At 42.6% G+C, this 288,358-nt stretch overlaps 1 protein-coding gene across 4 annotated transcripts; it reads left to right on the top strand.

Annotated features, from left to right (window-relative positions):
• Positions 1-153,548: 153,548 nt before the first annotated feature.
• KCNIP1 (potassium voltage-gated channel interacting protein 1) lies at positions 153,549-287,754 on the top strand. Of its 4 annotated transcripts, none has more exons than XM_074883719.1 (8): positions 153,549-153,646; positions 265,221-265,345; positions 274,033-274,102; positions 276,751-276,821; positions 278,960-279,067; positions 280,030-280,134; positions 280,716-280,778; positions 283,051-287,754. In XM_074883719.1, the coding sequence occupies exons 2-8, from the start codon at positions 265,244-265,246 to the stop codon at positions 283,096-283,098; spliced, it is 567 nt and encodes a 188-aa protein (XP_074739820.1). In that variant the 5' UTR covers positions 153,549-153,646; positions 265,221-265,243; the 3' UTR covers positions 283,099-287,754. The 4 variants fall into 4 exon arrangements, with proteins under 4 accessions (XP_074739820.1, XP_074739819.1, XP_074739821.1 ...); XM_074883718.1 differs by lacking the exon at positions 153,549-153,646 and adding an exon at positions 153,819-153,951; XM_074883720.1 differs by lacking the exon at positions 153,549-153,646 and adding an exon at positions 180,093-180,100.
• The last annotated feature ends 604 nt before the right edge of the window (positions 287,755-288,358 follow it).

The following is a 288,358-nucleotide window of genomic DNA, read 5'->3' as shown; positions in this document are numbered from 1 at the left end:
ACCTCTCTAGTGGATGAAAGAAATTGCTTTTTGTTGGAGTTCACGAGCAGTAAAGGTCCAACATCTGGTCGCACATTTGAACACTTACAGTGGGATTCAATCTTGCTGCTGCCTGCTGGCAGTGGTGGTTCAGCTATATTTATCAAAACTTGTGTTGCCAGAGTTATCTCCTCTTGGCTCTGATGCATTATCCATGTGGTGTTGCTCGTTAGTAGGGCACCCAGTTGGAGAGAGCAAACTGAAAGAAATTCCTTTGATTTTCTTGGCTATTTCAAAGCCAGGACAGAATTTCACACCTTTTAGTCACTATTTACCTGGCAGGAAAGAGAATTACAGAAAACAGTGCTGTTTTCAGCTGACTTCAGCCAGTTGCAGATGTTCCTAGAGGAACCAATGCCCAGAGGATCCCCCAGATCTCCAAACAGAGGCACATTTGCTGCACGTGCCTCTGGGCTGCTTGGTGTGTTTTACACTGACTGAGAGCACTTCACCTTGTCAGCAATGAAACACTAATAAGTGCTGGCCTGGAATACGATCTGAAATTGTTCTTTGACTGTGAGCTAAATAGTAGAAGTCAATGACTGCTGAATGCTGGATTCCTTAGTGTTGCCCACCTGTTCCCTGAGCATCTCCTCCAGCCCCTGACCATCCTGGTGGCCTCCGCTGGACCATGCTGTAGTGTATCCATGTCTGTCTTGTGCTGGGGAACCCAGAACTGGCCCCAGTGCTCTGGATGTGCTCGCACAAGTGCTGAGCAGAGGGGAAGGATCGCTCGTCCCAGTGCTGGCTGCACAGCTGTGGGGCTTGCCTTCTCTGCCAGAGGGCACCTTGCTAACAATGCCTGGTGTAACTCACCGTTTGATATCACTGTGTCTATCTTTTATTGAGTGAAGTGTTTATTTTATTATTAGCTTATCATCTACTATTAGTTATTATCTATTATATTTATCTGTGTGTTTATTTGAATATTTCAGGATATATATAGGAGTTAAACATTGCTGCTAAAACAAGGGCTTGAAGAAGTAGTTATAACAGGGCTAGATCCACACCTCTGCAAATACACTGTCATCTTGTTAAATATGTGCTCTTTCAAGTAGTTTGAAGACAATTTTTATAGCCTTTTCTAGCTAAGAAGTTCACGCATGTAGCTGAAGCTATTTGTCTTTTGTGTAATAAACTAAAAGCAAAAACCATGTATGTGTATTGGTTTAAGAATGGGTAAAATGAACAGATCATGTCTAAAGTGAGGACTTTCCAGAGATCAGTTAATATCAGTAAGCACATGGTGGATCCTGGCAGAGTGGGCTCAGGTGGCCCGTGCTGAATCCTGCCAGCTTCAGTGCAGGGCATGGCCCCGCTTGCGCTGCTCCCCCTCGCACCCCGCTTGTGGCTGGGTCCAGGGTTCTGCAGTGGCTGGTTCAGTTATTCCAGCTGTGAGCAGCAATATTGGAGGATATATTGTAGCGCTGTTCAAGAGTACAAGATTTAATTCCTTGTTTTAATGAAAATGGGGAGCCTGAATCAATAAAGGCAGGAGTAGCACAGAAATTGCCTTGAAGATGAGAGCAGTGGTCCATCAAGTGCAAGACCTTGTCTCTGGGAGTGGACAGTGTTGTGGGGTTGTAGAGGAGGAGATCATTCGTTTGACTCGAATGTGAAAACTTAATCAAATGTAATTGGGCATTTTGTCTGGGCAGGTTATGAGCCACGTGCCCTGTCCTGCAGGATAAAGATTTCTACTTCTTAGATTTGCAATCCTATCAGTAAAGCTGAAGAAGCTTTCCCTGTTTGCTGGAGTGTCCCTGGATAGTCCATGAGATTTGTGCTGTTTGCTTCAGTAGTAGCTCAGGGCAGTTGCACAGATTATTTGTATATTTCATTAGAAATTATTTCCTCAGATCTCCTCAATTTGTGGCTTTTTAACTTCATTCACTCTCGGGATTCTTCTTGTCTGCCTCTTCCAGCATTCTGAGTTGGTCCAGTGAAAGATAATACCTCTTTCTCCTTCATTTGTTTCACTTCTATCTCAGACCAGCAAGGCTGCGCAGCATTCCTGGGGTCCTGGTGGAGCCTGGCTGAGGTCCTGGGGGACAAGCTGCCCGTGAGCCAGCGATGTGTCCCCACAGCAAAGGCAGCCGGCAGCCTCCTGGCCTGCATGAGGCAGAGTGTCTCCAGCAGGTCGAGGGAGGTGGTGTTTCTCCTCTGCCCAGCACTGGTGAGCCATCCACTGTGCCATGGCTGGTGCTGGGCTCCCCAGTACAGGACAGATGGGGACTTACTGCACTGGATGTACTGAGGGACCATGGGGACTATTAAGTGATTGGAGCCATGACATGGGGAGAAGCTGAGAGAGCTGGGACTGTTCAGCCTGCAGTAGAGAAGGCTCAGGGGGATCTTATCAGAGTGTATAAATACGTGATGGGGCAGAGTAGATGTGATGGAGCCAGGCTCTTCTCAGTGGTGACCAGTGGCAGGACAAGAGCCAATGGGCACAAACTGAAATACAAGAAATCCCCCTTAAATATAAGAAAAAAAAATTTACTGTGAGAGTGACTGAACACTGGAACAGGCTGCCCAGAGGGACTGTGGAGTCTCCATCCTTGGAGATACTCAAAACCAACTGGACACAGTCCTGAGGAGGGGATTGGATGAGGCAGTCTTCCAAGGTCCCTTCCAACCTCATCCACCCTCTGGCTCTGGGATTACTGTCACTTTAAAAACCCTAAAGACGTAAGGATTTGGGGGTCCTGGGCACAGGAAGAAACACTGAGAGCTCAGTATGGACCGAATGCCAACAAAGCTGAGAGGAGTGCTTGGTCCTCTCTTAGTATGTTAGCAGTTAGCGCTTAGATACAAGATTTAGATGGACTTAAGAATTTCAAGTTGCTTGTATATCCTCCAGCAAACATAGGCAATAAACCGATAAATGAGTTAGGGAAAAAAAACCCAAAACCACAACAACACTAAAAGGCAGAGGGTCAGCACGGTAGATAATGCACACGGAAATGCATCCCTGGTTTCAACTAGCTACAGAAATAGAGATTTTTCATGTGTTTTTACAGTCTGCAGCCAATCATGACCAAATTTGTGACTAGAATTGGCCATTTCCATATTCGTCATGGAAACGTTTGGATTAGCAGATTGCTAAAGTAGGGGGAATTTCTTGTTTTGACTGCTTTCTGTACCTCCGTGGCAGCGTGCAGTGGGGATGGTTACACTGCCATTTGTGGGCAAATTCAATTACAATAGAAAAGAAAAATTGAGGAATAAGGGATTAGCTATGTTTGTTATTTCTTTTCTCTACACACCGTGCTTTAGTGAAAGTGAAATATAACTCAAATATACCTTGTTGGCCTTAGAGCTACAGGCCCCAGCTCTTACCCTGACTGCACCAGCAGAAGGCAGCACCATTTTCAGTTGGGTATCTGAGTCTGTTGAATGTGAGTAACCATATTTGGTTATGACCACCCAAACCTAAGCTATTAAGTTGTTTAATTTTGCGAGAGCTAACAGCAGGCATTCACATTGCTTAAAGTGTCAGTTATGCCATTTTTATAGTGACCAACTTCTAGACCTTGTTTTGAGGGAAAGTTTGCTTCTGCAGAATGGGGATGATAGATTTGGGCGGGGGAGCTGCCCAGGTATGTATATTGCCCAGTACATACCATTACAGAATAACTTTTTGTAAACTGTTTACAGCTTTATTCTCAATAGGCCTTTGAAATTCATCTGGGAGGAGTGACAGACTTGCTTTATCCCTCAGAAATCTGTTCAGGTTTGGCAGAAAGAAGAGCTTTGAAAGTTGCCCTTCTCTTGCTTCTGCTCCTCAGAGAAACTTGACAGCCTGCCACTGTTGTGAGCGCATGTGTGTCCCCTAAAGACTGTGCTAAAGACCTGTGTCCTGGGTATTTTATTAATAGAGAGAAGATCTCAGTTCCCCACCCATTTTCCTTCTAGAACAAGGAGAGCATCCTTTCCCCTGGTTGAAGACCTGAACCTGCAGGTGTTTGAGTGAATGGAAGAAATAGCTGATTTGGTTTGATTGGCTCTGTGCCCAAGAGCCAGTACACGGCACTGACATCTCATTTTCTCTCCCTAGTCTTTTCTGATTGTCATCTGATACAGTCTGGCAGGTCAGGTACGTGGTTGGCTGCCTGCACTGAAAACTGAGGGTTTGACAGGCAGTTTTTTCTAGGGAATTGTCTTTGTAACGGGTGTACAGAACAGCACTCAGCAACAAAACTGTTTGATGTAAGCACTCAATCAGAAGCAATTTGGAAAAATTGTGATGACCAATAAGTGTTTGTCAGAATATGCCACTTTGTGTGAAATGCTTTCGTTTCTCCAAAGTGCAGAGAGGTGCATGGGAGGCTGCTCGTTGTCGCAGTAGCCCAACATCCCAGCCACGTGCCTGGGACGTGCCTCTGATGGTTGGCACAGAGGTGTGGGAGCTGTTTGCACCCTTCTGTCCTGTGTCCTCAGCAACCCTGTGCCAGAGCTCACGCAGGTGGGGGGTTTGCGTAGAGGTGGGTAGGACTTACAGACTTGTGACTACTTCCATTCCCCACTCCCCCATCTTTCAGCCAAAATTTCTTTAGCTCCTATGCAGTCGCTAGCTCTAAATTTCTTCCCTTGCCTCTTGCTTTGTTTCCTGCTTGCTTGACTATATATACAACTCCTGGCAGCAAGGCAGAGCGATCTCAAATAGCTGGTCTTAAGAGTGGATAGCACTGACTAAATTAAAATAAGCTATGTATGTCCCTGATTGCTTCCCACAGGCACACAGTGCCTGCCTGAAATGCTGTAGTCAGACCCAGGTTGGAGGTTTGGAATAAAGAAAAATGGATGAAGGAAAGTACATTATATAGTGTGTTATATGTTACATTGCATTAGCATATCTGTATGCTTATTTCCTGCCCTTGGGTGTGGGTACTGTGTGCCACTCAGTGTGCGCACATCCATGCAGAGCCATGAAATCCCACCACAAAAAAGGCTTTGCATGCCAGTAGACTGCAGTGCTTTGAAGTTTCTTTTTGTTCCACAATAATCTAAAAGGGTAAAACAGAAATTTTTTTCCAACTTTTAACTTCCAGCCTTGATAATCTTCCAACCTTTATCATCATCGTCTCTTCCAGTGTGAATTACTGTGTATTTGATGCTTGGAATGGGCACTAGGAAGCACTTGGATTTTTGCAACTGAAAATATTTAACATTGTAGATGTGAAAAACTTGGAACTTAATATTTAGTAGAGGTTTTGGCCAATTCCTAGCTTTACGGTGGTTAATGAGTTTGTTGGTGACATGGACAGTGGGATCGAGGCACCCTCAGCAAGGTCGCTGATGACACCGAGCTGTGTGGTGCAGTCGACACGCTGCAGGGCAGGGATGGGCCATCCAGAGGGACCTGGATGAGGTGGGACATGTAAACCTCATGGGGTTCAGCAAGGCCAAGGGCAAGGTCCTGCCCATGGTTCAGGGCAATCCCAAGCACAAATCCAGGCTGGACAAGGAGTGGATTGAGAGCAGCCCCAAGGAGAAGGACTTGGGGGTAGTAGTGGATGGAAAACTGACTGTGAGCCAACAACGTGCGCTCACAGCCCAGAAAGCCAACTGTGTCCTGGGCTGCATCACAATGATCATGGCCAGCAGGGTGAGGGAGGGGATTCTCCCCCTCTGCTCCGCTCTCATGAGACCCCCCCTGCAGTGCTGTATCCAGCTCTGGGGGCACCAACAGCAGAAGAACATGGACCTGCTTGAGTGGTTCCAGAGGAGGCCACGAGGATGATCAGGGGCTGGAGCACCTCCCCTGTGAGGACAGGCTGAGAGAGTTGGGGGTGTTCAGCCTGGAGAAGAGAAGGCTCCGGGGAGGCCTTAGAGCGGCCTCCCAGTACTTAATGGGGGGCTACAGGAAAGCTGGAGAGGGACTCATTATCAGGGGGTGTAGGGACAGGATGAGGGGTAATGGCTTTAAACTGAAAGAGGGCAGATTTAGATTAGATATAAGGAAGAAATTCTTTCCTGTGAGGGTGGTGAGGCCCTGGCACAGGTTTCCCAGAGGAGCTGTGGCTGCCCCCTCCCTGGCAGTGTTCAAGGCCAGGTTGGACGGGGCTTTGAGCAACCTGGGCTAGTGGAAGGTGTCCCTACCTATGGCAGGGGGCTGGAACTAGATGATGTTTAAGATCCCTTCCAACCCAAACCATTCTATGAATGTCATCAAATATGTAAACAGGAATGAGTCAGAGTTGTACAAATTTTCTGAAGAAAAGCTTATCTATAGAAAAGCAGTCCAAGGTCAACCAGAGCAAATTATAAACTCATGCTGATTTTGGTCAAATGTGAGGGGAAAAATAAAAATGTTTTATTTCTACACTTATAAGCCTACAGTCAAAATGTTTATTTAAGCTTTATAAAAAACTGAAGATTTACAAGTTTTTCAAAAATGAAGCAATTTTTTTCTGAAAAGTTTCGTTAATCAAAATTGATATTAATTGCAGTTATTCACCAGAAATTTCCAAACACTTTATTGGCTTGTAATTTTATTGTAGTTGTAGATGAAAATAGAGAAGTGTAACTGCTAAAGGACTTTCTTCATTGCGGCGGGGGACAGACCTGGGTATTTATGTCAAGTGCTGTGTTTCTTATTCAGAATCATTATCTAAAGAATGTAATGGCACAGTGGTGCAGAAAATTTTGGTACCTGCTCAGGGCCTCTGAGTCATGTTGCTGCTTACACCATAGCTATTTGTAAGATAAGAAACTTTAAATTTTTCTGAGGTGTTTCCCAGCAGGTGCAGGATGCTCTAGGCACCCCATATCCTTCTCTGGAGCTACCAAAATGCATGGCAGGGGTCTTATCCAGGTGGGAAATGCAGGTTAGAGCTATATAGTACCACAGTAGCATTTCTAACCAAAATATATTTAGGGTTCTAAGCAAGGTATTTAATTTTTCTCCTTTTATTCATTCTGAGATGCCAGAGGGAAGGGGAGTAACTGTTATTGTAAGATGGATTGTACTTAAGAAATCAAAAATGTTTAGAAGTATAAACTGTCCACATTTTCAAAATAGGCTAATCAGAAATGAAGGAAACTGTGCCCAGATATCTCCACTCTGTGTTTGTGGCCATCAGAGTGGGGTGATGTCTTTGGTCTGGACTGAAAATGCTACAGCTGGTGGTCAGTTAATTTCTAACTGCATTCATGAAAATGGGGATGTAACTCGTGCCACCACTGCTTGGTATAGGGAGGGTATGGTGGGGCTAGTCTGAAGAGTTTGAACAACCCACAGCAGAAATGAGATGAAGTTCCTGGGGTGTAAGCGTGGCTGGCGGGGATGCGGGGAAGGCCTGTGTGCTGGTGGACAGACACAGGACAGCAGAGCTGCGCGGGAGGCTGAGGGAGGCAACCCAGGCAGGAGGGGAGCTGGGCCGTGGGGCAGGGAAGTTTTAAGGGAGACATGAACTGGGTAACGGAGCCGTCCTTTCCTGGCAGAGCGCTGCTACATTTATTTGACTTTCTTCAATCCAAACATTACTTTCTTGATATATTCAACAACCACAGCTCTTTACACACACCAGTGTTTGCTTTTCTCTTGCTCCATGAAAACCCTCCTCCCCTCAAGCTCGTTCTGTGTGTGGGTAGTTGGGAAGTGCCCAGAATTTCTCTAGATGGCCACAGCTACAGTCTCTAAAATCCGATGGGTAGGCACAGGACATTTTATGTTGTGGCTGAGAACAGCTAATGGAGAACATGGTTGTGAGGATGCAGGTTGTGCTACTGGAGGCAGGTTTCTAGGAAACCTGAGAGACGTCTGCATCATTCTGCTGAAGGGTCCTTACTGAAAAGGAAGAGTGTCACCTCGGAAGGGGGGAGGCAAATTACGATGTGCCAGAGATCAGTACTGAACATCAGGGGCTTTTAGTACTATGACAAAATAAATGTTTCCGCCTGTCAAATTTATATGCAGGCAAATATGGATGAAACAAGCCATGTTCACAAACCTTAGCCAGTTAGAGCATGCTTTCAGAAGCAGACCTTGAATGTTTTGACAACAATTCTAACTTTGCCTGCCTGGGGCTTGGGGCTGAGCTCCCAGGTACGTTTTCCCAGGCTGCTGTTGCTTTCTTCTACTGAGCAATGCTACATATCAGCCCTATAGATTTCTTTGATTATTAGCTGAAACCTTGGACAAAGGCCCCTGATTTAGCACATCAAACTGCATGAGCTGAGGCTTGCTCTCTGCAGGGTACTCGCACAGCCCTGTGAAGGATGACGCCCTTAGCTCCCCAGCTGCAAAATGTCCGGAGCCAGCACAGCATCTGTGGGGAAGGACAACTTCCTTTAGGGGAACTGTTTTATCCTGTGCATGTGAACCCCATGATGCAGCAGGGAGCAACGGCACCCCTTTGCACTCTTAATCCTCACAGTTCAAGGGACTTGCATGTTGCTATCTGAACTGGGAGCAGCGCACGAGAAGAAAAAATGGGAAGCAGGAAACTTTTGTGTCAGTGCAGAGAGGATTGCTGTCTGCTAATCCTAATAAGCCAGTGTAATTGAATTGGCACACTAGTTTACATGCTTCACTGGGAGAGTCAGACGTGACCCCAAACTGTGATACTAGTGCCCCAGGAATTGAAAGCATGTCCTTGTGTGAATCTGAATCCCTGTAACATGATGTTTGTTTTTATCTAATACTTTAACATGTGAGGTGACAGAAGGTCTAGTTTGCAGTCCTGTGCATACAGAATTAGCCAGGCTGCAGGCAACTAGACAAAGAGCTGCATTAGGGCATGAGGAAAATCCTGCCTGGGTGGGCTATTTGTATGTACTAAACAGTGGTCAAAGGCAAGTGTGTGCAGTTCTGCAAAGGAAATTTGGTCCCACAAGGTCCATTCTTGTTTGTGTAGGCAGCAACCAGACCTGCACGCAGAGCAGGTTTGGTGCTGGGACAGAAAGCCAACCAGAGACTGATCTTTCAGGAAAGTGCCTTTCGTTTCAAGGGCTTTAAGGCATCAAAAGGGGCTATTTACGTTAGCAATTTGGCATCCTCTACTTGGCAGGAGTTGAGGACATTACAGCTGAGCTACTGCTCTATCATTTCTAATCACCTCTGCGATGGAGCACTGGGCTGCACATGGCTCACCGCAGCCCTCCGGGAAAGCACACTGTCAAACAAAGGGAATTTTCTGATCAGGCATTTTCTGGGCAGTGCCATCAGCTATAGCGCTTTACATGGCTACATTTGCATTTTTTTAGCTGATGCTGCCTTTTCTCTTTCCTCTGTCCTGACTATTGATGGAGGTAAAGTACGTGCAGTTCAAAAGTTCATGCAGTGCAGGAAATCAGAGCGCTGTGTGCTCCGAGGAAGAGCACTGGTTGCTGCTGCTGTTAGGCAATGCACAAGAGAGAAGACAGCAATGTGCCATTTTGAATGTCATCCACAGCCTAACTCAGTTCTAAGTGAGTGGTGTGCAAGTCAAATGTGGGGCCATATCTGTTGGAGCACATGCAGTCACATGTTGTGCGTACTACTGGTTTGTAAAACCTACAAAGCAAATTAGTTGTTAGACTAAAAGTTTGGTCCAAACCTGAAACTTTCCTGTACCCTGCAGAGTTTGTCAGATGTTTTGGAAACTTTGAAAACTCTCTGACTTGGAATTAATTTTGTCACATCTCTGCATTGTTTGTTTTTTAGCAAAACTGTGTCCTTTAGAGTTGTTGCCTAGAAATTATTGATAGCGGGGAATTAGCTGGTAAATGGTCTTAACCTCCATCCAAATCAAAACCAGTCAGACAGTTGTTAGAAGCCACTAGGTGTGAAGTTAGCAACCCAACCCCATGATCTCACACCGACTCTGACATCTCGGGCTCTGATCACTCAGAAAACACAACACTTCCCCCCTTCTGCCTCGGCTGCTTCCCCTTCACCCCACTGTGCTGCTGCTTCCACCTCGCTTTGCGCTCGGGCTCCAGCAGTGCCGCAGCCGAGGCCAAGCTCCCGGCCCTGGCAGAGCTGGGAAGCACAGGTGCAGCTTTGCTTCTCTGCTTTTAGTATTGCATCTGGCATTTCTGTGTGACATGCTCCCACTGGGAGACCAGTGCCCTAAAATGCTTGGTATAGTTTATGGTCAGGCCAGGTATTTTCAGATAATATGCCTGAATTGTGCGTGTGAAAACGGCTAAACAGATATGAGCAAATACTAGAGGCATGTGCATATCTGGTAATGTTTTCCACCAGCAAGAACTTTTCAAACGCTGCCGAATTCTTGAAAGAACAAGAAGCCAGGAGCGAGCCTTTGATCACCTCCCTGTGTTTCTGTGGAGGGGTGCTTCCCTGCAGAAGCCCTCACAAATCATGCTCATTTACTTAATGGGTGTGTTTGTCCTGTTAGCCATGAATGTAAAGCAATCTGTTTAAAGAGCTTCATTCCCTTATAAATTAAACTCCTCAGACAGGATGAGCTGGGGACAGTGCTGCAGATCTGATCCTGTCTGTGCTTTCCCTGTGACCTGGTGCAAGGCTCTGGGTCTGTGTCTCCACAGCACCTGCTGCTCTGAATTTGCCGGTCTGTGGTCCAGGAATGTGATGCTGCCAAGCCGCAGAGCATCGGCGCCCTTGGTCATCCTCACCAGCTTGCTGTCCTTTTTTGTGCAATGACTGTTACAGCTGTAGAGTTTTGCCTAAGTTAATTGCTTGTCACTTGCCTGCTTGCTGTGATTTAGTTTTATTGTATTTTGTTAAGCACTATGAGATAGCTCCCAACCGTGTGAGATTTAGGAGAGTGGGAGGTCAGAGCTAAGGCATCGTTATTCATGTTGTGAGTACTGTTTTCAAGTGTCAGACAGTACAGAGACCACCCTGCCGAGTACCACGCGAGGTAGTCGTTGTGCACGCAGATTTGCTGTGGACGGGGCATGTGGCTCAGGAGCTCGCTGCGGCTGTTGCCAGTGGCGAAGGGCAAGGATGACATTAAGCAGGTAGTCTGACACGGCATTCGCCTGCAGAAGCTTTTCTCTGTGGAGCAACTCTCCTGGTTTCAGTCAACTAATAGTCACTGGTGTTATGTGGCAGTGATAGGATGGCTGGAATAACAAAGGCCACTTTTGAAGACCATGTCCCAGAGTCACTGGCTTCTGTAGTGTCTCCACCTGCTTTGCTTTCTGCAAGCAACCAGTAGATTTGATATTGCTAGTAGTTTCAGGACTGCGCTTTGTTTGAGAGGCTGACAGTGCTGTGGACAGGCTGCATGATGCTGAGATACCTACGGGCATAGGTCTCTTCCCAACATGGGCAGGGAAATGTTTGTTCCCCATCCCATGGTAGGAGTTATGACACTTTCCAGCAGTTCAGGAGAGTTCATTTCCTCTGCACCTCTTGGTTTAGGAACTCTTTTACTGGATATGTGGACAGAAGAGAACAAACCAGTTTTATCCTTGCAGCTGAAGGAGCTCAGGACAATGTGGTGGTTCTTGTAATACTGGCGGATTAAACAGCGTTGCAGTGCAACAGATTGGTCATCTCCCATCGCTACCTGTCAGGTGTGCTAAAGACCTGTGCTCTTCTGTGCCAGATCTGGAGGGACAAGTGAGATGTCCTGAAGAATGGATGAGAGAGGCTCCCACAGCACACTGAATAACTGGAGATGGTGCCTCTTGCACAGGAGAAGGGATTTCTTGCAGTGATATTTTGAGATCAGGAATAGTTGTGGACAGTGGATGTAGGACACCACCAAGAATGTCTGTGGTCATCAGTAAGTGGGAATGTTTGAGTGTGTCCTTTGCCTGGTGCAGGAATGGACAGAGAAAGCTGGGAATCTGCAGAGCCAGGCTGGGCCACTTGTGCATGGAAATCAGCATCGCCTTCCTGAGATCTCCTGCTGTCGTTTACCAAAAAATATTGTAGAGTGAACAGGACTCAGCAGTAACTGCTTGAATCCGTATGTTTTAAATTCTCTGTGCATTTTGAAACGTGTCCTTATTCCGATTCAGGGCAATGTACCCTTAGCCAAGTTGAAGTTACCTCAAGCTAAGTGACAGAGTGAAATAATGTACATTTTCTATTTTCCTCCTTTTTCTCTGATTTTTCTGAGTCTGATCTTATTCTTCAGTAAATAGCATTTTGGCTTTTAACCTGTTCGCTGCTGTGAAAGGTGGTGTGAAGGAACCTGCAGCGGGGGGAGAGCAGCTCAGGCAGAGAGATGGAGGTATTAGTGTCTGTGCTGGAAAAGACAGCAGAGTACGACTTAAATTCTAACAAAGTTAATATAAAGATGGTTTCTAAGTCTGGTTCCCAGAGAACAACGCATTTGTTAACTGAATATTTCTTGTACTAGTAAGAAAGCCTCAAATTGATTTGCATTTCATGGTCCACATAAATGTGGAGACGCTTCCAAAATTGTCTCTTTCCCTCCTCTGTTTTCATTGTAGGCATTCCAGAAAACGGAGTGAAACGTTTTTCCATGCTGTTGCGTTCTTCATTTCATCCATATGCATTTCTGGGACACACACTCCTGGAGCATGCAGCCGAGTGCACATGCCTGGAGTCTCTGCAGGCTTGTGTAGCTTTGAAGCAGAGAACCTAAAGCATAAGTAAGATATTTGTGGAATTTAAAAGAATTTAGAGGAACAACAGTAGAGATTTTAAATTCCTGTAAATAAGTTCACTCTAAAAACCAGAGATGAGTTTTCACCTGGCTTCTGCTTCCATATTAGAGATGTTTATTGGACTGCCATAGGAAAGGAGATATTTACAGAATGAAATTGCTCATAAATGTGAGGAAAATCCCTTGTGTTACTGTTTTCTGTTGATGTTCACTGTAATTCAGTTTGCTGTTGACATCACATTGCAAAATAGATTTATCAGTGAACAGTCTTGGGTGCTAAACCTGCTGACACATGACAGTGTAGGGGAACACTGTAAATAAGTTGGATAGCTTTATTTTTGCAGCACTCTCGTCACCCTTAACACCTTCATAAAATAGACATGCAGATTTGTAAAATCCAGCCCCCAAAATCTCTTTGCTTCCTAGCTGGAACATATGCAGAATTCTCAGTTTGAACATCTAAAGCTGGCACGTGTCTTGTTTTCCCTGAGCCTCAGCTTTTAAACTTCAGCAAGTATAGGAAAAATATTCATCTACCTTTTATAGCATCCTCTGAGTCTAGGAGAAAAGTTTGAAGGCATGAACTAATTGTCCAGGTACTTACCAAGTCTTGTTGAGCTTGATTCAGTCTGGAAAGTTTGGGGCTGGCTCGGCCACCAATGCAGCTCTCTTCAGTGAGTCCCTTCCCATTTATTCTGGAGTTGCACACTTTGGTGCTGCAGGTGGGCGGAGAGAAGATTAACATACAGGGTAATTTACAGGCTCTTGCTCCCCTTGGTGGCAATAACCTACTTAAAGGAGTGGAATCAAAGTCTCAGTCTGCAGCTTCCTCGAAGTCTTTGCGGAGGACTGGGAAGGGATTTTCTCTTGCCACTTCCCTGGGAGTGGTCCTGCGGTGCCGGGGGGTGGCTGCGGTCCCTGCCTGTGCTGGCTGTCCTCCTGCTGCTCCCTCCCTGTGCCCCAGCTGCTCAGCACCCACCAAGGGCTCTCCTGGGCTCCAGGCACCTGCCCTGAAAATCTGTGTCCCGTTCCCCGTTGGTTGGCCTGAATTGCCATATACCATCGCTATCACTTACGGATGTGTAGGAAACACAGGGCCCTTATTTAGCAGCCAGCTTAGAAACATACTTAGATTTCAAGCAATGGGAACCTTCTCTTGGTCGAGGAGGGTGAGTGGGGCCCCACACATCTGATTTTTCAGGGATGTTGCAACAGCAGTAGTTGGAAAGCAAGGAAGAGGCTTACATAACAATAAGTGGTGTGGTCCTTGTTCTCTGAGTAGAAATGTATTTTGTTTAAGAACTTCCCGTCTAGCAGCCTCCACAAGTTCCTTTAAAGCCAAATAGGACAGGTCCTTCTGTGCAACGGTGGCAGGCAGAAGTAGGACAGGGTTTTGTCCTTTTGAACTATTAATACAGATCACAAAAATGTACCAGAAGATACAGAAACTTTTAAAAATATGATGAAACTTTGGGGATCATTTATGTTTTATTACAGCTAATATTGTATTTGGTGTAAAACACAAATCATATTTTGATACTTTCCTTCCCTGGTGGAAAAGAGGGCAAAAAGGAGAATCCAGATTCACTCTCGATTAAAACCTCTTGAATCCTGTATATCTTTTTTCCTTGAAAAGTACTGTTCAAAAAGACATTTTTCGTTTCAAAAGCCCAAAGAAAAAAGAAAGTGTGGCCAGCCCAACTGAGCACACACTGCTACTGTCTTCTGAAGGAGTTTTAGCAAGTGTGTGGGATGATAAATCGCCCAACATCAGCCTTGGCGCCTGTGCAGGGTTGAAGAGGAATACAGCTTCACTCTGATGTATCCATTTTCTCCCACATGAGGAAGAAATCATCATACCAGTTATTTTAAAATAGCTTCTGCATGTACAATGTCTATATGATTTACAGAATGATTTAAATATCTGTAGATACCAGCTCTCAAAGGAATTTTGTCTATTGTGACTCACATCTTATATTGTAAATTTATCTGTAATTGTCTTTCACTGAAGGATCCACAAAAGTTAAAATATTTTCAGTAATTAATTGTAAATATTAGCTCTATTGTTAGCCGCAACAGTTTGGATTGTTTTATTGTAGGAAAGTGGGAGGGAGCCACTGTTTTGGCAAGTGACAAGCAAATAGTATATCATTAAAAGCCAAGTGTTGGATTGGAGTCATTAGATCCAGTAGCAGTAGATATTCAGAGTCAAGTTCAGTGGTGAGTTTCTAGCTGGGGAAGGCAGCTGTGCTGGATGCATGCATGAAATGCAGATTGGTGTTCCTCAGAGAAAGCTTCCACCTGGACCATGTGGATTCACCAAGACCCATGGAAACCGGAGGGGTTTGGTGCTGCCCACTTTCCCAGAGAGTCTGGCAAGTGTTTCTAGAGGGCAGGTTTTTCAGTGGATTTCCTGCCTTAGCCTGTAGAGGTTTAGCCATTGCCTGGGAAAACTGCATTGAAGAAAAAAGTCATCAAACCACTAAACAACGTATTTTGAACATGTCCAGTATCTAACCATCTTCTGCAAGAGGACACTGACAGGGCTCCTGCCCTGCCTCTTTGCACGCACCCGCGTCTCCTCTTGCAGCTCCCAACCCTGCTCTTTTCTCATTTGCCCTCCACAAGGTTTGTGCTGCTTCATTACCGGCTGTGCTCTTCCATCCTGTTGTTGCAGGCTCTGGCAAAACTGGACTGCAGTTTGCTATATGGGCAAACACACTGCAAGCCATTGGCTTTCCCCATGGGCTGTTAGGCAAGTGCAGGGATATCATACCTACAGCCGTTTTGCTGTTTTCATGTACAGTTTGTGCCAAATGCAGTCATCACTTATGCTTAATAAAAAATTTTGGTAAAAACTGTAGACTGCCTCCCTGTAACTCAGTATTCCTAAATATAAGTACGTAGCAGCGCTGTGATCAGCATCCTATAGAGGAAGCATCCTGAACGCCAGTATGTATGGACTCACATTTTCCCTTGTTGCTTGCCAGACTGCAATGAATCCATAGTTTCACCTTAAGCAAAGCAACTGCATTGCCTGAGGCTGTAAATACCATCCCTGCTCTTACTGGCCTTAGGATACTGGCATGAGGTCAGCTCCCTGGTACCACCGCAGGGTTGGCGAGATCATTGTGCATACAGTTCAGAAAGCTGTTTATGTGCTACTTAGAAACTACACCATTTTTTACAGAGAAAGATTATTGAATTAAGGTAATATTTATAAAGTCAAAGGCAGGGGGTTTTGTTTGTTTAAAAAAACCCTATTCCCTTCATCCAAAGATGTTGCCTATCTGTAATACAGCCTTTGTGGTGACAAATGTTTTTAATCTTTGTCCTAGTTTGTAGGGGTTTTTTTATTTTAATCAAGCATGGCAAGAATAGAAGTGATTGATACAGAGAAAAATTTGCAGCTACCCAACCTCAGAAGCACACGTCCTATCTCTGAGTATTCCACTTCCTCTTTTCATCCTTTGAAATAAGCAGATTAGATTTTGCCTGAACTCAAGCCATTAAGCCTTTGAAAGATGAAGGTTCACTTTATTAAGCTTTTAAAAGAAGTCCAAGGTCTAGTCCCAACTCTTACTTTGTATCATGGGCTGTCCTCACTGTTTCACTACTTCCTGAGCTTCAGGGACAAGCTAAGAAAAGAATATAAGGGAATGAGGGTTTTGCCCTTGGCAAAATGCATTTTTTCACTCCCTCACTGCCATGCCCGGAGCTAACCTGCCTCAGGAAGCCGCTGTTAGGAGCCAGGACTGAAATGACTGAGAAGAAGGTCAAGAAGTTTCAGCCTGAGTTACAGCCCTGTGTATCTTCAGGGTAAATTGGCATTGTCTTAAAGAACACGGTAAGAGGGTAGGACCAGAATGAAGAAGGGGTCATGAAAATTCATGGAGAAGGAACTGCATCTCTGTGAACACGAGTGTACGAGATAACGTCAGGAGCCCGCATGTTTTAGTTTTTTAGGTACAATGTTAATCTCTTTGCTAAGGCAGTCAAGATTGCCTCACCAGAGTTTATATGTGTTTGTAAGGTTAAATACAGTATGACAAACAAGTGCTACACAAAGCCAGCTTAGTATTTTTGTATGAACACATACAAATTTGCTCCAAGGAAGAAGCAAGACTTTTTTGTTCTATTAAAAAATGGTGTGAATTTCTAGTATCAATATTGTTTCTGTATTTTCCACAGTTGTAGTCAAGAGAAGAGTTATTTGGTATTAATCTGTAAAAGGAAAACGCAAAGAGAAAAAAAAAAAGAGGAAAGCAGCTAAAGTTATCAAGATGGAAAAGGGAATCCCGAAGTCCATCTAGCTCAGGCAGAGAAACAATTTGCTTCTGTTGAACAAGGCTGTAAAAGCGTGCAGGCAGGTAGGACACGTCCCAGCGCAGTCAGGGCGAGCTTTTGGATCAGACCCTAATAAACCATATGTTGTAAAGCTGCTCTGAGACTTCCATTTCAGCTGGGGAAGGAAGCGACCCCCCTGAATAGGTGTTTTACTTATTCTTACTATTCATGCCGCATTATTCTTAGCGCTTTGTCTCATGCACTAGAAGCAAGGACTTCTCTGGAAAGGCAGTGACCAATGGTGCCTGGGCTATTGTATTACCCTTATATAAAGAGAGTTTGAGTCTCGGAAACCTTGTGGTCTATTATTGTCACAAGCCATGTGAGATGGGACAGGTGGGGACAGCGACTGATGGCAGCAGGAGCTCCACAGCATCAGCAGCTGCCTGGGCACAGGGACGACCTGCACTCCTGCTGGGTGCTAATCTGTTTTCCATGGCTTGATGATTAAGTGTGTCTCTAATATATAGGGGAGAATTAACTCATGTTATACAGCCCATCCTTAGTGCAAAAAAAGATTTTCTGTAATCCAAATTCCTTGGCTTTGGATCGCTGGTGGGCTGTGGAGCGTGGCTCCTGTATCTTATTTTCAGCAGTTAAATTGCATCAACAAACTGCTGAGTTATGTCTGTTGTTATAATTGGCACCTGAGGAGGGGAGGAGATGGTCTCTGGAAACAGGAACAGGATAAAAAGCTGTCCATGGGATGGGCTCTGGGCTCTGTGCTCGGGGTGTTACTGGAGGCTTTGTGCAGCTGGCTGAAATAGCTCAAGAAGCAGCAGGCGTCAGAGTTTCCGCCGAGTAGCCAGGTTGGAAGGGGTTAGGTGGGGAACTCTGAAGTCTGGTATTTCCCATCTCATCTGTGTGTAAGTGTATGCAGGGGAACAGGATTGTGGATGCTGCATGACTGGCAATATGGAAGTGTGAACGTGAACATTCCTTCTCAACTCAACCACCTCCGTGTGTCCTTCAGATACATGTCTTTTAATCTTTTTTTTCTTGTCCAAAATCTCAAAGGTGAGACAAGTCAGCGAGGACTTGGTGGGGTAGCGGTGCAGAACTCCCTGCCTTCCTCTGCTGCTGGCTTATTCCCTTCCTGGACACCACACTCGGGATGCAGCACAGTTATCTTAAACAGTGACGTTTTGAAGGTGCATACCTAAAAATCGTGACTTCCTTAGCTTGATGTGCAGTGTGTGCAGCACCATTGCCCTCCCCTTGCTGTCCTTCACCCAACTGGAGAAACAGCAGTGTCCAGGGAACTGGGGGATCTCCTCAGCAGCTCAAACTGAGACAACCGCTTCAGGCGTCAAAGCTCAGAGTTTTTTTTTCACAAAGCTAAAAATAACCAAAGGAAACTTCTCTCTGGATGTTGTGGAGACGATAGTGTTATGCAACTGTCCACGTAGACATGAGGAATGGGTCGTGGGCTGGTAAAACAGCGTTTTGAGTGGTGGGATGTTTCCCTTGCTGTGGCAAATGCTCAGTGTCACCCTTCAGGTGGGTCTTTGTAGTTTTTCGATAGGATTAGTGAGCTTGTAGCTGCATAGGGCATTTCTGGAGGCCTTTAACAAAGCACTTAAATACTTTCCACCCTTCCTTTTCCAGCTTCAAAACTGCTGTATTTTGAATAATAAAAGGACCCTGGTGAAGAAGTTATTCCTGGTGCAGATTCTGCCAGTGTGCTGTCTGCCTGCCAAAGCTTCTGGGCTGGTCTCCAGGCATTTTGGCACTGATTATTTTAATTGCTTCTTGATTTCAATATCCTGCTCTTTTCTAAACCTTTCTTTTTAAATTTCTACTTTTCCTGCTATGTGATTCTCCTCCTTTTTTTCCCCTTTGTATTCCTGATCCTCTCTTCTTTCTCTGGACGTTTTGCTGTCTCCTTTTTACCTCTTTCCATCTCTCTGTTCATGCTGTGGGGAGGTAACTTGTGACTCTTTCGCATTGCTCTGACACTGTGCAGCTGCTCAGGAGAGCAGGAATTTCTTCAGAGGTGGGTTGTTTGGAGGAAAGGAGGTAGATGACACCTGAGAAGGAGCAAGCCTAGGGGGTCCCACTCCTCAGCTACCCTTGCCCTCCTGGCTTTGATATCTCTGTTTTCTTCAAAACACAGCAATCATCAAAAATGTTGCAAAGTCTTTCTGACCCTGGTTGCCCTTGCGGTTCCCCCTGTGGGCCAGTATTGAGTGGCTTGTGGGTTTGAGGCACTCTAAACCTGTCAACCACTTTACAAATGTCTGCGGTAGCTACTGTGCTTCCCGTCCATGCCAAGTTTCTCTTCCTGGCTTATGTTTTTGTCCTTGCTTTCTTCCACGCCCTCCCTTTGTGCAATGTTCAGATGGCTTCTAGCTTCACATTTATGCAGACTCAGTTTCTTCCTCACTGCAGGAACTTTGATTTTTAATGGGATTTTAGGTATTTGACCAAATGAAACGAGTGATGAACTCTAGACTAAGACTATTCCTCCTGCAAACCCTCCTCTGTGATAACCTGTTGAAAAGTGTTTTCTGCACTGCCTCAGTTTTAAGCGCTTGGTCATCCAGGAGGGAGTCAGCTGGGTGCCAGTGCAAAGCCTGTGGATCACTTAAACCTCACAAAGGGGCTTATGTGGGTTGGGTTTGGTATAAAAGCTTTGTGCACTGTCTTTTTTAGGGGCTGGAGTTTATCCCTAATGAACATTCTGTTCATTACCTTTCTGACTTGGTCTAAAACCACAGTGGAGGAGCTTGGTGTTCCTGGTTTTTATAGGATTGGTCAACTTAATTCTTTATAAATACAATATAATCACTCATGGCATTGACATTTCCCACACTAATGATTAATTCCTTAGTCTTAGTTTCTTACATGCCTAATATAGCACTCAATGTGAGACAGACTCTTCCTTTTGACTTGTCTTACCAAATTGGCTTGTGATGTTTAGAGATGACATCTAGTCTGAGACTTGTTCAGTGCTGCTTGTGTCCAGTTCACATAACATGGGGACACCAAGTGACAGCAAATGAGACCTTCAGGGACACTGCATGACACCACATGTCTTCCTGCTCTCCACATCAAACATCGGCTGCTTCTTTAGGTAGAATGAAACCCCAAGTACACAATGTGTTTGAACAGGCTTTCTTAAATACAAAGACAGCAACTTCTAAGTCAAGAAGTCCCTGAGTCACAAATAGCTGGAGCCTGGGAAGACATACCTGTATATTTCCCTTGTTCCTAGACTCTTCCCAAAGCATTTCCTATGCTTGTTGCTGTCTGATCAAGTTACATGTGTTTCTATGTAATTTTTCTTCTTTTGAACTGTATTTCAGTGTTTCCTTCAAAAGCAGTTACTTTGGCATACTCCAAATGTAGGGAGCAAAAAGTTCAGCTGGTGTCAGGGGTGGTTTGGATGACACACCTGTACTTTGGAGATCCTGAACTTGCTCTAAAAATAATCTTAGAGTATCTAGCAGACTTGGATTTTGTTTACTTAAGCTTGTGAGTGCACTTGGGAAACATCTAGGCACATAACAGTTTAGTCATCTGGAAGATGCAGCCTTTGAAGCAAGTTTGTGGTGCTTTTAGATGGGTTGGAAGCGCACAAGCCTTCTGCATTTGGGATCCTGTGGCCTGTACTGGGGAAGAACTTAAGCCTGAAACATAAAAGTAGGTGGGTATAGGAAGAGCACTGCAATGTTTTTGAGTTCTGCCAAGAACTGAAGTCCTTCAGAGACTTTGGTGCTGACAAATTTGCAGCCAGTACTACCAGTGGACGGTCTTTGCAATTATTCAAAGCTTCAAAGATGTGTAATAAAGGTCTGTCTTTTCCTTTCTTTTTTCTTTCTATGTAATTTGTATTGCATAGTGACAGTGATATCTATTCCTGTCTCTAATAATATGTTTTAAAATTTTTTTCGTAAAGTAATTGTAACCGTACATCTCTGTATGAGAATCAAAGGTTGCTCATGTCAGGGGAACCCAGGGAAATGCCAGTTGTGTCACTGCCTGCAGGGCTGCTGGAGCTCATCTCCTCTAACCCGTACTGTGTCTAAGCAGCCACTTGCTTCTTAGTCCTCCTGCATTTTTATCAGTAGCTTTGCACTCCTGGACAGTCCTGAAACTGTGTTACTGATGCGAGCCTGCTGGGTGGATGGCAGGCTTAGGCCAATGAGCCTGCTGGGCTGCCTCTTACCCCAGCTCCATTTGAGAGGAGCAGGATACGTCAAACCAATTTTTTTGCCTTATTGATACATGTTTCTTACCTTGTCGCTGGGGAAGTGTGAAATTCATTTTTTCAAACATAGTAAGTGCACTGCTCTTCTCTTTTGTAGCAGGCTTTAGTTCTGCAGCTCGGGAGGGTCTGGCTTTCTGCTACGTGCTCTGGGCAGGAGTTGCTCATCTTTGGGGGAGGAGGCAGAGGATGCAGGAGACAATGAGTAGCTCTTTCTTTGGTTGAGCTTGTGGCAGTGGCTGAGAGGCACAGCCACACCCTGTCTGGTAGGCTCTTCCTAAGGCTCTGCATCACTTTTCCCTGGCTTCCTTGTGTCCTGTAAATCTCCACGTATGAGCCATCCCATCTCAAAAGACCTGTAAACCAGAGAAGATTGGTATGAAACTTGTTCGGCTATAGAGTAGGATGTGAGAATATTGCAGCATTTCCTTTTGTTCCACATAAGGATGAAACTGAGACAAACCAGGTTTTTATAAAGGAGGAAGATGAGGGTGTGAGGCAACCAGAGCAACAGCCTGGATGTGTCTGAGCTCAGTTTGAAGCAGGCATGATGAGGACCTGTACCTGCATCTTCTCTTGCCCAAGTGACAATTTCAGCTTCCAGCTATTGGCTTTCTTGCAGAAAAGGCTAGGCTTGCTCTGGTATGTTTTAGCCTGAGATTGTATTTTGCACCTGAATCTAGAAAGCTTTTTTCTTTTAAAAAAAACCCTACAAAAAAACTAGACATTTTTGAGATCAACTTAAAGTCAATAAACAACTCAAACCAAACTCAACCACCTCAAAAAGACATCCTACCTGAGCTTCCAAACGCAAAGCTCTGCTAGGAGCACTGTGTCACTGGGTGGCTTGTGCTGCAAACATGTAGGGATTATTCATGTATGTAACATCTACTTTAAACAAACCCAGCTTTTAGTTAAAAAACTTCTTACACAGTGGGGCAGAGATGCTTTAAGGCATTTTGATCTGTTAAACACGAGTTCCCTAAAACAGCCATTGCTTTGCCCAGCAGAAACGTCTTTGCCCTTACTGTGGCAAGTCTCTGGAGGTGCCATGACAACAGGGCTCTCAGGTGCTCACTGTGACTTTGATAAAATGTATGATATTTATTGTGGCTGTATTTTAAATAAAGGAACAAAGCAAAGAACTGGGAAAATATGGTGCATATTTTCAGAGACTGGGAAGAGTGTTTGTGCTGGCTGAGGTTGGAAAGAACTCTGTTTACTGTTCCTGTCTGAGAAACATGCCTGAAGGACAGAAGCATATTCCAGAAATCCTCAGATGCATCTGTACAAAAACAAAAACAGATTATGTTGGTAGTGGGTGCAAAGAATACCAATGTTCTGCAAATTCCAGTAAAAATGATGGTGAAATGTTTTGTGACGCGTTTTAAGGGAACAGGGGAAACATTCCCACCTTTTTGCTCTGTCTTGTGCCTCGCAGCTGATACCCTCTCCCAGGGCCTGCAGGTTCCCTTCCCAGGGTATGTGGTGGAGGTGAGTGGCTTCACAGACATCCAGCATGTTCCTCCTGCCCCTAAGCTCGCCAGACTGCCCTAGTTTGGTAACGGCCTGTGCTGAGGCAGATTTTACCTATTAGTCAATTAAAGCAATAATACAAAAGCTTAGTATGTGTTAAAAACGGGGGCAACCCTCTTTGGTTCCTCTGTGGCATTTCTTCTGAATGCTTTAGAAACATATCCCAGCTACATTCCCAAGCAAGGATTCCTGTCTATCTTCGTTGCAACAAGCACATACTTGAGTCAGGCTATGAAGGTGTAACAAGTGAAAGCCCTCTATATTTGAAGAGATACTTTCTCATGCTTCAGTTTTTACTTGGTGAAGGTAAAACACCTACCTGCGTGTGCTGCGTAACGGAAGGTGGAGTAGCAGAGCAATGCTGTCTGTAGTTTGGAAATGCTTTATGCACTCTGTGTGCTGTCAAAAGAGGTATCAGACTCTCTCCCAGCTTACCACTCTGTCTGCAGTGCTCAAGCTCTCACGGTTGGTTCAAGGCTGTACCACCGTCGTGGTTAACACAAGGTTGGAACATTATTCTGAGTTTTGTTTTAATGGTTCATGAGAAATCAGTATGCTGCCGAGGAGAAAGTGTCCAGGAAAGGTTTCTTCCTATCTGCAGCAGCTACCAGCTAAGGGTTAATGTGGAGCAAGTTCTAGACAGGGATTAATGCTGGTTTCTGTAGAGCAGCAAAACTCCTGTGAGAGGTTTGTTGCTTTCACAGGATGCTGGGCTGTGCTTGGAGGTATATTGTTTGGAGATAAAAATCTTTGGTGTGTTTAATGTGGGTGTCTATAGCCCTGGGCATCTGTAGCACAACCTCCAATGTGGATGGTCAGTTTGAAGTCTCACAAATGCCGTAGAAGAATGTTTTGCAAAAGTGTAAGTAGACAATTTCTGCATTTGCTTTCCTCAGCTGTCCATCCCGTAGCACCCTGTGCTTTGTAAACCTGAATGAGTTTATCCTGACAGCACTCCAGCAGGACCAGGCTGTGCTCACACGGACCATCAGCATGCCTGGCTCGGCCGTGCAGGAAGAATACCCATGGCCTCGCTTTTCAAGTTATTCCCTGTTTTGTTGTGCTTTAGAGGATCAAAGCACAGCCCACGTTGACTTCAGCTGAAGCTGTTGAGTACTCAGCATTTTACAAATCGAGTGTCAGCCTCTCAAGCTGAGCACGGAATGATGAACGTGCAATTAGTGACTATTTCTGCAGTTAGTGATTTAACAAGAACTCTGTAGCAGAGGTGTAGCCTGTTCTCCAGGAGAATAATGTTACCCAATTTTGAGACCATCCATTCCTTTTCCTCCAGTTCACTCCCTCTCTCTCCACCTTTCACTCCTGAACTGGGGGAGAACCCAGCGTTCCTGCAGACAGCAACCTCACTGGTTACAGCCCAGGGGTTATTCCCAGAGTTTTTCCATCCCCTCTGAAGGGATAAAACCAGGGACCTACTTAAGAATAATAGCTGTTTACCCCATGAGGTGTATGCAAATTCCAAATAGTATTGCACAGACACCTTTCTTCTGGCATTTTTTTTAACTTCTGATGAAATGACCATTTAGTAAATATTTTCTTATCATGCATTTTTTTGTCTAAGTTGTCCTAAACTGCCAAATATCAAGCAGAACAGACAAAGTATATGATGGAGCATCAACATGCCTTGAATATCACAACCCTGGCTTCTGCAAAATGAGCAGACAGGATAGCTGCTAAAAAGAGTAAAGTTTTCCCTTCTGTCAAAACGTGTACCTTCCAGGTGCTGCCTACAGGGGTGTGATCATGTGGTAAAGGTTCTGTCAACTCTCTAAATAGATATCTAACTTTATATTAAAACATAATCCTTGGAAACCATTAACCCTTTCCAGGTCAAGGCTTTGCAGAGCGCATTCAAGGAGTGGTAGAAGTGTTGGTCACCTAAGTCTGGCTGACAACCCATGAAGAGATTTACGGGCCTCTCTGGGTCATTGATGCCATCCAGTGGTTGGTTTATAGGGCTCTGATACAACTGTACAGTACCACATGGGGGAATCTATTAAGGAAACCTTGATCTTACCAAGTCATGACTAGAAAGTAAGGTAAGGATAATCTCTCAACGTAACGTGCTTTGCCCTCAAACGTGTTTTCTCTGCCTTGCTTTTGCCCTGCTCCCTTTTTTTGTAGGTGATGAATGTTAATGAGGATTGAGAAAATTGCATTTCACTGGTTAGCTCTGCTAACCAGCTCTACTAACCAGTTACTGGGGGTTCTCTTGTGTGTATCTGAATCCAGGCTAATCCATCCTGTAGTTTTAAGCTGGTGCCCTTGTGTTAGAAGCGGAATTTGCCGCAGTATGTAGGAAGCTGCAGAGTCCAGCTAGTTCATCCTGCCCTTTCCGAGCTCCTTTTAATGGGACAACTTTGTGCTGCTTTGCAGCGTTGCTGCTCAGGGCTGCAACAGGAGGAGGGAGCCTCGTGCACCACCGAGTGACGATTTATGGCGCTGCTGTCATCAGGCAGCCTTTTAACAATGCCTTTAAGAATTACAGTAATGTCTAGGACACCTGTAAGGAAAAGAGCATCATTTCCCTTTCAGTTAATTGTTTTCCTTCCACGACCCTTAGTCTTATTTGAACATCCCAGGAGGCCGACCCAGGGTGAGAGCCATGAACCCCAGGAGCAGAGCCATGAACCCCAGGAGGTGCTCGGGAAGGGCTGCAACACTAGTCAACCTGCCCCTCCAGGACAGCCTCATTTTTCAGGTACTTTGCTAGCGAAGCCACAAATAAAAGCAGAGACAGACTTTTCTGTAGCTCCGAGTTTATCTTTCTCAATTACGCTCAAATGTAGCAGGGTTTGCCACGGTGCATTGTGTCGCCAGCAGCCTACAACAGTTCGCGACTGGTCTATTAACATTTGTGTCTGGTGCAGTAATTCAGATTCCTCTGAACTTTCTATAAGCAAAGAACAAATTGAAACATTTTTGAATTTTCTTTGCTCTGTGAACCACAGTTTGGCTTGCCAGAGTCATAAAGATGTAATTCAGAGCAATACAGCAGTTGTAATCACACCCTCTGTCCTGGGCTGGGGAACGTTTTACAGACTGATTAGACTGTAGAAACCCTTTGAAATGAAATAGGAGGTGACTGCTGGAAAGTCAACAGTTACACAGACCAAACAAATGAGCAAAGTAATCCTTGCACCAAAAAATAGGCACTCAGTCCCCCCCTATTATTTTAATTATATTCCAGACAGTCTCTTCCCCGGTCCTGTGTGGTGTTTTTTGATTCCATCATTATTAAATGGTGCTATTGCTTATTTATATAAGGGACTGGATCCCACTGAAGCCAAAGGGAGTCTGTGTGTCAGTTTATATGGATTGCGCCTTCCCCACCCAGCTAAGGTAGCAAGCTTTCTAAGACAGTATCGGAGTCCTTAAACAGATTTTTGAAATAATTTATTATTTAAAAAGAAAAAAAAGCCAAAAGGTTCTTAGGGCTGGTTTTAATGCTGGAATCGTGTGTCTTGCTCTCTGTAACATTTTAGAGGCAGCAACGGGGTCGAAACCAAACACTGAACGTGTCCTCAGCAGTGCTCCTCCAAGTGCCGTACTGCGGAGCTATAAATGAGCTACATTTCTGTAAATGTCTGTATTGTTGCGCTGCTGGTTAGATCTGAGTTTGTATGGTATCCTGGGAAATAACAATAGCTTTTGAGATGTACCGCCTTACACAGCTCACATCTTGCTTTTCTCTCTTCTCTTACTTGATTTGTAGTTTTCTGTCTGAGGCCCAGGGCATGCTCAGGAGCACGTCTTTAAATGTCTTCACTTGCATCCCACATCCAAATTTTATCTCTACCACAAGTGTACTGAGTTGAAGTTGAATTTTTATCTGAACTGTTAAAAAAACCCCAAAAGTTTACAGAATCCCAGCAGAGATCTGAACCAACTTCATATATGTTTCCTTGTTAATATCTGAAATTCTAGATGAAAGGCAAGTGAAATCCCTGTTGGTTTTCATTTTGCTGGCAGTGGGAAGGTGACAGTGACCCTGAGCAGTGCACCCCTCGCAGGTGCCATTACACAGGTGTGCGTTTTCCACAGCAGCCAGCTGCAAGCGCAGCGGTGTGCAGGGGGGACAGAGCAGGCCCCGGGGACACGGTGGCATCTCCCTGGTGCCCTGGGCAGCGCCCGCAGGAGCTGGGGCAGCAGGACCCCCCCTGAACGGCGGGGGCAAGAGCCCCGGTATGGGACCTGGTGCAGGAGGGGCTGTGTCACCACTCCCATCTCTGCCTCGACTTGCTGCTGTCTCAAGGAAATCTTTGCAGGCACAATTCACTTTGTTCAGTTGTAAAGTGAATGTGAGTCCTTTCTACCTCTCCAGCTCCTTTTTTCTATATAATATTCCAGGAACATGTGCGATCCAGAACTGTGGTTTAAAACTTAACTCCAAATCACAGAATCGTTCAAAGAACCGGCATAAAAATTATGTCTTGATTGGGAGACTATCAAACACTTTTCCCTTTTTTTCCTTTTTTTTTTTTTTTTTTTACTGTATTCAAGATTTCTCATGATTCATCTTAAATAATATTACTTTCCATGTAGAGATGATACAATGAGGTTCACACTAGCTGCAGCTTTAGGAAGAATTCTGATTATATTTAAATACCCAAGGCTAACAAATAGCTCAATTAGCATCAGCAAAGACTGCTTGTGGTTGATAGTTTGTGAGGTTATAAATAGACCTGTCAGAGCTCTAACGTGTGCCAGGCAGATATTTGATCTTTAACATTGACTGAGCTTGCAAGCCTAGGAAAAGAGTGATTTATATCTAGAGAAGATTGCAGAGTTAAGAATAATGATGTAGCCAGAAACAACAGCAGTCTTTAATGCATAAATTGATTAGACCCTGCCCTGTTTCTGATGGACGTGGAAGCGCACGGGGAGCGAGCAGAGGAGGGCACGGCAAGGGCGAGGAGCAGCGTGGGAGCTGGGGTGCGACGCGTGGGCAGGGGACAGCCTGCCAGCGGCACTCGGAGAAACGGGTTGTGCTGCCCTTTGCTGCTGCTGCCCGATTTTACTAATGGCTGTAGCTGATGTGTGTCCCTGTCCCCACACAGCTGCATGCTTTAAATAGTTGGTAGCTGCACTTCTCACTTGCTGGCTGGTGGCTGTACGCTCTGGGGATGTACATCTATCATGTTCTCATCTGCCATCCTTAAACTGAGACACATATATATATATATATATACACCTTGCTGCTAGCGTACATAGTATGAGCCAGCAGATTATCTGTAGCCTGTTGTGTTGCTTCAATTTTTGGGTACATGTATGCATTTTCTGTTTTTTGGACGTTCTCTAGTACGAAGTACAGGGTCTGTGGTGCATTCAGAGGTAGGAAACGCGCATCCCCGCAGCGCTGAGCTCCCTCGCAGTTTGCCTGGGGCTGGCGATGTCTCTATTAAGCACAGCTGTGTTTTGCTGCCAGCTGTTCAAGGTGCCTTCTCGCGGTGGCGGGCACGTTGTATCTAAGACAACAGAGGAAAAAAGTATTCTGTCGAGAAGAAAAATAGACACAGGTGAAGTTTTGAGTCCTTTCTTCTTGTCTCCCAGATCTCTCCTTGGCAGCCTCTGCTTGTTCCTGCTGCCATACTCCATGTTTTGCCACAGCCCAGGAGGTGGGACTGGCCTGAATCTGCTGGGTGCATCTGGCCTCCAAACTCCATGTAGCCTTGACGTGATTCCCTCTGCTATTCTTGAACTCAGAGAACCAGGTGTATGTTTTATATGAAATCCTTATGCAGCGATTATGTATTGACTGTTTTCTGTAGAATTTTCAGAAGTTTACAAATACCACCTTTAGCAAGGTAAATTTATACTTAGTCTTAAAAGGCAGAAACATTATTCTATACAGTATTAGTTAAACCAGAAAAATATTCTCACTCTATTCTCTTCTTCCTACTCAGTCATATATCCAGAAAATGTTGAGAGAGGAGACCTAATGTATTTCTGAATGATCTCCTCCCCTGGCAGCCAACGCTGTGAGTGTTTTGTGCCTGAGTTGTCGCCATTGCCTGTACAGCACTTCTCCCCTTTCGCAGGGTGTTACAGACCTGCAGGCAGAAGTACCTGAATGCCTGAGATGCTCCGGAGCATCTGTTTAAAAATATACCTTCTAGCACATGCCAACAAGAATGCTTAGAATTAAAAATGTACCATAACTAGTGTTTTGGGGAAAATGCAGCATAATAATAATAGTATGTTGGCAATTTTTCATAAGGCTGATGGCTTGCAGAGCTGCTAATTAACTATGGGTTTTCTTTGCCGGCACTACAGGGAGACACTTCATGAGGAAAAAACATAACTGAAGCCAAAGACTGTCTCAGAAATGCACTCTGTCTGTCACAGTTACAGCAAAATACCAAGCTTGCTTGCTGCTGCATGCTAAAATAGTGTGCTTGGAGATGCTTGCTGACTGTAGCGTCGGTGAAGGAGTGCGTGTGGAAGTCTCCATCTTAGTTAACTCTGGGGCTGTCTGGGAGTCCTCCCAGGCTGGCATTGAGTATTGATTAACTGAAACGTCATTTTCTGTTGTGTATGTGTAACACATTCATCAGAAGGCTACAAGGGATTTCCTGTGCTGTGTGTGAGGCAGCATGTGTGCTCAGCCCCCTCTGTTGAGGATTAGATACTCAAATGGTGAACTTAATATTCACCTTCTACACCCTTCTGAAATCATTTGAAGTATGTTTTACATATAGGAGAGGTTAAAATATACTGGGATTTGTTTATTTTAACTATAGAAACAACCAGGTGTTTGCAAAAGGGTGATTTCTTGATTCGTTTCTGTATTTGAGTAGAGATTTCAGCCTGACCAGTAAAGAGAGTTTAGTATATTCAGTACTTCTGGCATTAAATTTCAAGTTTGCACTTGGATAAGAAAATAAAAAGTAATGGTATGACACTCTCAATAAAAGATACTCATCATTCTAAATGATGCTGTAGTGCCCAGGATTTAAAGAGTGTTTTTGAACAACAAAGCAAAAATTTTATACTTTCTGCTACAAAAATCTGGCTGTTGTCAAAACATCCACCTATTACTTCAAAGCTATTGCTTCTAATCATCTTGGGATAGGGGTTATTTTTAACAAATCTTCATAATGTCTATTTCTAGAGTCACAGGAATGGCTACCTTTTAAACTCTTACTTTACCTTTATTGTCAAATTGTCTATAGACAACTGAAACATTTGAACAGTAAAGAAAACTGTACAGAACCCTTTTTTCCCCAGGTTTTACTCTACTAGCTGTGACTGAAGGATTCTCGAAGCGAGAGCAGGGTCAGGGCTCTAACCTGCAAGCAGACATGAATGGAAGGCAGCCCAGTTACAGCCTGGAGTGATTCTCAGGCTCAGTTGTGAATTTGGGGCTTGGGGCCAAACAAGAAAGAAAGTCTGGATCTCATGATGATACAAACTGATGAAATGTTAATTCTGTATATTTCTATAGGTGTTTCTGGTAAAAATGGAGTTAGTCATTAGGAAATATTTCAGAAGAGTTTACTAAAAGTGATGTGAGATCAAAAAAGACAAGTCACGTGCAGATTTTTGCCATACATCTACCATGGGCAGTCAGTATGTCTTCGCTGGCAGTTGTGTGACTCTCTCTTCATGTTACTCTTTTCTTAGAAATGGTTATTCCCTACCCAACTTGTTTCATCTACTAGGTCAACCACTTGTGTACCCTGTTAAGCCACCTTGATGTTGCAGTGCTCAAGTAGTTCCCTGCAGCACCTTGTTCCTGCCAGCCTCAGCTCTTTTCATCCAGTCTGACTTATCCTCTTGGTCTTCAATACAGTGTTCACCTTAGTTCTTATTTTTGTTAATCAGAGTATTTTGCCTCAACAGATACAGTTTAGGATGCTAAAGGGAGCGCAGGTTTCAGGGGCGAGTTGCCCTGGTTGTTTGCGAGCAGCTGCGTTTGCTGTGATGATGTTGGGTCATCCCCCGGTGCATCAGCTGAGTGGCCCCAAGAGGAGGAGGAGGAGGAGGAAGAGGAAGGGCATAGCTGCAACAGGCACATGTTATGAACTAATGTGGGAAAATGCTCTGTGCTTCCAGTTTGTTTCACTGTAGGATTTCTCACCTGCCATAATAAAGTGACTGGTTGGATGAGAACTCCAGGAGCACTGTTGCAGTGTTCCCTTCCAGTGCTTTCTCTTAGGAGATGATTAACTCCCAATAGCCTGATTGGTTTGCATTAGGATTTGACATGCAATTTGGGTTTCCCCCCTGCCCATCTGGATACATGACAGACTGACTTCTTTTCTTGCTGTGTGCACTAATGAAGAGGAAAAACTATCTCAGTCCATTGAGAACAATGTACGTGGGTTCCCAACACAGCAGAGGACCGGTGTGCGCTCCCGGTGCAGTGCTCAGCCTGTGCCTGCATCCCTGCCTGGAGCAAGGGAGGATGTGGGTGGCACCTTGTCTGTGGGAAGCTTGGCAGCTCACAGCCACTCCTTTAAGAAAATACTGTCTGCACCAAAGTTCCCAGTCCTCTGTGGTGAATTATTATCTCTCTTCCAACTTCTCAGCTTGCCTCAGCCCTTCACGGAGAAAAGCTGGGCTTCAAATCAAAGCTTTCACTAGCAGAAGCTCATTACCTTATTTTTGATACTTTGGCAGAACATCATCTCTAGAAGAAGATGCTCCCAAATATGGTATGTTTAAAAAATAAAATAGTGCAATTGGTCTGTGGTCAGTTGCTCAATTTATAGCAAATTATTCTATGGCAGCCCCAGTCTGGTGCAGCTGAGTATTGTGAGACAGCAACTTTGTCAGGGTTCTCCACCAAACGTCCCTGTTTGTCTTTGGGGATGGGGTTTGAAAGGGGCAGGTGACATCCCATGTCAGAGCAGACTAATTAATCTTTCTGTGCAAGGATTCCCCCTGGCGTTATCCCCAAAGGCCTACTGTGTACAGTCGTTGCCGTGGCAATGATAAAAGGCTACTCTGGCTGGCTGCCTTTCTATTTTTCTCAAGAAAAATAAAAGCTAAGACATACTCTAGAGCAGATCTGCTGCCTGTGGAAACTCTGATCTTAGTTTTAAGGTCCCTTGAGGAAAACATCCTTTTGTCTGTCCCCAGCTGCCTCTGCTCCCTGACGCATCGCCCCAATTTCAGGCAGACTCACTTGGCTCGAGCTGACACGCCGCAGCAGAGCCGTGGGGCTACGGCTGTGAAGTGTGAGCCTGGAGCTGGGAATGGGTGGCCTCGGACAGCTGGGGTGGGGACGTTGGTCCCTGGGAAACTACGACACCTCCTGTGAGCATGGACAAGTCCTTTATGGTCTGCATGATCAAAGGGATTTAGATCCATAGTGTTTTTATATAGATAGTCAGGCACTGGACAGGAAGTTGGTTTTTTCCCTCCTAAAAGTATTTGAGTGGTGTCAGTTGCCTTTTATCTCATTTGAACACCTAACCAGCTCTGGCACATCTTAAAATCCAAGCAGGTGCCTATCTGCCTTTTCAGGTACCTAAATACATTTAAAAATTTGGCTCATAGTACGCTCTGTTTTCTTCTCTGTAAAATGGAGTAGGAAGGTTCAGAAAGGATAAGGTTAATTTCCAACAGTGAGGAGAGGTATGAGGACTATTTGGGAATAAAAAAGAATCATTTATATAAAATTGCTGTGAAGCCTTTTACCCAAATAAGATGTTCAGCAGTTGAATACTACAAGCATCTTTCTCTTGCCTGCAACTCCGTTGCTGTCATATGCTGTGACTCCTGGTTAGGTAAAAATAACTGATGCTGAAGGACACATTTATGCCAGGTCAGTTCAGTAGCAGCACAAAGATGATGCCTGACCTGTGGGTTTAGGAAAGAAGTCAGTCCATAGGCATGCTCAGAATAAAATCCTAGAGACTGGTATAATCTCAGCTCTGATATGACTCCTATGCTGGCATCAAAGCTTAATATATGGAAAAATACTTCCCAATAGTTCCCTGAAGCTATTCAGACACACCTTCACTTTTCACCTCCTCAAGAGAACAGAGTTTCTGTCCAGAAAGGAGCACTAATGAAAACTATTCACCAGCCTCGTTGTTGAACCTCTTTCCTGCCACTTTTGCCCTGGTGAAAACGGAAGGCTTTAATGGGATTTTTTCAAATTCTGGTGACCATAAGCCTTTTATACGAAGCTCTCAGACTCTGGTTCTCCAGAGCTGGTGCCTAATAAAAGCAGCAAACCAGGTCTTTCCCTGCAGCTGTGTTACCCTTGTACCTCCCTGTGGCTTCGTCTTTTCAGAATGCATCCATCAAAAGTCAGCATACGCTCTTTTGCTCTTGTGACTATAAATAAGGCTGTTGACATCAGAAAACCTTTTCCAAAGACTTCACTTTAAAAAAACAAAAAACTCTTAAGTAGGATCATTTATGACTTTGATGTTTGTACATTGTATGTTAACATAAAGCTGCAGGATTTTATCATATCTCTGGGTTAAGTTTTAAATGATGATCAAAAGCTATGCACTCCATAGCTTGAGGGTATGTATATAGAACCTTCCAAATTTCTTTATCTACTGAAAGATAGCCCTTTCATTCACAGATCTCTAAACACTTTCCTAGTAACTGTATTTAATTTCAGAGCCTACATGTTATCAATAACTCTTTTGCTGCTCTATACATGGCAACACTTCTGTGGTTGTGCAGGGTTTTTTTTTTTTAAATAGACCCCATCTTTTTAATTTCTTCTATCTAATATGTTCCTGCAGGGCCATTCAAGCATGCTGGTATCACCAGGTGTGCAGGGAAGAAACACGGCTATGGTAGGCCGCTGACCCTGCTCATTACATCTTGTCCCCATGTCACCTATGCCCTGTGAGGTGAAGTTCAGAAGTGTTCATGTTCAAACACTGTCCCACATAAACAGATGACTCGCAAGCCTGGTAGATGACACATCCTTCCACCTACGGGCTGAAGCTTTGAAAAATCTTAACTGGAGAATAGACTAAGCTTTATATGCTTGTGTGCTTGTGCCTTAGCACAAGGCAAGGGACAACCTTGTGCTTGGGGACGCGCAGAAAAACCAAATCAAAGCATTCACATCAGGAGTAAAGTCAATGTGCAAATGTTACACTTCTGTGTTTAGGGCGAGTGGTCACAAGTGAGAAGCCACATAGAATGCCTCAGTGTTCATGTCCCCGTGTGGGGCAGAGCTCAGAGGACCAGGCTGCGCCAGGAGACAGCAGAATATTTATTTTTTTGTCATACAAATGGAGAACCACAAGTAGATAAGGACTTCAGGTGAATTGCAGTTGAATGTGACCATGTAAGTGATGCTATCAGTAGTCTGAAGAAAGCTTGAGGAAATATTTTAATGTATTTTCAAGAAGAACATTTTTAATCTGTAAAACCCAGTGGCTACAAAACTGAATAGAGAAACATTTCAGGCATCCTATGCTGCTAATCAAAAGAGTTTAAAAATTTTGTGTTCCATACTGAAGTAGCCAAAGGTCAATAGCAGTTTAAAAAAAGAATGTGTTCAGTTCATGGAGAGGTTCTGAACAAAAAAAAAAACACCACCAAAGACTTTGCAGATACTTACCCTGAGCAGATTGGTTACTAAATGTTACAGTCACCTGGAACGCCAGAACTCACCCTATTTGCAGTAACTGGTGTGGAGTTTTCATTGTGGGAAAGCTATAAACCTGTGGGATTAGCTGCTTCTTGACCTTGGCTCAACCTGTGATTACCAGGCCTCGGGCACAGAGTCGCACCGCCCACTCGCTGTCTCCATGTTCAGATAAGTTGTCTCATGTGTCTGCTCTGGGGCTTGTTTGTCATTGCTGGTAAAGGTGACATAATCTGGCCTTGGCTTGCTAAATTGTTTCCTATAAATAATTGGGGGTTATGTTTTGGAAGTGAGCTCTGGGTGAAACCCTGATATACTTTGCTTCTTATACTAAAATCTCTCTTTTCTGAAATGCATCTTTCTCTCATTACTGTGTCTAAGTGGGGGAAAAAAGGTTGGGTGGTAATGAAGCAATGTCATAACAGGTATGCCACCAAGGAGAATCGGGTCAGTCCTGAACAACCCTTATTTTGTATGCTGTCAGTCAGTAAACGGCCCTGGGAGTGACGGAGTGGGCTTGTAATCAGTGCAGAACAGACATGTGAATCTTGTTTAATCCTATTCGACTTGTCATTTTAATGACTTGGGTTTGGGGGTGAGCTGCTGCATAGGACTCCAAGAGATGCTGCTGCTTTTAAATTCCTGTAGTTTCATATTTTGTGTAATTGCTAAACAAGCTGTCGTCTGCAGAGTTGGCTGAATTCTTTCCTCCTGTGCCTTAGTACTCTTATCAGTGCAGAACTCAAAAGCCACATCACAATCTAGATAATGAGTTGAAAATACCTTATCAGAAACCAATTTAGATGTAAAATCAAGATTTCCCTTCACTTAAATGTACTTTGCATCTGCATTTCTTTAAAGTCAAATGATTTGGGGACCAGGAAGCCTTTCTTGCTGAATTGCTTGGTACTAAGATACTGTTTGAACCACTAAGTAACAGATCATCTGAGCTACATAGGCTAACAGCAATAAGAGAGCTTTGCTTTTGTGCTAGACAGCAGTCATCAGCTGCCTCCTGTCTGTCTTGCTTAGCTGCCATGCTCATTATGAAGAAAAACTTGGTTCTGTAGTTTTTGGATGACTAAGAATGGAGTTTATCCTTTGGCTTTTGACAATCTGGAAGAGCAGCAGGAGAGATGGGTAAACTGGAGACTGTATGGCTTCTCTCAAAGTTCCCATGGTGCAAGACCATCAGTAGTAAGTAGACTGTGGACTAGGTCAGCTGCAACAGCCCTTGCTTTGTACTTTGGTTTGTTCCCTGGTGAAAAAAAGAAGTGTCCATTTCTTATCAGCCCTCCTAAGCGTGAAAAGCCCATGAGCTGGAGGTCGTACAGGAGAAGGAGACTGGAGGACAGACAAGGAAAAGCTCCTCTGCTTTTTTGGTCATGCTTCAGTGGCCAAAGCTGGGGAACTTGGCAAAGAGGAACAGAGCCTGTGTGGTAAAGCAGGATTTACTGGCCTTTTGGGGAGGTATTCAGAGTTCTATTTTAGTGCATTAATTCTAAGAATCCCAATGGATAAAACAGACTTGTTTTCATTATTTTGAATGCTAGTTGAGCCTAATTTCCACTACCTAATTAGTGGTCAGTTTGATTCAGTGTTACTGTAGTTTTTAGGTTCTCTTGTTTATAGTAATTTTGCTTACATCCCTTTCGTACCTTGTTTTATCCACTCGCCATTACATATTAGAATGGTGAAATGTGCACACATGACCCTTTCCAGGTGCCCGCCTTATAGCCCAGTTACCATCAGCGCAGCGGGTGGAAGTCAGGGTACTCTGACCAGCCCCGCTGCCCCCAGTGCAGGGCTTACGCACCACGTGCACTTCCAGGGCTGTGACTGTTTTGTCACTGATATACCAGCAAACCTGGGAATCAGTCTCCCTTAGAAAACGCAAAATACGAAGTGCTGTTGCGGTTGACTGTACCTACCCCATTCCAGTCTTTTATAGTAAGTGTCCTTTAAACATAGACCTTAGGGCTTTTTGATCTCCTGACCCTATTTGAATATGGCTTTAGATAAGAATTACTCTTCTAGTCCAAACTCATACTGTCTGTAGCATCTGGGAGGTATTATCCATTCAGGCTTGCATTTGAATGTTAGGTACTAATTTCAGACAAGTGTCTATCACTTGAACATAAAGTGTGCAGCTGCAGCCGCCCCCAAATGATTATTACCTCTAAGTGGCAGCCATTTAATTCTTTTTCCTTTTTTATCTCTGTAGTATTTGTACGAGTACACACGGTATGATTCATTTCCCCTACCTCCAGCTGGCTGAAAGGTAGATGTTGAGATCAGCTTTTACTCTAGGGCCCGGTTACAGTCAATGGGGAGTGATCCATCTCTCCAAAGGACAATCTGTCTGTCAAAGAGAAATGGGATAAATTGCTTATTGCTCTTCACTGACTGTTATTCAGACTCGATACCTAAATTTTTGATGGGCAAAACAGGAAAAATGAATCCCAAACAAAAAATTGATATGATAGAGGCTGTTTGAGGCCCCACTCTGTGTTACCAATGGTTAGTAAGTATGGAAATGCGTCTCCCTGTCTCTAAGGTAGCTGTTCTTCTTGTTACTAAATGTGACCATTGCTTTTATTTCCTTCTTTTAAAGCAGTGTCTAACATTAGGCTTCAGGATCCTTCTTTTCTGGCCAGTACAGAAGAGCTCTATTTTAGAGCTCCTGAGGAACTAGGAACTGAAGCCATTTTTCTTTGTTATTGGAAATGTGAGGTAGGATGCCTTGCTTAGGACCTGGTTTAGTGACTGTAGCAGCTACTATTTGAACTGCAGGCCCATGTGCTGGAGTGGCAGGCAGGTCTCTTATGTGTGTGTTGTAAATTAGCTCTTTCTGGAGGCAGTTGAGTATCAATTATTTGTTCAACTGATGATTGCTTGCTGACTCATTCAAAACTTGGCATTATTCATCTGGGTTGGGAATTCAGGTTGTAACTCTTTTTTGTAACTTCTTTTTCAAAGCAAAATGAGCTGCAAAGCACTATGAAGATGTGTAAGTTTGAGAGGCTTTGGAAAAAACTCAGCACAACTTGACCTGGGTATCTTTAAAAAAAAAGCTCAGTTAAGTGTGCTAGTATGTTAAGCATGTTCGTAAAACATGGAGGCTTTTTCCCCTTTGTATTGAACACTTCACTAATGGTTTGATGTAGTTTCTGCTCAGTACTACACTTATTACTCAGTACTATGTCATTCTGTAGATGTTTAGACCATTGGTTCTCTTACACGTGATTCCTTACTTAGCAACTGCTTTGCCAAGGTGGGAAGTGATTTCACAGTTAGATATGGATGGAGCATGAAGGTGCATCACAAGCATGCATTTCTAACCAGAAACACCTTGTATACGTGAAATGTCAGGCTCAGAGAATGGTTTTTTCTTGCAGTTTCTGTGTAAATGCTCAAACTGATCTCAGTTCTCTAAACATGAAAAAAAGCATGTTTTCTTTGGTCTGAATTTTAAGAAGCATCTGGTTTTAGTCAAAAGGATGCAGTTGTCCCAAAGACCCTGCAACTCCAGATTTAGGGACATTCCCTGGGAGAAGTATGTTTTACCATGGTGATTAGTGCATCCCTGTGAGTATGAGGCAAGAAAATCCCATGGAAGTCCCATGACCCATATACCCTGGCAGTGAGTAGTGTGGTCAGCTGAACAAACTGTGGTGTTAAATGTCTTTAAAAATGATAACCAAAGCGGTCCCATTTATTACTGCGGCTGGCCATCCCCTGATCCTTGCATATGCCTCAGTATTAGAAGAAGCATATTAAAAACCATGGCACGCACTGTGAGAAAGGAGCCCTTATATGTATATGTGTATGTAAGTAAAGGCAATTTTCAGATCACAGTTTCTACCTTAGTATTAAACTGATTTTTTTTTTTTAATGAGTTGTCTTGACTTCCACTGTATATGTTATGATAAATCCCTTCTGTTGACTTGTGTTGTGACTTGCACTATGGTGCTGTTAGAAAATAGTCACGCCACATCTCTGTGCTCTGAGCTGGCTTCATAGGCAACACAACACCAGACAAAGCAACAAGTGCTCCTGTGCATGAGCAGTAGGTAACTCTCGAGCACATCCTCCTGCTCCCCACTTTTGCTTTCAACTCAGCTCTCCCATTTGTCTTCAGTGTCTGCAACCTTATTATCTGGTGATAATAATCTTCACCTCTGCTCTAAAGTGCGCTCCAGCCATCTTTATCTGCTGCCTTGACTGCAGTCACTTCTCTTCTGGACTCCAAATCACGCTTTGTAGGATTTCTGCATGTGGAAGATGATGATATTGCTTCTCTTAGGCTCAGGTTCATCACTTTTCCTAGTAATTTACTAGCTCATAAACTAGCAAAATGGATATGGTTACTGCCTGGCAAGGGACAAAGCTCTGGACCTCAGGAAATCACTGTTTTGGAAAACGTTTTTCTAACCTTACAACTCAGTTTTGGTAGATAATCTTAGATTTTTTGAAAACAGCACGTATTTCAGTAAGACCTACATACCACTGCATGAAGTGAGATTTCACATAGATGTTTTTTTACTAAATGTGAAAGTGCCAAATGTTTCTATTTAGATGAGGATTTTCCTCCAATTACTTTGTTTCGCTAGAGACACAGTGGTGTTTATTCATGTTGGTGTAATTCTAGTAACATAAAGTGAACTATGCTAATGACTAATTTGTCCTGTGAGGATTTGGAATATCTGTCAGGGAAATATATTTGGAATTTTTCTGATATATATACAGCAGGAGAAAGTTAAGGCTGTTGTAAGGAGGTGATTTGCTATATTGTATGCTTGCGCTTACTTTCATTGAAAATAAAATCAACAAAATCAAATCTTGCTCTTCCGAGCAGTGTCTTGCATTGTTCTCTTCTAGATCCATGATGGTTACATTATGCTTTCATACCATCTGTGAGAGTAGACCACAACTTTTTTTCCTACAGGCACTGGATTGATTTTTTTGTTGTTACTGTTTTTAAACTACATCATAATGTTGGTTTGTTGGAGAAGAAGCCTTGGGGCAATAGACCTCCTCCTGGCACATACAGAGCCTGGGAGATGTGAGCATTTTTATTCACTGAGTGATAATTCATAAAGCATGATGCACAAAAATGCAAGAATAATATTCTTGTAGGTGTGTATATTCAGAGGTGAAGAAGCAGCACTGAGATGACCTGAGCACCGTCTCACCTGGGAGGAGAAAAGGGTGAAGAGGTCCTGGTACCAATGGGAGCACATTGAGGGGTGACTGCTCACTCCATCCCATGTTTCTTGAGGGCTTTTTGGGCAAAGCCCAAGCCCAGTTCTCATGCTTCTGGCATACAACAGCAGTAGCTGGATTATCTTCTCCAGGAGATCCATGAAGCAGCGATACATCTTGCTGGCCCAGTTGGGTACGCTTTGCCGGAGGAAGCCCATGGGGGCTCCCGGGGTGCCTGAGTGCCTCTTGCCAAACGAGCCCGTCCCCTTCTCCTGCTCTGGGAACACCTTGTGTCTCCATAGCTGAGACCCCGGGGGAAACCTGGGGGGAGTGCAGCCCCTAGGTCATCTGACACACTGTCACATGTAACTTCTACATGCAGGAGGACTCCTAGTTACACAGCATGTTTTGCTGTTGTCAGTGAGAACGAGAGGCAAGCTCTGTGCTACAGGGACACTCCCCGTGTCGGGCAGCATGCTGCTGCTTGTCTTCTGTTGAATCAACAGACTGCCTTGAGAGTGGAGTTCTTATAGTGCCTGGGTGAAGCATTTCCAGTGTAACTGCAACCTCTATCAAAACATGTCTTTCCCAGAATAAGTATTGTCCACAAAGAGATCGTTTTTTCTATTTCTTCTTCCCACTCAAAACCTTCATTTTCTGAGCTTGCTGTCTGAAAGCACGTGGCACTGCAGCCCTGCTCTGACAGCGCGGTGTGTTCAGAGAGGGGGAGATAAAATGTCAGAACTTCAAAACTTTCACAGTCTACTGCTGGGCTTCCCAAACCTCAACGGTGTTTTCAGGATAATTACATCAAGACTGCTGCTTATTCCCCCGGGGATTTTCTGGGTAGTGTTACAAGCTCCATGCAGTGCATGTTCAGGGCTTTCAGGACTCGATACCCACTCTCTACACACAGAACGAAGTTTTGGCAGTTGGCCCCTAAAAGACTAGAATATTATTAGAAAGCATTTGCATTAAAAAGCATCTACAGAACAGAGGGGAACATCCCATGCCTGAAGCCTTGGCAAAAGTCTACCTGAACCCAGGGTAGAATCAGCTCCCCAAGCGCCCTCTCACTCCTTCCTCTTACAGTTGTGAACACTGTTGTTCAGAGACCACTGTCATCCTGATTATGTGTAATTAGGAGTAGAAATGACTATCCAGCTAATGCCTATTGCTCTATAAATGTATTGTATTTTTCTAAAGTAGTTTCGGAATCCTGGGAAGCAGTCAAATTTTTCTACCTTTTCAATTTATTAAAAATGAAAAACCAGCCCTGTTTGGGACTGCATAAAAAATTATCGCTCTTCAACTGCAGCGTCTATTCCTTGAAGTTAATCATATTTGAAAATGTTACCTAGACGCAAGGTGTTATTTCCTAACCTACAGCAGAGCTTACAATGTCGCTGTGCCTGCTTCATATGTGAATTGAATGTGCATAGATTGTTGCCCTTCTGCAAATGAGAGCAAATGAAGCAGCTTGAGAGAGAACCATTTTAGCATGACTTAGTGCAACTTCTTTTCCATTTTCAGGCTTTTTAAAGAGCTCCAGGCTTGGCCACATTCTTCTTGGGTCAGACTTTCTGTCTGCCCTCCCTCCCTCTGCCTTCATCCTGGCTCTTCCAGTAGCTGCCAGCTTTGCCAAGCAGTTATCTATATGAGTTTGTTGGAGGGTTTGTTGCCACTTCTTTATGGCACAGAGCTTAGGTGAAGGTATGGGTTATATAGATCTCTATTGCAGACTCCAACCTGGTTAACTACTTTGTTTTAGTTGCACACTGACAGGTGCAAGAGTGGTGTTCATCTACTTCAAGGTGCATCCTTCAGTCTCATCTTTACCTTTGCAGCTACGTTATGCATCCCCCTTGAAGTCTTGTTCAGCTCACCTTCCTTTGTCCTCCCACCCCAACAAGCTTTTATTAATTCTTCGGTTGTCTTGCAGAAGCCAAGAATTGTGCCATTGTTTTTTGATTAAGAATCACACTTTCCCAGTTATTTCCATGCACTTCTTCTAAAGATTATAAAGAGATTTTGCAGTAGCCATTAATTCTTCTTAGCCCATCCTCTGTGTTTTACAGAGTGATTTCAGAGAGATGAATGTGCTTCAGTTTAGTGTTAATGCAACCTTTTACTGTTTTCTGTGCTGAAATATAGGTTAATGTTTCAGATAATGCTACCCAATTCCAGCAGTTTTACTCCTGGCTAGGCAGGGACTTGCTGTACGAACCCTAATTGCTTACACTGTTTTTAAGACTAGAAAGTAAGTTACATTAATCACTTTTTGCAAATAGTTTCTAAGTTATAAACCATTGATCAATAAAGGTGAGAGAAAAGACTGGGGCCTTCAGGGAACAAGTAATACATTCATTACCGTGAACAAATTCAATACAAGGAATGAATCAATGTCATAACTTGCTAGCAATGTATTACATATTGTCCCACATAATCTAGTGCAGACCAGGCTGGTATTTCTTTCATGTGGTATCTGAAAAATGATTGTCCTTCCTCCAGTGAATTGCTCTTTGATATTTCTGCAGAAGAGAATATGAAGCAATAATGAGGGGGTCAGACGCTGCCCTTCCCTGGGCACGTGGCCAGTTTGCTCAAGTCCACAGCCTACCTGCCAGCATCTCTCAGCATACCTAAATCCTGTATTGATGAGAGCCCTACAGAGTGTAATACAGAATGGCAGCCCCGAGCCACTAATACCAACAGCAAGATACGTGCATTGCATATCACAGAAAGGATTGAATTAGAAAAAAAAAAAAAAAGGCAATTATTTTGAAAGGAAGAAGGCTGCACTGAGGGATGCCTACTAGGGCGCACATAAACCACTTACTGTGCAGTGTTACAGTCTGTCAAATTCTTCTGGATACAGATCTCAGTTAATCTCAGTTATCTTTTCCCAGATCGTTTCTTCCATGCCGGTCTCCCCTCTGCAGCACCTGTGCTCTGGTCGCGGGGAGAGCCGAGCAGCCCGCACAGCAGCTGGCAGGAGCCTCTCTGGCCCAGCCTGTCTGGGGGAAGGGACCCCATCCATTGTCTCACTCCATCTCAGCAAGTTTGCCATCAATGAGTATGTGGTATCCATTTCTCAGGTGTGAATAATTTTGAGGGGACCTTTTCTTCCTCTCTTCCCTCCTTAAAACTAGTATGATTTTTTTTTTTGGAAATCCTGGAAAAAGATGTACTTTGGTCTACAATGTACCAATGGCAAGCAAACAACAAAAATGTCTCCAATTAGTTAATCAGTGAAAGGTCTCTATTCTGGAAACTTATCCTGTAGGTTTTATGATTGACTTTTTTGGGTGCCTTCTTTCTGAACTACATAGTACAGTAAAAAACCCAAACCAGAAAATTTCAGGATTATTTTCTGGGTCTGCTGCTACACTATAATCAGCCTCAGCTTCGTAGTATTTTTTTCCCTATAAAGATAGGAAAGTCACTGAAAGTTTGACAGAGAAAATATCTGTAGGAGGATTTGAGAAAAAATTTTTCTCAGGAGCAGTCTAAGCTGTATATACTACTGAATGCCATCAAGTTAAAAAAGAAAAAAAAAAAAGAAAAAAAACACAACAAAAAAACCCCAAACCCGCAAAAATTGCTTCATGTCTGATGTGAAAAATGTGCCAAACTAGGCACTTTGTATGAAGGTTCAACCCACCTTGTGTTCTTACTATTCTTTGGATTCTTTTTCATCAAGGGAGTGTAACATGTTAGCCATACTAATCCTCTTTCACCATCTCATCCCTCTGGATACATTGATACTTACAGTGATTATTGATTAAAACACTTCAAAACCTAATCAGTGTTAGGGAGGGATGTGGTTGAAGTTTTACAGTGTGGAGTAGTGGAATGGACTAATAAAAAAGAAAAAAAGAATCATCCTACAAACTCTTACTTGCTGCTAGTGGTAAATAGATTAATATATTCATTAGGCTGAAAAGCCAGACAATGAAAAAGTGAGTGAAAAAAGAATTAATGTGCGTAATAAATGCATGAATCAGACAGCATTAGACTCCCATCAGCAAAGAGTTGAGTGCATTCTGTGCTGACTTCTCATTATTGACTGATTTGCTTGGAGCCCAAATGCTAAAAAAAACCCTAATCAAATATCAAAACATGAAAAAATAGTGCAGAACTTTGAAGGACTTGGCACAAATTGGGCACTGTTTCATGGTTTGCAGATCATACGGTTGGGTTCTGCTTTGCTTTGATTTTTCCTACTTCGTCGTTGTTGTACACGGTGGGGTCCCCGTGGGGAGATGCTGCAGTTAAGGCTTCCCCTCCTCGTGGTCCTGTTTCCAAAAGGGCAAGGTGGGGTGTTTGTGCGTCAGTTCAGGAATGCCAGAATTGCCACGAGGGCTAAGAGCAGCTGTAGGGCCACACCAGCTGGCCAGGCACCCACCCATAACTCTGGTATTTCAGTGGCTTCGCTTTTAGAGCGAAGGGTCCAGAACACGTGAGAGAAGAGGCAGCACATCTGATAACTGGGTCCTGCTGTAAGGCGTGTGGTGAGAGTAGGTCAAAGTCAAACCTTGCCCATCCAGCTGTGCCCGAGGCGGCGGTGAGCGCATCGCCCTGCGCTGCAGGCGGCCGGCACAGGGGTCAGCTGCTCTGGTGCGAGGGACGGCTGCACGGGGCCTGGGGCTCTGAAGAATGATGGAAGGATAACTGGGCATGCCTGCAGTAATAGAGGACTTCTTGAGGCTTAAGATGGCAGTTTTATTCATAAGTAATTATATTCACTTTTAAGTCTTCCTAGCCTGTCCTGTAACTTTTTACACTGTTACCTATAGTCAGCTCCAGTACCAAGATTTACATGAGCTTCAGTATTGACATTTCTGCAGAAAATTTCTCTGTATTTCAAAATCTGTCATTTATCCAAATTGGTAAACAAAGATTTAAAAAAAAAAAAAAATCAAAAGGTTGTATACAAAGATGTGTTGAAGCACAACAGATAGTTGTTAAACATATATTTTTTTAAAATTTCTCTTAATCTCTGATGGTGTTTGTGCTTTGCGACACATAGGCAGTGATGTCCAGCCAGGTTTGAGGGCTCGGTGGTCACCTTGTTGTGTGCCCCATAAGAGAGCTCAGCATTAGCTTTGCATAAAACTTTAAGATCTTCCTGGTCTAGTGATTAAACTCTCTATTGGTTCTAGCAGGGCCCAAGCCTGTCAATAAAACACAGGATTTGGGGTTGGTGATAGAAGCTGAGCTGTGTCGTGGGCATCAGTGGGATTAATGGCTGCGTGGGCACTGCTAGTGCTCTCCCTCCCTCCCAACAACTCTTCTTTCAGCAGATTCGTTGTTTTGCCACTCCACAATGTAACTCTGATGTCTCTAAAACTACATTTGAGTGGTTTCCAGCTCTGGCTGGAGGGATAAAATACTTTGTCCTATTTATTAGTCTGAGTAACCACAGCAAAATCAGTGACCATAGCTAATAACAGGAAAGGGTATTAAGGGGACAGTGAGCATTAAGTACAATTTGCGAGGGCCTTTAGATGTCAATTAATTGTAGCTGGGATTCTGCTGGGGCTTTTCTTGCTGAATGTAGTTGCTGTGATAAAGGTGGGGTTAGTGCATGGTGGTGTGGTTTCACCATAAGATAAGCAGTGGGTTATTTTTCTTGGATTATATCCAAAGCTGAACAACGCCGAACTGGATTTCCTATCCCTCATTCCAACCCTACGCCAGCTATGTTAGTACTGAAGAGCATCACGTACCATCTGTCAGCATGAGTGCCCAAATTGGCAGGGGATGCTTCTGATTACAACTAATCCAGGAAAGCGTCTCCCTCTGCCCCCCGCCCCCAGCACGGGGCATACCGTCCAAGGTATTTGACATACAATATGCAAGTCTGTTGCAAAGATAGCTTTAGACAGATCTCCTCATTGTGTTGAAGTATTTTTCTCTATGTTTCAGTTCTCCTTGATACAATAGCAACATTACTTAGCTGCCATTTGCTGTTCTCTGCTTTATAAGGTACTGCTATCTTATTAGGTCAGGGAATTCAATAAGGAATAGAAAGATTAAATTAGATCAAATGAAAAGTATACTTCGGAGGAAGGAAGGTCTAACTGGGAGGAGATGTCAGAACATACAGAACAGTTTAATACTTAGAAAAGTGTGGGGTAAGGCATAAGTGTCTGATTTGAAACACTGTCAGTATGTCTGCAGAGCAAGTAGAGGTTATTGTGGTGTGCAGGCACAGTCTTGTTAGTGTGACTCCAGCAATAGCAGAGAAATGGGGGTGGGCTGGGGTGTCAAGGGAAGGCCCTGAAAGGCTCTTGCAGCACATGCTGGCACCTGGGTCCTTGCCATTGCTGTTACCCTCCTCTGTGCTGCCAGAGGAAGGCCAGGGCAGGGATGGCTCCCCAATACAACATCCACCTTCCCTTGCTGTGCAGCCATTCCTGTGGTACCTTCCATCCACCTCCCACTTTCCTCCTCCTGAACCAGCAAGTCAGTTTTACTGCACGTGTGTGAAGAGACACCCTGCTAGCCAAGGTGGCGTGAGACCTGGATTTGGTCTCATGAGGGTTGTAGCCTCCTCTAAACTAGCTCTTTCTGTGCCACCATATCATCTCTGACCTGGAGCTTCTCTGTTCCTTGTTCTTCCCCAGTTGTGACCTTTGTGACACCAAGTGACTAGCAGAGAATGTATCCCCAGGGAAGCAGCAATTCACTACATTGTGTGAGTTTAACAACGCTTTGGTCCGTTCATCTTCTAATTGTTTTTGTTAATACAAACCAGCAAGGCAAATTATACATCAGATGAAGAACGATGGTTGGTCTGTCTCTGTCCTTTGGGTCTGTACTGTGACCGGGAACCATAGAAGCTCCATATCCCACATTTCATGATGGGCAGCTGTTCCTGGAAGGACTTAGACCCCCATGTATTCCTCAAGCTCTGTTGAATATTTATCACCAATCTCTAAGGGCTGTACCCCTTGCACAGCCATTTAGGTGGTTATTTTTATGTTGGTGGCTGCACTACAGTTGAGGTTCCAATATTCAGACCAGAGGCTGAGGAGGTAAGAGGAGCAATCACTCCTGCTGGCACACATTCCCTGAATGACCATGCTGAAGTGATGAATTTAAGCTTTTGACATGTTCTTCATGGTAATATTAATAGCAGAGATTACTGCAGATGACAGCAAATTAGATAAGGCAGGGTCCCCCAATGCTTACTGCCTGCCACTGAATTAGTTTTGGCTTTAATATTTCATTTGATTGAAGAGCGGTGCTTAAAATCTGTACAGTGCCCCATATTTTTAACTTCCTCCAAGAAACAGAAAACCAGGCTTGGGCTGCAAATAGGGCATTGACATTCATGTCTGTGCGATAATTTCCTTGGGGAGAACTGATGGAGTTGCACTGGTTAGGACTTACCACCTTAGCAAATCGTGTGGAGGTCAGTGTCAGGGAGAAGTCACAATTTTTCTTTTATTTTAGAGACCAAAGCCTGATTTATAAACGTGTATCCCAACAGCGTTCAGTTAAGGGAGGTCAGCAAAAAAGTGAGTTTATCAAATCCCTTCCATAACACTTCAGATAAGGGACTTGGTGGTGGTGGTGGTAGGGCTTGGGGTTTTTTAAGTTTATTTTTCCTTGCTTGGCTTGGCAGGGAGGAGCAAAGGACAGCGTTTTGTTTTCTGAAGTTGAATCGCTTGTTACAAAAGTTGGCATAGCAAGAAAGTTTCATCCTCAAAAGCTGAGTTGATGAAAGACATACAATGAGCATTTAAAAATGCTTAATGAGAAGACACAGCCAAATAGGAAACTTGAGGAATTCTCTTTTGCATTGGGTCAGCTGTGAGGTGACATCCGTGCTGTGCTGTGCTGTGCTGGAACACCAGGAGCGGGCTGGCCGCGATCCCTCAGCCTCAGTGTCTGGGAAAACTCGTCTGTGCGGCTGGGAAGACACCCCCTCGTAGGCGCTGTCTCTGGCTAAACCTTTTCTCCTAAAACTATAGGAAACTGGAGTGCTTCATGGAGCCAGTGTGAAGGTATCCAAAGTGGTTTTAAGAAGACAGGGGTGGCAGGGGTTAGCAGGGCACTGTACCTGAGCAAAGGATCATTAATTTTCTACGTGGTTAACAGCCATGGCGGCAGTTTCCATGCTTGAGCGACTGTTTGGCTTCGGGATCCAGAGCTCATCTTGTCACACTTGCATTTGTCCCACAGTCTGCATGTTGTGTCGTGCTGTAGGTATATCCCTGATCTCCAGGGGTAAGGCTAGGCTGAGTTAGGTCATTTATAGGACCCAAGAGTGATGTCAGTGCTGCTTTGCTGGAACATCTCAGCTGTTTATTCTTGACTGCTGTTGATCAGACTCAGGCCAGTGTATCCCCTCATCCCAGTTGTAAAGTACCCATTAATTTGATGAAAATTTCATTGTAAAACTTGTTCTCACAACATGACCAGGGATAATTAACCGATAACAGCATAGCTCCATTGCACACAGATTATTTGGAGATCGTGAGTCCTTGTAGCAGGAAGAGGTGAGCATGGCAGCACAGAGTCCTTCAAGGCTGCTTTATTTTTGTTGGGACGTTGACTGAAGGAAAAAGTTTATAGTGAAGTTCCCTCTCCTCTGTTTTTTTGTTTTGTTTGGTTGATTGTATTGCTGATACTTTGCTTTTGACAAAAGATTTAGATACTTGTGATACTTTGCTTTTGACAAAGGATTTAAATACTTGATCATTGTTTGAATGTGAAGTCAGAACTATTTTATCAAGAAAAGGCAGCACATGATCCTGGTCCAAAACTGAGAACATCAATTTGTACATAATTTATACATGATTTCTGTGGGCCTGGCCTTATTTGAGACACACAAATTGCAGAGAAGAGCTCACTTAAAATCAAATATTGGCTTTCTTGTGTTTTCCTGTTGAAAATCTGCTCCCATTAAAGCATGAAAAAACACTAAAAGTATAGATATTAGTAAGAAACCCTCCTTTGAATTATTATTGGGTTTTGGAGGGATTTTATCTTTGCCCTCAGTCAACACCTGGTTGTTACAAATTGCTGCAGTTCAGCGTGAGCTCTCATAGCATCAGAGAAGCAACATCAGGAGTCACTCTGGCACCCGGTGTTTGCCATGGCACATGAAACAGCTGCTGTCTCTCATGACAAAAGCAGAAACAGGATGATTTCTGCAAGTTTTGCATAGTTCTTATTGGACTGACAACTTAGTGAAACTGATAGGATAGGAAAAACTGATATCGACCCCTTTGTTTTGTTGAAACTTAGAAAGAACCTAATAGAATTTCAGTGTGTTGAGAGCAGGGAAGTTTATATTTATGACCTAAATTCTTCTGGGGTTTTTTGTTAATTGATGAGTGATTTATTTGCACATAGGTTTTCCCTGTGTGCTCATTTCCATAAATATAAAAAGAATTACAAAGACTTTTCTGGATTTATAGAGAACTGGTAGATCATCTCTCTCTGCTTAAATACTACCTTTTTTTGGACAGCTAGCATGAGTCCCTTAGCTGAACAGTGTTTTGCTTCTCTCTGAAGTCCTGGCTGGCATCAGCTGCAGGCAGCATGGTTCCTACAGAGGTTAAAGCAGAATGGTAGGATATGCAGTCTTAGTTTAATGCAATCAACCAAGATAACACCAGTATAAATATGGTTATCCATTACACACTCCGTAGGTTGGTCCCATATTAACTTAAGCAGATCCATTTATTCATCAGTTCTGTTTAAATACAACAAAAATGTCTATAAGAGGCCTAAAAGTACTTTATTCTGCCTGCCTGAAGTATTGGGGTTTTTTTTGAAAAAATAAAATGAGAATAGCAACTAAAAGCTGCTAACAAATGCTCTGGGGCCTTTGGGCCTGTTTGATGCTCACTGTAGATCACTGCAATTCAGTGGCTGGTGGGTATGTTTGACTAATTGCCTTGCGCCTTTCTCCGGCTCACGCACTCTGCCCGTCCCTGGGAATGGCAGTGCAGTGCCCTGGGACCACCTCGGCTCTGGTGCTGCCATTCAGGATGAAGGTGTCGGGGGAAGAGGACTGAAAAATTGTTTCTACCTAGAAACAAATACTAAGGGGAAAGATTATAACTCTTCTTCCTTTTTCATTTTGAGATGGTGACACTGGGGATTGAACAAAGGTGGGAAGTAGCTCCTAAGTCCTGCAGACATTACAATCCATGTGTAAATCACTGAACCAGAGAAACCTGTAGCCAACAGTTGGGGATTAAACAGTGCAGAGCTGCGTGTTGAAGGGCCTGGTGTTCGGAGCCAGGTGTGTGCACTGAGAGAGGGGTGTTCAGCGGGATGCAGTATTGAGTGTAGCCCTTCGGCAGCCCGCTGTTACGATTGTTCATACGTGACTGCAAGGTTCGGGTCAGCCACATGTAAACAAATGTCTTGTGGAATGAGCAGATGGCAAGCAAGCTGCTGTCTCGCAGGTTCACCTCCTTGGAGAGGCCAAGACAGGGCTGACACTGTACTAATGGCCCTTTAAAAACCCCATCAGGAAAGCTGAGCTTGACATTTATGGTGTTTCTTAAAAGTTTCTATAAGGAGCAAGAAACAGCAGCTAATTACTTCTTTACATTATTTTTGGGTGGAATGGTAGTGCTACCTCTTTGCACCACAGGAGGAGTGAGATGGTCTAGTGTGCCTGCCTTGCTCCCTGTACCAGGTGTTTGCAGGTTAAGAAAATCCACACGCTGCCAAGACCACTGCTGCCTACACTGCTGACCCTCACCAGCACCAAGGTGACAGGAATGGCAGCCCCTGCGGTGATGCCAGGGTTGGGCTGGCAGTCAGAGGATGTCTCGCAGAGTCCCTGCCCTCCAGATAATAACCCCCAGGAGTTGGTATCAAATAAAGTCAGTAGCTGTGGCTTCTGCAAACCTGCCTCAAACTCTTGCACTGCTGAGCTTGTGGGGACGGCAGTCCAGAGAGACTCTCGATGGATTTTTTTGCTTGAGTATTGTTAAGCATGGTACGAATTTAAGTCATGTATCATTTATGAGCGTGATCCCCTCTGCAAAGCTTTCTGGTGTTCAGCTTGTAGCATCTGTGAACGGGCTGTATCTGAGGTGCTGAGGTAGTCTTTAGTGAATGCATTCAATAGTGCCTTTTTGATTGCAAGCCAGCTTGTCTTGGTTTCACTTAAGAGAAATTGTGCAAATGTGGAAATCTGAATTAGAAGAAATGAATGTAAATGCCATTATATTTTCCCTTGACATTTTCTTTTTTTTTTTTTTTTCTTGGGTACTTTTATTTGACCTGGCTTAGGGATAGTGGCTACATTTGCTACTTGATGTGGTTACAGAAAAACATGTGAATGTGATTTGAAACAGTCTTTGGCCTCATGGTATTTTAATGCTTTTCCAGAATCGTTTCAATCCATAAATTTACACTGGGATCTATCTATAAGTTCAAGTGTCATCGATTTCAGTGACAGGTACATGAGTGCACCGGTGAATTGAATCAGAAGTAGGGGGCTTTAGCTATGAGCAGAGAGGAGTTGTCCTCATTTCCCTGGCAGCTTGATTTGTTTCTGCAACTCAATTCTTACAGATGAGCAAAAAAGATCCTGTTCATTACATGAGTCTGTGCAACATTATAACTAAACATCATATTCCAGATAGGACATCGCAGCTATGGCTTAAACCCTGGAAATTTGCTATTCTGGCAAAAGGAGCACCTGCCTTTGTCACGCTTCATAAAGCACTCACTGTGGAGGGTTGCTCGGGAGTAGCTGTGAGAGTAAAGGGATTTCTCAGCCTCATTTGTTTCCCTGTCTCCAGGTGCATGAAAAGCTTGATTACGAAACGTCAGGGAAAATATGGTTTGTGCAGTCAGCTTGCGTGGGGAAAATTCCGTATCTGGGCTGGGAGCTGGGTTTCCCAATCAGAGGACAAGTGTTAATCTTGTTCCCATCTATCTTGGAGCCTTAAAACCAACCGTAACACATTCACAGCCATGAATGTGTCTCCTTCCAAGGAGCACAGATCAGTATGCCTAGGCTGTACGTCCTCTTCATTCAAAAGTAGGTTTTATTATAGTGGGTGAATTGCCTTCAAAACACAGGGAGTTTCTGTAACATTGCTATTTGTTCAAATCCTTACTGTAGTAATAACCAGATCGGCTTGCATGGCTTTTAAATAATTCATGACTTTGCACTGGTCTGTGTTCTCACCAGAAAACAAAATTTTCATACAATAATTTGTATAGATGATCTGTCTTAATTGTGGTCACTATCCCTTGTTATCAATGGTTGTGTTGTTTGATCCTTAAAATCCTTTACCTGTGGTTTCTTTCTGGGACTTTTGGATTCAGTAATACTGCCAGGAATGCCATAGGACTGTGCTCACATCTTGTGTTGGGGGTTAAGCAGGTCTGGCTCCTTACATCCCCGCTCAGCTGGACACCGAGGGCGATGCTCTCGGCGCTCTACCCTTGAACCTGCGTGCACCTCAACATATTGCAAACAACGGTGTGCAGCAACTTCGTTAGTAAAATCCCTGCAGTCAAAATATTTATGAAGCCCTTCTGATGTACCAGGTAGAGAGCTGCACTCCAAGCCTGTCAGGTAAACAGATAGTAACAATTTGATTGTGACGGAGGGTCCACAAGGACATTTTGGTAACACTGAGGTTGCGGTAGCAGGATTGGCTGTTTGTGAGACTGAGATGGAGGTGACAGATGGACCAAAGGAAAGAAGAGATGGGGATGCTACAGAGCCAGAGTTTAACGAATGTTAATTTGCTTTATATGATATATTTGCAGCCCCTGCCATGTTGTGTGAGGAGTGGAAAATGCATTTACAGATTGGGTGAATGTTACTGCTTAAAACTACCAATCCAGACTGGGGGGGAAATGAAAGGCCCAGGGCTGAGCACACCAAACTTGTGTGCTTGGTCAGTGCGAGCAGCTGTGAAGGGAAACCAAGGCTGGAGTAAACAATGAAGCTGAACTGGGATTTTGTGTCTTATTTGTGCTCACTTGTTCCGTCTCTTAATAGAATCGCTAAAACAACCTTTACCTGAAATATTAAGCCCTAAAGATTTGCTGCCACGGTAAATATTACACTTGAATTGATTAGGTGCACTTCAGAAATCAAGCCACATTCTTAATAGAGGAGTGGTGCATATTTTCAATGTTTATCATGCTGTATTAGATGTTTAATTAAAAAGAGGTTCCCAGAGGATTAGCCAGCTTCATGTTGATGGCAGAAGCAGATCTGTTAGCAATTTTTGGCAGGTAATTATAATGTGGAACTGGATGTCTTGAGCTGAATATTTTATGATAGCAGCTCTAGTTGGAATGAAGAGAAATATAATCACTCTTTTTGCTAAGGGAAAAAAAAAATCAAACAAGTACACACACCTGTTTGCTTCTGCAGGTTTGCTAGCTTGGTAAATTAGGAAGGAATTAGTGTCTATATTATCCAGATTACTGGGCTGAGCTCCACAGCAGGGAGCACAGAAGCTGGCTGATGGCTCTCACTGCTCGCACTTCTGCAAACACCTGCTCTCGCGTGCTCCTCGGGGAGCCAGAGGGATTTGATTTCCATTGTCTGCTCTTATGTTAGATTAAGCTGGATCAGCGGGACAGGATGTAGCCCTGCGTGTGAGAGGTAGAGCACGGCTGGAAAAGAAAAGCGTCATCCCCTCCTTAGGCAACATGCTGCCTATCTGGGCGTGATTTTCAAGAATCTTCTTGACATCAGAAGAGATTTTACCCAACGTAGCCACCATCCACTGATCCCTTTGACATCACTGTGGCTGAGGACACTTGCACTTATCAATGCTTGTTGATCTTAACACCACGTGTGGCAGCAGGTAGATGGTGTGAGAGGAGACCATAGTTTGGAGAGCAGAGCAGGCATGGAGCAGGCTTGTTTCTGTGACAGCCTCAGCCCAGACCCCTCACCACCAAGCTGCTCCTGCACAAGGGCTTCCATGGCAGATCTTTCGGATGGGTTGGGGCATGGCACATGCCACATCCATTTGGTGCTGCTCATGTTGCTGCTGAAACTGCAAATGAATAGGTCTTATCGGATCAGATCATTAATCCTTTAAGTCCAGCAGCAAGCCTCCGCCAGTGGCTAACGCCTGAGGTCTCACAGAAGAGCAGAAGGACCTGCTCTGGCTGTGCTACTGGGAATCTTCTGTACGTTATTGGTCTGCAAAACAAAGTATTTAGTCTAATGACTCTTCCAGGATCTGTCTTGTGTGAGGCATTCGTGAATGCAGCATTTACTTAACGCGGCTCTATCTAATCACTCAGTGACTCCATGGACATGAGGGACCTTAAGAGAAAGGTGGGAGAACTCAACCCTGTGTTGACAGGTTTGTTAGCATTACAGTCTGAATATATTCTTTTAATTGGTATTATTTGGTATTGACTGCAGCATTAGCTGTCCCTGCTCTCGGCACACCCCTACATGATGAGGTGTGTTTGCAGGACAGCACGTGTTCCCTGGCGGTACCCGGGGCCGTGCAGCAATGGGAGCTGCCAAATCCAGGACATGGTTGCTGAAGCCACCCCTGAACACTGGCAGGAGAGTTTAGAGAAGCCCTGAAACATTGGGCTCAGCATTTTATAGGCATTAGGCTGAATGAGCTGATATAAGAAGGAGAAAACAGATGGGAGAAAGCATTTATGAAGCAGCTGCCTGTTAACCAATCATTTGGTACATTTCCTTCAGTTCTTTTCATTAAGCCACAATATGTGGATGTCTCATTTTCTGTGAGATGCATTGAATGTTCAAAAGGCTCGGCTATAATTACCCAAATGCTGAAAGAGCAGAGACATGCACTGTGTCAGGAATAGTTCTCTCTGTGTGTTTTGGAGTACAACAGCTCGATATCGCACCCTTCTCTACACCTATCTCTTCTTTCTTAATTCTTTTCAACAATTAACAGGGTAATGAGATGAACTGATGATTTGCAGCAGATATTGTTTAAATCTGAGAACCCCCTATGGAGGGTTTGGTTTCACGTCTCAGGTGGCAGCTCAGTGTAGTAACCTGGGATTTATCAATGTATAGAACAAAACTTGATTGTCTGTGATCTCTATTACGGTAGACAGTTCGAGCTTTCCTTCTGACAATAGCCAGATATGGTCACATCTTTGCACTAATCTGACACCCCTTGTGCCTGCAGTTAAAAATACTGGACTGAATTTTTGTAAGAACTTGACAACTTATTTTTCCTGTGTTGCATGGTTTGTTAATGATGTTAATGATATTATGCAAATGACTCAAAGTTTCCCAGTTGCCTGCCCACCTCAAATTCTTCACCAAAACACAAGCTGGCTCTGTCAGGGATCTGTGCTGTGGGGTTAGCAGGGGTGGGCCATGTCCTGTGGAGCACGTACGCCCTGGAACGGGATGGTGAGCCCAGCTTGGCTGTGCTTGCCTGGCCTAGGAGCAGGATGGGAGGTGCTGTGAAGCTCCAGTTCTCATTCCTGGGCCTCTAAATCCACCTCTAGGGTATTTGACTTGCACCAGTCCCAGGCAGCAGATGTTGGGGGTTAATATAAGCAGCTCCCTTAGTGACCATGTGTACAGAGGGATCAGGTGCTGAATGAGAAGAGGTGCTTTGAGTACACTGCTAAACAGCCAAGAAATGATAGTGGATTCCAGGCAGAAAGGGCTTTTGTATGACAAGATGTAATGTACCATCCTTCAATATGCAGTAATCATAAGCAAGCCTCTCTGTTAGTGTTTGAAGTTTCCATGGTGTGAATTAAGGCCTCAGTTACCAAGTCTGCCTGTAGGAAGCTCTCATGGTTTTCAAATTGAGGTGAAAAAAACCCCAAATCTTTACATGCAGAGCAGGTGCTGCCTGACGCAGTGACCTGCCAGGCACCCTGGCTTTTCAGATGCCCTGAGATTGCCTGGAAGGGAAAACTTGAATTTTTGTAACCTCTGTCCACTTGCACCAAAATTTCCAAAGTGTTTCATTCTTTCTGTGGTTTTTGATTTTGGAGTCAAGGGGAGAAGTACTTAACTGCTGGCAACTGTCAAAACTTTGTTAAGATGAGTACAGTCCCATGGAGCTGTGACAAATTCTACCAATTAAGCAGTACATGAAGGATCTCTTTAACCGTCTACCACGGTGAACTCCAGAGATTGATTTCAATTATTTCTGGAAGCTTTAAAGATATTAATGTCAGAAAATAGTAACTTTCTTGTGAGCTTCAAATGGGGTTATGTGCAGACATGGTAGCACAGGGGTGTGCAGAAAGTCCATCTCACCAGACAGGCTGCTTCATCTTCCAGTGCCAAGCTCCTGACTTGCCTTGTTGATAACTGAGGTTAATCATTAGCTTCTTATTAGTCTTGGTCATTAACTTTATTAGTTTTTAGAGATCATTAGAGAGTCTGAGACAATCTGAGGATGCAGTAGCCTCTTGTGACAGGCAAGTCCTATGTTTGTGTTGCACTCAGAGGAACTAGGATGCCTCCTGGTCACGAGAAAGCTCTGCTCTCCAGTGACCAGCACTTGGGTTGTCTTCACTCCCCAGACACATGTCGTTTCAGCTCCTCTGTCAGTGCTAGCAGCCCACCCAGCTCCCCTGTCTCGTTGTGCCTTACTCTCCTGAGCTGGAAGCCGGGACCTGCAGCCTCATGGCAGGTGGCGTTTCTGCACTATGAGCAGCAGGAGGTTTGCATGTGCGAAAGGCTCTGGCTCCTGAGGAACGCAATTACCATTGATCAGGCTGAAACAGAGATGTGTGCTTTGAGTTTAGCTTTTCATGCCAGTATTGTTATCTGCTGAATTCATTAACTCTGCAGTGCAGCTCAGGGTGCTTTAAAAATTTAAATGGAATTGTCTGAAAACCAAAACCTAAATACAGATGAGTGTTGTTTACCTCCAGTACTCCCTATAATTCTTAGTCTGGAGCTAAAGCAGCAGCAGTAATCTTTCCCACCTCCTCTGGATAACGGTCTTCTATGTTAAAACTTGGCTTGGCTGTGTGTCTGCATTTCCCTGAAAAAAGGTAGGATCCACCTGCACAAGGGCTAGGGCCAGCACAAAGGAGCTGGTGGCAAGGCAGGAACTGGTGCTCAGGAGAGGTGAGATTGGTGCTTGTCTGACAGCCATGCCAGCCTGCAGCAGGTTAAAAAGCTGCTCAGCTGTGTGCTGTAGGGGCTGGTATGAACCGAGCTTTGCTTTTGGCCACAACATTTGTACCATGTGTCTCTCACACAAAGTTTCTGATGATGGAGCTCTTCTTTCTGTGGAGGTACTTGTAGGAAGTTTGTCCTCTGGCTGCTGCTCATATATTTCCTGTTTCCATGGCACCTGTAGGAGTTTAACTGTCCTTGGGGCTCTTCTCCTGTTTTCCCTATCAGCAGATCAAGTTGGCTCGACTGAGCTAGAATGTGCAGAAGTTGTTATGGAGGGGTGACAGGGAAGCATGCAGAGAGGGGTATCTCCTCCTGGAAGGCTCGTTTCAAGAGGAAATCAGGCCCCTTTTTCTTTCTTTCTGCAATGTCTAAAGGCTGAAAAGGTGGATATTTCCAAGGTGGAACATGCAGCCAAAGAATAGGGGCTGAGCCTCAACAGACCAATTTTCCCCATCCCACCTGTCATGCTGTAGGAGAACACAGCAGCTGAACAGCATTACCTGGGAGCTGGTCGGACTGGTCATGGAGGAAACCTGCAGTGTAAAAGTAATTTCATCCCCTTTTTTAATAATATCATCCATACTTCTAATGGAGTTTAGGCAGAGTGCAGAGTCATGTCCACCATTGGCAGCCTGATCTTTCCCAGTGCTTTTAAAGATGTTTCAGCCAGTGACCTGGTGCCTACACAGTGAGGAACTCTTCTGTTCCCTTCTGCATTCTGTGCTCTGTTACTAGAAAATTACTGATTGTGCAGAATCTGGAACAACAGATACATAACTGGATTAACGGGGACAGCACATTGTGCAAGCAATAGTTTTTCTTCCCATTCCTGGAGATAGAATAAGCAAGATTCAACCAGGGACAAAATACTGTAGCTACAAAACTGGTGCTGGACTTACCAAGATACCTGAAATGTCTTCTGCTTGGATTACAGCTATAATACGATTACTTCTCAGTGCTTCTGTCAGGTAACTTTACTGTATGCATTGGACAGGGTATTTACAATTTGTTTCAGTCATCATATTTTGTAAGATTAGAAGGAAAAAAAATCATAAGCGATTCTTGAGGAGAATGTAAAGTTTAAGATACTTATGGTCAAACTTTTAATAGCTCTAAATTCTGCTGACAGAACTCGGACACTGTTGGCTTCAGCAGAAGCGAAGTGGTCCCTGCATCTGAAGCTTGAGTGCCTATAGTGCTGGAGTTGCTTTTTAACCCTTAATTAAAATGTTCTGTTAAAATACTAAAATAATAATAGATATTCTGAAGTTGGTATAATTAATTATCACATCTATCTAACTGAAACTGTGTCTTCATGAGAGTAAAAAAGTTTTATTACCAGCTTGATGTTGTGCCTCTGCATCACAACCTTATTGCCTGGACACAGAAGGTTATATTCAAATCCAGTTATGTGTAAGCTAGTTACATGCCTGAAATATTAGTGCCTGCCACTGCATTTCTATAATCAGAGATATATAGTTTTTAGAAATGAAGAAAGATGTATGCCGTCAATACTGGGACTGGTCTGTATCTTTTTTTTTTTTTTTTTTTAAATATATAGGCTAATGTTTAGCACACCATGTTTCTTTTAATTTTGTGGTATTTTAGATCCTGTTTATCCTGTCTATCAAGCTATGTTAGTCCTGAAGTAGTCCTGAATAGATAAACAAAGGAAAAATGTTGATTGTCCTTTCTTAAAAGGGCTGGGCTTTTCTTTTGTTTTTTGAATAGGACTTTCCAGTGCTATTCAAAGACATTAATTCTAAAAGATGAGAAATTTCCAGTAGCCAGTGGTAATACAGTACCAGAGCTATCTATAACAAGAGAATCATCATAAATAGAATATCCATCAATAAAGCATGTCTGTAATGTCATTTTACTGTTGCGGAATAGAACAGAGAAAGGCGGTCCATATGTAAGGCATCGACATAGCCATGCCAGAAGGCAGTTTGGGGATATCCGAGTCTCAAACTGCCATTTAAGAGCAAACCTATTCCTGTTAAAAGAAATAAGAGCTGCTAATAAGCATTACAAAAATTAGTGTGATGAAAATCAGGCTGACCAAGGGAAAAAGAAACTATAATTAAACAGGAGCGTCTCTTGAGTTTCACTGAATTTATTTTTCAGGTCTGGTAAACACCCACTTCCTACCTGGTTTATCTGGTCAGGAAGGCGGTCAGAGGAGGAATGCTGACACTCCCACCCCAAACACCTTCACACTTGTTTCAGAGGGATCAGGCACAGATCATGGGTCTTGCAGGTGGCATCAGCAAGAAGGGGTCTGTCATCTCCTTTTAAATACTTTTCTCCACCAAGATTTCAGAGAGGAGCGTGAATTATTGCACAAAACATGGAAAGGAATCCTGCAGGCAGGGGAATCTTTAGCTCCTACTGTGTTAGCTATTTCTGTGCTACACTGAACACAGATTTGAAATGTAATGTGGTAATTTTAATAGCAAACCAGCAAAGAGCAAGAAGGTGGCAGTCACACTATCAAGGGCTTACATGCCACATTGGCCCTAATCTGTACAAAAATGAATCCCCAGTAGCTTGGTTGACACAAACATCCGCTCCTCTTACTCCAACTGCTGTACCTATTGGGGCTGAGTGCAATACTGTTCTGCAGAGCCTATTCTTTTTCTAAACCTTGAATATAGCAGCAAAAGCATTCCCGGCAGATACCTGTATTTCCTCCTCTCTTCCTTCCTATTTCTGCACAGGGGAAACACAGCTCCTCACAGGAGCAACCCTGGTGCAAAGCTGGCAAAGGGTTTGAGGTATCTCCTTAGCATCCTTGGGCCCGACAACCAGGGGTAGAAGGAGGCAGGACCAGTTTCTTCTGCTGCTCAGGTTAAAAAAAGCCAGGGTACCAGCTAGGTCTGAAGGCAAGTCTGCAAGAGTGCTACAAGTGTTAATGTGGGGACTTTGAAGGTGAGTTCGTAGCAGAGACCTGAGTGACCACATACATAGGATGTATGCTTTCCATATAGGATATTTTCATAAGAAAGCCAGAAGATAGAAAGCTAGTGATGTGTATGCATGGGTTACATAAATCTTCTGGGCATTTCTGGCCCATAATATCAGCTGTAATCATTAAAACTACAGCTTAATTATCCGCTTGGGCACAGGTACAAAATAATAATCCTGCCTCACTTGTCAAAACTGAGATGATGGCTGATGGCAGCCGTGTGATTCTCTCTGCCCCAGCCATGAATTTCATTAACTCTGTCAATGCGACAACTGCCAAGTCCTGCTATTGACAGAAACTCCATGGTAAATTTGCTAAATTTCTTGGCTTGTGCTGCTACTCAGCTGTGTTATAAGGCAAAGATATTTTAATGAATCCCAGGAGCCAAATGTTCTCTACCATAAAGCCTATTCCATAACTTTTCAATCCTATACAATATATAGAAATTAGTAATTTAATTCTTGAAAGGAGCAGAGAATGCACCAAGTTCACATCCCCAGTGATGCATGGTTCAGTGCTCACCATGATACGATCGTTTATCAGTGACAATACTGGAGGCAGTTTTTAAATTCAGCACCTCTCCATTTCTGAGATGAGCATCACATGTTGCTGGGAGAACTGTCAGCTGCTTGGTACCAAGTCATTTGTTACATCTTTTTATAATTCTTAATATCAGTTCAGCCCTTTTTCAAACAAGTCTAGCTTACTTCTTTAATCACAACGTAATCTTCACATAGGCCTTCACCCAATAATACATGCATATATGGCTCTTGTTAATTTGAAGGGAGTTACATTTGCATAGCAATGAAGATTAGGAAGATTAGATGTCATAATTATATTCTATCTTTTCATTATTTTTTGTACTCCTAGGGATGGGCAGGAAGAAAACAGCTTACTTTCTCAGATAACATCCCAGTCTTTGGTATTTGTTAATATGTTTTTAATGAGAGGCTGTAGTCCTGGTTGAGACTGCAAGCGTCAGAAGGAGGGGAAGAAGGAAAGGTGTTTGGTGTCACAGCTGCTGCCTACAGAAACGGGTGTCTGGCTGTGGACCTTGGTGTGTTTTGGTATCTATCACTTCAGCTGTCAAGCCAAAGAGGTGGGTGAAGAAGCAGGATTATTTCTTAGGTGCTAACCACCTGAGCAGAAGGTATCAGACGGTAATTAGAGGAGTGCAAACTTGCTGATGGTCGTCCCTCTATGCTTTTCCCTGATATTAGTAGCCTTTCTCCAAGGGGGGAGACTGCAGAGATCGATGCTGCACAGCCTATCCTTCCCAGAACTGATTCCCCATCTCCCACACCAGTGGCTGTACTTTGAAAGCCTGCTATAGCCAGGGGAGAGAGCTTGAGCTCTAGGTGAGCTCAAGAAATTTGTATTGTTGGCCAGTAGTTATGGTAACGCAACTCTGACTAATGAAAATTAAAATTTGACACACTACATACACTGCCAGAAATGACTGAGCAATATTAACAAATGCTAACAAATATTAGCAAATACCATGTGTATGAGTGTTACTGTGATCCACTCTCTAACAGGCATGGCAGGGTCTCTGGAGATGGGTTTGGGAATATCAAATATTGATCTGAACCTTTCATTACTCCCTTGGCGGCTTTGACACTTTACGTCTGTTAGCTACTCTTAACTTTATTTAGCCTGATTTTGCAGATTTGAAAGACATGTTATTGGGCTTGCCATGTGTGACTGATTCCTATTCTACCTTTTAAAGAATTTATTGGACTGCAGTGTATTACTTTAATTCAGAGAGATTATTGCTAGTATCCGTTTTGAATTACATGTACAAGGCTAATGGATCATTTCAGATAAATATAGATTGTAAGTGGAGTAGCACTGTTGACAGTCTTCTAAGCAAACATGTGGCTGTGAACAAGGAGTTACTACTCTTCATTAAGATGAACAGAGCAGGTGTTCACTTGGTTTTAGCCCTTAAGGCTCCAGTAAGATACCAGTAGGATCAGGGCAGGCTCACAGTAAGTAAAGCAAAAAGAATCAATATGACTCTGGGAGTAGGACTACTTCAGAAAGAACGAATTTATTATCCTTGAAATAATTATTTTGATAGACTCCCTGTGGTCTACTGAAGATGTGTTTGGGTTTGCATTCACGCAGCTGAATCAGGTAGATATCCATCAGCCCCAGTTAAACACATTATCTGTAGTTGTCTTTCCAGGTGCCAAAGCCCATCAACTTTTAATGTGGTTGATTATTAAGGAGCTTTTGATGTGTTCATGCTTCTCCTGGGCTGAGCAATGAAATGCCCATAACATTTAACATAGTAGCTTGACATTTAAATGTCAGTTAAAAGCCTTTTCTTGAGCTGGTACCATTTCCAGAGGGACGTGTGTTTCATTATTGGGACGGCCTCACAAATAGCTAGATAATGTGACTGTGATTTCAGGTCCTTGCCACAGTTTTGTTCTACAAAGAGAGAATTTAAAATTAATTATTCCCAGGACCTACATAACTTACAGAGTTGGTAATGACTGGTACAGCAGCCTCTGTGTGCACAGGCAGGTGAGGACAGGCACCGGCAAGGTTTGACTGACTGTGTTGGAGAACCATGATGCTCTTATGAAATGCTGCCAGTAATACTTGTGAAAATGACATTTGTTTTCCAAACATTTAAATAACTGCAGAGCAAAAATCTCTTTGGAAATAATAAAGGACCACAGCAGTTTATTCTGTGAGCATAGGATAAACCTCCCTAGTGACCACAGGCCATAAATGTCGTGTGTGTTGGTGGCTCTGTTTTATCTTTAGAAGGTTGTTCCTGAGGCAAATGCAGAGCGGAAGGGAAATGGTAGAGGAGGGCCACTGACCAACACTGAGCCGCTTGCAGAGCTGCTCTAGGTCGTAGTGCCTGAGCATAGGAGGCTGCACTGCGGTGGGTCTTCCAGCTGGGCTTCACACATCCTCTGCCCGTGTGGTTTCTCTTCAGGCAGTACCGCCTGAGCGGCTCTGAGCAGTTCTCTGCCACACAGAGAGGCAACGTTCCTTATTTCTCTTTCCCTTATGCAATAAAATGGTTCCAGTTCCACTGCAGGGAAATGACAGTAGAGCCAAGAGCAAAATTTGCCTTTCTTGTTTTCTATTCAGCAGCATTCTCTTTAATTTTTAATGATTACAAATTACCCTGTTCATGAGGCTTTGGAATAATCAATAATGTATGCACATTTGGTGGGGGACAAGTGGTGTCATCTGTCTTTTTCAAGCCTGAGATTATAATGTTAGATGTGGTACTGACAGTTTGAAATCCTTTATAAATGAATTAAATTGCTTTGTAACATCTAAAAAGAATAGGCTGTACTTGATCAAAACTGTTCCTTTCTGAGGTAATAAATAAAGTAATAATACAATTGTTGATTTCATTGTTTGAGGTTTGGAATCAAATTTAGGAAGAAAAACATAGGTGTATACTCCTCTTTCTAACAGTTGTTTTAACTCAGGAGGATCTTGGGTTCCCTTTCTGTAGGAGTGGGGTTGGGTGGTGTGGAGGAGCCTGATATAAAATGCAAGGTAAAGTAGACAAACCAAGGAAATTAAGCCAGAACTTCCAAAAACTACTTTGATTGAAGTTCACTTTGAACTACTTTGATATTTTCAGCTTGTCCAGCTGCACACGTAGGGACAGACTGTGCCTCTGTTCCTGTGCTGGGGTAATGGTGCTGCTGGGCCGTTTTTGTTGTACATTGAGGGTTACAGTCAGTTGATCAGGGATCATTTCTTACTGGGGACTGTGCTAAGCAGAGTTCACTGTGAATTAATGTTAAAAGTACATTTCTAAAGGTTGTTTCTTTCTGCTTACTGAAAGGGATCCTCAAAAACTAAAATAGGTGGTTCCTTAGAGTTTCAATCTGTCTGTCCATAAATTCCTGCTAGCACATGACTAAGAAATCCTCCTCACTCTGATTCAAAAATACCTCTAAAAAAGCCCAAATTTATTTGTGTATTCCAGGGGCAAATAGCATTTGTTCTTGTTTAAAAATGTTTCAGTAAGGAAATCTGTGCAAAGTCTTTGGCACATGCTGTCAAGTTCGAGGTGTCGGTGCTCCAGGGACCAAGGAGATGTCCCGTTCATTTTTACAGCATGAGCATGCTGCGCTATACGTCCTGCTTATGTAGTCTTGCAGATAAATTCCAAACAAATCAAGGTAGTTAGAAAATAAGAATGATCTATTTGAGACCACAACCATTTGAGATTTCAAAGTACATACCTTACCTTACTCATCCTGATATTCTGTCTTTTTTATTACCTCCTCTACTGAGTTAGCATGGCAAGGATGTGATGGCAAAGTATGAAACAGTTGGGTTCTTTTCAAGCTATGCCAATTATTAGCTTTCTTCTGTTTATCAAAGAAATAAATCCTCTGGTTTATTAGTTTGAGTTTTTGGGGGGTTTGTAGTTTTTTGTTCTGTTAAGCCTTTTCAGTGTCATATCCAAATAGAACTCACTGCTTTATATTGGATCCTAAGTTGTGGCTGGATCCTAAGAATGGCTGCAGAAGGTGAAGGGGATCTCTCCTTTCATTTGCAAACCTTTCATAGCATAGGACAGTATTAACTCAATATTAAACCAAGATCTACTGAATAAAATTGCTCTAAGAGATAAGGTGTTAGTATGGGGCTGAGGGGGAAGGAAGGGAAGGTGGGGACTGCTCTGAATGATTGAGCTCAAGTCTGGAAAGTAAGAGCTTGAATTTCAATTTGTCTTTTATTTATTATTTATTCCACCTGTGCAGTCATTTTAAACACTGCCACAGTTGTTGAATGTGATCAATATTCATCCAGTTTTCAGTGACAGTGCAAGTGAGTAAGTCTTATGCACCTTTCTTTTCCCATATTATATTTTGCATAAGCACTGTTAAAATATAGCTGTTCACTCTGGTGCCGTCTATGCTAAACAGAAATGCAAATCACTATCCTAAAGGCAATTCAAAGGAACACTGAATGCTGTATACTTTTTAATCATCTTCTTGTTACTTTTACCATTAGTAACAATAATTACTACCATTAGCAACAACTGTGTGTGGTTTTAATTTGGCAGCATCTACTGCTGTGAGGGAAAGGGTCAGGGCGCAATATTTAGAAATACAGCAATGAGGTTTTAGCATTCAAATTAATTTTGTGTTGGAATGAAATTGAGAAATTCTGTAAAATGGTTAGATTTATAAAATGCAGAGCAGGCCTGTGGGTAGAGCGAGCAGCTGCGCGGTGGAAGGTGGGTATGAATCTGGTTCTGCTTGACTTACCCCAGGATTTGTCCTGCTGTCGCCTAGATCCTGGCCAAAGGCCCAGGTCAGCCATCAAGCTGGTGAGCAGTACTGTGAGGTGTAATTCAGGAGCAGACCTAGTAATGTTAATCCAAGAGTTAATCCAGCTGTATTCCAGTTCATGGAAGTAAAACAAGGAGCAGAAAGCATTTTACTGCAAATACCCTGCAGTATTAATGGAGTTCAGAGATATGCACAGAATTTGCACCTCTGGGCCATAACTAAATTAATCTTGGTTCTGAGCCTGTCTCTCCTCAGCAAATAGCTTCTTTTAGATATTTCTCTACTAAAGCTTGAGATTTGAGCTCTTCACCGGCTTAGCTCAAAAGCAGTCAAAATACCAGGTGCTTCAGAAGCAGATGCTGTCAAAACCAAGACTTTTGACTCTGTCTTTTGGCTCTACCAATCACTTGCAGGTACAGAGGGAGGTCTGCTAGACTTTTTCCAGTTCCCACTCTAAAACATAGGCGGATTTTTAATTCCCTTGTTCTTTGTTAGTTCATTTTATTCCTGGTTTCCCATGCTATTCAATAGTAATTTGCAAAGGCTAGGGTTAGCTGTATTAATTCATTCTGCATAACTAATATTACATAAATTAGCAATATAGAAATTTGAGCTGTGACTGAGCTAGTGAGGCAGGTGCTCTCGGTGCTCCCTGGAAGAGAGGCAGCTCCACGCAAGTCTCCATCCCACCTCCCTTGGGCACCTATTTTGGTAAGAGATGAATCACTTGCTTTTCCTTTCCTTTGAGTAGAAAGAACCTGCATGACTCACAGACACTGGCAAAGTGCTTAAATGTTAGATACCCTAGTTAAGCTCATCCGTGAAAGCTCCTTCAGAACCAGGTATTTTCAGAGACCAGCTCGATTGGCTTATGAGGAGAACCAAGGGGGAGTGTTTCTCACTGCAGGTGTCAGTGTTAGGGCCTTGCTGGGCGACCCCCACCAGGCCTGGCCCTCAGCCGTGTGTAGCATGATGTTGGGGTTGTGCACCACAGCGTAAGCTGTGAGTTGCAACAGCCTCCTGCCTGCATCTGGTACTGACCTAGTTAAGCTTCTGAACATAAAATTCCTTTCTAGTCCTAAGGAAGGTTTATGAGTGCCTCCTGGATTGCAGGCCTAGGGTAGAAAGACTTGTGTGTTGCCACAGTATGAGATTATCATTTTCTTTCTCTTCAGCCCCATCTTGTAAACTCTTCTTCAGGAGGGAGCAGAAATTTATTGCCTACTAAATATATTAGTAAAGGGAATTTGAGGCTGTAGTTGCTGCATAGGTACTGTGAAGCCCCATTTCGGCAATGCCTTTAAACATGTTTCAGTCTCACTGATGTTGCAAGTCCCAAACATGTGTCCGAGTGCTTTACTGGGCAGGGGGAGATGGGCTGGTGCACTGTGGCGGTGGGGCAGGTTGCTTTGGCACCCTTGGGTGCCTTGCTGCTCTTACAGAATTAGCTAGCTGTGAAAGGATGTTTCCAATCCCAGGTTGTGTTTTCATCATGGCATGGACATCTTAAACTTGCTGAAACTCAAAAAATCTCCTAGACACATCCATTCTTACTGCTTATATCCTTTTAGGTGGAGGTGTATTCTGCCAAAACTACCTGCTCTTTGTATGATTCTACTCCAGTGCTTCTCATTACTATAGATGCCTTTCTCTTACAAATATAGTTAAGATAATTGCTCCTTTTACAGCCCACGCTTACCTTAAAGATTTTAGTTAAGAGCTCTGAAGAAGCATTTCAACATCCAAAGCAACAGGAGTATTCAGCAGTGCTGCTGCTGAGAGATGCCCAAGCGCCCCTGAGGCAGGACCTGTTGCAGCCTTCTCAGCTCACTGGGAAGGACTCTGGGCCAAGCTCCTCCGCTTCTTCCCAGGCCTGAAATAGATGGTCTCAGATGAACTAGCATGTTTCAAAACAGCTGTGTGGTTTGATAAGTAAATTGATATTTGCCATGGAAGGTTACACGCTCTGTGCTCATCTACTTCATGCTTGTCGTTACTGTTCCTCCGCTTGGCTTTGGAATACCCGTCATTCTGCTCCATTAGCTCCCAGTTGATGGAAAAGGCAGCAAACTGCTTCTAATGGAAACACAGCAGTCTGTGTCTGGAAGGGGGTTGTTGGAAGTGAATTTAAAATATAACAAATGAATTTAGGAAATGGAAGACATGATTTATATTTCACTGTAAAGATGATCTGCTTGCAGCTGTGCAAAGAGCCTCACCAAGGTGTTACTGAATAACTGCACTTTGGGAGAGCTGGCTAAGAATTTCTTGTTCAAGCAATTTTCTTAAGAGAAGGTGCAGTTCCTAGAAAATGAAATAATCTCCCAGAAGTTTATTTTTATTATGAAAAATAAAAATTACATAATTTACAGTAATTTTGACCTAAATATTAGCACTTTTGCCAAAGTGGCCTGAGGCATTTAATATTGATCTTAGCCAGAACTCCCGTATTGCTGTGCTTCCGCCCACTGAACCGTAGCTCAGGAGTCCCTGTGTTTAGCTGCTTGAAGGCTGATATATTCCTCAGCTATAGATTCCTTTCTGCCCAGCATCTGCCATTTGTTCTAGAGAAGGGCCCATGGCAGGGCCAGAACCCATGGGAGGGCAGGAGCTGGAGGTTTTGATGCTGTCTCCGACCACACTCTTGTGTGCTGAGCAAGCACAGCCGGGAGGATATACTCAGGTGGGTGGAAGATTGGCAGGATCGGGCTCAAAACTAGTCTGATCAGATATTTAAACTTTTCCAGTGAGTTAGGTTACTAGTATTTTCTTTTGCTCAAAGCAGTACTTTTGGAGGATGTACTACAATGGAGAATCTGTTGCACCAGATTAGCAGCATCATTTCAAGAGAAAGGAGGCTTGGGAAGAAATGTCTTTCCTGGAGCAGGGGGCAAAAGTTGCACAAAAGCAATCTGCAGTCCCTCAGGAAAATGAAGTTAATTCATTTCAGGTTGTAAAAAAAAAATTGAATTTCAATTCCCAAGATGTTTTGCTTATTTTATCCTGGCCACTGTACTCCATTTGCCTCTGCACTGCAACTCAGGATTTGCTGTCTGTAATCTCACTGTCAAACCGATAGCGTTGATTTACACCTCTGCTGCTCCCGTCCAGTTTATCTCCCTTGCGACCAAGGAGGCAGCTCTCTTCTGATGTTGTGACTTTTTTATTATTGGAATTTATCTTGGAGCTGTGACTGTGGTATAGAGTGTGCTCGCTGCCTCTCGGAAGGAAAAGCATGGTAGGTCTGCATCTACACACTGCTCTGGGAGGAGCAGCGCTTCCCTCTCCCTGCCCTGGGAACCCAGGTAGCATGCAAAGCACAATTAGTGACTTCATGGCTGCCTGTGAAACTCTGTTTCCAGTAAATTAGTAGAGTTTAAGAAGGCAAGCATGAAGAAGAAAGCATTTTTCTTATTGTGGCAGATCAATTCAAGTTGTTGTTTCCAACTTCATAACGCTCTAGATGCTATTTCTAACCAAAATGTTTTCATCTCTGTGGCAGGCTAAATGCACCTGATAGACTATATGTGCTGTCTTCGGTTTCTGTATATAAAATAATCTTATTGTTACCATCAATAATTCTCTCTGCTTTCATTAAAAGCGCTTCAGCATTATTCATGGGAATGGAAATACAGACCCAGACGCAGCACAAGTTGCTATGAATGGGAGCGGATGTGGCACGTGGGAACTGAGTTCCTGCTCTGGCTTGGTGGGGATGGCTTTTGGCGTCCCAGGGGAGTGAGAGCCGCTCTCAAGGGGTGCTGTCTCGGAGGAGCTGGGTCCCGCGTGCAGGGGGGCAGGGAGTGCTGAAGTGGGGGTTATCCTCTGCCACTCCCAGCTCTACAGAAGTCAGTCTTTTGTGCAATCGGCTGAGCTGGCAGCAGAGATGGAGAAGGGGCAGCTGAGGGAGAATGTAATGATCAGAAAGGCTTCTGACACTTCAGAGTGCTCCCACGTGACTCAGATGTTACTATTCTTTCAGTTACTTTCCCATCTGAAAAGCACAGAACAATTGGTCAGGTTTCTAAGTTAAAAGGATCCTGCTCCTTGCATTTCACTATTGAAAACGGGGGGATTTAGTCAAGCCTGGAAATTCACTTGTAAAAGCATAGAAAAATATACCTGGCAGGGGAGAGCCCTGCCCCCAGGCCTAGGTATGTACCTCTGCTGTGGGTATGGGGTTACCCAGCTGTGGCTTTAGGTAGTTAAATCCCGTCACAAACCTGCAACCTCTTTTCAGAAGGGCTGTAAGGATTTAGGAGTTTGTGTGTCCCTGACAAGCTTTGGGACTTGGAACTTAGTTCCTATACACCTTATGCCTTTAGAAAATCAGGTGTAAGGACCTGTAAAAACCCTTGTCTTTGCTTCAGCTTCTCTACTATTAGGAGAGCACCCAGTGTGAGGTGCCTGATGGGCTCTGGAGGGACGAGGGGTTTCCTTTACCCCGCGGGGTTCAGCAGCGACACAAGTTCCACTGTCCCCAGAGCAGGAGGGCTCCAGGGCTCCTCTGCTGCCCTGGGCAGGCTCCCTGCACTGCAGAGCAAGGGGCAGCAGGGGGGTGTGCAATATTTGTGCTTTCGTTTACTTACTGCCATAAAATTGGCGTACCTAGCTCTGCAGAAGTTATTGTTACTATATTTTAAAAGAGAAATTTAAAGAAGCTTAAGGAGAGCAAACCAGAAAACTCAAACCATCGCCAGGGCTGGGGCAGAGATGCAGCCTGCGCACCTCTGCAGTGGATGCAGCATGGTGCAGACCTTGAGTGGTGGCTGAACACAGTATTCATCTGGTTTACTCAGGGCACAGGTGCCCCGTCCTCCTGTGTGCTACATCCTTAGAGACTGGGCTAAAACTTGTGACACAGTCAGAGGTAAAGCACGATGCTTTTTTCTGCCTTCCTTTTGGAAAGTTATTGTTCTGATTTTTTTCTCAATTTTTTCTCTCATTTTTTGATTTTTTTATTTTATGTGTCAATACACTTTCCTATGTGAGTCTGTGCTTAAGTAGAGAGAGCTGCAAATGATGCCTTAGGCTCCGCTGTTTCAGAAAGCAATTACAAAGGATAAAAAAAGTTCAAAAAGGGAAGATCTAAATGAAAACCACAAAATGAATGACGAGGAGGAAAACTGGATAAAAAGAGAAATGTACTAACTAATTATCAGAAAGCCTCTGGTTTTGAAACAGGACAGTCTTTGATGGAAGAAAAAAAGTGTTGTTGGGTATAATTCGATTCACTACAATTCCAAATTGCTAATTTGCATGCAGTCATTGGGCAGTGCTCCTTGTAACTTACTGACACCTTTTGTTTCCTACTTTCCCTCTCAGGCTGTTCTGTCTAAATGAGTCTGTTCAGTTCAAGATCTGCGTACCTCCTCATTATGTCTGCAGCGCCTTATTAGACCTTCTCCCCATAATGGTCACTTCACAACTAATAGTATCATGTAGTTTTAGATCCGTTGCTATTCCCTGATCTAAAGCAATGATCATTTTCTGTGCATAAGGATATTTGCTATCCATTTCATTGATGCTGGATCATTTCTTTCTGCGGGTAATAAGAGCTTTAGCATGGCCCATTTCTTTCCAAACAGCTTGACTTATTACAAAGATGCTGTAGAAGCCATGAAATCTATTGTTAATCAGAAGTTAAATGGGAGCATACGGGCTAACATCTTGGGAGCTCAGACACAGTGTGGTTTCCCTCCGCGGGTGCACGCTACCTGCCTGGCCTTTCTACCTGCAGCTGGGAGGGCTGGCTGTGTGTCCAGGTGGAAGTGCCTTCATTAAAGGGCTCCCAGGACAAGCCCTTGCTTTGGAAGGATTAACACTATGCTACTTATTGTTTCTGCAAAAGGAGTATTTCCAATATTGTGTGCTCTTAGCTCCTGTCATTGAATCATTAACTGCTAATGCAGGTCCCCGCATGGCTGGGGGCCGGTAGGGTGCAGGTGTTTGTGCTCCCCAGCCCCCTGCACCACAGGTGGGCTTTGATTGTCCAGGGGATGTTGGCAGGATCAGGAAACCTGGTTCAGGCACCTGGAGAAGCCGAGGGTTTGCTGAGCACGCTGGGAAGCTGATGCTGGAAGGCTCAGCAGGCTGTTATTGCGGTGTAAGACGGTGTTCCTCCAAGGGAGATGTAAACACAGAACAGATTTTTCATGATGAATGAACCTAGATATACCAAACCCTGCAGACGCCGAGTGAATCAGTGTGTCATTTGGTGAGTGTACACAAGAACCAAAGGCGTGATGTGGGGCCCACACTGTGTGTGTCGGCGTATGGGTCCATCTCTCTGCCTCCTACATGCATTGCTGTGTCCTGGGCTGACCAGCTGTTACCAAATCCAGGACTCCTATTGCCTGGATACATTCAGGCAAAGGTTGGATCTGACAAGAGAAACCCATGTATTTGTGTGCTGTGATGACAGTCACAGCTCCTCTCCTGTGTTTGTCAGCCTTCCAGGTTTGTCTTTCAAAGACAAAGCCTCAACTCTTAGCACCGTCCCTCTAGCCAACAGGCATTTTGGACACCTCATCCCATGGCGAGCGCAGGGCTCTCTGCTTTCCAAGAAAAAATGGGGTGAGCTCCCTGCTCCCCACCTGGAAGTTTTGTATTTGAAGTGTGAAAGGTTTTGATTTGGAGGTTGGCAGCTGCCGGGGCAGGTGTGGGCAGTGTGGGACACAGCCCCAGTAAGTGCCTGCACTCCCTACCCTCCCACCGGACCCCAGCCTTCCCAACTTCCACAGCTCCTAGCACATTACAAAGATACAAGGTGACAGGGAAATGCATTTTTAATGCATTTGCTATTCCATATTCTGTACATCACAAACACCTTTAAAAATTGAAAGCAGTAGTACCAAAACGAGAGGAAGTTGCCAAAGTACAAAGCGCTCACCAGTGTTTCCTATCATGGATTTAATATTTCTTTGAGGTATTTCAGTTCCTGTGAAGTCAAACGCTACCGTCCCTTCCCTTCCCTGCCTGCCGTTATTCCTTTCCAAGAATGAGCCTATAATTCAGTTATTGAATAATAACTGTCACATTTCCTGAGAGCACGAAGCTTATTTATGGCTTTGCCCCTGGGCAGGAGGAAGCAAGGAGCTGCTGACAAAGACCCAGATAGCTATTTGTGTCGAATTTCATTTTAGGGAAGGATCATCTTGACTTGCTTTTGTGATCTCTGAAGCGGTGCAGGCAGTGTGGGGTGCAGGGGCTGAGAGCCCTCGGATGGACTTTTGTAAGCCACAGGTTGTGCCCACCAGAGCACTGGCTCCTGCCCACTCCTGCCTTTGCCAAGACAAGTCAATTAACTGGGGCTGCCACTGGGCTCCAGCACTCGAATTTAAGGATCCAAACCTTATTGGTGAGGGGAATGGCATTTAGCTGCTGAGCAGGGCTTGTGCTGGGATCCCTTGGATGGAGAATGTCCTCAGATCTCCAGGAAACAGACGGAGATTTGGTCATGGCTCTCTGCTTCATCTGCAAAGCAATTGGGGATCATATCCTTTCTCTTATATTCAGAGGCTTACCCTAAACATTGAAGACCTAAAGTGGGCTTTAATGTTTCACCAATTAATTACACGACAGGGGTGAGTCGCTAGTGTTTTAGCATCAGTGGAAGCATCTGCAAGAAATAATTTGGCAGGGTCTGACTCTCCCTCTCTTTACATACATTTCCTGGATAAAGTCAGGTATTTATGCATGTGTTTCCTATTGAAGGTGTTTGGAAATGGCTTAAGGGCTTGATCTGCCCTGGTGCTTAATATTTTGCTGGGCTAAGGTGGCAGTCTGGCACTGTGTAAAACTGAGCTTCCTGACAAGGATGAGGGAGAGCACAAAAGGCATAAATCACATCTTGGGGAGGCTTTAACAAAGCAAAAAGCCTGCAGGGTTATTCAGAGACCTGATGGATTTTGTCTCTCTGGCTGAGTTATTGCTGGGGAGAGGAGAAATTTTCTCATCTTGATCTTCCCACCAATGGTGGGACTGGGTTGTCTCCTCTGCGGGGCTCGGTAGCCTTCAGGCTGCTCTCACAGCTGGGGCAGGTGGCCCAAGGTTGCTGTCTCAGCTCTGAGCTCTGGGGACTCTGGCACTGAAGTCCAGTGGAGTTAATTCTATGTCCACTCTGTGCCAAAAATCAAGGTTATTGCAAAGATCCAATCAACTTTATAGAGCTTTACAATAACTGTCTTGGTATGTTGCTATTAAAGTCTTCCTTCAGGGACACCATAAATAAGCATAATAATAATTAGAAATATCCCAAGTGAAAAGCCAAGACAAGAGCTCTGCAGCATGTGCCAAGGACCGCAGTAAGATTAAAACATTCTGGAGAAAGAGCTCACCAGCAAGAATAGTGGCAGTTGCCAATTATTTTAGCTGACAATGACTTCTCCGTAGCCAATACAGAGAAGTATTAAAAGCAGTTCATCACTGCTATCCTTTCTTGCTTAATGATGCAGGCGAGCAAGGAAAATGCTGCTACCAGAAAGGGACTAGATAGATGGCTCCAGTCCATGTGTCCCTTCAGGAAAACATTGCCAATTAAATGAAGACTCTACCAGGGACTTTAATAGTGTCAATACTTAAATATTTGGACAGGCAAGAAACATATCTGTTAGCTTCTGCTTCTCTGAGGTGGCATGCTGAGTGGAGACAGTGAAGTTGGTGAACCCACAGCTGAGCTATGGGAGCTGGATGCTCCATACCTGGAATTTCCCATTGACATTGTGCAAAACGTATTTATTTCTAACCCTTTCCATAAGAAGTCCTACTATTGTGTTGATTCTACTTTCATGTACCTCTCAGAAAAGAGAGATAAAGAATAACTTTTTTTTTTCTTCCTTCTATTAACACATGCAAGACAAAGTGTGAACTGAGCTTCAAGATGAATAACATCTGTTATAGAACATCTACTCAACTACCTAGTAGTGGCTGCTGTAAGGCAGGTCATAGCTGACATTAATGTCTCCTCACAGGACCCAAATGACCAAGTATCACCTTTTTTCACTGCTGAGCACCGAGTCCATGTTTGGAGCTAACATGGGGGTGCTAGTACTGCCACAGTCCCAGGAATAAGCCCGCTCCCTCACTCATTCTGCTTCTGTGATTGACATGTCTCTCCGACGGTGGAGATTTGAGCAAGGAGCTGATCATTTTTAAATACACTTCCTCTTTTTAATAACAGTATTTTTTCTTTTTCCTTAGGCCCTAGTTTTGTTGGCAGTAGAAGCAGTCACCTGTAGTATTTCTGCATTTGAAGAATTCACCCACATTGAAATGAGCTTACTAAGCAATACAGTCCCATTCTCATGACTAAAATCATCTTGGGAGATTTTTGTGCAGTGCAAACTCAGTGTTCCCGGAGTGCTTGGAGAAGTTTTTGGAAATCTCCAATGCAGTTTTATTCTTTGATTGCATACAGTGTTCAAGGCCTATCTGTTGAGGTAGAGCCGTAGGATGTATTTTACTGTTTGAGAACGCAATAACTAAAGCAAGGATATCACTGTTAATAGATCAGTATTAATTTAAAGCAAATGTGTAACCACAGTTAAAAGTATTCTGCAGCTGTGCCAGAATATTCTAAGGAAAACAAAACACAAGAAGAGAAATCTCTCTTTAAAAATCCAGCTCTCAGGGTTTGGATCTCTTTATTTTGCTTGAAAAGCTTATAATTATGAGCATTCATTTTGGCAGTGTGCTTTCCCACATTCAGAGCCACAGCACGTCCGTCTCATGCTGTGCTGGAAAGGCTGTGGTTGCTCTGTGCGATCTGCTCTCCAAGATGCCGTGGGGTGAACGTGATGGAGGAACTGTCCTCCAGCCACAGTGGAGTTGCTTCCCTCTGTTGGCCTCTCCTTGTGTTGAAGGAGGATTTATACAAGAAGAGAGTATAATGGAGTATATCAGATCCTTTGTGTGACAGTGCAGCTTTAAGTAGCATGTTCAGGGGCTGCAGCCCTTCCTAAGAAGCTAAAGGTTAGTCAGCTTGCACACGTGTTGCCTCATTAGGGCTTGGGGAGGCGAAGCGCTACAGCACATCGCTGCAGTGCAAAGAGAATGGACTCGGACTCTGGGTGTGAGATTGCTGTGCTTATCCCATGACGCTTGTAATGATGATTTTCGTAGCTGGCCGCACCGTGCTTCACAGGAGTGGTCTGCTCAGAATACAAGGAGGGATGGAGCAGTAAGCTTTATGTAGACCTGTGCGCAGAGCAGAACAGATCTGAGCTAAAAAGATGGAAACAGTATCTGAGAGGTTTGGTGGCTGGTTGCACTGCTGGGTTGCCAGTCGGTGTCTGGCCAAGACCACCATGCAGCAAATGGGAATGGCTGGGAGAAGGGGGGCTCAGCATTGCCTGCAGGAAGCAGGTGTAGAGGTCAGAACTGCTGATTTGCGACCAAGAGCAGAAAGGCTGTAAAGGCTGGGTCATGCTTAAACACCAGCTCATTTTGAGAGCACTTAAAAAACATTAGGAGCTAGATACTTGTGTCTGCTGACTTCTCTTGACTGGCTTTGCATCTTCCGGGTACCTTGCCAATGGGAAATATAAAGTCAAATTTAGTATTTGAAGTGTGCAGGTCTCTAATAGCGCTTGACTCATGCTGGGTAGAAGGAGAACTGTCACTCTGCTGCATTTTTTTTGTTTTGGCATATAGAAAAATTGTTAATTTCGTAACAAATAGATTATGATAATCTGAGATGGTGCAGTGTGTGAACATCTACACTATTTACCACCATCTTGCTGGCTGAAAGGTGTGTGTGAAGAGTAAAGGAAAGGGAGCTAGAAATGCACTGCTTGAGATTGGTCGCCCCAGGCTGAAGTCAGGGGACTTTGACCCTGCTGCCAGTACATAGTAGTGTCCTGCAGAAAGGAAATTATATTATTTCACACTGGTCTGCTGTGACCATAGCTTGTCAAATTCTTAATTCTGATTTATTTAAGGGCAACAAATCCCACATAATTTCTGTTGGAGATAATGCCACTGACCTGCCTCATTCAGCTCCAGAACTGCATGGTGGGACCTTGGTCAGGGCCTGACGTTGGGCAGACGCTCAGGCTGGGCTTTGCTGAGCCTGTGCCACCCGCAGAATGAGCTGGAGACGTTATAACAACAGGCTCCTTTGTAAATTGCCATTGCTCATGCAAAGAGCAGCTTCATTCATGAGCACTAGTCCTGAATGTGCACACACAGTAATTAATGTAGTTCTTTAAACGCCCCTGGGTTTCATTAGCTTTAGGGGAAGTTTGGGTGGTAGAAGATCACCCTGCCCAACTCCAGTGCTCATTCTAAGCACAGTTTCTGCTTTAGTGCACAATTGTACATGATTTCCCAAAGTCCTCTGAAATTGCATCCTGTGTGTCTCAAACTGAGACTCGTCACATGAATTCTTTTTTTTTTTTTTTTTTGTCCAAATCTACGATGCTGTATTGCCATAACAACATTGTGGCCAATGTGAAATGTTTTGCATGATAAAAGAAACACAGAAATCCCTACAAACTGTTCTGGAGATGCCTCAATGAGACGTTAACTTGATTAAGCATGTCTGGGAATTGGGAAAAGAAGCTGGACAAGAGTGCATAATGTGTCTCTTGGGTTGGCCTTGTGATGCTCACACAGTAATATAAACCCAGGTGTTGAATGTTGTATTAAGCCAGCTCCCCACAAAGCAATCTAATAACAAAGACATGTAAACAACAGCATGGTAGCAATAAACGCAATTATCAGTAAACTGAGTTACACAGAAGAGGCGGAGATGATTCCTGCTATCATTTCTGGGGAATATAAATGAAATGCCTGCTGAATGTCAGGGGAGCAGGGAGTGACAGCAGAAGCTTTGCTGCACCCGGGAGCCTGCCCCGGCTCCCAGAGGGGCCCTGGGTGTGCTGCAAGCATCCTTGGCACCTTGCTATGCTCCGAGCGCCCAACTTCCAACTCCTCCTGGTCTCGGCAGTCGTACACCTGCCCCAGTTGCTGTCCCCTAACAGTGTCTGGGGAATAGATGGCCTTGGCTGTGGTAGGGGATGGAGCTGCCACTTTCAGAGCACAGAGTCAGGGTTTGCAATGTGCTGCACGCAACCTGGCTATCAAAGGTGCACATTCAAGGATTAGACTTGAACTCTTACAAATACCGATATTGTTTCTGAGCCTGTTTATCTTGCTGCTTGGAGTATCATCTCCACTTGAACATGGCAAGGGAAGTGGCGTGGACATCATGTCCACTTGCAGAAGGCTGACTCCTTCTCCAGGAGCATCCAGAGAAGCAGAGGAGCACAGATGGTTTAGGAACAGAGTGACTACTCATCTGATGACCGGTCATCAGAAATTGCAAGATGACCAGAGGATAAGGATGCGCCAAGAGAGTGCCAAGGGCGAGTTCTGCATGGTCGCAGACTTTCACCAGGCTGATTTATGGCTGCTGGTTTAGTCCTGGCTACTAACCTGGAGAACGAGTGGAGTTGGGTAAAACCCCTGAAAGCTGGGAAGGGAAGGATTGCAGCTTCGGTGTGGGCTTGGCGAGAGCGGCTGAGCTGAAAAGAGTGATGGTGCCCAGTAAGCAGAGGGAGGGTTGGGCACAGCTGTTGCAGGGCCACAGGGTGACCTCACTGGGGCCACAGTGTCCCCAGGGACAGCAGGAGCGTTTGTGTGAACTCTGGTGTGTATGGGAACGGTGGCTTGTGGTGTACTGCCTGTATCAGCAGGCTACGTAGCCAAGTAAGAAATCCAGCATAGCAGGTGCCTGTGGTATAGAAAGAGACTTTTTACACCAAGCTGTGGCCTCCGGGCATAGCTGCAGGCCAGCTCTGCTCCTCTGGCAGCACTCGGTGAGATGGCTCTGCTTGCTGTGCCGCCTGCGAGCAGAGAAAACTGGGCAGCAGGGCTGGCATGTCTGTGCAAACGCGGTTGCACTTGTACCAGAAGAGGCCGGAGAAAGCAGCAATCCCAGCTGAAGAAAGAGGGAGGTTCTGGAGGAGGGATAAGCCACGGTTCTCATCTCCTTGAGTGCTCCATCATCTTGCCTTTAAGAAGAGGGAAAGAGAAGTTGCTTTGTCCTCTCTGGAAGCTGGTGTAGATAATAAACCCAGCTCCTCAGCTTACCAACCACACTAGTTCTGATAGTCAAAATACTAACAATGAAAAACTCTTTTTAAAAAAATATACAGACAAATATTATAACTTTTTAGCATAATTTTACTTTAAAATTAAGGTTATCACACAATACTAAAAGCGAAGGTAACATAAAAGAGAAGACTTCACACCATGACAAGCTGCCTTGTCTTCAAAAGTTGATCTTTCAAATTTAGCCGTGTAATATTCAAAGGACTCAGCGTTACACACAACAAAATTAGTTTCTCGCATCTGAAGACAAATGGGACATTTCTACAAATGGAGAAAAGCTGCTTCCTCCTGCCTCTTTCCTGAGAACCAAAACCTGCTTGCTGGAGCAGACTGATTGACTGTATTAGACAGCAGTGCAATTCAGATGAAAGATTATCTGACATTTTAAATATCTGTAAGTTTAATGTAACAGGTAAAAACTGTCTCGCAGGGATATTATATCTATGGAGTCACGGTTTTACGAGGTGATTATAACGCAAGCAATTGACTGCCATGTGGAGTATGTGCTAAATGATATCTTGAATGATAATGATGGTTCACTTGGCAGCCTGACAGATCTCCGATCCATTTATAACTGCACAGAAACTGGAGTGCAGGAGCTGCTGCCAGATGGCACTGGCAATACGGGGGGATAAAGTGGCAAAACTCAGCACTGTGCAGCAACCCCCCCAGCACTGGATGGCTGGCAGGGGTAGGGGCTGTGAGCCATCGTCAGAAACCTGACCTCCTGCTGCCGGGCTGCTGGTGGTGTGCTGGCTGAGACTGAAGCTGGGCCACCCTGGCTCTGGGCCTGGCTGTCTGTAATGTCTGCGTGGAAGCCAAACAGCACAGTTTGGACGCTGAAAAATAAATCTGATAAGCCCTCTTTTAACAGTTGTCACTGTGTCACTTCTCCCCACCCAAAATCACATTAGATGGGAGAACATTAGACATAATGAATTGCACAAATCTTTTTTGCTTTAACAAATTATCTATTTATCACTTGGTTTTATTACAGATTTTGTTACTTTCTTTTGTCACAAACTATTGATTTGGCCAAATTTTTCAGTAAACAGAAAAATTTCATCTTTATAGCAATCTTGTTACCCTGAATAAGAAAACAACCACACACATGCACCTGGAGCAAATGATTTTTTGTGTTTATCTCTGTTTGTTGAGGAGGCAGCTGGAATTTCATAGTGTGTTTAGCAAGCAGTGCTCGGCATCGCCTTGGAGATTATAATTATGCCCGTTCCTCTTGTGTGATGCGGAGCCTGCTGCCATGGCAGTTACTCTCTTTAATTATTTTCAGGGCTGTTTGTGGATAGTAAGACCTTGTTTTTTTAATTCCTTTCTGCCAGTCACAAAAGGACGTAAGGCTGTTTTGGCACAGAGTTGTGGTTTTGGGAGGCATTCCCAAGAGCGGTGGGTGGGCAGGGAGGGGACAGCCATCTCCATAGGCAGTGGCAGCTCAGCATGGCCTTGGGGACATGGGGAGGAAGCATCGCAAGGTGTTAAGGAGATTGACTTGGACTCCAGTACCTCCAGGCCTGCTGCTGCTGCTTGCAAACTAACAACATGTGGGTACTGCTCGCTTTCACCCAGCCTGCTGCCACCGCAGGCCTCGGGCTGACGGGCAGCACCCAGAGGTTATCAGTGCAATAAACCTCACTCCACTACAACAGCAGACATGCTACAGGGAGCACCGGCTCGGGACTGGCTACCTTCTGTGTCTCGGACATCGCTGGGCAGGAGGAGATGGCCTGGGTTCAGCCTGGCTGGGAGATCAGCCCAGCTGCCACCCTTCTCCCCAGTGGTCACGAAGCCTTCAGCAGGAGCTGCATGGGGAGGGCTGGAAGGGTGTTGGAGCAGGGTGGGGAGGGGGCTGGCACAGGCTTTGGGGGTGGGGAAGAAGAGCACAGCGGACAAAAGTCTGACTCAGAAAAAAAATCCCATGATACCAATCACTGCAATTACTGTGATGGCTTAGGTTTTATTCAAGAGGGAGACAGAGGTGGCCTCTCTGAGCTTTGCAAACAGCTGTGCAATCACCTGGTGCCTGGGACTGGTCATGCCATGCCATGCCATGCCGTGCCCCTTTCTGATGAATTATCATCCATAAAGGAAAAAGCCTGGAGATGAGATGATGGGGGGTATCACTAGCACCCAGCTACACGCTGCTCTCTATCAGAGCCCCCTCCTCTCGCAGGAGATCCATGACCTGTGCTCTGACCTGGCAAACTTGGCCTTGCCACTTCTCCCATAGTCAGGGATTCTGGTGAAAACAATGCCCTGATGAGATAAAAGCCTGACGAATTACAGCTCCTCAAGTCTTGAGTTCAATGAAATCTTATGCAAAGAAAAAGAGCAAGAGACCATTTCAGAGCCTTTTATAGTGAATCATCTGGGAAATTATCTGGGAGCAGATAATTTAATGCTAATGGCTTTTTTTTGTCCGGTGTCATTGTGAGATGATATTCCAGCATCCTCTCTCCATGCAAAATGGACTGGGTTTTGCTTTGAAATTCAGCAGCTATGCAGCCAGTGACATGAGGGAGTAACAAACAACCAAGATCAGGAAATATTGGGGGAGGTGGGGATTAAGGTAACTCCAAGGGACTGAAGATTTACTGATTTTATGTGGTATAGAGCAAAATCATAGCCTAGGGACTAAATTCTCTGTTGGTGCCAGGTGGTTTAACTACAGTGAGTTTAAGAAATTGCACTTAATTGCACACAGGAATTCACAGGAGCTCTAGACACAGCAAAGGCAATGCGTGCAGAGAACAAGCAGGATAAGTGCTCGAAATTAGGGGAGGCAGAGGGTGGGCAGAGCGGGGGAATGGTTTTTGTCAATTTAGTTTACTGAAAATGCTAGAATTGTTCATTTGTCATGTAAACAATGTTTAATTTTCAAGCCCTTATAATAAATCTGGTGTAGTAGAGAGGCAGGTGCTTTGTTAGCGTGTGGTGGCTGTAACCTCTCCCCCACCAAAGCCCATTAGCCAAGCGTTTAGAGCACTTGGCAAGGTGTGGGAGAGCCTGATTCAGACTCCTCTCTGTAACACCCTTCTCCAGGAGCATGCCCTCACTGCTGGCTCTCTACATTTTACTTCCTCCTCTTGACACGTCCACCCTGCAAGAAGAGCTTGCATGACTAGACAGCCGGACTGCCCCAGCCTCCTCCCAGAGATGCAGGAGAGCTTCCTCCACCTCCTCACTCCAGATTGGGCTGGCAATGAACATTTTTTCATCCGGATGAAGCATGTACTTATTTTTCTCCTCAAAGTTTTTAAAATGTTCCTAGAACATATCCCACGACCTGAGACTGCTCTTTGTTTTACTGTTCCCCACCATTGCTGAAGAGCTATGATTTCCAATATTCCTACTTAGAAAAAAATGCCCTTTGATCTAGGGAGTTCAAACCAAACGTTTTACACGTTATTACACAGTCCCCAGTATGCACTCTGGCCACCTCCAGCTTCAGTTCTTTTTTTGGACAATAATTGAACCCAGTGGTATTCCAAGACTTGGCGCATAATAGAAAGTAGTCTGATACAAATTGGAAGAAAATGCATTTGTGATCAAAATGACCGCAAGGCATAACATGTGCTCTTTCTGCCATATCTCATGATGAATGGTGATACAGGCACACAGCTGAAATGCTGAGACCACGCTGGCAAACTGTTTCCTTCATGTCAAAAAGTGATGCTAAATCACGGCTGCTGTTTTCATGCCAGGTGGTCCAGAAATCCACTAGTGCGAAAGCTCTGTCTGCAGAGTAGAGGAAACATTACATCCAGCTAAATACAGATTCTGCAAGATCGTAACTTCTTTCTGCATGCAGGAGATGAAGGAAAATAGTTTTCATTAATTTATTTTCAATTTTACATACCTCAGTCTTTACATACCTACAGATCTTTTACCTCTTGCTTAACGTCTTTTTAGGTGTGAAAACCCCTTGATGGAGATCTTCGTAATTTTCTGCCTTCATGCACAGTTTTGACATAATATTTTGTGTTCTTAAAAAACCTTTGAAACTCTTTTTCCCCTATCCTTATTCTTTTGTGGTACAAAGGAAAAGTCAACATGATCATTTCATAGCAGAAAAGTAAATTATTTGATAATGAAATTCAGGGAAATACATTTTTCTTTCCTTTTTTTAAACTAACAATGTTTAAACATTAGCTAGGTAACAAGAGGGAAATGGGAAAATATGTGAGCTGTTGTTTAATGAAGTCTCTACTACCTGACCAGTCTTCAAAACAGCAGGAATCAGTTTCATGCTAAAGCCCTCCTGTTTCTTTTAAGGCTCTAGCAATCTTAACGTAAATAAAATTTAAAATGACAGATGTAAAAGCTTGCAGAATAATTGCTCTCAGGGTAAAAAGCTGATAACAGGTTTGGTGTTGATCCTGGGATTTTTCTGGGGACAGTTTTGCAAGCCTGACTGATATCTTATATCCCAGTTTTCTGCTGTTTTGTATGGACTCATAGACATTGTCCTGAAATGTGTTTTAAAAAGAATAGTATCCTATCAATGTTTAAACAAGGACATAGAATTTAAGTGCTGCTAAAAGAGCATCTTGGGCCTACCGTACAGTGCGGACGTGCAGCAGTGGATGCAAGAAACGGTCCCTCACAGTGGGGATGTTGTGGACTCATGGGAGTGCCAGAAGCCGCGGGGAGTAGATGTGGCAGAGCTTCAGATCTCCCGACCTTCAGTTTTTCTGTCAAACACCCTCAGTGCACCTGCTGGTGGGCTTTTTGTTGGTGTCATGCTCTGGGGGCAGATTTCCACCCTTCCCCCCAGCATGAGTCCTGTGGGAAGGGCTCCTACCATCCGTCCCACGCCCTGGGCAGATGCTCTGCCAGTGGGTGTTGTCCATTCTCTCAAATCTTTAAAAGTGTAAAGCTCAGCATCTAGAGTAAAAGTGTAAGAATAACGAACCACAAATCTTACAGATCTGAGCGTTAAATAGAATGGTACTGCAAAGTCACATACAGTTTCTGGGCAGTCCCAAATTAAAAAAAAAGACAGGCCATGACTGATCCATGTTGTGTCAAGTATTCCCCCATCCAGTTGCTCTGTACCTTATCTCAGTATGATGCAGCTGGGGACTGTTCAGGTTAGCGATGTTGTGCGCAGCATGCCTTAAGACACAAGTTGTCTAAAGCACTATTTGTGGCCAACATTTATGCTCTGTCATTTCCTCAGTGTAGGAACCAGACAAACACCTACCGCCTGCATGAACTTATTGGTCCTTTGAGGGCTATCTCCAACTTGTGTTGTAAGCAATAGCGTGTTAATTGAATTTGGTGAAATTACGAAGTTGGGCAGTGTGTTCTGGCACAGCTTATGCAAAATTCCATGACAGTTCTCCTTTTTTTTCTTTCATTTTACATTAGTCTCTGTTACAGTCATTTGGTTCAATGCCACAGTGAGCAATAAGAATTAGATGTGGTTTATGTTAGCCTCTGTAACAAGATTTGAGACAACTACAGCAATTTTCAGTGAGTCACTCACATACCAGGGGTGTGGTACATGTGAGTGAGGGCTTAGCTGGGGCTGCGCTGGGGCTGGGTATCTTCTGGAGGCAGCAGCTGCCCACCAACAGCACCGTGTCCTGATGGGGCTGTGCTCTGGGCCAGCCAATCTCTGCCCCGTCTCCAACCACAGCCGGGTGTCCTGCTCCCTTGTTGGGGAACACCAGTAGCTGGCACATCTGCCACGGCTGGCTCTGCCCTGCAAGCAGCCTGGGGAAGGGCAGCAGCTTCCCTGAGGTCGTGTGAAGCCTCTGCTGGGAGTGCTGACCTCAGTGCGCTTTACCCACGTTTAGATGGGAAACCCAGTCCTGGAGGGAAACAAATATTGAAAGATTTATTTTTATTTTTTTTTAAATCTTATTTACTTAGGTGTTGGCATTCCAAACCCAGCAAATTGGCGTTTGAATCTAACACACTAAAAAAGACTTAGGCATCTCCTCTGCAAAGCCAGGTCCCCCAGACCCAGTCCATCACTGTTTAAGATACTCCATTGCTTCTGCAAAGTGACTGTGAATGGGTCAAGCAGCGATTCTGGTTCAACTGAGATTCTAGTTTAAGATTTAAAATCTGTTTTGACAAGCAGTTTGTTTGGCTACTTCAAACAACAAATAATTCAGCATCCCCCCAAATGGCTTTTTGCAATGAATAAAATTGTATTTATGCCATTGAATTAAAATATTGAAGACAGAGTACGACGACTGTGAGTAACACAGTCGTGAATCTCATTCACGGTTCTACAATCTGGTGTTCAGCAACGCTTCTTCCACTCCTTCCTACCAGTTGTTTATTTGGTAACTGCGCTGACAACATTGGAGAAACACAGAATAATTTCTCTGGGCTGGAACAGTGGGAGGGCTCTGGTGCAGCCCCTGACAGGGCACTGGCTTTAGCAGGGCCACAGGGCAAACTCTGGCTCCTGGGTGTGAAGGGCAGCTCCTCCACATGTGTTCTGGAGGGGAAGGAGATAGTCATCCCCCCAGCAATCCCCTTTCTCCCTCAGATGCAATCCCTGGTTGCCAGGCGCTTGTGTGCTGCCGGATGAATTGCGTTTGGGTGGTGGTGTGGAAAAGAATGATGTTTTGAAAGTTTACTGTGGTTTGTTTTGCCAAATACAAGGTTGTGACTTTAGCAAACACAGAGCTTTAAAATGGTTATTTATGTAGCTTACCTTGTTGCTTTATGTACCCTTTGTTTTATCATCCTAGTGTGATGGTTTGCGTGTTCAATCAGTACCCCCTCCTCGCCCCGGGCAGCGGGGAGGGAAGCAGCCCCGCGTGGCACGTGTCTGTCCCACAGCTGTAGGCGCAGAGGTGCCGAAGAGCATTTCCCAGCTGGAGTGTCCAAAAGTAAGGTGCCTTCTTCAGAGGTGCCTTTGTGGAGGCGGATTTTGACTCCAGTGCCTCACCTGAGACCACTTTGAAAGTGTAAAGCCAGGCTGGGCTTGTTCAGCTGGATGGATGTGGGTGCAGGCAGAGAGGCTGCAGTCCCCCAGCACCCTCCAGGCGCTCAGCACATGTGTCTGTCCTCACGCCGTGTCTCCTGGGTTGCTCCTCATGCTTGAGCTCTCAGGAACTTTGCCGAGGAAATCCAGCAGCATCTGTCATAAAAATACAAAAGGAATAAGGGAGATGAAGTTTCCAGCTTTTCCCTAGCACCATATAGCTGTTTATTTATCTCAGTAGGGATGAAGTGATGCATATTTATATATTCCCCTTGCTATGAATGTTTCGTCTGTCAACTAAAGGGCGCACAGCCTGCATAACAGAGAGCACAGCAGGTGGGTTTGCAAATGTAAAAAACATGAATACTGAAGGTAGGCATTCACACCAGTTTACCCAAATGGTCTTTTTTTGAGGCTAATAGTATCTATAAAGAGATTCCTTTGGCATTTCCACCGAGTTGATCTGCAGCATGTAATGCTCAGTCTTCGTGGATTGGATGCCGTTTATGTGAAGTAAGGGACAGTCTGTTGCTCTCCAAATAGCTGACTCGGCAACCTTTCAGGCCTCGCTTATCCTTGGTTTTATTGGGAAAGTGCTATTCCTTTATTATTGTGAGCTGCGCTTTAGCTGTAACAGCTAAATAAAAAGTGTGATTTATGTTCCCTCTTACATGATGGTTCTTCTAGCAGGGACACCAGCTTCACGTTGATCTTCCATTGTACGCAGACAGGCACTTCCCATCAGCAGAACACGAATGTTACCAAGTTAAGCACTCAAAAACAGGGATGCCAGAATGAAAGTTTTCTGTACAAAATTAACCTGCAGGCCTGGCTGTAAATCCTGGAAATGCAGGTCTCGTGGGGAGAAACACGTCAGGAGCTGAGGGAAAGGAAAAGCCCAGGCTGAGCAGCCAAATAGATTGTTCAGTTATTTTAATAAAAGAAAAAGCAGGTGATTTTCTGTCGCTTCACCTGCAAAACCAGCTGAGTTGCTATGGCCAAATTTCAAAAAAATAGACTGACACATTTTTCAAATTCTATAAAGTTTTAACTTAAAACAGTGAGCAGAGGATGTTGGAGTGGGCAGTGTCAGGCAGCAGCGCTAACATACTGCTCCCGGCCCCACGTACGCTTGATAAATAAGTTTATTACAGAGATTTAATCCATGATGTAGGGGAGTGTCTGATTTATATTTGCATGACGTTTGTCGTCTTCTTTCTACTATTTTTATACTTACTGACTCCATAGTTAATCCTGTGGACATTACTTTGAAGCTAGTTTGGCAAATAGATGAGCTATTGCCAGGTAGTGCTCATGGAGACTTTTCAGAATTGCTTTACTGGTGGCAAAACATTAAATAATAAAATGACAGTACAGAACCTGCTTTGAGGAAAGCCTCCCTTGTTTTCTCTGCCGTAGCAGCTTCCACTGTTTGATTTCACAAAGTTGATCATGTTTTATAGGATTGAACAGACCATCAATCACATACTTTGGACTGCCTCAGATGCAGAATGCAGTTGTGACAATCTGAATTAATACGAATGTTTTGCCAAAACATCCATCCCTGTGCATTGCATTGCCAGAACAGAGACTAAGAATATTATTCATTCTGACCTGGAGGGGTTTTGGATCTCTGGAGATGTGTTGTCTAGAAGAAAACAACAAAGAAATTAAGGCATATCAATTAATCTAGTCTCAAAGAGTTAATTGATAGTTGCTAGGCATCACATAAATCTAATAATTTGTCAGTCAACCATAAAAGCAAAGGATTGGCAAACTGTTACCAAATGTTGGTTGAAGTTCACTGTGGGATTAAACGTGAGAGGAATGCGAGTGCAATGCCTCCTCTCTCCTTTTTTTCTTTCATTCTCTATGCTAAAGCTCTCTGTTTATTTGCCTGCACAGAGGGAACAGTTAACTGTTTTCTCTGCAGCACTAACTTGTTACCTTCCATTCAGAAACATTCACAACAAAAGGAAAAGCAAAAAAGAATGACAATGAAAAGCTGCAGAAAGCCTTGTTTTCATTTCAGAGGCATGCCAAATAGAAAAGGTGGTAACTCAGGTATTTGCATTTAGAAGAATATGAAAGGAATCTCAGAGAGGAACAAATGTGATTTTTGTCTGTTGTCTCAGTTTTGTGCACATCTGTTCAACATGAGAAATAGTAACAAAGTGAAATACTCCCCTCCAGCCTGTAGAGCACTCCCAGCACAGGGTCTCTGCGTCCCACCACCCCACTCCTTTCTGCTCACTCCCACCCACCTTTGGTGTATTTTTTTGCAGAGTGATTGTTTATTGTCTATTTCATTTTAGCTGCTGCTTGTGCTTAAAAGTTTCACTAAGATTGCAAAGAATGCCTCTGGAAATCAGCCACGTGCTTGTGTGGTTGCTCCATCCTCAGTGGCTGGGGGAGTGCATGTCTCTTGAGTGTTTGCCTGCTGCAAGGTGTCCACGCTCTCCAAGGCATGACCTTGGCCAACGTGAGGAAAAAGAAAGAACAGACCACTTTACTGTGTGTTATTTCTATGTCTCACCCTTTGTGGTGAAGAGATGTTCTGCCTCAGTATCTTATCTCTCCTTGTAAGCCTTACAGCTATTCTGATTACATGAAATGTTTCCTTTATTAAAAAAGAAGAGAAAGAAAAGGGGTGGGGGGGGGAAGCACAGCTTATTTTCAGGAGGGTCTGTAGCAAAATCCCATCCCCACAGTACTAAAAAATCCTCAACATTGGCTTTTCCACGATGTATCCCTCTGACAAGCTGTAATGCTGATGTGGATGCAAGCTCCAGTGTTCGGTGTACTGAGCTGTTTGCCAGGCCAGGGCTGGCCGGTTGGCAGGAGCTCACGGTGCCAGGGTTGGAGTTGGACTCGCTGGTTTGTTCTGTGCTGAGCTTAACAGTTAGGGGTGCTGAGCCCTCCCGACCAGCTTTCCGTCTGATGGGAGTCCCCATAAAACAGAGGGATGAGTTGAGCTAATGGCTGGCACATTGTGTAATAATATATCACTGTTCTATACCTCCCTTGGGTTGCCTCCCTTCTCCCCTGAGTACAGCTTTCTGCTTAAACCAGGTGAAGTTTGTAAGGGATGCATGCCCAAACTTCACTGCGGAGCCGTGTCCTAATACAATTATAAAACCCGATGAATAGCGATGAGGGACCGGAGGAGCTAAACTGCCGGCTGCAGCACGCTGCCTCCTCGCTGCCAGCCTCCTAACAGGGCTCAGCGTGCTCAGGTAGAGATATGACAAATCGGAAAACATTTCTCATGCATTTGTGCAGGGATCTGCAATAGGGCAGGTTTTTCCCCATCTGTTTTACTAGATTTAGTCATTTAGAAATGAATATAATTGAAAAATCTCTTTAGCACAGGATAATATTTGCTGGTATAGGATAAAGTATTGGTTAACACACAGGATTATGGTACAGTGTGCTAGCAAAAACTGATTTGTTTTTCTTGGTCGGGGAGGAAATATTAATGTCCTACAGCAATCACATTTCTTTGAGAAAGGCAGCTGAAAGATGTTATATCAGATTGTCTTCACCTATTCTGTTGCATGTCAGAAGCCACCCACGGCAGCGGAATGTGTGAGCAGGGCAGCTCCTGCAGCTCCTGCCCTGCACAGGCACACGTGCCCTGTGCCACATGTCAGGATATTATATGCCTCCCTGTTGACACTGAGGTTGTCCTTTCTGATGGCTACCGCAGTTAGCATGTGGTGTGTAATGAAATAAAGTGATGGTCAGTTAGGATTTTGTGGCGGTCACAGAGCAGGACACCACAGACTGAATTCATTGCCTGGAGATGACAGAATCAGGCTCCTGCTGATCCATCAGCACAACCAGAACCTTCCCTTCCCTGTGGGGTTGTGTAAGATCTCTTTCAGTTGGTCACTGCCATTGCATTTACTCAAAGGGTTTGGTAGAGATAAGAACTATCTCCTCCCTCGTGGGTTTTATGAGTATGTAGGCGCTGGGAGCAGCCTACACCTTCCATTTCCATCTTGGCAGGATATATGCCCCAGAGCAGTGTTTTATGTGAAATGCGAAGACAAGCATTTACATAGAAATTTGCCTAACTTTTTAAAGAATTGTCTTATTTGAGATGGAAAGTTTTCATCCAAATCTGACTTTACAGTGTGTAAAGAAAATAAGGGCAAACATTTAGCACTAAATAAATTAGATGCACAATGAACTAACTGAGTTTCATCTGCCAGAATTACTCAGCAGTAACATTTCATTAACATTAAAGGCTCATCAATAGGATTACAAATTAAAGTGGTCTAACAACTTTCCAGTGACTTCAGGCAACTGCCAAACAGCAAGGAGAGCAGTCAGCCAACCTCTGCTGAGTGTCAGCGCGTTCCAGCGGCAGGGACTGCGCCAGGCTCTTTGCTGACTCAGTGCACTTGTCCGGCAATCACCCCGAGGGATGCTGGAGCTGTTCTTGCTATAAAGTGAATCCATTCCTGCAGCTTTATCACTGGCCTTTTTGAAAGGAAAACCCAAATGAAGTTGTAAACCAGTATTTAACTGATATAAAGCTTTTCGTCCTTCCTGCCACAACAGACTAAATCATGGAGAAAGCTCTTCAGTGCCTGTGTTGTTGCTGCTGGTAACCTGCTGCCAGAATCTAGGAGGATGCTGTTTTCCCATCTCTCCTGGGCTGTAGGGCCTTTCCTGTGTTGGGTAGTAGGAAAGTTCAGGGCTGCACTCATGCAACTGATGTTAATTAGTCCTTAAATAATCATTTTATGTGATTTCACAGAGGGAGATCACAGCCAGGTCTGGATTTGCCCATAGCAACTTTTGTCTCGCTGCCCTTGGGAGTGATGGAGAGATCCTTCCCTGCCCACCTCTCCGCCCCGCTGTGTAATTGCTGTCTGGGTTGCTTTTCCCATCTGAACATCCAGCCAGCAAGCCCAGTACTTGCCTGGTGTCACTTAATAAGGTGGCAATAAAGACAAAAGCTGAAGTTAGAACTTGTTAATCATTAGCTCTCTCTTCTGGACGAAACAGTTTTTCAGGCTGATGTGGTCTGGAGAATACATGCATACATACGTGTAAGTATGTACACATACTTGAATATATAAATATATAAAAAGAATACATACATTTTCAGTACAAATCACTAGACTGAAGAACCCCCTTGATGAACTTGGATGACGGTCAAGTCTTGCTCTGTGAACAGCTTCCCCTGGCATCTGGCTCAGCATGTGGGGCTTTTGGTTCAATACCGAGGATGAAATCGTACCCTCAGATACTTCAGTCCCAGCTTCAGTCTTAAAATATGTTTTCTGTCTTCTGCTGGTATTCTTACATCAGCAGGATATTTAGGTGGTAAAATAAGATGTGAACTAAAAAGGGTGAAAATACAAGTGTAATGCTATGCCCACCAACGGTCTCTCAGGAAGAGCCCATTTGTGCAAGATTTGATCATTGTTTATGGCATGAACTTAGACCATCTCGACCCTCCTTGCCCGAAAGACTTGTGGAGCAAACCCCAGTGTTTCTGAACACCAAGCTACAAATATATTCCAGAAGGTAGAGATTTGGTGCATCCTCAGGTGTAGAACATTTAAAAAACCTTCACTTTTCAAAGATGTACCTGGAAAACATCCAGGCAGCAGCTTTTTGCAATTTTAATGCTATTTATATATTAATGTTCCCTAGCATTAATATAAAAGGCTAAGTATAGAAGATAGCTGGGGACTTTAGAATACATCAAGAAAAATACGGCTTCATGAAAACAACATTTGGAGCTAATTACAAGACCAACGGGTTAGAACAACACTAAGCTGCCAAAAATCCCTGGATAGTTACTTATTCATAGTGAAATGAAATCCAGCGATTGAGTGGGGAAATGTGGCCATAATAGAAATCATGCCTGGAATATTCATAGAGAAGTTTATCAAACAGAGTTCTATGGAAAATACAGTATTAACATTTATAGGCCTTGAACACGTCTTCTGATTTCACTTTGAGCTACATCATCTTTATTTTGGCACACCATGTTCATTAAAAAAAAAAAAAAAAAGACTGCTTAAATGGAAACATATTTAATGAAATCTCAGGCTGGGGAAAGGCAGATACCTGCAGCAGTATTAACCTCGTGTAGGAAGGATGGGAGGTGTTAGGACTGTTCATATTCAGCTGTGTGCAGTCAGGGTTAATCTTTGCTACTCCTGCTGCTGCACCATAAAAATTAATTTTCTTCCATTCAGTTACAAAACAGAGGAGAACTTTGCTGTTTGAAGATTTAAACATCATACCTTCTCAGACAAGAATGTGTTGGGTCACCCTTTCATGACTTGTACAAATGTGAGTTACTTTAGGAGACTATTTATAGGGTTTTCCCTTACATCTTATTCTTGTAGCGTGTTTTCTTTTTTTTTTTTTAATTGAAGATATTGGCCTTGAGCCACATGAGATTCTGTTGAGGAAACTACAGGGCTAAACACAGTGGGATTTGCTCCCTGATTTCCCTGTATATGGAGTTGGTCATAGAAGAGCAGTTGCTGGGCATCGTGTTTGTATTCTGCAGCTACAGTCATGGTGGGAAGTTTGATTAGAAGCAAGGCAGAACACAAGGCTGCTGGGTGAGAGGCTGCTGCTTTGGGTAGGAGGGGACCACAGGAGGCAGGGGGGAGGCTGGCAGCAGCAGCACCGGGCAGTGACTGCAGAGACTGGGGAATTGCAGCTGCCAGAGAGCCTGGATGGCTTACGGAGGTGTACCACCAGCTGCATTCACTCTTCTTCTGCTCTTTTATGAAATGCCTGCAAATTGAGAGCCCCATGTGCTTTTGACAGTACATAGTGTTGTTTTAGAAGGTTCTACCTCTGACATTCTGCTACAGAGGATTGGGAATAGCTGGCTCTTTTCCTAGCACAAGGTTAAAACAAGAAATATTTGCAAAATGTTTCGGAATATTTTTTTCTTCCTAGAAAATCTGTCTTGTATAGAAAGCAAATAAAAGCAAAGAGGAATCCCTGTCTTCTGATCTAAAAACCAGTAATCTTGTGTTTTGCTTGTAGCTACAAGGAGCTATAGAAGATGGAGCCTTTCCATGAAAGTTCCTATTTCATTCACAAAAGTATTTTTTCCTGATGAGTTAAAAACCACTTCCACCACCTACGCTTGCATTGTGCATGTAGGTGGTGCGGTTCCCAAATATCTCTGTGCTGCATTTGGGAAAAGGTTTCAAATGTAAATGTAAATGTTTCTTATCAGCATCCACAGAGCTTTGGTCCTCCTGCACTATCCTATCGATGCTTTCAGCATCACTGAGCCTTTGCCTCATTACTGGGACATACAGTGTTACATTCCTGGCAGTGTGTGCAGCCCCCCACATCCTGGAATCAAGTCTTCCAGCCGCTTCCCGTTGGCATCAGCCTGTTGGGAAGATCCACTCTCTAGTGAAAGGCTGAAATGCTGCGTACCAGCCAGTCTGCCTGGAACATCTTATTTCTGACAAGTGCCATTAAATTTTACCCTGTTTAATGTCTGCATTGGAGCAGAAGTTTCCTTTGCTTTTTGAGGTTTAATGAAAGATTCGGGGTGGGGGGTGTGTGGTTCTTTTGTCATTAGGGGAATGCCGCCACAGCCAACAGACAGTATCAAATACTTTTTTGGTGCCAGTTTGCAGGCAGAATCACCTTTCTTTGCTTTCATCCATTCCTTTGCTCATTTCTTTCATCTCCCATTCAGTCTCCTAACATCAGTCGCACAAAGAGTGCAGTCACAGGGGTTATCTGCCTGCCCGCTGTAATGCCGTGTTTTTACGGTCAAGTTTCTGTGGCTTTAGAGAATATATGAAAAAGGATTGCGTTGCACACAGGCTCACCCAGCGCACCATCAGCTAAACAGCAAATTCAATTAATGAGCAGTAAAGATTGGTGGTGGCTCAAAAGGATCATTATTAAAGGCTGCGACAGGAGTCTGTTTTCTCCAGGTGGTGCTTAACCTGATAATCCAGAAGGATCCATCCTTTTTCTGTTCAGCGGGAGGAGGGCTCTGCCGAGCTCAGCACTGCCAGGCGTGCCTGTGCTGAACTCTGTTAATGTATCAGTACATCATCTGAGGTATTCAGAGTTTTCAAGACTTAAGGCCCTTTTCCTATGGCTTAAGTAAAAGCCTTTTTTCTTCCTGTTCTGAGTGAACCCAAATCACTGCCCTTCTGGTTTGGTAGAGTTGCCCACGTCTGTTGCTGACCTGGTGTGTGTGGAAGGGGAGAGAAAGTGAGTCCAGCCAGTAAAACACTACCTTTTCCTGTATATACACTGTGGCAACTGAAATCTAATGAAATATTTGACTTCTGTTCTGGACAATAATCTATAGACTAAATAAATCATTGTTATTATTCCCTTTAAAATAAGAGGAGAACAGAATTTAACATCCCAAACAATCATAACGCCAAACGGTAAAAGAGCAGCTTTTACTGCCATTATCTAAGAGGATCCAAGATAGCAAGGTTTGAAAAGAGGAGTCTCATGTTTTATTAGATCAACCAATGTAACCAGCAAACAAGGCAAAACCTGGAGGCTCCAGCACTTCAAATCCCTTGTCTTGTTTTAGACTATTTCATTCAGTCTACCAAAAGATATTACCTTTTGCTGCAAATCTTGTTGCCTTTACTTCTGCTAAGAACTTACTATATTTTGCCTTCAAGAAAAGCCACTTAAAGCACAACTTTTTTTCAGTAAAACTATTTTTCAGTTTATTAAAGAATTTTTTGTAACCTGTTCACCCACACGATTGTCCCTGACTGACCCCTGACATGATCCAGTGCTGCTGGTCGGATTGCTTCTGCCTTTTTCTATGCAGAAAGTTTCTTCTGTAATGATCTAGTAATAGAGAAGTTTAATTTTGATGTTCCACATAGGTGCTGCTTTGGAGTCTTTAATCTTTGGTTAACCCTGATACACCTCAATTTGTACTGCTGTTCATTGAACTATACCAAAAGGAAGGGTTTAAAATCTGTATTTAGATAATGTGCCTATAATTCCTGGTTTGTATTGTATGATGTGTCTGATCTGTCCCATCTGTCTGGTTTAAAGGCCGCAGAGGGGCTGTACATGTCTGCAGGCAGTGATGCTGGTCCTTCGAGGGCTGAGGCTGCACAGCCAGGGCAAGTCCCAGCTCCCATCGCTGCCTGGCCCAGGGTACCACCCGCTGTGACGTGGCTTGCGGAGGTGGTGTGGTATGTAAGGCTTGCTGGAGAATGTGAATGTCAGGGTGATTACACCTTCTCATGGTGTTTTATTGACTTTTGAAATAAAGGTAAACCAAACTGCCAAGAACACCCAGCTTAAACACATGTGGAAAGCACAGGTTTTATAATAATTGATTTGACATGGAAAAAGAAATGTTTTCAACCGTAGTCCCCTCCCATCCTGACCTACGTTATCTGGGAATTCAGAGCGAGTGCAGTTATGGTGTCCTCTGTGCAAAAAACCCATCCCCTCTTGGCATACTCTTGCAAAACCTCCGTCTGCTGTTCCGTTTCCCGCGTGACACCGGGCATCCTGGCAGCAGCTGCAGGCTGCAGCACGTGTGCTCGGTTCCTGGTCTCGTCCCCTGTAGTCACTGCAGACTGTGTTTTCTGGAGAACTTCTCACCATGTGTTTGGATACACAAACATCTCTCTCATTTTTTTTCTAGTGAGTAAGCAGCATTTTCACTTTATGGAAACAAAAGTGCATTCAAAAGGAGAATGTCTCATAGCACTTTGTTGTTGTTTCCTCTGTGCTTCTTCGAATATTTTTCATTATGGTCTCTGTTCCCTAAAAAAATTGGGAAAAAAAAAAACCCCAAAGCTTCTCTCCGCATGTGCACAACTGCCAGATCTGGATGTGAATTAAACAAGAAAGCCAAGCGTTTCTGATGATGCAGAACACTATTACATGCCCAAAGGTTGTGATGAAAGGGAGCTGCTTCAGTTATCATAATTAGCCCGTTCTTTTCGGTTTCCATGTTATTTTGTGAATCAGTTCTGATTTCAGTGAAATCAGTTGTTTGTTACTCAGCATTCGCAGGAGAGACATTCTTAAGTCTGTGAATGTTTTCTCTTGACTGTTTGCTGATGTGATGGGTCATCTAATTACCTGGTGATGTCTGTCCAATGTGTGGGTCTCTGAAATCTCAGGCTGCATCAGTGGAGAGGTAACAATAAAGCAGTTTTCAGTGTGAAGTTGTGGGGGAGAGATTAATTTGTGCAAGACTGAAATTCATGAATATTCTTCCAAATACTCTTCAGACTACTGAACTGGTGACTAACATTCCTGTGAGTAAGAACACTCCTGTACTGGTTTAGCAACCAATTATTATATTATTTCATCAGTGTCATAGTAATATTCAAAGGATTTCTCAGAATCTGATAATCTTGAACTTCTACCTTGTAAACCTGGTCAAAAGGTTTCATGCTTCAGTTTGGCCTCTTATTTTCTATTGCAATATTTGCCTGTGCATTTCTCCCCCTACAAACCCTTTTGAGCAGTGGGATTTCACCAGCTCCCTCTGCTGTGTCCCCAATAGCTCTCAACAGTCAAGTATTCATAGTGTTATAGTCTTTTGTCCTTACTCAAAATCTCAATATTTCTCACTCCTTGGTGTTCAGACAATCAGTTTTGCATTTGCTAGCAGCTAAACCTTCTATTTGTGTCAAAATGAAGGCAGGGTTTTTCAAAGGGAATGAGGTGCTTGCATAGCCTTAACACTAAGGAACTGGGCACCTAATTCCCCTGAGTGTGGGGCACAAAAAATTCACGCCTTCACATGTTGGTCTTCTGGTGATTACCTGCCTGATGCTGTGGGGAATGAATGTGCCCTTTTATCTGCAGGCATGTCTGTGCCTGATTCCGGTTTTCTTACAAATTTTGCTGGGATACTGAGAATACAAATTTTCAACCTAAGCTAAAATCTTAATGAGGCTGTCTTATACATTGAGTTGTAATCAGCCTGGAAGAGACCAAATTATCATAGATAAGAATGTGTGTGGATAAGCCATGAGAGAGAGCCCTATAAAAAGATGCACAAAAGTCTCCTTGTCCTAATATGTCTTAGCAGGAGCTGCAAGACTTCCCCCTGTGGTGATGCTTTCTAGGGAAAATGGGTTGCTGTGACGGGAGTCAACAGCCAGCCCAGGGCTGGACTTCACAGGAGCCCCAAATACTCATCAGGAGAGGAGCCTCTGGCTGTGGAGGTGTCAGGAGTGTGTGGCTGCAAGTGCCTAAGGGGAATGTGGGTGACCTAGACTCAGGGGGTGAACAGGCTCTGGAGAAACTTTTTCAGCAGCATGTTGGCGTGCGCAGGGCAGCCAGGCGGAAGGTTAAACCGTACTTTGCGGTAGCAGTGGAGTGCCATCATGGGCTATGCTGCAAGAGCTGGACCACTGCGTTTTCAGTGAGGTAGTAAGGTGGAACATTGAATATTCAGTATGGAAGAATCTTAAAATTACACAGTAACTGTGATGTTTGCAAAGCTGGAACAGAGCATTGGCACTTCTGCTTTCTGATGGTCTCTGTGTACAATTTGAAGCATAAATCATTTTACAAAGCCGTATATTTTTGCATCTGAGATGAAATACCGCTGTATTTGGTCATTCATTAATAGTACAGTAAATTCAGAATTGATGTTCGGTTGTACAGAATTTGTCAGCAGAATTGGAATGAATCATTTTGGGTATGTGTAAAAGTCCTGGTACTTTTGTAGGTAGCAGCAGGATGGACTCCTGCTCCTGCCTGGCTGTGATTCCTTGCCCCGGTGAAGTAGGAGATAGGGGAGTAAGGAGCTAGTGTCTAGCACTGGAATTTGCAGAGATGTTGATGTTTCCTGGGATTTCCCTCATTCCAGGGTCCTGCAGAGCCAGGCTTGGCTTAGCCTGCAGACCCCGTACTCCAGGTGAGCCTGGAGAAGGTGGCCAGCACCAGCATCGTCCAGCTGGTCTCTCCTGACAGCAGGCACAGCCGCCATGGCTTCAGGGAGAGCACAGAGGGCCCAGAGGCTCTTGTGTGCTGTTTTGAATTCTGTTTTAAAACTTGGCAAAGTATTTCAGTGCTAGCACTGTGTGACAGCACAGGCAGCTGGTCCCCACTCCACATTAACAGTTCAGGGAACGACATCTCCACCAAAGCAGATGGGGAAAAAAATGTCCTGACCGCCACATTGCATGATAAATTATGCAGCTCCACTGCAGGCTGTGGGAGGGCTAAATTTAAACCTCTGAGTTTGTGAAGCCCAAACAGAAAGACAAAAACCCAAGAAAATCCTCCTTGCCGGATTTGCACCCTCCTTACATCCAACAACATTTGCAGCAGAGAGGCTCTGGGGTGCCACAGCCCTGCACCGCTGCTCCGGGCTGCCTTGGGGTCGCCACTCCTGGACTGGGTGTTACGAGGTGACTTCACATCCAGAGCACTTGAAGCTCATTGAAAACATGCAATAACCAGCAGCGCTAGGAAACGCTGCCAACAGCCCCAAAGTGTCACATAAAGACTTTGGGCAAAAGCAGTCCCGTGCAGAAGGGACTGCTGCGCTCCAGGGCTGGGGCACGAGCCTGGCCGTCCCGCAAGGGCTCTCTGTGCCGCTCCTGCTTAGGGAGTGGGGCCCGAGGAAATGGGTTGAGACCACTGTGCTCCCTGAGTGACTGCTGCGTGACACGCTGTTACAGGGCGGAGATCCAGAGTAACATCTAGTCCTTAACGTGCATCTATGGGCACAAAATACGTGTCTTACTCAAGTTTTATGTTTTGAAAATCTTTGCTGCTCGCTGACATTCTGTGAGCCATGCGGTGATGCCTCTTTTGATTTTGAGAGCTGTAATTTGCATGTATGCAAAATCCATGTCCATCCTTAGACTTGGCTCCTCCCGCACAGAGCTTGCCTTTCCAGCTGTAATACTAATTAACTGCAATCAGTGAGCACTCCATATCGGGAGCCAATTCCGTCTGCTTTCCTGAAGCGTTTTGTCTCTGGTTTGGATGTTACTTCCCAAAGGGTGGCTGTTGTACTGCTACTCTCCTGTGGCAAGTTTGGGTTTTCATACAAGCCTTCCGCTTCTTTCCTCAGGCCACCCCCTCTTCAGGGAGTTTGCAGATCTTTAGTACATCCCTTGAGCAGGGACATTTTTAAAAAGCAATTTGATATGAAGTGACACCAGGAGGGAATTTTTAGCTCACATGTAGCCTTTGGAAGCAAAATATACAATATAGAGCTACAAGCTTTGACATGCAATCCCTGAGACCATACAGCTCAGCTAATTTGTTACATTAGGTTCTTGGTTTTTAAAGTGTAGGCTTAACCAGACCCTTCTACACGCAGTAAAACAGCATGAAAGTAATCTAAAAAAGGTTCATTTTAGTGTCTTCTTATGTCTTTTGTTACTGCTATTGCAAATATTAATCAAGATTATTTCATGACAGTGACGTTTCCTTAAGTTGTGGGAAGTAAACTGCATATTATGTGGAAATTACAGAGCTTGAGCACATAATAGTGTGAAGTAGCGTATGTTTTTCTCTTTCCATTCCTAAAATATCAAACTGCATCTTTTTCCTGGTATGTTGGTACTAAGTCTGTACTCTCTTTTAATGGGCACATCTGTTCCATAAAAGCATCACACAAGGGAATTTGCAGTGGTAGCTGCTGGAGTCAGGCTCTGTCAGCAAGGACACCCAGCTCAATTCATACCTTATCACCAAATCTTTCAGTTATTCTATTTCTTCAGATTACTCTTGAGTTTTCCATGAAAGCACTCCACAAGCTGTGGTTTTTCAGGAACTCCCTAGGTGTTTGTCCTCCAGTAATTCTGATTATATTCGGGTAAGCCTGACATTCAGGGTTGATGGTGAGCATCTGGCTCACTGAGCCTAAGCCACACAAGCCACTTGCCCCTTTATATCCTGCGTGAGAACTGTCTTTAATGAGGCCATTTCTTCTTCGAGGAAAAATTATTGAGGAAACAGCATTGCTGACAGCATAGCACCAGCTGTAGGAATGAGAGACCCAAGCTACTGCTCCTGCTGTGGACGAGGGCAGGCGGGATCTCTCACATCCCTCCTGGAAAAGGTGAAAAACTCATATAAAGGAAAAAATAATAATTGAAATGGACACACAGGGAGCAGAGTGCTTGCGACACACAGCTGGACGTAGCTGAAATGCCCAGCTTTCCCATGGGTCCACTTAGTAGCAGTCTGATGGGGCAAATTGTTCAGAAAAATGTGCCCTATGTCTTTCAGGTTTTGTGTGCAACAACCCAGGGCTTTGATTTTGCTTGCTTGTTCTTCAGTACTCTCACTTGTTCTGTACTTTGAGAGCTGCTTTTTCCTCTTTGTGTAATTCTTTTGTTTCATGCAGACTGCTTTTACTTCTGGCTTCTTCAGGCTTGTAACAGATCTAGGACTCATCTCACTATTAAGAACAGTTTTACTAATCCATTTATAGTTTTCCCTTTCTCAAGTAAAACAGTTCTCTACAGCAATCCAGTGAGGTCTTTGCTCCATTTCGTATTAAATTCCAACTGAAAGTCAATTGTTGTGTTGTAACAGAAAAAATGATGCTTGCCTTTCAAACCACTTGAGTGATTTAATCTAGCACTGATAGATGGCCGATTGCAAGAGGGGTGCAATGAGGGATGCACGCTGTCTTTCTTGTTGCATGTACCATCAGCCACCATCGCACTGCTCCTGGGCGCAGGGTGCTCCTGGCTGCGTCGACAGGGTTTGCATTTCTCTTCTCCCTTCTTAGGTGTTTTCCAAGACCAAACCATCACCAGAACTGCTCCAGCCACTCGTCTTTCTCCATGATTTCCAGCATTGGGTGCTGCTGTGGGTGCTGGGTGGGTGAGGTGCCATGGGGCCACCTGGACACCCTCCCCATCCCTCACCTAGGGCCCAGTCCTGCTCCTGCACCATTGCAGACCTGGGGGATTTCTCCTTCTCACTTGTGTTTGGGCTGCATCCCTCCCCATGTGCTGCTGCACACTCACATACTGCTAAGGAGAAGGAAGTATAAAGACTCCAGAGCATTAAAAATAACTTTCTTGAATAGGGAGCCCTATGGGAAGTGAGAGAAGGTATTGAAATTCTGGTTGGCGGATGCTGGGTGTTTCAGCTAGCAGATACATTAAAAATCCCCGGTGTTATAATAAATCTTTCGAATGAGAGATCTGAGGTTGGTATTAAACCTTGGTCTAGGCAGTCCTGAGGTTAGAAGAGTCACCTTGTCCAGTCAGACCACTTATTAATTTTAGTCTTGAGCTAAATTCTCCAAGTTGGACCAAGCCTGTAACTAAATGGAGCTCTTTCTGAAGCTGCAGCAGGCTTGCTAGTAGCTTAGTTGCTCTCCTGCGGGGCTCTGACCTGTCACCACTTACATTAATTGGTTGCCTGGCTGGCTGTATGTTGCAGTCTCTTCCTAGAGCAAAACCACCCCATTTTAGCACGGGAGTCTTCATGAAATGAACTCTGTGAGACAAGCCAACCCCTTAGTGCATGCTGCAATTACTTCTATCTTTCCATTTTATTTTTCTGACCTCAAAAGACCTGAAAAATCCTGTTTAAACCTGCACTAGCATGGTATGCTCCTGGATTTTCTCCCTCAAGTGACAGATCATTCTTTCAGAGAGAAACATAGCCACATAGGGGACAGATGCCTTGAATGAGAATATTTTAATATTTGTTTTAAGATTATTCTGGGCAAATGGATCAACATATCAATTGTTGAAGTCATCAACTCTTAAAACATGTACTCTGTGGAAAGTAAAGGGAAATGTGGTTTAACCTGAAGGACGGTAGAGAGCTGTGACTCATCCTTCAGGGAAAACTTTTCTTTTGAATCATGAATTGATGCACTGTAGGTCAGCCAGGAAGGTAGTTCAGAGCAGTACACAGCAAAAAGACTCTTAACATAGAAGAAAGTTCTTGTATTGACAGCACAAATTATATAAGTAATTTGTTTGAAATTAGTACTTTCTCTGAAGTAATTCATGGCTGAAGAAATTCTCTTTGGTTAGAAGTTTTCCTATTTTATGAACAGATCTACTTCTGTTAGCCAGTGAGTCATGCTGCTCCCTCCAGCTAATACAGAATGATGCTTGCAATTATGGGAGCTATCAGCTCCTTAATGATAAGGATTTTAATTTGGCTGCTTCTAAGACAGGCCATGAATAGAAATCACAAGGGCCTCAACTCTTTCTGCACAAATCTTAATAGCAAGTGAAACTTCAGCAACTAGTTCACAGGATAAGTCTTCTTTAAGGTACTGGATGCATTCACTGGTGAGTCCTTGGGGAGATCTGCAAGTAGCTCTATTGCAGGCTGAGGCTCATGCTGGCAGAAAGCCATGGAAATAAACTCTTCTGCCTAAAACTGGGGTTCAGCTGCACTTCTGAAATGGCCGAAGCTGTGGTACAGCCTGAGAAGTGAAGCGAAGTGCTGCACCCCAAATGCTCCCTCCCGCAATGACCCCAAGCAGGGACGAGCCTGAGCAACGCGTGGGGCAGCCGGGCCGAGCAGCACCCATCCTGCCATGCGTGCTGGGCTCCCTGGGCACTGCTCCTTCATCCTGCCATGCATGCTGGGCTCCCTGGGCACTGCTCCTGCATCCTGCCATGCGTGCTGGGCTCCCTGGGCACTGCTCCTTCATCCTGCCATGCGTGCTGGGCTCCCTGGGCACTGCTCCTTCATCCTGCCACGTGTGCTGGGCTCCCTGGGCACTGCTCCTGCATCCTGCCATGTGTGCTGGGCTCCCTGGGCACTTCTCCTGCATCCTGCCACGCGTGCTGGGCTCCCTGGGCACTTCTCCTGCATCCTGCCACGCGTGCTGGGCTCCCTGGGCACTTCTCCTGCATCCTGCCACGCGTGCTGGGCTCCCTGGGCACTGCTCCTGCATCCTGCCATGTGTGCTGGGCTCCCTGGGCACTGCTCCTGCATCCTGCCATGTGTGCTGGGCTCCCTGGGCACTTCTCCTGCATCCTGCCATGCGTGCTGGGCTCCCTGGGCACTTCTCCTGCATCCTGCCATGCGTGCTGGGCTCCCTGGGCACTGCTCCTGCATCCTGCCATGCGTGCTGGGCTCCCTGGGCACTTCTCCTGCATCCTGCCATGCGTGCTGGGCTCCCTGGGCACTGCTCCTGCATCCTGCCATGCGTGCTGGGCTCCCTGGGCACTTCTCCTGCATCCTGCCACGCGTGCTGGGCTCCCTGGGCACTTCTCCTGCATCCTGCCATGCGTGCTGGGCTCCCTGGGCACTGCTCCTGCATCCTGCCATGCGTGCTGGGCTCCCTGGGCACTGCTTCTGCGGCCCGGCCGCTTCCAGTAGTGAATCACGTCAGGATCATCTGCCTGCAGAGCTTCTCTCTCTGGCTTTTAATCACTTGATTGTGATGAAAAGACACAAAAAGTGAAATAAAATCATCAATCAAAAGACAATTTAAAACTTAAATCTGCAGATCAAGAATGGTGTATTATGATTCTTGTCTTATTTCTTTCACATTTTCCATTCTAGTTTGATTTAGTTCTGCAGCCGCTTACCTAAAAATATAGGATTATTTTAAGGACCTCTGCTTTTTGCTTCTACAGCAGGACCAAAGATGTATCACATAATTGCTAGACTGCAGGAGACCTCTGTGCTACTACATACAATAAATATTTTTAATATAGTTCCATCTTTTCCACCCTCTCTGAAATGATTGAGAGCCCTATTTGGATTCCGAGCCATGCTTGCAAGATGGCATTAACACCCATGTCTTAATGAAAAAGGTTTGCCCATGTCAGGGGGGAAAATAAATTACATTTACCCTTACGGGAACTTTGTTTTGAAATGTCTTCGAAAGCAGCAGCCTATATCAAGAGCTTCATTTTGTATATGGCTCAAGGCTTGCCTGGCCTGCTAGCAGCGGTGGCTCCATGAACAGCAGTGAATCACTCTGGCCCGGCTGGCTGCCGCAATTAATGTGGGCGCACGCTGCCTTCCCATAATTACTGTGCAGTCAACATGGATTTGGAGCGATCCTTCAGCATGTGGTCCATGTGCTGCAGACACAGATCAGCCTTGCTCTCATGGTCTTTTCTCCCATTCTCCTCTGGGTGTCACAGCTTAGTGAAACAGAGGCAGATTTCTGTAAATAATTTAGATGCCCAGTTTTTCTTTTTTTTTTTTTGTATTTTCCATCTGTTTTCACAGCAGGTTTCATACTGGTTGTATCATACTTTGGTTGCTGATAGCTACAGGTAGCATTGATTGATAAGCAGGTTTGTCCAGTTTAAAGCAAACTTTTAAGATTTTGGGTTGAGGGAGTTGATTGGTTTTAGTTCAGACACACTGAACCCAGATTTTCACAAACGTGAAAGCCTCTGGGCCCTCTTGGCATGAACATGAGTTTGAGTGAGAATTGCAGAGCTCTCCCCATGTCCCAGATATCAGGGCTGCTCATCACTAGTGGGTTTGAGGCTTGATAAACTGCCATTTATTGTGGCCAAAGATTTCCTACCAGCCTGACTTCTAGCTGCAAGATGATGCTCCGTGTACAGGCCCATATGGTGTTTACTTTATCTTGAGAAAAAACAGTACCTACAGTCACCTGCTTGAGTGTAGTTTAACACCACGCACACTCTGCCTGTGCTGCTGGAAGGTCCTTCCCTCTTATTATCCATTAGTGATTTATGAAAAGTAAGTTGGCAGTGTATATCCGATGTCTCTGGGAAAATACACATTCCCCTCATGTTTGGCATCCTTCTTGGCAGAGGTAGTAGTGACAGCAGGGGGAGAATTCATCTCCTCCTGGTTACAGCCTTCACAGCCACCAGCGGAGACAGAGCAGGAGGTTGGTGCATTGGACAGCTGGAATAGAGACATGTTTCAGGGCCATTAGCTGACCAGATTTCAGTAGCACAACATTGATTTCTTTTAGAAAGATATAATATATCTTATGGTTTAAGATATAAAATTGACATTTCAGACAGTTTCTGAATTTAACAGTCTTCTGCCAAAGGATTTTTATTTAAAGGAGTTTGTCTCTGGGAGCCTGAGTCTCTTGGATTCTTCCTGGTCTTTTGTGCTTGGTGTAGTGTGACGCTTTCCACAGCTGTGACTGCAAACAATATTGATCTACTCAAGAGTTAAACATAGAAGGGGATATAACTTCATGTGGTGAAAGAGAAAATATTCTGCTGATCTTTTATTTGAAGAATCCAGGCGCTGCCTCATGAGGGAGCCATCTCAAACCACAGTTCGTTGACTTCACAGATGAGCTTTTAAAAGCTTCTACCTAAAATAGCCGTGTGCACTCAGGGGTTGCAGTTAAGACACTGTGGCCCTGCTGTGTGCTGCTGACTAATTGCCATCGCTTTCCTTTAGCTGATAAAAGCTCCACTTCTCACTCCTTCCCAGTAATTGATGCTCCTGCCCCATCTTCTTGGCCCTTTGCTCTTTCATCTCCAAGTGGTAGGAGGAGGAAAAGCAATATGCAGTGGGAGTGAGAGAAGTTGATGTCGCTGAGTTTTAGTGCTTGAATGCGAGGTTTATGCATGTTATAGAGGTTGGTTTGCCTGTCCTGAAAGATGGAGAAAATTGGCTGAAACCTTCTCTCTACATTTTGTTTTCCTAAGTAGTTACCCACTTCGGGCTCCTGAGACAGTTGGGTCCATGTCCAGACTTTGTGAGAAGGGATTTACAGCAAGCTGGGCTTTTAACAACTGTGAGTTATGGGAAAAGGCACCCGCCATAAAACCCTAGTAACCTACCGCCTGCTGCTGCTCTGGGCACGACGAAGATTGCTGCAGGGGCTGCAGGTGAGTGATGGGGGAAGCACCCGCCTCTGATGGAGCAGCTCTCATGCGCTGCCTCGCACTGGTAAAACTTCCTGAGTTGGGGCAGGCTGCAAAGCTCCCTTGCCCCAGGTGAAAGCTGCCTGTGTTTTCCTGGCAGACCTTAGCTCAGCTTTTTCCCCAAATCTTGCAGACTCTGAAGGTGTTGTTGGCACAACCTAGTCCAACTGCTGCTAGTGGGATGCTTTGCTTGCATCCTTGGCACCCCTGGCACTGGGGTAACTCTGCTTCATGGATTTCTAACACCTCAGCAGGATACCCCAGCCACGGTGACAGCCTCTGACCTCTCGTGATTTAGTATTTTCTATTGCTTTGGTGCAGGGAACATAACCATGAGGTATCCAGACACATGCAGAATGCGAAATGGAAACCACTGGGGTTTCTGTGTAGGTTTCTGTTGGTGCGAAGGTGAAGGAAGTGCTCCAAGCCAGCACCTGCTCTGCTGTTCGCACTGGGGAAATGCCTACGTGTGAGGCTGAAATTGGATCCGTTACGTTATGCTAAATCAGACTCCACCTGCCTCAAAATCCTCTTCAACTGTGCCCTTTCCAAAAAAACAGGCTAACAAAAAAAAAAACCCTAGCCCATCTATAAATGAGCAGAACTTGTTCTATCTCTGTTCTAAGAGGAGACAATTAAAGTTAATTATTTGTGATGATCAAAGATCAGCAGAAAAGCCTCTCATGCTATTAACCTCGCTGTAGGCAGGGAAGACTGGAGAAAAACCCCACGATTTTAAAATGAGAAATGCAAGGAACCAAACTGAACTATGAGACCGTGACGCTCCATCTAGATCCAGCTGCAGGTTTGAAGAGGAAGACTACAACCAGTTCCACCGCCATATGGTGCAAGCACATTCCTTGTTTACAACCCCCTTAAGCTTTACAAATGATGCGGTCTCATAAATTAGGTAGTTAAACGGGGCTTTATTAACTCTCGTTTGTGAAGATGCTGCGCAGCGCAGCCACCAGACAAGCTCTGACCCTCCTGTCCCCAGGGCAGGCGTAACCCCGGGCCCCTGCCTACAGCTGCAGCAGCCCCAGAGGCTGTCCATGGGCTGCCGGAGCCTTTAATCCTCCTTCCTCTGCCAGGTTTGTGCTGTGGCACCATATGGACCCTGTGCTGTGCTCCCTCATCTTCATGTGCTTGCGTCCAGCCAGCGTGGAGGGCACTCGCTGCACCTTCCAGCCAGCTGTGAGCAGATTCGGATCAGCCTCTGCTATTAACTGCAGACATCAAAAATGCCAAACGCTTTACAAAGAAATAAATAAATACTTTTAGTGTGCTTTAAAAAGCATTAAAGTATTGCTTTTTAGGCATTAACTCCTTTTGCCAGAAGAATTTCACTTACTCATTAGTCAAACCGCTTCTGAAAAGCCATTTATTCTGAGACTCACAAGTACTAATCTGCATACATCATGTCATTACCTTTGAGGTTTACAAGGAAAGGTATTTACATCTAGCTCTGAGATCTCCTAATGTGTGGGTGTCTTCCCTGATTATTTTTTTTTGCACTCTTTATTTTGTAAATGCAGGGAAGCAGAGTGCCCTCTTCTCTCTCTTACAGTGCCAGCCATATTGTCAGCACATAAGGAGCAAATCATAACTGTCAAACCCTTTCCTACTTTACTGTTCCAGTGGTAATCCACAACCTGCAAACCACACATTCTAGTTTTCCACTGACGTTTCAAAAGCCCAGTCTGCGTTTTGGTGTTTAATTCTTCAGCTGATCATTCAAAAGAAGATTCTTGAGGTTGTGCCTCCCAGTGGAAGCAGCAGTTTGGCATCCTGTGCTTGGTGATAGTATTGTTAATATGTCCCATGTCATTTGGCCTGAACAGCACAAAACAGTATCCTTCAAAAGCAGATAGTTGCCTCTAACAAGGTTAAATCTATGGCTTTGTGCAGTGGAAAAAAATGTACTGCAAAAGTAGATTTTATTATTGACAGGGACATAAGTAGGAGTGCAGTTTCAGGGAACAGTGAGGCACTTTGGCCTAATTACTAAAAATTTGTGTTTCAGAGTGAGATAAAAGATTTGGCAGCATGGGTCGTGATGTGCGGGTCAGTGAAGGGTGGAAATTAATGTGATGAACAGTATGGGGGAGTGGAGTGATTCACTTTGTTCCTCTCAAGTTTCTGTGACACCAGTCAGGTGCACTTGGTAATGCCAGGCAAGCAGGAAGGCTGGGAAGGTTTGTTGCTTGGGGGGGGTAGTTTCTCTGAGATGTATATCTCAGCTCTGAGATGATGCCCAACAGGCAAGATTTTAGACAACATTTTGAAAAGCATTCAAAGGTGTTAGGAGCCTGAATTCTCATGGCAGATGTTACCTAGTCTTCCCAGTCACTCTTGTGCCTTTCATGTGTGCAGCCCCGCGTAAAAGCTGACACCTCTAAAAGCATCTTTAAGCATGTGCAGAAGCGGTCTGAGCTGCAAGGGCAGCACACGGCTCCCATGCAGCCCGAGGCGACGGCTGTGCCGGCATGTGTGGGGAACCCGAGAGCTCCAGCTGGCCCTTCAAACGCCGGTGCTGGGCTCAAGAGTCTGCATATAGACATTTGGTTTGGGTGGGTTTGGCTTGCCAGTGGGAAATTAAATCTGCCATTGGAGAAGACGGACATCGGGACTGCGTTTGAGTGGTCTCAGTCTGAGGTGAGGTGTCCTTTTGTGGCACGTAATTCTCAGTCCCTGTTCTTTTCATCAACTTCTCATGGACCGTATAGGCAGAAAATGTTCGCTGTCTCGTGTAAGTAATTTAGGGTATTTGAAATGTTTGTGTGTGCACATATGTATGTATTTGTATACATATATATAACTGAATGCAAAGGGCAGTGAAGACACCTGAAAATGAACTCAACAGACAATTCTTGAAGCAGTTGTGTTGCTTAGGATGAGGCAGCGTTTAATTTCAGCAACAGCATGGGGATCTCTAATCTGCATTTTATAGCATAATCTATATCATTTAAAAGCCATATTAATGCTTTTCCATGTGAATCACCAGTGTGAGCGTCTCAGTGGTACCTGCCAACTACTGAAATAGTTGGTCTGGGGAGGAATCTGCAAACTCCTCTGGTCTGGGCACTTGCTGAGGGTATCAGAGATGGAGGGGCAGACCTGCCTCTGACTGCAGGGCTGCAAGAGCAGCTTGGGCTTGTCCTGCTCTTCCAGCAGTTGGGTGACACTTCCAGCCACTTTTAGGTGCTTGAAAGTGACTTTTCCCTCCAGACTTAATGAGTCATTTTAGCTCTACCAAAGCTGAGATCAAGCTGAAATCCTTGTTTTTATTCTTCCCTGGTAGCAATCCAAACATGAATGATTTGCACAGCCGAACCGTACAGTTACACTAAAGGAATACTTCAGTCACTTCAGTGGCTAATTCAGGATGCTCAGTAGGTGTGTGTGAGCCTGTATGCACAAAAAGGGACAGGGACAGAGCTAAGGAATTAAACAATTCAGTAGGCAGGGCTGTCCTGGAGCTGTGTCACACTGTTTTGCCTGCGTGGCCTTGCAGGGAGCAGTCATACCTCCCGGGAAACCCCAGCACTTCTGGTGCAAAGGGCAACAAAAAGAGAAGAAAGTCTCTAGAGGAACGAGATCAGCAGGTCAAGGTAGGACAGTTTCTCCAGGTGTGTAGTGCAGGGATGCAACAATGGTACTTAAATTTAGTTGCAGCGGCCTTAAAGGTTTTGTTTTAGGGAAAATATTTTTAAAAGAGAACTGCTATCTTAAAATTGTGGAAATAAGCATATTGAGTGAGTGCATTTCAGGTCAAGTGATGACAAAAAGTGCAGGAAGATTTGCTAACAGGAGGAACAGTAGGTGGTAAATGGGAAAGGCTTTTAAGAGTATGCCTTATGGTGTAAAATAATCAGATTTGTAAGGCCCAACACAAGCAGCTCTTTAAACGCACTCAACCGTTGAAATGTAACACACATCGGAAATAATTACAGCAGCTCTAACCTGCTTCGCCTCTCTGACACCCCTGCACTTCCTCTTACCAACAGTTCCATGTTTGTATAGGGTAGTAAACCAACACTGGCAGGATCAAAATCACAAAAAGAAATTGTGAATAAAATTAAGCTTTTTTAAAGGGTGTTGAAGTGCATGAGAATTATTGCCCCCTCAGGTGGTCCATGCCACAAGCTAGATGCAAAAACTGTGCTTCCTGCAGACCTGGTATTGGTAAGTCTGGATAATATAACGATGGTCTAAAACATATAAGATGAACTGAAAAAAAGGAGTTTACGTTTGTGTAGATGCAATTGCGTCCTTACGCATGGATGCCGGTCGGAAACTTCAGCGTAGCTGGGTGCTGCTGACCTCATCTGGCAAAATGCAGGCAGACACCAAGGAAAGGCAGCTGCCCTCACTGTCCTGGCTTCAGTAGGAGGAGAGGGTTTATCTCACAGTGGGAGTTAACATCCTAGATTCCCAGAGTTGAGACTGCTGGTTCACAGTTTGGATATAAGGGTACGCACAGGCCCTGAGCTTTCCCTGCTGCTGTTGGCAGCGTGAGCTCCCGGTGCTGTGAGGTGCCCGCTCTGCTCCTTCTCCAGGGAAGGCAATTTTGTAAAAGAGGCAAGGCTTTTCCACACATAAATTAGGTCAGTCTCAATTTTCATGTAATTTTAAATGAAATGACAGGATTTCTAGTTTCTTCTTAAGTTATTTAAATCTATTATTTAACCTTTCCTGGGAAGGAACTGTTTCATCAACATTCATGTATGCGAAGTACAGAAGAGTGAAAGGCTAAATTACAGAACAGCTTCACAAAATACCATGTGCGCCAAAATATTTCTATGCTTTCCTATTTTCTACACCCATCCTTCCATGCGCAAAAGGTATTTGCTAATGCTAATTACAGGCATCTCTTTTTTCATGTGAACTGTGTCACTTAGGCAGACACCAATCTGAGTCCTTCCTTGTCCCAGAACTCAACTGCTAGTTTTGAGAACAAGGAAACTGTGATTCTTCTAGTCCATGCCCGGTTTGGGCTGACTTTACATCCACCTTTTGTGTTAAAACTTCTGTCTATACAGCTCCCAGGGTCTCTGCAGCACAGATTTTCTATCCCATGAAAGGGTAATCTCCATGGAAAGACAAAGAGTTTCCAGTTTAACATGTTCTTGTATCTCTTTTTGAAGCTTTTGCCTTGGCTGTAGTTTTTGCACATCTGTAATATTAGGATAATGGTGATTGGGGCAAAACCACAGTTCTGAATGTGTGGGGTCTCAGCGTGCAGCTGACTGGGGAAGCGGCCAGATCATTTGGCTTTATTCTCACACTCTTTGCTCACTAATGTCTGTAGGTGATTCTGTCTAGAAGTTGTTTCCCATCAAGTTAGATATCCACCTGTCAGTAATTTCCTTGAATATTTTTAAGCGCAGTTACACTACAGAGGATATGGGGAGGGAAGTTCAGTGGTTCATTTTCTGCATATTTTGAAGTCTCCTCTATCAAACACAAAATAGAGTCAATGTAAGTAATTTGTCACGTAGAAACCTACTAATTCATTTGCAGGCATCTCACTGCTAGAGCTTAAGCCAACAGTCAAATTTAAAAAAAAAAAAAAAAAGTTAAAAAAATACAATTAAATACAAAGGTCGTTAACTCACATCCTTAACAAGTGAGTCTCATTTGAATTTAATGCGGGCACACTCTAGTCCATCATCAGTAAATCTGTAATCGTTTTAATAGCTCAAATTCAATCAGCCCTGCAAGCCTCGATTTGCATAAGTTTCTGCTATAAGGGAGCTAGTAATTTCATATTTAAACGAGCGACCTTATATCTCATGGGTAATGACTTTAAAATAACAGGAGAGCCATAACAGGATCAAAGGGCATAAAACACAAGGATTATTCTGTGGGTTGTACAGCACTGGAAGTAGCTGAACCTCATAGCTTTTGGACATGCTTTCTAAATTTTTCATGTGATGCCAAGCACCACCCTCTCTGCAGCTACACCTGTTCACATCTGCTGGGGAGAGGTCCCCCAGGCCATGCGAACCATCCTCCTTCCCTGCCACACACCTTACACCTCCCAAACCTGAGAGGTGGCCAGTGTCCAGATGGTGGCCATGGCTCCTCCACACTGCTATCTCACATCCCAGCATGGATCCTGGGCCCCAGCAGCTGAGCCGCTGTATGGCTCTTAGCTAAGAAAGACTGTACAAATATGAATCGCTCCCTGCTCCCAAGAATTACAGCTAGGTTTTTAGGTAACAAGGGAATATGGCTCACTTTGAAATACAGCCTTAGTAAAAAAAGTAAGACAGATGAAATACGTCTCTTTGGGGATTAGATCATTGAAACAGTGCTTATTATATGCTACTGAGCACACAAAGAGTGGACTTAACAAGGAAAATAAGCATTAAAATCCTTAAGATATTTAATATGCTTGTTGCAATCAATATGATGGAAATTCAATTTAAATGGTTTGAAAATACATTAAAGCATCATGTGATTTCAGTGGGTTTGTACAAATTACTTCTGTTGAAAGTATTTCAAGAAAGATTTCCAGCTACATCTTTATCACAGTCTTATATATTGGAGATTTTATTGCTGCCTTGTGTTTAGAGCTCTTGTGGAGCTAGAATGGTGTTTGGTACAATTCAGGGTGGGCAAGGTTGAGATCCAGAGGGCCAAGGACAAGTAAATGGAGCATCTAACAAATTCATTAGACACCCTGAAAAGTAAGAGTGTTTGTGTATGAGTTTAGCTTGCTGGAATTAATGCTGAGGGTTCATTTAAACCACTTCCCTTGCAGAATGACGGTTGTTTTACACTAGGTTTAGATCCTAGGTTAATAAGAAGTAATCCTTCACTACTCTTCCCAAACCTCTCCAAATCTCAAAGCATGGATGACAATAAAGTGCTGGCTGTGTGGGACTCACCACGTGGCCTGAGGTACCTGCTTGCCCAGACCTGGGGCAAAGCTCTCCCCTTCCAGGGCAGGGCCTTGGCACTTGCCTGGGAAAGTGGGCAGAAGCAAACCAGTTTGGTCCTGTCAGAACAGTAACATCCATCAGTATTGCACAGAAAATAGAACAGTTTAAGTGCATTATGCTTAAGAAATGTTTTCCAGTGGTGTCGGCAGAACGTCTGAACTGTTTTCAAATCTGCAGGACAATTGGCTAAACTTTTTGAAATTCCCCCCAAGTTATACAGTAGGAGGCTGCATTTATTCATTGAACATGAGAACAATGAGAAGGCACAAACCAGCAGATGGTTATTCCGTTGTGTTGGCCTATTTCAAAAGGCATTCTCAAATGGTGAGGTCTCAGTATAGCCTGCTAAACTCCCTAATGTAGTGTTGGACCTGCTGTTGTATCAATGCACAACATTTTCTGTGCTGTGGTTTTAAACACTGGACCCTGTGCACCTTCACTTTTATTAGTTATATTTCCTATATCTGGCTGCACAAAGCTGGCTATTTGAGTTTCAAGTGTCTCAGTTAAGGGGTGCTGGAAGACTCTCAACCTGGAAGAGTAATTGTTTAAAGCACAAAGGGTCGGAATGGCAAATCTTTTGTGGTCACAAGATAACGTTTTTTAGAAGCCAGGTATTGAGAAAAGCTTTAAAAATAGATATTTGTAGGCCCAGAACTGTGCAGTCACATCTACAGATGTGATCTGTCCCTTTACAAACTTTTCACAGATGTTTCTCTACGGTTTATCCATAGCAGGTCTGGGGCTGTCCCTGAGCTAGAGCCATACACACAGCACGTTCCTGCAAAGCGGTGCCATTAGGGTGAGGCCCCCGCGGCGGCGGTGGGGTGAGTGGGGTAATGAGGCTCTTCTCAGTCCCCGTGCTCAGGGTTTGCTGCCAGCTGGCTTCAGGCTCTTAAATACACAGGCAGGGAGGCTGCAGCCGAATTTGGGCTGACACATAGGCTTTGTAGTCTGGGCTGAGTTTCGATTCTGAGTTTGAGTGTGAAGTTCACACGAGAAATATTTGTCTTTGGAAAACAAACCCATCCACTCGCTATACATTGAAGTTAAACTGTTAGGGAAGATTGTGCTGCATGGAAAACAAATACACCTATGCCAGTTAATCCTCCATTAAGCACTTTGGCTCCAAAGGTCCCTTCCAACCCCAACTATTCGTTGATTCAATGAGACACTCAACTTACTCATTATAATGTTCACTCCAGTCTAATTCCGTCTTTTCAACCTCATGTCGATAATTCACATATCCACTTACAGCCTGAAGCAGGTGCACATCCCTTGTGCTGAAAGCCTGACCTGATAGAGGTCCACGTTCCTGCTGTGGCTCACTGGTGATGCTGAAGGCAGAAGTGACACCAGCCTGGGGACAACTGGCCACGTTAGAATAATCTGGGCTTGTCCTCTCCCTTGAGTGCCAGATCTTTGCAGCCCTGGACTTTGATTTACCTTATGAAATGACAGCCTGTGTTGTGGCAGTTTTAAAAAAGGGATAGTGGTTTTTCACTACGAATCTGCCATTTCTTAATAGAGTTCAATGCAAATAGCGTAGATTAGCTCCTTAACTATAAGCAAGAATTAAGGAAGTACATGATACATGTCAAATGGTTTGAAAACTTACTATTGCAGCCTCATGGTGATGTTGGTGGCACTGCCAAAAGTGTGTTTTAGGATATTGCTGAGCTGGAGAATGAGCTTATTTGTGGTTCTGCTGGTCTTACAGAAACAATTTGAAGTTCTGCTCCTAGTTTCTGCCAGACAGGTATCCTGCTGCATCCATTAGCTTTAGTTCTCCCTGCCTGGCATCATACCAGCTGCTGTGATATAAACCCTGTTTCCATCAAAGGCTGTTCTTCTTGTGTTAGTGATATAAATGCAGTGCAATTCTGTACACAGTTACAACTAATTGAGTTAACAGAGTGTTTTCCTGCTCATATTCATTCTTGAAAGAACTCACTATGAGAAGGTTTTTTTCTTAAAAATCCCATTTATTAGCCCTGGTTAAGTATACAGAGTAATGCCTATCTACTGCGGCAGCTGCTCATTTAGTGCTACCAGGGAATAATGCGGCTCTACTCCAGCCTATATTATCAAACACCCTGCCTATAAAAACTCATTTCAAAAAGGTACCATTATATAGAAAACAGATCTGCTGCCAAAGGAATAGAAATCTCTTCTGCTGCACAAAGAGACTTGCCATCATATGACTGTTTTCTCTCTTTTAGTACTTCAGTTTGTTTTTTGGGGGCTTCTCCTCTGGTGATAGCCTCTGTCATGTCTCTATTAATGTCACCTTGTAAGGCATAATTTTCCCTTTAGAAAGCTGTGATGATGTTCTCAAGTAAACCATTTACCTAGATAGCAACTCATTCCAGTCTTCATTTTAATTTCTACTAATTCTTTTAAATATCTTGGATCAATACTGCTTGGTCCTTCCTCCCAACAGCCTAAAATGTCCTATATAATCTGACCCCTGTGTTTTAGGAATTATTTATTGTTGTGAAGGCTGTCAAGCGAGTGGATGTGGTCTTGTTATAATTCTGGCCTGGAATCTTTACAGTCAAAATAAGAGGTTTTGTAAGACAGTATACATTGCTTAGGGAGTGTGATGTGCTGCAGGTGAGAAAGGGAGACAGTGTGACACTGTTTCTGGCCTTAGGCCATGTACTGGCCTTGGGCCACGCTCTCAGAGTATCCCATGTTTCAGGGAACACAGCTTCACACACGTATAATGGTCTCATGCAGTCACAGGGACAAGAGCCCAGGTCCTGAGAGTAACCCAAACCATGAGCCTGTGATGTCCTCGCTGCCCAGGCTGGGCCGCATGCTGGCATGCTCTCTCACTGCGGGTGAGACAGCTCCAGTCTAACGCTTTAGGGATAAGACCTCTGTTTGGCCTCACTCTTCAGCTGAGCAAGACCAGGAATCAGAGAGAAAATCCCAGTGCCAGGTCTGGGAGCACCTTCCCTGCCTCTTCCTTACTAGCAAGACCAATGTTGCGACCTGCTGCAGGAGCACATCCGTGCAACACAACCTATTGTATCTGCTTCTGTTATAGGAGCATATTCCCTTTCGGTGGGGTAGGATGCTCCTTTCCCAAAAGCTAAAATTGCTAAAATTGGCCCTGTGGTAGGGTCTACTCGTGACTGGAGACCAGAGACACATGTTTTGGGAGGAGCGTTGGGCTTCTGAACCAGCCCATTTGCTGTCAACAGCAGCTGGCAGAACATTTTGAATTGCATTGCTGTTACAGGACAAATTCATTGCTTTTCTTTGGGATTGAGCACATTTCTTTGCCTAACCTTAACTGCTGTTGAGGCAATAATTCTTCTTGCTCGAACACTTGTCAAATTCCTGACATTAAAATTTTAAATTATAATTAAGATGAAATAAAGAAATCACACGCTGCCTCTCACAGCCTCATTATTTCATGCTGATTAATGTTGCTGCAAACTTCTCGTTGAAGCTGGTGAGCTTGCGAGGAGCTGAAGATAGGGCTTACCCTTTAAAAGTGCTGTAGAGTTTAATCAGGGGCACTAGCCTTTCAACAGGATTTTTTTATACCAATCTGTATTTTTCATAGCAGGCTATAACTATGTGTTTAATTGCATAGGAAGATCTAAAGAGCCTGCAGAGAGGAAGCAACTTACTGTCAGGTTCTTTGATTTTTAAAAACACAATTTGGGAACACATCTGTTGGGTTACGGGGTTGCTTTCTAGCTGTACGATCTCCTCACCAAACTACTGTGTGTAAGAACCACTTGGCTGAGGGTAATGCTAAGAATGCTCAGTGCAGATTCATTTTGACATTTAAATAATCTAGCAAATGTATATTATAGTGTGTATATATATGATTATAAATCATGAGTCAACCTTGTGGTTGCTACGCAATTTGTCAGATAACACAAGAGCAGAAGGATCATTTAATTGCACGTAAAGGCAGTATTTTTGATAGTGACTATTCCCTTATGCTTGGAATAAATGTTTATATCCTGCTAAATCTTCACAAAGGCCCTCGCTGCAAGTTGTGCAGTGCTTAACCAAGTAGCAAGATTTTTAAAATCTTGTTTAAAAACAAGTTTTAAACTGTTATGCTTCTGGGTGACTTTTATCTGCAGGGATCACCAGATATCTTCCAGCTCCCGGTGCCTGCTGATGTATTGCATAGACTTTCCAGAAGTTAAACTGATGAAGTAATTTTGAAGAGTTGCCCAAAGCTTTAAAAGTCCTTTATATGTTATATTCTGTCTAATAAGGGCTCAGAATAAGAGAGGATTAAGCTAGCTGAAGACAAAAACCATCTCTCTTGCATAGTGATTATCAAAGTTTCAATGCTTCGCACCCTATAAAAACCAGAAGGGAATCTTTGGAACATTTCTGAGGAATTATTTGTTATTATTGTAATTATTACTGTAAAGAGATGACTGAACCCAAGAAACCTGAGGCCAACAGCACTAATATAGGACAGCTGGCTTAATTTCCCTGTTCTTCCATCGTTAGATGCAGAGATTTTCATCTTTGGTCACTTTGAGTTGGGCAGGAAAAAAGGCCTGAAGGAAAATGAATATTCTTCTCTCTTTCTCACTGGATTCAGACAAGCAGTTTAAAAAGTCTTCAGAAATGAAACTCCTCTGTGAGCTGCCCTCCTCTGCTTTGAAACCTCACACAGGGAGGAGCTCATTTTGGCTAGAAGCACGCTGGCTGTCTTGGTGAGAACAGACTAGCAGATACCCCTGCCATAGCTGTATGATGCAGGTATGTTTGGTCGGTGCAGAAGGGCCTGTTTGCTACAGGTTAATTTTACATGTTTCTTGTGGGGGGACCTTCGATGTCTCAGACTAGCTGAAATCTGAGAAACCACTAAAATATAGCCCGAAATCCCTGGTAGTTGTTCTAAACAGCTTCTCCTAAAACACGTTGCCTGATGCTCTCAGGTGGTGACAGTTTCTCCTTCCTGTTAGCAGAAAACCAGAGAAAAGCAAGGTTGTTGTGGAGAGCTGTAGCAATACGATGCAGGATGGACAGGCAAATCCTCATCTTGTTGTGTACGCCCAAAAACACTGCAGCAGAGTTGGTCACCAAGGCTTCGTGCTTGTAGACTTGAGTGTCTGTGCCGTCACCCTCACACTGGGCTGCTGCATGAGAGGGTGAAGTAGTTTTTAAGCTTCTTGCTGAACCTGGTAGCGGTGTGATGTGGGGTCCTGCCAGGCCCCCCCAACCTGGGCTGCTTTGGCTGTGCGTGTCCAAGAGCTCTGGGGTACCAGCGGCCCCTGGGATGGGGGCATGGCCACCTCAGGGGGTGCACCCCCATGCCACTCCCCTGCCACTGCTGTGCAGCCACCCCCCCATGGCACATTTACACTTCAGACACCGTAAGTTAAATATGTGAATTTAAAGGATAATTGCCTCCCTGCGGGCTGCTTTCCAGCTGGGTATAGCGGTTAGGCAGTGGGATGGATTGATGCAGGGCCTTGCTGCTCTCCCATGTGACAGTACATGGCCACTGCAGACCATTTCCTTCCAAAACAGCTTTTAACGGCTTTTTGCCCCAGCTGCAGCTCCTCTGGTCATGCAGCTGGGGAACGTGGGCCGACAAGGGACCACAGGAACTCGGGGGACCCCGTGGTGCCATGGGGACAGCCCAGGACTGTCACCATCCCTCCTTCCCACCATCCCTGCCTTCAGCAGGAGGCAATGGCTGAGAAGGGGCTGCTCCGGCTGGGGCAAGTATGTTCTTCCCTCCCTTCCTAGGAGCCTCGTGCCCTTGTCAGTGAAAGAAAGCAAATTTGCTACTTTGCCAAAAAGGTGTTTTGGTTTCAAACTTGGTTTTCATTCTGCTACATCCCCGCTCCTCTTGCCTGTGTTCTCCCAGGGAAGTGTCAGAGATGCCTCAACAGTGTGAGAGGTAAAAATCTGCATGTTAATGTTCTTGATGGCCAGTTGTTAACATCTCCATAAATGTTTACAACTCCATAGTGCAGCACAAGTGGAATTACTCTTGAATTTTTAACAACTGATTAAGAGATGAAAACAAATTGTGGCTACAGAGTTTTACTGTGTAAACCTGAGGAACTTGAAATGGGGGTTTAATGGGGTCTTGACTTTGGCTTGTTAAGCCTGCTGATGAGGGTTATAAATTAAGCGCTTATGGAAATGAACTGTTCACTAATAAGTAGACTTAAAATAATGCATGCACTGAAAAAGATAGGTATGAAAAGTGCTATCTAGTTTTATACATGTCTGAAGCTACACTGGCCATTTTTTGATCTTGGAGGAAAGCTAAAGTTTAACCTGGATTTTAACAGCATCTTGCTGTCTATTAATGGAGGTGGCATATTATGACAACACTTCATTTTTTTAATTGCTGACTTGAATTTACATTTGTTTACTGAGATGCTAAAATGAACTGAGGATAATAATAATAAAAAAGACTATAGCATATTTGGTCAAAGCAGCTGGCTAGTGGAAACACATTTTGTGAAATTTAGATTAAACCAAGATTTTTTTTCTTTTCATGAAATTATTGCCGTCTACAAAATGTCCTATAAAAATTCCTTCTTTTTGTAAAGGAAAGTGAAATGGCTTTTATGGGTATTTCCTTTCTGATTTTATGTCACTTCAAGACATCTGTGCAGCCTTACAGTAGAGGCATCACAATATTTTAAATACAGGGCACTTACTGCTAACATTCAAGTTGTTTTGTTACACCACACATAGGAAAAGCTCCTGTTTTAAAATAAATCATGAAGAATATTCACATATCAACATTTGAAGATCTGGAGGCTTGTACTGTAACTGGCTCAGTACTCTTTAGCCAGGAATTCAATTTGACCGGTGTATACTCAAAAAGTTCACATTACTTCCCACATACAATATGGAGATTGGAAAATTGTGGTCCAGTAAATTGGTAAATAATCTTGCTAGGACATATTTTAAAAATCATCATTACTGCTACTCTCTGAACTACACTGACTCAGCCAATACTGGTCATCAGGACTAGAAGAGATAGCTTCAGCCAGATATCATAGAATCATAGAATTGTTTGGGTATCATCTAGTTCCAACCCCCTGCCATGGGCAGGGACACCTTCCACTAGCCCAGGTTGCTCAAAGCCCCGTCCAACCTGGCCTTGAACCCTTCCAGGGAGGGGGCAGCCACAGCTTCTCTGGGAAACCTGTGCCAGTGTCTCACCACCCTCACAGGGAAGAATTTCTTCCTTCTATCTAGTCTAAATCTCCCCTCTTTCAGTTTAAAACCATTACCCCTCACCCTATCCCCACACTCCCTGATAACAAGTCCCTCCCCACCTTTCCTGTAGCCCCTTTAAGCACTGGGAGGCCACTCTAAGGTCTCCCCTGAGCCTTCTCTTCTCCAGGCTGAACACCCCCAACTCTCTCAGCCTGTCCTCACAGGGGAGGTGTTCCAGCCACTGATCACCTCGTGGTCTCCTCTGGAACCACTCGAGCAGGTCCGTGTCCTTCTGCTGTTGGTGCCCCCAGAGCTGGACACACACTGCAGGGGGGGTCTCATGAGAGCGGAGTAGAGGGGGAGAATCCCCTCCCTTGCCCTGCTGGCCACACTGCTCTTGATGCAACCCAGCACACGGTTGGCTTTCTGGGCTGCGAGCACACACTGTAGTTCCCCAGGTCGTCTTTTTTTCCCCTTTTTAAAAATGGGGGTTATGTTTCCCCTTTTCCAGTCAGCAGGAACTTCACCAGACTGCTGTGACTTCTCAAATATGATGGATAGGGGCTTAGCCACTTCATCTGTCACCTCCCTCAGCACCCGCTGATGCATCTCGTCAGATCCTATGGACTTGTTCACCTTCAGGTTCCTTAGATGGTTTTGAAACTGATTTCCTGCAGTGGGCGATTCTTCATTCTCCCAATCCCTGCCTTTGCTTTCCGTGTCTTGGGTGGTGTGGCTGCAGCCTTTGCCAGTGAAGACTGAGGCAAAAATTCCCAGGTGACCAAATCTCCCTTTTACTTCCAGAAAGGGCCCACAATTTCCCTAGTCTTCCTTTTTTCACTGACGTACTTATAGAAGTTTTTCTTGTTGCCCTTGATGTTCCTAGCTAGATTTAATTTTATCAGGGTTTTGGCCTTCCTAACCTGATCCCTGTCTGCTTGGAGAGTTTCTCTGTATTCCTCCCAGGCTATCTGTCCTTGCTTCCACCCTCTGTAGGCTTCCCTTTTGTGCTTGAGCTTGTCCAGGAGCTCCTTGTTCGTCCATGCAGCCTCCTGGTGTTCTTACCTGACTTCCTCTTTGTGGGGGGCATCGCTCCTGAGCTTAGAGGAGGTGATCCTTGAATATCAACCAGCTTTCTGGGGCCCCTCTTCCCTCCAGGACTTTATCCCATGCTACACCACAAGGAGATCAAGGAGATCCCTGAAGAGGCCAAAGTCTGCTCTCCTGAAGTCCAGGGTAGTGGGTTTGCTGCACACCCTCCCCGCTGACCTAAGGATCTTGAAATCCACCATTTCATGGTCACTGCAACCTAAGCTGCCCCTGAGCTTCACACTCCCCACCAGCCCCTCCCTGTTGGTGAGAACAAGGTCCAGCATAGCTCGTCTCCTCACTGGCTCCTCTATCACTTGGAGAAAGAAGTTATCATCAACGTGTTCCAGGAACCTCCTGGACTGCTTGGACCCTGCAGTGTTGCCCCTCCAACAGATATCAGGGTAGTTGAAGTCCCCCATGAGGACCAGGACTTGTGAACATGAGGCTGCTCCTATCTGTCTACAGAGGGCTTCATCTGCTTGGTCTGCCCGTAGCAGGCCCCCACTATAACGTCTCCTGTCCCTGCCTACCCTTTAATCCTGACCCATAAGCTCTCGGTTGGCTCCTCATCCATCCCCATGCTGATCCTGGGTTCATTACAAAACTCTGAGCCCTTGCTGTAGTTTAGTATTGATGCTGCTGTGTCTTGCTGAGGCAGTCATGTCCTGCAAATAACATTTTCTTAAATTGCTCTGTAAATCTGGAATTACTATGGAGGTCATGCAGGTTCTTGTGAAAGTTAAGTCATTTTTAATGGATTCGTGTTCTCCATAAATGAGATTGCAGCTCAAGAGAGCACTTCATTAGCACCCCAATCACACGTATTTTCAAGCAGGATGTTTTCAATGCAAATGTCCTGGATTCACAGAGTTGTGTACTGGTAAGTTAGAGCAAAGCTCTTCAGTAACATTGGTGAAAATATATGCAGTCTTAAAAACAGGCAGGGGTCTCTGCTGGAAAGCTCTCTGCTTTCTGCGTGTGAGAAGTGTTTCCCTCCCCTGTCCTTTCAATGCTGACATACTGATAAACTGTGCCAGGACTGTTTCAGGTTCCTAGGCAGGCACCACGTGAAATCCAGCAGGTAGCTCCTGTAGCGAACTTGTGCCACGAGCACCAGCAGTTTCCATTTTCAGAGGTATAAAGGCATTCTAGTGAGTCCCACCATTAAGACAGTGATTTCCCAGAGGGAGGGTGTGTGCATGTGGAGTTTTATAGCTGGACACCTGTGAGATTCATTCCCTCCTAGCCAAGAATATGGCCACGTTCTGCGCCCCTGGTACTGTCCTGCAGTCTCCCTCGAATGAGACCCCTTGCTTTCACCTGATGAGCTGTCTGGGAGTCTGTTCTCAGTGTAGCTTTGGTTGCCAGAAATAAAGACATTTTGATTCTCCCTTATGCCTCAGCTGCCTGTTAAATTTACTTTGGACGAATAACATCACCATTTTGCAAAAGTGTGTTAAAAAATTGAAATGTTATTTCCTACAAAAAGATGAAACCATTGAATATCTTCTTGGTGTAAATTTGAGAGATTTGTGGATCTAACATCAGCCCATGAACTGCTATGATCCTCTCTATTGCAGCAAGTTTAAGAAAGTGAACCCTGTGTGTTGGAGCTAAAGATGTCTATTTTGCACTGATTGTTTTTTGTTCTATATTAAATAAAGTAGAACTGCTTTGTAGCAGAATTTAGCAGCGATTGTTTGAGACATGTTTGAAGAATAATACACACACGTGCTCTTTGAAACTTAAAAGCCAAATGTAAAATACGTTATCAGAGAAGAGTTTAACAACATTCCCAGCTCAAAAAATTCAAATCAATGACATGTCAGGGAACAGACTCTAGGGACTGAAGACCATTTTGGTGGTAGCTAATGCAGTGACGATTTCCTGTCTAAAGCCAGAGGGATCAATAACTCCAGTTAGAATGAAAACCCTTCAGGGGAAAAAGAACTTGTGTCAGAGATGCTCACTGGACTGTTTAAATAACAGTATTTTATAGATCCAACAAACAAGCTATTCCCAGCCCAGTAAGCAACATTCCTCAGCTGCAGGTCAGGTACAGTAGAAATTAATTTAGCTCAATAATGTGTGTAGCTTATAGTACCATCCACAGCATTACAGAATTAATTGGCAACACTTCCCATTTGTGCCTGGCTCTCCATGAGGTGGCTCACAGAGGAGGATCACAGACTCACCCGTAACTACATGGAGCTCTTTAGAAAACACGGTGTAGAATTCATCCCATGTGGCTGGATAGGTGCTTTCCTTCTGCATCAGCTGTAACAGGAAGGTTTTATCCATCCCAGCAGATCAATGTCTGCTTGAAATACAGTCACAAATGAGCATCACCTCTGCCTGATTAAAGCAGGTCAGAGAATACTTCTTAGAACAGACCATCAGAATAGCTTGAACGGGGAAAATGTTTGCTGATGAGGGGGTGTGTTTTGCATTCACATGTAAATGGTAGCGAAGGACCTGATGGGGGTCATCTCAAATCTGTTCCCTCCCAGAGCTGTTGATTGCCATTGTCTCATCTCAGTCAAGAGCTACCAATGAGCTGCATATATTAAATGCCAAATATGGTTTCAATTTACATGTTGATGCAAAGTATAAATTCAGTGTATGAAAAGGTGTTCTGCAGAGACTTAACCATTACCTTACAGAATGAGTAAGAAATTCTGTCCCTTGTAGTAGAAGTGTACTAGCAGGTGGGGACTCCTGCACCTCATGACTGCCTGCCAAAGGGACAGTATTTTTCCGAAGAAGGAAGGACAGTCCTTGTGGAGGGAGGAGTGTTGAAGTGTAGTGAAGGCTCAGGAGCCCTTGGCATGTTTGGATGGCAACTCAGGCAAACCCTGAAGAGGGACAGAGTATGGAAACTAGCCTGCTGGGGAGGGCGTGCAGGCTGCTGGCCAGGACAAGCCCAGAGCCCAGGGCTGAGGTAAGTGCCTACAGTTCTAGGGCTGATGAATGAGAAAGAAAGGCAAGTTTCTGAATATGAGGCTGTGTGAAGTAATTCAAGTGTTATTTTTCTTTCCTTTTTAGCATCTGTTTTTGCAACTTTTTTTCTAACTGTGCCTGTTGTCTGTGGTCTAAATACATATTCTATATTTTTAAGATAAGTGACTGAAGTGAAGGGTGGTTTTGAAGTAATGGAAGAGCTCTGTTGCAATAGCTGTAGTGATGCTTATAACTGACACGTTTGACGGCTCATGCAGAGCTCGGGACAGTGGCACACTGCGTCCAAATATCCAGAAGTCAGCAGCAGAGGTGCCCACTTCACCACACAGGCTGCTTCAGGAGCTCATAGTGTGAGAGTCTGAGAGGAAGAAATACCTTCTGGTGCTGGGGTAGGAACGCCCCCCCTGGCCCTTGGGAAGTCAGGGGACACTTCTGCAGTCAGGGTGGTCTGGCAGAAATGTGTGGCTAGCAACCTTGGATTTGAGAGGATTTCTACATAAGCTTCTGTGCACTAGTCTGCTCAAAGTGGGGATCACTAGCATTTAGCTTCATCTTAGACTGCCTCTAGGAATGAGTCTCCTTGATTTGCTTTAGCCAAGCGTATCTCTAACCCTACAAGAATGGGTTGTCTCGTTTTTTCCCTCTGTTGTCATGGGTTCTTTTCTTGCCATGCAGATATTGATCTGGAATCAGCATAGGCCTAACTCTACTCCCACAGACCTTGCAGAATAATTTAGGACTACACTTAAAATAACAGTTGTTTTGTCTACCTCATCCTTAATATGAAGTGACAGTTCTTTTTAATGAGTGATGTGAAATCACCAGTTCTGCATAGACTGTCTTACCCCTATGGAGGGATATCATTCTATGCTTAGCACCTGAAATAGGATTTTAAGTTTAAATGCTGTATCCAAGGTCTCTATATTTAGCTATTCCTGTTTCAGAGGTTTTCAACTTGCAAATCCATGTGCTTCTATTTTAGATAAATCCTATTTCAGGTATTTGCATTTAAAATTTGGTTGGACTTAGCAAAAGGCTCTGCATAGCATAAGACAGCTTGCTTTGGAGGCAGGAAAGTAGGAACCTCCCACTGAAAAGTAACAACCAGTAGTTGAAGGCGTGTTCCTCAAAATGTGTCAGAGATGATCACGTCTCACAGTGCTATTTTTCCACTGTGACTAATGCCCCCATTCCAGTCCCCCTGCCCGCCTTTGCCAGTGCAGAACACTGTAATTCATGCATTAGAGCTATACCCACAGATGCGGATGCCAAGAGCACTCAGCAGCCTATGATTCAGTTCAGCAGACTAAGATAGTGCATCCTATACATAAAGAAAAATATGCTTTTAGTCTACTACTAACCTTTTTTTTTCTGAACGAAAGGAATTATCTGAGCCGGGTGCTCCTCTTCTCCAAAGGCAACAGCTCTGCAGAGATGAAAATGCTGGTGTCTGTATATAGCCTAGCCAGTCCTTGGGATAAATGTAGCTCAGATGAGGGCACTTTACTTCTTGCTCCTGCACGAGCCACAGAGACCTCAGTTTAGCTAAAGAGTGCTCACCCATTCTTCTTAATCACATGCAGTGATCTTCCTTGCAGCATGGGTTGGTTTCTGTCTCTGATAGAGCACGAGCGCTTCTAACATGGCTGGGAAGCAGGGAGTCATTGGGATACTTCCTAATGTCATCGTTACAACAGAGGGAATCTGCAGAGCCCTGCAAAAGGCAGGACTTCAGCGTGAAAGCCACTGATCACTGTAATAACCTCCTTCTCTGGAGAGAAAAATGGATATACCTGGAGGTGAAACCCAAGGAGAGCCTGAGGTACTTTATAGCTATAGTTTGTGGAAATCAGCACCCAAGGAACAGCTATCAGGCTCTGGGAATCTGTCTTTCTGTAAGAAGGCCTTGTGACGTGGCTGGATGTGGAATGAGAGAAGCAGGGCATCTACTGCCAGCTGTCACACTAGCCCTGGAGAAGGAGGGAAACCAGTCTCTGCTCTTCTCACCACCTGGAATAAGACAGGACTGTTGCCCCAGTTTCCAGGGACAGCTTTGCTAGAGTCTAAAATACTCTGATGCTGACCTGAAGAACTAGAACAGCAGCGTCCCGTCAGCTCTGGTAGAAGCCATAAGACCTATTTTAGTGGTAGGTTTGTCCAATTTTCCTCTTTATTGAGGGTCTTTCAGCGATGGACAAGGAGAGGGCTAGTGGGCTGTGTACGCTGGGTGGACAGCCCTCTTTAGTCATGCAGCAGGCAGGCACCCAGTTCCTCTAGATGCTAGACTGTTCCCAGGGGCTCTCAGGAGAAAAATATGGTCAAAGTGGGCTCTGGTTCACGTGAATTACACTAGAAGGTTGGGGAGTAGTGAAGGAGGTCTCCTTTCACTACCTTGGGATTTTGTTTCATCATGGAAAACATCCATCCTCTGACATGGTGAATGATTTTCAATGTCATGTGAAATCAGCAGGCTTTCATGATGAGAGTAACTTGTGACCTGTGTATTCAGTGAGCTGCTGTAGGATGTAAGGTTGGAGCTCGATCTCCGAACACCTGGTGAGTGGCTTTTCCCTGAAGTATGGCAAGGCATAACAAAACACTGTTAGTGGTCTGTCAGCTTGCATGCACCGATGGCTGGACAAATGCTGAGAGGTACATAGCTGTCAAAATATCAGCTTTGTGGAGCTGTTATGATGGGAGATATCTAATGATAGATTCAAGTTCTACTAGCAAAATCAAACCATCAATAAATAAGATTTTGTTTTGACCAAAATTCACTGAAGGGGGACTAGGGTAGGGGAGTCCCTAATTTGGGGAAAACAGTTAAAGTGCAGCCAAATTTGTCCTGCAACATCATTTCAACATGGAAGCCAGAACACTGGAACATTTTATATTTGTTTTCATTTTTAAGTTGGAATTAGCTGTTGAATTTGGTGCTAGTCAGCAACAGATCAGATTGATCCCATCCTAGTAAACATAAATGTATTTTTGTCTTTTTTTTTTTTCCCTGGGGCTTTTGAAGTGTTGGTAATTTTAAGGGTTTTTTTGAAAATGAAAAAGAATGCTGACCCCCATCCCTGCAGGACAGAGAACAGCTTGAATTCCATGTTTTCAGGCTGATGGGAGTAGTGAGTCCTTTCACTCCAGAGTCAGCTTTGTAGGTAGACTGCTGTAATATGCTGGTAGGATATCCAGATTATTCCCCTTTTATTGTGTGCTTTGTCACATTGCAAACCATGATTCGTTCTTGTGAGCTGTATTTCCCAATACAGCAGAGAGGAAGAGAATCTTTTGGCTTCCAATTTGTACACAGAAGTTTAAATGATACTGCTCAGGACCAGCTGTTTTGCTAATTCAGTTAGCCAGCTGCCTCTGTTGTCTGTATCTGCCTGGCACTAGCTTCTTTCTCATTTCCTTCCTGCAGCAATTGCAAGGGTTAGTCCTTAAGAGCTATTATTTCATTTTGTGAAGCAGAAAGTTGTTTTCCACATTTCTTCACATCCAGTTGTTTTTACTAATTGCATCTAGCCATCCACAGACCTGCAGTTGCCTTTTAGGTCAAGAAGTCTGTGCTAAGTTTCCACCTGCTGGCATAATTGTACTCCATCTGAGGCAAAGCAGTGATTTTGCTGGGCAGCGTGCATGTGTCATCAGCACAGCAGCGTGGCTGAGGACATTGCAGGATTCGCAGACAAGAGGGACACCGGGTGCCTTACCCTGGTTGCGAGTGAGGAGCACTGGGATGGCCTTGGTCTTTGGTCCCTTGAATTGTATCTATAGTGTGTTGTAAAGTAATCTTACTGAAATGAGGCTGTATAAACCACTTAAAATCAGGGAATGATGGAGCTACTGCACAGTAACTCAGAAAAAAAAGAGGGAATTAAAACCCCAGAAACTTCACATTTACTGCAAACTCCTGAACTTTAAACATCTATGTACCTGAGAAGAGATTTAATACTTTTTCTCACTTCGGTGCTATTATGACAGAACACTTTACATCATCTGAGCTGCCCAGGAGTGTGAAATGGGGATAGCCTTTGAGATTGTAGAAAACGCAAAGTGGAAATAAATTCACTGGAGATAGGTTAGTTCCTGTAAGTCTCTTTATAAAAATGTTTCTCTCAGTCTGAGATTATCAGCTGCTCTGCCAACTGCCTGTGATAACACAGAAAATGAAAAAATGGTGGTAAGAAATCTCAGACTGCTTATTAAGCCTTTTTTACCCATCGTACAAAACCAAGGGAGCAATGTACTTAAAGGAGGATTTCCCAGTCTCTCAGAAGCACAAACATCACTGTAGATTGGGCTGCACTTGGTATCTGGGTAAGGGAAGAAGTTGTGGAGGTTTATTTTGTTGTTTTTATATGTATTTTTTAATGTTCCATATGAAAAATATTTTTCAAAAAACCAATATGAAAATAATCAGGTAACCAGTTTTTATTTCTTGTCTCTGTGACAGAAATCTCCTCAGTTGCATATTGGCAAAAATAATGTCTGAGAATGATTAGACAAAATGTATCTTTAACTCTTTTTCTCACAACTGTGACAGAAAGTGATATTGTTTGGGTCTTCTGTGAAAGCAATTGTTGCCATATATATTGTGAGGGAAGGACTAGAGTAAAAGAAAAGGCAGTGTTACAGCTTTGGCCTTGCCCTGTCTATTCTTTGGTTCAGCCAGAGACATGAGGGACTCCATCTCTGGAACTCCCCAGATGCATCTTCATGCTCTTATGAAGTGTTTCATACTGTAATGTTTAATGTTGATACTAACATGGTGATGCAGGCACAGTTCAATTATATGGATTTCACTAGGCTTGTAGGGAATTTCCTTTGGCATAGTCCCTCCTCCTTCGCCCCTATCCACTGGCTCAGGAGGAGGAGTTTCCCTGGAGTAAGGAAAGTGTGAAAAGATAATGATTCCAGGGACTGCAGTCTCCAATCACTTATGTCTCTGCTGGTTGTAAATTACTGGCTGATAATGAAAAGACTTGGCTTGTGTGTTGGGTTAGTTGAATAAAAGCAATATTAAGGACATAAAGCTAGGAGCTGTGTGGCTTTGCTTGAAATGTGTTAATTTACGTATGGGTAGTCTGCAAAATGTTCTGACCTAGCAGTTACAAAGGGTGTAGCTCATTCAATTTAGCCACTCACTTTCCAGAAGATCTTGCTTTCACTTAGGGTTTTATGTGTTATCCATCATTGCAGCATCTCCGGATCTTTTTCAAATCAGTAATTAGGCATGTGCTTAGATCTCATCAGCTAGAAAGCTAAGTATATCCTTGAGCACTCTGAATAGAGACGGGAATGCCTGAATGATTTTCTAAATGGGGTTAACCATGTGGAATATAACCCATCCTGTAGTATTTGCACTATGACAATTTGTTTTTGGTGCAGTGGCCTATCAGTAATACTGAGATGAACTGTGTGTTTGTCGCAGCATCTGTGCCCTTTAAACTGGGTAGTTCCTCGACTCCAGAATGTTTTTTCTCCATTCCTGCTCCCCGGAGTGCCCTCAAAGGTAAAGATGTTTAGTTCATTGGCTGTGTTAGAGGTCAGACATAAACGACAGAATTTCCCTCATTTCCTGTAATTAAGTAGCTAATTCCAAAGGAGTCAGGCAAGGAAGAAGCTGCTTTGCTGTGCTTCCACAAAATCTGGGATTTGCTGGGGGTGATCCTTGCTGCCTTATTCTGAGCTTACAACAGATGGGCAGAGGGTATCTGGGGGCTCTGGGTCATTAACTCAACTGTGCAGTAACTGCCACCAAAGAAGACTTCATGGGGGACTGGTGAGAGATGGACTGTAGATCCCTGTGTCTCTGGTGTGGCACAAGGCTCCCTGGGACGGACTGTCCAGCTGGTATCTGCTTCCTTTTTCCATATGCTGGACCAGCTGGCACAAGACCTTTGATCCTTGTGACAACGGCCAAGCACGGTTTGCATGTACGTGTATGGGGTACTAAAATACCACATTACCATGTGTATCTGTATCTAAGGTAACATTTTATATCCTTAGGAGGGATAAGAGTGAAAGGAAATGGTCACAGGATAACAAGTTTTGTTGGCAAATGCAAGAAAGTGGAAAGTGGAAATACAAAACACTGGCCAAGTATATAATGTGTTTGCTGCAGATTAACTATTTATCATCTCTGTGGTCTGGAGGTCTGGTGCCTGCCTATGCAGGTGTCTGGTAATTCACTCTGAAAGGTGTCTGTATGACTATTTTTTTTCATAAAACAACCCTGAGAATGCAAAGCTGCTTTAGCTTCTGGGTTATGATTTCTTTCATGGGATTGTCAATTTAGTTATGAATAGAAGCTGTTAAGAAGCACCTACGAAGTGGATTATGCAGTGGAAAAACTGAGCCCCTCTCCAAATGCTTTCTTTGTACCTGTCTTAGCAGTCTATAAAGCAGACCTTCTAATAAGAAGGAGTTTTTGCTTTTCTTACTTTCCTCCTAAAAACTGTGAAATGCAGTGTGCACATATATCCAACTGCTACTGTCGGAATGAGCCTGATACATGGGCACTGGCCTCTTAAAGACAGGCCTCCACTGCTCAGTAGAGAGGTGTGTGTCTAAGTGCTTTGGTTTTGAGTTACTTTCCTAAACTGGGTACAAAAACGGAAGGAAGGCTTGAGCGTTAAAGGTGCAATTTTCCCAAGAGGCAATATTAAGCAATGCAGGGCCTATAATTTTTGGCAGTTATCAGAGAGTCCCTATGACTCTGGGCTTTATGTTATGTAAGAAGACAAGGTTAAGACATCTGCTGTAGCTGGCTTTAGCCAGAAGGCAATGCACCACTGTCCTTTGACTTCAGGTCTGCAGGTAACTGTTGTGTTTAAGCACCTTGTCTTGTCCTCACCCCCTATAATCTTCTGCTCTCCCAAAAGCAGAAAAAAGGGCTCTTTAGGATACTCCTTAGTAGAGAAGCAACAAATATTTTTAATAGTCTTGACTTTGATGTCATTCCAGTGCTGTGCTAGACAAAAGAGGACAAGGAGCAAAAGCCATGAAAGGACCTTGCGGATGCTGCCAGCTGCTGGCACAAATGGCCTCTTGGTGTATTTCTCTCTTTTCAGTCTGGACTTCATATCTTGATCTTCTTCCTACATCCTCATTTTCGAGAGCTATCCTTTCATCTCCTTGCAGCCTGATCTAGAACACATCCGCATCAAACCAACACTTCTTACGTTTCATTGCACACTCCATTATACCCCTCTTATCTTTTACCCTAGTGTCCTGGTTTAACCAGGATAGGGTTAAGTTTCCCCAGCAGTGGGGGGGAGCTCTAGCCGGGTTATTCAGATACCATGCGGATGTCACATCCTGGCAGGTCACATTTTTCCTGGCGCGGAGCGCGGTGCACTCGTGGTTTTGTACATCGTGCTTCTCACTGCTGTATTTGGTAGCTATTTTGCTCTGTTCATTGCTATCACTATCACTGTTATTGTTATTGCTGTTGTTTGTTGTGTTGCTATTGCACTGTTGTATTAAACCTTTCCTTATTTCAGTCTTGGGGCTTTGTATTTCACTCCCTTTGTGGGGGAGGGGTAGCGGCCGTGTGGTCTCAGACCCCGGCAGGGGCTAAACCACCACACCTCGTTCTTTCTTCTCTGTGACCATTACCTTTCTGTAGTCACTAGAAGAGGCTCTGACTTAAATCCTCTACCGCCAGAGCCAGGCATGGTCCTGTGACTGGGACAGGCACTGTGATGTTCTTATCACCTCTCAGTGCTCTACTGCCAGTAGTTACTTTTAAAGGCAGAAATTCAATAATGCACATAAAATGGAATGCATATGACTATATTAGCATGTTTTAACATGCATTGACTTCATTTGAATGAAAGTTATAAATGCTTTGACTGTGAGCCTGGCAAGGTTGTGGTATGAAATAAGCCTTGAAGGATGCTCTTGGCTGGAGCTGGCATCTCCCTGGGCCCTAGGCCAGCCAGTCTTGGCTGCTCCAGCTTGGTGGCACCCAGAACTACACTGGGGCTGAGCTCTCTGCCTTTTAGCTGTATTATCTGGGGTTACACTGGTTGGGAATTGGGGAAATAAATAAAATAAAACAACAACAAAAAGAGAGAGGCTCTAGCTGCTCCTCCCTGTTGCTTCCTTAGGCTTCCACATTCCCCTCTCTGAGCTGAGGCCGCAGCTGCCTGGCCCATCGCAGGGACAGGGCACCCTCTCAGCGGGGCCTGCGGGGCACTGATGGCTAATGCCACCCTGCACTGGGCTGGGCAAGCAGGCTGCCTCTGCTCCTGCTCCAGGAGGTGCAGACCAGTGCGTGCGCTAGAAAGCCATCTCCCATTTTTTTCCATTTGCTGCCATCCACTGAGGTGTATTTGCTGTTGTGTGTGTATTGAGGATTGGGCCACAAATGCAAATTTAGTTAGGGAGGACGACAAGATTTTTCAAGGATTGCACATACAAACATGAAAGTTTATTTGTACGGCAACATAAGGTTATTGTAGGACTGCCCAAATAGTCCCTTTGAAATTTTGGGTCTTAGTGTGCAAAGTCAGTAAAGCACAAATTGGAGTCATTTATTCACCAGGAAAGGAGGAGAATTCCTCATAGAGAAAAACCTAAAGTTGTATAGCTATCACCATTCTTCGATTTTTTCCGGCACTATTCAGTACGTGTATTTCTGGGCTGACAGGGTGGGGAGTGCAGGGTTTCTGTCGGTGGGAAATCGTGACAGCAGAGGGCAGCAGTATCCTGCGATCGCCCAGCATTAAATCAGGTCCGGAAGGCCCAGGGAAAGCGGCTGTGAACCAGCAGCGTGGGAAAGGGGCAGCTTCAACGGCGAAAGCTGCAACGGCGCTTTTCTCTTGGAAAGGTTGCGAAGTGCTTCGTTAAGTTTGGACGCCAGCAACCTGAGGATGTTTTAACTGTATCTGCCATTAACTGTCAGTGTTTGACAAATACCAAATAGTGTAGTTCATTACAGCAGGACTGAAATGCGATTTGGAGAAAATGGTATTTCCAAGCTAAGGCTGAGTGCGGGCTCTTCGCTTTTGTTTCTTGACAATTATATCAATGCCACCAGGTGGGGATAAGAGCCTTTTTAGATTTATATTGGATTTTCCTTCCCAGTTACTTATTTGGGTTGGGTGCTCCAGCAGTGTGTAAACCCAGCGCCGGGGGGTCGGTGTGTTGGGTGGTGCCGGCCGTGGCTCAGCACAGCTCTGCCAGCAGGTAACCCGCCGGAGAGGCCACGCTCCGCCCGGCATCTGCTGCAGTGTAGTGGCAAAATTTTAAATTAAACTCGATAGATGGCTGGAGAGGGCAAAAGAATAAGAGAAATTTCTTTGCGTTTACCTTTCGTTCATCACTGAGCTGACTACCTCAATACCTCTCGAGACAGGGCAGTCTTCATGGTGGGTGGAGCACTGAGGTGCTGGTAGTTGTAGCAAGTTCGACTCACCCAAAGTCCCGTCAGAGGCAGGTGGCAAGGCTGTGCTAGCCCAGCCACGGGACAGTGCTTCCTCACACCTGGGGCTCCGTGCTGGCTGGTAAAGGAGCAATTTCCCTTCCAGCTGCTCTTGTGCTACTGCAGATGCTGAGACCTCGAGGGCGTGGAGTTACTGCCTTGTAGTGTGTAGCATTTGCATTTGAATAACCTGGATTTGGCAGCTCCGAGAGACTGATTATGTCAGATGCTTCTGATAGCATACAAATATGTTTTACTGGCTGATAAGGTAGAAATTAATGTGTTTTAATCTGAACTCCTGTATCTCTTTAACTAAGGCCATATCCTAAATAGCAAGAAAGTTTTGTATCACATCAGGGAAGCATTTCCAGTGCTTTCTGAATTGTCTGTAGATATATTTCATTTTTCATATCAGCTGAAGCAGATGTCCTTTTCCATAATATTCAGAACTGAATGTCCATCTGGTCAAAAAAGTATCCTATCTCCTATCCTCCTATTATGCTGTAGTTATTACTCAGTATTTGTCTAGGCAACATTGGCAGAGCCTCCTAGTGCCAGGTTCTGTATAGCAGTGGATGAAGTTAGTTATTTTTCAGTCTATTATGTGTACATATATATGTATATCTCCTGTGTTTAGATAAAGATTGCAGCTCTTTTAATGGGGGAAACAGTGAGTTATCACCAAATGGAGACAGAACACTTAGTGTGATATTATTTCATCTTATTTTTTTTATTTCTTGAGTTTCTAGCAGAGAAGTATAAACCCCTCCTTTTCTGTTTGCTTCTTCCAGTTTCTCAAAGAGCCTTTTCAACCATAATGTACTCCCTGAGCAACTTTGCTGGAGTGATTTGCATATGCTTCTGTTTTTGCCCCACTTTCCAAGAAACGCTTTGCTTTGTGGATTCTTGCACAGATGTTGCTTTCTGTGCTAATGTAAGACAGAAATATAACAGAAATGGGAATTGCATAGCAACTGCCAACCAGAATATGGCCCCACAAAGATGCTGTGAAATCAGTGGTGAGAAGGTACACAGCAGGAACTTGGGAACAAGCTTGTTAGGTCATTAAATTCTTCTTGAGGTTATAGTGTTTACATTCTCCTTTTCAGAAAATGGCAGATAATATTTGGTTTTGATATTACAAGCAAAATCACCAACAGACTGTCTTCTGTATAGTGTCAGCAGCCAGTCCATGTACTTGCTGGCATGCCACCAGTGGCATGCTGAATTTTATAATTTCTGCAGAATTTAAGGAAGGAAAAATACCCTAGAAGTGCACAAGAGAATAATGTGAAACAGTATTTTCAACGGAGGATGGACAAAGTAATGCCAGGTATCATGGGCTTCTGCAGACCTGTCTTTATTGGTGAAATGCTTATCAGTTTATGCCAACATTTCCACAATCAGTTGCATTAAGTTGCTGTCTTCATAGTAGAAGGGTAGTGTATAGCCAAATACCAACATTGGTCTGCTTGGTTCTACTTTCCATACACTCAGATCAAAGTGTAGTACTCTTTGTCCTAAATTCCTTTGTACAAAATTATTTCATTGCCATGTCATGTTAGGTGAACACCTGGCTTTCCATAGGTGGCTAGGCATGGTTTTAGGAGGATCTCAATGCAAAGTTATTAAAGTAAAAATAGAAAGTGAGTGTTTTAGCTCATTAATTTCATCAGCCCAGGTATATGCAAAATGAGGAGGTCCACATGTTTGGGTTGTCAACGATTCTAGCATCAACAAGTGGTAGCTGAGATCCTTAACTTTAAACCACCCACTTTTTGACTTAGCTTTAGACCAACTCTTCTGAAATGCATTAATTGCTATAGCCAACACAGAAATACCACTTAAGATTCCTTGAGGTTTTCTTGCTCCTCCTCTCACAGATAAGTGAGAGTTTGCTATTTGCAATAAAGCTACATGATGGAGGAGTCCAATATATCACTGTGCGGTGAAGGATGCTGCTCTCTAGGTCCCTGGGTTTCACCATGCCTCTTTTCCAGACTCCTGCTGGTGGGGTTCCCAGAAAGCCATGTTTTCATTTCTGAGGGAAGCAGCTGTAGCAGAAGTAGAGCTTCCTTTCTACACCTTCCTTATGGCAGATGGTGACAATAATTATTTTCCACAGTCGGCCAAAGCAGAGGAACAAGGAATGAAAGCCTTGGAGTGCGCCGTGTAACACATACCTGGCAAGCAATGTCACTGTTGCTTTCTGACATACTAAGTAGCGGGTGCATGGGGCTGTGATAAAATCTCAGGGGCAGAGTGCTGAGCCTGGAAGTCATTTTGTTTCAGGGTCTTTTTATGCAAAAGTTGAGTTTACGGCTGGGGAGCATTTCTTGGACTACCTGTCCCTTCTCATTTTGGTGACAGGATTGCTGTCCCCTGGGTGGTGGCTCTTGGCAGATCCCACTACCCCACTGAGACAGACCCCACGTCAGGCACCTGTGTTCCCCCACCAATTCTGAGCTCAAAACTGTGGAATGTCTCCTGTCTCCCTGCAGGGCTTGCCTCCTGGGCGGGAGAAGGAGGAGGAGAAAGGAGACCAGGCACGGCCCTCTGCCATTGGGAGTCAAAACCTCTCTGCGTAGTCAGGTCCTGTGTACTGGTTGAAACATAATAAGAAAGTCTCCATCTTCCAGTCTCTGAAAAATAGGCTGATGTTTCCTATAGAGCTGTCAAAATACACCACCTTTGGGGACAGCAAAACATCTTCTTAGGTTTTACTGTGAAAAGCTACAGAGACTACAGTCTGTTCAGAGACGTGCAGCAGTGGATGCAGCCCCTGGGGTCGTGCTGCTGGGTGGGAGCTGCGCAGCGGCTGCTGTGTTGCTTGTGCTGGAGAATGCTTATGGCAGCACCTGGGGCTGCAGGGTGAAGGGCTGTGGAGACCTTGCCCGTGGGGTAGCTGTTTGGGGTGTTACCATCCTTGGGATTTATAAAGGAGCACACTGTGCTTTGGTGTCTAGGTGGTATCGATGCATTGAGCAGCCAGTGGTGGTAGAAATCTCTGAAACTGGGGTGGGATATACCGCATGCAGCACTTTAGAGTTGGAAATGGCAGCCTGCCACCCATTGTGGGAGAGGCCCTTCTCATAGTGCTTATTAAACCGCCATTAATGAATTTTCTGTGCTTTGGAAAATGGAAAAAATGTTTCTCTCGGACATTTTTTACCCAAATCTCCTTCTGTAAAGAAAACTCCTGGGAGACTGATGTAAGGACATTGCTATCAAAGCTCAGCTGATTCCACTTGATAGCTTGGAGTCCAAGAACTTGCTTCCACTGTAGGAACAGAAGTTCACCATGTGGCTGGTGGCTTATTAACTGTCCTCTATTTAAATATTCAATTAAAAGTCTACAAGATGCATCTTTCCTAATCTGCTTGTCCTTGCACTCAGTCATGTGGTTCTAAGCAATGCTGAAATACTCTGTTGTGTTGTGAAGCAGCAGGGAAAGGGAAAGCTGGGGGCAGGGGCCAAGACTATATGAACAAACAAAACAGTACTTTGTGATAAGAAAGTCAACAGATATTATGTTTTGTCCTTTAGAAATGCAAGCTTTTGTAATTAAATTATCAGGATTAAAAAGGCTATCTTAATTATTTAAGGGCTAGGGGAAAAGTACAGTCCAGTAAATAATTCATTACACTGCAAAAAGTTATTTTAACTCTTAAGTACTGTGAAATTTTTCAGGGATCCATTGTTTATTTTCACTTCTCAGTGACAGATTTTTATTAAGTTTGAAGCTGTAACCCAAAATTTGTGTTCTCTTTTCTTGCAGGTAAGTCTGGATTGGTCTGTTTGAAGTGTGCAGTTTGGGAATGTAAGTGAACAAAGTAAGCCTTCTTCAAGCTGTCCCAGCCTGTTAACAAGGTCAGAGTGTTGTCTTTATTTTTGAGCTCTAATACTTTAAATTAACATGAAAATTGAATGGATAACATAATTGCAGATCGGTATGGCTGTGCAGACACAAGGCAGTCTTTCTGTGTATGTCAGATGTGAATGCCACAGGATAGGTGTGTGTTACTGAGAATTATTATGTAGGCTGCTGTTTCTCTGGTTCATCCTTAAACCATGATAGGGTAAAGATAATATGAAATATTCACGTTACTGATATTATAAAGAGTAATACAGCTTTTTATAATTTTTTTTCATTGATCATTTAAATGGGTTCTCTATTATGCTAGATTCCCAGATATAAAAATTTCAGTGCTCCTCTTGAATAGGGCCAAGTTAACAGGTCACATGCTGAAAAGCTTACTTTGTGGATCATTCAGAACTGATTATCTTTTATTATCACCTGGCAATAGGATCTTGCTGTAAGTCAGTAAGATACTGCTGTTGGACTGGCATGCTTTGCTACCTACCTAACCCTTGCTCTGTGACAACTCCTGCTAGCAGTAAGAAACGTCTTAACCTCGCAAGCTTCCTTGCATTGGAATGAGCAGACTCCACTGAGATGGTGTCATGTTTATTGTTATCAGAGTTAAAAATTATTTCCTTTGAATTTTTCTTGCTCTCTTTTCTTCTCTCATTATCTCCAGAAACAATTAAATTCACCTCTTTTCAAATTCTGGTGTTGGCTTTCTTTTCAAGTGTTGTCTGTGTAAATCAAACTGTGGCTTCTTTAGAAGTCCATACTATGAAGGATTCTGTTGCCCTAATCTCTGGTTCCTATTCATGTAGCAGTACCAGTAACAAAAATCGTTTTGCAGTATTTCTGTACGCCCATGTTGTGGTATCTGTTCAGATCAGTGCTATTGTAATGCTAATTGCAGGACAGATATTGATGTTCAATATACAGAAAATGGTACACAAGGCACGTTCTCTTGAAGTCATTTGTGAAGCTTAAAATTGTTCACTTTCCAAATAGAGATTTTTTCATATTTCAGCTGGACACTGTAAAAGCTACTCACTGTCCTCAAATTCATTGATTAGTTCTGCACCACTCTAGATTTTATGTATTTGGTTATCTCATTTCAATTACTATTGAGATCAGCCAGCAAAATTTTATATGAATGCCAAGAAACTTCTTATGCTTGGCTTTTTTCCTTTCCTTTCCACTTCTGTTGACTGATATTAGGATGTTTTTTATCAACTGAGAAAAGGGGCCATATGTTCTTTACAGCTGTATCACCACTACCATTTTGAGGATGAAATAACAAGGGCGTATTTTCCCATGCTAGTGAGTGCTTCACTTCTGGAGTGAAGCTGAGATTTGAGGTGATAGTAAAATGTCTTACTAGATTCCCATATGCTATATTTCTGTCTCTGAATGACCTATAGTTTTATAGGAGCTGGTGTATCTTTTTCTTCTGAAAGATTACAATGGTTTTGCTTAGGCTCACCTGTCTCTTTGGACATACCAGACATACCAGCCTCAATAGGCATTCACATCCACTTTTGAACACCTGCTGGCTACCAGTTTAATACCTTAGCTTGCATCCTGCACTTGGTATAGATTAACTAATTCACCACAGAAGGGTTACACTTTTAAGTTTGACCCTTTTGAAACCTTTTGATTCCAACTTTTCATTTTTGTCTTTTGAAATCCGCTTGGTTTCCAAAACCTGGGTGAACAGATCTTTTTCCTCTGCAGCAGCTGATCAGCCTCTGATGCACGTGCGTACCATTTTGTCATGGCGTGTGCTACTTCTCTGCTTTTCCATGCATGACATACTGAGCTCATACCTTAGGGACCCCCTTCCACATTCCTTAGATGCCCTCATCAACCTTAGCTTGGGGAGTTCTGCACAAGGAGCAGTCTCCACACTCCTTACACAATTTATGCATTGCCTCCAAGAGCAATAAGCATCACTTTGAACCAGGCACATTGCACATTATCAATGGAATAAATATGCTGTAGTGAAAAAGGCTGTGTAGTACTTCCATATTTTAAGGAACTCTGGAACTATTAATGGAGGAGGGGTTGGATATGAAAATACCATTCGTCATGTCTTCCTGCAATAAAAAGCAGGCTTGTATTTCAGCATTTCTATTTGAAATGTATAAGTGCCTCTTTCAAGGGTTTTTAGATGTAAGCAGATAAAAAGTTATTAGATGTGAATATGAATACTGACAAATCAAAAATAAAGCCTTAAAAAATAAACATCTGATACAGTCTAAGTTACAAGCAGCATTTTGGAAAGAAGCCCCAATTTAAAGAAATACACAAAAAATAACCTTCTGCGGATCCACTGAAGTCAAAATTAATATTCAGGTCATATGGTCCTTACATTGGCTGCAAAAACAATGCTGAGGGTTTTAGGAGATAAGTTAAAAATGAATGCTTTTGAAAATGCTGTGCACCATGTAGCCATTGTTTACCCCAGCGTATCTCAGCACTGTGGAAGATTTCATCAGGCTTTAGAATTTCATTTTTAAAAATACACCTCTTCTGTAAGCCTCACATAACGAGCTGTATTCCTTTGTTGCCCTCCGGCTAATGATAATATACAAAGAAAAATATTCTGCCTTAAAACAAAATGAATCCTAAAACCCAGAAGACCAGGATTGGCAGTTCTCTTTAGTACTAACTAGTTTGCTGCACTGTCAATTTAGACCTTGGAAGGCTGCGAAACAAGGAGCATTGGAAAGTACGTATATGTGGGAGTCCTTCATATGGAAGGGAATTGCTATGGGAAGCATCTACTCCAGCTCACCTGGTGGGCTGTGCTCTGAGGATTGATTGCAGTGTTGCACTCTGAAATCTATTGTGACAGCCTTTAGTTTGTGATTTATATCTTTATGTTGGTGTTGGAATCCTCCTTGTCATTGTTTTAGTAGAGAAGAGTCAGAACCTATTGCTGTTGGAAAACACAGGAAGGAGAAGCTTGTGATTAGGCTTTTGATCAGGCAGGTTATTAGGATACCACCAGTGGCAAAGCAACAAGGAAATTCAGCAGAGAGAAGGGGTGGAAAGGATTCCTACTTCTGAGATATTTCCAATTTTAGTATGAAAAATGAGTAAGTTTATTTCTTATGTTTAATATCAAATCAGTATTTATAAGGGCTGGGCTGTGTTTGTTCATAAGGAGAATTCTGCTTGTTCGCGGTCTTTGCAGTGTTCTTGGGGGAATGGAGTGCAGAGCTGTAACACATTTAAAAATACATTTTTAAACATTCTGAAATGTATTTGTCTGAGGTCCTGGGATTGGTAGAGGAGCCTTGCAGGGTGAAGGGGGTACCTTCAGTTTCAGTCTTGCCTACTTGATTAGGCACAGCACAGCACAAGACATTTCATTGAGTGTGATGTGACCTAAAAGGTACTTTTAATAATCAGTTGAGCTTGTTAGGCACTTTTGCAAAAGAATTTGCTAATATGATTGGGAGGGGAAGAAAATAAAGGTTTCAAGATTAAAAGTATACTTCTTTTTCTTTAAACCTTGCATTTCTGGAACCCAAATGGTACTCACTAGCCCGGATAAAGCAGGAATGGCAGCTTAACCATAGTTCTGTTTACTGCACTTTTTCTTTTGCTATAGTTCTCTCAGTATCCATGGGCTAGGGAACTGATTGACGTTCCTGTATAAAGACTTCTCTGATTTCAAATGATACGAAATACGGCTTCTGTGTTTAATTGTTAGAACTGTTGGCTCAGCTTTAGCCATAGAGTCAGAATTTCATGCTTTTTCTACTGTAGATTTATATATTTGGCAGGCGTGGTCTTGAAAGACGCTGAAGAACAGAGTGCTTTAAATCTCCTCTAAGCAGGCTCAGCCATTCTGGTCCTTGAAATGCCAGTCAACTCCCTGAAGCCTTTCTAGGTGAAAAATCATACTGATACCACTCTCATGGGCATTGCGTGAGCAGTTATGCAGCAGTGAAAATGTTTTCAGCTGTAACCTTAAGTTGAAATGTAAAGTAACCAGCTTTAGTAAGAACCCTGAGGAAACCTCGGGCTGCTCTTGGTTTTCTTCTGCAATTCAGTAGCTGCAGAAGAAGCTTATCCCCCCTGAAACAAAACTGCAATGTGGAACCAAATGACTTACCACCTGAAGCAGAGATGCTTAATGCTTTGGAGTTAAATGGCTTATGTTTGTTGTGAAACAGACTGTGGAGGAGAAAACCAGGGCTTTTTGGGATTGTTTTCTGGAGGTTTGTTTTTGTCTTGCACTGTTTTACATTATTTCTCAGTGTTCCTTTTCCCATAATAACGTCTCCCTTGTGTCAGAAAGAAATCCTGACAAAAGAATTCTCCCCGAGTTTCTTGTTTCTCTGTACTGCTGATGCTTGTATTGAGGCTGGAAAGTGGTACATCATCGAGGTGTCTGGATAACTCACCTATTTCTGAAGCCAGCAACATGATTCTGGCAATAAGTAATGTGAAAGACAGAGCATGTCTTAAGATTTCCCTTAAGTAATTTATGTAAAAATTGAAGCTTTATATTGGAACGCCATTTCACCATGTGTTCTTCAAACATTTTCTTCCCAGGCATGGAAGTTGAATGCTCAGTAGTTGTTTATATATTGAGTACACAGGCTTTTAAAATAATGTCTTACTAGTGCACAGATGTATATTAAGTGCTACAGCATGAACACAGGCACAGCTCAGTTCTCGCCAAACCCAGAGACAAATCTGGTTTGTTCTGAAGCACTTTTTCTCGTGTTTGTGGCAATGTAAAATTGCAAGTATCTGTGGCCTTCTCAAGCATAGTTCAGGTTTTACTGAACTTTAGTCCTATTCACAAGGGGACTAGGGTTACACGAAAGTTTTTGAGGACAGAAAGGCTTCCTGTATTGGGATAACGTGTTTAGTTCACAGCATCACTTCTAGTCTTCTGAGGAGAATGAAACTGGCACCTTGTGTTCCTGGTGCAACTTTCTCTCATGATGTTAAAACATAATAAAAACGCTGTGCAACTTGTGCTAGTGCCTTCCTTTCTGATGGAGAATATAAATTCCCCTCAGTAATACAAAACTGGTAGTTTCTGATTTTGTTAGATTCGCTAATCCTGCTAACTCAGCTTTGTCTTCAAGTGGGTTCCTGTATTTCAGATCCCTTTCAGCATGTCTTCGTCTCTGTTGTCTGAAATTATCACTACTAAAAAAGGTGGAAAATAGCATATGTAAGAAAATGTTTTCTGTGCCACTGTCACAGGCAACATCCGTACAACCAACAGATACGTATCTGTGATGTTTGAAAACGATCAGATTACTGCCCATCTGCTTTCTAGTTCAGTCATAATGTTATTTCCTGTAAAAGTGGAAAACACTGAGCATAGCTACACATTCACTCATGCCACTCAAGCTGTTATGAGTGTCTGGATCACCAACGCTTTGCTCTCAATAAATGCAATATTTTGCTATTGGGAAAATGTTTGACAGTGAAAAGACAAGTCTACACCAAGCGAAGTGTTGTGTCTTGTGGCTGGGAAGTGTGGCTGTAAGGCAGCCTGTCTGAAGTCTCAGATGACAGGTAAATTCAATTTCAGATAGACTCATGCATGTAAAATACTGACTTCTTTTTCCTGCTTTCAACTTGCTCCCAGCTGACTTTTAACCCCACAATTCAATACATTTACATTTTTTCTCCTCTTAAGCAGAAGGGCCTTAAGAGAAGATGCATCTGCTCCGATCCATGGCCAGAGTGTATTGTCTTATTTTGTTCAAGTATCTCACGGGTGATTTGTTTCTTGCGCTAGCCATCTTCCTATGTTACCACAGTGTGCAGATATTCCTACTTTTTTTCTATGTAGGATTGTGATATTTCATCTTTCCTTGTTTGCTAGAGCCATAAACAGTTCAGCAGGTGAATAAATTGCCATAATTGCCATGCAATCATCATGACAAAACATGATTTCCTAATTCTGTATAGTTTTTCTAAATCTTCTGGATGTCTGTCTCTGTATCTGTCAGGGATGGTTGCCCCAAAGCAATTGGTTTTTGTTGTATTTGATCTGAGTAGAGAAGTGTCAGTGAGCCTCATGCATTTATCTACATGCTTCAGGAAAGTTTATTTGTTGATATGTCTCTTAAATATAAACACAGTGTATGGAAGTACTAAACTTTGCCTCACCAAGTTCAGAAGCATATTTTCACTTTGAGTGTACAGCCTGTTAATAATTTAGTCATGATCAGGGAATAGTACTTGGCCTACCAGAAAGTTATTAGCACCTCTAATGAGTTGAGGCCAGCTAATGCTTTGGGAGGAGAAAGTGGAATTTTCTTTTGAATTAGTTAAGAATTAATCAGTCCATGATGAAATGGGGGAGTTCAAACGTAAATGTATCACCAAGAAAAACTGTGGCATAAAAGCAAAACTGAAGAATCCCAGAAATTCCTTCTCCTGTGTTGAGTTGATCGTTGTTGGATTACACAACAGTTGGAAGTTTGCCAGATCTCTAAAGCCTGTTGAATTTGATTTTGGAGATGAGAAAATTAAATTTGGCTGTTTTTCCTTTCCCATCACCTTTCTCCTTATAAGTCTTTATGATTCTGTTGTCTACTTTGAATTGAATAAATGCTGCTGTTTGTTTTTTAGAGTGACCATTTTTTTGCTAAGTTTGAATTCTAGGAAATTGGATAATGTTACACAGTTCTCCCTTGTGAGATACAGTGAGCCTGAAAACTGGGTACCTCAGTGGTCCCAGGCGTCAACATCCTTCTGCTGTCATCTTGCAGGTGTCCACTCAACTACAGTTCCGCTGTAAAATATGTGTAAATGACAGTTGCTGACCATGTTTGCACACTTTTTGTTTGATGTGCATAGAGACCAGGTGTCACTGTTATCGGGCCCCCATGTTATCCATTAATTTGTGTTGGAAAAGATCAGACAGTGCATTCACTGTAGGCATGTGTGTTGACACACATTGCATGGAACAAGGCCTTTCGTCTCCCTGGGTTTCTGGCCAGGCATCTGCAGGAGAGAGAGCATCTCCATTGCATGCTTCCATGTTTCAAAGTACACCCAGCTCAGACTGGGACAAGGCAAGAAGAGATGAGTCAGCCCTTTGAAAATGCTCTCGGAGAGCAAATGATCACAGTGAAGTGCATTGTTGATGCTCTTTGTCAGTGAGTGCAGATTTCAGTGAATATTTCAGGAAATCTTCATTATCTCAGATACAGGTATACTCTAGCAGTGAAATTCTGTGGGTTAAGTGAGAGTCTTGCCTGTATATGAAAATCAGGGTCAGACCCGCACTTTCCTTTGGCACTGCGTCATCCCATTATTTTCAGTTACGCTCTGTAAACCTCCTCAGCAATTCCTCTCCCTCCTTGATATTTAAGCCCTTTAAATATAAATGGACAGTTAACACCTTTTCCTGAGTCAAGTTATAAATATTTATTTTTTCAATCTCTCTCTATAAGTCATCTGTAGCAGCCTTGTGGATGCAACCTTGTCATTCCTGCTGATGTACAGGATCAGCTGCTCCGCCTGAGCCTTGCTTTGAGCAGTTGGAAACTGCCCAGGGCCATGGTGGTGCAATTACTGTGTGTGCCCGAGATGTGAATTTCTGTGACCTGCTAAGCTGCAGAGGCCATACTTTAATATCTTCTGCATAGCTCAATTTACAGCTCTAATTTCTGAAAAGAGAAAGGGAGAAAGTCAAAATTCACCACTGAGTAATTTTGAAATGGTTTTCTTACTAAGCAAGTCTAATAGAAAACGCTATAAGAGAAATGAGTGATTCCATACATAAGACAAGCCAGGTAACTTTCTGTGCTGTCTATTTGTCAAGCAGCACATTGCATCTTCATTTCTTAAATGTTCTTTCTCTCCGGGGCTGTGATAAAAGGAACATATCTGCTAAGACAACTGGCTGCCTTCAAATGTGAGATATGTCTTTCAGAACACTGCTTCAAAACAAATACAGTGTTTTCTTCCATTAATAGATAACCTTTCCTAAGCTCTTAATATATGTTATCTGACATGATGTTGGCTAAACTTGCTATTTCAGGGAGCAGTGATTAAGTATAAGATTTGGTTCCTTCAAAAAAGAAGTGTTATTTTGGATTCTCTGATAAAACTGAATCACCAGGGACTTGCAGTAGATCTGGAAGCAAAACAACGGTGGTGGTTCTCAGTCCTGATTTTAGTACCAGTTTTAAAATTATGCCAAAAGCAATATATTTTGTGAGACACGCTGAACCAGGAGATTCTCAGATGTTCAGTGGTTTATCCTCTCATTATTGTCCCCAGCACCAGTATGTCCAGAATACCAGTCTCACTGGGCAGACTGAGTTTCCCAGATCCCCTGGGCCAGGGCAGGACCTCCTGTGATAGCAATCCCACAGTTTCCAGCAGTCTTTGGACTTCTGCCATCAGCTGGATAAACTTTAATCGTATGCAGAGTGCCTTGTACAACTAGTTACCAGCTTTGAGGAATCATACATTTGGATCTACTTGTAGGTAATTTTGAATCTTCTGTGTTGTTTCTTTTGCATTAAGATTCCCTCCAGTTGTTTGAAGTGTGAACTTGAGCAATTTAAATAACAATATCTACAGTCACGGGTGAAGAAAAAACTATTTCCACCTGTAGACCTGTTCACTTTTATCCACTAGAAAGGGAATGTTATGCCATTATACATTGCTGTGAAATGCTTTATTTCATGGGCTAGTTTCTTGCAGTGTTTTAAGTTACGTCTGTTTTCAAGCTATTGATTGAATACTAGGGTTGAATATATAGTTTCAATATATACTTTAAATATTAAGTTAAATAGCTGACTGGGTGATAGCAGATTGCTTTCACAGCTCATTAGTAATGCTGGTGGGTAACTTGATTCCATCTTTGACATCAGCAACTGTGGATACTAAATGAGTCAATAAAGTACGGTGTAAAGGAGGTTTTTCAATGGGTTTCTCAAGTGCCAAAGATTTCTAGATAATGTAAAGAGAATTAGAGATGAATCTAAAGGAAGCAGAGACTTCCATGCAAAACCACATTAATGCATTGGGATATCAGTGTCTTTGAAAGTGTGCCTGTGCCACAGTATGGCATATACTTCATTTTTAGCCCAAGTCAGAACCTTTGCTTCAGATTCTAGTTCAACTACTCTCAATGGTGAAATCATAGACATGACCTTGATTCTCATTAACACTTTGAATGAGGTAAGTTAGAATACAAGCCTGACCCTGGTGCAGACATCCCTCATGAGAGTGGAGGAGACCTTGGAAAGTAAGTGGAGAGCCGAGTGAAGGTCCTGCCTGTCATGCCCCCAGGCTGTGCCCAGCAGGGATGGTGGTGGTGGTGGGAACTCCTTCCTGCCCTGCCACCACACACATTGCTGAGCTGTAGTTACCCCTCACTTACCAGCTGGCAGGGAGGAGAAGTTGTCATATTGTGGCCCAAGCCCACAGGGTGCTGTTTGCTGCCGCCTCCCCACGGGCTGCAGGCATGGGAATGGCAGAAGAGCAGCTTCGCTGAGCTGATACCCAGCGCTACAGCCATGGCTGAAAAATTAGATTAGACATGGCCAACGACCAGAATGAACTCGTGTCTTTATGCAGTAGATAGCAGCTCCTTTAGATTATAGGACATCTGTTGCTGGAAATTGTTACATACGGTGGGAGAGTTTGCAAGATACTTTGTCTTCAAACACAGTTCTCATTTCTCCTTTTGAACATGACTTTGTCTTGAGGGGGTTTTTTCTCGTTATAATTAGAATTCAGAAAGTGAAGGCAACTGGCCTACTAATGCTGCCATGCAGTTTTAAAAATTAATGGTAAAAGCTGCAGGTCAGACATCGTGGCCGGGCTATAAATTGTACTTGGGATGAGAACGTGGCAATGTCCCTGCAGCTACGAGCAGGTGTACCGCTTCAGTGGTCACAAAGCCTGCCACACGTTCCAGCCGCAAGCTGAGTACGGGATTTAACCGCTGGGCTGTTCATTTTCTAAAACAGAACCAGGAAGGTGAGAGCTTCATGTAATTAAGTTAAAGATTAAAATAAATCTTGATTTTTTTGGCAAGTTTTGTATGCTTTGCTAAGATAGGGTTTTTTTTTCTTCAAGAAACCTTCTTGAAATGGCTTCCTGTATGATAATTATAAATGGGGACTAAGATGTAGAAAAGGCAAAATGTCTCGTTTCTTGGGTATCATACACTGCTTGTTGAGGCAGGGTTGGTTCAATCCAGCAATGTCTCTTTGTGTTTGAGTAAACTCCTTGTCTGCTGACCCTCTTCCCTAGGAAATTCCTGTTGTATATTAAAGATAGTTATGATAGCCACTTTTAGACTTCTTAAAAAGCAGAAAAAATTGGAGTATCCAAGAAAACCAAAGGAGTTGCATGTTTTCCTAATCCAGTTCTTTGAATGAAGAGAATTCTTACAGGTTTTTGCACACATTTATGTAATAACAACAGTGACACACGTGAGCCTTGTCTGTGGTCAGGACAGAGTTTTGTGCACGGAATACTCAACATGGTTTTTCTTGTCACAAACAGGTGACTGCCTGCTCAGATGCAGGGTTGTCCTGCTGGCAGATCCTGTCATTAAGCCTTGTTCTCTGTCATGGTGATTGCTTAGAGGAAAAATTCTTCAAACTAGAATTTCACCAAAATTCTGAAAACTTGCTTTATTTTTTCTCTGCTCTGCTATGCACCATGAGGGTATTTTTCTCATACCATTAGCACCCTTCATCTCCATTTTATATCAGAAAAAAGACAGTCGTCATATTCACTGTGTCGGGTATCTGGAACAATCTCCATTGCCATTCAGTTGAAGGAGCTGAGGCTTCTCTAAAGCTCTATCAGAATGATGTAGCCAGTTTGACTAAAGCTTCAGGAAGGAACTGAGAACCTGTAAGCAGTGCTTTTGCAAACAGCACCTAGCCCTGACAGCGCTGCAAGCCTGTGGTGGTTGTCTGTTTTAACCCCAAGTTCATGCTTCATCCGAAATTGCAGGTTTTTACACAAGGAGGCATTCATGTCACCTTTACACATTAGTTTGTTTTAATGTGAGAGGTTCAGCTGCTTTCCATGCCTGGTGTTATCTGTCCTCCTTCCTAAATCCATGAGAGCAGAATGGCTTCATATGGTTGGGAGCATACTGAAGAAAGATTTGGGACCCTCATATTGTGCCACTGGCTCAGTGACCTTAGTCAAGTTGCTTCATAACACCATGTATCTATCCCATTCTCCACCTGTAACCTGGGTCCATGATACATCCACACCCTTGGAAGTGGTTCATGAACTGCATTACCAAGCACGAGGTGATGTTGCCTTTCAGCTTTTTCTTCCACAGCAGCTCTTGGTGCTGGTTTGCTGCTGTTCTGCTCACAGGTGATTTTGCACTCTCTTGCTGAGGGTGCAGGCATCCAGCGAGCCTGCATACGGATCCATGGACTTTTGTTTCTAAGTCAGCTTTAAGCAGCCTCTTTAAAAAATGGACCATGCTGTAACTAGAAGTTTACTACGGATGTTAACTGTTAGTTTGGAATTAAATGTGTGCCTCATAATCACTTTGGAGATCACTGGGATCACTGAACAATAGTCAAAGCATCATTTGTTCAGTGACGCAAGCTGGAATTTCTCCTCAACATTTGCCTGAAAATTAAACCTCTACCTGAGATATCTTAGTTTCATATTTTATCATTTATTTATCTGAGAAAGTCTGACATTGCTTCTGAAATCAAAAAAACCAAACAACTACAGTGTGAGCTGCTAGCAGACCCTGGGGGCTGGGAAAACTGAAAAACACTTTGCAAGTGTTTTGCACTGCCTTTTCTGGAGTGGAATAGAAGCAGAAATGTGGCAGTTGGTTGTGTTAAAAAGTGTAATTCGGCATTCATACTGCTGATTGTTCCTGGATTAAATCACTGAACACTGTTGATAGTGTCTATATTAAGAACATGGTTAGTAATCTAAAAAAAAATAAGATGACACTGTTTATATTAAGGATATGACTAGGATGCTTTAAAAAAAAAAAAAAAAAGAGCGTGGCAAAGTTTATCTATGAAACACTGAAATGTGAAAATACTGCCTGGACACCTAACCAGTACTTACTGTACTGTTTCATTATACAGTGCATAAAGCAGGAAAATGACAGCTCTCTTTTTCGAAGACTTAATTTCCATTTGCATTAAATTCTCACTGCATCTTTTTGTATGACCGTATCAGAAAAGAGATTATATTATTGGATGTGAATTTTATTCACTGAATAAATTGGCCTGGAATTTAACATTATTAGCATTTGAGAAAATAGAGAGCATTAAAGGAAATATTGAAAGAGTTGGAACTGACACATTTGCCATAAGTTTAAAGGAGCTGTATTTAAAAAAGATGTGCATGCAAAGATACTGAGGCATAATGAAGCCTCCTACACACACCACGGAATGAAATATTTATACCATAATCATACTATTAATAAAATGATGGATCAGCCAGCATCTGCTGCAACAAAACTCAACTGAGAGCCTGGCTACTGTCTAGAGGAGTGAAGCAATGTAGGAACTGAGGAGCAGAAGCATATGGACTAGCTTGGGAATCCCTGTCCTGAATCAGCCATGTAGCTGTGTAATACACTGACGTTGCAGCTGCCACTGTCCCCTTCATCATTTCTTGTGTGAAGTGAAGGGTCGGGGAGCAGAGGGAAGGTCTGCAGCTGTGCTTGTGCTGCTGCCATCCCTGGGTGGATCCCCATGGGTGCGGGGGTGTTCTGCAGTGATCTGCCTTGTTTTCAGTTCTTGGTAGAGGAATTTCTGAGGCCATCGGGAACAGTTGGGCTTGATCAGAACAGTGCAATCTCAGGGGCTTTGCTGTCAGTTGCTACCCAAGTCAGAGTGCTGCTGTGATGCTGAATGGGTCATCTTCTCCTCTTTGGACTTGGCCCAGTTTCCAAGGTTTAAAGAAAAACAGAAAAAAAGAAGAGGTTTGTGTAGGGGAGGAATGACAGATGGCAATGAGGGGAACAGCATATCCTGGACTGTGAACTGGCACAGTGAGGTCAAATCTTAGATGTGCCTCTAAGGGTAACTGTACAGGAAAATTTAACTAACAAATAGATACTGTCTTAGTGCTCTCCTGATTGCTTTCCTGATTCCTGCTGTTTGATGCACATGTGAATTTGCTTAGAGATCCCTCCTTGTTAGCTGGGAATGGAAGGGTGATGTTTCTCACAAGTGTGGTGAGGACACTGGCATGAGCCATTTATCCGTGTGGTCCCCAGCCTTGCACCAACACGTTACCTGCCAGACCCGTCTGGATGCCCAGTTCTGCACCAGTTCAAACTTCATCCAACATCAGAGCGCTGTGTGTGAGCATCTCCCAGAGAAGCTGCCTAGACAAAAGCTGTCCGTAGTTTTGCTTTTTTTTTTACCTATGTCTTTCTCCTCTTTCTCTCTCCTTTTTGTTTAATCCTTCATGCACCTAAATTTTTATCTCGTGCTGTGAAAACTAACTGCAGAGCAGATGCTAATTAAGCAGTTACTCAGGGCTGCTAGCGTCCCTATGTAATGAATTCTCAGGAATGCTGGATTCTGCGTGGGTACTATGGTGATAAACAGAGTTTGATTTCCTGTTGTTCTGTGTCCCTCCTGGGCGCTGTGATGGCCTGGAGGTGGGGCTGGGTAACTTGCCCCCTGGCACTGCAGCACACTCCTGCTGGGCGCTCAGCCTTCCTCCTTGAACAGACAGGAGGAGTTAAGGGGGGCAGTGCCCACCGTTTCACTGCACGCAGGTAGGTGAATGGATAATCAGATACTGCAGTCAGCGGTAACTGGGTATTTTCCTCCCAGAACACTCCTGTGTTTCTCTGTTGGCAGGAGTGTTTTCCTTCGCAGTGAATTGCTGAGGCTCAAAAAAGAACAATTGAAAATTATATTGAGAGTTTGTTACAAATACGATATATTGCTATGAGGACGTAACTAGTAGGAAATGCACAGCCTGCAGCTTTGTTCTGTCAGCTCACCCAACCTAAATAAGTTTTGACTGGAGTTTATTTGAGTAGGTTCCTCTTCTCTCTCTTTCTGTCTCCCCAGAGACACTATTACTGGTGGCTTGGGCTGGCCAGAAAACAGCTGGGAAGTACTCTGACGTTTAAAAACTGCTTTGTTGCCAGAAAAAAGAGGATACCTTTCGAATAGCTTCCATGAAGAAGGGTGCAGAGCAACCAATAATTCAATAACAAAAGCATCACAAGAGGAAGATAGGGTCTGTGCAAGTCCCTTCTCTACTTTTTGGGGGTAGGAGAGGCCCTCCCCGGTTGGCACTCTGCAACTGAGCAGGGTCAGCCCTCTGCTCTGCTCAGGCTAAAGCAGAACTTGGACTTTGCCTCTTGAATTCAAGCAGGCAGGGAGGATGCCTCAGCATGTCAAAAAGCTGGGCTGCTCTGGAAATGCAGCTTTTGTGAAAAAGATCCATTTCTGGGTAACTTTTTTATTTTCTACAAAATAGATTTGACAAGAAAAAGAAATTATGTATTTGTTAATTGGTTATGTTGGTGGCTCAGCTGAGAGCAGCAGTAAACCAGAACAGTGGTACAAGTGCACTGGACTGTGAGAAATCCCCTTTCCAAACAGAAATGAAATTATTTTTGAATGCTTATTGCCATCACCCACCTCATGCCCTGTTTAATAGGAGCAGAGGTTTTAAACTTAACCAAAATTAAGCTTAAGTTACTTTCTTGTTTTTACCCCTGTCCCAGTCCATTTCCATCAGGTAGTGTTCCTTACTTTTGCTTTCTGTACTAAAACACTGTTTATTGTTGTAAATTCTAATACCTTATGTCTGGGCTGTTCCAAAGGTGATTTCATTTCCACGGTAATTGGATTTGATACTTCAGTAAATTCTTAACCTCCCCTCAGGAATGTTCAGGCTCAATGAGAAATTTGGTAAGGAGCTGTGAGATCCTCAAATGAAGTTTGATAATGAAGAGGAAAGTGTGAGATCTATTTTTGAATAGGGATACCTGAGAAAAGCTGTAGATGCTGATGATGTTAATTATATTGATTATGAATGAATACCTCCAAAATATTAATACATTGGAATAATAATGTGGGAAACAGCATCGTTCAGGCCTTTAGCAACACCCCTCAACACAGCAAAGCATTGTTGAAGTCAATAAGAAAACCATCTACCAGCTTTCAAAAGAGTCTGTGGGACACAGCGTGCAGTCGACACACTTGAGGGCAGGGATGTGCCATCCAGAGGGACCTGGACAGGCTGGAGAGGTGGACCTGTGTGAACCTCATGAAGTTCAACAAGGCCAAGGGCCAGGTCCTGCCCATGGGTCAGGGCAATCCCAAGCACAAACACAGGCTGGGCGAGGAGTGGATTGAGAGCAGCCTCAAGGAGAAGGACTTGGGGGTAGTAGTGGATGGAAAACTGACTATGAGCCAGCAACGTGCGCTCACAGCCCAGAAAACCAACCGTGTGCTGGGCTGCATCAAGAGCAGTGTGGCCAGCAGGGCAAGGGAGGGGATTCTGCCCCTCTACTCTGCTCTCATGAGACCCCCCCCTGCAGTGCTGTGTCCAGCTCTGGGGGCACCAACATCAGAAGGACACGGACCTGCTCGAGTGGGGCCAGAGGAGGCCACGAGGTGATCAGGGGCTGGAGCACCTCCCCTGTGAGGACAGGCTGAGAGAGTTGGGGGTGTTCAGCCTGGAGAAGAGAAGGCTCAGGGGAGACCTTAGAGCAGCCTGCCAGTACTTAAAGGGGCTACAGGAAAGGTGGGGAGGGACTCTTTATCAGGGGGTGTGGGGATAGGATGAGGGGTAACGGGTTTAAACTGAAAGAGGGGAGATTTAGATTAGATATAAGGAAGAAATTCTTTCCTGTGAGGGTGGTGAGGCCCTGGCACAGGTTTCCCAGAGAAGCTGTGGCTGCTCCCTCCCTGGAAGGGTTCAAGGCCAGGTTGGACGGGGCTTTGAGCAGCCTGATCTAGTGGAAGGTGTCCCTGCCCATGGCAGGGGGCTGGAACTAGATGATCTTTAAGGTCCCTTCCAATTCAAACCATTCTATGATATGACTGATTCTGCTACATACAGCAATACAGGGTCCATTTTGTAGTTCCAGGAGGACAAGCTAGCATGAATACAGAAGGCCTTGGTACTCAGGTCCTTGTAACATCGTTTAAGTACTTAATGCAACTGGACAAGAATATTCTGGGAGACATTAACATGAAACAACAGCTAAAGATAGAAGTACACAAATGGTTAAAAAACAATAACTGAAAACAGTGAATCAGATTTCAGGCTTTCATATGAGTATTATTATGTAATATTATAACAATTACAATATTAACATAAGTTTAGACTTTTATATATATATATATATACACACACGTGTATACATATGTTGCTTCAAAGTCACATTATCCCAAAATGAGTTAAAAGAACGATGAGTGTGGGAGGTGATGTTGTGCACAGAAGTGGCAGCCATTGCAGGCCTAATAAGTTACCAGAACAAATGGCCTGATTTTCGAAAATGTGGGGTTTTTTGTAATTATGTGCATGTCTGAAACTGGCTGCAAATAGGGAGAGCTGAGTGAGGGTAGGTAGGAAGGACAGACAAGTGCTTGCTAATGTCTGCTATTCAGGTGCTCAGGTGAGAATAAGGTCCTTCAGATAATCTGTTCCTAACTGTCAGGTCCAAGGACTTCAAAGCAATTTTCCATTTTTCTGAGTGCCTGGAAAGGTGCTTCCTGAGGCAGAGCAATAAGTTGCACACAATTCTGGCCATGGGCATACTGTGTCCTTGATGACATTTCTTGCCTTTCCTCATCTGGAAACAGCCATGGGAACAGCAGCTGACCTACACCAAGGGCAGTTGTTCCACCATCTGCACAGAGCCCCCGAGGCTGTGTAGCAGCAGGAGGGAAAGGCTTTTGTTTCTCATATATCCCTCAAACTTTAAAACTGATTTCCCTCTAACAAGTCTCTTCTTACCATATTTAATATTTTACTGGAGTCCTGTATTTAATGTAAAATGTGTGTGCAGCATGGGAAAACAGGATACTCGAGCATGTAGCTAACCTTCTGTAATTATATTGCACTCAATAGGGAAATACAGCAATAGGTCATTTTCTAAATGAAATTATTCTGCTTTGAGTTTTCTGAAGTTCACTTTAGTATCAAGCAAAGAATGTGTTTGGACTTTTTCCACTGTGTTATTAAACTATGGGATCTCTCTAAAACTGCAATTCAGTGTGAAAAAGAGGCATCAGATTTTACTAGATACCAGACAGATTTGGTGAATTTTGGCTGTGACAGAGAGGAAATGCTAAACAAAGTGGTTACTGTATATTCTGTTGCCTTAGAGACTGAAACATCTGTATCCATGCAGGCAAGTGATGCAGACATGGTAAGATTTGACTTCCTTACATTCCTGTGTTCATCTTGCTGTCAATGGAAATGTTTTATGGTGGGAATATGCTGGGCTTCTTTAGCATTGTATTTATGTGGTTGTGTGGCATGTCTTGGACTAGGAGGGCTTTTTAATTAAAGTCTAACTCTGTAGTCAGGACGCTCCCTAAGAAAAGATGCTTTTACATGAATAATTTTTCAAGATGAACTTGGAGGGACTTGAAATGATTGTTGTACTGGTGATAATTGTTGGATTTGTGAAGGCACTTGAGCACCTGGGTCTCCTAGAAGGCAATTATGAAGGTAGGATATTAAGAATTAGAAAATATTTTATTCTGAAAGCCATTTGCTGCAGAGCATTATACTTTAATCTGTACGTGCATGTGCAGTGTTTGAGTATCAGAGGAGCTGAACAGTAGCTGAAATAACTTCAGATGCTTTAGACAAATGAAATGTATTTAAATGTCAATATAGTATTGTAGCTCTCATTGCAGCTCTGAAAATAAATGTGACATAATCTTAAACCATTCTTTGTCTATGCTTAAGATTGTTTCAAGAACTTCAATACAGATTTGTATGCTTTAGGAAACTGCAGCTTGCATCCTGAAGCTCTGAATGAAAGGGTTTACATTTTAGTAAGTTTATCATTGTAACTTCTCAATTTGTTCTAATTGCTGGAAACGTCATGGCTTATTTTTAGCTATTGGCTATTATTAACAGAAAATCCCAAAACCTTACTAAGCTTATTTGGATGAATGTTTCTGTTGTAATTAGTTTAGCCCTCTTTCAGAATATTTATCTTTAACAAATCTGCCTGGTCTTGTTTTCTAGTCTCATGTATGTTTTAGGAAAACACTACCGATTGAAATGTAAATATGTTTTGTAGAAGGTAGTTTGAAGGAGCTGACTGCTAAAGATACTTTAATTTTTGTTACCTCTCTGTTTTTATAAACAATGTACTTCATGTAGAAACACGGAAATATTAAATAGAGGCAGAAGGGATGAATTTTAGACAGTGAGCTTTATAAATCAAAACATGTCTGTGCAGATAGCCTCACTGCTTAATAGGAAGAGTAGATTTACAGTGTTCCTAAATGTTCCTGAATATGATATATATTGAACAGCTGCTTTTTATAGAAACTTGAGGGTCGTTTTTCATGGTAAGCTAGAAGTACGCAGGTATTAAAATAACCTTCAGCTCCCCACAGATACTGAACAATTATTCCTTTCTGCTTCAGAGTCATGACAACCTGGAAAAGGTGAAGTTGCTGGCCTCGTATTAATTACATGACAACATTTAGTACAAGGTTCAAAGAACCTTGGAGACTAGCAGCAAGTACTTTACTGGAGGAAAAAAGTTATAAAACTTTCGGTTCATTGGTGGTTTGCTCTATTTTTAGTTCTCATGCATGTACCTGTTTCTCCGACTTTCCTGCTGCTTTGATTATTTGTTCTAACCTCTTATATGTCTGGATTAATTAAGAGGCGCCTGGTGATAATTGTTGCCCAACATTTTGAAGCTAGGGCAGTGATACGGATTGTTTAGCAACTGCTTTATGTACTAGCTCTAGCTTTGCAAGGTCTATTGAAATGATCAAATTGTGCAAGCAAGACAGAGTGCCAACAGAAAAATGCATTTATTCTGGCTTTTGTGAGCCTTCAGAAGTCTGTGTGCTCCTATCATAGAAAAGTGTTATATGGTACCCAATGTACAGTTAATTTCCTGTCTCCAGCTCTGGCAAAGTCTGTTATGAATTGGTCTGTCTGAGCACCTGTTTTTTTGGAATCCTTTTGTTGCCTGCCTGAATGCATTCAAAGGGCAGATGCTATTTAGCAACTTGGTTAAGAAAAAAAAAAAAGAGCATTGAAGAAGGAAGCTTTAGGAGAGAGCACTTCTTGGTTTTGAGTAGCTGCATCTTCCTGGTGCCCAGTCTCCTCACGTACTTGTGACCTGCACTCGTGTCATGGGAGGGGAATTGCACGTTTGGTACCCCTAACTCCTAAGGAGAGGGAAGGTTTTGGCTATTTGAATAATTCAGAGTGAATCATAATGATGTCTAGTTGTTTTCTGATTAAGTTTTAATTAAAATACTGAGCAGGAGATTGGGGTTACTTTGTGAATTATACTGAAAAAGAGATAAGGTAAACTTTAACATTTGAATTTCAGCTGAAGTTGACATATTCAGAGTTTGTAGTTTTAACACACACAATTATGGCTTCATTGCAGTTGCTTCTGCAATGTCCACCCTTGCATAAGAACATGCAGCACACACATACTTTAATGAAGCTCTTGTCCTTGGGAAATCTGCTGCTTGCTTTGCTTTAATGGTAAGATGGCTTTAATAAGATTGTTACTGAGTATTTTCCAGCAGAGACTATTGACTGTTTGTTGCAATAGGTTAGTTCTTAATGCTTGTGTGCTGGTTGTTATACAAAGAAATTATACTTAATATTCTAGTGAAAAAGTTTTAACTGCTGTTAACTTCTATTAATTTTAATAGCCCTGCTTGACCCTGTAGGACTTACAGAGTATGATGCCACATAGGAATCTACACTCAGTATAGTATAAGTCCCTCAAGTGTGGATTATCCTAGCAAAAAAACAAATTTCTGTGACCACACTTCATTATGCAAAGAGAAAACAGGTATTGGATACATACAGCAGTAGAAAGGTGCGTGCTAGATCTCAAGCACAGCATACGGAGTACTAGCAAACAGCAGCTGAAATAGCTGGAAGGTGCCTTTGGCCCAGATAACTCGTAGCTGCAGTTCCAACTTCCTGAAACAGCTGTGGACCTTGTTTATACCGAACAGCTTACAAAAGTACACTGCTAACATACTGTCTACATGTTGAAACCAGTGTAATTATTATTTAAACTCATCAGTACTATCTATATAAAGTGACTTTTACAAATATGAGACCTAAAATCTGTACATTTTTAAATGGAGGAAGAGGACCAGCATTACCATAGGCAGAAACAGGCTAAACTTCTTGAAACTCAGCACCCTTCCAGCCAGTAATGAGTATGTTCTTCTGAAGGTCACTGTCACTAAAAGTTGATGCTGGTGCTGGAGTCTGAGTTCTCAGCTCTGGCTGGCCTTTTGCTCTTACTCTAACATTGATGGGCATCTGGATGAGTGAGCCAGCTGAGAAGACTTTGTGCTAACAGAGAAAGTGTCTCTGTCTAAAGGTCATGTAGAGCACTCAAACATATAAATTGCTTTGCAAAAGCATTAGCCTAAACCACCTGTTATTAACCAAGCAAAGGGGAGGACTTCAGAGTTTTCCTATCAGCTTTTGTTTGTATCCAAAACTGTTTTGAAACAATACATAAAATTTCACAAAAAACCCCAAATACTCCCATGCCATTTCCCATCTGCTCCATTTCCACTAAAATATAGTGGAGAAGAGTTTTTGTTGCAGCTGCTCAGTACTAGATGTTCCTAGGGAAAACTATTGTCTTTCAGCTTCAGCCTGTGGTTTACAAGGTGCCAAAATTTGTTATGGGGTGAAGGGAAGGAGTGAAGTTCCCCCTGACAGACCAGGAGGCAGCTTCCAGCTTCCATGAGAGATGAGGTTTACTGTCTTAGTGGTGAGGAGCCAGTTTCTGCTCAAAGACTCCTGTACTCTTCATGTCTTCACGGGGAGTATCAAACTGAAATTTCTTTCTGGACTGCTAAAAGCCAAACTTGCACTTTCTTTTTGATTTAGCATAACGCCCATCTCTTCTGCTACTGGAAAGTACAGTGATCTGATGGTGTGGCTGATTTATATTATCTCTCAGGTACTGAATAAGTGATCAGGCTGATAAACCATTTCTGTCAAAGACCAAAGAAACTCGTTGTGGGCCAGTCCAGACCACATGTGAGTAATCTGCACCAAGACTCAGCACAGCGCAGGAATTGACAGGTCTAAAATATCACCCCGTATTCCCCCATAATTCGTCTTGTGCCTTGCACTTCTAGAATACTCTTGTCAGCCCTACCACCACTGCAGTAATTATTTGTAATAATTATTTAATAGATAAAGTCTTAGCCCTTTGCAGGGTGTCATCTTTGCTGACAGCCATCCCTGCAGGCTGATTCCTTGTCACTCCGTGTCAGGGAGCAGCCCGTGGGCTGGCAGCGCTCGCACCAGGAGGGCAGGGGCTCAAACCCCTGGGTCCCAGTTGCCTTTTATTGCACCTGAAGGGTGCAATAGTGAGTTAAGTGTACACAGTAACCATGTGAAAGGCAATGTGTCTAGTTTCCTGTGTAGTGCCAATTCATGTTACAGAAACAGTATTCTTGTCAATGCTGCATAGGGGCGACTGTCCAGCGGCTGCAGTGCACACTGTACAGCTGCGATGCGTTGGAAAAGGGAAGAGATGCTAAGGGTCTCTGGAGAAGGGCAGGCTGATGAGATGATTCTCTTGAAAACTAAAGTTCAAATCTCCGTGTGGACCTTGTAGTCTTAGTGGTTTGAACACCTGTATATTACCCCCCATCTTTCTGGAAACTGGTAGCATGTAGTGTTGAACTTCTAACTGTCTGTTCCTCAAATCTCTCAGCACCTTTTCATTTTCCTCCTTTATTGTCTTTAAGAAGGTGCCTTTTTAAATCTAGGCCCTGGCTCATTTCCTGTAGATGGCTTTGCCCTGGCCTGGCTGTTTGGCAGTGCTTGGGTGTTGGACAAGGCTGTTTCCACCAAGCCAGCTGCAGTGCTCTTGTGGCAGTGGTGCGAATGACGCTGCTGTGCTACGCGTGGCTCTCCGTGTGGCTAACTGGGTGGAGTGTGTCAACGTGAGCAGGGACATCTCACACTGCACTAGCACTTTTACACAACAAAAGGCAAGAGCACTGTGAGAAATACATGGTCACAGAATAGACTGAAAGGCCTGATTTTGTATTTTTGGGTGCCCAAGCTGAGGTTTCTCCCTTTGCTAATCCCCTTTCCGGCCCATCTGTGACTGTTCTTCCTCTTCAAAAAAAAATTCATCATGCCAGTGCCTCTGAATGAGCTCCGAGACCTGTCCTTGAGTGTACAGGACTTGGCTGTGGGTAGATGGAACCAAAACAGCATCTTCCAGAATAACAAACAAGACAACTCCGTGTATGTAACTGCCTTTGCAAACTGAGATACATACTGTACTTGCAAAAGGTGACAGAGCTGGCCAGCTGTCGCACATTTGCTGGCTGAAAGGAAATCTTTGTCAGAGCTGTAATATTTTCTTTGTGTTACCCTAGCAGTTACGGCATGGTTGTTTGCTGTCTCTCTTCTCATACATGTTGGTGCTTGGTACACACTTGGTGTACACCGACTCCTTTGCCCACAGCACTCTGCACAATATGCCTTCAGGAGAGCCTCCAGCTCTTGGGCAGCACCTCTGCTTTGGGCTGCACCAAGTTATTGCAGTGACTAAAAAGGGCAATTTCGGTGGTGTTATTTGGTGTCATTAATGAACATATTTTGGGAGTGTATGCTTTAGCTGTGGACTCAGTATGACCTGTTTGTAGCAAGTACTCAGTTTTCTGTTCCAGCTTTGGGATTTTTACCTGTTGCATGTTCTTGGCTTTCTGAGTGGCCGATGAAATCTTAAGAAAGCATTATACCTGCAGAGAAGCTCTGGCCTGCAAATCATTTTTGCACACCCATGTAAGCTAACAGGACTGTGCCATTGTTTGTGAGCATGGAATAACAAAAGGGCAGGGACCCCCTGACAGAAATAAGCTTGTTCGCTACTGTCTGCCATGGTTTTCTACGTCCTAACCATGACAGGAGTGTGTCACTTCTCCAAGATGATGCTCAGACAGATGGTGTGTCTTTTTCTCTCCATACTCAATTTATTCATATGTAAAATGGAGTTAAAAGTAATGACCAGATTCAGTTTCCTTCAAGCTTAACCTTGACCATAAAATACTTGGAACTTTTAAATGGAAAGGTACTAAATCAGTAGACATTAAACTCTAAGAATCTGCTTACAGTGTGTGCTATTATGTACTGCTGTGCACATAATAAACTCTCTTCGCTCTGCGACCACTGACAGACTCATCATTCTGATCGTCTAATTCACGCCTTAGAAGTTGGGTGAGAGATCGTCACAGGAGACTTGGTGGGTGAATGCAGACTCAGGATCCTAACTTTTTTCCACTAATCTTACATTGGTCTTGGTTTGTAATATCAGCTGGATATTTTACGTCTCTGCTTATCACCTACACTTGAAAAATCTTTCCACTGAAAGTGCTTGATGCTTTCCAGGTAAATATACAGCTGCACCGTTCTCAGTATACTTCTCAGGCATAGACACTTACTTCAGATGTAGAAAGTAACAAAATAAGATTCTGTCTCAGTATATAATTCCTAATAAGCTGTCAAGATGATAAAGGCAGCAAAGCGGGTGAAGGCAGAAGAATGTACCTCTTCCCTCAGGTGGGGAGGAGCATGCCCTGCAGACAGAGCAGGATGGGCAAGAATTAAGTCTTTCCCTGATTCCTACTACTACCTAACATAAGAGAACTTCTAAAAACATTATAAAAATTCTAGGTGCATTTTTTAGTGTTGTCTTGTATCACAGTGGCTGAGTGGAATTGATTTCCCTCACTGGCACGCTGCTGAAATTCCTGATCCTCTGCTATATCAAGCAAAAAGGTTATTTTTATTCTGGCAGGCAGTCTGTGTTCATATCAGCTGCTATTTCAGTTTACCAAACATCCTAGATAGAAGACATCAGCAAGGACGGTGAGGGATCTGATAATTATGATAGGAGTCGGATTGACTTTTTGGGATAGATAAGGTCTGTTTCTTACAGATGCGCCTGACATCATCTTGCCAGGCAGCTCAGAGTGCAAAGGGAGGAAAGATGTAAGTGGGGCTAACCTGCTTCACGGGTCAGAGGAGACCAAAGGGTCAGTGGTAGCTGAACGCCAGGTGTGGTAATGAGACAAACCCAAATGGATCTTGGCAGCACAAATGGCAAGCAGGCATTTTAACCAGTACTGAGTGTTCTTTCCTTCTTTCCTCCCAAAAGGCAACGCTAAAACACTGTACTTTATCTTGGAAATCTGTTTGTACTGTGATCGTGCTTCTTACTTGTGCTGTCATAAATTGCAGTGTGAGGCTGAGACCCACAGCAGGCACAGGGTGCAGCTGGAGGGAGGTGTTCTGGGGAAGGTCCAAGAGCACCAGGCATCAGCACTGTCATTTCTTCCTTCGGATCCTTTAGTTGGAAGGGGTTTGTTTAGTGCCTTACAAGAGTCACCCCTACTGAGGGAATTTGTAAATAGCTGAGTCTCTCAGAAATAAAGTATCCAGCTGCAGAGTACGTCAATTAAAGACGCAGGTTCTCAGTGGATCAGCAGCCTGCCCACCTTAGCCTGAGCAGTTGTCAGCACCAGGCTGTGACATGGACCCTGAAGGCCCTCTGGCACAGCATCCTTTTTGTTCTGTTCATCCAGGCTCATTTTAAACAGAATTCCAAAGCCCCTTCCTTCATTTTTCACACCTCCCTATTCCAGGCTGAGGGTTTCAGTCCAGTGGGGAAGTACAGAACAGCCCATATGCTGGTGGTGCTCTGGGTGATCATGTTTCCTCTTGTTCCTTAGCTAGAGAAGTGGGAGCAGAAGTTAGCTCATCCAGCATATTGTGCAAAAGCAGGGAAATAAATAGTTACTCAAAATTGTAGTAAGAATAATGCAGGATCCTCATGCTGTTCTTCATGCAGTTTTTCTCCTGAAACTGGAAATGCTATATTATGGCCCTGCTTGTTGTGAGGATTTTTGCACAGCTTCCAAACATAGTATGCACACAGCTTTTTCTTCACTTTGATTTTAGGATTGCTGCCCTCATTTCAAGTGTTACTTGATCAATATTTTTGTCAGGAAAATGATCTGTGCGCATATGTGAAAGGAGGCTGCGTACAAAGTCCAGTTGTTCAGTTGGGTTTTCTAAGCATTGCTATTTGCTCAAAGGCAGAGGCAGCTTTTGCACAATGTACAATTAACTTATTGGCCTTTAAAATAATATTTTAAAGTGTCTCTGTAGCCTTTAAAATCCCACTTAATACAAGTATGACCACTCTATATTCTTATCCCATGAGATAATGAAACAGTTTGAATAATTTATTTCAGCTTAGCTTGAAGTAGGTTTAGTTGCAGGTGAATGGCAGTGGCTGTTGTGCGTGTATAGCTGTGATACCCAGTGGAGCCTATGTTTGTTTTTTAATGGAAGCTGAACAGTTTTTTTTCACCTTTGTCATTAGGTGGGGATGAGGAGTCACCTTGCTGTGGGCCAGTGAAATGCCCTGTTTTATGAGGGTTTAAATATGCTTGTGCAACCACAAATTCACTTGTATCATGATTTGCATTAGAACTCTTGTAAAGGAAAGAAGTATTTCATGAATCTTTTGCACTTACTTTCTTTGGTGTTTTCATTGAGAGAAGACTTTTGAGATGTTGAGACATTCACATTAATAATTACACTATTTTCTATATTCACTAAAATTCAGAGTGTGAAAGATTTATGTAAGTTTCAACATGACAAAAATTGTAAAAGATTTCCCCAGCCATGCTGAAGCACTGCTTCATTGTGGTTGAGAAGTCAGAAGCACGTACAACCTCTCTGGCTCCTACATTAGTGTCTTGTGGCTGTGAGCAATTGGTACACTGTTCCTTCAAGTGCATACCAGGCAGCTTCTTTGCCTAAACACCCAACAATGGAGTTAAAAATAATAGTAGTAATAAAAAAGCCTCACAAATAGCACAACACTTCATGTTCCAGTTATAGAAACCACTTCTGCCCCAGAGACCAAGAAGGTCCTTGAGGCAGGGGTAAAGAGTTGAGCTGCAGCTAACATACAGTGTGTACAGCCAGGCTCAGTGCCGCAGAGACTGCAGCTCACCAGTGATGCATGCTCCTATGCTAACTAGATTAAAATATTTGTATTTACAAATATGTGGTGATACATAATGCCACTGAGCATAACAGTGGGCATCCTTGGAGACAGTGCCCTGGGAGGCTCTAGAGGAACATTTTAAAGCTCAAGAGGAGCTGGGAAAACTTAAGCTCACAGCTGGAACAGCATAGGTTTTATCATCCTGATTGGTCTCCAAAACATTATGAGACTTCCTTTTTCAGGCAGGAACTGATAGTGTATGTGTGTCTTCAGGGGGAATCGTAACAGCACAAGAAAGGGTGAGCTCTGAGTGCACTGCAGGCTGTTGTGTTGGTGGAGCTGCTGTTAACGTGTCGGTCATGGTGCATAGCTCCATGTCAACATTGTCCCTCCATTCACAAGGGAACATATCTATCACTGAAAAATCCTACTGTAGGACAAGGCAGGTGGAAATTGGCTGCAAGATGCAGTGAGTTGATATGAAAGCCAGTCTCTATATACAGCTTCATCATCTCAGATCCTTCTCAAAGGTTAGGGGAGCTTCTATGGCCCCATGATTCCATTCACTGTGGTGGACATCATCTTTCTGGGGCACTCACAGGGTTCTACTTACTAACTAATGCCAAGTTCATATTGACAGAATCTCAATTTTATTTTTATATCTCAAAAAACCTCTAGCTTTGGGCTTGCTATTTAATGCAAGTTTGCTGTACTGTGAAGTGGAAAAAAACTTTTTGCCTTAGTCTGTGCTTTTCCATTAAACACCTGACCCACTTTTGTCCTACCTGGATGCTTCTGTGCTTAAAATTGCTTGATAGTTCAGTTCTCCTGGATTCAAAGGATTATACCAGTTATCGAAATTGTCCCCTTTTTTTTGCCTTTTGTCCTGACCTCTGAATTGTTACTATTCTTAAAGAATTTATTCTACTGTGTCGTTTGATGAGGGAGAAATATGAATTCAATAAACATCCCAACAATGTTGAGATGACCTAATTCTGACATCTTCAAAAAGGTGAGGTTTTTCCCCAGTTCATTCTTGTGAAACATTTACACAATATGCATATTTTAGGAGGGGAAAAAGAAGAGGCACTCTATAAAACTGTGATGCATCTTAGTTTTCATTTATCATATAGTTCAAAATATTGTGCTTTCTGTAGCACATTTTTCAGTGCTTTCAGCTCACATTGTCTCACGTACAGTCACTCATTTGTGATGCCTTGGTTAATATACACTGAATAACGTGTTTCATTGAAAATATAGGTAAATCATTTTCTTCTGCCTCAGTGGTGATATACTGTAGTTCTATCAGATGTCACAGTGTTGTACACTGTAGGAGAATTGAAGCTATCTTTTGAGGGTGAAGGATTGTTGCCTTATATGAACCAAAAAGCACAGTGAAGAGGCAGCCCAGAAATGAATGCAAGAGGAGGACCTCAAGGATCCCACTTCAGGAGGTATCTTCCCATACCAGAAAAAAGGAGAAAGGGAGACCACAGGAGTGGAATAGTCTGAAGAAAAAGCACTTCTACGGCATCCAACCTGAGGATGGACAGGTCAGGGTTCAGTGGACCAAAGAGAAGTTACGGACCAGAGGGCTCCTTCTGCGGTCCCGCTTTGTCCATGGCCAGTCCTCAAGGGTCTCCCTATGCGGGACCGATGCTCAGGCACAAGGCAGGCTGATGGCTGGATGAGCAGCAGCTGGTGGACACATCCTGGGGCTTTCTTTTGGCAGGGTAGGCTACACTGCAACTCAAGGGGCACCAGGTCTAAGACAGCAAGCGAGCTGCTCTACCAGTCTAATATAACTTGAAAACTTACTAGGATGATAAAAGCAAATCATTACACAGTACTGGAACTTGGGAGACCTGAATCTGTTGCCCATGCTATCACTTACCTGCTTTCTTTACCACACCCTAGGATGTTTTTTCCCCTTTGTGAGTAAGAATAGCTCCAGTAACTCCTTTCTCTGTTTTTCTTTCCCAAGAACATGAACACATCACTTGCTTCCTGTTGGCCTAAGTTTATTTCCTAGCAGGATTGCGTGCTGGCTTGTTTCTCTTTGTCAGGATGAGCATTGGCTGTTGCTGGCCATCTGCTCACTCTCCACAGTCCCTTACCTACTGCTGGACACTTGCTTTCCTTGATTTTTCTCTTCATGTTTATAAAACTTGAAGATCCTATGCTGAGACTCCCTTCAGTCTAGAGAGCTCAATGAATAGTGGGGAATGCTGTAAGGACCAAGTTCCCACGACCAGCTTGTCCTTGCAAAGGTATGCAGGGAAAACCTGTGGTCAGCCCTGCTCAGAACGAGCCGATCAGGATTGCCATTCAGAGCGCAGCACTGCTGGCGGGTTTGCATCCTGCATGAACAAGCAGTGAATCAGCAGGCTGTACTGGAGCATTTACGCTCCTTTCCACCTTTTGAAGGTATCAGTAGTGCTCCCTGCAGCTGTTTGCACTTTTGCTTCTTGATTTTAAAAGCATCTTTTTGAGCACAGCTGCTTAGAACTCCCGGCTGGGCTTTTTAAATACCAAAAGAAAAGGTTGAAAGCAGCTACCGTTGAGTACTGAGCACAAATGACAACCCCAGATACAACATGCACATGTTATTGCGAAGAAGAAAGGAAACAAATGCAGTGGGAATTGTAGGAGAAACTTGAGGACCACCAGTGCAAGCATCAGAGACAAATTTAAAAGTGTGCCCTGTGAGTGATTTCCTGAAGCCCTGTCTTTTAAGCCGTCGTTACTCCTGGCCTCTCTCCTTACTTGCCTTCGTTCCTGCAGCTCTGGCTCTCCCACATCTATTCAGCAGGAAAGGAAACTGGTTCCAAAATAAAGAACTAGATAATGTACTAATAAAGCCGGCAAAAGCAAAGAGTCTGCTTGCTTAGTTATGGGATGGCAGCCCCCCCCCATCCCAACAGTAATAGTCTTCCACTTGTCCTTAGCAGGTCTCATAATGCTCGTGAAGGAGATTGTTTATCTTGGTCTCAGTTTTACAGGCAGAGATGGTGTGACTAGGCTTCAGATGTCGTACAGTTCTCATTTTCACAGCTTTTGTTTTCTGCAGTCCTAGATCAGCTTCATGGCTCTTGGGACATTGGCTCTGTCCCTGCAGAAGGTTTTGAAGGTCTCCCCTGCACTGTATCTTCAGATTTCTCATTTTGCATTCAATGGAGAGACCAGTTCTGCCTGTGAATGGGCTTTAGAGCAATACCTGCAAGAAAAGTTTTTCTTCCTGGTCTCTGTTTGGATACCTGGGTCTGGCCCACTGCAAATGTGTTGAATTGCTGTGCATATACCATAGAGCAGGTTAATAATGTTACACTGCATGCCCACTGCTACTGTTGTACAGAAGAGCTTTTGCTTAAGGTAGTGTTCAGGCTATATTAATTTGTACATTAATACCCTGTGTGAAAAGGATTCTGAATTGCCTGAAAACTAGCATTGTAGGTTTCAGAAAACCTACCTCGTAGGCTATTGTAGGCTTCGGCAAACCCTTTAATAGTCCTCAGCTAAAAAAGCAGCACTTACCATAGGTCATAAAAGTAAACACAAATGTGGCAAATCCAATTACTGTGGAAAATCAGACATCTGAGTGCAAGATGAAGGAAGTTGTACATGAATGCTTGACGAGAAATCTATTGAACATATTAAATTATACACTTCTCCCAGAATAGCTAGAGTTTTAAAAAGAATATAGTGCAGCATGCTCAATCAAGAACAAAAATACAAGCCTGGTGCACATCAGACTTGGGACAACTTACACACGAGGACTACTTTGAAAGTGAGAAAACAGCTTTGAACTCCACAGCATGCTATTACGCAAATACACATGCATGCAAATTATAAAGAAATCTCTCAGTAAAGTGAAGCAATATGACAGCCACCCTCCACCATAAACCAGGACACAAGCGATGGAAATAGAAAAGGGAGGTGGGAGGAATAGACGAGCACAGAGTCAGCACCCAGGGGCTCTGTTGGCCAACTCCAGGTTTAACTAAAACAGCCAAAGGGACCCGAGAAGGGACAATACTGATGTCAAGTCCAGCCCTTTCTAGTCACAGTCCACCTGCTACCCCACAGAGTGTTTACTCTCCAGAATACTTGCAGGGCTCTCTGTAGCAAACTTAGTAAACTACCAAAAGCCAGAAGAACAGGAGGAATCTACCAACTGCATTGAATTTTAGGTCTGTGCAGTAGCAGGGTAATTGTTAATAAATGACACTTCCAGGAAGCTGGCTGTGGCCCATGCTGCAGAAGTTACCTCCAGATGTGACCCAGGAGGGTGTCCTGGGGTGCACGAGCAGGAACACAGGGAGAATTCAATTCATTGCTGAGCATGGTTTTGTGTTAAGATATTGTATGGGGAACCAGGCCCAGAGAGGTGCAAATAGCTACTTTTTTATATCCTGTGTAGCTACTTTTTTACTTCCTGTGGTGTAAAGTGAGTGCTAATTCTAGAAGAGTGTAGTCAGGGTGGACATGTCCCAGACCATGGCAGCTAGCTGATATAGAGCTTGTAACTCTGTAACACCTAGCTCTATTGCCTGAACTCTGATAATTAACAATTTACTGTCCAGAAAATTAAATTGGTTCTAAATTTATGCATGGCAACAAGATACCAATAACTTCCTGAGCAGCTCACAAAAGTGGAGTTGGATTTTAGTTTTCTGGTCTGGTGAGAAAGGTTAATGAATGTTGTACATCCATATTAAAATAGTTGGGAGAGTGAGCAGCTGGCGACAGCAAGGGTGCCTGAGCCAGAGGAAGGAGTGTTATTTGTTCTGTCACTGCCTTTCTGTGCGACCTTGCGTGTTCTTGCTGGGAATTTTATGTATTGCATGTCTTACTATCCCTTAATACCTACAGGTATGTATAGAGCTTTGGCACTTAGGGCGTTATAGACGTGCAAGGTATTAAGGTGTGGAAGGGCTTCAGTAGTGAAGGGGTAGATACTTTTTTTTTAGGTAGTTTCCATACCAAATATAGACTTTCTGTTTGCTTTCAATTATTTTCCCATGGTTTGTATGAAAGTGAGCTGGCAGACTGCAGTGTGGGCATAAGGCGGCAGAGGCACTGCGATAGCGTAGGCTCCTGTGGACCCAATTTGATCCATACATCTGCCCCAAGGCAGCTTCTGGCAGCTGCTTTCTGACTTGTTCATAAAACCCTCCCAACATGGAGGCTCCACAGTCTCTCCAGGCAATTTATTTCAGTGCTTTGTTCCCTTCTCCAGTAGAAAGCTTTTCCCTCATACCAAATTGATTCTTCCTTGCTAAACTTGAAGCTAGTTACTTCTCTCATCCACTGAGGACATAGAATAGATTAACCTCTTCCTCTGCACTGGTCTTTTGTGTACTTATCATCTCTCTTTGGTCTCTCCTTTCCCAAGCAACCTCAATTTGTTTAGGTCTTGTTTATTAGACTATTGATCATTCTCACTGCTCTGGACTTTCTTTAATTGGCTTATATCTTTTTGGGTGTGCACGACCCAAAATTGGATCTTGTACTCCTTGATAGTGTGGAGAAGAGTGGAAGGGCTATTTCATTTGTCTTGTAAGTTGTCTCTGTGCTTGTACTTCTAGAAGAACATTTGCCTCGTTTTTGTAACATATGGTTTTTGATCCTTTATAGCTCCTGATTTTTTTTGTGGAGCTCTAATACCAGTAAAATTATTTTCTGCCTTACATTTGTGCAGGTGATTATTCCAGCATAGGTGTAGATTTCTGTGTTTGTTCCTAGTGAGTAGAAACCTGGTTTTGTTTGTTTTCAAGATATTTTTTAAATCTACATTTGATCTTCAACCTGTTTTCCCCCTTTCCCAGACTGGTATTATTTGCAAATGTAGTAAGTACACTAATTCATCTGCCATTCATAATGACTGATACCAGACCTAAGAAGGCTCCCCATGAGGCTCAGGTTTTTTATATCTTTTTTTGAGAATGAACCTTTGACACTACTCTGAGTAGTTTTTCAAGTAGTGCTGCATCCACCCCCTCGTATTTTCACCCAGACTGTGTTTTCTTAACTTATAGACAAGAAAGTGAGGTAAAATACTGTGGAAATCTTCAGAGAAATCAAGATGAGACACAAAATCTATTGTCTTACTGTCGAAGGAAACGAGATTGGTTTGACACCAATTACTCTGAACAGATCCAGTTGGGCAGCCACTCATTTTCTTGTGATTTTCTCTCTGCTTACCAATTGTTTGGTTTTATTTGCTTCTAGGAGCTGCAGCTAAGCTGATAGATATCTAATTCCCCATCTCCTCATCCTCCGCCTTTTGTGAAGACAGGAAGTGTATTTATCTTGTTTCAGTCTTCTGCACCTCATCCCTGTTCCTCAAGACTGGATTGCCAATAACTGCTAACAGCCCTGAGATTTCATCAGCTGAGGTTGGATATCAAGCCCAGCCAGTTTCAAAACTTCTGGCTTATCTGAATATCCTCTAACCTCTTCCTTCCCTATTAAAATAAATCTAGTCCCATGTCATTGATTTTATCAGTTTCCATACTTTTGGGTAGAATCCAGTTTGGATGACCCCCTTTCTAGTTGTTTTTTTCCACATCCTGTGTGAAAAAAATTATTGAATTAGACAACCTTGTTGGTAATTATCATGCTTTTTCCAGGCATATATGTATTTCCACTTTGTAGAGGCTGTTGTCTTTGTTGCTCAAGGTCATTTTTTCACATGCTCACACACACAAAAAAGCTGCATTCCCCTTATCTTCCTGATTTGGCAGTCTGGATTATTAAACTCTCTACTATGATAGGAGCCAAGGTTTCTTTTTTTCCCAGCTAGCACCTTCTCCTACAGTATGGATTTAGGTGTTCATCTTTGAGGTAATCTTCCTGCTGATTTCAGAAACCAAATACTTTCAGCACAGAAATAATTCCAGTCTTTACAGCTCTCATGACAGCAGGCCAGATTAACTTCTTCAGAGCACTTGGAAAAACTGCATGCAAACTGCAGGCCACTCAGCCCTGGCTGCAAGCATGTTTTGTTCGTCCTATTATTCTGGAAGGCACAGACGCAGTCAGTCATCTCATGCTTTTCTCCTTGGTGACCTAATGACTCTTACACTGACAGCTGCAGAGGCAGGAGCGGGAAACCTCAGTGGAAGAGAAGTGGTAGGGTTAAAAAGAAAAGTGTAAAATCCTCTCCAACAGTTGTGAATTAATATTCTTATCTGGGAGGTATTTTCCAAACCCTGCACAGTGCATTCTTTGTAATAACCTAAAGCAGGTTTGATTCCAGCAATGTATTTCAGCAAACATAATGGTGTATCTTTGCTTTGTTTGTGTCCTTATGTAGAGGGATGGAAGAGGAAGGCATGCTGCATTTATTTGGAGCACAAGCGGTTTTGAAGGGAACAGCCATGTTCAGGGTGACAAGGAGAGGTCACTGGGAGCTGCTGCGCACGCTGACTGCTCCCACAGCCCGTAGAGAGGCTGAGCCAGAGCTGCGGCCTTGCGCAGGGGAGACACGGCTGCTGAACTCTGCGCCTGGCACTGTGTCCCTAGGTCAGGCCCAGACCCCAGCCCTTTCCTGCCCCACAGTCTTATGGTGATGGGTTTGCATTAGCAAGGTTGCAGTATTGTTTCCTTTTTAAATGACCTGCCTTCGAATGTCAGCGCGTCTCCACTTGCAGCTTTCTCTTAAACCATGATGAAGAGGGAAGAGGCACTGGCAAGTTGTGCTCTGGTTGTTTATGCCTCCTTTGCCATATGCTCATTCTCTTTTAACTAGCTGTACTCTATTTGATCTCTCCTCGTATGGAAATATTCCCATGCTTTAATTGTTTCTATTGCTAGTGTTTGGACCTTTTCTGTTTCCTTCTGGGACCCTGATGCAGAACCAGGTTTTTAAGCCTTACTAAGGGTTAAGCACTAAATGCCTTTGAAAAATTGCACGTTAATTCTTTGTGCAAAGTTTTATCCATGGATAAAGTAAGGATGATAATGTGCACCTTTAGGAAGTTGCTGAAGATTGATGAAATATCTTTGTAAAGCACTTTAAAAGCTTTGCATGGTGTGTTACTTCCTGAATTGCAGATTACTGAACACTGTTTAAAGATAGCTAACAAACTGAATGCTACCATATGCAGTATTAATTGCATATGCAAATACAGCAGGCTTCATTATAGGATTCACTGGCATTTACTGTGAATTCTGTGACACATTACTATAACAGCATGCTTTTATTTGAAGTAAAATAAAATAAATGAATCCAAAAATACTTTGGGGATATCTTTATCAAATATTTCCTTTACTTTGAAATAGTCAATTAGCCACCATTCAAATTTTATATCAGACCTGTACCAGAAAATGTTGGAAGTTGATGCTTCTAGCTGAAAAGGAAGTTTGTGGCAAAACATTCCATTCTGAAAGATGACACCAAACTGAAAAGGGTAGGATACATCACCACCTGATTTTCTTTGCAATAGGAAAATGTGAAAAAAAACCCCACTTGCAGAGTTTATTTCCTGTGTTCTGGACCAAGAGATTGCCTGCAGCACCAGCAGAGCGGAGATGTCAGTCTGTGGTGTCCTCATTGACTCTGGAGATTTCTCAGGGAGGTTAAAGGAAAAGGGGCCCCTGGGCTGGCACATGAGGAGCCTCAGGGCTCTCTCTGGATGCTCAGCTCCTGGCGGAGGCCAGCATGGGAACCTGCCCTCAGGGAGCACGCCAGGCGAGGCACATTGGGGTGTTTCAGGCAGTGATGTCTGTGTGCAGAGCTGAGGTGCTGTCTTTGTGCGTGGGCCTGTTTCAAGAGCTGTTCTGTAGTCGTAGGGAAGAGCTTGCACAGCTGTCTGCAGCATGAAAGACATAAGCAGAAGGAAAACCTCAGTCAAGACCTACAGGAACCAGAAACCAGAAGACCAATTAACAAAGAGTTGACTAGAAATGTGAAAAGACCGAAAGGGCATTTAAGGAGGTGTGAAGGGAAATGAGACATGGCAGGAACTGGAAGTACCATGAGGTTCTGGGGATTGCGAGGCAAAGTGGCTAAATGATGCTGAAGGAAGAAATGAAGTGACCTTGAGTTAAGCCAGGAAGGTTAATTCAAAAGTACATGTTTTGGTTGGAAACGGGATATTCTGGCACAGTATCTGGGACAAGTGCTATGATGACAGATTTCTGCTGCAGAGAAAACCCTTCTAAATAGAGAAGGTCATACGAAAGAAGTACCAACCTCGCTCTTCTCTACTGGAATCTGTTTGCAGTATTTGCAGAATTAACTTGCTGGCCAAAGGGGGAAAATAATAAATGGTCTATTTTAAGTGTTTAAAAAGCTTGTAATGGTTGCAGCTTTACGGGTTTGCTAATTTATGAGAAAGGCTGAGATGCAGGTTCAATGGCAGTTAGTGACAGCTCTTCACTTCGAATGTTTGCTATTAAGGCAATGCAGCACAACTATACAGAAGCAGAAGCAGTGGGTATGATTTAGATCTGTGTGTTACCACATCATTCTTATGGCTTTTTTTTTGTTTACATTGAAAACTGAAAGTGTGCTTTCTGCTTTGGGATTATTGGTTCTCCCAGCTATATCAAGTTTAATTGCTTATTCGAACCATGAGACAGTGCAGTATTTCAGAGCTAACATTCTTTGTAAATCCTGTCACTCGTTTATTCACTGAGAATTGATATATTCAGGTTTAGTATATCAGAAATGAAGCTAGGTAGCAACTCCATTTTGAAAAACCTTATGCTACTTATGCCTTTTAAAAGTGAAGAGCTATGTTTTCAGACAAAGACGCTGTCTTTCAAGGTGGGTTATTTTTGGACTGTCTGACTTGAGATACTTCAGACCTGTATTTCAGAGGCAGTGAGGGCACCCACCCCAAGATGCTTGTTGCTGTGAAAGCTGCACTGCAGTGACGTGTTGTGATAGCAACGAGGCTTGGTTCCTGCAACTTGGGGAGTGGCTGTATGGGTAACAAAGCTCTGAGTGTGAATCATTAGACACTGCTCCTTATCTTGGGCTTGGTACTGACATGATCACAGCCAGTTTGGACAGCAGGCAAAAATTCTGGCTTCAGCCGCAAAAAGTGTAGATACACTGGGGAGAAGGAAAGCCTGCATAACTCACAGGAGAAAAGGGGGTTGCCTGGCTTTAGGTGTTAGACCTGTGAGGGGGTAGTGGAGGAGATAGATTGAGGATTTAAATGGCTAAGATCTAGCCAGTAGTTAAATTAAGGAGTGAAACTGGAGGCAATATCAAAGAATCAAGAAGAAGGAACCATCAAGTAGGAAGATCTGCTAGAGAAGAGTCTGGTCTGGGAGCCACAAGGCATCACTGTGCAGAGATCATGGGGAAAACCCACTGTAGTGCTAGGGCCTGAAAAATAGGCCCTGAAACAAAGTTGACCTCTAGATGAACCTCACAACCAGATGTTATTCATTATTAGTATCTGTTAATTACTAAAATCTGTATTACTGTTAGCATTTATTAATTAGTATCTGATCATTAACAAAATATGTTCACTCACTAGTGAAAGATGTAGCTTAGGCAAAATGTAAGCAGTAGTGAGGATGAAATGCTGTGAGAATGTATCCAACTTTCCTGGTTTAGCCTTGTTCAAGGCTGAGAACCCAAGTGTTTGGCCTTGTTAGAAACTCCCTTCGTTCTGCCCCCCGAGCCCTGGCCAGGCTTTGGGTGGAATCCAACAGGAGGATGAAACCAGATGTTTCTGCTCAAAACAAAGGTGCCAGTTATTCTGGCTTGCTGGTTTTTGGTATATAAGGCTGGGCCCTCTTGCTGCAACTTGGGATGCCTCACCTATGGATGGACGCATCGCGTAGGGACCACTTGCAGGGAAAGGTGCTCCAAATCCTCGCTGCAACCGGGGCTGCCCAGTGACAGCGGGTCTGGATGTTGGTAACGTATGCAAGTGGTGATGCAGCTTTCTTAATCACTATTCTCCCCATCATGTAGTAATGATTAGGTGCATTGCCTTGCTTAACTGTATGTAGTAATAATTGTGTACTATTCTGTATTTTTCTTACTGCTTATTTTCTGTATTACTTAGTTATATCCTCTAATTATTAACAGTAAAATAAGCCCACTGTTTCCACTGTGGTGTCTGAGTTTAATTGGCACCCTCGCTCAGCAGAACACCCACCTTGTGAGGGAACAGAAGGGAAAGCAGGGGACCTGCTGGGGTGGGCATGGGGAAGCCTGTGGCACCCAGCAGTGAAAGGCTCCATAGGTACGAGACAAGGCAGTGAAGACTACAGTGCCCTCAGAAGAGTCTTTGGTTTCTGAACCTTGCGAATGAGAGCCTGTAGCATTTGTGTGAACACGTGCTGTGTGACACAATGCAAAAGTTGCATAAATTGTAAAACTAGGCTCTCAGAAAGTTAGAAAATACTATAATTAAATTCACTAGCAGAGCTTTAACTTAGTGCCCTGAGCAAATACTTCATAAGCAAACCCATCCTTTCTTCCCCATGCAATCCTGTTTCTTTTATTGCACAGCAAGATGTTGCATCCTTAATTTTCTATGACTTTTTACAGAGAAAACAATGTATTTTAACCCTACCCATAATCAAAAGCATACAGACTGCTTTTGTCTTGAGACTTTATCTCAGTTTCTGGTTTTTTGTGACATCTTGATGCAGGCACATATCCTTAAAATTCCCAGCTGCAAGCAATTAAAAGCACAGTCTGATAAGGGAGAGCGTCAGATGAATTGAAGAATGCAGGGCACACATACGTAATATGGCTTTCTTCTCAGATGCTATTGATTGTCAGAGATTACTGGTAAAGAAATACAATGCTGCAGCTAAAGGTCTCTGATTTGTATCCAACTCAAATCATAAGAATTGCAAATTATTCCATTTAATGTGTGTTTGACAGTCTAAAGCTGAGTTTGTGCTTCATTTCCAATTTCACTGCTAGATCATTAAGATTACACTAACATCTTTCAACGGTAGAGAGCTTAATTAAATTAAAATATTCCCTCAAATGTAAGTTGCGTGCAATTGATGAATTTTGTTTGTGTCTTTAGGAAGATGTTGTGCATAACATAATTAATTGGTCCCATGAAAGTCTTGAATTTTTTCATTAAATATAATTTTGAACAAATTATTAACAAAAATTGTGCATCTCTTTTGAGCTCGCATATCATTTGCAATGATTTGACTGATGTAGTACATAAGCCAGTATAGGTTCTGTGCAGAAACTGCTGAAGTAATTTATCAGTTTTTATACACTATAGGTATACATTTTAGACATTCAGATAAGATTTAGCTGAGTTTTAAACTGACCTTAAGATGTCATAAAACGGGCATTCAACACTCAAGTTAGTTCCCAACTTCTGATGTGATTTAATCAGGCTTGGTTACAAATGTAGGTTGGGACAAAAACCTTTCAATTCCATTGATATTTTCAATTCTTCTAGAGTAGACCTTCTGGGGGGCTTCCTAAAGGTACTGTTTGATTTAATGCTTCTTCCAACTGATTTGTTATATAATTGTGGTGTAATGTTTGTCACCTTTGAAATTTTCTAAGTAAAATTTTCTAGTGCATATTACAAAAATTGTAGGTGAGTGTCATGTACCAGAGGCAGTATTTGTTGTGAGGGCTGGTTGTTTGACACTACTCCTAAGATAATTGTAAGTATTTTTTTTACCTTTTATGAAATTTCTTGGTCAAATGTTTCTCTTGATCTTAACTCTCCTTTAGGAAAAAAAAAAAAAAAAATAGGCAGACCAATTCTACCTTTCTCTGTACAAAGTCAAAGAAAACATGTTGATGCTTTGCCATAAATAAGCTTTCACGACTATCTTGGTGCTGCGACGCCATTGACTAGGGAATAGCTGAGGTTCCCAGAATTATACATGTGTCTTTGACAGTCAAAAAAACCCACTTGCATTTGATACGTATATAAAGTTGGAGAAACTCTTTCTACCTTACCAAAAGATACTTGTTCTCCTAAGATATTCATACAGCTTAAACATGTAGATTGAGAGATTCTAAGAGATGTATTTAGAAGCCCATAAAGAGACTGCAGTAGTTTCTTTACTATCTAAATGCCTCAGTTTCTTAAGATAGTCTCAAACAGTTCTAAATATATTACAAGTTGTGACCTGTAACTCATAGATTTAATGTATGTTTTTTAAAAATATCAGCAAAGCCTAAACCAAACCCTTTATTAATGTGGCATTAAACAGAGTGACTGTGAAAGTATGCTTCAGGAGTTTCTGACCTTCCTGAGCATGCATGGCAGGAAAACGCTGAAGTTGCAATGAGGAAACTGCAATTTATAGACCTCCATGATACCTCAGTCCTTAGAGAACTGTGCAGAAAATAAAAATAAATGAATGTCACCGATCTGATGTTATTGCACATCTGCCAGTGCTGCTCTGCCCACTGCTCCCACCTCAGTGCCTCCCCATCCTCTCTCAACTGCTGACCCTCTCAGTGGAGCCAAGTTTGCCCTGCACAGTCCCACACCTGAAGTGAAACCTGAATGTTAGTTGGAGAGTCCCAATAGTTTTACAAATCTAGATAGTACCAGGCAATAGTTTTTGACTGGAAAATTGAATAGATGGCTTTTGAAAATATCAAAGCATTTCACGATGACTTTTAAAGAATGATTTGGAGATTATGTTTCTCTTAAATACTTAAAGCACTGGTTTTTAAAAATTACCAAAAACTGCAAACAAAAAACCCACAAACCACTTCTTTTTGACTCAAGCCAAGGGTATTAGGTTAATCCCTAGCTAACTCAGAAGTTTTGAATTTCAGCTGTTAAAATGCAAAATCTGTTCCCTGCTTAGTCCTGATAGTCTCTGCCTGGTTAGTTTAGTCATGCCTCTCATAGCTTTGCTCTCTCAGAGGCGAACAGATTTTCTGGCGTTTTCAAGGTCTAATGAATTTGGTGTAAATGGACTGTATTCCCTCATACAGAAGTGGTGGGGTGGGGCTGGGTGGAGGACGTGGCCTGTTGCGGTGTTACGTTCTGTCTGAGCACTTTGGTTTTCCCACACACATAACTGCATATCTTTTTTCCTGTGGGCCAAGATCAAATCGTTGAGAAATGGGCATTTAAGAGTGAGCTCGTTCGTGTCCGGAGTGAAGATGTACAGCTGCTGACCACACAGACATTCATCATGCTGTTGCCAGCTTGAGGGAGCAAGCAGAGCAAAGAGGGCTCATGCTGGAAGACCGCATGGCATGTTTCCAGACAGGAACATTTCTGTTTACTGAACCACTGTTTGTCATAAAAATAGTTTGAAGTGCCATTCTCTGCCTTTGCTTGCAGCCTTTGCCATCATACCTGCATTTTACATCTTTCCTAGATCCTATTTAGGGTAGCAGCAGAGACTGCCCTGACCTTTCCAGTGTTCTGCAGCATGACAGGCATTTCCTGCTCTCCCCAATTTACAGTCCTGGCAACGTTTGCGTAAGAAAGATGAGCTAACTAATTAAAAGCAGAATTTTTAAAAGGTTAAGGTGCAGCCTGCTGTCTGGGCTGCGGTGGTACGTTTCCAGTTGCTGATTCATGAGAAAGACTTGAACAAGACCAGGAGGCATGCCTGATGTCTCCTGATTGGGAAGAACCTAGAAAGGCAAATGCTTGTCTACAGGGATTATTTTGGATTTTTTTGAGAGCCCTGTGACAGGAGATAAAGCCTAACAGCAGTATCCAAATGGGAGTCCACAACATCAGGAACGCATTTGTTTCCTTTTCATTGCTGTGGTGAAACTGGGCCAGTAATATGAACCACTATCTGTTAGTGGAAATACATTGTTGTTCTGAATATATATGTACAGACCTTTTCTCTTTGTTTTTTTTTAAATACACTAACCATGAGAAAAATGAAACACAGTGCTACCTCTTCACCAAACATTGCTGAATTTCTCTGATTGTGGTGGGTTGGCCTTGGCCAGCTGCCCACCCAGCCGCTCTCCCGCTCCCTCTCCTGGTGTTACAGGACTGTTTCTCACATATTCTTCCTCACTCCCAGGCAGCCTTTTGCTCTTTCTTAAATCCGCTTTCCCAGAGGTGACATCAGCTTCGCTGAGGGGCTCGGCTGTGCCAGGCAGTGGGGCCACAGCAGAACCAGCCAGAACCGGCTGAGTCCAGTGATGGGCAGCTGCGGCCTCTCCTCACAGAGCCCCCTGCAGGCCCCTGCCAGCGCCTCGGCGCCAACACTGGTAGATATTTTAGTCTCCTACTTAATTCAAAAAGGATTTCTGCTTTATGTCCTGGGCAGAATTCAGTCTTTGGTGGCTGAAACGGGAAGGGTGGGAGAGGGAAATCAAATGGCCCCACTCAAGGAGGAACTGTGACGAGCCTTGCCCGGGACCAGCCTGGGGACAGACAGGTCGGAGGGGTCCTGGACAACAAGATGTCCCCACCTGGAAGAAACCTGTGACAATACAGTGAAGAAAAGCTTTGATGTAGAAGAAGGTAAGTTGAAGAGGTTTTCAGTTGTTCCTGGGTAGCAATGTCTTTCCTTAGTTTAAAGATAATATAAAGACTTTTGTATGTCAGTGCTCATCATAAACATCACACAGAATAACATGCGATATTGAAACTCATGAGATGATGCTGGAAAGAAAATTCAGCTTCAGTTATTCCAAATGAATTCCCAGAATTCCTGATCAAAACGGTGTGCTGCTGATTTCCTCAAAAGCAAGGTACTTTTCAAAGCGTGTCTTAGTTTTTAACCAAAGGAGTTTTGCTTGAAAAATGTATAATGGGATATCCATTGTGTTACAATTATTTCTACATGAGCAATCTATGATTCCATGTGAACAAAATCAGCAAACCACATTTGTGTCTTTAACTTGAGAAAGGATGTGAGGATTGAGTGCTTCTGAGGTGATGGGATTCAACTTGTAGGGAAAAGCCTAACAGCAATTTATAAAACAAATAAACATGAGGTCAGTATGGGATTCCACAACAAGCTACCTGGCTTTCTCTCGTTATCAAGTTTTAGATGGAAATACTTGCTCTTCTAACAATATAAACTAACAGAAAATTATGCCATTCCAGATTTTTGCTTTTAAAAAATATGGTACAGACAACATAATTCAGTTCCATTGTTCCTTATCTGTGAAGATTAGTCCTAATTTGGGGAAGTATAGATCACCAGCATAGACCTGTAAAATCCAAGGAATCCACTCAGTTAAAACATATACTTTATTGTTTTCTCAGTGAAAGCCTGGCTTTCACCCAGATATATTAGGCTTAAATTTTCTTCGATAGTGTGAATAAAACATCTGTTGTTTTTAATGATGATTTGCTGCAAGTTCTGGTGCCTGTCATCCCTTCTAATAGTAAATTATTCATTACTCCAAGAATTAATTCAAACAAAGAAGTAGTTCTTACAGTAAAATTGATTCCAGGTACTCATCTTGCCAATGATCTGTAATACATGCAGTAATGGTTACAAAATCTGATCCTAAGTGAAGAAAAAAAGTCTAAAAACTTGGATTTTAGACTTGATGTTTGTTTAGTCATGCATAAAATTTGTGTAGCATAAACATAAAAGCTGGGATTATGAAAGCAGACAAGGAAATTCAGCCATGTCAACCCCATGTATTTTAATGAGTTGGTAACTAAACCTTAACCTCACGTTGGCTTGGCAGGCTTTAATATCTGTGTGTGGAGTTCTCAGAGGATTTGGTAGTCACTGCTGTAAGCACTGTAAATTAACACTTGTTGGAAGTTTGCTCCTTAGCTGGATTTAGTGCAAGACTTCAGCCATTTGGCTGAATTCTTTTTTTTTAGATTTGTGAGGTTTGTTTTTCTTTGGTGCTACAGCAAGTACTTTGAAAATTGCAGTACTGCTTGTAAGACCAGTGGGGGAATGAATCAGTTACACGCCTGTGTTATCATTGCCTTTTAGTTGGAGATGGGGAGACTCATCCTGAAATTTGAAGGAGAAATGATCAGTGTTGGACATGCTCCAACACTCCATCTGGGAACTGCACGCTCTCCCCTCCTGCTCTGGTTTCCATACCTAGGGAGTCTGGTAGCAGTTTCATGGTTTGGCCCAGCGATATTCCTTGGACATTTCAGAAGCAGAAGAAATTATTATTTGTAAATTGCTGTACCTTTTTTTTTTTTTTTTTAGATAAAAGTATTTAAGAAATCACCTTCATAAATTAATGTTGTCCCGTACCCAAAGAAACAAGCAGTTTTAGGCAACCTAATGCAAGTATTTGTAACGCAAAGAACACACAGATGCCTCTTTTTGGATCCAAGTTTTCTAACAGCCTAATTTGTAAATGAGCTTTCTGTGTATTCACACACTCCTAGTAATTTGGCTCGCAGACCTAAGGAAATGCAGTCATCAAGCTGTGAATAGTTTCCCACACTTTCATGCTTCATTTCCAGGGAGAGAATCATGTCTGAGTGACTTAAGGGGAAAGAGCTGCTGAGGCATATAAATACATCTATAATAAACAGTGCTTTTTAGAAATGGGCCTGTGTCTTGGTGAGGTTTTGCTGTGAGCAGTAGTGGTTTCTGCAGAAAGCAAATCTAAATGGGACACACAAAGGTCTGCAGATAGGAGCAGAGCCTCCTGTGTGGAGTGAAGGTTACGCGTGAGCAGAGGTACGGTAAGTGTGTGTGCTTCCCTAATATGATTAAAATTAACAAACCTAATCTGACTTTCTATCTGGGGGATTTGCAAATGCCATACAGAAATGCCTGAAAGTATGTGATCTATGCACAATCGGATGGGTAGATTCAGCTGCTGTTTAATGATTGCAGCTTTGATAGCTTGGATCTATTAATATAATAATACGTTGATGTGTCATTATCTGCTATCATGATCCATTAACACTATGATGTCTTCTCCCCTCTGCTGTCTGTATGTCTGAGATTACTTTGTTTCAGGGCTGAGCTGTGATAGAGAGGAAAGCTTTGCACTGGACTTGAAAGGAGTTGGTGAATTCAGCTGTGAAATTGGTCTTGAATTTTTTCTGTTGAAATACTTATGAGCAGAATGGTCAAACTCATTCATAAATTTGACACCTTTAAATAACTAGTTTTAGCCAAAAATATACTGCTGAAGTGACATATACGCAACACATTTCATTTGAGCTTATTTTAGAAGTTAAGATAGTTCACAGAATAGTAAGAGTTGAGTCTAGGCAGGTGCTAAGGAAACCACGAGCTAGATTTGTGGAGCCTGAGGAGGAAACTCCTCTCCCAAGAGGCTGTAGCACTGGTCTGGTTTAGGGGTGAAGTTCCATCTTTATGAAGTGAGATTTGCGTGTGTGTTCCCCTTTCCCAGGAGAGCATCTCTCACCCCAAGAAGTATTCTGGTCCAGATCTGTTCCAGCATCTTTGCATAATAGAGATGGCTTTAATTTTTCACAAGGCCGGAGAGCAACCCTGTGTCTGTTGGCAAAGAGCACGCCAAGGATAACGTGGATTTAGAAACCTGAGGCACGGGAAGGCAGTATAAACTTGGTTTTGTGTGTTCTTGATGAACATCAGGATTCCTCATCCTCAAACTCTGAAGCTGGATTCCAGGAAAGGCTTCATGGCAGTGAATGCCCATCAGAGGGAAGTGCCCAATTCCCTGTGCTACAGGACCAGTCCTCTTTGCCTTTCCCCCCACCCGCTGGCTGCCTACGCAGAGTGTAGCTCCTCGGAGGAGCCTGTCTCCTCATGCAGTGGGGAGGTTGGCCCATGCTTCAGCTGGGAGTTGCTCTGAGTACCAGCTTACTAAAAATTTAAGCAGTGCTTAAGTGTTTAATCCTGCACCTTGCCATCACTAAACTGATACTTAAAAATGCTTTGCATCAGGATTTTGCTGCCATTTGAGCTATTTTGCATGAAAACTGGTGATTACAGAATGATAATGTTTTGACACAGTGATAAAAGCTGGGAAATTCACCATTAGCGGTGGTGTTTCACTCTTTCTTGCCTTTACTGCATGACAGCTTTAGTGTAGGCAGTAATTGAGTAGAAATGACAATAGCGATTAACTTATAACCTTCTGCTTCGGTACACATTTTAGCATTCATTCAAGGAAAATTGTCCATTAAGAAAGTAAATATTTGTATGTGAGTGAACTGTGATAAAAATTCATACAGCTTGGAATATATGCTGTGAATATCAACATAAATATAAATATGACTACGATTTTCAATTTCCATTGCAGGTTTTGCCATAAAAAATATGATTAATCCCTTCTCTTTTCTTTCCTAGTTTCATGCCTTCTCTGTTACAGTAATTAGGCAGAAAACTGAAGTTTAGATAATATTCTTTACGCAATTACTATCAATTGGTTAAATAGGCCATTTTGGCATTGATTTTTTCCCCAAGAAGCCATTAAGTTTTTTGCCCACGGTTCATTACAGTTTGTGATTAGCTAGTCGCAAAAAGAAATGGAAAATGCTGATTTATGTTTAATGAATGACAGCTTCCTATTTCTGGTTGCTCCATATCTGTGGTTTAAAGCCTTGTTTATTAATTAATAAGTAGAATTTCTCTGCATCTTTGATCGTTGATGCTATCACACAGAATACTGAATATTTAAAAGTGGTTTCCAGTTAATCTCTAGCACATGTGCTGTATCACAAGTCAAAGCATCACCTTACAAGAACTATGATCAGTGATTACATGTATAAGATGCTCACTTTCCAATTTGGAGTGAATATACTGTTGGTGAAAGGGATAGGTTTAACACTGATTTGAATTGATCAAGTGTCAGGATAGGCTATGAAATGTCTCCTAGAATAGTTGAATTATCCATGTTAAGAGCTGTTAATATCCATGTTAAAAATTATCCATGTTAATAGCTAGGCCTGAAAAGGAATAACCTGGTTTTCTGAAGTCCTGAACCCTTCAGAGATTTTCTGGATTTCAGTACCTCTGAAAGTAAAGTTATTTCATTAAAACATTTTGACCTACAATTAGGAAAAAAACACAACCAACCAAACAAAAAACCAAACAACCCCAATCTTTAACACCAGACAGCACCAGCTCCTTCTAGTTTATTGGTGGTTTCTGAGGATCCACTTAATGTGAAAACTGCTCCTGGAGGTGTTGGTTTCACATGGCTGTCAGCATCAGCTCACCACTTTCTACCAGAGCAGGCATAGCAGGTGAGTTTTAAGAGGAATCTGTGTTTGTGAAAACAGACAGCAATTGTTACCTCCATAAAGCTTTCCTTTTCTATACTTATTTGTGCTGCAGAAAGCTTTTGATTCAAAGGAACTTGTTTTGCCCTTTGATGTGGTACAAGCCATGCTGAAATGTGCTGCGTGTGCGCATCGGTGGGGCTCTGGGGTCGGGCAGGCCAGCGCCTGCTGCCTGAGAGGGAGCGGGAAGGCAGGGGCAGAGCCTGCCCCGGGAGACAGGGGCTCTGCCCCGTGGCAGTGACAGGCAGTGCTGGCTTGTAGGGACAGTGGTGGGATGGAGAAGGGGCCATTAGGGACACCTGTGCTGAGTGCTTGCTCCCCAGCTGCCCCAAGGCTGGGCTCTCATCACCTCCAGCTTCAGCTGCTGCGGGCAGAGCCTTGTTGAGGTGAAGGCTCCTTTGCCAATGAGCAGAGCTCCCATAACTCAGCCCACCTGTTTGCAGTTTATTTGCAGCTGTTCCATTAAACCTGTGATATACATTGCAGGTTAATAAATGCCTGTGTTGCAGTGTGTCTCTATGTGAGTGTGGTCTGGGGGAATAGGTATTCCTCTGCTAAATGCTAGAGTTACATTTACTGATACAATGTCAGTCTACTTACTGAGATTCATTTGTTATGCAACCTTTCCACTTGAAAAAAACGTGTTTGTGTGAAACATGGCGCCTGGTTAGGAGTGGCTCTTGTTGCTGGGTGAGCACCTGAGCTGAGTGCTAATGCAGGGAAGACTGGATACCAGGCAAGAAAAGAAAGGGCTCAAAAGAATAAGCATGATGTCTACCTACCCTGGCACCACTGAATGGCTTGGAGGAGTGTTCAGATGTAGTGGAGCTGTTTCAGGTATGTTTGCCTTATTTATTCTCAAGTAAGACAATTTATTTAGTAGTTGATTTATTTCTCCAGATGTCTTCAAGCTAAAGATATTAATGTGTGAGTTTCAAAACATTTTTTTTTTTAGTACATTGAGTGCTTTTTTGTGTATTTCTCTTTCTTTGCTAGGTTATTTAGTTGTAAATAGACTTCCTAATTGTTTTAGCTTAGCAAAAATTTGGGTTTGTGTGCCAGGGAGCTTGTGTAGCTGCACAGGTGGATCAGGCTTGCAGAGAGCAGGTGTGCTGTGAAGCTCAACTGAATGTGTTGCTTAGTTTTGATTCCTTGCTAGACTTCAGTTTGGCACAAAATCCTGTGGACTGTGGATGCTACTTCAGAATAAAGATCTATTGTATAAGGCTATGGAGTTGTTTTAGACTTGCATGTTTTAAATACAGCTCTCTTGATTCAAACTACTCTTAGTTCTCAAGGGAACCAAGAGGGCTTTGAACAACCAACTTGTAAATGTATTGATAATAAGAAATTGGTGTTTCCAGTGTTTTGTTTTAGAGGAGGCAGGTGCACTGTGTCAAGGACTCGGGCATAGTTTGTGAGCTGGTGGCCTGGGAGCTTATAGGAAAGAGGAGTGTGGCATGGCTGCACAGGGAGCTTGGCAGTGGCTTTGGAAGCAAGAAATTCTAGGACAGGGGGGGATTTCCTGCTATATTTTGATATCTTACAGGACGTTTTTTCTAATATATGGAAATGCAGATTGAAAGGGATTGATCAAATTCAAGAAGTTAGAACTGGTTCAAGGCTTCTTGTTACTGTGGATAAAACTGAATTTTGTCAGTGTGAGGCTACTATGTTTAGTAAATTGAATTCTAGGGGCCAGTGTGAGTTTGGAGGAAGGAGCCCTGTGGGTTCAGGGTGATGGAAGTGCTGGGGCATGGGACATTGTTGGTGAGGCATATTCAGGCTTGTTTTTCTCTCTACTTGTTGTGACTTCCACTTAACCACATTCGTCTGTGTAGCCTTTTACTTCCAGTCAGTCTTCCAAGAAATATCCTTTTCTCCTTACCCTGCAAAATCCAGCAGCCAAAGAAATAAAGGTGTTATTTCCACCCTATCAAAAGCAAACACTTCTATAAAGCAAATGCCCATCTAGTCCACATGTGCTCTTTCCACCTCTTTTTTCCCCTAAAACAACCCTGTTAGCAGCTGAGGAAGGAAGAGGAAATGAGGCTGAGGCCAAGAACAAATGTGGGGAGGTGAGGGGCAAAACTGACAGAGGCACCATGGAGCAAATTGCCTCTGCCTGCACCTCCTATTCATCCACAGAGAATGGACAGGCAGGGAGCAGGAATGGGCTGTCCAGCCGGGGCAAATAGGGCTCGTGGGCCAGCATCGAGTGTCCTGCCCAGCCCTGGACCACAAGGACAGAGCAAGGATGACAGCTTCAGCTCCGAGCTCTGACAGCAGCTGTTGGCGTAACATGGAGCTGCAGGAGGAAAGATGCTTTCATCTTGGGTAGTCCCCCCCCCGCCCCGCTCTTTTTTTTCCCCTGCTAGCAGGGACTGCTGCTCTATCTACAGCTCTGGTGACTGTCTTATCCCATAACTGCCTTTACTTCTGAATGCTCCTCCTTGAGAGGTTGTCACAACTTCACCATTACAGGTCCTTCATATCTGTGAAAAATGACCAGATCTCCCATTCTTATGTGAATTGTACAATGATACCCAAACCAGACATTTCAACACCTGCATTTTTAACTCTTCTTGTGTTGTCTGAAAAGTGGATTCATTGCCTGGAGTCAATAATCACTCGGGAGAGACATTGCTTTTTATTTTAGGGTTGCACAAGCCTAGGTGCTCAGTGGTTTCCCACAAATCAAGCACACCAACAGGACTTTTCGTGCTCTATTTATACACAGAACTTGCAGAGTTAGTAATGTTCCAAGTCCATCCTCTCTACAATGATTGGTTAGTAATTTACATACAATTATAATACTGCTGACACAATGCTTCTACTACTACACATGCTCAGGGGAAGGGCCTTCACCTGGGCAAGGGTCGTCTTCACCTGTCAGTGTGATTTTTAGTATTATCATGAGGGTAGTTCAGCTAAGGCTACACACACCTTGAGTTTGCTTGCCAAGTTGGTAATGTACCCTCTTCAAGGTCTAATGGCCACATGATGTCCTTGCTCAAAGGCAGCTATCTATTTGTTTTTCTGATTACGGATGCCTTTGGTTTTCACATGGACAAAGAACAACTTTTTTGACATAAGCATAATATTGCTACATTCTAAAAGTTTAGCCTTCAACAATGGGGCCAATCTTTTTCATTGTTCAGAGCTACCTTTATTCATCAGCAACATCTGGCCACAGTGAAGTGACATGTGGCAGCTCTTTCACAGTTGGTTTAGGACACAAAATAAAAAAATCTGGATCTTCCAGAGGAGTGTTATGGGAATGTGAACAGCCAGAAAGTAATTATACGTTTGGAATGCCATCAGGATACCAGCTGACTGTGGAAAAAATTAGCAGTTTTGAGAGTGAGAAGTTGAGATACCCAAATTTTCTGCTAGGCTGGAAGAGAAATTCTTATTTTTCTGCTCAGTTAATGGGGTGAATTGACTGTCGAAGGGATCAGACAAGCACCACAGCTGGTGCAACGCAGGGGACAGGAGTGTGAGGACAGCGGGTGAGAAGGGAAGAAAGAGGACTGTCCTTTCTGGCAGTGTTTGTTAGTGTATCTGTGAGTCCCACTTAAATACTGACTGGAATTGAATGCCTTAAAAGCAGGATTTAATCACATTCACAGTGTGAGATGTAGGAGTGTCTGCACTTGCAAGGAAAAGCGTTTTTGGTTTTCTATAGCACTGGCCTAGAGAGAATTGGATGCATTGCCTACCTCTGAGTCTGCATCAGCAACTCATTTGTCAAAGAGCAAGGGAGAAAGTGAGTAATGCAAGTTTATGGAGTATGTTTTCTTCTCAGTGTGCTATTAGCATTAATGGGAAATGCACTCAGAGCGAAGAGAATATGCCCCCTTGTGTGCTTAATGATCGAGCTCCCAGGTCACTGCTAAATCTCACACACTTTATGTGCTACTCTGTGCAATGTTTCTACACTGTAATTTAAAAAGGGGTAAATTATATTGCTGACCTTAGTTAATTGCTGTCAGTGAAGCAATATCTTAGCCAAGAGCAGACTGCATCAGAAGGAATTGAGATCAATCTTTCACTTTGTAAAAACAGAGCTACAGAGCATTCCTCATGCTATTAAAAACACAGTCACTCAGGATGCAGTATTTAGAATGATAATATTTAGTTAAAAGATTGGAAATGAGCTCTGGTAACACCTGGTTTTTACTGAAGGCATAATACTTGGTCACTGCTGTGGAGTTTTAGCAGGAGCGGAATATGAACTCTTCTGGAATTGTCTTTTCTGTACCAAGTGAGGCTTTGGCACTTGTGTAAATGAAATAAGGAAAGCAGAAGTGAGGGGAGTGAGCACACAAATTATATGGTGGTACGTACATAGTGGTAGGTTGTTTTTTTTTTAATTTGGGAAAGCTGTAGACCTTCAATGTATGTTAGTCCTCCCTGGATCTCATTGGAGAATTGTGGCGCATAAAACTAAAGCACAGGTTTGTTATTGGGCATGAACATAGAAAGGGGACCCTTCCCCTCTAACTTCCACTGTGAGCCCTGTTAATTCATGTTTAGGGTGATGACATCATCGCCATATAACACTTAGATTTGGTGACTTCAGAAGGCATTTTGGGAGAGAGCCTTTGCACCAGCTTTCCTGAGTTGGATTTGTTGTTTTGTGTTTGGTTTTTTTAGCAAAGAGGGCCTCATTCACTTGCAGAGATGTGACAGGGCTGCTGGGAGCCTGTGCGTGGACACAGGGCTGTAGCTTGCAGGTGATCTGTTGCTCAAGGACCTGGTTGTGCTTACTGCAGTGGATAAGATGGGGGCAGTGGAAATCAACCCAAGTTGTGATTCTCAACTTGAAGGGCAAAAGACTTCTGGAGAGGAGGAGAGCTTGCAAGCGGGAGGAGCCGGTTAGCTGCTCTCTGGAGAAGGGTGTCAGGCCCTGCTGCCAGTGCTGGAGGACACCAGAGTTGTTTCTATTTCATTACACTAGCTGAGGTAGTGTTTGTGAGGGAAGATAAGGGAGACCTGTAGTGTGGTGGCATGCAGTGACAAGGTGGTGGGAGGTGACTGATGCCCACAGAGCAACATGTGTTGTTAGAAGCCAGCTCATCCTGTTCAAACTCCACTGAGTAACCTTTGAGGAAGGTGAAATGTGGTTGCAGGTCTGCGAAGATTTCCAAGCTTTGTCCTGTTCCTGAAGGCACTGTTTTCTGGGGCTGCATGTACAAGCAGAGAGTGTGTCGTTACATACAGGATAGTTTGCTCTTCTGCTCCTGGGGCACAAAGCCAAACCTCTCCATTAAAAAGACAGCCACATTTGCATCCTGCTCAGACAGTGTGCAAGGGCCTCAGCCTCTGTTCCCAGCCCTCATGAATACTGAATGGCTTTGCTATCATAATGCAGTGGACCCAAAATGAATTAGTAATGATTAACAAGAAACACTGAGATGAATGTAGTTGAGGTTTGTTTTTCTAAAAGTGATAATTGCTTTTTATGCAAGCACTGTCTCTTTTTGTCCCTCTGAGCACAGAGGAAGGACCTTGCAGTTGTAGCCCCTGGCAGGCCAGGGCTGCTTGGTGGGAGAGCTGTGGGAGCCTGGGACTTGGGTGCAGTGGGTGCAGGCAGGTGTGTCGGCATGTCTGTGCCAGATGGCATGGGGCTTGTCGGCACAGGCAGTAACCAAACTCATCTGTGATGTACAATAGGCTCCTCTTGGTTATGCACATCCCGTGGTCTTGATCAGCTGTTGGAGACTCCTTTAATCATAGATGGGATCTGGAGAGTCTTTCCAAACACCCAGAACATGAATCCTTGAATACCCCTGATGCAGCATGCGGTGGAGCAGGATGCTGGTGCTGAGCCAGATGAATAGGAGGTTTTTACACCAAGTGACTTTATAGGAGCTCCCTTTCCCTGAAGCACAGAAGGAAGAGTCTGTTGTTCTGTACCACCACAATCAGCTCCCATGGCTCTGCCATCTGGAAAGAGAAGGCAGTCGTTTAAGAAAAAAGTGTGTGTGTGTGTAAGCTCTCAAATTAACATTTGTTAAACCACTGCTGAATCATGACAATTGAAATGTTACTGAAATTTTTAAAAATAAGGGAAATTTGGTTCTATTTCACTTACACCAATTGTTAAAATGGTACCTGCCTAAATGTATGTCTGTGTTTATCCTTCCTTCCTCTGCTTTCTCTTGCTTCAAGTTTTTCTAAAAGATTGTTGTTTTCAAATAATCGAACATCAATATTTTCGTCCAGACAAAGTTTGAGTAAATTTCGCACTTCCCACTGTCTGTATCTATCAGAATTACTGGCTGAGACAAGCTTGAGCTATTGCCATTCATACTCTCATAAATCTCTTCCTTAGATTTCCTGTATACCTTGATTTATTTTAGTTGCTATTAGATGAGCTACAGGAAAACAAGCTTGTAAATGGAAGAAGGTCTGGCCTAACCTTGCTGTGATTTGCATATCCTACTTTAATCAAAGCTTTTGATAAATTTCTAAGATGCTCAAGTATGGTAGACCTTTCCACCCTAAACTCTTAAATCGTCTTTGTACAACCTCTGTTCTGAAATAAGCGTAATACCTTATTGTGTGGCTTGAGAGCAAGAATGGTTCCTCAGTACTGCTAACAGACCCTCCTTCAGTGTTTGGCCCTGGCCAGACAATGGAGACTGTCACTTTGTGTCACTAGAAAAATCAGGACTAAATCAGAGGTTCGTGTTCACAAATCTCTGTGGGGTTGCAGGTACGTTAAAATATGCTGTGCTTGCAGCAGAAGTAATATAATGCTGTAGAACAGATGTGTTCTGAATAAACTGGATGACTTGGAACATCGTTTGAAACTTTATTGTGAGATTCCACATCTGGTCTAAAAACTTATTCTGTAAACTTCTGGGCATTTGGGCTTTTATCAGAAAAATGATAACTGAATATCCAGAAAGTTGCTAATTAGAGTCATTTTTAGCTACCTTGCCTCTACTGAATGGAATGTTAATAAGCTAGTTCCTGTCAATCTGTCACGTATATAAAATTGCCTAATTGCTTGCATTGTATGCTGCAGAGATCACGTTTTCAACCTGCAAATGAACCTTGATTGCAATTTTTTTCCTGCTGAAAATAGTATGAATGGTGCTTACAGTAGCTGATGGGGCAGTGGAGGAGCTCTGCTCTGGGAGGGGACCTGGAGGGGGTCACTCATTATCACCCCTGGGGACTGAGCTGGAGAAATCCCCTAGAAAAGCTGGAGGTGACCCATCCCCACTTTCCCTCCTTGCCATGGTTGGCATGTCACCTGTGAGGAGGAAAACAGGTATCCTCGAGGGAGAGAAAGGCTCATCAGAAAGAGCAGGTGGTTATGGAGAGCCTTATGAAAGGAACTGCTGCACAGGGCTGACGCTGGCTTGGCCAAAGCTGTGATGAGTTCAGAGCATGTCCCAGTGACACTGTTGGTGGACGTGGGTTATAGGGACCGTGTCGGTTGGCTCTAATAGCCGTGAGCACCGTTAGTGCTGGGCTGCAGTACAGCCAGTGCTGGCACTTACTCCAAGGCAGAGCCCTAGTGCAGAGCAGCCCTTGGAGGGCAAATCCACTCCCTGCTTTTAGAGCATTTAAATCTGCATTGTTGTAGTTGCTTCTTACAGGGAGCATGGAATGAGCTTTCATCATCTTGAATTTGCTTTCAAGTAGGTCTCTGCTCAACAGATTAAAAGAATTCCTGGGGAAACGTTAGCATACAGAGAGAGGCTTCAGGCTGTAAAATGGAAAGTTTGTACGGAGAGGTGTAAAGGGTGATAAGGGAAACGAGCTGCCATGATAAAATGCAGTCCACAGGAATAAATGTTGTCAGTTAAAATCTACTCTCTGAAGTGGCAGGAGAGGAGTAGAGTTTTTTGGAGAGACAGATGAGAGGTGAGGACTGAAACCCAGCAAATGGGCATTGAATTTGTTCTTTGTAACTTCTTTTTCCGAAAGACTGACATTTTCTTGGTTATGAAGATTTCCTTGTGTCTTGTTGGAGGGAAGGGGGAATAAATATTCTTAAAAGGTAAAGGAACTTCATAAACACAGAGATGTGTGTCTGTAGACCGTAGAATGTGTAAATATAACTGGTAGGAATATTGTGTAATGGTATGTGAATAATACAATGTAGGGACTTATTGTATGGATGAAAACGGAAGAGGTGTGTGATCTTAGTGTCCATGTGGTGTGCTAAAGAGGACGCATATTTTTTTAAAAAGTGAGAGGCTTAGCTAAATAAGAGCACTTAAAATTGAGGTGGACCCCAAATGCACTCAAGTTCATTAGTTCTGGTAGACAGAATATTCACTTTTGCTGGCCCAGGGCATGAGAGAAAATGTTAATTTGCCTTTGCAGAAGACGTTAATGCCCTAAAGAAAATGGTGTTATTTTTGGAGCTGAGAGGTTTTAACTTACACTTCAGAAATAACCTGTATCCTAGCTTAGTTTCATGAGCCTTTGCCCAGAAGCATGACAGAATGGACCTATGTGTTTTCCTCCTTGATGCTGCTCAAAGGCCAGCTTAAGTCTTTGGGCCTGCAGCGGGTGTAGGTCAAGCCTGGGCTTGGCTTGTGTCCTGAACGCTGTTCAGGTGGGAACAATCCCGATGCAGGGCTGGAGGGTTACCAGCCCAGCAGCCAATGGGGCAAGAGCTGGGGACTACCAGGACAGCATCGACTCTGGAGGAAGTATCGGAAAGAAATGAGATTTCTCCTCTTCAGCACTTATTTAAAAGCCTAACTTTTGTTGTAGTTATCTCTTAAAATACTGGAAAGAAACCAGTATTTTAGCAGTGTCTGTTGTTATCCTCCAGGAATGTGATGAAATGCCATTCTCAAGAAAAATGTGGTTTTTATCTCTGTTATTTAAGATTCTTTTAGCATCTGAATGCTTTTAAAAAAACCAAAGGCTAATAGTCATGGCATTTGCCAAGAAAAGTGCTCAGGATTTATTCCTCCCACACCCCCAATTCAAAATTTATATATGTTTTGGGTTTGTTGCTTGTTTCATTAAGGTTTTGTTCTAGAGTCACATTTTTACATATTTTAATAGAGAAACTAGCAATTTTATTCACTCAGCAAGGTGCTTCAGTTTTTAGAGCCCCTGGCAAGTTTAAACAAAATGCATGGATAGATGAGAGTGTTTGCCACTTCTTGTCTTCAGTGTGCTTCACCATCATTAACCAATTATTCATGGTTTATTCTGTGAATATCCAGATGGATCTCTGAGTTGTTTGTATTAAATTATACTTACAAGATCATGCAAATTGAAAGGAACTACATTATTTCACTCATAAGGAAATTAATGATTTCTTAATTAACTGTTTAATTAAAACAAAGAATCTAGATGTTGCAGAGAACAGCTGATTGCAAAAGCTCTCCTTAATACATCGTTTTTACAAAAAACTGACTTGTACCAGGGATAGGAAGCAGAGCTGCAGAAGCCACTCTATAAATCAGCAGACTGCTCTGAGCAACAATACTGAAGGTCTGCTTGTCTGTTCTGCTCAGAAAGAATATAGCAGGGATATAAAGGCAGAGGAGCAATAAGAACTGAGTTCTAAACTTAGTTGCACGGTCATCCCTTGTGAAAGTAAACAATACTTTGTTTAGAAGAAAATTGTGTGATAAAAACAGATTTCTTAATCCCCCAGAAACCACTGCTTTTGTAAAATTAGCTAGGTATTGTGTAAGACTGAGGAATTCAAGGAGAATAAGAGAAAGTCCTTGCTCTGTTTCTGTGTCTACTTAAAATCTTTCATTGTCCCTCTTCTCTAGAATATCCAGTCCTTGTCTTTATTACATTTCCTAACAGACAGAGTTGTAATATGCTTTATAGTCTCTGCCTTACAGTGAGCCATTTAACTTTTTTAAACCACAGCTGAAACGATAATACAGCTGATAGATGCATTCCAGAAAGAAAAGGGAGTCTTAATTAACAATGGCCAAACTGAGCTGATTAGTTTAGATTAAAATAGCAGTGAAGATGGAATTACTTGGATTTTTACGGGATTTTCCAGCTTAAATGTCTGCTGCTTGGATCAGGGAAATCACTCTGGCGTTCTGCTTTCCTCCCTGCGCAATGCACTGAAACAGTTAAAAGGAAATTGTACACGTTCAGCCCAACAGTCTGGAGGTTCTGAAGATAAGAAGTGCTTCTCAGCATGAATGAACTGTGAAATGTATTTGAGAATGAAGCTTTTGATGAGAACTTACATCAAAAAACACCCAAACTTCCATTTTAAAATATATCACACTGTTTATTCTTGCAGAGAAGTAAGTCTTATCTTTTAAATTTCAGACTGTTGTACTGAATAGATTTTTTTAAAAGAGATTTTAATGGCGATTGACATTTGAACCCTCCCCCACAACTGTGTGTGTGGGGAAAATCCTCTGTTCTTGGGTTTTCCTTGCTGCAGGTATAATATCCTTTGAATGTTTTTAGGCCAAATGCTCTATCAGAATTATGCAAGGATTTGGCTCTTAGATGGTTGGTCTGAGCAAAATAAGGAAAGCTTTCCTGCAAATGGCATTGCAAACATTGCAGCAATCTCCAAGCAAACTTCTTTCTTGGTTATTCAGTGCGATAAATTCTCCTGAACATCCAGAGATAACAGTAGAATCACTTTTCTTGCCAAGATGCATACAACATAAACACTGTAGGTAGACAGCTCACTGCTGCCTAGATGTGTTTGCATGAGTCCCTGAAAAGTACTTGTTCTAGTAAGTGTATAAAATAAGTGAAATTCTGATATGGTATAAGCAAATGTAACCAGAAAGAGTTTCCTTGAAGCACTTGCTTTGTGTTTTTTTGATATCAGTTTTAGCATTTAAAGAGACTGATAAAGTTCAACTGATATCAGGGGCACAAAATGTAAGGTGTCAGGTCTAATAACTTTCACAAGCACTAGTGCCATTTAACTAAAATAGAAAATGAAATAATTCAGCTTTCACAAACATACAGTAGAACTTTTTTGAATGTACTGTGGTCCATATGCATTTTCAGGAATCCTTTAAAAATAACCATTTTCTGGATTATATTTTGCATCTGTGTGTGTGTGCAAAAGAAGAATCTATGCTGGACCATTCGTCATTACGCTTCTTGGAAGTGCTCAGAGGGTAGATGCCAATATCCCCTCACAACTTCTTGCACTGAAGACTTATCTTCCTTCCTGCGCTAAAGGTCTATCAAGCAGATTACAGATTTATTCCAGCTCTAGAGTAGCCAGAAAAATGGAGGTACTGTTCGGGGGAAGCACTATTCCAACCGATGGAAGGGAAAATCTTTTGCGGGGCCTGATCCCATGCTGTCTGTCTATCACTGTTTCTCAAATCTTATGTGTCCATAACACTCACCATCTATCTACACCTGTGAGCAGCATCTTAAAGCCACACTCCAGCCTGCTTTGATTTTTTTAAAAAAAATATCATTCTCTAATTAACATAAAACTCTTGTGGCAACCAGCTGAAGATAGCGCCGTTTATCTGTGCTGGTGTTAAGAAGAGGAACAAAGTCTGTAAATGCAATGATTACCTTCATTAGAGCTGTTATAGCTGGGTAGAAAAAACGTGGATGAACTTTGTGAACTCAATCTCATCTGTCCCTCACTTCATCACTGGGGAACAGCACAGCCCTACGAGCTGGCTGGGTGCAGGCTGCTCCCCAGGCTCTCTGGCCTGGGACCCCCTGCCTAGGAAATGGCTGTGCTGGTTTACAGCTGCTGACGCTCACAGCTGCTGCTGTTGCTGTCAAAAGCTTCTGCAGGTCCAGTGCACAGTGCTTGGGAGATGAGTAACGCCTTGACCTACTCTTACCCATGCTCTTCTGAAGCAAGTGCTCAGCAGAACCGTGCAGCTCTCCCGGTGCATCCTGGTGTGCAGGTGTCGGCGTGCCGCCCCCCCATATCCCAGCGCTAACGCTGCACGCAGTCCCACTGCCTGCACAGCCCTAGGCTACAAAGCAGCCACTAATGCTAGGAGTGCTGTGCTGTAAACAAGAACTTGTGTGATAGATGTGCAGGAAATGTTTTCAAGGTGGTGATTTCCTAGTGCTGACGGAGTTGGAAGGGATTAGGATGCCTGTCAGGGAGTGAAATGTTGAGCTGCTCTCAAAATTCTGCTGAACAGGTAGATGTCATTGAAAAGAGATTTATGTGTTTCTGGGGGTGGGGAGGAAGGGAAGAAGAAGGGGAAACAGATGGGTATTTTGTATGTGGGTTTGCTTTTCTTATCTGTGAAGGAACAAGTAGTCTGTCTAAGCAGCCTCTGCTTTTAATTTCTGCGGCCCTGCCATGAGGGGCAGGTGGGAGGAGAGGAGGAGGGGGAGCAGCCAGCTTGGGAAGCCAGCCTTGCTGCTGCTTCCAGTCAGAGTGATGGTATGGGGCACAGGTAGGGTCAGTCCTTACCCACTGTGGTTGTACCTCACTGCCAGCTCTTCCCTTGAGTCCCGCTGGTAATGGAGGCAGCAGTCCCCAGTTGTCTGCTTCTGTGGGTGTGCTGGTTTTGGCTGGGCTAGAGTTAATTCTCTTCGCAGTAGCTAGTGTGGGGCTGTGTTTTGGGTTTTGTGCTGAGAACAGTGTTGACAACACAGGGATGTTGTATTTGCAGCTGAGCAGCACTTACACAGAGTCAAGGCCTTTCCTGCCTCTCACCCCAGCCCACCTGCGAGCAGGCTGGGGGGCACAAGGAGCTGGGAGGGGACACCGCCGGGACAGCTGACCCCAACTGACCCGAGGGATGTCCCAGACCATATGGTGTCATGCCTAGCGTGTGAAGCTAGGAGGGAGGTTGGTGGTGGGGCCTGCTGCTTGGGTACTAGCTGGGCATCAGTCGGTTGGTGGTGAGCAATGTTTTCATTTGCATCACTTGTCTTTCTTGGGTTTTATTTCTCTTTGTTATTTTCCTTTTCATTACAGTTTTTTTACTATTATTATTTTATTTCAATTATTACACACTTTTTATCTCAACCCATGGGTTTTCTCACATTTACCCTTCTGATTCTCTCCCATCCCACTGCGGGGGCAGGGGGGGGAGTGAGTGAGCACTTATGTGGGGCTTAGTTGCCAGCTGGAGTTAAACCACGCCAGTGGATAACTGCCAGCTTGACTGATTCCTAACTTAACATTTTTACTTTGTGGAGCACCTCTCAAAGCATACTTACGATGCAGGCAATGTTGCACCTATTATTTTCTAGTATGGCTTGTGGTTGAGCTGGTTATGTATTGTACGGGATGAGAATAGCAAATCGTGATTGTGATCTTCACGTGGTGGAAAGGCTTCACTCTGGAATATCAGTTCAGTTGATTACTGTCTACTGAATGCCATTTCTAAGGGTTGTGATGAATGTGCGTGCACAGAGCCTGGCCCAGCAGTTGTTAAATATTAGTTGATGGTCACGCAGTGGGTGGTCCCTGAGAATTGCTGTTTTCCTGTTGGTACAGCAATTGATGAAAAAAAACCCCTGTGATGTAGCCATGTAGTATCTGAAAGGCTGTGAAGGGAAACACACTCTTGAGTTTTCAGTGAATGAAGAGGGGAAGGAGAGTGACCAAATCCTATATGTGTTCTGTGCAGCCGGGGGGGAAGGATTTCAGTGACCTGACTGCTGTCTTAAAATCTGACCTACATTTGCTTTTCCAATTTAGCGAATATGGAATTCTTTTATGAAGGGGCTGCATCCTGAATGAAGGTAGCCAAAGCGTCTCCCCCATGTAATGTAACATTGCTCAGAGACAGCAGATATATAAATCTCATGATGGGCTCTGCAGAGCAGGGCAGGCGCAGGCAGCAGCTGTGGGTGGAGATGCAGCACAGATGTGCTGTTGTGCCCACTCTGAGGACAAATGAAAGGCCTTTAATCTCTAGAGCTTTCACTTCTGTTTTCTCTTGGCAGTTCACATGCCTTCTCTTTTCTGTCAAAAGATGCAAGTTCCTTTCTTCAATGTATGTTTTGCACAAACTTGATCAGAAGGCAAATAGAATCTTATCCTGTTTGTAGCAATGGATGGAAACATTCCAAAATCTCAATTCAGCTGTCGCCAGAAGTACTGAGCAACCTAATAATTTAAACTCTCTCATTTCATTGCCATCAAATAATTCAGTATTCAAATTAATCATAGACCTCAGGAAAATCAATAATACAATTCTTTGTGAAATAAAGCATGGTTTCTGTTCAACTGAGCCTGCTCGTTTCTAGTGTATTCCGATTCAGCAAATCTTTAATATGCAATCAGACTGCTTGATAATACATATTTATTTTCCTTCTGTGGAAAGAGATAGCTCAATAACCTGGTATTGGGGTGTGGGATTTTCAGGATTTTCATCTCCAGATCCTTTTGTTCAAGGATATGTTAGGCTGTTTCTATCCCACAGTTGTTGGATACCAGTTCAGTTCCAAAAAGACATGAAGTAGAGGCTAACTCCTAATGCCACACTGTGGGATGACTGCAGCTTTCCTTTAGGTTTGGGGGAAGCACACAGTAGCCTGTATTTGAACAGTTGAAACCAAGAGCCTCTCTCACTGTGGATTTCAGAATCTTTCTGAAGATTAAAGATTAAATTAGAGACCTTGTGTTCCTTTTAAAACTTCTTCCAAGTGTCAGTCTTTCACCTTTGCAATGTGAGGTTAATTTATTGCCCCAGGAGGTTGGTCACAGCAATTCATTGATGACAAAGGTGTAGTAGCTGTGTCCTCACAGATGAACTGATGTCTTGCTGTGTCCTTGCTAGGTTTTTCCTTTATCATGTAGATAATAAAGAACTGCAGAAGGAGGTCTAAGCTCAGGTCTGCAGGTCCAAGATGTGCAACTGATAGCTGAGATGTGCTGAGAGAAACAGGAAGTTCCTTTTCCACCAACTTGAGGCTGGAGCAACAGATCTTTATCCAGAAAAAATCAAGTGTAGATCAACTTTATGAGGTAAAGGGTCAGAAAAGAGATATCACTCAAACTGTATCTTCAGAGTTTCATTATAGTGGCTGTGATCATAGTGTCTAGTACTTAATACATTAAAGCAGTACCCTGATTTTTATTATACTCATATCTTCACACCTGCTGGACATTATTGCATCTTGGCTCATTTGGACTTTGTGGCTTTTTGCAGCAAACTGAAGTCCATTTGCATTTAGGAAAGGTTTTAGCAAAACTTCTGTACAGTGTGAAGATCAGTCCAAGAGTAATATTTTGCATCGTTAAGTGGTTGTCAGCATCTAAGTTTTTTTTGAGCTGCTGGGAGACACAGGTGACTTGTCCAATGTTGCTTGTGAGATGAGTACGTAAACTTGGGAGTAAATGTCTAGATATTTGGATCAGTCTTTCTTTTCTCATTTAGTCTCTCATTTCTTTTTCCCTCAGCAAAAATAGAACCTGAATCCTTTCAATCCAATTAAGAAATCCAATTAGTACTACAACTTGCAGGGCACTATTATCATGTTGACTTTTAATCATGCTACTGTAAGTATGTTTCTTTTCTGACCCCTGACTGTTACAGAATAATTAACTTGAACATGCTGAGACAGAACACTTTGCTTAAAAAACAAAAAAACCTTTTTAAAATGTTGTGTATTTATTAGCTGCTTATGTGATAAGAAAAAAGGATGGACTGAAAAAATGAGCTTAATGTTGAGTACTTTGTAGCAGTCCTCCGTGAGCGAAAGTGTTTGCCTTGTGTAAGAAGGTGCATGTTGACTAATAGAATGAGTTGAAGAACTCAAAACTTGAGCCTCCCTGTTAAAAGGGCTGACCACAGCTTTCAGTGATCTCTGAAGGTTTCTGTAATTACTTCTCGTGGCTGTGTCTTAGTTATGAAATGTTTTCTTTTTAATTAAACCATCATCCCTCTAGTAAATACCCCTTTCATTTGGTTTATAATTAGGGAAAGAACTAATGCTGTGCCTTGCTTAGCACTCAAAGGATACCAAGTGAATAATAAAGAACTGTACAAACAGACTGTCAAATCTTGTTGGTATGCCTTCATCACCTCCCTTCCCCAGATCTTGTTCCTGCACTTCAGTTTTATCCATGCTGTAGTTTTCGTGGTTATAAGGTCCATTAATACTGCTGTGATAAAACAGATAAGTAAAAAGTTTCATCTAAAAATCACCCTGTAAAATAGAAATTGGGAGGAATAGAACGCGTTGGAGGGGGGGAAAGAAAAAAGGTGTGGAAAAGTCTTTTCTTCAAGTGTGGACATGATTGCCTTGCAAAATATGGCAAGCCCAAGGAATGAAAGCACACCTTTCCCTTCCATGCTATGTCTGCAGTACTATGTGAATTAATGCACTGCCAGCTTTGCTGAGCCTAGTAACAAAGGAGCCAGCTTGCAGAGGTTAATATCATAGAGATTTTTTCAGTTTTGGACATTTTAAGTAACCACAGTAGTTCCTTTCTGTTAAAGATGGTAGAACCCTCCTTAAGGTGTGGAGAATTGAATGAATATATTGAAACAACAGAAACTTGAAACAGATTGCTTTAGATTCATGGTCTCATCAGCCAGAATGAGGGGCTAACACAAGCTCCTGCTTGTGTCCAAAGTCTGTCAACAGAGGCAAAAGAACACAAAGCCACTTTTGCCCCTACATAATTCACTTCCCTCATCCCAACTGCCTGCATTTAGCCACAGAGTTTTAGTTTTTTTCTGATGTGTTGATCAGTGTGAGCTAGGACAACTCAAAAAAAAAAAAAAGGGGGGGGGCAGCAAAAAAGCCTTGAGCTAAGTGTTTGCCTTTATAGACTTAAGTATCTAAATGTAGAGGGGGTGAGAAAATCTTGGTGCTCTGTCAAAATGTGTGTGTTCTTAAGTACTGATTTTCTTTGACTTTTTTATTTCTACTGTTCTTTCTAATAAAGTGGTGCCTTCCAAGCACCAAAACACACTTCCCTAGGCCTTGGTTCTAGATAATGAAAAGCTGGTGGAGGTTTTTTTAGTTTGCTGAAACAGCACCGTTCCAATTTTCTGAAAACACTGTTTTCATTATATGATTATATAAACTGTGTAGCCTTTCTGCTATTTGTTTAAGTTTGATTCAGTTAGTCAATTACTACAATGATACTTAATTTGGTCTTCAGCCAAGTTTTTTTTATTTGATATTACAAGTCATTTAAAGTCAAAATATCAAGATAAATTCAGTATAAAACAAGTTCTCTGCTTATAAATTGTGAATTATGACAGCATATTTGAGAGACTTACATTGGGTTTTGTTTTCAGATGAGACATGGAAAATTGATAAATATACAGACATCAATCTATTTGACTCCAACTTGTTCTGAATTATTTATGTACTGTTCCCATACTGCTGCGTCAAACTTATGAAGTAGAGTGCAGAAGCACTTGATTTCAGAAGTCCTCCAAGATCTTTCTAGAGTATTTATGAGCCTAAATAATGACTGGGGTTGTGCAAGGTAATTCTCTATGTGTAGAAGTCAGTAGAAGGTTGCTTGTTGACTCTAGCAGGTTTTAGGTCAAACACTGGAACAGGTTGCTCTGGGAGGTTTGTGGAGTCTCCATCCTTAGAAACAGTCAAAACAGGACTGTAAACTCACCTGAGTAACTTGCTGTAGTTAACCCTCCTCTGAGCAGTGCCTTCAACCTTTCTAACATCACTGTTCTGTGATTCTGTGTAAGGAAAAATAAAGTTTGAATCTTACACTAGAAAAATGAGATGAAACTGCAAAATCAAGTATTTAGCAGAGGAGAGAAGAGAACTTGGGTGTCTTAAAGTGAATGCTATATTTAATCTTGGAATAAATTAGGCTTTCCTGTTTATTCTGATGAAATGAGAAGTATGTAGATGACTTTGGGATCATTCCAGCAGGGGGTAAAGAAAGTTTACAAACTTATTTTATACTGTGTGCTCATATAATGGGGAATGAGATTTGCCCTCTCTGCGTGTGATCGTTGCTCCCATTGGACACGTAGTAGAGACAGGCATCCTGGTTTTGATTGTCCTTGTAGGTGACAGATTAAATGTTGGCTCTGTCATTACTGGATAATAACTGTTGGATTTACCATCTGTGAAATAAGGCAGTCTTACTCCAGTTGACACGGGCCAGGGGAGCCCTTCTCTGTCTACTTCCACAGCTGGATGCAATGAATGTTCTTGCTGATAATATGAGCAAAGAGATCAAGCATGGAAATACCCTGGCCTAGACTTTGCTAGGTATTTCAGCAAGGTTCTTTGAAAAGAATTACCAGTGCCATCTTCAACAGCACAGAAGATTTATGCTTAGTGCTGTAAACCTTGTAAAGTTGGACTTAAGCTGAAGTGTACCTGTGACTTATGGCCCCCTCAGTGCTCTTGCATGAGATCTGAAAAGATGAAAAAATATTGTATCTAAATAACAATACTGTCTAGCTTGAAGGAGAAATTGTATGTTACAGCTCTTCTGCAAAAGGAGAGGAATGCTTCTCCAAAAGAAAGAATTGCTTGTGATCCAGTGGCAGGTTGATGACAGTCTCTGAAAGGACAGGTAATTAGCCATGCAATAGTGAGTTGTCACATTATTTTTTTTGTAAAGGACAGTGGAAGAATTGTCCCCTTCAGTGATCACTCAGAGCCCTGGAGTCTTGCAGAGGTTTCCTTCTCAGTTTCATGTTACAAGAGCCTATGTGCACAGCAGCTGCTTCCAGATGTTCTACAAAATGCAGTTCTTCATGATTTCCTTCCCCAGTCAACACTTCAATTACAATTCCAACTGTTAATGTAATCCAGAATTTCAAATGCATATGGAATTTTGTAATCTAAATCCAGTCATGTTCAGTTAGTCTTCGACATACCCCACTCTTGCATGGTTTTGCAGAAACTGACTTGTATTTATCTAAGGAAAGTCCATATGCCCTCACTTATGCCCTGTCTTGGGTTCAGTCTTCCCATCCTGAATTTGTTTTTCTCCACTGCTCTGAAGGGATAGGAGTAGGTCTTTATCTCTCCTTCTGGGGTTTGAAACACACTGTCTGTCCCTTTGTAATCAGTATCCAGTTGTGGTTCCAGCTTTGGATGACCTTGGTGCTACCTCTTTCACACCACTTTTTTTCATACTGTGTTGCACCACAGAAGTGTAGCGCATTGCTTCAGAAGTGGTGTCAGCTCTGTGCCCCGTGTCCAGCAGAGGCATTGCTTTGCATTGTTTCTGTCTCCCAACTCTGCAGTGACTCTGGCATCAATTTTCAAGCAGTTTCTCTTGTCAGCATCAGCAGCGACTAGGTGTAGCATCTTTCGAAACCCCATGGGAACTATCTAGTGTACCAGGGCACGTGTGGCCAGTGCTGCACAGAGCTTTGCTAACTAAATACGGGTGTGCCAATAGTGCCAGTGTCACTAGCAGAGAGTGTGTGTGCCCCATAATGCCAGGCTGCAGGGAGATGCCATGGAAGAGGTTGTCTTCACCTGCAACAGGATGAACTTTTTGACTCTGAAATATGTACCTGGCCCAATAGCATAGGCCACTAACTGTAAGCCGCAAGACGCATTTCTCCTGTGCTTGCTGGTGGGCTAAACTCATTGCCTGGAATGTAGTGAGCAACCCAGCTCAGTAGGAAACATTTACCTCTATTTCCTCTCAATTCCTTGTTGGTGAGATTGCTTTCTGCATGAAGTCTTATCTAGCAGGAAAATGTAAGTAATGTCTTTTCTGCCACTTCTAATGCTGGTAGACAGTGTCCTAATAACCTGCAAAAATGGGATAGAAATTGAAAAACTGGGAGCTAGATTAAGTTAAGACATCATGGGAATTGGTGCAAGGACTGCTGCTGTTCTGAAGTGTTTCAGTTAAGGTGACAGTGAGGCTGCCAAATGCAAATTGACCACCAAGTACAGAATTTCACAGCCAGATACTTGGAAATAGATCTGTTTGAGGCGTATGTACTGTCCAGTCTCCACTGAGTTCAGGTGTCCTCCAAATGCCCTGGTTCTGTGGAGACCTCCTGGTCTCATCCTTCAGCTCTGCCTGGCCAGCCCCAATGAAAATGAAGGATAGCTTTTGGCACACAGCAATCAAGAGCAGGGATAACTTTTTGTGCTGGATGGGGCTTTTGTGGGCAGAGGCCACGGTGGCCACATGTGGTGGGTGTTTGCAGTAGGTCTCTCACTTGTGGGCCTTCTGGCTTCAACTGGAAACTCCCAACATTTATTCCAAGTGCACAGAGTGGGAAGCTGTAAGAACGGAATTGCTCCTTAAAGAAGGTGATGTTTATGCTCTTCCAGAGGTATGAGAGGAAGCAGTGTTAATGTGCAGGTGAAAATAATCTGCACAAGGAGTTAGCCCTCTGCCATGCAGGCTTCTTCCCCAGCTTTGTGCAGCTCCAGCTTATTACTCATGTAGGAAAACATAATTCAAATAGTTTTCCTGGTTTGCTTCACAGTGAGCCTGGGTTCATTCCCTCTCACATGAAGGTATGCATAAAGGGCATCTGCAGTTGACTTTGGGCAGGGTAGTTAGCTAGTCAGTTAAACAGCCTGATTTCTATAGACAAGCTAAACTGTTTTTCCTGAAGCACTGGGTTTATTTTATTTTTAAGATTCCCCATCCCCCTCTCCATAATGTCATGCGCAAATTAGTCCTTCAGAGAGTAATTTGAAAACGGGCTTATGTGTGACAAGAACGTATGATGTGAAATGTGTGGTACTTCTGTTTTTAGTTAATTAGAAACTTGAGATATCTCACTACTAATAAAGCTTCAGATTTCTGTTCTTTGAAGCAGACAATTTTCCAATCAGGCATAATTACTGAAAAAATGCTCCTTGGTTGGACCCATTAAGTTCCCTTCCTGCTTTTTTTTTCCCTCTCCTTTTCCTCACATCTTGGCCTGGAGACAGTAAAAGATATGGCAAACCTCCAATAATTACCTGAATGGCAGACATTTAATAGCTTTATAATGTATCTGAGTGAAGGTTATTAAATCTGCTATACTGAGCTTTTCAGCTACAGCTATTTTATTCTCTCTCTACATAGAACTTAAAAAATTCTCTGTGCAAAAGAAAAGGTATTGCTTTCCAAATACATGTTAATTAATTGCCCATTTGTATTGATGCTGGACATAATTCATAAAAAATTCTTATAAAGTGCCTGCCCTTGAATGGTTTTCTGTATAGACCACATATGTAAATGCCTCCTTATTGTTACAGATTGCCTACCTCTGTGACAACTTAAAATTGTTGCTTTCTCCTAAGCAGTGAGAAATTATGTATTTCAAATTGCTTCCTTGGAGCTCATCACTTCAGAAACATTAGCACCCTTGTCTATTTGTAACCTGCTTTTTTTATGTTCTTGATTATAACTCAAGAGTCCAGAATGATTTTCCTGGTTTTATGGGTTGGTGTAAAGCTGGTGAAGTAAAATATTATTGCTTGAGAATTTAGCATAGGATGTACTTGTGAAAGAAACTTTTCTTGGAACAGACCAAATTATTTTTTTTTTCTAGGCTAGTATAGGAAAACATGAGAGGAATGACTTGTGATAAGACCTCGAATGAGAAACACTGCAGGCATTGCTGTCACTGCAGGATTACAAATTACCTTAGAAAAGCGATCCAGCATAATTCTAGGACTGAAGATGCATAAAAATTTTCTGTCTTATGCATTACTGTATAAATCCTGATGGCATAATATCCAGGTGTCTTATGCATGGCTTGTCAAGGTCTCTATTATGGTACCAGCAAAAACTGTTGTTGGAAAGGAACTTAAAATATCTTTGTTTATCTACAAAGAGTGCATTAGCTGGTGTTAGGCAAGGGTCCAGCTTAATGTAAAGTGGGTTTAAAATTCCTGTGGGTTAAGCAGTATTTAGCATGGTTTAAAATAAACAGCTTATAGGTATGTATATAACTTTACAGCATGCTTCTGAAGCTCTAGTTTAAATTCTGTGCTGAAAACCACTGGACTGTGGAATAGATTTCACTTAAAATACAGAATTCTGGAGGGAGTCTGGACTGGGAGAGTAGGTCTGACTCATTTTAAGGAAATAACTTAATCTGTTTAAATCTACTTTTTTATGGGGGGCACCCAAAAATACATGCAGGTTTGGGAATGAAGGCAAGAGAATTCTGTTCTTCTGTCCCAAAGGTGACTGGCTTTTTTCTGAATGTGTTATTGAACTTCTGTATTGAATAGGTGTAATCAATGTCAGAGCAGAACAAACTGTTCCATCTCAATATGTATGGACAGTTAGGGAGACAGTGCTGAGAATACCCAATTGGATTATCTTTATAAGTAACTTTAAATTCCCCCTGATGTGTGTTTTCTCTTTCTCTCTCATATTCTTATTTAATAAAAAGCAGACAACAGAAACCGTGTTGATGTGCCTAAGAAGTACACTTGTTGTTTTTTGCCAAATTTCCTCCAATTCAAATCTGCCATTTTAAACCCCTCAGTCATGACTGGTCTGGTATATTTGGTACAAAGCATGACAGCTCTCCTAAACAATACCTTAATGGTTAGAAAATAAACTCAGGGGGTTTGCAATGGGAGGTGGTATCCCCTTAAGCCTGTGCTCGCACACGTACCTCGCGCGGTCTCAATGGTCCGCTCGGCACGGTTCCCACCCTCAACAGTTACTGCTGACTGTCTAGTGGCTTCACCCTCTGGCTGCCCATGCTGCTGCTTCCAAGGGAAGAAGACAGCTTGCTGAAGTGTCTGTTAGCCATCTCAGTCTTCCTCTGAAATGAAGTGAGCTCGCTCTCTGGGTGATGGGTGTTGATACAGTTCTCGGCACAAATGCAGTATTTGCTTGTTGTTACTGCCAAGGGAGTTGTCATTGCTAATCCATTTATCACGTACTTTTCCTGTATTATATCAGAGTTCACTCCAAACGAGGCTTTTGAAGACAAAATAGAATTTGCAAATTCTGTTTACTTTTTCCACTCAAACGAGTAGCTTCCCAATGAAGTTAAACCTTTTATTGTTCAGAGAAGAATTTGTGGGTTTTGCATTAGGTCTAAAACCAAAATGCTCAGCTATAGTATAATGCTTTCTCCTTCAGTGTTTATTTCCCTTTCAACAGTCTAAAGCCTTAGTGCTTCTGGGGGGTACTCTGTTGTTTTGCTTGGATTTTTTTCCCCCCATGATTGTCATGGTTTTTTCTCTCTGCAACGTCAGAATGGCTTCATGGGTATTTTGAGTAAAAGTGAAGGGCTTCAAGAACTGCCCTGGAAGTTTTCAAGAGCTGCAGTCTGCCTGTGTCTTGCTCAGTTTTGAGACCAAGAGTGATCTTTGTTCAGCAAAATTTCAAATGGGTTTATGAAATTAAATCCAAGTGGGGAACCTGCTGCTGGCCTCTGCTTTGTCTGTGCCCAGTATCATCTGCAGGGAGAACAGGATTTCTCTTCTTGGGGAGTTACTATTTAAACAAGGAGTACCTGACATTAGACTGTGCTCCTCCTACCACCAGAAGCGTTTGGATGTTTTAGATCCATCCCAGTTTTTGAGCTGCTTATTGAGGATATGGTAGGCTATCTCCTTATTTTTAACTTTTTTCTTTGACTGACTTTTTTAAAAGAAATGTGTCAATTACTGAACCAGCCTTGAGGAAAAATGCATTTCAAAGGCAGGCATCTCTATTTAGGATTAGAAGAATAATCGACATAAACTTGGCTGGCACATATGGCATGGATAAACTGGCTTTTATGTGATGTTTCTCTTATTTCCTTTTTAGTCTTGATTTATCATTCAGTTTTCACCGTTTCCTCCTGTCTTTTGTCTTTTTTTCTCCCTCTGTGTATTCTTCTGTTTTGAAGCTTTCTAAAGGATAAGGCTGTTCAACAGCAGTCAAGGAATAGTGAAGTTTTCAAATCAGTGATTTTGAATGGATTTAGAAACAAAAGAAAAATAGACTTTAGTGAACAAGTCATTGAAAACAACAAACCTGAGCCTGAATAATTTCAGTTGAGGGGTTCAGGTAAGACAGCAGGGGAAAAAGGCAGTGTACCAAACTAAGCTGATTCAAAACTCGTGAAACCTGACCTCTGGTCCTGGCTTCCCCTCAGAGCTCTGGGAAATGTTCTCTTGCTTTCTCTCAATTTCCGTATTAGGGTTTTCTTTGTAAAATGTTCCAAAACTATAGCTGAAAGCTCTAGAATGCTAGTGGTAATTATCCCCTGGTTGGTATTTACGTAAGATTTTCTACCTAAAGAACTTGCCCATCTTTTTCTTTTGCAGCTATTTGTTTATTTCATAGGTTGTGTGGACATTTTCTCCTATTTCGTAATTCACTAAATTTTTATGCGCTGTATACATTTAAAGCTGATTTAAGCAACATCGTCTACAAACCGTATAATCTAGAACTGAAAAAAATAATCCCCAGACTTACTACAAAAGGGTGGTTCTCAGGACTTACTTCCTTTTCATTATAGCTGGGAAACGGAGGCCTTTGTGTGTCAGCTTCGCTTCTCAAGAAGTAATCCTATACTAAAAGAAGACCAAATTGCAGTGCCTCTTCAGAATACAGGCAGTGAATGTTTTCCTAGTTAACAGATAGAGGCTAAAACCGATTTTGTGGCTTGATTTGTAACCAGAAATGAAAGCAAACCCATCATTTTGTGTTTTTCCTTCTCTTTAATGCTAAGAAAGGAGGCAGAAAGCTGAGCTGACAACAGAAAAAAATTGCTGTGAAAGGGAATTCAGCACTCACTCTCCATCAGTGGTTTTCAGGCAGAGCTGAAGAGCTGCATTCCCTACGCTCTTTGAAAAAATCAGGCTTTGATATTTGAGCTTGCATCTAGTGATAGGCAGATAAAGGTGTGACTTAAGGCTTGCTGTACCCGTCCGTTTGTCTTTGATTCTTGCTAAGTATTGAGCATATGCTGTGTTGGCAGAGCAGGGTCTTGGAGACACTTTAAGACACCTCTAGGTAGTGCATCCTGAATGTTTTGATACACGAGGGTTATCCTGCACAGAGGTTTGTGCTGCCAGGTGTTGTCTTGATCTGGGCCAGTTCATCAGTAGTTCAATATCATGTTCAGACTGCTGCTCAAAATTACCCATATTTTGTGTCATGGCAGCTGGCTCTGGACAAACCTGCCAACTGCTGAAGCCTTCCAGCTTTCCTTGGAGCAGGAGTGACCGTGCAATGGTGGGTCACCTTCGGAGCGTGCTTGGAGGCTCTGTAGCAGTTGGACTAGACATCTCTTGCTGGGTCTTACCCTTCCCCACCTTTTTCTGCATTTAGAATTAGTGGGAAAGTGGAGGCTGGGAGGAGAAATGAATGAAACGAGAACATGCAACTTCCTAATGAATTAGATTCAAGATAATTAATCAGCTAATTACAGGAACTTGTTAATTCCCCATTACTGGAGCTGCCTTCCCCTGATGGCTTCTTTGGTAACTGATTTCTTTATTAAAATGGAAATGTTGGTCTATGCTTCCCCTAAAGTCACAGCAAACCTGTATCACAACATGCCCAGCAGCTGATGCCTTGCTGAGCACCATTACATAAAGGGGACCCTGGTTTGAGCACTCTCTGAAATGGAGTGAGCTGAAAATACATTTATTTCCTACTGGTTGGTAGAGCTGGGCAGAACTATTTTTCAAGAAACTTTCTTCAAAATTATACCAATGAGACCTGGGGAAGGGATCTAGTCTTATCCCAAATGACTTCCTGGAAAGCAAGTGTCCTTGGCTGCTTGTGAGGAAATCAGCAGTGAGTTGCCAAGCTCTGAGATACTGAAATTTGTATAAAGAGGTTATTAAGGTTTTGTGACATAGTTATTTTCTCAGGCTAGGGCCTATGTTGATACCAACGGATGTTTCATGGCTTCGATTTGTTCTGTTGTGTGTTTCACATTGACCTTTCCTCTACCCATGTATATCACCTGCTTCAAGACTCTCTAAATGCCCCCATACTCTAACTTCTTAGTGTTTCACAGCACTTAGTACAACTATGCTCGTTAGAGCCCTCGGAGGCAGTGCCATTAGCCCACTTGTAAAAGGAGGAGCAAAGCACAGAGCTCAGGGTGGATGTGCAGCTCCTTTCTGGGCCCCTAAACGCACTGGGGCATCTTGGTGTCTGACTTGACTGCGGTTTCACAACCTCTCCCCAGCAGAGCAACCAGGTTTCCAAAGTCTTGGACTAACATCCATCTTTCCTCTCTTCTTGTGATTCCCTGTAGCCTGTTAGGAACAAGCAAGGGCTGACACTGACCACCTACTAGTTATTGCTTCACACCATGAATAGCATTTATGTGAGTGGTAACCTAGCAGTAACTAAGGAGTACCATAATGGCAGTGACACAGAACAACATTTCAGCCAAGCAAGACTGAACGTCAAGGAGAAAACGTCAATTCCAGTATCAAAGTGGTGTTGACTTAGATGTGCCCAAGAGAAAAATAAAGGTAGTAAGAAATAGAGCGCTACCCCTAGAGCCAAACTGTTAGTGTAATAGGTGGTTTATGGATAGTCAGGCAGAACATGGGTATGCAGAAAAGGACTTCACATACCTCCCATCCAGGTCATATTGCCAGTTCTGGTGTATTTTCTGCTAGCCCCAACCAGGTTGCAGTGGGGCCTCTGATGCCCTGATGATTCATTTGTGTGTGTCTACGATGCAAAGCATGAAGCGTTTATCCCGCTCTGCTGCTGCCTATTCGTGTGGGAGTCTGCATCCTTTCAGCTCACCGAGGGAGAGAGGTATTGAAGAAACTGCTCCTGTGAAGGCTCAAGCTCAGCTTTGACAATTCATCACGATGCAAAGCGCAGTCCTTCACCTGTGTATGGCACAGCTCTCCTTTCAACTAAAGCCCCTGTTTAAGATTTGTTTGTTCAGCTTTTGTGGCACAGTTAATTCCCCTGTCTGTGTTTTGGAGTTGTAGCAGAGACCAAAGCAAAGCCTGAAACTACATTGTGCCATTAAAGTCAATTGAGTGTCTGTGCAGTTAACAACACCATAAACAAGTGATAACCAGAATCCTCAACTGACACTTAAAGTTTAAGTCTGTTGTATGGCATTTCCAAGTCTATGCACTAATGCCCCCTCTGAGCACAATTACTGTATAAACTGAACTGAATGTATTGAATAAATATGCTAACTTCACCGTCTCTTTCTAGAGTTATAACAGTGAAATTTTTAGTAGATTTGAGATGATGTTATTTGAGAAGATGCTATTTCTCTCTTAACTGACTCTCCAGGCACTCTTCTGTTGTTCAGGAAGATATAGATATATAGATATATACATCCCACTGGAAAATAGTTTATACCCAGGTCTGAAAAAACCTAAGTATTAATGCTTGCTGGTGCTTATATACTAACAGCTACAGACTACCTACTTGGTATTCCAGAGAAGTACACAGGAGTCTAATTTTTGTGCATGTTAGCACAAAAGATTGTATACTTTGCAATCTGAGCAACAAACTAGATACTAGAAAATTCCTTCCTGTTTAGATCAAGTATTTAGCAGAATCCATGTCAATTTGCCTATGTGCTTAGATGTGAAATCAAGTGGTTTTCCACTTTTCTGTTTTGATGATATTGGAGCTAGCAACTGAATGGGGATTAGAGCACTTTATGGAACTAGATGGTTTGAGAGTCCTGCCAACAGTGTTCAGGGTCACAGAGCTCCACATATTCATGAGTATATTTATGTATTTAAAAAAAAAAAAAATCATGATGTATGGGTTTTCCCAAGATACAGATGCACATATTTTTAGTCTAAAAACAACCTTTCTTGTAGGTAGTCTGTACAGCTGAAATGGCAGAACTATGCGGAAGGATGCTAATGGTGCTAGCTGAGCCTCTGTTCCAATTCAGTTGTAGGCAGTGGCCAGTCTCTAAAGGCTGCCTTTCTCATAACCAAATATATTACACAAAACAGTGGGAGTGGAGGGCAGAAAATAGGGTGTTTTCTCAGCATAGATCATCCAGTTTCCCTCAAGCAAACTAAACCTTTATATAGGTGCTTAAATGGTTTAATTTACATCACCAAAGTGCTATAGTTCTCTCTAAGAAGTTTAAACCAGCGGAATGATTTAAATTGGAAGCAATTCTGTCTTCCTCATTTCCCAGATGTTCTTCTTGCATGCTTTTCTTCTGCAGAGAAGCACCCTTCCGTTTTCAAGGCCAGCTCAGTACTGCTCAGTACTTCCTTACTGAGTAAAGAGTTAAGTTCTTGGATGTTGTGCCATCTTTTTTCTTTCTGGAAATGGCAGAAGATATATCTAGAGATATGTCTGGAATTCATATCAATACTTTTGTTCAAATGTTTTAAGCTGTAACTGGAGGATAAATCTGACATGAAAACAAGTCTACGGTAGTGCATGGTTTCTTGATGATTAACAAAAGAGTTACTCATAACTAGCTACTCACTGTGAATGTAAAATGCTTAAGGATAGAGAAAACTCCAGACAAGGATTTTTCAACATACAGAAGAGTGTTTTGTGGTTTAAACTAACTAAACTATCATCTCCAACACCTCCGGACATAATTTGACATCATTAATAGATTTTGGGTTTGTTCGTTGCCTGAAAGAGCTCTGACTAGAGTAAGTACCAACAACTGAAATACCCCTTTCATTTCATCTTAATGCATTGCCCTCTAGGCCCAGGCTGTGATATCTTTGAGCAGCAGCAGAGTGTCCACTGATGATCCAAATGGATACTTAGTTTAATAGTGGCAATTAAGCATTGCACTTTTTTCACCAGAATGTACCTTGCAATTAATAAGCTGCAGTTTAATTAAATTGCAGGGAGGGAGGGGAACATAGTGTCCTCTATCATATTCTTTTCCTTTAATTAGAGTGTGTTCTAATCAGCAAATTGACAGCAATATTTAAGTAGAGACAGAGGTTTATTAAAATCTCCAGTGAATACTACAGACCATCATGAAAATATCTAGTTAATTGATGTGGACATATTTAATCAACTTTTCCTTAAAAAGCTCTTCAGATAGTCAGTTAAAAGGTTCTGAAGAGCAGTGATCTTCCTGTGCTTGAACTGACCAAAACTTAGGTTGTCACTGCAACTGGACCAGCACAACTCACAATGGGATTTGGCCTTTCATCTTCACACCTTGCATGCTGTGTATTTAATTTTTATTAAGAAATGGCATAGTACAAAAAATATATGTAAATGACCATGTGATGAGGTTTTTTATATATATATAGACACTCACAGGGTAAACTGTCTGGCTCACAGCACCGTTAGCATTGTGCTACAGTATAGTAGCTGTCCTTGGAGAGCTCTGTGGTAGGAGTCTATGTAATTGCCATTGTTCTGCAGACATTGGAAGAAACCCTCCAGTCCCAAGGTCCAGCACTTCTAAAATGCACTGAACTCTGTCCCTCTTTATAGAGCCTGGTTTGTTCTGTTTAACACTGTGATTAGCCCAGGATATGCACAGCTCTTCTGCTTCAGGGGATAAGTGCTTCTGCAAGAAATTCTTTCATGCAGATGAATGTTTCTTTTATCAAGAGCTGGCTCTCAAGTGTCTTATACTTCCTTGGAAAAAAGTTAGGCTTTTCATTGTGCATGTTGAGGACTTTGAAGAAATCTACCTTTTTTTCCTCCCAGCTATACTTCTGCTATCACCTTCGGACATGGAGATGCAACTGTAATACATACAAGTTATTCAAGAGGATTGTAGATTATTGGGGCAGTATTCTAACTGCTGAAGTGTATGATACATAGTGGGCCCCAAATATGAATATTTACAGACCTGGGATGTGCTGTGAACAAATCATTCTTTTACCTGTGCTGCACTTTCCCAGATGTGACATTAGTCATAAATCTACTTCAGTTTGCTTTTGCCCTTGAATTTCAGCTTAAATTTTGAATGTAAATCTGCTTGCAGGAACCCCTGGCACCTTCATTTTCCTTACTGCTTTTTTCCATGCATCTCATATCTTTTGATGTACTTGCAGCATTTTACTTTTCTTCCTGATTTTCTTGAAGGAGGTTACCTCTGAGCTTGACTCGTTTTCCCTTATTGTCCTTGGAGTTCCCCTGTACAGACAGGATATGCTGTTGCCATATTGTTTTCCTTTTGTTCTCCTCTGCTGTTTGTGACTGGTAGCAGTAATGTGGGAGTGAGTAGGATGCTGGCTCCATCACCAATGTCCAGCTTGCTTGGTAATGGATTATTTTTAGATATATGTAAGGGAGGAGGCTTGGAGGAGGTTGATTATCTCAAGCTACTACTTAGCTTTAGCATCCTAAGTGTAGTTTCTGTCACGTGCATCTGTATTGCAGCTCTTCAGTCGGTTTGTTGGTCAGATCTTCATGTTCCCATGAATATCAGCCTATCTGTGCTGTGAACCAGAATGTAAATAGTGGTGTCACTAGAGGAGCAGTTAAACTATAATACATAAATCAAGGCAGTCTGGTAAACTCTGGAGAGCTGACCCCTGTACAGCTCTCAGCAGGTTATGTGAAACTGTTGTCATGCATCTAATGATTGGAGCTGTGCTGGCAGAAGCAAAACCATCCCCCTTTTCAGAGAGCCCTCTGAAAGTTCCCCTACTTCCCGTGTATTTAGAACTACACCATAAATAGCTTTTTTAGTTTTTGCTGTCTGTTATACTTTACAAACTTGATCTTACTTCTTTAGAAAGTTTAACTTCAGACATTGGCTTTATAAATGAACTGTTTTGTTCTTGGTTTCTGTTTCACTGCAAAGCATTAATTACTGAGAGTTTTGCTACTTGGTCCAGGTTTCCAAATATTTTTGGGATGGTGTGATTTGAGACTATGATATATCTAAAATAGTATGGTACTATTTCATAATTCACTGTGATGTATCTAAAATATGGTTAGCTTTGTACAGTTTCATAATTCTTTCATGAATTTATTACTCTGTTCCCTTAGTAGTAACCTTATTTTTTGTGGCACTATCTTTGCAGAATAATTATGCAAATAACTAATTAAATTAAATCTTTCAAGCTGGGGGTAGAACAGGAATACAAATTATAGATGATAAAATAAAAATTTAAGTGCAAATAATGCATGCATGGTACAATGAAGATGAGATGCCAGTAAAGCATCAACAAGAATATTTAAAGGTATTTCTTTATAAAAGAGATCAGTTAAGTGAAAGTAATATATAGGCTTATTTAGAAAACCGTGTGCACGTATTCATTGCTTGAAGCCACTTAAAAGTAAGAAATCCAGAACAGCATGAGAAGTGGCGAGAAAACATGGTTTAATGTAACAGGCAAAGGAACAGTATTCAAGTGGTGAGTGTTGTTCAGTGCTTAAGCGTGTAATACATATGTTGTAACTAATAAAAATGTATAAGATTACTGGGCAATATTTTTCATAGTTCTCATGCAAAAGTAAGAGCATAGTTTAATCTTCCCCTAGAGAGTGCAGAAGAAATGCACGGAACAGACGGATTCTTCAGTTCACTACTTAAAAATAAACAGGTAAATAAGGGAGGAGAAGCTGATGTCTTAACTGGAGACCACCAGAGCTGTGATGACTGTGTGACTGACTAAATTACATGTGTTACTGTAGTGGAATGATGGGAAATGTAATCATATTCCTTAGTACACTCCTTAAATAACTATATAGACCTTTAATGAGACAAAGAAATGAGTTGCTAATCATCTGATTGGCACAGGTGTCACAACAGAGATGTATCTTACAGCACTCAATGTAGTTCCATAGCTTTTGGAGAAGGATGCAAACTGCTTGTGAAGGTCAGGCTTCCTGGCATTCTTCTTCCTTCTCCAGACTCGTGACTGTTCCTGCAAACCTCTGAGTTCCAAAACCTAAATTCCTTAACTGTCTTTTCATGATTACTTGGATTCTGTTGCCCTCAAGGCTAGTGCAAAATCCCACTGATCTTAAAAGGTGCAAAGCCACTCTCCTGTGTGTTTTGGACTGTCACATATGAAGTCTTGAGTAGCCAGGCAATGTGTGAAACATTACTAAAATGTATGTTACAGCCCGGATGTTTCTAATCCTATTCTGCAGTCAGATGTGCAACCTTTAGAGCTATGATGCAAACCAGCACTTTACTTGCTGATTAGACTGCATTGGAAGATAGCCTTGATGCTTCCTCCTCAGAGAATGCTCCCTTCTATATGCACTTTACAGTCTGAACTTTGACTGGCCCACTAATTTACGAAACTGAACTCTGCATCTTAGTTGAAAGTGCTTTGAGATGGGGAAGAGCCTGTGCTATTGGCTGTAGTCTAACCCTTCTTGGGATAATTAAAAGGTTTTGGATGGCAGCAGTGGAGCAGAACAAACTGCAGCAAAATGGCTTGGTCCATGCTCAAGGGCTTTTTCTAAAGAACGCATTCAAAAGCATTGGCTTTAAATGCTGCCTTGCAAGATACTTGTCATTGTAGAAACTGTAAATAATAAATGCAGTTATGTCAGGTAACTGGGTAAGATTGATGTTAAGCAAGTTTAATTTTCTTTCTAAACTGTGATTTATCCTGTGTCAGTTTTCTGTGATGTGAACTTACTATATTCAAAGTCTTTGCCAGGGGGGGAGAAACCTACCTGTTCATTGTCGTTCTCATACACCTAATTCAATCTGAATCTGGAAAAACAAAGCCCATTAAAAAAAAAAAGTAATTCTAAGAGCAGAGGTTCTTCATTGTTAATTATCACTTTTATTAAAACTGGGAATGAAGCTGTGACAAGATGATGCCCATGGGAAATATATAATATGGGGGGAAAATCCACCTGTGTTGAGAAAAATCACTGCAACCCGACTTGATAGCAGAGGCTTTTAGCTTTGTCTCTGCTGTTCAGGTTCTGGAAGCAGTTATTGCCAGTGCCACAAGGGCAGGGGTCACATCTCCTCTTGCTTGTGGCAGAAATCCAGTAAGCAAGAAACAGCCACTGTAAAGCACATCTGTCTTCTGGCAATTGTGGTATTTAACAGCTGCTTTTGGCTGCTCTTCACTGCCATCAATTATGTGTATTTGCTGATGAGAAGAGTGCTCACCTCTGAGTGTGGGTTCCACGGGAAGTGCTCAGCTGCATGTGGGGCTCAGCTCAGGGTGGCTGCATGGACTGGTGGAGTGGCATTTTCCCTGTTTGGAGTATAATTGAAACATCAGGTTTGATATTTTTGTGCACAGTTTCAGGTTGTACATAGCCTCATCCCAGTCCCTCCTGGATCTGTTCTTCACATTACATCCCCTTATTCAGTGTTCCTTATTTTAGACTTGAAATACCCTCTTGTGCTGTTTCTTCTTTTAACTTTTTACTCCCTTGCCCCTACTTTTCTTTTCCTCACAGCATGTGTCCTCCTCAGCTTTCATTGTCTGTTTAAAAAGTAGGTCAACTAGGAAAGTCCTGCAACCTTTTCCTGTCTCCCCTCCTAGTGCAGCTGAGGTTATTAAGCAGTTGCTAGGATTTCATTCAGCCTAAACAACAGCACTGAAAAGAGAGCAATTTCGGTGCTGGAGAACTTCCTTGGGTCAGTCCTGAGAGCAGCCATTGCACTTCTGCAAGTCTGATTAGGGATCTGTGATCTTAGAGGAGGCTGCTGGTTTTGGTTTTGCTGGTCTGGTTCACGCAACTATGTTGGTTTAAGAATAAATATCTAGAGAAATAGGTGAAAACCGGTTAAACAGAAGGGAAAAGTGCAATAGAGCCTGTCTGAATTCCTGTCAATGATATTTAATAGTTATGATGCTTTCATTAATGATATATTGCCTCAACTGTATACTACCCAATTTCAGACAGTGCATGTAAACTGTGGTTTGAGTTAGTCCTTCAAGTTGCTGGTCTTTGCACAATTTGTAGCTTGATATGAGACTTGCTTTAACTTTGACCTGTGTGTGCATCAGTACACTCACCGGCTTTTGTCATCATGAGGTCCAGAGTAAAGCAAAGCTCAGCAGCTGTGATAACTTCAAGGTAGGATGTGCTTGTCTGTACCTCCACCTGGCCTGGAAAAAGTCAGTAATGATGTATTGGATTTCTGGAGTCTTTCAGAGATATTCCTGCATTTTTTCAAAGTTGGTGATGTGAATTGTGCTAATAGGCTCATAGAAGGCTGGGAATTGCTAGCTCAAGACAGTTCTCTTAAGGGGAGAAATGTCAGGGGTACTTCTGCTTCTCTGTATAAATTGTCCATGGGTCCTTAGAGCCAACAACATCTTACCACTGCCAGCAAGCCAGGAGACATGAATGGAACAAAGATAGTAGCTCCTTCACATGAATCGGAAGGAGTGAATGAAGGGGGAAACTATTGATGGAATTACAGCTGGCTTTGTTGTTATAGCAGAACAATTTACATGTCAGCACAAGGGTTCATCTGCTGGTTACTTCCCTGCCCTCACACAGCGAGGAAATGCCAGACTGAGGACCTGAGCTCCTTATTCCCAGCTCCCTGTGCAGCACTAAGAGAAAAGCATCCAAACTTCTGTGTTATCCAAACCAACTAATGAGACATTTGTGGTTCACCTATCATTATACAGAATGTATCTCTAGTGACAAAAATAATAACTGGTAATTAGCCAGGACTTTCAGAAACACTCCTAGCTGGTGAATAACTGCTGGGAAACCTAAGTGTGATATGAAGTCAAATTAATTTGCAGGGTCAGAGTGGAATTGTAGTGGTGCAAATGGGAAGGGACCTGAGTTCATTGTCACTGAATGGTTGTTAGTTTAATTGGAGATTGCTCATACTTTAGATGGGGCCTCTAAACCAGCAATTCCTTAAATATCAGATTTGCTAATTTAGTTGTAGCATTTTTTCTGAAATTGTAGTCAGGAGTTATCAATCAATGGTTTTCTCTCCACAAAATTTGCAGATGGCACAAATTACTTAGGGCTAGTCAGATCCAGAGATACCTGAAAAACACCGAAGGGGCTTAACCACCTGTGGTGAATGGGGCAGATGAATGACTGTTAGCCGAGGCAAGCTGATAAAAAGCCTCAGTTTAAGCAGTTAATATCATTGCTTGGGACTAGGTAAGTTAAAATCACTCGTGAGAAAGGCCTAGTTTTCATTTTGGTTTGTTTAGCTTAAAATCAAAACAGCAATAAACCTGCTAACTTTATACATGCACAAAAGAAATCATATTGGATAAATATGTATGGAACAGTAATTTCATACTTTTGATGCTGTAGCCACCTGCAGTACTCTGAATGATCTCATTATGCCATTTCTGAAATACAACAAGTGGAAGGGCTTCAGAGATCTGCAATGAAAATAGATTTATGGACAGTAGCCATGTGAGAAGACTGTTCAGGATTAAGTATCGGAAGATCCATAAACAGAGATGTTCTAGAGATATCTGAAATAATGAACTGTACAAGAAGAATCAATCAGATGTTCCTGTTTATTCTTTATCACAACACAAGAGCAAAGGAATATTCAATCAAAATGACAAAAATTTAATATTTAGGGTTTTATACCAGGCTAATCATAGAATACCACTGTGGTTTCCTTAAAGGTGAGGGTAGTGAGAACATGTCATGCTGCATTTGTTTTAAAACAAAGTGAGGAGACAGATGCTCCTCTTTGAAGGTGTAAATGTGTTTCTAATAGTGTGGTCACTGGGAGAAGCTTCTGCCGTGGGGAATATTACACTCTTTTGCTGTGATTTATGCACCTTCACATGATGTGTTTTCCCCCCACACCCAATTGTAAGAGCTGGTTATAGATTACATAAATCATTGATATGATTCATCATAGTGATTCTTTTATTACCAGAAAATCCTTTTCATTACATGTTGTTTTGATTGATCTTTACAAAGTTCCTACTTAATGTTCCCAGAGGGTGCACATTGTGCATACCCAACACAAACCCTTTTCACAGTTGAGGCATTCAACCCCTTTTGCCGCATGTGAGAACACTAGGCATTAGCAAGAACATCTATCTCTATTATCAAGACATCTGATATTTTAAACATTTGGTTTATTACATTTTTCTTCTAGAATTTGGCAAAAATAAAGCTTACTGCTTCACTGGTGAGCTTAACCTTGTCTATATATAACTACAAAAATGGTCTTCCAGTTGCTGTTCTACAAAATCTGTTGTTCAGTGGCTATGGTAGAAAACCAGGCACTCTAGTTCGTGCTATTTGTTTTACATGTGATTCTAGTTAAAATCATTTAGTCCCTTGAGCTACCCTCTCTGAGGATAACAATATGTATTTTGCAGCAGATTTACAAATGTTTGGGAAGCACTGATCCAAAAGCTGCTGCAGATCTGCAGAATGGTTTTTAGGCTGTAGAGTATTTATTCTGTAGAAATAAAAAATTTTGAATCCCACTATTTATTTGGCAGTGGTTTAGGTTTTTTCTCCTTGCTCCAGGAGTGACTCAAATTAATATTGACTCAGATTAATATTGCTGCCTCTTGTTGATAGTTGAACCTCTATTCCTGTGCAGATTTCTGTTGGAGAACCTGAGTAGCCTTTCTTTGGTTTAAATCACAGAACCAGTTTCTTTCAATAGCTCAGTACTACAGTAAAGAACGAGTGTTGCTGTAACTAATAGGCCAAGATGGGAGGTAAGCTTTTGAGGAAAGATGCCATCTTTTCCTTAAATTAGTTGTTTACATTGGGGAAACCACAGATGAGTATTTGGGTCCATAGGATTTGCCTCCCATAACGCATCTGTAGCCAACTCTAGTCAGTCACTCCTGGTGACTGGAATGTTGAAATAGCAGCAGAAAGCTGATTTGTCTTAACTAATTGTACTCCATAATGGCAGGTCAGTATGTGGCTTCCAAGCAAGGTGGTTGGATGGATGGAGGGGACCCAGTGCTCTGCCTGTCAGGCAATGTCCATAAAAAGTTAGCACAACATGACACCAACACGTCCCTAATGTAAGGAACCCTGGTTCTCGGGGCAGTAACAAGCAAGTGAAGAAAGAACTGAATGACTCTTGTAGGAAATAAGGGAGAAGCAGCAGCATCCAGGAAGAAATGCTGGTTTCAAGGTGATCCCAAACCAGCCTGATGGTCTTGTATGGAAAAATTCTCCTTCAACATTCCCTCCAAGACTGTTTAAGAACTCATTCAGCCTCACAAAAATCATGATTTGGCTTTGACAGCATTAGATACACTGTCTGTTGGATTGCAAGCTTCTGGCGTGCATGAGCTCTTCATGCAGCAAGGGCTTTAGGGACTGAAACCAGCTGTTCTGTTTCAGTTGCTTATATCAGGAACACCTAAAGAATCAAAAATGTTACACTTGGCATAAAGTGCAGTAACACAAACAATGGAACTACCAGTTTTTCATGCCCTTCCCCATGCCTCTTGCTAAGCTGCTGCTGCAGGGCTTTAGAAGATGCAGAGATGGGAGAACTGTAAGAACTGCAAGGCATAGCTGTAGGAAGCCAGGCTTTTTGAGTTTCATTGCTCATCGTATCATCTTCTTTTTTTTTTTTTTGTTTCACTTTTTTTGTGGTAATTAGTAGAGATTCAGGAGGTTCATACATTGCTGGGAAGAAATTTTGTGATTAGACGTACCTGCAAATAAATAATGTGCCTGGGAATGAGTGGGTGGGTAAGGTGGGCTTTTTCATTCTGTGTGCTCTTTAAGATCCATTAACTTAAGGGTCTGAGAAGAGAGTGCAAAGTCTACCAGGCAGCCAGTAAATCTGTCAAACATCTCTTCTATAGACAGGAATGAATTTGGTTATTTTTGTAGTCAGTATGCCTGGCCAAACTTGATGTGGTAGGTTTTTTTGGTGGTAGTAGTGTTTGGAAACAGGACATGATAAATCAAGGTGTTATCTAAATGTTTTAAGGTCTGTTTCTCTTTTGAATTTAGAGCTGCCAGTCAGAGAGGGACCTGGGGGTGTTGATTGACAGCCGGCTGAACATGAGCCAGCAGTGTGCCCAGGTGGCCAAGAAGGCCAGTGGTTTCCTGGCCTGTATCAGAAATAGTGTGGCCAGCAGGGACAGGGAAGTGATCTTGCCCCTGTACTCGGCACTGGTGAGGCCGCACCTCGATTCCTGTGTTCAGTTTTGGGCCCCTCACTCCAAAAAGGACATTGAATTACTCAAGCGTGTCCAGAGAAGGGCAATGAAGCTGGTGCAGGGTCTGGAGCACGTGTTGTACGAGGAGCGGCTGAGGGAACTGGGGGTGTTTAGTCTGGAGAAGAGGAGGCTGAGGGGAGAACTCATTGCCCTCTACAGCTACCTGAAAGGAGGGTGCAGAGAGCTGGGGATGAGCCTCTTTAACCAAGTAATGAGTGATAAGACAAGAGGGAATGGCCTCAAGTTGCGCCAGGGAAGGTTTAGACTGGATATTAGGAAGCATTTCTTTCCAGAAGGGGTTGTTGGGTGTTGGAATGGGCTGCCCAGGGAGGTGGTGGAGTCCCCATCCTTGGAGGTGTTTAAGAGTAGGGTCGACAGAGTGCTGAGGGATCTGGTGTAGTTGGAAACTGCCAATGCTAGGTTAAAGGTTGGACTGGATGATCTTCAAGGTCCTTTCCAACCTAGACAATTTTGTGATTCTGTGAATTCTCCCCTCCTTGTCTGGGAGAGATGTGACAGTGCAGTGATTTCAGTTCCATGATAGTTTTTAAAGCTGAATGTGTTCATCTGGGAAATATGAACCATAATGTGGCATCATAGCCTGTCATACAGCCAGAGCAATGAAAACCTAATGTGGCAGATGCTACAGAGTACCAACTAAAAATCCTTTGGTCTAAAGTACTAATCAGTAGAGGTGGCTTTCATATCATGCCACTGAGCTCTGGATAGGTAGATGCCAATGACAGAGAACGCTCATGAATAACACATTTACAAGTATGATCTCTTCCTTGGCCACCTGCATACATAAACAAAGCTCAAATTCAATTAAAGTGTTCATTACTTGTTGACTTGTTCGCTCAAGTATGTATGATTACTCTGTGCTTCCAACCTGTCCTCAATATGAACATCTCTAAGCAATTCAAGTGCATTACTTAGTTAATGTGATATGCAAAATCCCTTTGAGGGTCTGCACCTGATGTTATTGTTCAGCAGTAGTTTAAGGCAGAGACAGCTTCAGAAGATGTTGTGGGAGCAGCGTGGTGGGGTGAAAGCCAGCCTGCCCTGCTCATTTGGGACTGTGGGGAAAGGCAGCTACTGCTTGCCTGGACTGGGGGAAAGGTGTGGGGAAAATTACAGCCTCTTGAGACCTGTAAAATAAAAGACACTGGCTACCTCTGTTCTCCTGAACATCCCACATGGGGCATACCAGCATCTTCCACCAATAGCATGCTTGAAAAATCCAGATTTTACTGGTGTTGCGATCTTGCATCTGCCATCTGATAAAACACTCAACCTGCCAAGTGTTTACTCATCTGTGGTGATAATGGAGAAATACATAATTGACTTAACTTGAGAGCAACCCACAGTGCTACCCCATGCCAGTAGCCTGGTGAAATACTGCAAAGATGAGCAAATGTAAAGTGCATCTGTCTGTCTTCCTTAGCTGCCTGCAGAGGATGCTTGTTCAGGCCAGCGCTGGTCCACACTGATGTCTGGGTCTGTGTTAAATGCCAGCAAAACGCGCTCTTTGCTGTCCAGCAGCTAACCCAGAGGAACAGAGTTTAGAGCTGTTCCTTACAAAGCGTTGCTCTGTAGGTCCTGGCTCTATACGGGTGTACACATGTATGTGGGAAGTGTGTTTATGTATAGCCGGGGGGGGGGGGGGGAGATTAAGGAACCTTTCCTTTCCTTTCTTCCCCTACAATGTGCCATATTCTCTCATGCAGTACAGAAGAGGCATTGACAAAACCATCTGCATTGGCAGAATTACTGAGAAAATACCAAACGCAAAAGTTGACCGGTATCAGATATTTAAAAAAATAATAATTGTGTGAGAAATTGCTGAGGTTAGCAGCACAGTGCTAAGTTGTTCAGGGGCATAGTAAACTCTTGAGAGAATTTCCCTGAAGTGAAAGAAAATAAAACCATAGAATATGGTTAAACGCAGAAATTGCTTGCATATTTTAAAAAAAAAAAAGCAAGGGAGAGTGGAGAAGAGGAGAACTAGAAATAGGGGGAGAGGTTGAGAAACAGAGGGAGTGTGAGAAGGGGGGGGGGGGGAGAGAGAGAGAAATGTGCTGTACACTTAGCTGAGCAGCCGGAAGAAAAGCTTCAAACAGGATTTCTCAGCTTTAGATGTCTGCCAGTTGTTTGCAGGCACACCAGTAGGTATCTGTGTGGTGCCTTAAAGGATGTGGACTAAAGGCGAGTCGGAGGGACTCCAGACTTTAGGGATTGTGGTGGTGGTGTGCTCCTCTCTGAAACTTTTGCACTACCTCGGGCTAATTGACTTGTCAGATGGTAAGAGACCTTCCAAGTTTTCCAGCTCCTCTTTACCTTTGTTTAAATTTGTGTCAGTAAAGCCACTGTAGGTAGCAGATAAGCTGTGGGAAGGAGAGCGTTGTCTGTCAGTGCACTGATTCTCAATATTGTCTTCATCTTTATTAAGAATCATACAGGCTGCAAAGAGGGAATTATGCTTTATGCTTTTTTGAGGATGTTTGTTTGTTTTTGGTATATTACCATAGCCAGAGAGAATCCGAAGCTGTGCTATTTTGCCTTGTGTGTTATTTTATCAAATTTTCTTATTTTTTCTTATTGTTAATTCTTTTTCTCTCTTGAAAATAAATTAGTACCAACATGGAAAAAAGAAAATCTCTCTTGGGATAATGGAAGCACCACTGATAATTAAGTGCATGATTTCTTATGGCTACCTAAAACAATTCTGTTGTGACATTTGCAGATTAAAGACATGATAGAATGGATGTGGATAAAACAAAACTTCTCTGTATTTGCTATTCCAGACACTTCAGCAAAGTAACTAGAAGCAAAATAACCTAGGGAGAAATATTTCTGGTTTCACCTATTGAAGTGGAAGATTTGGTCTCTCTCTTCATCTTACCAATGTAATGAACTCTTTTTTTTTTTTTTCTTAAAGGTTTTCCTGGCTGAGTAAAGCATATGTGTTTTAACAATTAAGTGAGCTTTGGGGATCATATTATCTATTTATAAAGGGATGTAAGTGTCACTGAATTTTGAAAGAGAATAACTTCTTGATGAAGCAAATGAGGCATTTTTTTTTAAAACAGGGGACTCCCAAGTCACTGGCTTCAGTCACTAACTGTGCAAAGTTTATCTAGCAAAGGAAATAGCCATGATAAAATACTAGCATAAACACCTACATTACTTTATTCAGATATTATCTTTAAAATATGAGTTAGCTAAGGGTGATCAAAGATTGAATAAAACTGGAGGAAATTTATATATTACATTTGTTTTACTGGATAATGTTAAAAGCAAGAAAAGCAGATGGAATTTAAGCTTGCTACTGTAAAATCAGTACTGTCACATAATCCTAGAAATCCTCTTCCAGGATTAGGAACAAATATGAAAAATGGCCTAAATAAATGAGTTATTTTATTTAGACCAAGAGAAATGTAAATTGGCATGTACTTGTCATTACGTGAATGTTGATATTCCTTATTACAAAATTAATATACCATGGGAGCTTTTAGTTTACTCCTAGAATGTCACTGGAGTTCAATTATATAATTAGAAATAAATGAAGATCTCTAACAATGACAACTGTTTTCAAAGAATGGCAACAGAAGTGCTCACCTTAAAAATAAGCTGTCAAGTCAAATGCTGAGGCAATTGCATTGCTACTTGTTTAACGGCAAGAACATTTTTATACCTTCTTTCCAGACCTCATTACTGTAATTCCATTGTCCGCTCTTTTCAAAGCAATTGCTTTCCTCAGAAGAGTCTCCCCAGTGTTTCCCCAGCAAAGTCAAATATGTGGCAGGTGAGAAAGTTGTCTGTTCAAAGATTAAATGAGCAGAAATGAATAAATAGTCCCAGCTTGTATTCACTGAACTGCATTTTGTTTGTGGTCATCGGTCGATAATCACTCAATCCATACAAGTGTAGAAGGGTATAGCATTTTCTTTTAACTCTTTGTAAGGGAACACTGTCAGAATTACTGATACACATAGTTCCTGAGTGCTGATGGATTACCTGGCAGCATATAGGAGCATGATACTATAAACCTTTTTCGCTTTGGATAATTTTTCTTGGAATTCTTTCTTTCTGGGTGCAGAATAGTTCACTTGGAGACCAAGATAAAATTATTTGGTACTCATTAATTATATGAGCTTGTGGGTTTTTTCCTTCTGACTATACCTGTGCTAAGAATTACTTATATGTGTAAATAGTAACATTAATGTAATGTAGGTGGTCATTAATGCAGTGCAATGCAGATTTCAATCACTTAGAAATTTTTAAAGGTGGCATTAAACTGTTTTCTTTGATATGCCAGGTGACAGCAATGGGAAAGGTACAGTGGGTGCTTATATTGCAACATAAGTAACATCTTTATATTCACTAGAAACGATCACTCTTTTTATAAATAAACATCTAGAAATTCCATGTGCTTTCTTATGGTGGTGTGAAATAACACTAAAATAAGACACTGAATTTGGCTATATTATATGCTTTTTAGAACTAGAATTATTCTCTCTTCTGTAGGTGGAACAGGCTTACTTAGTGTTCCTTTGTCCTCTTTAAAGAAAAAAAACAAAAAACAAACCACCAAAACCCGAGTGCTGATTCTTCATTAGTCTAACATAAGAAGCAATAATTATGGAGAGGGAAATAGCGTAGACAGTAATTTGGAAAATATGAAGTTTCAGAATTTGTTGCAGCTGAATTCATGTTTGCTCAGTTCTACCTTCTTTGTTAGTTATGTTCCAGAGGTGAGGTCCTGTTCTTGCTATTAGTTCATTCTGGTTGATTGGAAACAACCAAAACCAGAGACATCAGTGGCAGTTTTAATCTCCAAGCACAACCTAAAACTGTTGAGCGTTTTTTAATAAAATATTAAGCCAATAGGAAAGAATCTTTTTTCCTGATATCTTTTATTCCACCTGAACTACAGGTGGAGCAAGTCTATATGAAATAATCCCCTAAAACTCAGCCAAACTGAAGAACTCCAGTAAGATCAGACCTTTGCCAGTTGCACTGTTTGTCTTTTCTGAATGCTTCATTAAAATGTTCCTATTTGCTTAAAAAAAACAAGGCGGGGGGGAGTGGGGGAGGGTAGTGTCTAGATATAGTTAAGAGACAAAATTTGCTTAACTAAAATGAAAAGGTTTGCAAAGCATGGGGCAGTTTTTTGTGACCCTAATAGATGTAGAACCATTGATGACTTGTTGCTTTATGGTTTTCTCACTGTTCTATCTTTTTGGGGTTTTGTGTTTGTTGGCCGTGTCCTTGCTGCAATTCTGTGCTTTGACAGAGAGCTGCTGCAGCCTCATTGGGTTAGTTCCCAGCTCCCAAGAGCTACACTCGACCACATCCAAAAGGGTGGGCTAAGAGTTGAAGATCAGTTTTCTTTAGCGCAACAATGCATCCACAAACAGTTACATATGTATTACACATAATTTGGGGAAAGATCTGGTGAAACCTTGTGTTAATTATGGTTGGAGACCAAAAACCTTCTCTGTAAACTGAGAGTAAATTCTGGCTGTACATTTGTTTTATGAGTTTGGCTTTAACTCAACTTCTTTGCAGAACATCCATCCAGCCTCTAGGTAGCCTTGAAACATACATAAATCATAGCTCTTCAAATTAGAGGGATCCAGAGGAAATGAATTGTGGTTTTGGACTAGTTCAGTATTGATTCAGTAATACCTATGGCAGGGGACAAAGCTCTGAAAATAAGTAAAGTAAAACATGCCATCAAGTATATTGTCAGGGATTTAGCTTTTTAATTCAGGAAAGCATGCTTTCCTTAGTTGTAGTCACTTATTTTATGATAGAAGATTTAGAAACAGGTGCTCAAATATTTTTCTTGATTGAATAAATAAATATACAAATCAGCTATCTCAGACGCTTCAGAGGTTGTCGCTGTGTCTACATAATTCAACAGTATGTCAAAAATATACCACGAACTGGTAGATTTCAGTTGCCACAAATACTTTTAATATGATTGCCAATGGAGATGGGCTCTTAAAGCCAGTTCCCTGTATCTTCACTAGAATAAGTGCTTCCAAGTCTTCCTCAGTGCTCCTGTTTTCATGTGGTGTGTCCAGTACATGGTGTTACATGAGGAGAGGAGATAGACATTTACTGTTATATCAAATAACCCTTACGGTAATCCAGACCTCAGACCTAGAGGCTTCTTCCTCATAGTGCCTTTACTTGACAGCAGCTGAGTTCAAAACAAAACCAGCTGAATCCTGAAGCAGGAACTCTGCCGAAGTTTAGATCTGAAGTAACCACAAAGAGGTAAGATTTATAATTTGGTAATTGATCACCTCGAATTGTATTGTTATCGCCTGTGGTACTGTGGCAGGTGCTGGGGCTGGGAATAGCCAAAGACAAATCATACCTGATACTGATTTGATTCATAAGGTGCTGTGTGGTTTTAAGTAATAGGATGTAAAGGTTAAAGCCTCTGAAGAGGGGAGATCAGTTCTGCATGAGGGGCAGACCAGGGTTGCTGCTCTGGCTCCCAGAGCCCAGCTCTACAAAGATATTTATTGCCCAGGTGCTACAGATACTAGCCAACCTGTAGTGAAATGTGTATTCTGGCTTGTTCTCATAATTTGATAAACTATTGATTAATCCAAATGTGGAATAGGGATATTCTTAGATAAAAGCTCTTGTGAGAGCATGTTCTTTCCTCTAGCTTCACATGGGAACTTCAAACCCACTTAAAGAGAGGGAAGGAGGGGAGAGGTGTGAGCAGACTAAAAACTGGAATCGCTTGCTTTTCCAGGGTATCCCCTGTGAAGGTGCTCAGCTATGAGGCAATAGGTACCAAAAGTGCTGATTTCAGCCCATTAATACTTCATGGTACAGAGACTGTATTATAGCTGAACCAGCACATTTCTTTACACCTTTCCCAGTGATTTCTTTTCAATTATTCCAGCCTTTGTACAGATTTTTCTTCATCCAAGGCAGAAGCCATGTGTTCTCTTTCTGCCATTGCAGCCTGTTCAGAGACAGAGCCGGTGTGAACCTCTGCCACCAGCCGGGGGTAACCTCAGCCGTGACGCGGTGCGGGCAGCCTGCGGTCAGGGTGCTGGCCTGGGAGGCACTTTGGAAGTGCCTCATTAGTGTCAGTGCTGGTAGAGGTTGGAGCACTACACAAATACAAAGGTCCAGTTCCTTTCCCTGCTATGCTAATTCCTCCGCTTGTTATATTCATGCAATTATTTTTACCTCATAGGGAAGATAAGGATAACTATTATTCATACTCTTCAAAGGGCTCAAATGAGAGGTGTTATAAAAATGCAATCTATAATTACAGTACATCTTCTCTGAAGCATGGGGTAGCAGGCACCTGAGCCTGTGCACTGCATCCTCCAGTCCTCCGTTACTCTTGCTGCAGGATCCTGTTTCTGTTGGTTTCCTTGATGCAGCTTCTCTTGTTCAATTTTCTTTGTTTCTCAAGTTTTTCTGCACAGTGTTCTAGTATGGCACTTCCTTACCTTGACTTCAGTCATGCTTACTCAGATGAGCTGAGAAGTACAATGCAAATGAAACAATTTTACCTTTAAATACAAGGGACTGAAAAATAAAATGTTTGTGAAAGTTCCTGAAAACAGATTCTATTCTTTCATGTACCTGCCTTTCTGGCAGGGACCTATACAACTTTGAAAGTTAAGGCTCCTTAATATTTTAAGGAAAACAATTATTAGCCTTGAGGATTGCTCAGTTGCACTTCTGAAAACCCCAGTCAGTTGTATAATAGAACATAATATGTTGCAATATACCACTGAAGTGATAATATTCTCATACCTCCTCAGGTGAATTTAGCTTTGTTCTGGCCCTGCTGTTATGATTTAACTTCTGTATTTTAAGGACTGCTCTTTGCAAGGAAAGGTGGAAGTTTTGTGCATGGTTCAGTATGAACTCTGATAGAAAATATGCATAGTTTGATCTGGGACAGAGATTTTGATGTTGTTATTCTGTGATAAACTTGCTTCTTGCTGTTATATATGTGGTCATCTGCATACAAGGTGGTACACTTCTTTCCAGTAATACATGAAGTAATCTTACAGGTATCAGTAGTTTTGCTATGAGGAATTTTTTGACAAGGCCATCCTGGATCATTGCCCATCTGTATGAAGAGTACAGAGGGTGCAGTAGCCTTCTCCCCTTCTCTCTCAGCCCCATCCACTTCCATGTCTTGCAGCAGTGTGAATTTGAATGCTTTTAGCCCTCAAGCTGTGCATAAACTGTGGTGGTATAGGTAAGTAGGCCCATGTCTTCATGACTCCGTGCATAATTATTTTTTTTTTCCTGTTCGTGAGAGTGTAGGAAACTGAATCAATTTGGTAGATCAACATTTTGGGCTGTGGTTCTTACTGCAACTATCAAATCCCAGCATCTCCACTAGATCTCAGGTTTTTAATGGAATATTGGTCTGAGTGAGTTTATGTAATTATTTACTGTTCAGCTGGAAACGGTGAGACCCTGGCTCTGAGATATGGCAGTAAAAAGATATTTTAAAAAACCCAAACAACAAACCTGTGGTGGATTATCTATTTCAGAACCTCTCTTTTTGGCCAGGGATGTGTCATGGTAACATTGTGTTCCTATGTCCCTGTTTGCATAGGTGTAGCACACTTTCAAATACTCAGCTCATTCAGACACGTTGGTAACTTGCAAGACAAAGTCTTATGGTACAATGGGAAGCAATCAGAAGAGAAATGTCTAAAATATTGTTACTGCTTAGTCTTAATACTTCTGAGCATGAGGATATATTCCTTGCTTCATGAGGATATATTCGTGTCCTTATGGTAAAACAATGTTGCATAACCTATACCCATGAGGGGACAGAACAAAGATTGTGCAGCCAAAAGTAACTCGGGGGTTCCTGGGTTTTGATATCTTGTCTATGCTCCCCTTACATAGGGTTTTGTCCATGTAGATCTTGGGAAGTGCATTATATGCATTTATAACCCATTTCTGTTTAGCTTTTTTGAAGCTATTCCAACTAATTATTACAGGTTTCCTGTAATGAAATCGCTAAATTTTCTTGCAGCACTTTCAGCTTTCAGGGTTTCCTCTCTCATGCAATTAGTCCCTAGACTTCATTATACAGTCCGTTGCAGAAGCTCCTGAAGGTTGGTGGCCTTGATACAGCCTGAGCTGTTAGTTCCCAATTGGGGATGAAGTGAATTTTGTTTGCTGTGCACCATCTTCTCATTTCTGAGGCCTCGTGGCATCTGCTAGTGCTTAAGAAGTCTCTCTAGATTAGCTCCTGACAGCTCCTTCTGATGTTCTGTGGCTTTCTCTCAGCTTCACCTCTGCTAAGGAGTGGGAGAGCTTTTGACATTGTAGATTAATTGCAGTCATTCCACTCCCCGAGGAACTCAAATTGAGTTGTTCATGCCATTGCTGTCTTAACACTGGAGCTTTTAGTGTCCAGCTTTCTTTCAGACAGGCAATTCAAACCTTTTAACTAGAAGAGGTTTGTTTTAGCAGTAGAGATTCTGCCTCAGCCCTCTGAATCTATGAAGTGATTCAGTTAGTAGCTGTAATTACTCATGGCTCTGTGTTTACCAGAGCATATTGCACTACTCTGCTGTTCATACTTTGATGTTTATTGTAGTTGCTCGACTGCTAACCTTTCTATTGAAACAGTAATTTCTTACCTATTTACTTCATGTTGTAGTATAGCTTTCCATGTTTCACAGCTCTCAGTCCTGTGTCCCCTTGTGTCTGTGTAAAACTGCCTCATGTGTTTGTACATGTGCATACCGATACACTGCAGCTACTGTTTTGCCTCCTTTTGCACTCTTTGCAGGGTCTTATCCCCCAGCACCTTTGCAGTGTGATCAGAGTTGTGGAGTGCTCAAACCCAGTGTCCATGGGACAGCAGGGCACAGCCCTTCAAGGAGCAAAGCTTTGTTGACTGGCTCTGTTCATCTGAAATGCCTCCCTGTCTCTTGCACTTCGTCATGATGATGTCCCTCTGCTTTTTATCAAAAGGTTCTAAATGTCACTGCTTTACAGAGCCTCTGACCAGACCTGAAGGTTTGCTCTTTTAGTCTCTCTGCCCTGGGGCAATCCCATCCTCCCAGTTTAGTACTAAAACCTACTCTTTTTGCTTACTTGAATTTCTGTGTTCAAGCAATAGTAACATAAACTATGTATCTAAAAAAGGTAACGTCAAAGTTGCTAGCAGGTCATCTTTCCCATGTAGACTTTCTTGAACATTTACTTTGTCTTCAGCATGTAGTGTGGTCCAGAGACTTCCCTGTAAGTGTTTAGTGTCTCTTTGCTTACTTTTGATTAGTGCCTTCCTATTTAAGCAATCAGGAGCTTGTTTTTATTTGATTATTTATTATTAAGAGGTAGAATTAATACCCTACCCCTTTTCTAGCTCTGTTAATGCTCACGTTATCTGTCTGTCACTCTAGAGGGGACAGTTAGGTACTCAGAAGTGGAAAATGGCAGATTACCACATCTCCTAAACCATACCAGCAGATCCTGATCTTTATTAAAAATATTATTAAAGCTATTGTCAAAAATGGTAACATTTCTATGGACAGAACATATTTTTCCAATTCCCAAGTGACAGTATTGCATTTTTCTATCTTTTCTAAAGGGGAAGGGAGAGTGAAACAATGAACTGCAGTACTGATCTTGAATTAGACTAGCAGCTTCTTCCTTCTGTACTAATTTATGCAAAGAATTGGTTAGAAAACAGTTAACATTTTGCAGCAATTCAGTAAAAACATCTTTCTTCAGGGATATTCAATAATGCTGAAACTTTGAAACTTACATGGTTGTTATCTAATTTCTTGAGTGAGACATGACAATTAATTCAATTACTTAAAAGCATTTACTTTCCAAATTGAAGCATCAGTAGGTACAATTCAAGCACCCCATAACTTGCACAGGCATAAAACTGAAAGTCTTTTGAGGCATTACACTCACCTGGTCAGAGCCAAAGCTGTAGTTTTTAACTGTTGTTTTGTGGAAAAGAGCTCTTTATGGGAAAAGTGTGTAAATGCTTCCTAAAATTATAGGAAAGTAGATGTGGAAGGTGAAGAGGTCTTTTATTCCATCCTCCTGTCTCAAAGCAGGGTTGTATCTGTCTGTCAGTATGGCAAACTCATTACAAGTGTTATTTTGTCTTCACCAATGACATGGAGAACAGATGATTTCTTTTATCTTTGTGCAAGCCTTGTAAGGTGTATTATGTTCTTTCAGGTTCCTCTTCACTAGTCTAAATAACTCTTAATTCTTTTGGTCTTTCTTTGTTTGTTATGTGATTTAGTCTCTGATCATTTTCATTGCTCTTACCTGAAGTATTTGTTGTTAATGCAAATCTTTCTTGGAGCTGTGACCTAACTGCCACTGAGCACAGCAGAGGGATGATTTCACGTGGCTGGCAAAGTGTATTCCTGTTTGTACTTCTTGTGAAGTGCTTAATGTCTTTGCAGCAACATAAGACCAGTCATTTATGTTCAGCTTCTGAGTACCGTAATGTGCAGATACAGCCTGGCCAGCTGTATTTGTGTAGTTTATTCTGTTGTTGAACTTGTAGCCCTTTGCATTTGTCTTCACTGAATTCTGTCTAGTTACCTTCAGGCCTTTGCTCAAATTTGTGAAGGTCTCCCTCAGTCCTTTCCAATGTGATGATACCTGTTCTGTTTGATCCTCCACCTTGGTAATAAATACACTGACCATGACTAGACCCAAGAAGGACCTCAGTGGAGTCACGCTTGATGCCTCCTGTTGTTTTGGTGCTGAACCACTGAGACCTGCCCCCTGAACAGCTATCCAGCCAGTTCCCTTGTACCTCATGGCAGTTTCACAGACCATTCTTTTCCCCAGCTTCCAGATGAGAATATGTGAGACAGGGCCAAAAAATATTACTCGGGTGAAGATGTAATGTGTTCTCTGTTTCTCTCCTTTGCACAAGGATGTGTTATATCAATTCAGTTTTGTTCTATTGCAGTTTTAACAGTAACCCATGCTTGTAAGCATACATCACAGTTTGTTCCAAGATTTCCCGAGAACTGAAGTGAAAGGTGAAAAAATCATATGGTCCTGTAATCCTTCCCTCTCCTTCAGCTGTTTGTCCCTTCAGGACAAAACAGAAGATCCTGCCTTCGGTCTCCCAGTTTCCTGAAGGCAGGCAAAACACAGTCCTGGGAAGGTAGGAATGAAGACAGGAGGGGAATATGGTGGGAGACATCCCACACAGCCCTGTGTTTTGGATTGTCTTTTAGAGACTCTGGTGGAGATGCTGTTGTCCCCCTTCTCTTTCTGTGCACTGCAAAGAGTTGGTGTCACCCTCGCCACAGGCATCGCATGGCAGTGCAGAAACAGCTGGTCCAGACCCCCTAGTTTGTGTTGTTTACAGCGAGTTTGTGTTGTTACAGCAATGCAAAAGCAGGGGGTGCTAGCTCACTCTGTTTTCTTTGGTCAGTGCCCCCCCGGCCCCGCCCCAGGTCAGGTTCTTTAATTGCTGGTATAGCTCTTAAAGAACTGCATCACTCTGTGGCTTCTTAATTCTGGTCTGTGTGGTTTTGATGTGGGACTCTGGGTGTCAACACTGTTCATCTAGAATTACTGACAGACAATTTTAGGACAACTGTAATACCAAGAAGATGGAAAATGCTCTTCCTCCTCTTTCATGTGACAAAAATACACCACCTGTGTTTTGCAACTCCTACCTGAGTAATCAACTATGTTAGCATTCAGTCTGAGAACAATAACATTTTGTTGGACTGTTGCAGAGGTGTAATTTAGTCAGTCATCCCTTAGGATGTATTCTGTGTTCATGTTTCCCCTTCAGCTTTAACAGTTCTGATTGAATAGATATGGATTTTATTTTTAGTCTGTTTGTAAAATAGTCATTCCATTTGCAGCACGGCAAGGCTTCCTCTTCAGAAAGCATTTCAGCGTCACCAGACCCTTCTTCAACAGAAAGCATTGCAGAAAAAAAGTAGCATTTGCATAATACTTACCTGTGGCAGTATAGAGGCTAAGAAATGCTATTTTAATTTTCAGTCATATTCTGGTGAAGAGGTACATCAGGGTGTAGTGGTGAAAGATGTAGGAGAAATAAGGCTGTGTAGAAAAATGGAGCAACAACAATCTCCTTTAGAAAGCACAAACCACTTGTTCTAATAAATCAACACATGTGCCAACAGAAAGCCCAAGGACAGTAGACTTCATGTAAGTGTTCTAGAGGAGTGAGCATGACTGAAAGTATAGAAGTGCCGTCCATGCAATTCAGCAGCAGATGGCCAAGAGAAGAAAGGGATGTGTTTTCAGTGGGATAGAGTGAGTGCTGGAGGGGGAGATAAAAAGTAAACTACTCTGTGAAGTAGAAGTGCTTATTGTGCTTTATGAGTTGGTGTTTAAAGAACTTGGGTGTTGAGCTTAGAAGTTTGTTAATGGTTTGAAAAGTGCAGATCTTTGTGATAGTGATGAATCAGCTAGATAACTGTCTTAATTAGTTATTTTACTAAGCATAACTTCAAAGGGGACTGCTTGAGCCTTTTTTAAAAAACATGGTAGGCATGCAAAAAGAATATACCAATATACCACAGCAAAACTTTTAACATATCACACACCATAATTCCATGATTTCTGTGCTTCTGTTAATTCCCTATGTATATAAAAATGCAATAGTACATGAGTTTTGTACCTATTTACATATCTTCCCTTCCATCTTGCCTCTGTCCCTTCGGACTCCTTCCCTAAATCCATTGCTCTGTCTGCTGGGTAGAAGGATGTTAGAAGACATTAATATTCTGTAGGCTATTTTAAAATAAATTGAAGTGCATAAAACTTGATGGGTATGTTCAGGGTTTTTGTTTTGTTTCTTTTTTTTTTTTCAAGATAAAATACACAGATGATAAGCTGCTCCAGCATATTTCTAAAGAGGAGAGTTTATGCTTTACCTGTTTGCTAGAGCTGCAAGAGAGACTGTGGACTGTAACATACTGCATCAAATCCAGCTTGCAAAATAGCAAGCTCCAGGTAGCCTCTCCACTTCAGAAACACAGCACACATGAGGCAAGATTTGATGCCATGTGATGCGCTTGTACGTGTGGATCCACATCATATCAAATCGCTGTGGGGGTCAATGCAGTCAGTGTGGAGAAGGGTGAAGATTTTGGTGCATGTAGTGCCTGCAAAGCAGATGCTTGTTTTAAGGAAAAGCTAGTGTGGGTTAAGAAAAATAAATGCACAGCATTTTCTAAACTGCAATGGCAGCATCATTAAAGATTAGTTTGTCCTTGTGCAAAGCTTATTTCTGAGAGGCTGACAAAGCTATTCTTAATTTATAACCTGTGGAAGTGTTGGCTACAGAAGTCAGAGATTCCCCAATGCTACTGCACCAGGTGTCAGGCTGCTTGGCAGATGTTATAGTCTCTGACTGAGAATATTAACCTCTCCTAACATCCTTCTACCCAGCAGATTAAAGTGATGGATTTAAGGAGTCTGAAGGGGGAGAGGCAAAATGGAAAGGAAGATACGTAAATAGTACGTACTATTGCATTTTTATATACGTGGGGAATTAACAAGCACAGAAATCATGGAATTATGGTGTGTGATATGTTAAAAGTTCAAATTGGGTATGCTTGATGAGCCTGGTCTTCTGTTCTTCCACTGTTTATTCTCTCTTCCCTTTCAAGACCTTTATCAAGACCTATGTGTTTTGGGATGGAAGAGCAATTGGATGATGGGGGATTCAGGCAGGATTGTGCATCAGTCCCATGCAGGTCACTTTGTTTAGCAGGGAGAGTGTTTTAAAAACAATGTTATCAAAAAAACCCAACCTCTTGAAAGTTAACGTGGAGTTTTTAAGTATAATCTGGAGGGATTTCATTTTTGCAGGAAGATTATTTTTTTTCTTTCAAATATATCACAGCAGCAAAGTTGCATAGTGTCAACAGATGTGAAGGAACCAGTCTAACCTCTAATTGTCCTTATTTACTAATCCTCAGAGGGATAGACACAATCTTCTGTGAAGCACATCTTTGCCGATAAATTTAATTAAAATGTATCGGCAAGTTAGAGACACAAGTTGGAGCTGTTTTAAATGAAAAGCTAAGTCTGGATGCCAAGAGGTTTCATTTCCTTGCAATGAGAGCTTGTTACATTACAGGGAGTTAGAATGGATGTCTGAGTTTTGAACTGCACCTGAGTGCAGCCATCCTTTGACTGCTGAAGATGATGGAGTGATGGACCGTTGCTGGAGCGGCTGGAGAGCACTAGTGGAAGGGCAGGCTTTCTAGGGAAGCCATCTTGTGACACTAAATCTGTCTAAATATCGTCTTGTAAAACTCCTTTGGGCAGACTTGGCTTTGGAGAAGACTTCAGAATATTTCTGAAGGGGTTGAAATGTCAGCTGGTATTGTTTGAAGGAATTCAGATATCTGTGGATCTTTCCAGCTCCCTCAGCTACTTCAGATGCCTTCAGGTTTTGTGACTCGTAGACCCTGGTAGGGTGATGTCACTTTTCCTTTTAGTTGGGCAATTGCCTTAGAAGCTTCTGTAACAATACACTGATCTTATTATGGTGTGTTTTGGAGGTAACTTAGTGCATGTACTGATGGTACAATATTGTGTTCTGTCTGCTTTAATATATCTGATGTGGTCACTTCCTCCTGCACAGCAGGCGTTGGAGTATGTGCTGGGTTTGTGTGGTGGGGTTTCTTGGTAGCAGAGCACAGAGTAGCACAAGAATTCTGTCACTGAGGGAATACTAGAATAGTTCTTATCAAATCTAGAGATCCAAACAAACTAGCAGAATATAGCTGCTCCAGCTACCTTCCTTCTAACCACCTACCTTCTAATGGGACATATGACTTGAAATGTTATCTGATAGGTGAAATTCAGGGTGAGGCTTGAAAAGGTCTGGGTGGGTTTTAGTCCTGCCTGGCCACTGTCCTGCTGGGTGACTTGCCATGAAGTCACTCCCATCAGTAAGGTCTGGGTAATGGAGACAAACTCTAATGCAACTTTTTTGCCTGATAAAGGTGTTCAGGGAATTAGTTGTCTGAAGCCAGAACGGAGCTTACTTTAATTTTCTTCTCGTCCTATTCTGTAAGTACAATACTATGATAATGACTATCAGTTTGAATATTTTATTTGTCTCCAGTTAAGTTTTCTCAGAGCACTATTTACATGCCTATTTCTTTCCCTTGCATCAACAGTTTTTCAGAAGCAACAGTAAAAAATAAAAAGGATCGTATCTGTGCAAGGCCTGCAATGTATAATAGTTTTCAGACAGAAGCTCTTAAATTCTGTTGGTGTCAGAAATGTTTTTACATTTATACTGAGCTGCAAGACGATAATCCAGGCTTTTCTCCTGGAGTTGAAACATAATAGAGTTGGGGGGAGGCATGGCAGCTATGCAGATTGGGTATATGCACCACAAAAGGAGCTAGTGTTTGGCTGCAGGTTACTGTATAAATGATGGAAAATTTTAGTATGTTCTCTAGCAGGGTGTGATGATGTTAATATAGACTACTTGTGGCCAAGCATATGTATCTGTTCTTCCAGACCCCTCCCCCATTTTTATCTGCTTTTGCTGAAAAATCATTATCTCCACAACTCTGTAATAGTGTAAATAATTTATATATACCAATTAGCTGTCTGGAAGATGCCGAAAGACATTCATTTCACCAACCCTGAAATTGTGACTTCTTCAGAATTAAATCAAAGCACTCTTGCAGTATTAACACCATTATAACTTTCTAAGATAATTAATAGTGTGTAAAATGAATTCTGTCTGCATTTGTGGACTACAGGACCACTTTGAAATGCAGAGTGCACACAGAGGCTTCATCCCTCTTGAATACCACATGCCCTCTCCATTCAGGTCCAGAAGTGGTGAGAGCAGTGATCAACCCTGCACCCTGAGAAGAGGGGGCTCCAGAGTTGGAGTTCCAGCTTGTCATTTTGTTGCCTTTCAGACAATGATAGGAATCGCAGTGTTGCTTTATAAGTGTAAGATGATGTGGTCTTATTTTTAAACCTGTTTCACGTTTCATTGGCTCTAGCTGAAGTTCCTGACTTCTACCTGTTTCTGGTTTACATTAGTGAGAAGAGTACCGACCCCTTTGAGCTCCCTCTGTACCTCATAAAGTCCCATTTTCTGTCGAGAGAGGTGCCGGAAAGCATCAGCTGGGGTGGTGCTGGTCATAACCAAGCTGCATCTGACACTGTGTAGTAAAGTTTGGGCAAAGCTGTTCAGCTAGTTTATTCTCAAATTCTACAGCTTTCTCAACTATAAACCTGCCCATTGATTACTGAGATAGAATTTCCTGATGAAGAGCAGCAACAAGACACGTAATTAGCCTTCTAAAAAGCGTAAGTAGTGGTGCAGATTCTGCCACCTTTGTGTCAAGCACTGTGAAGATCACAGTGCACAGCACAAAGTTAAGTGGAACCCAGTGCTGTTTGTCCTCTTAGGAGCTGCAGAAGTTGAAAGAGCGTAGAAGTAGCTGACTTAAGCATGAGTATGTCTTTTTGAGTGCTGTTTAATTGAAGCTGTTTAGCATAAAACTTTTAGTTTAATATGAAATCTTGGAGGCAGGATTTGGCTTAGTTCAATCAAGGCTATGGGATACAAGAGGGAGTTAAAGGAAAAGCGCTTTCATGACACTTCCATCTATTCGGTTTGGGGTTGTTCTCTGCACTTCTAATGAAATCTCTAGAGTCTGTATTTTGTGTTTCATCCTCTTAGATTCTGGGGAAAAAATTCTAACCAAAACAGCTGTGAATCATGTTTGCCCCTTTCCTGGAAATTTATCTAGTATCTTGCTTTTGGCAAAACGTGTAACAATTCATACTGGTACTGTGTGACAGGTTTGGGCTATTTCTGTCTGTGTCAGTAGTCACATCTGTGCTGCACGGTGGACTAAATACAGATATCTAGTATTAATAAAGAATTAGGTAATTAAATGCCATTTATCTTGGAGAATGTTAGGATCCAGGCTGGTCATGGTGATTAATAGATGTCATTTGCAACAATAATCTCCTAAATACAGTCCTGTTTGTCACATAATCATTGTGTTGTGCTGTAGTATCACTCACCAAGATTCATCACAGTGTAGTGATTTACACACACACACACACACACACACATACCCCTCCCCAGCCCACCTGTACTTTTAATACTCTACCTCCAGCTTTATCCGCTGGGATGTTGCTGAAACTCATATACAGGGTCCATACTTTTTTTTTATCTGCTGTGAACCTGAGCAGTTTTCCATAGGGAAAGAGCGAAGAAGAAAGATTACTGCAGGAACAAAAATATAACAACGTGGAGATCCTGCATAGGATTTTGGTTATTAATTTATAACTCAGCTGTACAGATTTATTTCAGGGTGAAGTTTGGCAACTTATCTTTCAGTCTTAGAATGTGATCTCATAGGTGGGTTCAGTAATGCAAAGTGCTGGTTAGCTGCTGAGTAGCCAAACAAGAAACCACCAGTTTGTCGAGTTTGAGTTGCACCCTATAGTAATAGTGTATTTTGGCTTGTATAAATATGCTGGGACCTGAATTTTATACAGTAAAAAGGTCAAGAAGAATAACCTTGTGCCAGGGTTTCCCTGCTTCTTGAGACCACATAGCAGGCTGGACACACCACAGTACAGGCTGCACAGTAAAATCTGCCTGCAGAGCCTGTCTGACAAAGCAATACAAAGGTCTGAGCTTGCAGACACCATTCATGATCAGTTCAGCATGTGAAACAAACAATTTTTCTTAATCAAGTGCAAAAGTTTTTCCTTTATAATGTAACTGAATCCAAGTGCTGTAAATCCTTCTAAAATCTTGCATAATTATATAGCTGCTGCACTGAGGACTTTCAGTACGTATATATTACTTGCACCAAAGCTGTTTACCAAATGCTAAAGTTCAGGTGACCAAAGCACCCACAAAAACTAAATACATTCGGATATCTAGAAGAAAACGCACATGGTAAGGACCTGTGATACCTTATTCAGTGAAATGACATCAGCGCCTGCCTTATGTAGTTGGGCAAGAGAGATACCCTGCTCTAAGCTATCTTTGTGGCAGAGGTCTGAGTATACAGGTGACTACAGTCTCCCCAAAACTGAATTTATCAATGTGTTTTGTCTCTCAGTCCTGCTGCTGCATTGCAAATGGAAATGATTCCATTTCTAGATGTTACTGGAATTATTCTCCTGAGTGAAGCTTTGTGAGCTGGGCTCCTTGTATCTCCAAGGAGCAAGTAAGTGGGAAGTTAGTTGTGCTTAAACAGCTGACCCACTCACATGTGTGATGACCAGCAAAAGTCTCTAAATTAGGAATAAAAAAATCTGTCACTCAGGGAGAAATCCTCAGCAGACAAAATTGCTGCTTGTTAAGAGGCGCAATATTAGCATATGTGGAGAAGAAAATGCTCCTTCCAGGTATACATCTTAAATGTAAAGATGAGAAGAAAACTTGTCTTTTGTTTTCATATGAGAATTTAGCAGAAAGAACAGATAATATTTTGTCATTTACCAAAAAATCTTTTTCCTCTTGCTTCTACCTCCTTCTTTTTGGTATTTTTAAAGTGATATTATGAGGCTCTTTAAACCAGTTTCATTACCGTTAATTCACCCTCTCCTCAGGCAGCTGCAGCTTTATGTACCAAATTTTTATTATACCCAGAAGCTTTCTGCCTGCTAATAAATAATGGTGGTAAATTTTTATATGAAATAAATGTGGTTTCTCATTGCAGCAGAAAGGAAAATAAGTCTTTTTTTTCTCCCCTCTACATGCATCTTTAAATTATAGAAATTAAATAGTGTGAAAACAGCATTAATTTTAAAGACGCGTGGCCAGGTTAAAAAAAAATAAAGTTCTTTGACTTATGCCATTAATGATAACTTAGATCATCATTACACAAAAGATGTTTGGAATCTTGTAAACAGGTTTTTTAAATCATTTTTAATACAGTCTGTGAAGAGTGCTCAGCTGTGCTTTCTGTTCTCGTTTCTGCAGCGAGTTCCCATGAGCAGTATCAGCCTTTGCAGTGCCCCTGAACAGTCCTGAAGCAATGTGTGTGGCCACGGCAGGAGGCTTACCTTTATCTGGGGGGGTGGGGGGGATGGAAGGGGAGGGGGCATTAAGGTGAGAGGAACAAGAAGAGTGTGACCTGAGGCTGATAATTTGAACTTTCTAAGAGCCTACCTGGGTTTTGAGGATGCATCCCTGCACTGGCCCCAGGGCAGGCTTTGTGCTGGTGGGATGTTAAGACCTGCTCATCTATTTCACTGATTTGCCAAATTATTTTGAGACTTACTAATAACAATGTGTCTGGGATGAGAGCTGTGGTCCAGCTTCTTGCATTGTTGCTGAACCACTTCTCCCCAACATGAACCATCACTCATCTAAATACTAACCTGCCTGTGTTTGCCTGGGGGTCTCCTTGTTTTCAAAAACTTGCAAGAACCACAAGAGAGCTACTCTAATGTGCCATGTTTTGAAATCCAGAATCATTTTACTTGGCTTGAATAAATTTACAGTTATAAGGGGAGACATTTCTTTTGGCTGAAGAACATCCTTGAGAATTTCAGCGTAAGGCTGCTTTTCTTGAAGAAATTGAGTTAGAGGGGCTCATAATTGGGAAGGGATAGCTATTTAAATAGTCAATATAAATGGAACATAATTAACATTACCTTAATCCCTCTCCCATGGTTCTTAAATCCACGCATGGGAACCTCAAATTGAGGATGCATGTCCAAATGTATCTTAATTAAGTCCTAATTAATTTAACTACTTAAACAGTTAATCCTTTCTCTCTTAAAAGGAGATTTCACACTGTGGAAAGAGTAAAATTCATCTGTCCATTTCATGTCCACCACGCTTCCTGACAGCAGTGCTGTAACAGTGGGTGATCCCATCCAGCAGCAGGGTGGGGAGGTGAAGGAGCCACCCGTGGTGCCCGCAGGCGATGAGGGGCTGTGGCTGTACCTACAGCATTCACCTTGGTTCTGCGTGGGTCTGTTGCAGCACTGTGTGTCCGTCTGCTGCCATGGCCCAGTGCGCTCATCTGACTGGGGATTTTTAGGCACAAATAGCAGAAGAAAAAGGCGATGCTCCAGACCTGTCCCTAAGTCCAGGAGGGGCAGCGGAGCCCCATCCCCACACCTCAGGGCGGTACGGCCACCCCAGGGCAGGAGGGTGGGCTCCCAGCTGCTGGAGCAGGGCTGGCAGCACACGCTGACTCTGGCTGCAGAGGTTCCCTTCACGTGTCTTTGAACATGCAAAGCTTTAACTCTCAATTTTTCTATTATTCTAGGATTAGGCCAAAGTGTTACTAAATTTCTTGTAGTGATTAAAAGGGGAATTGAAATTACAAGATAAAATCTGAAGTATTCAGAAAGGGAAATTTTCCTTCTTTATTCTTCACATCCAGTTAAAATATTTCAAGCTGTTTCTTCCTCTCTAAAAGAAATAGGAGTGAGCACTTGCACAGACAAATCGGGCTTCCCCAGGTAGATCCTAGACCAGAAGTTCCCATCATCACTCAGGTGTTGGGTCTTGGTTATCTCTTCCCTTTCATGGTGGTCCTATGGCACCTGATGTCAGAGCCCAGAGCAAAAGGGAAAGGCCAAAGGGCTCATCAGCCCAAGCAGCTCTCCAGTTAATCCTGGGATGAGCTTACCCATGATGGCATGTCCATCTAAACCTGCTTCTTGTGCCTCTTGCTCTGTTACAGTTTTGCTCATACTGACTAGATTAGACCTGCTCAGCATATGTTGATGACATTTCAGGGAAAATACTCTAATTTAATCCTGGTCATGTATGGAGTGGTTTTATAATTTCCTTTTTCTTTTTTTTTTTAAACTGTTCTTAGCAGTGCTCTCCTATCTCTGTTTCATACTCATTTGTGGACTACTGTGTGACTTCTTAAAACAGACTGGAAGAATGAGAATTATGAAATCTAATACAGTAAAATGGTTTCACGGCTTCTTTGAAATCAAGTCACTGGTAAGAGCTGAAGCGCACATGTGAGCAGCATTTGCTCTGACTGGTTTCCAAACTTTACTCATATTGCCAGCCATTTCCCAGTCCTCATGGGCACTGTATCTCCTCATCCTGGTTGCGCATCTGTGTTGCTAAATGAAAGTAATCAGAGTCAACATGAAAATTTAATAAACTGCATTCTGGCATTGGTCATGTTCTCAATTGTGTATTTGTTTTCTGCCTGCAGAAGTCCTCAGATGTTGTCAACCAGAGCAGCTCCAGTGTTTACAAGCACTGGTGTTTATTAGCCTCAAATCACTCTCTGTTGGTGGTATTCTGAAAACAGACCAGATGTCTGAATTTACTAGTATTTTTAGGGGGCTGATCAAAGCCAGGCCCCAGCCTGGGAAGCTGTAAACCTCACTGCCTTCCTCTTCCAGTCTGAAAATTGGTATGTTTCAGAAGCAGAAAGATCCTTAGACAAATTAGTGGGATTTAAAGGATCAAACTTTAGCATGGTGAAGCTTTAAGTAATTATGTATTTTGAGATCACGGCAACTCATGGAGTGTGTAGTTGGTTACAGCTCCATGCTAGGCAGGGTGTGTCTTGCAGTGTTGAGCCTTGTGGCTGTCTGTATTGCCCTTCCAGGAGAAGCAGAATAAAGACAAAAATGGGAGCAAGTTTTGTGCTTGTGCACCTTTTGCTGCAGGAACAAAGTTTTGAGGTTTCCCAGCACCACTAGCTGGGCCAAGTTCTGGAAATTATTAAGCAATTGTCTGTTTCCTGAAACCTTCCTATCTTGTCTGCTGGGATTTCAGCTCCCTGCCTGTTTGCTTTGCTGGCTGGCTGGTAACTGCTTGTGGGGTTTGGCTCCCATGTGGGAGGTTAGGGAGGTCTAGCTCAGTTGCCCCTGCTTTGGTATATGGTGCTGGTATATTGACCATAGCAAAGTGATCTCTCACCATATGTGTAGCGGGCTTGGGTTTTAGCTCCTATTTTATGGGGTTGCTTACTGCTTGGTACCCATGTATCTGGTCTTTTGTTGTCTGTGTGTCGTGTGTCCATGTCCGTTCACACCCCCCACCCCAATTTTTATGCTTCTTAGTGGGACATAGAAACCCATGTGAAAAATCTTTACAACCTTACACTGTGCATGTATTTCTGTCTGCTCACTAAGATAGGCACAAGTGGCTAAGGGCACTTCCAGAAGGGATCTCCTCACTGTGTTGAACCACTCGATGGGTACCTGTAGAGTTTCAGCAGACCACTGCAGGCTGCAGAGCAAAGGGTTGGGGACCTGAACTCCTGACTGAGAGGAAAGGCTTAGCTGGAAGATGTTTGCTTGCCCGAGTGCTACCTCTTAATGAAGAGTGTCGCCTCTTAATGAAAAGAAATCACTTTTTATTAATTCTTAGTAAAACTCCCATGTCATTCCTAGGGGATGTGTTTTAAATGGTTTTCTACTAATTCTCTGAACACTTAAAACTGGATCAAAACGCTCCAGTGAGATTTGCTCTGCCCCCATATAAAATCTGAAGCTGCCTGCTGTACCCATGGCCGTGGATTAACGGGGCTTTGCAGAGCAGCCTGGTGCCTGCTTGCCATCCTCGGGAGGAGTGGGTGTGTGATGGTGCTCTGGATCGCTTCCTCTCTGTAGAGCGGCTCAGAGCCGATTAAAAGAGGAAACAGGCTGCCCTCAGCCTGGAGGGTGCTCATGCTGCTCTTTGGAGATAGGAGCACAAGGGAGGGTGAGGGGCGAAGAGCAACTGGGATGACGGGGAGGGATTAGCGGCCAAGCAGGTTGACTGAAACAGCTGCTCTTGGGAGTGTCACCACAGGCCAGGTATGGCCCTGGCGAAAGGACAAAAGGATTCCTTGTAGGGAAATAAAATCTCTCTTGGGTATCTTGAAACAAATTATTGCCTTCACGTGAGAGTCTTACTAACGCCAAAAAAACTAGTGTGTTGGATGGGTTTTCCTTATTTTTTTAATTAACATTAGGAACTGGCATTTATTTGGATGAAGAGTTTCAGTGACCGAATGCCCTCAGTCCTGGGCAGTGGTGTGTACGTATAAAAGCAAGATTTATAGCTGTCTGCATTCAAAATGCTCAAGTACAACAATTAAAGATGTGGCTGAAGAATTTGAATGAATATATAGGTACTAGAGCAGCTCTATTTCTGAGTCCGGAAGAGGTATGCAGGCTGTACTTGTAGAGGGACTAGTGGCAGAAGGGTGTTCTAGGCACTCTCCATTTATGTTGATGTTCTAAAGACCCACTTCTTGTTTGGCTTCTTGGCAAACCAGAAATTAGGATGCTAATGGTTTTTTTTTTTTTTTTATGAACAAGAAGTCCAGGCACTATTGGTTGCCTCCATACCTTGCCTGAGATCAGAGTCACTTAAATGCTTGAGGTGTAGGTGCTGCCCTCTAATAACGTACCTACAGAAATATAACCCGTGCCCACTGCCAGCTCTCTGTTCCTGGAGCTGTAACCGAGGTCTGATGCTGTCAGCTCCCCCACAGTTGCATACTGTGTATTTCAGCAGAAAGTCTTCTTACATCAGCAAATGCATTTCAGTAAATTTTTTTCACGTCCTATTGACAAATCTGGATCTGTATTGGAACAGTATTTTTTGAGCAGTTTCTTCTGTGCAAATAGACTTTAATTGGTACTTATGTTCTGCTTAATTATGCTTCACATTTTTGGAGCAATCTGCTCAACTTAAAACACCAGTTCTGTGAAATGGAAAGAAGTAATCTTTTGGGTAATACTGGCTCATCTGGATGGGATCTGTAGCGTGCTTATTTAATAGCAGTGTTTCACTCCTCAACTCTGCCTGGACCAAAACAATTTGTACTTTTTCTAGTCTTTGCACAGGTGAATTGCCATAGCATGGTGGTGCTATTATATGAGGAAAATTGCTCCCAAATTCACTCCTGCTGGGGATGCTAGCATTGCTTTATAGTTATATGACAAATTCTGTTTTACATACTGCTGTTTCCAAACAGGATTAAGTGCATGTTAATAACCAAACCAAATACTTTTTTCTTTTTCCTTTTTTTTAATAAATGTAAGCAAACCCACACATGTTTTCAGCTTTGGAAAATAAATATTTCTGTTTTAAAAACAAAAACCAAGCAAAGCTTAGTTTTAAAAAACAAACAAACTGGTTGTAAGAAATTGAAACTTAAAGCCAAGTAGAAATAATGACTAATTTTTTTTTAAGGATCTTTAATGCGAAAATTCCGTTGTGTAGAATTCCAGTGTAGGTACCCGGCTATGAGCATACATACATTACAGCTCTCCTCATTGACTATGTAGTTTCCCAGTAATGAAGTAAAAAATTATGGAACTGGGTAAGTTAACAGAGAAAAAGCTGCAAAGAGCCACTGTGCTGTAAATACCCTGAGACAAATTGACCACAAACATGGTACAGGTGGAGATGGCTTCTGGCTGTATTACAATGAGATGTGAACATTTGTGAGAAATGAAGTTTGAAAGATTTTTCCAAAATGAAGTTTTCTAAATCATGGTCAAGACTTCCCTTTTGTGGAAAATAAGTTTGGGGTGTTTTTAATTTACTTTCCCAATCTGGAACATCACCTTTGGAAGAGTGACATCTCCCACAAAACAATCTGAATTCCAAAGAGCTTCAGTGCTCTGTTTGGGAGCTCAGCCCAAGCTGCTCACACACCCAAGGATGGCTCAGACACTGGGACCTCCTGCCCCTCCTGGCACGCTCATGGCCATGGGGCACCACCGGGAAGCACCTGCCCGCAGCAGCATCTGGCCCTTGGGCAGTGACGGCCCCAGCACGGTGGGGCTGTCCTCTCTGGGAGGCTGCTGCCATGCTCTTTCACATCTGTGGCTGCATTTAGATACTCCCACCAGCAGCCTGCAGCGACTGAGCTCTGGCATGCCTTTGGGATGGCACAGCAAGGCTGTTGATGAGGAGATAATGCACACACATGCACATATGCACACATGTTCTCTCTCTCTCCAGGTGAAAAGTCCCAGTCCAGAATAAAGAAATCTCAGGAGAATCTGCAGCTTCGTGATCCCCTGCAATCATGACCTTAAACACTGTGTGTGTGATTGAGAGTGTCCATTATAAGGGTTTTACAGCATTTAAATTGTGTTTGTCCTTGCAGTGTTGTCTATTCACCTTCGTCTTCTGAATGTCTGTTTAGTTCTTGTGTCAGTTCTGCAGCCAGTGCTGTATGTAATCCCATCTGTTCAAAAAAGGTGCCTCTGAGGGGGAAAACAACTTAGTTTTTACGCTGTAGTTAAAACCTGCCTGAATGCACAAATATAAAATTCTATTTTTTCCATAATAACCCAAGGATAACATGTCCTTGAATTAGGCACTGGACTAATTACTATTTCTGATTGTTTGATTCCCCCACATTATCTATTCATTGATTATTATTCCTTTAAAAGCCTTTTTCTAACTCAAAGCTAGAGCAAACCAATGTTCATGGAAATCAGTGCAGTAATAAATCAGGGACTTTAAGTGTCTGATTTGCTTTCAATGAGGGAAAAAAAACATTGGCAGCAATAATTCTTCTCAGAAAGAATAAGTCCATTGTCTTGGCTCATCAGAGGTTTTTTGATGAATAACCCATTCCAAAAAAGAAAAAAAATTAAGTTCGGTTACCTCATTTATAATTCAGAAGGCTCCTATGACTGTTTCATTTATTAAGTACCCTCTGAAGGGTTTCTGATATTTCTTCTGAAAAAGCATCCCAGTTTGATGGCTTGACATATTCTCATGGTTTTTCTTTTCCCTTGCTGCTTTGGAATTGAAGTCTTGCCTTGGTCCTGGCTCACCCTGCATTTCCCATGGTGGGGGAACCCGTTTAAGACCAGTGTCATGGTGCCAATTTTTTGAGGAGATTGCTGCCTCCATATCCTTTATCTGCCGTCTCTGCACCTTACCAAAACATGTGTGGGAGACTTCTAAAATTTATTTATTTTTTTCTAAGTATTAATTACTGATCTAAGCTTTAGTCTAGTAAAAGTATAGCAATATGTTTAAGCTATTAGATTAATGCTCTGAGTAGCTGTGGTAAGAATTTTCTACTGGGCTAGCTACCCATTAATAAGAAATGGATCTTCTGCAAAACTGCTATCTGTCAGGATGTGGGGCTTTGTGCCCCTCGCTGGAGGCTGGGGCTGCCTCCCTGCTGCTGTCTGTCATGTCTCCAGCTATTAAACTCTCAGGGGAAAGGGACATTTCATTACAGTTAGCCAGATAGGAATTTTTCAGGAAATAGGATTTGTGTGAACGTTTTTCCATTTTCTTCACCTCTACTCAGGACCAATTTAAAAAAAAAAAAAAAAAGCCCCAACAAATTATGACGCAGATTGCTTCCTTTACCCAGGGAGGACTACAGACTCTCAGAGTAACCTCAGCTCTGTCTTAGGCTCACTGTGAGACTGAGCAAATCTTCTGAGAGAGGGGCAGCTGTAAACCAAATGCTCATGAGTCAGAGCTGCCCAGGCATGCCACAGCCTTGGCACACAGGCAGAACTCTTCTGCTCCCCTCTGAACACACATTCTTGACAGCTAAAAGGGAAAGAATACTCTTTATGCTTTGTTTCCTGCTGAGAAGACATAAACTTTTGGTGTAGGAAGTCTCTACTATGTATTCGTGCAATGGTGGGGCCCTGACTTCAGGATCACCAATATAACTGATAGAGACCAGGATCAAGTTAAGCTCCAGGAGGGGAATTATCCTCTGTGAGCTCAGCTGGGTGGTGTAAAGGTCTGAGCCATGAACATTATTGTTCCCTGTGATGCTGCTCAGTGCTATCCAGGTTACATTTTATTGCAGCAAGTAAGCTTGTTATGTTATGTTATACTTGTGCATATTAAGAAAGTACATAGGCTCAAAATTTACCGGAGAGATGTGTATGTCGGGAACAAAGACATCAGCTCTGGACTGGGACACTGAGTTCAGATTGCCAGAGACTGGGACAGGGCTCTCGGGAGTGTCACTCTGTGTTCAACTTGTTCTTATTTTCTTCCCTGCGTTAGATGGATTTTTTGGTCTGACCCAAGACAGCCATTCCTGAATAATGCTGAAAGGCTATTCCCGTGGCACACGGTGCTAGGCTCTGATGTGCCAAGAACTGCAGCTTTTTGGAATACTGATTTTTTTTTTTTTTTTTTTTTTTTTGGTCTGCAGATAGGTCAGTACTTGGCTTTAGTTCTGCTGCTAGTTTGCACAGCAAAAGATTCTTGCTAGCTGGAGTTCAGCACCTGCCCCAGATCTAGAGAGAGCCTGACTTTGCAGCGCAGAAACAACGCTGTAGTATGAGCTCTCTTACAGAGCCTGTGCAGGTGAAAGTCCCTGAAAAGGAGCAAGCCTAGTCACAGAATTAATGTGCCTCTCATGAATGCTCATGTCCTTTTTGGAAATCACCCTGGGTTGCTCAGCGTGATCTATGAAATACTGCAGACAACTCAGGACAAGTTAGTGGTGTTGCCTTTGGAAAGGTTAGTGACCACATTACGTGTGGGTTCATAGCTGTTCCCTGGGGCTCACTGTGCTTTTCTCGGGCTGATGCTGGTAAGGTAGACTAAATGCTTTCTACCCTCTGCTAGCTGGGTTTCTTCCCTGTTGTACTAGTCCTGAGTCTTGCTCTTTTTGGTGATTATGTTACCATAAAAGCCAGCAGAGGAACTCTCTAAGGCTCGTTTTGGAGTTTTAGAAGGCAGGCGTTCTTTATTGCAGTGCTGGGTGCATAGGCAATCATTCCACCTAATGTGCATACACTGAAACAAAAGTTCATCCTTTATATACTTTAAAGACATGAATATTCATACATTTTCCAAGAAGTCTCCACCTTTCTGCCTATCTGTTACATTTACATAATGCTGGTGTTGCAAAACTACACTATGCATGCGTGGTGGTCATTGGTGGTCGTTTGGGAAGTTAGCCCTCCTTTTTCCTTTTTATGGTCACGAGTCTTTTGAGGACAATTTCTTCTACTTTGGATGTTTCCCAACTCTGTTGTCCAGTCAAGCTGTTCTTTCTTATCTGCCTCGTTTGAGCATTTCTGCCAGGATGTATCTATTCTGCAGTTTAGCATATTTTCTCTGTGCATTTTAATCACTCAGGCCTTGTTAAATACAAAGTTAAACATTGTTTGGTAAAAGAATTTCTTAATATTTAAGGTATAATGGAACACTTCTCTCATCACCAACTGCTTGCAGGCACCAACTGCTTGCAGGCACCAGTTACACTTTTCCACATGGCTGATCCATGGCTCTTGTTGTTCATGGAGTGAAATATGACTGCTTCTCTGCTTGGGAAACCATGTGTCTGCTTTTCTGGATAAGGCAGTGGATGTATAAATGTGTTCATACAACACCAGCCTTATTAAACCTGATTTATTATACCAGTGCTAGAGTCAGAAGGAAGCTCAGCAGCATGTACTGCAGTAGCTCTGGGAATATGGCAAAAGAATATGGTGCACCTCCTTCAGATAAGTCACTGGCTTTTATGTTTATTTAATCAAATGCATGCTTGCTGTCAGTTCTTCCTGTTGGTCATCTCTTGGCCTCAGCACTGTGTTACTCTTGGCTGCATTCCTTAGATTGCTCTTTGAAGTATTTGGAGTGGTTTAGGAGCAAATACTGTATTTCAAGCACTGCCTGAATCTCAAGACATGCAGTTTTTCTAGGTTGATAGAGTCTTTGCTGTAACTGGAGTGGAGCTTTGTCTTATGGGACAGCACAAAACAAAGACCCATTTGTAACGAGATATGCGTTAACCGAGTGCTAATGAAGTTGAGGGGACTTGCATGGGGCACTGGGAAAGCCTGTCTGGGTGTATAAGTGTGATTCCTGTTTTACTGATGAGGCTTTACAAATTGTCTTTACTCCTTCCTGTTCTGGTGAGGAGCTACTGAGGCATAATTCATTTCTATAGCAGGGCTGGAGAGAGATTCATAAGCAGTTGAATGCTGTGAAATAGCACTCGTGGTTGTAATGCATTATTGTGAGCAAATAACACTGCTGATGCTATTGATGATCATGCCTAGGAGGCTGAGAGAAGCTATCAGTGCTATCAAGCAAGACAGCTTTTAGGTTGCATTGCAATTTGTGTTAGACATTCCTCTTTTTGAATACCTGGGCCCTGCAGTCCAAGTCCTGCTAAGGATGTAAGAACTGATTTGCATAAACTGTTCATGTTTCCAGCAAAATACTGCAAGTTTTGCAAAACTCCCCTTTCAGGGGAACGGTGTATTCTAATGTTTGTTTCTTTGATTCCCCTAAAGGGAAATGACTTACTGTGAATTCTGCTGCAAGGCCGTTAATGTGCTGGGAGGTTTTTCTTGGGGGGCTTGAGGTTGCCTGCTGCAGGGCATCTGAGAAGGAGCAGAGTTGGGTTTTGAGGTTGGGTTTTTTTCAAGGGGGTGGGCAAAAAGCTTCATCATCTGTCTCCTTGCAGTCTTACAGTTTAATTGTAGACATGACTTATTAAGTACCACTTAGTGTTTGACAAAGATTGATTGTGGTGCTTGTCCTTAGATTAACTCTTCCGACAGGCTTTTTCAGTGCCTCTATGGATATAAAATTGCATTTGAGACAGAGTAGAGAATTTTCTCTTCCATGAAGTTCATTACTGATGGTTGGGAAAAAATTGTACAAACTGAAGACTTGATTGCTGTTGGGGCAGCTAAGAATTTCCGGAAAACAGCAGAAGACACTGGAAAACACACAAGGAGTGTTGGTGGTAGTTTGGACAGAGCTCTGTGGAGTGCCTTTGCCCTAACTCCAGCCCGGCCCTGAGCTCTTGAGGTTGAGCACGATGTGGATGATTTGCAGCACTGTTTTTTCCAAAGTGCCGTGTGTGTGTGTGCTGCTCTGCACATGGCGTCTGTGCCCCTCGGCACACCCCAGCCTGGCCACCCGCCAGGAAGGGTGTTCAAGGAGATGTCCCAGGGTTTTACTGTGGGAATGAGCACATCTTGTAACTCATTAGACACTAGCAAGAATTCCAGACTACCACTGACCTAAGAGACTGCAAGCTGTATACCCATCTATTGCACTGAGATTGTCTATACTTGGGGGAGATGGCCTTTAATACCCCACCAAAACACACCAAATAGAATTACTCTCAGAAGGTGACTGTATGTCAGCCTGAGCTGTCCCTTGTGCAGAGATGTTTGAAGTTGAATTGAAGAAGTGATGCTGAATGTATTCACAATTTCATATTGAGTATTTACATATTTACAGAGTAAAACAGAAAGTACTGCCAGCTTCCATGGTGTGTAAAATGTATGTATTGCATAAAATACATATGTTTGACAAACCATACAAAAATTATTCAACTATATAAAAAGTTAGTATGAAAATATTTTTAATTTTCTGTTTCTGTTCAGTTGGGAATTGGTGTGTTACCAAATGGCATTTCAATATATGTTTCGCTGCTAAGTGATGTACTGTTTCTTACAAAACACAAAAATAATCAAGAGTATGCTTCTCACTTTCCAGGGTAGCGTAACATGAAGCTTTATTTGTGGTGTAAATTGCTGTGTTGTGACAATGTAAGGAAATGTGACTTTTTAAACAGTAAGCACTAATGCTGAGAAATGGAATGTGCTCATACTGTGCTACTCACAAGATCACTCAAAAGTGAGTAAGATTCAAGTGCACAAAAAAAAACCTGTTCATCCTGAGAGGCTCTTTGTACAAGTCAGGAGGAGGGGTGGGGCAGAGGGGTCTGGTTTAAGCAGGGGGCCGCATCCAGCTCAACATTACCAGCCAGTGGTGCCTTCAGCAGATGTGCAGGCAGTGCTGCTCAGCTCTGGAGAGAAAGAAGGGGTTTCCCTCTCTGAGGTGTAGGAGCTGGAGCAGCTCTGCCTGGGAGCCTTTACAGCTTCCAGTGCTGCAGCAAGCATGCAGGTTGCCCTTCACCACCACTAGGCAGGTACGGAGATCTTTATTGTTTATTTTTTTTCCCCTCAACTACTCAGAGAAGCAGCAGATCACATGATTTGAGGAAGTTTTTCAATTGATCTAAATAAAGCATACCAAGGGCAAAGACACTCCTGTTGTAGGCTTTTAATTGCCACCTCTGTAACAGGTGTGATGCAACTGCAGGACAGTAGTTTTTCCACAAAAATAATATTATAATGTTTTTAATGTAATATTTTTTCATAAAATATTTCTAATGCTAATATTTTTCCACAAAAAAAAAAAGTTTATGAAACAAATTTATTTCTCCCTGAAGGTAGGGAGGTTGTGTTGGGGCTCCTGTAACTGAGAAAACATCAGAGCTGTCTGAAAACAATCCTGGAGCTAAGGACCCCTCCCCTCAGTGTGTTTGGCAGTGAGGGATTTGTACGTAAAGCCCTTTTATATCTATTCTATTGAGTTCCTTTAATTTTATTAAACAAACAGCTAGTGTGGTTTAGAGTCTAAAAAACCCCTGCCTCCTGATTGTGAAAGCCCTCTTGATAAACGAGGAGACCTAGGCAGACGTACCCCTGGCCAGGTCGATGTCCCGTCCCTACAGCACTCTAGTACTCTGGTACTTACTTTCCTCAAAGTAAGACAAAAAGATCTTTTTACCTTGTATCAGCACTCTGCTCTACGACAGGATTAGTTTTTGCGTTGAAGTGTTGAAGTAAATACTAGCTGCCATGTTTATTTTCTCAGGTAATAGGAACAAAGTCAAACACTAACGTTGGTGTGCATAATGGCTTCCCAGCCAGCACACTTAGAAGGACATAAAATCCACCGTTGTTCAGATAGTTTCTGAACTTTTAGAGGATTGTGCATAGGCACAAATGAAAAATGCTGCCATGCAGATGTCAGAGCAGAAATCTAAACATCTTATTAGCATGCCACGGCTGAAATAAGTTTATGTGGCTGCAAATTCAATCTTTTGTCTATTTTTCTATTGCTGCTTCCCACATCTTATTTTGGTACCTGCAAGATTTGTGTTTGGATTTCTTTCATCTGTTTTTTAGGCTGTGGAGGAAAGAAAATATTTTAAGTCAAATTACGTTGAAAAATGCGACTGGTTTTATATGGTTTAAGTAGAGTTCTGTTGCAGCTCACCCTGGTCAGGTACAGGTAGGCAGGCCCATGTCATGCGCACAGCCCTGATGGTTTGGCTATGGCATTACCTGCTGTTTGTATACAAACAACTAGCATGTTAGAAATAATCCTCAGAAAGGATGAACTGAGCTTCTGCCAATTTCCTTTCCTTTTCTTTGATCCATAGTTGCTCAGAAATTGCTCTATTTTACTGCCCAGACAGTAATCTGTTAACCTGGGGGTTTTAGGGGAAAAAACCATAAAAATCCTAAGACTCCTCTTGGAAGAGATGACAAGTAATGTAGTCATCAGTAATTGCTTCTACATGTTCTAGGGAGAGGTTTTATAAGTGGTGGTAAAAATGTTGTAGTTTCTCCTATTTGTACTATTCAATATGCTAAGTAGACATAAGCATATGAATTTGAGATGATGAAGTAGTTTTCTGTTGAACTTATTGAAAAGTGCTATTTTTCAAAAAAGACCAATTCAGTGTTAAATAAAAATTAGAGACTGTGAACCAAAACCTCTTAGTTATAATTTGAATAATCTGGAAGGGAATTAATTTTCAGCTGAAGCCTTGAAGCTGACTCTCTGAAGTTTTTCATACAATGAAGAAGAACATATTGTTACAAGAAGCTTTTTTCTATTTTTCTTTTTTTAAGGGCTTTTTTTCTATCTCTGTAAAAAGGAAAACATTGTTTATATCCAGAAGGTATTATCTACAGTCTAAAGTTTTGATAACCCACAAGGTTACCCAATACAGAAAAATAGATCCTCTTCCTGGTTTTTGCAGCACATCTATTGTCTTCTTGCTATCTGTTAATCATCTCTGCATATCTTTTCAAGCCCCATATTTACAGTGGGACCTCTCCATGTACTCTGGCTCTTTTTATTAATTGATTTTGCCCTTACTAAATCAGGAGACTATTTTCATGCTTTGTCTAATGACTGCATTTACATTTCTTTGTTCTCATCAATGGAAATTAGTTTGCAGCTAGTGTTAACATGCAAATTTAGAACTATCCTTACTAGACTTGAAGTAGGAGATTTTTCTTCCTGTCCTCAGGTTACCCAGCAAAGTGGAATTTCCCTGACAGTGGGTGATTTCATGGCTAACGGTTCAACACCTTTTGCCTCAGCAGAGATTCAGGGCCTCTTTAAGCAACCTGTTCATTCTCTTTATTGCAAAGCCATCTTGGTGGATCAAGAAGGTTAAAAAGTGATGTGATTATACTGTATGTGGTACAGTGGAGTTCATTAAATTTTACTAATTGTTTTTATGTGCTTTCAGTAAAGCTCCTAGTGTGTACTGCTCTGTGTCTGGTATGTGTTGTGGTCTGTGTACACAATTTAAATCCATGGTTGTTGTAGGTTCTTTGCTCTTGAGACCAGCTTCTCTTGGAAATATTCTTGATATTTCAGTTCAAAAGGGGAAAGTGTGGAGGTATCTGTAGTCGCTAATCTATGAATGATATCTTTGTGTAAGTCAGTCATTCAGGATTCAGTTCTGCTATTGATATCCCATGTGATTGTCATCAGTATCACCATTGCTCTTGCACTGCAGCAGCCAACTGGAGCGTCCACTGTGGTTTTCTTGTGTGAGTCTTGGTTTTTATTTTAACTGTTCCTTCTTCAGGCTGATAAGAGTTGAGCCAGAGTTAGGGAGGCCAAGCACCATGACTCAGCAATGCTGTCTGACCGGGCATTTTGTCACTGTGTAGGTGATGCTGTTGGGAAGCCATGTTCTAATATCTACTTCTGCCAGTTTTGTCCGTAGCCAGATACTTTATTAAATTCTCCAGTGGAGAATAAATTCTCTCCATTCCTTCACCAGCTTTATATCCAATCCCAAAGATTTCTTAATTTCATCTAGTTATGGATCTGTCGAGAGGAAGCTGAAAGTAAAGTGAGAATAATGAAAGGAGGTTCAACCTTTCCAACAGCTTAGTGCTCTTGTAATGTGCGTGATGCCTGTAAGAGTCCCTCTCAAATGTGCCAGAAAGAAAATGCATACTCACTTCTGAACATGTTTGTGTTTTTTTATTTAATGGGAAAGTATTGAGCATGAGGAGTATTTAAATGGCTTGAAAAAATTCATGGTGGAACTTCTCAGCCTTAAGATTTCAGGTACAGGCCCTGAGTTGGTCATAGCTTGCTCAGGGGCACCATGAGGGTTTGCAGAGGTGAGTGCTGCAGGATTGATTTAGCTGGAGAATGAGGTCTTGCCATTCTCTGTCTACCCAGAGAAAAGCAATGACTGGTGCAGCATGTGCAGTGTGAGCTTAGTCCTCATACACCACTTTTCCTGTAACTCCCTCTACCGAGAAACATGCAGCAGTGAGAACTACTCAGTTTTGGTGCCTACTTGATCCTAGTGGCCATTGGGGACATAGAGATGCACCATCTGTGGGGTAAAATGCACTGGCTGGTGGGTGAGAGGGAACCGGGTGGGCTCACTGGCTCTTCCCGGGCAGCGGGAGGTGAGGTACTGCAGTGCCGTTGGTGTGGCGAGAGGAGGGTGTTTAGGAAAGTTTGGGCAGCTGGAGGCACAGACTGCATGGAAATGAAGGGAACAGATGCCAGATGGACTGAGCGCAGGAGCTGCCCAGGCTGGAGGTAGGGCCAGGGAGCCACAGGTAGTAATATTCAGACCAAAATTCTTGTGCGTATACCCATCTTCAAATTTTTTTTTTTTTACTTTTAACCTAATTTGCTAATGAAATTTTCTCCCAGGAGACATGAGGATAGTACAAAATGACCATGTTGCAAGTGAAGTGACTGCAAAGAGCACCAGTTAGAGTCTTCCAGACCACCTGAGACTTCTTCACTCTTACTAATCACTTTTTTAATTTCTACAGCTGTCAAAGAGCTAAGCTGTAGAGAGGAAGCAGAAGGCTGTGGGCCTCTCTTGTTGCCCCCCAGCAGACTTCAAAAATTGCATGGAAGTCCTCCTTATCCCTTATCAGAGTTACGAGGATGGCTGCTGCATTGCTGTCTTGCTGTATGTGTGGATGCTTGCATGGGTGCATGGCTGTGTGCATGCTTCCCTTCATGTGCTGCCCCTGGTTTCATGGTTGTGCCGGGGACAGCAAGCTCTGGCTTCCTTTCCTGCCCCTTGGGGTAAGGGAAGGAGGCAATTCAGGGGAAAAAAAAAAAAAGTAAAGTACACCTGGAAACAATCCTACAGTCACTGGGAAAGGGGACCCTATAGCACTTGCAGAACACATCCAATGTCACCTTAAAATTAACAAAAGACAAAGCTGTGTATGGTTGTCACATTGTTTTTGTTAAATTTTTTTCTTACTTTTTCCTAGACCCTGCCCGATGGTTTTACGTGTATCAGAGAGGTAAAATTTAAACCAGTTTGACTCTATCAGTCATATAATTTTTGTAGCAAAAGTTTTCTTAAGCTAGGAAACAGGTTCCCCTGGATGAGTTTATTCTCACTTTCCATGCTGTCAGCAAACAAAATTAAAGGTGCTTGAAAATTGCCCAGTTCCTGGGTAAGACTGCAGCGTGGGGAGCAGCTGAGTCGCCTCTGATGAAGGCAGTCCCAGCTTCTGTTCAACCTCCAAGTCCTTCTGTGTGCAGTGCCTTATCCCATAACGTGCTAAGTCAAGTACTTAGCAGTTCAGGTATCCTCCACGTAAAGATATGAGATGGTATTAGTGAGAATTTTCAAAAAATCACCAGAGGGAAGTGATTTTTCTAACCTCTCTAGTGAGAGTTTTTTGCAAATTCACCTTCCAGCAGCTGTCCCAGAAGCACATCTTCTGTGGCATCCCCATGGAAAAGCAGCAAAGCACCCAGCAAGCTTTCAGTGGTTTTCCACCTATTTTGATAAGTTGCTTCCCATACAAATGTTGCTACAGATAGGTGGGAATGTGCAAGGAAAATTGAAAAGAAAGTGCTGTCCCAGGTAAGGTCCAGTGCAGTGGAAGGACACCCTGCTGTCACTTACCCCGGGCACGGCCACAGCAAAGTTATTTCTAATGATGAGTAGGCTTAACACAGTGTCTGAAGAAACATTTACAGTCAAATTTGATATAGCGTAGCTCATGTTCAAATTGTTGTACCTGGTCTTAGTTGTGTGCCAGAAACACATTTTGGAAGTACCCGTGGCCTCTGACTATTCCTGCAGCTCTTTTTCAGAGTATAACCTTGTTCTAGCTTCTCTGTGTACAACTGTGAAACTAATTAAAGGAGTGTAGAGGCAGATAAAAGTATTCGTACATTTTGCATACATCACTGCAAGGATTAGCCAAGATATCTTAAAATTCTGTTTTTTTAATTAAATCTCAGAATTTTATAAACTGTTTGGTTTTCATGTAGCTTTGCTCTACATTTCGTGGTGTTGCAGGTTCACACAGGCAGAACAACCTCGCTAAGCTTGACCGTGTAATGAATTCGATGTTGCTGATTTAGTGGTGAAAATGGTGAAAATGGACCTGAAGGAGTCAAAAAATCATTTCAGGAAAAGGGATTGGAGAAGGAGACATCGTTCCTTTTTTGGTTTATTGGCTGGAGAAAGTCCCTTTGGTTTGGAAATTGATCTCTCCAGCCAGGCAATAACATTAATAATAATAATAATAATTTATTAATAAAGGACTGTTCAATTTTAATTAGATGTGTTTAATATTTGATACATCAGTAGGTATCTTAGTGCCATTTTTTTATTGATGCTTGCCATGAGCAGATTTTACTTAACCCTTTTTGAGGACTCACAGATGTGCATATAGATGTGTTTAAGTTCTAGCTGAGCTGTCATTCTGCCATGCTAGCCTTGTTGATTTGCAAGTGTTTGCCAGATGGGGTCGCTTAAAGGCTAACACTTGGATTTTTTTTGTCTTGGTGGAAGCACATGGAACTGCAAAGAAGTATTCTGCCTGTTCCAGACAGTGAAGCTGTACTTGGTAGCTGCCTTTGCCCCAGGGATCTGGAATCACAGATCTCCAAGCACTTCACAAAAGCAGCATTTCCTACAGCTCCTGCTTACGCTGACGGGAGGGAGCACTGAAGCCAGTGTGCAGGGTCTGCATCAGTAATACAGCTCTTGCCTGACACCCATCCCCATAACTTTCTGCCGTAATGAGCATTTATGGACTCAGGCCTTTAGTTATTTCTCTTCATGAAATTTTCAAATATTTGCAAATGGTTTCCCACAGGCAGGATCTATTTCCTGCGAGATCTGCCCAAGCAAGTATTCTGTTTGGAGATTAATTTCAAAGATGTCATGGATAAACTAGAGTTAAATTTTTTTTCTTGAGGTCCTTGCTTCTAAAATATAGCTAATGTTTTTTTAATAAAAATAAGATGCAGTCTAATAATTCTTGCACATAATTTAATCCCGTTCTGCTGTATTTGTAAAATTACCCATTTCATCTAATGCTTGTCAGTTTTACAATTAACACTGGACACATTAGCTGTATTTTACATCTTGATTTTTTTCTTTAACAAAAAGTGAATTTATTATAAGCAAATTTTTCAAAATCCTCCCATTAGCCATGGAGCCTGGCATCACACAGTTTCACCTCGCGGCCTTTGGGGACAGGGTCATTTCCATTTTTATTAAATCATCATTTACACCCTCCCTTTAAATTGTGTTTTAGGCCTTGGGTTGTCCTTGGCTAGCCCTAACGATGTAATGAGACACTGCTATTGCTCATTTGCCAGGCATATAGGTTGGAAATGGTCCAGTATTTTAGGTGGCCACTGTGGGAAAGGCGTTTGTTTCTTGTGTTTCACAGGGGAGTTTGGCCCAGTGAAACCAACCCTGTGCTTTTGTGCAAGGTGTGGCTTGTGTAGAGGCAGCTGCCAGCAAGAGGAAAGACGGGCAGGTTATTAAATTTGGGCCTGATGACTGTTCAAACCAGAGCTGAGAAAGCAGCTGGTAAATGACACAAAATTGTTTCCTATTTTGTAGTACACAAATACAACTTTGGTACTGCCTGTGACCAATTTAATCTGTTCTGCTTATGAGGAAAGGATTGTTGGATCAGAAGAACATTGATTCGGCACTTTTGCATGGAAATGGGTCGCTAGAGCGAATGTTAGAAGATGTGCTGTCAACTGAGGATTTTAGGACTCAACTTCTGTGCTGGCTATGGCACGTCACCTGCCCTCTGGTGCTAGTGCTGACAAGCTGACTGGGTCTTTACACATTCAGGAACTGGGTTCCTCAGTTCCAGCTGTCTTGGACGTGCATTACATTACCTGTGCCTTTTTAAGATAAGCTGACAATGAAACAATGTTTTCTATAACATGGCAGATAAATGTGCTTGTGTCCAATGGAACAGAAGGATCTGGAAAAGTGAAATATTGGAGCAGGTTGTTTCCCTTCAAAATCAATAGATTTCTTGTCTTTACAATGGGTAAGGGAAGGACTGGGTCCCTCTGTCAGGTTCTGTGATGGAGGGCAGTAGTCAGCTGTGGTTAAAAATCTGTTTTCCTCAGTGATGAAACAATTTCATCCGTAGGCATGTAGATATACAAGACAGCTTTTACGTGAACAGGCTTAAATTACTCCAGTTTATCACTTGGAGAAATGCAAAATCTGTTCATCAAAGTTTACAGCAGTGAAACACAGGGCCATTTGCAGGCAGTCTAAGTATGGAAATCTTCAAAGTGTAAAGATAACAAAAGGTAAAATTAGAACAAATATGAAAGGATGTATAAAGCAAGCCTCGTTAAGTAATTTCCAAAGTGTATTCAGTTAAAATATTGATCCACTCTAATGAAAATTCATTCTCTGCTCTTGAGCAAGCAGTAGAGAAATGAAATACAATATCTTTCATTAGCAACAATCCATAAAATATGCATGTACATGCAAGCATGTCAGGATTATTTTTCTTTGTAAAGTGAAGCCACTATTTATTTTGTCTGACATTCAAAATGTGCTTATCCTGTGGGCTAAGCAAATAGAGATGATGTTTTGCACAAAAATGCAAAGTTAAGTAATTATTATAACCTGGACATACTTTGAAGTAAGATTACCACAGGCGCTTCTGCCAGACCCAGACTTCATACCCTGCTATTAAAGCAGCCATAAAAATATGGCCAGAGACAAATTCTAAATCAGAAAGTGCTACTTCCCATTCCTCCGGGTTTAAACACATTGCAAGAAAAACAGCTAAGCAATGCACAAGCATGTTCAGCACCAGCTAAGTGGTTCAGGCGATCTTAAGCTTAGGACACAACTTGCTGCAGCTGTCTGGCATGGAAGGGATTAATCAAGGGATGATTTCATCAAGTGCTGGAGCTAAAAAAAAAAAAAAAAAAAAAAAAAAAAAATCATTTGTCAGTACCTGCAAGCAGGAGAAACCTCCTGCTCTAGTTACTGAGTCCACCTAACTGGTGAGCACAGATAACCCAACAAAAAAAGAAATCATGCTTTGCGATCCAGAATAATAACTTTGGATTTATTTGCTAAGGTTCAAGTTCTCACTAACCAGCTGTATGGTACCCAGACCCTGAGGCAAGTGTCTCCACCGAGCAGGACAGGGGCCTAGTTCCAGCTCAAAGGAGATGCTGTCAGCAACAGCGGCTGGTCACACGTGTCACCTGAGCTGGGGAGGTGACCACACACATCCCTTGCAGTGCCTGCTGTCAGTCCCTAGCTCTGTTTGTGCCCTAGCAAATTGAAAGAGAAGAAAATTAACTTTAAACCAGTGGCATATGCCTGTTGCCCATGCTCAAATCTCTCAGGGCGTTCAGCAACCTGTAAACAAGGCAAAACTGAGGAAGAACATAATATTAGATAAAATACCTTAACATCATGTTTTCCTAATAAAACTTTAAATTTGTGTGTGTATTTACGTACATACACTTTTGCTTGCACTCACCACCATAAAGTGAGTTTCAGTTTAATAAAATTGCAGTGTTTATAAATGCAAGGGCTCATATTTCATACAGTGGCATCCCTGAAGAGCTGGGAGGGACTGAGCCACTGTGATAATGAAAATGTAAATAAGAGGAAATACAATATACACGACAAAAGGCAAGGGCAGATGAGGAAGTAACAATCTTCTTTTTTGCCAGAGGTTACTGTGGTTAATTTATAGGGTGTCAGAGAATGGAAGAAAAAGGTTTGAAAGAGCTGACCTAAGAGTAAACACTGAAAAGAAACAAATAATGACAAAAACATCTTTGTGGGGGATGGGGACTGTTGGAAACGATGGTTTTGCACAGAAGAGCAGTTTGTGTCCTTAGTTCTCTGGGTATAGGTGCCCCCCAGCTCAGCTCTGAGTTCTGTGCTGTGCCCACCTCAGACTTGCACCAGGAAGGGAGGAGGGATAAACAGAGGTGTTGCTGAAGGGCAATCTTTGAATATGGGATAACAACTGAGAAAAGTTTAAATGTAAATATCTGATTTAGGGAGGGAATGTTTGATCTGTGAGACCTATTAATGTGAAGTAGTTACTGCTAAACTAAGTTTTATCTTTTTAAAACAGGTATTATCATGAAACACCATGGAAAATAGCTCTTTGTTGGCAAGCAATAGACAAAATGATCTAATAAATCTTCCTTGTATTTATTTTCTGCAGTGAGACTTCAAGAAATGCCCAGGATTGCTCTGTTGCATCAGGGCATGTTCCACTGAAGGAACAATTTCTACCATTTTTAGAGTGTGTTTACTGGAAAATTGCTGGTCTGGTGTAATTTTGAGTGCCCCCTTGGACAGATCTAAAGCTTCGTATGTTTTTTTGCTAAGTTTCAAAATCTTTCCCTTGGGAAAAGAAGAGGTAGCAGATGAAAGGATTAACCCACAGGGAACCATCAGATCTTCTTCAGAGACAGAGATTAATGCTGGTTCTGGAATAGAGAATGGAAAGAAAAAATAGTGTCCCTTTGAAAGGGATGAATTTTTCATAATTTCCTTTCTGCAGTTTGTTATAAAGAGCCACATTTCTTAGCATGAGAAATAGAATCAAATCTACAACAATAATCTGGCTTATTTTTACCATAGAAATAACTGCCCTGTGGGACCAAAGCTCATGAACTGATTGTTGGAAAAAACCTATTCTTGCAGGACAAGTTGAAGATGAATTTCACTCTTTTGAAATAATGATTCACTGAGTGAGGCCAGTACTGTCAAAAGACAATATATCATTATTAAATTGCAGTATTCACCAAGTAGTATTTTATTCAAGAATATTTTAAAAAAATAATTTCGAGACCCTAATTTTGGGTCTGCTTATGTAAAGGACATCTGGATAAGCCAAAGAACTATGAGTTTTGAGCTGTAATTCTGCATATTTTTTTAAAGCTATTGTGGAGCTATACAGCAAACTTTCTATGAGTGAGACCTTTTTCTTTATTCATTTTTTAGAATATTAACACAAAATCCCATAAGTGTTTTGGAAAACTGGTTGCTTAAGAAGGAGATGGGGAAAGTGTATGGCAAATAAAATACCCACAAAAATAGTCATATCAAAATGCTTTTGCAAAGAGTGTGACTTTGGTCAGCCAGGTCTTTCTTGCCTCTGTAGAAACCATTGTAGGAGTGTAAATTAAATTAAGTATGAGAGTAGTTCAGCAGGCTGACTTCCCTCAGTAGCCTGACCACTTACACGAGGTTGCATAGATTTATTTTTTTCCCTCTCTGTTGAATTTCGTTATAGGATATAAAGACTAGATGGCCAGTATTTTACACTTTTATTTTACATTGACTGAAGTTGTAAAGAACTGTAGAGTGACTCAATCAATAGGAAATGTCAGTGAAAAACTGGGCAGGTTTAACTGTTCTCAAAGCCTAACTTGCTTATATGCTGCACAGCACAAAATGTATGGCTTTCTGTGGAAAAACAAAATGACTGTCAAGGTCATGTGTAAACTGGTTATTGCACTGGAGGACAGCAGGGAAATGCAGGAGAAGAGTCTGGGATTATGTGTATTTTGTAAAGGGTTTTAGGTAGCTTACAGTTAACCAAAGGTAAACAAAAAGGTGTTTCCTGTACAATATATGGATTAGTGATGGGTCTCTCTAACCTGGCTCCCTTCTAAATGGATTTCCTCTCCTTTTCTCAATCACTCATCCTCCTTCCCTCATTTTAAGGAATTTCTTCCCCACTTTTTTCTCTTCCTACAGCTTCTTCTGCATTCCTTCATTTTGTGACATGTGTTTTCTTCCCCCTTATTTCACATTATCTGTTCTTTTCCTGTAGCAGACATCCTTTTCCATCTCCTTCTAACAGCAGCTATAATTTCTAGACTCTTCATTTTCCCTTTGTGTGGAGAAGGTGTCTCCTTCAGGCTTCTTCTGTCCACTTGCCAGTGTTCAGTAATTTTTTTTGTATCGTAAATGGTTGTGATACTGTACTTCTGTCCCATGCTATTACAGTCTCTTACCTTTATGCCCTTGCTGTGCAAGGGACCTTGAGCACAGTATTTATGCATGTATTTTCACTGCTCAAGCCCACAAATGCTGACTGAGAAGCTCCAGACACAGTGGATCAGGAGGATGACTAAATTCGCTAGTATTTCAAACTGATTTCTTAATACTGATATAATGAGCCAACGTTAATTAACCATTATCACTCACTGACGTGTGTCCTCCCTTAATAATGTTCATATATATATGTACAGAATTAATTAACTTACAAAAATACAGCTTTAGTCTGGTCTGTTCTTTTACTGAGCCGGTCTGCTATGAATTCATGCCTTTCATCTATTCAGAGTGACTCCATTTCCCTGCATGTTTCTTGTTTTTCAGTTGGAATTACTATATTATACTTGAGCCAAATAACCTAAAACACTTTTTCAGGGCATGAATTGTGCAGTTTTGGTAATAAGGGGAGTTTTAGGCCAAGCAATTTCTGAATGTAGTTGGGATTTTCATGTCACCTGAAACCTGCATCTGGTCCTTGAAGTTCAGAGGATCTCAAACTGACATACACTAAGCATCTGTATATATTTGGGCATTACCTACACTGCTGGGGAAATAGGTTTGACAGGTGAAAACATGCATCAGAAAAGAGGTGAGATTATGGTAATACAGGATGTGATACATCTCGAGTATTTTTGTTCCTCGTGGGAGAACATTCTCTTGAATAAAATGCACAGAAACATTTTTTCATTTATCTGTTTCCCCCAAAAGTCCATGCAAATGCAGGCTGGATTCATTCCAGATTCAGCAACCGTGGACATAATTTGAATTTCTCTTGGCATTAAAGTGACCTTTAATGTCTCTATAGCAAGCTTTTTGGTTAGCACACAGAAGAGTTTCCCTCACTTGTTTACCCTCGGTATAATGTCGTTGTCTGATATGCTTAAGCATGTCTGCTCTCTTACTTGTATTTGCACAGCTTTATTTAAAGCTAGTACTTTGAAAGGCCTGTTCCTCCACGCTGTTTCAATATTTAGATAAGAAATATCTGGTGTTGCCTTTTGGAGCAGCGTGTCTGCTGCCTGCCCTTCTGTTCTCACCACCAGTTTCGGCTTTGTGAATGGGGAGCTAATTGGCAGCCCAGTAAGAAATATGAGCTATTGCTTTACTCATATGGCTTTTATTTTGCTTTCAAGAGTTTGAAAACAGTTACACAGATCAGTTCTGTTGATGATTTCTTTTTTTCTCTTGTTGCTCTTGAAATCCAGTCTATCCTATCCATCATGTTAATAGCAAAGGTAACAACCAAAATAAATATTTTCCTGTCTTCTCTTTCAGATAAAATTGAAGATGAATTAGAAATGACTACAGTGTGCCATAGACCTGAAGGACTGGAACAGCTTGAAGCACAAACTAATTTCACTAAAAGAGAACTTCAAGTACTTTACAGAGGATTTAAAAATGTAAGAACAATACTGCAGTGAACTGAGTCTAGTATGTATGTCCCCACCAGCCTCAACTGCTCAGCTGCATTTTGTATCATTCCCCTGCTAAACATTAGTAGTTTTGTGCTAGATCTCCCCTACCACAGCAGAATGAGCACAATCTGCCTCTCCATCTAATATTTATGACACCATAATCTGCCTAAAACTGGGTTTGGATGAATATTCAGCACATAATATTCTCATTAAATTTGTTCCCCAAATGTCAGTAAGTGCACTACAATTTCCTCAACTGTGCCAGTACTTCAGGATAACCTGAAAATATTTTTATGGTTACTATTTAATTCTTGCTGTCAGTTCCTCATGCTCTAATGTGAGCGGTACTGCTCACTTGTGATTAGCTGTCTAGGATGGTTTTTTTGTCCTTTCTCTAGCTGGAGAAATCTTGGTCTTGTACTAGGATGTTATTAGAGCACATTAGGACTATAAGGTCCTGCATAAGTAAGGAATAAGACTGGAGTGGCCGGAGCCAAAAGGAAATCAAAAGTAAACGGGTATCAGGACTTGAAGAGACGAGAGGCTGCAGATATAGGTGAAAGCAGGAAACATGCCAGTTGGCATGACTGCATACACAGAACAGCACCACGCTCGTCTTTGTCAACTGCCATTCCAGCCATATTCTCCCTGGTAGCAGGGAGTCTGCAGCTCCGTGAGCCTCAGCCTCTAGGTCACCTGCAGCTGCCTCTTAGGGACTCATCATAATAAATAGAAACACATAGGGAATTTTGAGGCTACATGGAGCAGATGTTTTATGGACCTTGAAGAATGAATACTCTCATTACATGCTTGCCTGAGGGTCTGGATTTAGTCACCAGGTGGTTTGTGCCAGCTGATGTTTTTACAATGATTAATAGATCAGTATTGAGCTAGCTCAATAAACAGTGTGTTTTTTAAGTTGTCTTGCAGGGACGGCTCCAGCATTTCAGCTACTGACACGGTAGCTGAAATTTCTTGGAAGGAGAGTCTATTGGGTAAAAACTTGCTAAAAGAAAGCTGAGCTACCTTAAATACAGGCAGTGTTGAGGGAAACCTACTGGACATTGAGAAGGGCCTTTCTTCTTGACAGATTCTTGAAATTTGGTCGAATCACATCTCCATTGCATACTTGACTTCTCCAGGGAGTCTGGTGGTTTCATCCTTTATTCCACCGCTCACCTAAGCAGGCCAAGGCACAGCTCAGCTGTCTATATTTTTCTCTTTCGTGCATGTGTTGTATTTGTACAGCCTTTGCTGCAGGTAGGAGATTGTTTCATGTGTGAAGCTTTCTAACTGCTGAAGGCTGATATTCTGAAACCTCTTCATGCTTTGGGCAGTCAGCAAGAAATCATGTGGCTTTTGAGACAACACAACATAACAGTATAATATGACATGACTGCCTATAGTGGGAGACTAAACTTAGTTCTTATCTGCTGTGTTTTGCTAAGACCTCTGAAATGCCTTATGTATTGCTGTATTTGGTGGGAATTCTGTATGGGAGAGCACTGCTCCATGCTGAGAGGAGGAGCTGGCTGTGCCAGCAGCTACAATGCAAAACAGAGAGGCAGCCTTGCCGCTCTCTCAGCAGATATGACATTTACCCCTTGCCCCTCCCCATTTTGCTATCACTTTGCAGTACAGAGGCATTATATCCCAGGGCAAGAATGATAGACAAGTGCATTTAACTTGTGACCTAAACTATTTCCAAAGATCTCACTAAAGGTCTTGGTATTAATTGACAGTGCTGGCAAGATCTTGTTTTATATCGGCTCGTTAGCACAAAGCAGTCTGTTTTTCTCCAGCTGCTGTGCACACAATATGCATGAAGCTTTAATATCTGAGGTTTAAATTGAAACGAAAGGGCAGCTTTAGCATTTGTAGCCTGTAAATCATGGTTTCAATGGGATGAGTAATTATGCACAGCAGGCAAACTGACTCAGCTGTTACCATATTTGCTATTGTACTGAACCGTCTGCTTTTTGGGATGATGTTACAGTGCCATCTGGAGATTCAAAATCCCTGTGGGAATACAGTCATTTTCCTCACTCTGGCTTGTACTTACTGCTTGCTCTCAGTGATTGCACAGGTCCTGTTTAATCATGAGGCAACACCTGGATAATCACAGAGCCATTTACAGGCACTTGTAATGGACACAGAGAGAATGAGGCCCCGCTGGGCCCGGCTGCAGGCACAGGAGCTGACGGTTCACGGATGGTGTTTGACCAAAGGCAGTTCAACACAGCCTGGGGTAGCCTCTGGGCTAGTGCCCAGCTGACCAGGGTCCTAATTCTCAGTACTTCTATTCCTGTTCTTTGTCTCCAAAATACGTTTTCCCCACTCCAAATCTTCCCAGTCTCTTCCCAGTGTGTTGCTGGTCAAGTCTGGTGTTTCTGCACCAGATTGATGGAGGCTTCCACTAAATTCAGATCCTTTGCCACTCCGGAGAAGCAGAGCACACTAACCAGGCCGGTGTCCTTGCTGCCTGGCAAAATGTCCCCCCTCTCTTTGCCTTTAGCTTTTTTTTCTGGCTGTGAAAGGGTGCTGTCCTCCAACATCTCTTGATGCCAGGACCAAAAGTTCATTTTTATCTTGGCGATTACCTCAGCCCCCAAGGTGCGTTCTGTATTATGCAGAATAGTCTGGTTTGCACCATGGAGTTAGCTGCTGTCAGACTGGAGCCAGATTAATGTGAGGTGTTTGGTCTGATTTCTTTGGCTGTGGTTCTGCAAAAGCAAGATAACAGAGGTCGCAAAAACCAGCAGAGCCTTTGGTGAATCTTGCCTTGGTTTAGCTTAACAAAACAAAATGTGATACCTCTTGTCTATAAATATATGAGGTGAGAGAATTGTTGGAGCTAAAAGGCAATATTGGCACAGGAACAAAATGGCCATGAATAGGCGTAGACTGGAATTCAAAGAAAATTTCCACTCCCCTGAGGAGTAAAATTTGGGGAACAGTTATGGAATGGGAGGGAGAAGAATTAGAAACTATTTTTAAGATTAAAATTGATGACTAGTGAAGTGACCAACAGTGACAGAGGTTTGAGCTCAGTAATTCAATACCTCCCATTTCTAATGACTTAGATTCTTTGGAATTGAGTGCATGGATTTAAAAGGGTTGGCGTTTTTATGGGACTTTTTTGCTCAATTTGGGGGGTTTTGTGCCGTTAGGGGAAATGATTGTTAGCTGCAAGGGATAATTTTCCAATACTAAACCAGAAAACAGACAACTCAACTGATGGGCTGTAGAAGATGTTCTTACCGTGCCTTAGTGTGAACATTTTAGCAAATCTGTGATGGAGTGCGGTATGAAATGCAATCATCTGTAACAAATCAGGGTTTTGGAGACTGAAGTGAGCAGTGGGAGCAACGTAGAAATGTTCTGATACTCTTGTAATCCCCAAAATATCGCCAAACTGAGAGAATGTAGTAAGAGAAACAACATATTTGGGATGTGTGAATGCTTAGAGACACAAATCTGGATTGTGGATCCTGAAGGTGAATACATTAGAGTCTGGCTGTCATCAGCTAACTTAATACCTCTAGTTTAGCAAACTGGGACCCCCCCGAGGACTCCTTTTCATGTGCTGGCCAGGTTAGCTGAGAACAGTCTGATGGGCAGGTTATGTTTAGCCCCACTTCAGTTCTGCTGCTCATCCCTGCTTGTCCACATTGCACATCTTTGAAAGCAATCCATGAAGTTAATTTTTGGTTCCAGCAGAAGAAAGAACACCAAGTGCAACTTTTGGTTTAGTTTGTTTTTAATGTGGATTCAGCTCCTTTGTAGTTTAATATTTTAAAAGAAGGCTTGAGAGGGTAGATTCAAATATATGACTCATGCTGTCAATGCCAGTGCTTGATAGTTAGCTTTTTGAAAATGAGGGCTTGTTTCTGTGCTTGACAACAATACAAAAAAGTGTTTGCTGTTGTTAGACATTTTAAAAGAATTCATAGGTTAAAGAAATGAAATCTAACCCCCTGCCATTGAAGGAAGGCCTTATGAATGTTGTGTAGAAGGACCGTGCTTTTTCATACTACCAAGAAATTTTTCTTAAATGAGAAAACCTTCAATTATCTTCAGTGGAATTTAGACTGACACAAAGTTTACCTGCTCCTTTTCACAAGAGAGATTTCTTTCGAGTCAGCTGAATTAAGTAGTACTGTAGGACTAATGAGGCCTCTTGAGCATTATTTGACTCTTATAAAAACAAAATTGTGATCAATTAAGTGCAAATGAATTGGTACTAGCATATGTGTCTGAAAACAATCCAGTTATAGAGAGCTAAACAGGCTGACCAATGTCAGCGCTGCCTCTCCTCAGCACTCCTGGAGGCTTGATGCAGACTTTCATTTGGCTTCCAGATGGAGCATCAGAAGCAATAAGGATCATGTGGAAATTCAGAAAATTTAATCAGGCACAATGGCCAAAACTGCTGCAGGAGACCTTGCCTCTGCGAGGAGAGTGCCTGCAGCAGCAGCCTCTCCTCTGTGCCTGCCCTTTGCAGACGTCAACTTCTTTCTCAGGGTTGCTAGTGGTGGGCTGGGGCTCTTAGTAAACACGGGCTATTAATATAGCATGGAAGAGTTCCAAGGGACTCTGCAATTGTGGACAGTATAGAGAAAATAATGATCAGTCCCTATATTTATAAACTGTCTTTAGGCATGTGAAGTGATGGTTCTTAGTGAATATAATAGCTGTATTTATCAGGAGAGAAAGAAATACATCCTCACAGTGTTTGGCCAGTAGCACTATGCTGGAAAGAATGTTCAGGTGCTCTGCTAGCCTTGGTTTTAAAAAGAATGATGACTTGGTCAAATACTCTGAAGTTCTGCCAAGGTCCAGTGTGGGTCTTGGAGCAGCAGCACTCCAGTGACTAAGGAGAAAATTTCTACTTAAGAATGGCTGTTGATAGGGTACTTGGTCAGATCTATGGTTAAAAGATACCATAAATAAATATCACATTCTTTAATGTACTTTAAATTACATGTTTTAGGAAACATGACTGTTTGGGACAACACTTTTGTGGTATCTATCACCTTCTATTACTCTTCTTTTAATGATTTCTAGCTTATTAGAAGTGGCACGAACAGATGAAAAAGTAACCACGTTTCTTATGACAAAGCACCCAGGCGGTGACTATCTTATTAGGAGCTCTGGAATGTTTTGAGGATACTCATCTACTCAGGAATTCTGCCATACATAATTAGAAAGTTTTGTTAGTTTTGAAAATGAAAAACCAAGGTCTGGGCCTGCAGCCACTGGCTTTCAATAGTCCACTTGGTCTTTTCACCCCCTTGCTGTGGAACAAGTCCTGAACACTGACGCTGGAGAAGCGGTGGCCCCAGCAAGGTCAAGACTACAGTGCCAGGTTTGGGTTTTAATTGGGACACTTAAACCTAATCAGGGGAAGGACAGTTGTTAGGATATGAATACATAGAGTAAAAGGTAATTTCAGGGCTTTCCAAGCAACAAATTATCCTTTCCTTAGCTCAAATCTATCCAAAATCACTAATGGTCTTCTGCCCAAATAATGTGTAGAAGACAGCAGGATTTCTTCTGCATTGGAGGAAGGAACTCAGATCTAATACCTAATTTCAATAGTGAAAAGGTATGTGATTAAAGAACTGCCTCTGACATCACCTGAAGTGCCCCTCCTTGCTCTCCTTCTTTGACTTGCACAGGATAAAGTGATTTCTCTTGTTTGCCCTGTCCTTTTCCATGGTTAGTAATTGCACATCAGCAGCAGGTGATGCTGACAGATCACAGGCTTGGAAAAAAGCCTTTTTTCCTCTATAGGCTTTTCATGGAAGAATTTCTTGTCAAAGTCCTTTTGGTTCTTAAAAGGTATCTAAAGAACTCATCAATAAATAAGTCATAGACTTGAATCTTTCTCCAACTTTCTGTGTCACCAATTCAAAGTTTACTCATCTCAAATTCCACAACCTGTAACACTACCAGAATAAGCATTTGTCTGTTTTGGATCTGCACAGTGGGGTGTAGCACGCAGCGAGTGTATGCATCTATGGCAGCTCCAAGCTGCCAGTAGTGAGTAACTATAGCAGTACTTGTATCTGCCCTGCTTTGCAAACCTACCTAGGGCCATGACACACACTCCCAAATCCTCTCTTTAATGAAGTCCAGGGCAAGCACAGAATTATATGGACATTAGGGGAGTCTCCATCCCAACAGCATCATGTGATGTAGCACATATGTTCCAGGTAGTGTAATGTGGCAGTAGCGTGTTTGAATGTAAATGCTGTATGGCTCCGTGCTCTTTCAAACTCACTTCTGTTCATCCCCAAGCTTGATTGTGCTACCACGCGTCACTCTGCACAGAGGCATGGCCCTCCTAGATGTGTTAGTGCAGAAGAATTAACTATTAAATGAATTACCATCACTTTAGAAGGTAAGTCCAGGAGGAAAATGTATGCTGCCTAAAAACTAGCCAGGGTTAGCCAATAGACTGGTTAGCCTTACCATTATTGAAAAGATCTGAAAAACAGTTTCCATCCCATTTCTCCGATAATTTCAATTAGGATTTATTAGGAAAAGAACTGAGAAATGGGGAAAGAATGTCGTTATGCTGCAGGACAAATGAACAGTATACTGGCATCTTGAACATGGCATCTTGAACGTTGTGGTGGAAATGGAAAGATGCAGAGAAGGGGTGGTCAAAGGATGCTCAATGCCTTCTGTGCTGTCTAGGGTGGGATGCTTCAGCCTGGAAAAGAAATAATGAAGGGAAGATCTACAGAATCACAAGTGGCAGGTAGAAAAAGTGTCGGGATCAACTGTTTGCTTGCACTCTTTTTGTAGAGGAATTTGGGGCTGTCAGGCCCAAGGTAGTAGGAGTCAGGTTCCAAAAACTGAAAGCTGGTGATTCCTTGTGCAAAGGATTATAGATCTGTGAAACTCCTTGTTGAAGGACCTGTATTAAAATGGGACAGCAATCATAGTGTGACATAGAAAGAGGAAAGCATGGAGTGAGTATACTGCCAGTAACTGACGAACTTTCTTGATCCCAAATCTGGCCTTCAGTTTAATCATAAGCATCAAACCAAGATATATGTACCAGTTTCACGAGAAATTCTGAGTTAACCTATTCAGATAATCCATCTTCAGCATGTCCTACCAGAAGTGGCAGTGTTCTTGCTCCTCTTCCCTGCCTGTGACACACTGCCTCAACTGGGGCTGAGGAATTGAAATTGCTGTGAATGGAGTCAGGTGCCTGCAGCAGGGGCCAGCCCCATGGTGTCTCTGCCAGTTGGTATTTCTGAATGTGGGAGAAAGCTGACTTTTCTGTGTCTATAATTCTGTCTGTGAAAAAGGATCAGTGCCATGGTCATTTTATTGTTTTGCTCTGGTTTGTTTTCAAAATTGGTTGATAGGCAATCTGTGAGGAAGAGTGTCATGAACTGGGGAATATTTTATATAATTGAAAACTTCATATTGTCAGATAGCAGCGCCTGAGGCTCTCTATGGTACACGAACGCGTGTTGTAACAGCACTGAGCTTGTTGAGGGGTGGTAAAGCACCACAGTCATGCTAAATTTGCTCTTGAAATTTACTTGAATTGTCCAAGTAATTTAAGTTTTAGAAGAGTTGAGAGGAAGGGAACAGGATTCACAAGACAGAGACAGTTCTTGTGCTGTTTTTCACCTGTCTCTTGCATTGCCTGTGGTCCTGCATCCTGTGGGGTAAGAGCGAAGGACCTCAGTTCAGATATCTCTTACCAGGTGAAGCACCTGGGGGCTCAGCTCCTCACACCTGCCGTGTCTCCCTTTTCATGGGTGCTGCCCAGACTCTGCAGATGTGCCCAGGGAGCACCTTCTACCCAAACTAACGTAATGGCTTGGATTTTGCTGGTCTGTAGCAGAGCAAGCTTGAGCCTCCCAGGCAGGGATGCCCTTTTCCCTTCCTGAATGCTGCCCTGTGGGGCTAGTTAGTTAGGTCAGGAAATTCAGGGCAGAAAATCTGCCACCCTCTTCCCAAGTGTTTTGCTCTTATTCAAAGTGGTCAAAAGTGAAATGAAATGCCTTACATTTTAGTACCAGAGCTTAAAAATAAAATAACTTCACAAGTTGCCAGGTTAGAGAATTTGCATGGGCACAGTCTGGCTTCTCAGAATTTTACAGAAGACTGAGCAGACAAACAGGTTAAAAGTGATCTAATCTTTTTCAGCCTAATACTAATGCTTGTTTGTAAGGACTTACTAGTATGCTATGTACCATTAGCTTCCATGGAGCTGGTGTCAGGTATCTGGCTACAGTCTTCTGCTGAGGATTAATGAATTTGTATATGTAGAGGCATCAGACAAGGAGGTGTTAGCTGGCACTAACATGATTTGTAATTATTAGATGAAAGCTTCATGACAGAAGGCATGAGCTGCCTTTCTAGGTCATCCTATAAAACAGTGATTAAACACTGCTGAAAACACTGTTAGAAATGTTAATAATGGTGAACCAAGTCTATGAGATGCTTAAGATGAAATTGCAGTCTGAATTATTTTAATTTCTTCAGCTGCACAGCCCGTGCATCTAGAGCACTGTGAGAACAGGAATGTGATTTGTTTAATTGCTCTCTTCGGGCTTGTAGAGTTTTGCAAATGAACCTTTACAGAGATGGGTGTTTTTCTTGATTTTTTTTTTTTTTCTTTTTTGTTTTTCCAACAGGAGTGTCCTAGTGGGGTTGTTAATGAAGAAACATTCAAACAGATCTATGCACAGTTTTTTCCTCATGGAGGTAAGCGGAGTATTTTGTGTCTGTCAGGTTTATTGAAGCATGCCTTAACATTCATTACTGCCAGCTGGCTGCAAAACTACTTCAGATAATCTGTGCAAGAAATGTGAATTGAGCTTAAGATTTGCAGGATCTTAAACAGAAACACAAGCATCAAGGTAATAAAATTAAGTTAGGCCCTTTGAATAGTTATTTCACCAGAATATAGACAAACCCACCTTAAAGATTGCCACTAGTTCTCAGCTTTTTATTCCCCAAGTCCAAAATAGAAAGTGGGAATTGGAGCTTTTTTTTTTCTTGTACTGACGTTCTGGGTGGCAGAAAGCTAAATCACTTCCCCTCAGTGTGTCTCTGCTTCCCTGCTGTTGTACTGCTGTGCATGTAGTATCTAGCACAGAAGAGTCCCAGACCTTATTTTGGCCTGCAAATTAATCAAAACCTCCCTAAAATTCTTAAAGCAGTTTTTAGTTGATATGTAATTCCTAGCTACCTGAAATGATCATTTTTGGTGTTTGTGTGACTAAGACAGGATCATGTCATGTATTGGAATGTATTGTATGGGAAAGTATTGTATTAAACCTCTCAAATAATGTATGTTCTTGCCTTTTAAAAACATCAAGAACCTATATGTTCCTCTAACTGGTATGTTCTGTGGGGATACTGTTCCTGAATTGAAAGAAATGAGTCATGGGTTTAAGTGGCTTCTTAGTAAAAGATTCAGTATTTGAGGCTTTTCAAATGCATTCTACTCTGTAGTAGCTGCAGAATACACTCATTGTGCAATGATGACTGAAGCTTCTGCACGAGTGTATGTGTGCATGTGCATTTACTTTAAGAAGGTCATTAACAAGTGGGTTTTCAACTAAATGTCAAGATAAACCATGTTATGCTTATATTTTACGATGCATGTGACCGCAAAGATGTACACCTATAAAAGTATGGACTTGATGATTTCCTATTCTTTTGTTATAAAAAGAAACTAGTGAATTTAATTATTTTAACAAATATGCAAAAAATTAAGTATTTGTAGTCTTAATGTATTTCTGGATGTGTTTTGTGTTTTCAACCTAAGTTCCAGTAAGTCCAGGGAAGTCCAGTTACCCCAGTAACTGCACTAACTCCTTTAAGTAACACACCTCAAGTATGCCTGAGGTCCTTCCTTCCCATGTGTGAAAAACAAACAGGCACAGAAATGTCACCTTTTCATGGATAGATAACTTTTTGCCCCTCTCCTGAGGTTGACAAGGACTTGCCTTTTTTTTTTTTTCTGTCCCATTCCCTTGAAATGTGATTCTCCCTTGGTTAATGACGATGGTAGTACAACCATGCTTAATAATAAATCAGTTTAACAGCACGTGTGATCTCGCATTTTACACTGTTTTCTTTCACTTGGTTTTCAAACTGTTTGTATAACCTTAGCATCATAAATCATGAGACTTCAGATTCCTCAGAGATTTTTTCACTTTTATGGCTCTCTGTGCAGATAAACTTATACATCCCAGAGGTAGTAAAGAAGCTCTGAATTATAAAAACTTTGTGCAGTGTCATCCCAGGCTTGTGATGTTTTTGTTAAATAGGGCTCCTATGTTTTCTTCTGGAGCTATTTGATTTCAGAATCCTTCTCTTAAAAATGTAGCAGAGAGTTTTTTTGTTTACTACAGTCCAAAGTATTCTATCCTTACGGATGATGGTAACTTAAGTATTTGATTTTTCTGCACACTGCTACACTTTCCTGGGTTTGAATCATAGAGCTCAGAGTAAAGAGATGCTGGGTCATTCCATCTGACTGCCTGCGTAGCACAGGGTACCAGGCTTCACCTGAATACCCGTACATTGAGTATGAAGATTCAGGCTTAACTAATGCTGTGTGATAGAGGCAAAGAATAGAAGAGACAAAAAAGCTCATGGCTGCTAGAATAGCAATGAAGTAATTAAGGAAATTTAATGTCAGTTGCTTCCATCTTGAAAAGCTGGGCTCTAGTAAGACAGAGAGCAGTGCGAATTGCCTCCAGAGCAGAGAACAGGCCAGTGAGGCCAGTGAAGGTCTTAAGGTCATACACCTATTTGATTTTTTTTTTTCTGCGTACCATTACTGTTTTTCCCACTTAACAGCCATCCTTCATGTGGCCATAGAAACTATTCTTCTCAGTAGAAAAGTTTTTCTAAACCCAGCAGTTTAAGATTCAAAAGGACAAAAATATGCTTCAAATGAGACTGCTCTTTAGCAGTCATGGGACAAACTCCAGTTACTGGAACTAGACCCTTCTGAAGTTGGGCAGTCCCTGGGGACCTCTGCTGTATCTCACACAAAGCGAAAAGGTAGAGGAAGGAAGCACACGTGCTTTTGCAGTGTTTTCCACCAGAGCTAATACTCCATTTGCTCCAGAGGCACTCTTGGATGGTTTATTTTTTTGCTCATTCTTTCAAGTACAGCCACATAATCCAAATTGTTTCTACTGTAACAAAAGCTTTTACATTTCAAGGCTGTTTTAAGGGAGGGCATGGATGTTAACATTTACTGGTTCATAGAATATCTGGCAATGCTACAAGGTTGGGTTTTATACAAAAGGAAAATAAGGTCATGAATGTTGTTTGGAGCCATTAGTGTATAATGAACTGTTGTACCAATCAGTGCCCTTTCTGTTTTTCAGATGCTAGCATGTATGCACATTATCTCTTTAACGCATTTGACACTGCACAGAACGGCTCGGTGAAGTTTGAGGTAATTGTTTTGCATTTGATACCTCTTTCTCAGTTTTGTGTTTTTAAGCTTTTCCATCCATTCTGTACTGCAGACTAGTTGGATTATGGATTAGAGGTTTCAGTCTAAAATCAGTTGATATTTTAAAATCTGGTTCACTGTAGTTTATGCAGATGAAGTTACATGTTTCCTTTCACCAAAGAAACATATGGATTGCGTTAGTGTCACAGGGAGAAAGTGCAGAGATTATGTAGCAGAGAGAAGTGGTTGAGGACAGTCCCATAGGAAGAGATGAGTGGCACAGATTATTTGGATGTCAAAGAAAAGCCAGTACATCTTGTACTTTCTGTAGTCATCATGCATTGCATTATTGCACTGTTATATTTGTATGTTGCTGCAGTATGGTTTTTTTAAAGCTTATTTGGTATACTGAACAGGCATCTCAGGTACTTGGTACCCAATGGAAAATAAATTCACCCTTTAACTGAAAGGCCTGTTGCTGTGGCTACAAATAGCCATGCTGCACTCTCACATGTACAGCTGTAGGAGTGCAGCAATGGGATATGTTAAGTCATAGACTTGTGGAGGATGAACTTCATAGTTTTGAAGACAGTTTGCTGTGATGATAAAACTAGAAATCATAGACAGTCTTGCCTTTGCCGTCAGATAGCCAAGAACTCTGGTAATTTCCAGATAAGACTAAGAAATTTGTTCATTTATCAAATGTAAAATGGGAATGTTACAGTTTGTATGTGTGTGTCTCTGTGGCAACAGCTGCAGCAGGAGTTTTGCATATGGCAGCTACTCAGAGACTTCCAGAAACCTAAACAGACTGAGACACAGAAAAATGCTTCAATAAGTATTTAAAAAAAAAAAAAAAAAAAAAGTGCTGAGCTTTCCTTCCTGGCAAACCTGTCTCTTTAGTGGTTGTCAAACATAAGCATTTTGTCTCCTATTTTGTCTCGTTCAGCAAATTCAGATTCCTCTGAGCCTTGGGAAAAAGGAGCATAGTATTCTAAGAAGTGATGTACTGCCCCACACTGCCCCATGCAGAGCTAATGGAGATAACATAGGAAGGACTGAGTACATTAAACGAGTTATCAGGAACTCTATATAGGTCTGTTAGCTTGAAGCTCTGCCTGTACGATCCCTGTAGCAATGCTACTTAGAGTGCCTGAGCCACTGGGCAGTATAAACAATAAATCAAAGGTACTGGAAACAATAACTTTACTGTAAACAAAAAATGCAATTAAAATGCTGTGACTGAGTAATTAGTGGTAGGAATCACATCTGGTCAGAGAACAAAACCTGAGGCTCCTTGTGTTAGAGGAGTTTGGGATCTCTCCAGCTATCTCAAGGCAGGAACAGAAAAAATGCTGGATTTTTTCCTTCTTTGCCAGCACCCTAGGTCTAGAGGTAAGAAAGCATTGGCTCCTACTTCCACAGTTAAAGTCCAGCTGTGTTTAACCAAGCAGTGGCAGTCTGAGTAACTCCTTGCAGCAGACCATTTCTAGAAGGGGAATGGCCACTGGAGCATCTGGCAGTGCTCTTAGAAACCAGTCGTGTATTTTGCCATGCTTACATTCATGCGACATTTAGAGTTTAGAGCATGATAAATTTGGATGGGTAGCAAGGAAGGTGTCCCAGCTTCTGGTCTGGAGCATGTTGTACTGCTTCTGGCAAGTCTGCAGAGTCAGGGCAGGCACTGTCTGTATTTAGGATCTAAATCCGCCTATCTTGGACTGGATCTGCTCTTAATCCTGTGCTGTTTTCGCAACCCTCACCTGAAGACTAGGAGAGTTTTAAGGCTGCAGCACCCATTAGGTCTTCCTGCCCTTCCAGCATTGCTAAGCTGCCTAATCCATATCATAAACTTGGCTTTTGCATTGACTGCAGTTAAGTACTTGAGGACTTCTCCGATTTTTCTGGGTACCTCATACACATTTATTAGTGTGACAGTATTCAGATCATCTTAGCAGATGCTACGTCCATTGAGTTAGTCAGAGAGGACACATTTTTGGAAAAGAGAGCCAGAAGAGATTGATAACCATATGCTCTATATCCTAAAAAGATGAGTCTTTTGACTGACATTATATAAAAAAGGTGACTTAGAAAAGGGTGTTATAAAAATTCACACTTCTCTCTCTGCCTCGAACCAGGATTTTGTGATGGCATTGTCCATTCTGTTGCGGGGAACTGTTCATGAAAAGCTAAGATGGACGTTTAATCTGTATGACATAAATAAGGATGGCTATATAAACAAGGAGGTAAGGCTGTTCCTGACAAATGTAGTTGATTTCTGAAGAAAGCCAACTGGTTTCTGTTGCAGAGCACAGTTAATTTTACATGCAGCTAATTAAATGCAAATCAGACTGGACTTGAGCATTTATCTATGTCTAAGTAAAGTGCACAGTGTCTTATATTGCATGATTTTGTAGACATATTTTCCTATATTATAGTGCCTTTAATGGATTGCTTTAGCCAGGAGCAAAATCCTCGTTAGAGCTGTGAGCAACACAACCTTTGTGAAGAGGAAGGTGATGGTGACAATAGTGACTGAGACACAAGGGGTTTCTGGCTGCACTGGGAGGTATGGTGTGGGCTCACTTGGAGCACTAGAAGCCCCCAGCACCACTCCTGAATCTTCTTATCTGGTACTGCCTGTTCCCCTTGTGGGAAGCCTTGGTTTTGAGCCTGGTAACCTTGAATATTTTGCAAATACATCTTGGTGTATCTTCTCAAAACTATTGTGTGTACCTGGAGGGTTTGCAGTTACTGCTACCAGTCATGGAGTTGTGTGGCAGTTTGTGCCAGGTATGGAGAAGGGCAGGGTTCCCACGGAGTGCCATGAAGGTCCCTGGCCATGGGGGAGGCTCTGGGACAAGGCTAGTGCCTCAGTGCTCAGGACCGAGCGTGCCCCTTGCAGCCCAGCACCATCCCCAGCAGCTGCCATGTCAGAGCATGTGTCCCACAGTGCTCCTGGCCAGGAGAGCAGTGAGCACTGCGGGAGCCTCCAGCATGGCTGTGGCAAAGTCATGGCACAGTCAGAAAGAAGCACTTGTGTTTTACAGATGACAATACATCTGTCTTCATGCACATGTAGAGGCATTCTCTGTGCTGTTTTGTAATAGGAAAAGAAGAGCGAAGAAAAGAGCAGTAAAAGAAAGAAAAGTGCTATAATTTCTATCAATTTCCCTTTTGTGTTTGTGCTGGCATGCCACTACTGCAGGAAATGATGGATATCGTAAAGGCGATTTATGATATGATGGGAAAGTACACGTATCCGGTGCTCAAGGAAGATGCGCCAAGGCAGCATGTAGAAGTATTCTTCCAGGTACTTAATTTTTGATGTGTTTTTCTTAACGCTTGACCTATGCACTGATACACTTGACAGTAAAGTTAGCCCTAAATTCAATCCTGTGCCCCACTACATATTTCAAAATAAACCCTAGCAGCCATTCAGCCTAACAGTACAGTGTCTGCTGATTTCCTGGCTCCAAAGGTATCTCATTTGTCTCTTAGCCTGACCTTTTGCATTGGCATGTGCCACATCCAGCAAGTCTGAAGCCTCTGCCTGTGTTGTAGCCCTTCTGTGCTGCTTCTCCTAACTGCCTGTAAAGAGAGACAAGAATATGGGTGCTGGTTGGTGAGGCAATGAATAAATAAATGATATAATGAGGGTAGAGGTTGCTATGTATGTCAGTGAAGGAGTAGTTGGAGATGACCTCAAAAGCACTCCAAATACCAGAGTAAACGAGTCCATAGCAGTTGGGAAATTTAGCCAATGACACTGAGACTGTAATCTAAGCTGGTAAAGTGCCCTAGGTTTATTCAGATTGCATCAACTAAGAAATGATACTATAACTGCAGTGTTACCTACAGAAACAAAAAAAAATTTTTTATTTTATTTTGCAGAAAATGGATAAAAACAAAGATGGTGTTGTAACTTTAGATGAGTTTATTGAATCATGTCAGGAGGTAAGGACAAAATTATAACTGCAATGAAAAGTCTTGCTCATGCCACAGCATTTGCTTTCCCTTTGGACAAACTCCATTTGAAAGAAGATGCTGCTCAGGATCCCAGGTTTCCGTTGCTCTGTGAAAAAAACTGCTTTAAGATTGAATTTCGGGTGGTGCTCTGTGAAGCCTGTGACTCAACAGCGAAGTAGGGTCAGGTTGATCATGGGAGAGGGCCTCTTCATTTCCAGAGCTGGTGGCCAGTGCTTTTTTTTCGTGAGTAAACTGCAGTGCCTGATTCTGTAGGCAAGCAGATAACTCTAGAGAAAACACATAGCGCCCTTAAACTTTCTTAGTATTTTTCCTTCCCCTTGATATTGTCTCTGTGTGCTGCCCCTGAATGTCATTAGCAGGTACCACATTGCTGGAACTGCCCAGAGCCAAAGGTCTCTCAAAATTTGTAATTGAAGCATTGACTTTTACCTTGGTCAAACATTTTGATGTGGTCAAATACTAAAAGCAAATGTTGTCATCATAGCGATGATTTTTTTTTTTCCTGTCTTTGAAATAAGCTCCCTCTTGCAAATTCCATACATATGGTTGGCTGTAATAAATAATTGCTGATATTTTTAGCACTGGCACAAAGGTGAGCATCTGCGTTAACATGCAATTGGCCAAGTGTCTGTTGTCTTAGACTGTAATTAACTGTGTGGATGTTTGCTCAGAGATATCTCTAATATTTAATCAGTACAATAATGGTCTCTGCATTTTAGAAAATTTACATTGGTGCAAATAATTGCATACCAGCCCACCTGTGTATCATACTTTCCCTGGAAAAATCCTCCATGTTCTGCAGTCAGACAGCTCTTCTGTACCAGAGCAATGGGAAGATGCTGACTGTGGAGGGCTAGGCTAGCTTCCCGCTGCTTCTGTGTTAAGTCTGGCTCTGGCAACATCCAGAATACTTCTTAGTCAGGGACTTCCAGTGGAAAAATCCTTGTTAGCAGATGCATAATACAAAGCTAATTTTTTTTTTCAGTTACTTCATTCTTGGTCCTTCCTGATGGTTTGGCTTATTTTTGGCCTCTAATTTAATCATTTGTGTTGTGAATTATTCTTCACGTTCATAATCTGCCTTCAGGCTGGATGCGTGTGTGTGTGGTTGGTGGTCTTAGTATTGAAACAACTTCTAACCATTAGAGTTTGTTTAATGCTCTGCCCTAGGTTGGGTTTGGTTCCTCCTGTTGACAGACTTGGACTAGGAGCTGTGCAGACTGCTGCACTGTCACGTGTGCTCTCCTGGCAGATAGGGAGCAGGCCCTGCAACGCTAAGGTGTTGGGGTTTTTTTCTTTATGAAAAATAAACCAAAATGCACTATAGTGCTTAGCTCTGCCATTTCTGAGGGTATGGCTCATGGGCAGTGAACTCCTAGCATTGCTTTGGGGAGAATGATTAGTTTCCCATGCAAGGTGATACATTGTACCACCATACCGACCAAACTGTGTTAGAGGTGAGACAGGTGGATGCAGCCTCAAAATAAGATAGAGGAATGAGATGCAATAGATCTCTTAAGTTGCTCAATGTGGAAAATTATTTTCATGTTACCAGCAAACAGTTATTCTGACTTGTGGAATAACTGAATTCCTGGGGGGATGGAAATCATCATTATGCTTTTGAATATTACTCTGGTTATTACCTCGAAGTACAATTTTGAGAATTCATGAGAGACAGTCTGGGATTCTCTTTGTGTGTCTCCAACTTTCTCATTTGGATCTAGGAACCTCGGAGAGGCTGAGATTGCATGTATTTGGGGTTTGAGCTGGGTGTATTTCTGGGATGAAGTGGTCCTTCAAGGCAGCTTGCTTACCAGATCAAAGCCTGCAATTTAATTTGGAATTTTGAAGCATATTAGCTAAGTGCATATTTGCATATTTCAGGACCAATGAAATGCAGTTGGTCTCTGAAGTCTGAGGGTTCACTACAGTCACCAGCTCAGTGCTGGTGTCTGGTTTTCTTCAGTAAAGCATGGCCCTTGCTGAATGTCAAACTTATAAGAAGATCCTGTGCTTGCATGCCTCAGACCAACTAAGGTGCCAGAGTAAGAGAGAAAACTGTTTTGCAGAATCAGGACCCAATCACTGAATCGATTCCAGCTCATCGAGGATGAAAAGCATTATGAAAGCAAGGCTGTTGCTTGCAGTAGCAACTGCAGAGCCCCTCCTGTGCCATGCAAAGTTCTGAGTCATGCTTGTCAGTACTGGTTTTATGGAAGTGTCTTCTCATTGCTTGCAGGATGACAATATCATGCGATCCTTACAGCTCTTTGAGAATGTGATGTAACCGTGTCTGGTGAGCGCTGGAGGAGTCAGAGACTTTCTGTGTAACAAAGATCTCCTTTCTGGGTGAAAGCTTTTTACAATTCAGCCATGTTCAGTATGTGAGGATTTTGTACGACATCTCCAACCAAATGGCAACCGAATGCAACCAATCCCACTTCTTCTCCCCAAGAGACACTGGTGGACCTTTGTTTCGTTTTGGAAGCATGTGAATATTTTAATAAATCCTGACAAGAGAGAACTGCTGCTCGAAGTACAATGAGTAATATACAGCATTGTTTGCTAGGCACAAGTCCTGCTTTTAATCTAGCATATGATTACATATGATAGCACATGTCGATAGCTTACTCAGCCATCTATTGCAAGTGAAAAGCTCAGTCTATACTACCATATGACAAAATGTTTTATGAATGCCTTGCCATTAATCTGCTTTGACAAAAGTCAAATCTACCAGGGCAGTCTGTAAAAAACAAACAGTAAATGTACCTAGGACATTAAGCTGACAGCCCGTGTAGCCAATATCCCCATTTCTGCAGAGATCCCACTTCTCCTCTCACATGCACTGGTGCCACCATGCTGAGTTTGGAGTTTTTCATGAACACATTAACCAGAGGATCTTCATGCCAGGGTGAGCCAGAAAGGAGCTAAACATGTGTTGCACATACAAATATCAAACTACAGAACAAATGCTGTTCAGTGATGGTAAGTTCTTGCAAGACCGGGCAGGTTTCTAAGGGCTGGTACAGGAAGATAAATACCCGCTCTGGTCCCAGCCACCTTCTGCAGTCCCAGCACGTGGTGGGACACCAAGTGATTCTCCAGTGTGCATCTCAGCAGCACCGTGGTCATGTGCTGTGGTCCTTTTGGTGTAGTTTGGCACACGCTTCCTAGGTTCATCATTTGAACATTTGCATTTTTCCATTGGACATTACAGTAAAGTGTTCCCCACTTCATGGATTTATTTTAGCTTTCCAGTTTTACTTAGTGCAGAAAAGGGCCCAGATGATGCAGCTGTGTTTCTACATACAGACCCTGACATCCACAAAGTTCCCTGTAGGTTTAATCAGGAGCTACTTAGTTGTTATTAGTCTCAGAATCAGCTGCCAGGCCCACATATCCCTTTGGGTAGTTTAACATTTTCTATAGCAAGATCTTTTTTCCTAGAAGGCAGTTGCATGACTTGTACAAGTCCCATTTCCTTACTAATGCCAAATAGATCATTGGTTTGGGGGGGTTGGTTTTTTTAATTAGTAAAACAGAAAGAATTACGTAGTGAATTTACATCAAGGTTGGATTTTGCCCAGTAGATTAATTGTCAGCTGAGAAACATGTCAGAGCCCGCTTTGCAGAAGACTCTTAAGAAAGCTAACACACAAGAGTGCCATTGGAGTCTCCAGGCAGGCGATGGCTGAGGAACAAGGGAAGGAGGGAACTGCCAACTCTTCCAGCTGCTCAGACCATACAGAACAGAGAGTCCCTGCCATAGTGCTACATCACTCCCATCCAGTAAGCATATATTTTTATTATATCAGATACTATATTACAAATATACTGTTAGCAGTGAAGATATATTTTAAAAATTATCTAAGTGGAAGCTTTTTATAATACAAAATATATAGAATGCCTCATTTCTGTAGCCCTATATTTTATAAAAATTTAATCTATTGAAGTATTCCTGATTATAGAGGTAGGTCTGATCAGTACTAGTGTAATGCTATGCTAATTCCCCTAGGTGGGACATTTTCCCTTTTACTGTGCTTCTCCATACACTTCTATGTAGTCAACTTATATAAATATAAGTTGCCCACTTGTCATCAAAAGTGCTACTGAAGTGAGTGAAGTTACATGTACGCAAGGAATGACACCCTAGTCTATTCTGTTTATTGCCTTTCATACAAACACTCTTAATTCCTTCCTAGAACGGATACAGAGCATAGCAACTCCAGTAATGTGCTGTGATTCACAGAAGGGATGCGATGCTGTGAGAGTAGCCTTGTCCTCCAGTTGTCCGGTATTGTCTATTTAGTTTTTATTTAACAGGCGCTTGATAAAGACATCAGTTGTAGCTGAAATAATGCACAATGTTTACACTGTTCCTTCTCGATTCTTCTTGCAATCACTTTAGTAAATGGCAGGATTTAATATAATGAATAACCTGCCCTTTTGCCCCCACCAAAAGAGCATCTGTCTGTTACCAGTCTAAGCAGTTAACTTCAGCTGAGGGAGAAGTGGTCAAGATAATGGAAAGCGAGCATTTGCATCGGGCTAGCACAGTGCCTTTCTCCCCTAACAGTGTAGCTTATGAGATGGCACATACAGCTTGAAAAGTTTTGAATGTGCCCTTTTCAAAAGAATATGTTACTAGTAGTTGTATGATACCGTGGTCCCTGAAGGTAAATTAATTTCTGGAGTTACTGTGGTGAATTTGGCTTCAGCTATGTTTTCCGTGTCTCCACTAGCAGAAGTGCTATAGGGGTGGTGTGGGGGTGCCTGTGTCATAGGGGCTATAACTGCTTTCTGTCGAGAGTGGCCCCATTTGGCAACATACTTCAGACGTTTGGATGTTGCTCTCAGTACATGCCTAAATGCACTGCTGAAATCAGGCAACCATTAGTGACCCTGCAGTTTTGGCATCTCTGCTTCTGCTCCACTGTGTCAGTTTTCAGCTCCCAGCAGCAGTGTGGTGTGTTAGGCAGAGAGGGAGATGCTGAAAGCCGCACTGGTCCTGATTCTGCCCTTGAGGCATAACTAGCTTCAATTTTGGTCTCGTAGGAGTCCAGACCCCACCTGCACATACCTGATGTTCAGCCCTGGGTTGCTACCTCTCTGCTCCGCTTGAAGTTCATTGTAGCTGAGACAGGAGGATTTGCAAGGTGACACACAGCGGTTGTATTTGCACATAGCTCTAATTGTAAATTCTGTCTGTGGTGGAGTCATTGCCTTTGCAAAACCATTTATGATCCTGTGCTTGTCTCTGATCCCACCGATGTCAGCAGAGGCTGCTATGCATCAGTGCAGAGAAGGCCTCTGGGTTTTCCATGAGCAGCATAAGTGTGTATGGCATGTGTGCTCCAGCCAACAGATGACAGAGAGCCAGTGACTGTGAGAGAATCGTACTCTGCATGGAAATGTCTTTGGGTTTGTTTTTTATGTCTTCAGTGAACGTTACTTTGTAAACTTGCAAAGCCTCCCATCACTCATAAGTGGGGCTATGCAATATTTATGGCAAATACTTACTACTATGGCTTTCTAAATAAAACATAGCATGCTATTCTAATCTCATACCATCATAAATCCTACTGCCAGTATGCGGAAGGTAGTTATTATGCTGGCTTCTAAGTTACAGTTAGACTATCTGTCAGTGCTATCAGCTGTGCAAATTTTCTCAAAGTTGTGAATGTTTAAATAATGTCTGAATCATTAGTCTGACTGTTTCATTAGTTACAAACATTAGTCTGCATCTTCATGCCAGCATTTTCTAAAAAAACCTTTCTAACGTGCGTTTTAGGCAACAATCTGTTGAAAAATAGGAATGTGATTAATGATAATGCAAAAAAAATGTAACGTGCCTGTTACTGTCGATGTTTGTTTTCCTGTTACTTTGAATGCGTTGCAATATTGTGAGTAATCACAAGTCGAGCTATAAACCTGAGGTATGATATCCTAAGGTTCAAGCATTGTGGGCAGAACTTTGGCATTGCCTGACTGCGACACATGTTGAGAACAAACATCTTTGTGTCTGTGTGTGATCTTTGATAAGATGGTAGCAGCAGTGTAACAATGTTTTTTTTCTTCTTCATGGAACTGCCGTGAAAGACCTAAGGAAATGTGCAAATAATATAAATTGTGATAACTAAAGCCATGTTAATGGAGCAGCAATGCATAGCTTCACTCTCACGAATGTTATTCTCCAACAGCAATTTGTATTAAATTTTGTTGAATGGTTTTAAAAATGTTGATTTTAATAATAAAAATAAAATATCTGTAGGAAGGTGTCCTTTCTTAAGCCCAGTATGTACTTTTTTTGTAGGGGACACTGTCAGGTTAAAAATTTACAGTGAAACTTTTAAAAGCAGGACTCTTATAAACACATATCTACCTGCATAGAGGCTGTTAAACTCCTGAACTGTGCTGTGAGCGTAACAGTTATATGCTGATGATTTAATTGCATCACTGATTTGGGGCTGCTCTTATGCTTGGTGCAGTGTCATACACCTAACTGATAGTCTGGCCCTTCTGTAAATAAGAGTTCAAAAATGTTCTACCTGCATCACTGATAGAATCTCAGAGTAGTAAAAATTGAAAGCTTATAGGCATGTCTTTTCAGTATTTCTGTTCAAGTATAACCAGAAGAACAGGCAATTAAGTTGAAGAAAAATGCCAACACTATTTTATTTTGGAGATAAGAAAAATAAAACAAAACCTCACAGTGTCCCTTTAGCTCTGGTTTGTTGTAAACATCCATTCTGACACATGGAGAAATGCAGAAGAAATTTTGCGAGACTATATATATGTGTGTACATATATATTTATATAAAAAAAAATTTCCTAAACTCCATTCTGTAGGGTATAATATGTCTACCAGCACATCCCAGGAAAAAGGACGTTTTCTTGCATACATGCAGAGATGTGAAAATAAAGATGTCTGTGTGAAACGTGGTATTGGTCTCGCTCCAGTGCCTAGACAGGTCGCGTTGCCCAGCTGACCGCTCCCCCTGGCCAGCTCTTGGCTGTGCAGACAGGGAGCGAGTGGCCTGGGGACAGCCACCGCTGCCACTGAGGCACCAGCCTGCTTGGGAGAGGCAGCAGTTCCCTGGGGAAAATGCCAAACCTGACTTCTTGCTGTCCCTGCAAGGAAAAGGTGTTGAAGCTGCCTGTTCAGTGCCTCTTGCTTGCTCTGAAGTGCACCCAGCTGCTGCTAGGCAAAGGATACTCTGGCTCACTGGCACGTGCGTATGCTTTTTATTAATTTTTCATTATCAGGTTTGCTCGAATGGCTGTCTGAAGTCTTAGTTACTGCTGTGAGATATTAGACACCTCTGATTTTACTCTCAGCCCATCCCCATTGCGGCTGAGCGTCTCATCCTGCTGCCTCCGTGGTCTGGGGCGTTGCACCTGATGGATTGAAGGGACAGTGGGGAAGAGGGCAGGTATGCACTAGCAACAAGGGCTGTCCCCACAGCATCTCTGGGAACATCCTCCAGAACGTGGCAGGGTGAAATGAGGCGTGTGCCATAACTCAGCATGTCACAAAGGTTACTTTG

The sequence above is a fragment of the Strix uralensis genome, chromosome 14, assembly GCF_047716275.1.
Source record: "Strix uralensis isolate ZFMK-TIS-50842 chromosome 14, bStrUra1, whole genome shotgun sequence".
Lineage (NCBI taxonomy): Eukaryota > Metazoa > Chordata > Aves > Strigiformes > Strigidae > Strix > Strix uralensis.
Note: the sequence above shows the minus strand (reverse complement) of the source record. Positions and strands in the feature narration are given on the sequence as shown.

Coding starts and splice junctions, on each gene's coding strand:
- KCNIP1 (XM_074883717.1), top strand. CDS start 222,711: ATGTGGACTAAAGGCGAGTCGGAGGGACTCCAGACTTTAGGGATTGTG. Junction 276,822..278,959: donor ACGGCTCGGTGAAGTTTGAG/GTAATTGTTTTG, acceptor GCCTCGAACCAG/GATTTTGTGATGGCATTGTC. Junction 279,068..280,029: donor ATGGCTATATAAACAAGGAG/GTAAGGCTGTTC, acceptor CCACTACTGCAG/GAAATGATGGATATCGTAAA.